This window comes from Colias eurytheme, chromosome 3, assembly GCF_061535395.1.
Source record: "Colias eurytheme isolate Ceu_HAF_F1 chromosome 3, ilColEury1 Martin Lab GWU primary, whole genome shotgun sequence".
Taxonomy (NCBI): Eukaryota; Metazoa; Arthropoda; class Insecta; order Lepidoptera; family Pieridae; genus Colias; species Colias eurytheme.
Window position 1 is genome coordinate 2,421,491 of NC_142982.1, and position 237,545 is coordinate 2,659,035.

A 237,545-nucleotide genomic window follows, 5' to 3' on the forward strand; every position below is an offset into this window, starting at 1 on the left:
AAATATGGCGCTATTTATAGAGCAATGCGTATTTTTTAAATAAAAGGGATAACCGAATAATTAAAGGATTGTAGGCGTGGTAAGGCTGGGAAAAACAAAAACACTTTTTTATAGAAGTATTTATTAATTCGTGTTTAATACTGCATATTATATGGATAATATACTTATAGATGTAGCTAGTAACTATTTACTAATCTGGGCATTAGAGTGCAGCAATAATAAACAATATAAGTACCTAGTCTCGAAAAATATTGATATATTTTACCTACCTACTAGATAATAAAACAGAAAAACTACTATATAATACTACTTACTAAATAAAATACCTTAACAAGGGAACGCAACCAATACGACTATTAAATGAAATACCTTACTAAAGTAATATGAGAAAATCCCTATCGATAAACATTAAACTCTGTAGTGTTGCGATAAAACTCATTTACAATCTTATATACCTAGAAACGTAGGGAAAACGTGTTTAAATCGATCTGTGTAACCTTCTGGGAAAACCCTTGTTGGGTTAACCCTATTAAACGGATAATATATCGTATGTTTGTCTGTTCATGCCCTTAAATTTAAACTATTAAAGTAAATAATTTATATGGTAAGGAGAACAGTATTTCATTGTTAAGCGTCTTAATAGATGTGGAAGTTAATGAAATAGTGTCTAATAAATAAGATAAATCTTAATAAATTAATGATTTCTGTAATTTACAATACTAACAACTTGTTCAAAACGTTTTGTGTTTTTGATGTTAAAATTTTGAACATAAAAATTAGCGTGGATACAGGTAGACTGAATATAATATCATAAATATTAAATAGTCAATAATACCATATTAATCATTTTAAATCCATATAATATACGAAGCTATTATGCCCCCCAAAAACGACTATCTTGTTTCATCCAAATAAGAATAGAAAAAGCATATTAGCTGCAAAAAAAGACGTCTGAAACTCATAATATCAGACGTAACCTACTTTACGAAGCACCGCAGAGTACAGACGTTACCTAAATCTAAACACTAAAATACTAAAACACTAGTCACAGCCGGAAGCAGACATCGCGCGCGAACGTACGGAATCGCTTCCGGCGAGACTGCAACAAATTGTGACTTATTACACAATATAGCGTGATATAGCTACGTGTCTGTCTGTCCCCTAACTCCTAAGTGGAGGGTACATTGCGTTTATTATTTGTTGTTGTTGGGAAAATAAAATAATGAATTGAAGCTTATTGAGACCGATTGATTGATGATGGAACTTGCCTAATCTATACTTAAGTACTTGTAACTTGTACTTGTTATAAAGAAAGATAATTTTTTGTTGGCTAGTTCATTTATCCAAGAAGGCTCAAAAGACCCTTTGCCTAAAATTAGTATGTAATTTAGGTAGGTATATATCCACGAAATAGCAGTAGGTCTATAAAACGTTCAACCTATAGAATCGTGACGATCCCATGCTTAACACTACTTTTATAGATAGATCCGTAACGATCTATACTTGTTACTACTAGTTAGTTGACCTTGACACAATATTATTGCATTTGCCAGGGACCTCCCAAGGGATTGGAAGATAGGAAATAATACTGTAGATATTACATACAGGCTACAGCGCCATCTAGTTTGTAAACTAGGTACATTCATAGTATACTAGCTTTAGCCCGCAGCTTCACTCGCGTAGTACTCTTATAAAAAGTAGCTCATGTGCTTATCAAGACCGGATCTATCTCAGTACCAAATTTCATTTAGAACCGATCAGGTGATTTTACATGAAAGAGTAACAAACATTCTTATTTTCATATCTATACTAATATTATGAAGCTGAAGAGTTTGTTTGTTTGTTTGAACGCGAATTATATTGACCGACCCGCGAAGGCGCAAAAAAAACCGAAATTTACTTATTAATAATTTATTGTAAAAAAATTACATTATAAATTATTCCTAACTTAAACTACGTCCCTCCCGTTCGATGTTGGAACAAAGAGTGCTCGTCGTCCTCGGCGCCCGGCGGGGCAGCTGCAGCGTCGCGGTGGCGATGATTGCCGCAACACTCTCTGGAATCGCAGGTGTGCGCGATGTCGCAATCGCTATCAAGTGCAAGTCCTTCTTGGGTGGCCCAATGCATCCTCTAATAATTAAGGCGTGTTATATGTAGGTACATAACACGCGCTAATCTCAGGAACTACTGGTCCGATTTGAAAAATTCTTTCGGTTTTAGATAGCCCATTTATCGAGGAAGGTTATAGGCTATATAACATCACGCTACGACCAAGAGGGGTGGAGCCACGGGGGTGAAACCGCGCGGAGCAGCTAGTTAATAATATTAGTAGGACTTGAAGGGTTTGGATTCATGGTAGGTAATAAGTACCTGCACTGATAAGATTACATTATGAAAAGTTTAAAATTTTAAGACTAATTACAGTATATTTCATGGCAGGCTGCTGACTTACGAGTCTCAGAGATCCAAATTTATTCTTTATTCCATTATTTCAATATAGTCCAATTTTACATAGTAAAGGGAAATGTAATATTCAAATATTCAGTGATTGTTATTGCAAATAATACAGCTTACTGTAGGTGAAACAGATTTTGAATAGATTCAAGTAGTTTTTGAAATCATTCATACGAAACAAGCTTTAAAACACTATTTGAAGTTATCATTTTTATTTTTTTTATAAGAGTTTTGAGACTCCTTACATGTCGCTTAGTAAGGTTGGAAAAAACATGACTTTCTTTATATCAGGGCAATATCAACAGAGTATAAATAAAACAACCATAGATAAATCACACAGTTTAATATTTAATCTACAATACAGATTACATGAACACTTAAATTACATGTTATTTCTATATCAGTCTATCTTTACATAGTGCATCAATATATTATTCTTCTCTATGTATAAATATATTTTTATATAACGGGACTAACCGCATTAATTTTAAATCGTTTATATTACAGCGTGCACTTTTGTTATATTTTCTTATTATTAGCGGTCGTTATTTTAAATATTAATTTAAATAATAATATGCCTTGAATCGAATGTAATTTCGAATTCTTAAACGACCATAAAGGCCTATGTTTCGCTGTATATTTAGTATGATTAACTTATGTTGAGAATATTATAATTTAAACAATATTTGGGTCTAGTTAGATGGGTAGAATTTATTATAATATCTACTTAACCTACTTGTATTACATAATTCTTTATTTAAGTATGCTAAGCTATGACAGAAAATGGGAACTGGGAAAGTCATGTACAGAAAGATTAAGGTCGCGTTTCCATCTTCCGCAAGAAAGAGGAGATATTTCTTGCGGAAGTTTTCTTGCAGATGGAAACACGGCCTAATAAAACGAATGTGACAGGTGGAAAAAAGTCAGAAAAAATACATAAACAAATAAACATAAGAACGATACTGAATAGAACTGAATACTACTACTACTGAATAGAAGAACGATACTGAAAATTATATTTCTTAATACGTATATCTCGTTGGGATAAATTAAAATCATCAATCCAAGGCAGATTAACATTTTTAGTGACTATTAGTGTTGAACACCAAATACCAAAAACACACATGTTAATAACACGAAGAAAAAATTTTATTTGGTTTCGACCACACCTCTTAAGCTACGGCGACTATCACCTCCGCTGAGCATCACCATTTTTGGGCTCAGCAGTAACAGAGATTATAACCGCGTCTACAATCTACATTGCACAAATCCAATCAAATTATATATCTAATAGGAATTTACAATATATGAAAAAAAAAACATCTTATTAGAAGAGGGTACCTCGAAAAAACTCGGGGCGGGAGAAACGGTGGAATACACACGTCTCTTTCTATTCTACTATGTGAGAAAGAGACGACGATATTTTTTTGTTCCCGCCTCGAGCAGATCTTAAGCTACGCAATAATTTAGTCTAAATCAAAAATAAATATAGCACACCGCAAACGCTTTATAAATTACAACAATAGATTTCCAGATTTTTCGATTTTTTTTTCAATTTTTTGACAGTAATGAGATCATAAGAGGTACCTCCATTTAATATTTTCCAAGCTCTGTTATATCCTAATAAATGCTAGAAAAAACTTACACTATGCTCCTCTAAAAGGCAAGGGAATATTAATTTGTTTAAGTAATTATATGAAATTGTTAAATAATGTTCATAAATATATACAGGTACTTATTATTTAGTGCAATATATCTAATCGGTGTTCTTGTTATAATGCTAATTTTAACTATTTACTAAGCTAATGTTAATAAAACTTTGAAAAAAAAAACACGATAAACATTTATCGTGAAATATAAGGCTCGTCACACACTAGTCATAACAATTACTACTTGTGAATAAGGGGCCTTATTTATTTATTATGTTTTGTCTACACGCAAGGCTTGTGCATGCAAACTTGTATGCACAAGCCTTTTATTCCGTGCATCCAGAGCATAAATACATACATCACAAGAATTTACACATAATATACAATTTATCATTGCATTTTATTGATATAAAGCAAATATAATTACTTTAAATGGAGATTTTAGACACAATTTTTTATAAGAATATCATCAATATGCTACCCGGATATTTTACATGAAAAATATATTTTCTTTAGCTCAAAGAAAAGCTTTTATTTATAATAAACTTATAATTTAACCGCAAAACATGCCGCGTAGTATAATAACACAATTTAATACAAGACCAAATATATACGAAATAAGTGAATCGAAAATGATAAAACGATCAAAATATACAGCTTAATCAAATTTGTGTAAATAACTACTAAATGGTCGATATTTACTATAGACACGATTTCTTTGTATTAACAACATTATTAAAATATGTATGAAAAATCATAAATATAGTAAATATCACAATAAATATACACAATTAATGATACAAATACATATAATATGTAAATTCGATACACAAACAAATGTACAATAGTTCAAAAGAAAATGTTCATTTGTTATCCGCCATAGAAAATTAAAAATCAATCAAAATTTTAAACGACCAATGAAATTTCGTCAAAATGACGTCAAAAAATGGTCTGATTGGTTAATACATTAGCAGATAACAAACTTTATACAAGTAATTCCATATGATTTAAGTATATTTTATAATATTGTAGCAAGTTCTTTTTTATATTATGACGTAAACAAAGACGAAAGATTCGACAATTACCCGTCTCACTCTAACACATTGAAACGCATGTACGCTAGAGCGAAACGGCACGATTCTCTCGCCTTCATTTACGCAAATATATATACGAAAATAAATACAAATAGAACTAAAACAAAAGCTGCGCTACGAAATATTCGCTAAATACATCTAAAAATAACACGATCACAAACCAAACTGTTTTGGCAAATTGTCTATGCCGATTGGCAATACCGCACATATAATATTATGCCGCAAACGAACCGATGTTGTAAAAACCGTTGCACTTGTATTGTACACATATTTCTACTAAAACATCCGAAAACAATAGTTCTCAAAGAACCAATTTGCATAATGAACAATATCTACCAACATCAAAATGTCCGCACACTTTCTACCAAATCACACACCATTTTCACCATTTGATAGAAGTTTCTACCAAATTTTATACACTCTACCCCCACATTTGACAGTTACTTCTACCAAATCGCCTACACTTTCTACCACGACCGCTCCGTTTGACAGTAATTTCTACCAAATCGCCTACATTTTCTACCATCACCTTATCTCAGCGCCGTGTACAAGTTAAGGACGCTTTTATTCTCCTTGTGCGATGGTGTTTTCGAGAAAACGTTCCAGAAACGCAGCGTTTCATCGCCGGCGCCTGTCACTATGGCTTCGCCATCGGGAGATAGAGCGAGGTATAATACTCTGTAGGAATGTCCCGTTAGTTTGGCCACCTGGGGATAAAAATAATACGTGAGTTATAATCTTAATCCATACTAATATTATAAATGCGAAAGTAACTCTGTCTGTCTGTCTGTTACTCAATCACGCCATAACTACTGAACCAATTTGCATGAAATTTGGTATAGAGATATTTTGATACCCGAGAAAGGAAATAGGATAGGATTTATCCCGGAAATCCTACGGGAACAGGTTTTTCTTTGAAAACGCGAGCGAAGCCGGGGCGGACCACTAGTACAAATATAATATTATTATCATCATCATAATTGTAATCATGTTAATCATTGAACACTTGAAAAATTTTAATCTTACCAAATATAGGTTCAAGTCATATTTCACCGCGCAAACTAAAGTGTCCTTTTTGTTCTCAATCATGCTAATTGTCTACTATATTCTTTTTTTTAACTTTCACATTTGAATTTGAATTTTGAACCCTTTCCTCAAAGTTGGCAGACCATACTAACCACTGACACTTGTGGAAAAAAAATAATAACTGCATATTTTTTTACTTATATTTGAATGGTTTACCTACTATATACATATCTATACTAATATTATAAAGAGGAAATGTTTGTATGTATGTATGTATGGTATTCACGCACGCACTGGACCGTTTTTGATGAAATTTGGCACAGACAATCTTTAGACCCTGAGAAAGAACATAGGCTACGTTTTATTGCGAAATATGTACCACGGGCGAAGCCGGGGCGGACCGGCTTCACCCGTTTCATAATACAAAACAGAAACAAATTTGAAATCGAACCTCGATAACTAATTAATCCATCAGGGGCCTTAGACAAAGTAACAATTAGATAGACCACGTGATCTAACGCGGCGTATGTCAATCCCATACATTTTTGCCTTTTCTAACTTCGTTATCGTTTTTTAATTGTTACTTTGTCTAAGGCCCCAGGCCCCGGAATCACAGACACAATAGAAAATCTATTGTGTCGCGGTCGGATCTGGCCGTTCGGGGCTCAATGGGTTAAAATAAAATTAATCGATTCCTGAATATTTTTATAAATTAAATAAACAATATAATATTACCTGTGTGAGCGACGGATACTTCCACACGAGTATCTGGTTCTGCGAGTAGCCGTGCGTCGAGACGAGCTCGCTCGAGTGCTTCGACCAAGCTAAGTTGCATACTTGCGAGCCTGGAATTAAGGAGAAATAATGTTTTAATAAAATTATAAATTCTTAGCTATTTTAATTATGTATATTGTATATGTATATCTAAAAGAGAATAGGAAGGGCTTTGTTTTTGTCGCTTTTATAATAATATTTTTAATGCTAAGTTAGTAAGATATTGTTGAAATAAATACTGGTTTTGATGACTATTAAAGTACTAGAATTGAAACTTATAATATTTTATGAGAATAAATAATTGTTATTTGTTGCATATTGTTTATGTATCCGTATGTCTTCTTTAGCATTGGTGAACGAGAACATAATTTGAATGCTTATATGTGTATTGTGCCCATTTCCAAGCGCATGTTATTTACGTGCATATGATATGTTTGAAAACATATACATACGGGTGTATTATAACGTTCGCAGGTGCGTGTCACATGAGAGTAAGTGTTCGTATGATGGCAATAGCCCGTGTTGGTGGTGTGCGTCTATTGTGTGTGCGTGTGTGCGTATTTTCACTTGTATGTTGTGTGTGTGTTATGTATGTGTGTATTAGTGTGTGCTGTGTGTATGTGCACTCACCGGTATCAACGCACTGCATCGGCTGCGAAGTAAGCGTGTTCCAGAACCGTATACACCGATCGGCCGTGCCACCACCCGAGGCGAGCAGACCGTGCTGGTGGGGCGACCAGGCGATCGCTTTCACCGCGGCCACGTGGGACGAGTACGTTTGCACGGGTGATGTGGAATGCTGGAATTGTTAATGGAGGGATTAATTCATGGATATTGACGTGACAACGTCTTATAATTCGATAGAGTCGGCTGCACGCACGAAAAAACATGACTCATGCGGCGTTACCTCGCTCTGAGGCATTCCATGAAGTGCGAGCGAGAGCGCGGAACGAGCGACAAAGAAGCACAATCGGACGTTGTCACGTTCAACTATCGTCAGTAAACCGACTTTACAGACAACTATTTTTTTTATTAAAAAACTATCTGCAATTTTCTTTAGCGCCGGCCCAAACCTGCGCGAAAGTGAAAAGTAAGGTATCTGAGTAATAATTGTATGACGGGCGCCACAGTAACCATGCGCAGTAATGCAAATATAAGCTGTTTGCCTCGGCTTAGGTTCACTCGGAGTATAAAATAGCTTTAATGAACTCAGTGGTGAATTTAACCTGCAAGATAGAACTCGCTGAACAACTGTCGAAATCAGTAAGGGTTCAAGACCGTACCGAATTTTAATAATCATATAATATTAGTTAGTTTGATTTTCCCCTGGATTTAGGAAAATAAAAACTGATAAAAAATCCTAAATTCTAAGGAAAATTACAAACCAGCTTTACCCGGGGCGAGCAGCATAGTAGTTAATGCGGTTATGAAACTATCACGAATTTGTAACAAAAGTAAAAGAATAAAATACTTTGTTTCTGGAACAATGCCAACACAGGGATGGCGTGTTTATTGAATAACAATTTCATCGATATAGGACAAGCCCGGCTAGCTCAGTCGGTAGAGCATGAGACTCTTAATCTCAGGGTCGTGGGTTCGAGCCCCACGTTGGGCGGAAACTTTTTTATTTTTGGGTTTTTTATATCAGGATTTTTAAGTACCTACATAAGTTTATTCAAATTAGCAATATTTATTAATTTTAAGCAGTTATATTATCTTATTAAAAAGATATTCCTTTCATAAAGTGATATTCATAAAAAAACAACCAAGCAATAAACTTTTAATTAATTCTTTTGCATTTTAAATATGAAGGTAATTAAATTAATTTGGTCTATTTCATTACTTTATTTATTAATAAATTTATACTACTGAGTTTATTTTAAATATCAAAAATGCTTTGTCGGCGGTCAGTGACCCTATTTTTATATTAAATATCAATTCGATTATTAGTGATTTACAGTGAGAATAGTCACTGCAACTGACACATATAATATTATATTTTTATATTATGTATGTGCCTATGTAAAAAGGATAAGAAATTTACGTTTATTATTATATTTTTTTATATTTCAAAATATATGTTTTTACTTTTTAAAACGATAGCAGTGTGAATTTTTTTTTCTACTCATTATATCTCAATATTATTATTACGCATATAACCATAACAAAACCATAGAGACCAGGAAATCGTTATCATCATATACAATATGCATATCTATTCGTCCACCGCAGAACGTAAATACTAAATTATATTGTGTGACACACAAACCGCAATCACACACTTGGCTATCATGAGAACTATTTTGTTTTTGTTTTCATTTCATTTTTTTAAAAGAATACTTGGTGCATGATCTACAATAGATACCGAAGCCAAAAATAGTTTTTAGAATTTTTGTTCGTATGTATGTCCAGGCTTAACTCAAAAATTACTGCGTGTATTTACTTCAAAGTTGCTACAGAGATAGCTTGAGACCTGAGGAAGGACATAGGATAGGTTTATCCCGGATATTCCGCGAAAACGGAAACTTCTTTGACTGCAGACGAAGCCACTGATGGAAAGATTGATAGTACTGTATTACGATATTTAGTCACATTTTTAATACGACTATGACCAAAAAGAGCGTAGCAGCATCAAAAAAAATTGCAAAAACGGCAAAAAATGTACATTTTGAGTAAAGACTAAGATGCAAAGCCATAAAGTACAAACTTACCATAGACCACACGAAGAGTTTATTATCATTGCCGCCAGAGGCTAGCGATTGACCGTCGGGAGACCACTTTAGACCGCACACTTCTTGTCTATGCCCTTGTAACACTCGGGATGCTTGTGTCGCTGAAAAATTATGAAAAATATCGTGAAAATAACTGTTTTTCTTATAAACAATTAAAACCGATTCTTATAGTTGACAAACTAATTCAAATTAAAACTAATTCTGCGACATTTTTCGTTACTAACCAAATAAGTAACAAGATTAAACAATAAACACCAAAAAAGGTAAAGATAAATAAAGCTATGACAATAAATGGCATTAAATACGAATGATGCATACATATTTGTTATTTTAGTAATAATAATTAAGGATAATATTTACATTTAATTAAACTCGAAATTATTTAAATAATAATTAACATATATTGTTAACGTTTAATGCACTGTGGAATTTTCCAGACAGATTTTCCTAACACCGTATTTATTGTCTTAACTTAATAGTTATGAATTTTTAGAATCAATATTTAAAATATTATAAATGCGAATTTTTCACTAGGCGTTTTCAAATCCAAAACATTAAATTTATATACTAGGGATTACGAACCCAATTATCAAGAGAAAGTTCAATATTGAATACACTACAATACACGTGTGTCGTGTACCCTATAAAACAAGCAAACTAAACCAACCCCTATACACACTACCATAGAGTCAATATCGCATACACACAAGACGTTCCCAAAGCATCCGGGACATTAAAGTTCTATACAATTATCAACCCAAAACTCAAGCTCATAAAGTTGAAAATTGCATACACATCCCTACACGTGTTTACGAAACTGCCAATCCAAACTAACCCCTACTCCCATACAAAAAAAGTCGTTTATCGCATACTCACGTGGCGTTCTCGTGTCCCGCTGCCGTATGTGCCTGTCGCGAGATCCCGAGCTGAGCATATCACCGTTCCACGCTAGAGCACCCACACGGGCCACGTGACCTTGTAACTTTGATACCTGGAAAAAGATAATAGAACTCAAACTCATACTCAAACTCAAACATAATCTTTAACTCAAACTCATACTAAGACACCTTTTCAATTTCAAACTGAAGCTTTGATTCGTTCAAGGTTGCTTACAAAAGCACTTTTGGCAAATTATACGTAATAATAACTAATAATGATAATATGGTAGCATTATAATCATTAACTCATTAAATCCTAATAATAGAGCCGTAGTTAACAATTAAACTCCCACCACCGATTTAATAGAATATTTTGAACAGTAGGTAGTTTAATAAAGAACCCATACATATAATTTTAGATTTTGATACGCAAATCTACTCTGAAAAATACGAGAATCCCACTGCGTAAAGCATATAAATAAAAATAGTATTATTAGGAAAAAAGCACGCGAAAAGCCAAAGTTCACTGACACCTGGTCACATTAATATGGCAAATTAACAACACCTATCTTCGGCACTGCATTGTTGATACATGCATAGTATAAAGATAACAAGTATGTCGACTCCCGGCGTTTTGGAGCGCACGGCGTAGGGTTGTCACTTGTTTAAAATAGTTGTATAAACAAACACCGACCGCTCACAGCAATGGCGCGGCCCTACGAGACCGGTACATGAGAAGGAACCGAGCGGTGTTGTGTGCGTGCGTCAAGCTTGCGTACGTACATGCGCTCCGCGTACATACAAACTGCGCGATGTATCTTTGCTCGAAGTTACCTTACTTATTCTCTTTATACTATGATACATGTTTACATATCATACAAACTGGTTTTGTTCTCGTTTAGAAAACCAGGGCATACGATCTGATCGAATGCAATAAAACATGCGAATTAATTATTTCACACTCGGGTTGCTAGGCAACCGGCCACAACCGGCTAATGCGATGTGACAGCCTCACGTTTTGTTACGCAATCTGTACTTCTGCCGCATTGCAAGTGCCTTTAAACTCTGATGAATTATCCCTAAATGTATATAAGAAATTATGCATACTTGATGCGAATATTGTAAATACGAAAGTTTAACTGTATGTAAGTATGTCTGTCTGTTAAAAAATGAAACTGATTTCGGTGTGAAATGAAAATAGTTGCAGACATAGGGTTAACAAAAATCAACCCCTAAATCGTTGAAATATCTAAGGATATTAATAATTTATCTCTTATCTACTGATAACGAGATGTAAATTAAATAATAAAACAGACGAGTCATTTGAGTAAAAGCTATGACTATTCATAAGGAAAGTCTAGATAGCTATAATAATTTATATGTTTTCTAGATCCTAGTTGGTTATTGTAATAAATGATACGATTATACAGTTCGAGTTTTGACAATACGCTTGCTAAGCAATAAATTATTATTTTATCCCAAATTAGATTATTTAGTTTACATTAATCTTCTATTAAAAGGAATGCAAACTCTACTCAAATTATTTGATTTAGGGGTAAATTTTTATATTATACTAGCTGTGCCATGTGGTTTTACCCGCACTGCTCGGCTACTGTTGATACATAGCCTATAGCCTTCTTTGATAAATGGGCTATCTAACACCGAAATAATTTTTCAAATCGGACCAGTAGTTCCCGAGATTAGTGCATTCAAACAAACAAACTCTTCAGCTTTATAATATTAGTATATATTTCTTATTGGGGCAAGAACTCACCTCCTTGTTAACGGACACATCCCATACGCTAATGTGCCCCTTCTGCGTGCCCACGGCGACCAAGTGCCCCCGCTCGCTCCACGCGACCGATGTGACTGTATTGCCCTCTGACGACAGGTCGCAGAGCCTGGTGACCTGCGGTGTTAAAATATAAAGATGAATAATTGTTCTAGTGTAGTTCAAGTTGTAGAAGTGTTAATAGCAAGATTAAACCAAGGGTATCTTTAAAATGTAGATAGATAATATTAAGATGAATATTTGTTCTCTACAATACAGATGTATTCAAAGAATTACGGACTCTATTCAGGAAATAGTTGGATACCAATAATCTTTAATTGTCCTGTTAACAGCGTCAAAATTTTAGATTATTCATTATGCGCAAGCGCATCGATAATTGCCTTCACTAATTATAAGCTATTACTTATAAATAATAATTTAAATTCCTCAGATATTGGTATAAATTTTAAACCAGAAAAACGCCCCTAGACCGTACCCAGATTACTTTTTACTACTTACATTCATCAGCGACCAGAATCAATTTGAAACGTCACTCAATAAAATATGGTCGATAATTAAAATTATAAAGTAGCCTACCAAGTTCCCAAGTGATCTAAGAATAGCAGTTTAATTAATCGTTAAAATCTAGCGTTTGTAAACCTGATAGCCGCCATGATTACATATTATGCAATGGTATAAATATGCAATGACCAAGAGCTACTGTATAATCTGTTTAGTAAAACATGGCGTTAGAATAAATACATAATTGAAATAATTGTATAGAGTGTTTTATTGATGATTTTCCCTGGTAGCTTTATTAAATCTTTACTAGAAGCTTTTTATGTGCAATTGTCAAAATAATCACAAATATTTTAAATTATCTTTAATAGGTATTTTAAGTATTTGTATAATTTTAGCCTATCCTGGGTTTAGTGCCTACGCCCTTTTACTAATCTTCGTGTCAGAACAAAGTGCATATGCGTCACCTAATGTTAACTGCTCCCTCCACTAGTCACACACATCCACTAGTTTTGTAGAAGGAACTTTTCCTTATATTAACCGACCTATTTTCCAATCCTATAATACTCATCAATAGCATAGCACCACTAAAAATCTACAAAAATGAAACCAAACAAAATTCCCCCAGCTACTCCCCCCCCCCCCCCATTTTTCTAAACGCATCCTCAGTCACATAAACGATTGCCATCTCTCGCGCCGGGTTCACTGCCACTGCAGTACATCTAAACTAGTCCACCCCCACACTGGTCCACGGCCGCTACCAGACGAGATATGGAGTTACATTCGACTCACGACAACGATTTGCATAGACACGATCACACGATATCACCGACTTAGTATAGTTTCAACGTCTTCATATAAAAAATGGCTATTAACAACTTTGAAACTAAAATAACAAGTGTACCTACTACCTATAGTGACCATACTACAAAAAAATTACAGGCAATATGTCCCTACTAATTATTACATCCCTAATTTAATAGTCATCTGATTTAATCAAATCATCGACAAAACAATCAAAGACAAGGCAATAGCTCAAATTCAAGCTCTAAGAACCAATATAAAGTTACAGATGAAATCAAAACTTCAGCAAGAAGGTAATGATTAAGATCTCAGTAGCACATTTATATAAGACTAGCGGTCCGCCCCGGCTCCGCCCGTGGTACATATTTCGCAATAAAAGGTAGCCTATGTCCTTTCTCGGGTATCAAAATATCTCCATACCAAATTTCATGTAAATTGGTTCAGAAGTTTAGGCGTGATTGAGTAACAGACAGACAGACAGAGTTACTTTCGCATTTATAATATTAGTATGGATTCACCATGAAAGCTCCATCGTTGTTCATTATTTCCTAACACTTTATTTAAAGCAAAGCCAACCTAAGCCCTTCTTCAGAAAGCAATCTTCTAAACCAGTTTAACGATGCATGAGCTGATAAACACAGCTAAACTGATTAAGAAATACCGCAGGTTCAGAAGAAAATGCCCGAAGGTAATAAGAATCACGTTTTACCACGGCATAAATAGCTATTTAATCATATATTACACTCTCCTATTAATGGTCTTAAAAAAACACCTATAAAATACATATGTGATAACTTGTAAACAGGCGCTACATAATTCTGCGCAAAACTACATTTCCACAAGTATGCACTAAACTTCTGGTCACGTACGACAAACACGAGCGAGTTCATCTCCAAAGTTTAATTAGAAACATGTTTATTTTAAATCAGCATCTTACGAAAATAAAGTTCCTCTAAATTTTAATTTGAAAACAAAAAAAAAAAAAAACAAAAAATCTCACGGCGACGCATTCAAAATGGCACTGCCCTTACTAGGTTACTGACCAAACAATCCTCACTTAACGGCACCTATGTCATGCAGACAGTCGAAATCCAGTCGTTTTGCTATTATTAATTAAATGCCTAGACAGAAACGCATAGAGGTAGGTGACTTATTGAACACTCCTGCTATTATTATTTGGCGAAGTGCGATTTAAATTATGCAAATTATAATGGTCCCACGCGACTGTCAAAATGTCCATCGTCTACTTTATTTATAATGTTTGCACTCTTTTTATTTTAGACAAAGACTGTTCACCTATAAATGTTTGTTAATGTGCATATAAATCAAATGTTATAGGAGAATAAAATATAACGAATGCGTTTTGGACAAAATCGATTTTTGGAATATTATGGAATTTTTATGATAACGATCTGAAAAAAATAAAATATGAACCACTAAACACACTTATTAATTCCAATACGAATACGTTATTTGAATTCTTGTACCAAAAAGTTGAGTAGTATAGTTGCATGGTCTGTTTTCATCCTGACCTAGCTCAAAATGTTCAAAGCCTCATTTTACCACGAATTTATCCTACAGTTAGTAAATTATTGTTTTCAACTTGTATGAACTTGTCGTACCAACGTCATTGCACTGGAACTTTATGAAGGCTTATCGTAGTAATTCTGCCGTATGATTCATAAACACCTTTTACCAATTTCAATCATTACCAACGACATATACCACACTAAAATCACAAGACATCTCCCCTCACATTCTTTAACATTCAAACCCAAAACTTCAACCATTTACAAGCTAACATACATCTAACTACCCTCGTAAAGATTCCCTATATACCCTCCCATACATTCAAAGCTACATTGCCCAAACAATCTTCTCCATACCATCGAGATATACTACTAGAGGGGTTATTCCAAACAAAAACATTGCGCGCGGCCGATGTGGTGGGGTACGTGTGGAACAAGTGAGGCGTGGCTTCAAGTTCAAAGATTAAGCAATGCGTGCAGATGCGACACATTGTGCAATCTGTTTACTCGGTACTATCTGGTGGTACTGATACTAGGGAATTAATAAAACGAGGATTTTATATTAAACTATGTATTTTAATTTCCTTTAAATAATATCAATTTAGTAAGTTTTTGTCGTTTTGTGTAGTAATCAATAGTTTTATCAGTTTTTGCTTCATGATGTAATCGAATTTTGGAGTATTGGTTTATAATAGCCCTAATTAAATGGATACGATGATTCAATGTTGATGGCGTTTACGTATAAGAAACTCACATTTTGAAAAATCTCACGTGAGATTCGAGGATGGGGGAGGGGTTGAATAAATTCTCACGACATCTCACCAGGGGGGGAGGGAGGTGCAGAGAATTTTAAAAAACACCTCACGTAATTTATGGACGCCCCCTTACTCGATCACAATTTTTGTAACTTTACTATAAACGGAACTATATTTAAAAATAAACTTTATTTATTGAGTTATAAGGTTGCTTCCATTCTGTTTATTTACATTCTCAAAAACATCAATCGCCGCAGAGGTGGCTTGCGACAAAGGCGGCTTGTGTCAAAGGCCTTGGCGATATCATTTAAGAACATAATATTATGTACTTTAGGCAAACTTGTAATAAGTTCTATTTTACTTTCTTATTAGTCCATTTGACAAGGATATTGGGTAAGATACCTATTGGAATAATTTTATTATTATGTATGTACTTATTAAATCCGCGAATAAAAAAAATTTTTAGTCGTGAATATAGAAATTGGGTCGCATTTTTTTAATCCGCGAATAGTGAAAACACGAATAAAGGAAGCGCGATTAAGGAACTTTTACTGTATTAGTTTCTGTGAATGTTGTGTTTATTTGTAATTGTTGTGCATAATAATTTATAAATCCTATTGGAACAACTATTGATTAACCTTTTTTTAATAAATAAAAATAGGTAAATAAATAAATATTACTTAATATAACCTACCGTTTTACTTTGCGTAGTCGGGTAAAAGTATAAATATTTAGGTACTACACCACGGTAATCTTTCCTAGTAGATATTGTATATACATAGTTAAAAAAATCCAGTTACATTTTTTTAACAGACTCATCGATAGTGTCACGTCTGTGCTGTTAGTCTATGAAAAATGGCGCGAAACGCAGAACGCGTGGTGATTTTTCGCAAAATGATAACAATATTAGTAAAATGCATGACTTACTCATAATAAGGAAACTTACTGGTGAAAAGTCACTCCTCGGGCTTTGTTTGTATTATGGGAACTGTTAAAACAATATCTAAGCAAACACGAAGGCATTTTGAACAGAGCAATAACACGTGTTGACGCGGCAAGCGGGGGGCACAGTCCGACACAGACTAAAGAGACTTGTGATTCTTACCTCTAGCTCGTGTTAAAGAGAGTGTAGTAGCGATCGCCTCTCTAGTACGTAGTACATTCTATCTCGATGCTCCATACAAACTTTCCATTTGTTCTCAATATTAGACCAGTATCAAACTGCATCAGCGGCACTCCTTAATATCGCGATCTGGTCGTTGCCCCTGACCAGGAATGCAGGTTTTCACAGGAAATTCTCATAGTGCTTATCGACGTTGCAGGCATTTCGACAGTCTGGGTTAGGTGTGACGTCATTTTGTGTCTACTGTCCATGTCTCGACCGATTATTTGGTTGATCATAGTGGAATATTGTTGTTTTTGTTTATGCGAAAGATATTTGCATAGATATAGTAATAACGAGGTAGCATAGTTTTGCGCTGTTTGGTGCCTGTTTTTTGGAGTTCTTTGTTACTGTTGTGACAACTATTTAGGCAATCAAAATAATTCCAACAAAGTGCATATAGGTAGTGGTTTGATACTATTATAGCAATTTCTTTAGCTCCTTCTAGACTTCTACTGTACATAATGCAGCAACACTTTAAATGAACAAAATAATGACCGTTTTGAAGATTATTTTTGGAATCAAAAATGCAATTCTATTGTAAAGTATTTTTGATGAAATATTCGTTAATAGATTTGTCCCAAAAATAGTAAATATCTGAGCGCAGAACATACATGTGCCCAAAAAACGTTATAAATATGTCTAGACGAACACACATGTACTCAAAAATACTATAAGAAAGCCATCTCACAAACACACACACACTTCACAGGCATCTATCATAAAGAAATACCCTAATAGACCATAAATAAATTACAAACAACACTAATTGAATAATTATTCAATGCGTCCGCGACAGAGTTACGTAACACATTGTAAAATGTATGTATGTATGTAAAAAACAAAAAACCTCCCGCCGAGGGCTATGTCCTGCACTAACATTGCAACTTCTAGTTTTTGGGGTTCGGCAAACGTAGAGCGAGGAACACTCAGAGAAAATCATCAAATTTGTATATTGAATGTATTTATGTCTGCGTATATTATGTAGATTATAAACAATGACGAGACTAAGACAAAATAAATCGAACATATCCCTATTTTTTTGTCCGTATTATTGGACATCAAAAATACTATATTTCTAGATTAGAAATACTATGATAGTATTTTTTCCGAGTAGTACATTTTACAAGTATTTACATTGGTTTAAAATTAAATTTTGAAAAAGCATTTCAAACGGTACCTATAAACAGACATGTAACAGGAATACGAACATAAAAATCTCTTTAATATTTTTGGACCGGCCACTATCGACGCTATAACTTAGAATATAAGCAGTATAATTAAAACTTTAAATCGATCGTAAAATAAATCCATCACTGCTCGTCTACAGACATTTAGTTTACTACTCGATATTATCGTAATAATCTCACCTAACATAAATAGAAAAGATTTACCTATGCATTGGATAATCTCAAGAAGTTAACCGAATTAAAAAAAATATAGTTGCACTTTTAAAGCTTCATTATTCCAATTCAATTCCGTCGTTCCCAATCTATGTTTCTGGTGTGGAAAAAATTGAAACGTTCAGCACTTTTCTAAGCTGACAACAATTAAATTTATGTTGTGGTCAAATTCATAATATCTAACTAAAATAAGTATGTATTTAAACTATCAAAGTTAAATTTAACCTATCTACATACACTTATCATAAAACACGTCATAAATAATTGTAGTTCACAGATTAACTTTAAATTTGAAAAATACGAAGTGACTCTACAACTATTGATACAAAACGTCACATAAATTGAAAACATTGAAACCTAGTTCTGATCATTGCCTAGACTTTAAGCGAAATCGTATAAATCTACAATAAAACGATCTTATCATTTCAAAAAACCGTTATTCATATGTTAAAATTATAACAGATTTTATGAGATAGCAATAATGAACAATTTATTAATATGCATCAGCGATATTGATGGATATAAATTATAAAAAAAAGTTTAATTTTATACAGAACATCGTATTGATTAACATAAACAGGATTATTAGATACGCACATAAAATTATGTGTATCTGAGGAAGACACGTGCCAAACGACAGTAGGGAGGCGGAGACGATATTAAAAATTAAAATCAGGTAGTATTTATAGTATAATAACATCTGTAACTATGCAACTTATAGCGCCATAATAAGATATGATAAACACATCGACATATAAACATTGTAGTAAAGTTAAATGACTATTTAAGAATTAAAAGACAACTTTTTAACGATACCAAAAAAATACCAAAAAATATTCAAACCAAATCTTAAACAATTAATTATATTGACTAAAAACAATAATAAATATAAAAAAAATAAATAAATCAAAGAACCAAAATATCTTCCAAACAAAACGCACTTGACCGCGACTCCACTACCGCCGAGACATCGCATAATCCGGCCGACAAAAAACGCATGCACGCCTCATACCAACTAGACGGATTTTATTGCTTCTCAGCTCGTTCCGTTTCAAATTTTGAATAATAATAATAATCCCTAGACGCTCTAGATACATAGCGCAATATACATCTACAACCAGTAAGGAAACTTCATACAACACGTTCGAAATGGCTCACGCACACGAGCAAATTGACAAATATAAGAATACCCTTACTTCTAAACATGCTTGCTTGTCTGCGTGATCCACTTCGAACGTGTTGTATGAAGTTTCCCTACTGGTTGTATCTGTATATTGTGTACATAGTTAGATAGTGAGTGCGTTTTTCGCGACTCCACCAACCGGCCCATTAGCTCAGTTGGTTAGAGCGTCGTGCTAATAACGCGAAGGTCGCGGGTTCGATCCCCTCATGGGCCAATGACATTTTTATATTTCTGCACTCACTGTTTTTAGATTAAATTTCATCTAGATACAGTGTAATTGGAATTTTATGTCTACGCGAGTTTTTTTTATCGATTGTTGATTAATTTTTTGGATATGCAAGTTTTTCGAGTTCGAGTTTTTGGTCTGTGTTTTGTTTTTGTTTGCGATTTGGATGCTGATCGCATGTGCAATCGTGCTAGACGATTTTATTTATACAAAACTAGATATTAAATTAGAAGTTTTTATTATTTAAATTTATATTCTTTCAAAGATTTGCATATCGGCGTAATGGCAGTAGTAGAAACGGTATTCCTGTATAGTATAATAATATTGATACTGTTGCTGAATTTTTTCCTATATCCGCCTTCTTTTTATATTTTTCGATACCTGTATTTTTTATAATTAGTCATAAAGATGGCAAACAATCCTCGTTGATTGGGTGCTTTTTAATTTTTGCTTGCTTTTTATTTATTTTTAACTATTAATTTTGTTTTTACTATCAATGAAGACCGATCAACAATTATCTTTTATTTTCATGTGTTTATTGAAAATTAACATCACTTATATATTTCATTCAATATTTTGCCATATTTACAAATAATGAAAAGGTTTTTATCGATGTGACGTCATGTCTTCTACCTAGTGGTACAGTGGTTACCTAGTACCTACCTCTATTTTTATAAGATATGTGATATTTTTTTTTTATTGTCTAATTCTCCACATACTTACTTATTTTATTATAAATACAATTTTTAAGTAAAAAATTCACTTAGTTAGATTACAGTATGAAATTTCTATAAATATTTACTGTTATTTTCAATCGCAAGGTTTAAAATTTACATAATCGAGGGTACTTTCAAATTATTCATACTGGAGGGATTTAAAATTTTTCAAACTGGAGGGTACTTCAAATTTATATATTTGAGTGTATTTTCACCAACACATTTGCGGGTAGTTCCCAATTCCACTAACCTGGCTTGTACATGCACTCCACAGGTAGACGCAACTGCCGAGTCCAACGCTGAGTACATTCTGTGCCGACCAGTCCACTAGGTTGAGGTAGAAATCGTCTTGTAAATCTGGTGCATCTAATACCTGAAGGAAAGAGTAGATTATTTTAGAGTAAGTTGGTGAAAAACTGAAATTTTATTTTTAGTTCAAATTAAATGAAAATGATTGCATTCAAATGTTTAATAAATGAGGAAAGAATAGAAAAGAATCGAATCTATAATCTGGAATTTTGGTATTGATAGTGTCCTATTGTGGGGCATGAGACATTTATCTATTGCCAAGACCAGATTACCTATTTTTAACAGCTAAGAGCCTTTTGACTAACCTTTTAGGGGCTAAACGGAATTGACACCAAGTCGATTAAATGATGAAAGCACTGTTCCATGATTGATTGCGTAATGTGATTAAAAACAAAGTCAATTATGTTTACGTGGAAAACACTTGCATTACATACCAAAGAGCAATCCTACAATATCTTCAACTGTTCTTTACCTACAAACAGTTTGAGTAATCCAACATTGCTCCATTTCTCTTGATTTCATTTCTATCTAAATTCTATATTTATTAATTCAAAAGTTCACCTTAAAAGGTATCCGTGAGATCTTTCTAGTGGCTTTGCGCGGGGATCGCAGCAGCTTCTGAGATTTCGCCGACACGGGTGAGAGGCTGTATGGAGCCGGGTCTATATTTTCCTGTAACAATAACATGTTATTGTAAATTATGATGTATGGAAAAAGCTTGGAATTATCATTTTTTGGCAGCTAGTTTATATGGTACGATATTGTAGAAGCTTTTTCGTGGTTCACTTTAAATTTTTTAAATAACAAAAATTATAATTACTACATGAATCAGTAAATCCCTTTTTGCTTACATTTCTATGGCATTTAGTATGTTCGCCTTTTTATTTTTCAGGCAATTTTTATATTTCCAATACCTACCTGAATAACTTGAAACATTATCCAGAAAGAATAAGAGCGGTATATCATCCAAAACTTAAAATTTATGCAGACTTCACAATTTACATAATGTACCTATACAGTATCTATGGTTACTACGATACAATTTTATAGACCCGCGTCTCCTTTTCGTTTAAGACAGCATTCTAAAATTCCTAATTACGACTTTCGTAAATTATTAATACCAAAACTAACACATGCAAAAAAGTCTGGTTTTATTGCCAAGTCAATCAAATTAACAGGTGCAGACGTAATAATAATAGTTGTAATTAATCAATCACACAAACATGTTACAAATTACAATTCAATAATGATTTTGGCGTCTCTTTATGAAATTCTGAAGAAAAAACTTGTTTTGTTTAGTTTATTTTAGTGCGTTTTGAGTTAAAATTCAAAACCTTGTGTGAGTATGAATAAATGACATCTTATTTTCATAAGAAATCTCTATGCATAAATTGATCAGCTCTTATCTAAAAACTAAAAAGACAAATAAAATAAATAAAAATAAATGAGCAATTAATTAAGCATAAGAAATCACAGATATTAACGATATCAAACATATAAAATTATCGTTTTGTGGATCTTAAAAATTTCCCGTTATATTCCTACGACCTTGAAATTTTGTGATTCGTAAGCCCAAAAAATTCCCAGTAGCACTCAATTTTGACGCTGACATTGTTAGGAGCCACAAAAGCTGTATAGAACATAACTTCTTCGCTAATTCTCTTAACTCAATCCAACAAAAAGGTCATAAAACATTCGCAACAACATAATCGCCGCAAAAAGCCACCGCAACCAGTGAAACATAACTTAGTGTTGCGAACAGTGTTAAAGTTATAAATGGTGCATTCATTAAGCACGTAGGTATCATAAAAGACAAATGGCCCGCTGGCGATTTAGGAAACGCTAATGGTGCAAAAAACTTTGAAAAATTGAATCAACCACCTTCAGCGGTGAACGAAACGCTAAATTGCTTTGGCATCATTGCGTAATGTAATTTGATTAGGTATATATTTTTGGTTTGAGGTATTGGACCGTATCGTCGAATACACTACAATGTAATTAAAAGTTGTCCAGAGGCTCAGATGGGCAAGCGTGCGGATAGTTTCTGAAGCGTAACGCGAATCCTTGATAGGTTCACGTACCCGGAGTCTTTGTGAGAATCGTGCGAAAAAACCGCTGAAAAAAAACGCAAACGCAATAAAATTTATACCATTAGGTATACGCTCGATAGCGACTGCGTTTTTTACGTTACACTTTCAATTAATCAGTGTAGCACAATTTCTATTCAACCTGCTCTGATTGGTCTTCCCGACAAAAAATATAATATAATAGACGCCGGTAACAGCTGTTAATTTGCTACCGCTGTGCTAAATGAGAAATGAGAAAGGTATAATTACAAATGTAAATAACGATGATGAGTCCATTAAAAGTTTAGTGGAAGTTTTAAACTGGCAATCATATTTCAAGATACAATGTAGGTATTTGTACCTAACGTTGGCAAGAGTGCACATTTTACGAGTACCTGAGGTAAAACGACCGTGAACTCAAGTTTATTGCACGTCCTAACTAATCTAGATGAATAGAAAAGTGAAAAAAAAAAAAAAAAAAAAAATTTCGTCATAAAGTGATGTGAATTTCGTGGGACTTACCGTGGGTTGGCTTTACCATGTATGTAGTTTCGGGCGGATAATAATCCAGTTTGTTCTGAATACTGAATAGAATAATTATCAGCGTGGGTGAATGTATTGGAAGTCAAAAAGAATCGAGATACGAAAACGTACAAAACTTTAACACAATTCAAATGAAAACAGATCTGGGTTTTGACACCCACGTCAAGGCAAAACATAAAATTGCTTTGAAACAAACACATGGGTAAAGCGCACTCACAATAAATATCATCGATAAAACGAGTGTTTTTACTGTAATACTACAAGATATCGCATCCTAAACCGTTATGCTGTCCCGAATATAAGTTATTCAATCGATGACACACAACCAGATACAAGAAATGAAACAACTTATTAGTAAAGACGAAAGCGCAGTTTTTTCACGTCGTCTATGAATGAAAGCATAACGGGATAAGCCAGTTAAGATTGAAAGTGCATTGAGTTGTATGCAAGGTGATTAATTCAGAGCTGCCACTTGAGGAGCTGTTGACTTAGTAAGCGCCCCGCCCCCAAATGGTCGTCGACATACTGGCCTTGGTCTGTAGTCGAAAACGAATGCATATTATAATGTTACGTAAGCCGAAATTGGCCTGAAGGAATTGCAACTGGTTTTGAAGATGCGCAGGCGAGTCAGTCAGCTGAGATTTGCAACGATAACAAATTCGGACGTCAGTTACGAAGACGGCATTTGTATTTCTACAAAATATAAATAAGTTGTCCACCGTGCTTGTCATTTATGATTGTGATAACATCTAAAGAGTACGTGAAAAGAAATCGGTAAAGTTAACTAAGCGTTTAAATTCTAAAAATTATGTTGACAAGCCAAATGTTTTGTAAAATATATGATTAAAAATACTCATGGAATTTTAATGGATCATTATTAAGGGATTAAAAAGGAAAACGTGTAATTTAATGAACCATGACCAAATAAGCCGGATTAAACAGTTACAAATAAAATAAGTCGTAAATTCGCAAACAATTTAGTTACACTAATGTCGATTTGATTAGACGAATTATCTTTTTTATATTATTTTGCATCGCATAACTATATAATGGTAATCACCGCGTAATTTCTATAAAAATTGCTTTATAAATGGTTGGCTATTATTTAAAAAAAAACGTATAACAAGTACATAGCTCATCGAATTTAAAATCAGTTTAAGCACAAGCAAAAGCTTTTTTGGCTATGTACCTACTTAATATTATCATCAATTAGCCCTTCTATATTCTTACCGACTAATAGGATGGACTCTTAGTCCTAACCGACTAATAGGATGACATAACCTAACATACAGACAATCCCTACCTTACTTGTAGTTACAGCTAGTGTCTAATTAATATTCTCAATGTAATATCCTGTAAATAGATTCACTGTGGTGCAAAATACGTCATTGCTTTGATTTGTGGTTGCGGTGAAGTGAGATAGAGCAATTGCCTATTTCCTCTAGACACAAAAGCTTCATTCGATACAAATAGACAAAAACTTGCACACAATAGATCGCACAATGATACCATTGTTGTCATCGTAAGAATAGACTCGGGAGATAGCTAGGATGCATATAGTACACTACTATAATTTATTAAGCTTGTTTAAGTATTATCTCCACACCTAGCTAGCATATGAATTAATGATCAGTTCTTTGATTTCTATCTTCTATCTAACATATATTCCACCTCAACATGTTCACACTTGCATCAATATAAACGCACGAGAAAATGGTAATATATTACGTCTGCTAAAATTAAATTATATTGTCTGTGATCCAAATCTTGTAAACGTTCGAAGTATCTATTCGTCGATAAATCCACCGAACGATTGAATAAATTAAAATGAATTTCCATTTCATATTCAAAATACAGTCCGGCTGTGCAATATTGGGTACAATAAACTTGATGTCTGACGTTAATAACTCCAGATGAATTCGACCAACGACCAACAAAAAAGGCACAAACGAATAAAAACTGTGACTAATAAAATGCAATTTACGAATTATGCTAATCGCACCAGCAACAAAACAGAGCTTAGAAAAAGGTAAAAGAAAAATCGCAATATATACCAAAACCACAATGATGTAAGATGAATGAGCAATCAGAATCCAAGTTTATTAACCTCGGACAGCAGACGCATAAAAAGCTAGAAATCCACCAAGTAGTGACTAGATCTGAGATAAGAGATTGATTGGTACTATAAATGAGTGGTGGATTTTGTGACCTGGACGGATCCGTAAGCAGGTCACGTTAGGAACGAGGCAATAATAAAATGCTACTACATAATATCTCAGACCCCTTTCAGCGATCCCCGTGCGGAGAGAATACTAATTAAAAACACGGAACTTCTTTTAAATTCTAAACAATTTTACGACTGAACTAGACAATAGCGAAATCAAGATCAGGTATAGATAAGTAACAGTTAGGTCTAGTCAATAGTGACTAGTCGTAAAGGCAATCAACAAGCGCATGACGTGTTTTCAGTACAATACATCGATTGCACATTTAAATTGCCACAATCTAGAAGTCGAACGTTTAACTGCACTTTACATTTAACTGCAATAATAGCTGGCATTGATAGCATAATTTGAAAGGGCTTAATCAAAGATGGAGATTCCATTGTCTGGTAAATAAGGGACAAGCCAATTCAATAGCGCTGTCGAGAGTCGGGCCGCTGCACTAATTGACTCAACTGTGTAAATACACGTAAACCCTATCGGGCCTCGATCGCAAAACGCTCAGCAAATAAGAAGTTATGTACACGGTAAAAAATTAAGGCCAAGTAGATATGTACCTCATGCGAAATTTTCTCGCAAATTGGTAGATGTTGTTTGAGCAAACACACAAACTGAACGTACACGATTGAGCACTTCCCCTACTTGTGAGCTGATGATGACACAGAAGTCTTTTTTGTCTAATACACGTTCAACGGTAAACTTGCAAAGTTTATTTTTCTAAGACAATCATCTTGAAATTCCAACTGTAAATAAAACTTCCATAATCCTCATTGCCGCTTTAAAATAATTTTGCAATCATTCATAAGTATTTTTCATGCAGGCAAAAAAATTGAATCAATTTAACCAAATTAATAAATCTAGATACATTCAAACAACGATTCACAATGCAATGCAATACGTAGGTGTAACTAATAGCAGACGTACATGTTTTTTGCCAATATCGACGACTATTCAAATGTTTTTACAAACAACTTTTTTATTATTTTTATCCTTGTATAACAATAGAGGCAAACGAACGCCTTTCATGTCCACGTTATCAAAGGCTAGACCTAGGCTCAGAGAGCACGACCAAATCGGGGATAAAGGATCCCATTACGATGATCAGCGAATATCTCACTGTGACGTGTCCATCAACGGCTATCGTATTTGGAAACTACACAATGTATCAGATAACAAGGAGGACATATGCTGCGTGATTAGCACATTGGAAATATCTGTCGATAAACTTTCTATTATTATTCGAGCAAAAAATTTAAATAGCACAGCGAGTATCAGTAAACGACTTCCAGCGATCAAGGTCACAAGCGTGTTTAGAAAACACCAGTTGGCAAGTGATAAAAAACAAAATATAATTAACAAGAAGTATAGATCGAGATTCGAGATGTCTTTAAAATTAGAAGGAGCACCCAGACAATGACTCCGAAGCGTGACTGTGCACCAATTCAGGAGACAATCTAAGACAAGATCTAGATTGTAAAAACATTCGGCAGCTTGCTAAAGTACGCTCAAAAACAACTACAAAGAAATCGATTTCATACGTAGCGATAAAAAATAGAACCCAAAATGCATTCAGAGAAACTAGTTCCGCAAAAGTTACAATTCATCCCCTGCCAATGACCTAAGTGTTTAATGTATCCTTACCCGGTAAAAGCTTATAACATGATCGGCGAATATGAATAACCAGATTCGCATATACGATTTGTGTGCCATTGTCAAGAGTTAATAATCAGAGTTTTAAAATATCACTCAACGAAAACACTAATGTATATAATTGAGGATATTCTATAATTGCCGACGAGATTACATCTCAACTAACCAATATTAGATTGCTTTTTATGCCACCTTCCATTAGAAGTCCTATTATTAACTTGACGTGCGTTGTACCAGTTAATTTTAACCAAACGTTCCAGAACACAATTAATCGAAATCAATTTCTCTAGGAGTATTAAATCCATTTCTCATAGGAATCGCAACGTCGATTAATCATAGCGTAAATCAATTGGACGAAGTATTTTGGCTTTTTGCGCATAGATACGCGATTTGCATTTAAAGGCTATTGGGGTTGAGCAGTTTTTTGCAGCTCCGTAAAAGTACGTCACGATAAATAATTGATGCGTTGAAAATTTCGATCACGGAATCGTCCGGGCTCTTTCCCGAGGCAATAAAAAAGAATCAGCAGTGTAACGAACAGACCAATGAACTTAGAATCGCACGCATCATTGAAATGCAAAGGCGCAAAATTTGTAAATATGCAAAGCGTCTAGACTTTTATCTGTCCAAGGACTGGTAAGTCGGAGCAAAAAGCATTAGATAATCCGAGTCGTGGCGATTCGACGCGCCTGCCTATCACCTAACGTAACGCATGGGACAGGCGATCAAATATTTTTGCGCACCGTTTCCAATCAGGCGCATGTGATTTACTATTTTGGTATTTATAACGAGACCGAAAAGAGCGACTCCAAAGAAGAACTCAAATAAGAATTTTTATTTCCAATTCTATAACGATTATATAAAATTAAAATAGCAACACAAATATGTTTCTACAAATAGTAATTTTAACAAATTGCTCTACGAAAATAGCTGTTAACTAGCACGGAAGGAAGTTGACAATTAGCTCCAACAATAACATAAATTTCGACAAAATTGACGCAATTGTCGTGAATTCAATGCTTAATCTAAGTTCATAAAGGCCGATGTAATATTCAAATATGTATCGTCCATCGAAATTTATACGGAGACGCATAAAGAATTGAGTCACCGTCGATGCATTCAAACAACAATGCCGAAATTTGTATTCAATGGCCAATGCACGGGTAATCCAGTGGGTGGCACCTTAGACAGATCTAGAATTTCATGAATACTGTTAATACTTTTTTTCGTCATACTATTTATGTCAGCAATAAGTCTGTATATAAATGCACTGTTTTATTCCACTGTCCAGTGCATTTAAATTTTAAAGTACGACCGCTTCTAGTTGTGTCTCTAAAAGATTTATTGAGAGAAATACTATTGTCTAAACAACGCTTCGTAGTAATACAAAAAAATATACAAAACGACCTTGAAACCGAGTAACCCAGCTTGGTCTATACCTAGGCAAGTTTGAGAACCTAGTCTATATAAACCTGTGGTTTCACTGAAAACAAAACAATAAAGCTACTGGTTTAATGTCCCAAAGACTAATGTCTCGTTTATTACCGTAAATAAATGTTTTATTACACTGCAATAAAACATTTACAATCCTAAGAAGTCGTCTTAGAATAACACCATACACGTATAAGTTAGATATAGTTTTGTGGCTTAGTTCTCTCGCAGGTGCATCTAGTCTCACAAGAGTTGTTATGATAGGGGAGGTGGCACACATACCCTGACATATAACTACTTTAAATACCTCCATCCATGTGTCTTTAACTGTCCTTCGATTAACACACTGACCTGGTCATTGAGCACACCTTTTACGTACTTCTAATTTAATAATTTCTATTATTTCTTCCACACTACCTATACAGTTAGGTACCACCACCAAAAAACCCACCTTACCAATCATTCCAAGTGTAAACAATTGAGCCTGCCATTAGTTATTGAAATGAACATGTTCCGAGAGCATTAAGCGACCTATCACCCCGACACGACCATCAGAGGAGGTTTTAGCCATTTTTTTTCACGACGACAAGCGTGCACCGCTTCGTGAGTAGTAATCAAAGCGCTGACAAGCAACTAATGCACGTAAGTGGAAACGTGCTCTCTGCAGTGTAATAGATTTTTTCCGATACAGCCTGATGAAGACGTGATCTTGACTGAGGAACTACTTAATAAACAGTGGGTTACGATAAAATTTTATTTAATCGGAAAGTTGGGGTTTGAAACTTGAGATTTGTTAAAAGCCACAGTTTTTTTTTAAATTTGCTTATACATAGATCTATGCTGTTGCTTTATATATTTAAATTAGTTTCGCATTACAATCGCTCTGCCGTTTTACTCAGCCATATTTCATAAAAGCAAAACTTGAATTTAACGCATAAGTCTCAAGAAGTACATATTATCGTCAAGTCTAACTATGGAGCGACAATAACTGCGAGCTTGCAACACTGTAAGGGGAAAGCCAATGAATAGAGCCCTGTATACCGTTACCAGCTACAAATGCATAAATCATCAGAGGAAAGCTAAATGGAAAACGTGACGGATACATTTATGAAACCAGCTTATTTACTGAGCGACTCAAAGCCAAATGCAAAAGTTAATATTCTAAGCGAGAAAATTTTTTTAGTAATTTATTATTTTAGGTCGTTGTCACCGGTGAGTGATGTCAGACGGACGAGGGGGCAAACATTCATCGGACGAATAAAACAATAGCATTGTATAGGTATATTAAGAAGAGCTGGAACGTCAACACATTTACACATTGCACATGTTAGGCCGGGAGATACTGACACAAAATTTCGGGCCATTTGTAACAGGATGGCGGTCTAGAGGGGTCTTAGTACGCAATGACAAAAATAAAAATGATGATCAGAACGCTGGTACCGGCGGACTAGTCGCGTGGGCGTTAGTCACACTCGTCGGATAAATAGCGAAAGTACAACGATTTGTAACACAAAAATTTTAGAATTTACCGATAGCCCTTAAAAAAGATGTAGGCGGTAGTGTCATGCCATACAGTTACGATGTGACTTACAGTCCGCCATACCGACGTGAATGCGTTGATTTAAAAAAAAACAATTCAACCATTTGTACCGGGCTCACTTTTGCACAGGTAACCATCGTCGTGCAGCCATTTACTAAAATTACCATGCCATACTTTTCGGACGATTCCAAATGGTCGCCATACCGCGGAAAAGTCAAACGATTTGTAAATCGTTTGACTTTCGCTATTTATCCGACGATTTCGACTAACGCCCACGCGACTAGTCCGCCGGTACCAGCGTTCTGAGTTCTGACCATCATTTTTCTTTTAGTCATTGCGTAATAAGACCTCTGTAGAACCGCCATTCTGTTACAAATGACCCGAAATTTTGTGTCAGTATCTCCCGGCCTATGTATGTGTCATATTTTGCAATTGTTTATAAATACAGGGTGATGTAATTGGTGTAGTACGAATATCTAAAAATCTATGAAGAATTTTGTGATACAGTAAATGGAAGAATTATAGACTATTTTACAGTATTTAATAAAATCATTTAATTTTTTGTTCATTTTCATTAGAAATGTCAATTTTTCTCACCAAGGTGGAAATTTGGATGATAAGGATCTTGTTAGAAAAATATAAATTTTGACTAAAATCGGCATTTTTTTTTTTCAAAAATCAAATAACTAATTAATAATCAGAGTTATCACATTATTAAAAAAAATAAGCCAAACTATACACAATTTTTACCTACTTGATGCAATCCTCAAAGATCTCAACCCAATAGAGTTACTATGGGGCATAATTAAAGGGAAAGTAGCATCACAAAATGTGAACTTTAACTTGAAAACTGTGTAAGAATTATTTAGAAAGGAAGCAAATGCTATTAGTCTGGATATGTTTAGTGACGTTTGGAGAAAGACGCGAGAACATGAGGAAAAATATATTCAAGTAGAACCAAAAGTAGATAATTACACTGATTCATTTATAATAACATTAAGAAATTCCGACAACGAAACATCGAATTCTTCGAGCGATGAAAGTTACAGTGAAGAAGAAGATTACGATTATGATTAAATAGATTCTTCTTCTTCTCTATAGATACTGCTTTCTGAATTGGTGGTAAATGTTAAAACTGTTAAACTGTTATGACGATTCAAAAGTGCTTCTAGAAGAAGTCTAATTGTATAAATGTTTGAGTTTGAGTTTAAAACCAATAGTGTGAAAATTATACAATAAACATGTAACACATATTTGTTAGCGCGTATTGGTAGGTATTACGTACTTACTACAAATATAATATTTCTTAGATATCTTTACTCATATCAACCAAAGTCAGGAATTTAATTATTATTTGATAATAATTGAATGATTATTAACCTTTTGAACGCCAATGACATCTATAGATGTCATGCGCAATCGTGCCCTGTGCGCCAACGACACCTATACATGCCAAGAAACAGATCATAGATAAATACAAAATAAACATATTAAACCTTTACTTTTACGTGTTTTATTTATACAGTTTATGAACTGAATCCCCAGTTATTACATAATTGTACACAGTAAACAAAATTGCCAAGTAGTTATTCAAATATTTGATGACAAAAAATAACTTAATTAATGGCTAAAAAAGCATGTTCTCTCGCGCCAATGACATGTATACGTGCCTACTAGTGATGTAGTGTAATATTCAAGTAACTTCATTAAAATTTCAGCGAAATTACTCTAATTCGCTTAATTTTTGTAATAACTACAAAAAAAATATATAAGCTTAGTCACTGAGAAAAAAGGTAAATACTACATTCTTTGGTATAATACCATATTGTTTATATTGTGGATATTGTTGATTTGAATATTTTCCTTTTCGCCAATCATGCGCATCCCTAGCACAGTATCGATATGCAATCCCTTCTGCGCCATTGACATGAATAGATGTCGGACTGGTGACGTCGTAAGCGCGTGCCGTGTTGTTAAGTGCGGAAAGTTGTAAAAATATTTTATCGAGTATTGCCGAGAGTGTGAGTGCCTTTATTAGAATATTCTTATGATACAAATTGTCGCTATGTCATATCAAAATATGGTAACCTACATATAATTAGTATTTGTAATAACTCAAGTATTAAACTAAATGATTGGAAAATAAATATGTAGTTTTAGAGCTATTACGCACTGTCGACAAGTCGCCGGCGACTGTGACTTACTATAGTTTAAATAGGGGCTTGCGCACTGTCGTCCAGGAGTAAGTCCACTGGCGACTGGTCGACAGTGCGTAATAGCTCATAATGCAATTCCCTTTATTTAAAGGTAATAGTTGTTTTGATATTTACAAATAAACACTCCACAATAATACCTAAAGTTCATATAAACTTAATAAATAAACTCGATAAGTTATAATAATATACAGCTACACATCCCTAATCAGAAGCGAGAGATTATAGAAAAAAGGATGGTTGCCCGCGCCATTGGCATGTATACATGCCAATGGGGCGTAACTGATAGAGAATAGTGCTGTAACTTGCTGCAATTTTATATGTATTTTTGTATCTCAAAAGGTTGATTTTTTTGTTGATAGTTGCTATTTAATGTGGTCTTAAGTTTTTACAGTAGGAGATGAGGTTAAATAAATATTATTTTTGTGTTATAAGCTGTTTATTCAAATATTCAGACGTGAATTATTATGTTTATCGATAACATTTTGGAATCCCTACTATTTTCAAGGTTATCTCATTGAATTTGTGGATTGGCGTGGAGGGCACGGCGATGCGTTTTTGCTCTGGCGGTCAAAAGGTTAATACTTTTATCCAATTGATTATTATTAGAATAAATAATTAACTTCATCAATTGATTTACTTTTAAATTATAATTTTACAGGTAAATTATGAGAGCTTTCATAAGTAATTATATTTGCATATACATATCTACAACGCACCCATTTTACAATTCAAGTCTAAAATGAAACTAGAGTCGCATTTATTTTTGAACATACTGTAAGTGAAATTGCATAAGTGTGAGTACTGTGAACATGCCAGCTTTCCCTAATTGACCGATATCGACAGATGTAATGACCGATGAAAAATGCATGCTATAAAACTTCGTGTAGGCAAAAAACGTGTTTGCCAATTTGCATTTTGTAGAGAACGCGCAAAAAACATGGGTGCTTTTGATTAGCGCATCCTCATTGTCACTAACGTGCTAAACGCGCGATTCACGATAATTGAACACAAACACAATAGAATTTTTAAAAAGCACATTTCGTGTCCATAATGATTCCTTTGTCCAAACATTTCGCTTACAACCGGCAACATACCCATGTTTACTTATGTATTGCGTCAAGGATGTTTATTAAAGAAATCATCAGTTTGCTTAGTTGTAAATTGATTCCATGAAGCTTCGATTATAATCGTCCGATTTTTGTATGTGGCGTGAAGAGGAAATATTCTTCCCAGCTATCCAACATTAGCAGAATGCGTAACGTCATTAGATTCGCGTGAAAATTCTTATCTTCTTCTTATTCCCATGATTTAAAATGTGGCTAGAGATGCATTTGGCCGCAGTAACATAACGGTAGTTCAGCATAATTTCGAACAATAGGTACATTTCGAGCCCGTTGCCACGCTACTTAACTAGAGGAGCGTAATTAGCATAAATATAATCGAGAGACAAAGAAATAAATTATAATGTTACTAACACGCGTCGCTAAAGAGATACTTTGAGGAGTGAAAAAAACTGACACACGTCAACCTTAGAAGGAAGATTCGATATGTGATACAAGAGTCTTGTTATTGTACACGCGGCCGCGACTCGGCGATTTCATTGTAAAACCGGGCAAAAAGACATAGCGACGGACGTGTAATGAAATGTCATTACAAGGTTATTAGTTAGCTGCTTAGAGCTTTAATCATTGTGCACTTTTTGCTACTATTTTGACGAGTCCTGATTAGATTCCTGATACATTGGTAACGTAATTGAAGTGGTTGGTAGCGAGAATCCAAAATGATATGTATGTGTCACGGCTAAAGGTAGGTGAGAACATAAACTTAAGATTAGCCGGCTAAACTTAGGTTTATTTTCGACGAGGTGTTAATGTTAGTTTGTTCTATCTTTAGCCGGCTAAACTTAAGTGTAACCGCAGGCCCGTGGCTAAAAATGTCGGGGTGGGTAGATTTGGTTAGCGCCGGGCCGGTGGAGGGCTTGAGGGGCCCGCACAGTGCCAGAAAACACTCGCCCTGTTCCTTACATGTATTATAGTAACCAAATCTACCCACCCCGACTCAGGGCAGAAAGCTGGTGGCTAGGTTAGGTTAGGTTAGAACTCTTAAGACCCGCACGAGCCGAGCGAGCGCAGCGAGCGTGCTGCGGCAGCAGCCGGCGAAGTGCCAGAAAACACTCGCCCTGTTCCTTACATGTATTATAGTAACCAAATCTACCCACCCCGACATTTTTAGCCACGGGCCTGCGGTTACACTTAAGTTTAGCCGGCTAAAGATAGAACAAACTAACATTAACACCTCGTCGAAAATAAACCTAAGTTTAGCCGGCTAATCTTAAGTTTATGTTCTCACCTACCTTTAGCCGTAACATATGTACATTGAAAAAACAGAGCGTGTGTGCGGAGCACACGTGTAAGAAGTGAAACTTCTTTGGAAATTACCTTTTTACCTAATTTGTAATTATTAATTAACTTCTTTGGATACCAAAATCGTCGCCTTGCTCGATGACGTGACGGTATTGCCATGACGCGACATTGTAATTTTACTCTCAACGCACCTAAAGAAGTTTCACTTCAAAAATTCAATTGAAATCGTTATTTATTATTAAGTTTTGAATAAATAAAATATGGTGACACATTAAATATGTGTCGAGTTGTGTAAATGGATATTGAATTAGAGACCAATGAGTATCAGTTTACTTTAGCTTTTGATTTATGCCGATGCAATGGAGAGAACTTCGATACGCTTTATTATGTTGTAATATAAGACATATTCGCCTTTAATCAAATTTAACTTTATGAAATAAGTTTTAAACTTGTTAATTGTAATATTTAGATACCTTTCCCTTAGTAAAAATAGAACAAATTAATATGAAAGCAACAAAATGTAACGATACTATAAATTTTTTTCTTTATTTTTGCGTATAAATAAACCAGACAAATAACATAATTATTTCAACCAGCAAATACAGTTATCGTCTCGTTTCTTAAGGTTTCAAATGTCAGCAGTACTTTGTCCAAATCAACAACAATATTATTATCATTTTTCTCCACAACAATATTATTATAAACATTTGTAACCAACAACACCATAATAAAAACAGCACATATTACAAAAATCGATACAGAATTATACCGATAAAAAGGTATAGGATTTTATCCGGTCAAATTGCTTTGACACAAAAAAAATGCAAAACACTTAATTCTACAATAAAATCGCAATAGTGTGCATTTTATTGCTAAAATACACATTTAAACGGAAAAAGGCCCGACCCACATTATATTATCATCTTTACGTGTCATTATGACCGATTTGTAAGGCGATATATTTAATTTTGAACCCCCATCGAGGGTCAAGTGGTGGGGTCAATGTAATCCAGGATTGTAATAACCTGGATTTCTGGACTTATTATTTCTTTTTCTTATCTTTTTAGAGAATTTTACTGAATATTATGGAGAATGTTGTCAGTAAATATTTAATTATCGGCTTGATCGTGGAAATGCTAACGCAAATCAAATTGCTATTAGGATATGTACATTTTTTACCGGCTTGCAAAAAAGAGAGGTTCTATTTAGAAATTAAAGACTTTTTAACGGATTTTAAACGCGATTTATTCATTCTATTATTTTCCCGACGTTTCGAACACTTTACAGCGAGCGTGGTCACGGGGAGACTGAGATGTTATACGTCTTGACGGTCATTCAAAAATTGCTGTTTGTAAACTACCTCCACCTATTCCTCCGTAGTTGGTATGTGGAGTATTTTTCCGGATGTTGGCAGTATTGGCTGATCGTGTCTTCTAGTCTTTTGGTATGTTTGACATGGGGTTTTAAATTCTTAATAACAGGATCCCAGGTGTTAGAAAGTTTCAAACCATCTTCTCTATTGAAATTTGGGTGTTTTTTAATTTCAATAGCCTCGCGCACCAGTCTTGGAAAAAATTTATTTTCTCTGGCAAGGATTTGTGGTTGGTCGAATCTTATGAAGTGGTTGTTGTCCAGTGTGTGTTCACATACCGCAGACTTCTTGTGACGCCGATGCTTGATATCCGCAATGTGCTCCTTCAGTCGGTTGGCAATGCTTCTTTTTGTTTGGCCGATGTATGAGAGTCCACAGTCACAGTCTAACTTGTACACGCCTGCTTCTTGTAGAGGAATATTACTTTTAATTGGTCTCAAGAATTGGTTTATCTTCTTGTGCGGCTTATATATAGTTTTAATTGAAGCTCGTCTTAGGATTCTTCCAATTCTGTCAGTAACTCCCTTCACATATGGTAGGTAGGCCGGTTGTCTTTCAACTGTGTGTGGCTTCGTTCGACTCCTGTGATGCTGTGGAGGCGCCGGCAGCTTGTTGCTACGTAGTACTCGCTTGACATGCTGCAGTTCCCCGCTGAGGTGGGCAGCATCACAGAGGTGGCGGGCTCTCTGAAACAAAGATTTACCGACAGAAGCTAGTTGGCAAGGGTGGTGGTGAGATTCACCATTGAGGTACCTATCAGTATGAGTGGCTTTCCTATACACTGTATGGTTGAGCATGCCATCCCGTCCCCTCATAATTAAAATGTCAAGAAAGGCTAGACGGTTGTTAGTTTCTAACTCCATAGTAAATTGGATGTTTTTGTGTATGGAGTTAAGATGATCTAAAAATGCAGGTATATGTTCAGTAGGGAGTATTGTGAAGGTGTCATCTACATAGCGTTTGTAAAGTCTCGGTTTGACTGGTGCTGTGGCCAAGGCTCTCTCCTCGAAGTCTTCCATAAAAATATCAGCGACAACGGGTGATACTGGAGAGCCCATGGCCACCCCATCAACCTGCATGTAAAATTCACCATTCCACAATAAATAGCCAGATGTAAGGCAATGTTCTAAGATCTCTGCATATTCTAATGGCATATTGTGTTCCCCTAACCTTTTCTTAACAATATTGATGCAATCAGTCACCGGGAGATTAGTAAAAAGAGACTGCACATCAAAGCTAACCATAGTCTCATTGTTTGCGATATTTAGATCTTTTAATATCTCAACAAAATGGTATGAGTCCTTAACATAAGCACTGGTGTTACCTCTGAGGGGAGCGAGCACCCTAGACATGTGTTGTGATAGTTTTTGAGTGGGTGTATCAATTTGACTCACAATAGGTCTTAATGGAGTATTAGTTTTGTGTATTTTAGGTAAGCCATACATCTTAGGAGGTTTCACGCAAGATGGAATAAGATACTTAGTGTCAAGATTTAATGTCATTTTGTGTTTGTTTATAAGGTCAGTTGTTTGTTTCATTACCTTGTTTGTTGGGTCCTTGTCGACTTTTTTGTAGGTGTTTTCGTCCGACAGTATTTCCGACATTTTGTTGTTGTAATCTGACGTATCCATTATAACCGTTGCGTTTCCTTTGTCAGCTCGGAGTACTATTATATCTTCATTCTTTCGCAGGTGTTTTAAAGCGATAGACTCAGAGCGAGAGATGTTAGGTTTCGGCGGTTTGCAAGTGCGTAGTACACAAGATATGTCTTGCCGAATCGCCTCTGCGTCTTCTTTAAGAATGTTGTTTTTGAATAAAGTATCCTCCACATGACTTATTATTTCTTCGCAAGGTATTTTTTGCGGCGCAGGAGCAAAGTTTAAACCTCTATTCAGTACCTCAATAGTTTTGTTATCAAGAATTTGTTTTGACAGATTGACAACTGCTGTCACTTGAGGTTGACATTCAGTGACGTTTGGATACTCAGATGACATTGAGTTATTCTTCTTGGCCAGTAATCTTTCAAATTTTTGCTTTTGTTTATCCGTGCAGTATTTGAATTTACTATGTGCACGATTATCTAAGATGTTCAAGCACAGTTGCCAATCTGTTTCTAACATAAAATTCTTTAAGTTACTTGCTACATTTTGGATTTCAATGTTGAGCCTTTCAATATCCGATCGGTGTCCAGCAATTACTTTAGATAACAATTTTTGACTTGCCTTGTTTAGAATACTTGCGCTTCCAGCTATGTCCTTTTTTGGTGCTATTCGACAACAAACTGGGATGATATTATGTTCTCGACATTGCTTCATGAAATTCAGGGATGTCAAAAACCTCGAGCGCTTTGTCTTCAGTTCTTCTAAACGGCGAATTTTGTTAGCATTTTCCAGTCCGTACTGGTCTACATAGTATTTTCTGATGTTTGATTTTACGCGAGTATTATACATTTAGAAATTAAAGACTTTTTAACGGATTTTAAACGCGATTTATTCATTCTATTATTTTCCCGACGTTTCGAACACTTTACAGCGAGCGTGGTCACGGGGAGACTGAGATGTTATACGTCTTGACGGTCATTCAAAAATTGCTGTTTGTAAACTACCTCCACCTATTCCTCCGTAGTTGGTATGTGGAGTATTTTTCCGGATGTTGGCAGTATTGGCTGATCGTGTCTTCTAGTCTTTTGGTATGTTTGACATGGGGTTTTAAATTCTTAATAACAGGATCCCAGGTGTTAGAAAGTTTCAAACCATCTTCTCTATTGAAATTTGGGTGTTTTTTAATTTCAATAGCCTCGCGCACCAGTCTTGGAAAAAATTTATTTTCTCTGGCAAGGATTTGTGGTTGGTCGAATCTTATGAAGTGGTTGTTGTCCAGTGTGTGTTCACATACCGCAGACTTCTTGTGACGCCGATGCTTGATATCCGCAATGTGCTCCTTCAGTCGGTTGGCAATGCTTCTTTTTGTTTGGCCGATGTATGAGAGTCCACAGTCACAGTCTAACTTGTACACGCCTGCTTCTTGTAGAGGAATATTACTTTTAATTGGTCTCAAGAATTGGTTTATCTTCTTGTGCGGCTTATATATAGTTTTAATTGAAGCTCGTCTTAGGATTCTTCCAATTCTGTCAGTAACTCCCTTCACATATGGTAGGTAGGCCGGTTGTCTTTCAACTGTGTGTGGCTTCGTTCGACTCCTGTGATGCTGTGGAGGCGCCGGCAGCTTGTTGCTACGTAGTACTCGCTTGACATGCTGCAGTTCCCCGCTGAGGTGGGCAGCATCACAGAGGTGGCGGGCTCTCTGAAACAAAGATTTACCGACAGAAGCTAGTTGGCAAGGGTGGTGGTGAGATTCACCATTGAGGTACCTATCAGTATGAATACCCTATAACCTATCAGTATCAGGTGGTGAATCTCACCACCACCCTTGCCAACTAGCTTCTGTCGGTAAATCTTTGTTTCAGAGAGCCCGCCACCTCTGTGATGCTGCCCACCTCAGCGGGGAACTGCAGCATGTCAAGCGAGTACTACGTAGCAACAAGCTGCCGGCGCCTCCACAGCATCACAGGAGTCGAACGAAGCCACACACAGTTGAAAGACAACCGGCCTACCTACCATATGTGAAGGGAGTTACTGACAGAATTGGAAGAATCCTAAGACGAGCTTCAATTAAAACTATATATAAGCCGCACAAGAAGATAAACCAATTCTTGAGACCAATTAAAAGTAATATTCCTCTACAAGAAGCAGGCGTGTACAAGTTAGACTGTGACTGTGGACTCTCATACATCGGCCAAACAAAAAGAAGCATTGCCAACCGACTGAAGGAGCACATTGCGGATATCAAGCATCGGCGTCACAAGAAGTCTGCGGTATGTGAACACACACTGGACAACAACCACTTCATAAGATTCGACCAACCACAAATCCTTGCCAGAGAAAATAAATTTTTTCCAAGACTGGTGCGCGAGGCTATTGAAATTAAAAAACACCCAAATTTCAATAGAGAAGATGGTTTGAAACTTTCTAACACCTGGGATCCTGTTATTAAGAATTTAAAACCCCATGTCAAACATACCAAAAGACTAGAAGACACGATCAGCCAATACTGCCAACATCCGGAAAAATACTCCACATACCAACTACGGAGGAATAGGTGGAGGTAGTTTACAAACAGCAATTTTTGAATGACCGTCAAGACGTATAACATCTCAGTCTCCCCGTGACCACGCTCGCTGTAAAGTGTTCGAAACGTCGGGAAAATAATAGAATGAATAAATCGCGTTTAAAATCCGTTAAAAAGTCTTTAATTTCTAAATGTATAATACTCGCGTAAAATCAAACATCAGAAAATACTAGAGAGGTTCTATGTTCATCTGTACATAATTCAAGTATTTATATGAATACTATAAGTATACCTATTCCTTAAGACATTTTGGTCTTCACGAATTAAGAATGCACACCACACCCCGCCAATGCAAACAAATCTATCGATACGTCGAAAACCTCATCGACCATAACCTGTCCGTTTCGGGTCGTGTCAAAATGCAAAATGTCGTCGGCCGTCGCATTTTCAAAATTTGCAGAGGCGTTTTATAGCGGATGCAAATCAAAGTAAACACAATAAAACCGAGATGCATTTGGACAACGGTCGGTATGTCCGTCTGTGTGTTTTTATAACTCGTCAATGCGCTGAACAAATTTTTAAAAGAGATGTCAAGTGCGAACCGTTATGAATAGTGAATACCCAATAAATGTACACATAAATTATATTACTTAGATATGAATTAATATTTTACTAGTACCTACTATATTTTAACTTTTACAACTCTTCCGTAGTAGATGATTTTTCAAAATTCATTTCGAGGTTTTTTCATAATAGAGTAAAACACATACCTTTTTAAAAAAAAGGCAGGATGTGCCAAAGGAAACATTTATAAGTTCATAGATGACAAATCTTTTATCTTCGCGTGCCGTAAATCTAATCTAATCATAGAAGTATATCATTAGTGAGTTCTATCTCTATTATTATTCATCAGAATAACGAAACAAAATTCACAATAATACGCAACGTTCCTACATAATATCTATTTAAACAGGGCCTTCCTTCTTATCAGATTAGAAAAAGGCCTAGAATGGATATTAGCTGTTTATATCCTGAAAAGACAGCTGGATTGCAAACTTGAATTTTTTTTTTGGGCAAAGACAAAACCATAAAAGTAATTAATAGTTTTCTTCAGATTCTGAATAATGAAGCTTCTTTACCTACGCTGTAACCATTTTTGTGCCTTGCTAAATAAAAATTATTCGTTTTTATTGATAAAAATTTAAGCGGTTATATTGCTCAGATAATCAAACGTAATCACACCTAAATAAAATAAACATAACCTCCATTTAACGTGCAAATTGCTTTTACCTTCCCCAAATAATTGTATTGATTCCGAACGAAACTGCTATGCAATTAGACACGCCCAAATATTCAAACGTATAGCATTTGGAATTTATTTTTTTATTAAGATCGCTAGTCTAGCGCCAATTAGGCATGCAGGTTTTTGCTTTTACAGTAAGAACTAAGAATACATAAGTGACTTTTACAGCTGGTATATTTATTCGCCCGTCACTTTGATTGTCTTTGTATCTTGTGACTGAAATTTTAAATGTTTACGACTGCCATTTGAGTTATGGGAGGCTTTTAAAGTCGGGGAATAAAGTGGAAATGTGTGTTTTATCTTAAATCACAACCTTAATTAAAGGTGAATTGGAAAAACTTAAATTGCCGGCAATATTTTAGGAATATAGCCCTGTTTAATATCAGTGTATTATCGTCTCGTCGGCCTACCTGAACCAGGGCATGACAGAATTTAAAGTATAGTGTTTTTCTTTTTGCGTGTACGAATATATGAACTGGGGTTATCGTGGCCGTAATAAAATGTGTGATTTTAGATTCGCCCACTCGGACCGACTTGTTAGTGAACCAGAAGTTCTTACTACCTGCAACTTGTAATTGCTTTGCGAAGCAAACACGACTACTGATTGGATAAGTGAAATGTATTCTAGTTGCAAATTATATGTTGTCTTAAGCGCTTATGTTCAAACGGTATTATTAGCGAGGAGTGTCAGCATTTCTAAAATAACACTATTCTGCTTAATGGACTTAATCGCCGCACGTGTCTCGGGCCGGATTTAGCGCGAACGCATCTCCTGCTTGCATTTTTTTGCTTTAACTTTATTTATAAGACATTCCGCATAGTTATATGATAAATCCTGTTTCAATCAAGATGGTTCCTTTAAATTTATTTTAGAAGTAAACTGTTTTGACGCATAATGTTGAATTTAGTTTTGTTGTTTAAACTTTAATTAAAAATTAAAGACTGAAATATCGAGATAAACAATGTGATAAAAAAGCCGCCCGGTTCCCCTCCGAACACGCCTTGACACGTAGCTCCATCTATACCCAGCAAATCAAAACTTACCTCAGCATTATGCGCCGGCGCTCTAAACCGAAACACTGGCGGTGAGAAGGCCAATGCTGCCCTTGCAGCTGAAGCTAATTGCACTGCGCCCAACGCCGCTCTATTCCCCTCCGAACACGCCGTGGGGGGACCTCGTAGCTCTTCAATCTGGGCGCCTAGCAACTCGTTACGTAGCAAGCACCCGTAGGCGAGGTGGTCGCGGCCGTTGGTAGCGTTCTCGGCGTTGCCTTCGCTGCGCGCTTTCTTAGCTGGTTGGTTCTCTGTGCCGCGGCGGATTGCTGCAAAGGAAGCGTTGGCGATCAATATTGTGTTACATTGTATACAAAATAGATATGTTTAACTTCGAAATTGTTTCATCGTCTCTATTATGGTGTTGGGATAATGCAAAGTGATAACCGATAATGGCTATCATGTCGTAATCAGACATGACAAATATTTCTTCTTGCTTCAAGTTACAAAACAAAAATAATTATAAGTAAAGAATTAATTAGTATTCTTGTATTTAATGTGCTTACGAATTCAGATATATTTTTATAGCATAAAATCAACACCTAGCTTTTATTAAAATAATTATTAATCTCAATTGTATAAATTATATCCTTAACATCGCTAACACGACAAATGTGACGCATGAACTTCTTATATACCTTACAAAAACACCACCTCCCTACATTAGCAAACCAGAAACAAGTTTACTATTTATCAATTACGTACAAGTGTGGTTTGATAATGTTAACAATACGCAACGCGCTGATAAGGAGGTGAACGATCTATTAGACAGACAACAGGTTAGCCGGCGACCAATCCGTAAATAGCATTATTGTGCGCACGCGCCGAATTCAATCGTGTCCTGTCAGAGCCATATGCGCTCGACGCGTGCCGCGTGAATCATTAACTAAGACGATATATTGGAATTTAAATGGGGGTCTAGTTCATGTGGAAATGGGTCATTGTTGCCCTCAATGGGGTCATAATTTTTGAATAGTAGACAGCGTCAATGTTTACGTAATTTTGTGTTTCAACTTTCAGTATTCACCTAGCTTTATTAACAACTAGAGGTCCGCCCCGGCTTCGCCCGTGGTACATATTTCGCAATAAAAGGTAGCCTATGTTCTTTCTCGGGTATTAAAATATCTCCATACCAAATTTCATGCAAATTGGTTCAGTAGTTTAGACGTGATTGAGTAACAGACAGACAAACAGAGTTACTTTCGCATTTATAATACATATTAAAGTATGGATTGACAACGATTATACATTTTCTGTAATATTTTATTATAGGATGTGTATAATAAGATGTTATAAAACACAAACTTTTCATATTAATTACTTAAGTCAAAGGAGGAAAACGAATAGTTATCTAGAACTATAAAAATATTCGTGGTATACGGTAATTCAAACGGACACTAACAATTACTACCATTATAACATTTTTTTTAATAGATTTATATTTATCTTCTAATTTGGAACACCACAAACACCAAGTTACGCCAAATACCATCAAACAATTACCACCCGTCAATCAAGTCATTACGGGCGACTGCCCATTTGCCAAATTCGCGACACTCCGGGGGTAATACCCAAAAATACACATTGTTCTTCAATCTTTAACTTGTCCGTAGGCATTCTTATGAATCACGATGCATATTCCAATAGCTGTAGGTATAAGCACATGATTCACTCGCTCGAGTGGCTTTTAGGAGCAATAATTGACATAGCTTCGATAACATTGACTCGCCTGTATCTAAATAGTTTCTTGTGACCACTGAAATGGCTTTGTTGTGCATAAAGCCACTACAAAGATAACATATACATTATGCAGTTAAAGCGACAAAAGACTTTCGAATTCTCGAAAGTGACTAGATTTTCAGCACGTACTAGGTAAACTAGTAACCTAACCTTAACCTTCCTTATGATTTTGAATTAAAAGACGAAAATTATAAACACGAAATTTAATTTCCAATAACATTACGGATCACATTTATTTTCAAGTTGTCACGACTCACGTAATATATCACACCTTAAATCCAAATGACGCACACTATTTCCAAAAACGTTCTAGAAACTTCTAGAAGAATCCAGAACGAAACAGAGATAGTAAAGTTTACGAGTTCAACTTGAAAATAATAGTGCATCGCAATTCGCAGAGCTAATTTTAGACCCTTCCTAAGGTATACCGGTTCCGAGCTCGGCGTAGCAACTTCCTAGTTATTATATCTGTATTCGTGACTTTATAGAGGATATTCACACTAGGTACGGATGCCCTTTCTCTCTAGTACTTTTCACTAGTAATGCAGAGATTTTTTTAAATATGTATGTCATATTTGGTTAGAACGACGTGTTAAAAAGTTAATCAATTATAAAATAAATAAAGTTACAACTTTATTGACATAATCCAATTATAACGTGATAGTTTAAAGAACATTATTGGTAATTACCTAAAGAAAGTTCTTTATATAAGGGTAAAGACAATGACAAAATAGGGTACTTAATAATTCAAATGTAGCTTTTCTTACGATCGTAAATTAACAGAGCACTTCGCTACCATAAAAACACCTGACACCCCAATTCACCACATGAAAACTTCCAATATACGAACAGAGATCACGAACTTTCATACAGATAGTATAATAATAATTAAAAATACATCACCCAAAGGTCCGTGCACGAGAACTGGACTCGCACTTTTAGTTTGAATTATTATGTATGACAGTAAATTCGCTAAGTGGCGTTTACACTGACAACGTTTGACTTATCTGCGCAGTGTTGGCTGGTCGGACCAGTTTTCCAGAAATTAAACATAATCATTTTTAAGAAATACCGAAGTTTGATATCATTCCGAGATCGCAATGAACAAAGTTAAATAATAACGGCCGGTTTATGTATGCATCTTATGACATTTTTTATCACGACGTAGCGTATGAATTGAGTTTTTTTATTCATATAGTTAAAGGTAGACATTTCAGGAATAAAAAGGTCAAAGGTAACAACTACACAACTAGACACAACCTAGGCTAATCTCTTCAAAGTAGCTTAAGTTATTCTCGATCCCTTAAAATTTACAGATCAAATCTGCAGGTTCATAGAAACAACAACTGCAGTAAGTTCTCATTTATCACAGACAAAGCCACTAGCCACATTTTAACTTGTGTCTTAATCGTGACTCAGAACAGGAACGTTTTAAAATAGCTAAGCTGCTTCGTTATCTAAGTCGGTGTTAAAACTAAAACACCCTCACTGCGCTCGGGAGCTAAGAGCATTACACACGGGAGGCGCCACGAGATTTATCAGGTTACCCACCTTTTGAGGATAGATATTTGTGAACAATGCGCTTCTAATAGGAGCTTGTTTAGTAGTAACATTTGTTTAATAGTAAGGCTCTGATGATATTAGTTTTAATAGCACGTAATTATTTTTCTTTTCATATGTTTTTTATATTTTGTAGAAAAAGGTAGATATATCTAAATTGTCGTGAAGTTGACAAACTAATGCACATATCTATTCTTAAAAAAAAATACTTTATAATATGTATAATCTTCTCTATCAACACGAGTAAGATTATGCGCATAAAATCGATTATGTACACAATACGTGACATCAAACTATTCCCTAGAAGCATCTATTCCCTATTCCATTTTCCAATAGACAACGTAATTTTCCACGTTGACATAGCCCATACAGATTATCTGCAAAGCTTCATTATTCTACGAGAGATCGTGACCAGCGGGGGCATTTAATTAAAATCTAAACAACCGCAAACACGCTTCTTAGAATATCCTACGTTGAAGCATTACTTGTAATTGCTCAGGGATAGGATCCAGTCTCATGTTTATAACTAACTAGTTTTACGCCCGCGACTTCTCCTGCGTCTTAAACTTACCAATTATATGCTAAAACTATCCTCCAAAACAGAATGCAAATCGGTTTAGTAGTATTTGAGATTCTGATTACCGACTAAACTGCACTGTGTTCCATCGAACCGCTTTCAATGGCAGGATCGCGCGTTCAGTATTCATTTACAACCTTACATAACTGTGGCAAATTTAACATAAGACATATTCCTTACTCTATCTTCATGGCAACAGAAGGATAAATTATTGTTGATGGACTATTCAAAAATTCTTTTTTTATAGTGGAGGACTATATTTTTATAACCAATGGGCCGAAAAACTATAACATACGTTTATGTAATCCCGGTTCATTGTACCCCGTCGGTCAATCAAGGGCTTCGGAAGCGCACACCTAAATTGCATTGCAATTCTAAGTGGCCACATAAAAAATACAATAATGTTCGACTTATTGTATTCAAATTACGTTATAGACATGTCGTTTTTGCCAGCGAGTTAGACGTATAAGGAACTAAAGAAAAATACCACAGTCGTAGTAATGATTCTACATATTTCTTACGAATAGACAAGATATTTGAGCTCTGTTTATCTTGTTAAAATGAGGGAACTTTAAACTTTTCCAAGTAGGTATTGTTTTCCTCATCATCACTTAAATTAAAGGCAAGGAATATAGGCAAAATATACCTTTATATCCGAATATTTAATCATACCTCGTGGTTTACAAAAAATTCTAATAAAAATCCCCACCTTTCGCTGTTATTACTTGCAACACCCATTCACAACGTACTTTAACATCGGAAGTTACTACTCCACGTGGTTCCGGCACAAAATTATCACCACTCGAAAGGTCCTCAAGCATCATGCGAGTGTCTAATACCAAACTAATATAAAGTTCAATCACACGCTTCCTTCCTGAGGGATCCCCATACAAGGTGCGCAGACGTTACACTTATTTGGTAACATACGTGACAAAGAGACGTAATTATTTCTGACCAGTGCCAAATACGGCTACATCCTGATATGCGAATTTGCGCTGAAGGATAAAGAGATAGAGTTCATTTTAACTGGGTTGGGTTGAGGTGTAATTGTCGAATCTAACCGCCTTCTGCAAGGCCTCCACCTACGGTCTGCCCACATCCAATTGGCCCGCAAATTAGACCAAATATATAATTTGATAGCGGAGTAGGTATAAAGGCAGCCGAAATTATCTACCTGATGGTTTCAATTTTTTGCCATATACTTTGTTACAAAGAATTCAATTCTGAGCTTCTTTTCAATGATATCGATGTATGTAAAATTTGCACAATAGAACTAAAACTATTTAAGTACATGCAGTATGCACCAATATAAAAGGCATTCTATACGTAGCTTCAATTTATAAAACTTACACCGGCGAGGCGTTGACTAACTTATTACAACGATATTATACAGTTTTCAAACACAACTTAAATTATAGCCTCTATAAAAATCTCCACACTTAGCTAATTAAAGCATTAATAAAATGGTACATTTATTTAACTATCAATGGGCGGAAATGGAATTAGCATAATGCCTACAGCTTATGCAAGAAAAACAACAATGAATAAACCATGCTTAAGGTAAATTTTTAATAGTTCATTATATTTTTAACCTGTTACTTTATAAAGAAAAAAGTCATAATTACCTACATTCGCGTGTACGGTGAGATTAAAACTTGGAATGTAAATTTTTTGTCAAAAGTATTATTGCACGCCTCATAAGCGAAGCGTTGAGGTGGGTACTACTGTCACTTCGCGCAAAACATCTGATTTTTCAAACTTAAAATGTCTTTATGTATCATACATTGCACTTGTAAGATAATACATACACACACATATTAAGAAAAAACACTATTTTTAACGTTCATGATATTTTTGATGTCATTTTTGTTATTTAAACTAGTTAAAAAACAGTTTAAAAAAGTTCTGTCTTGGACGTCCGTGTGTCTGTATGTGCGGATCCTTTTTCTTGTTAACACGATAGCGACCGAAATACTTTACTAATCGAGTCTTTTTTTTTCTCTTACGCTTGAGTATGCTCAGGAATAGAACCCTTTCATTTTTCAGGGTCTGATTCGATGTGGTTTAATTGTTATTAAATAAACAAAAATGATAATTAATAAATATTTATTAAAAAAAAATTATGAGGCGTGCACTTTTGGATTTTCCAAATTATTTTAAACTGCGATAGCGTTTATTTTTTTAGATTTCTTGGTTTAGACTTTCAGTACCTTATTACGGTGTTAAAATTAAATTGAATAAGAGATACATCATTTCGCAATACTTTAAATGTTAAAAGCTACAAGCCACAAAAAATATAAATACCCTTCTCTCCAACAATTATAAATGATTTTTTTGCTACAAGATCTATACAAATTATCCTGTTTTTAAACAATAGACGACTAGGTATGTCCTTTAAAAAACACACTCATACAAGAACTCGCATGATGCATTATTTCTTAGCAACTTTTCCATTAAGCTAAGTATAGAGACACTCCCTATCTTGTGTAAGTGTGTCAGTCGCGTTATCGTACCTACGGAACAGGTGGAGTGGAAAACACAAGAGTTCGTAATCAGTAGGAAGTAGTGATAGCGAAGTTGCTTCATTAGGTCATGCAGGTATTTACTTGTTGTATGTTTGTTACACGATTATGTGTACAAATGGATTTGTTATTTATTATTTTACACTATTTTAAAGAAGCTGGATGAAAAACAATTTTTAGTTCGCACTTTTAGAGTATTCAATATACATCCAAACAATGTTTGTACTTTATAACTGCAATAGGGCGAAATAAAGTGTCAACGCTTTTACTTTTAACCGTCTGAACCGATTTTAAAGAAACTTAAAATTGTGACCCTCATTTAGTTATTTTTTTAGCAATCCGCATAAGAAATGCATACAAAACCGCCGACGATAACTATCTAATTAAATACTAATAATGGTACAATAGTAATTAATTAATTATTATAAGTAATTATTAACTATTACTTTAAACATACAATTGTATTCCGAACATTCTAGTTAATAAAACTCAACACAACGAATCAATATCTAGTACTGTTCTAATACCTAGGTCTCAACTTGCCCAGTTAAAGACCAATATGGGCGGAGTATCTCAAGACAAATGGGTGCGTTTATCGGTTGAGTATGCTTTTAGATTATAAGAGATAAATACTTTAGAGGTAAATAAACATCCGTTAAAAAGCGAAACTATTTTTGCGAATAATTTAGTTACTATTGATATTATCATACCTAAATGAATTATAATTTTGTGTTACGTTCCACAGAACTGTAATATTAACTTTGAAATTTATTAATTTGAGGGACACAAGTTAAATGATAAGGTTTTATCATACTTAAACTAAGTTCTTTAGTAAGACTAATACAGCTCACTTGACAAACTTTTTTTAACTACAGATTAAAAGCTTCACTACACAGTAAGTAGCGACTCTCACAAGCTGTATTTTCAAAATGGCGTCGATCAGCTGAGCGAGCGCTTGCAAACATTTTCCTGTTGCTATGATAACCACAGAAGCTGTTTGTTGTTTTATGTTACACACACAAACACATTTAAAATCGACCTCAGACCGCACATATATAGGTGCATAGGTGCAAGTCACCAGAAACTATACAGTATACACATATGGACGAAAAGTAGGTAGGTATATATACTATACTGGTCCAAATCACATAAACTATACACGTATAGTCGATACATATGTACGTAAGTCATCAGAAACCATGGTGTTAGTAGTCTAGCTGAATGCATGATTGCATGACCTAGATTCCAGGCTCAATCCTGGGCTCTTGCAGCGCACTAACACAATCTATTAAGGACTAAACTGCACCTATATAACTAACTGCACGATCAATTGATACTAACTAGAGTGTTCTATTGTGTCATGTGTGTATTGAAAACTGGAGATGACTTGAACATATTTAAAGAGCGTTTGTTATCTTTATTATCAACTTTATTAAGTTTTTCGTAAACTTTATCTGCTCAAATACGTAATATCTTACGTGACAAACCAAACAATTTCATGAAAAATATGTACCTACTTGTATATTAAGAACTGCAAACAAATAACTGCACATACATAGTTGAAATATCAAAAATACCTTCAATTTTCTTTATGCATTTTGAAAATATTTGTATCAATGTCCGAAACATAATCCAACATAATAAGGTAAAATTATCGAAACTAAACAACAAAAATGCACTCAAATCAACAAAGTAGCATATTCCAAGTAACATTTTATACAAAGATCGCTGCCTGATCAGTTCCAAAGATAAATAGCCTTCCGTTGCGCAAGAGTAGAAAATTACAACGCTAACTCACAATCATACCGTAATAACAAGCCCGGTTAAAATTGTATTTATTTTATTTGTTACTTTTAAGGAATGCTCTGAAAAAATGTGGACTGTATAAGGTTTATCAACTGCTCTAGGTCTTGAATTTATTGATTGATTGTAGTATGTTAAAATATACATATTATGTATTTACTAAAATCATTATCTTATATATAAAATTCTCGTGTCACAATGTTAGTCTGCATACTCCTCCGAAACGGGTGGACCGATTCTCATCAAATTTTCTGTGCATATCGGGTAAGTCTGAGAATCGGCCAACATCTATTTTTCATATGTACCACGGGCGAAGCCGGGGCGGACCGCTAGTTTTCGTATAAAATTTGACAGCAATTTTAAAGATGATATGAAACAAAACTTAAAATATAATATTCTGCTTTTTAATCAGACAAATTCTCGTGAAGCATAGATAAATCTTTATGATTCTAAGAATTATTCATAAGCCATATATGTATGACTATTACATAAATTGCATGCTCATTAAAACCGAAAAATAATGAACTAACATTAATTAATATTTCCATATTTTAAAACAAGCAATTTAACATGAGTTTGAAAGGTCATAAATGTAATGAGTTTTAACTCCTCAGCAAAGATTAACAAATGAACATACCTACAGCAAATATATTTAGAATAATCATTAGTACGTCTAATTAAAGAACCTTGGAATCTTATCACAGGACCTAAGTCCTCCACCTTCCATCACGGTCAGTGACATCGTTAGAAAAAATTTAATATAACTTTAAATTTATTTCGTCGTCAATTTTACGACTTTCCCTTAATCAGGGTTGCCACTTCTCAAAATCCAAACGTCCTTTATTTATATTTTAAAACTTTTTCGCTTGAAATTTCTATGTCATCACTCATCACTAGGTATCATTAATCTACAAATCATACATTTGGACAAAATATAAGTTATTACATTAATCATAATGCATTAAACTTTTGTACTAAAATCACTTAAATGTCCCCAAAATTGTTATGAATCCTAAAGACATCGACTCGATTTCTGGCAACCCTACCCTTATCACTCCCTTAAATGCGCCGAGATTTATTCAGCAACATTCACTTGGGACCGAACAGAGTATAAATTGTTTTATCTGTGCAATATTAATTGAGACTGCATCTGGATTCGCACTCAGCGACGCGACATTAACGATTACGTAAGCGAAACGTCTGCGAATAACGCTGCGTTTGTAATTTAACGATTTATAAACAATAAAAAATATATTTAATATGTACTCAATGTTAAACAAACTTCACGAAGAAAAGATTCCTTAAAACCAATTATGTCAAGCATCAAAATCCTAAAGTGCAAGCCTAAAATCTCCCTAACAAATCTAAAGAACCATCAGGTGCAAAACTTTAAGACCCATACATAAACATCTCTATACCATTTCCAATCCTCTTGCTCAAATATCCAACGCAATATAAACTAAACGATTACCAACGCCCAACCGAACCTAGCTGCGATTCTAGAATCTGCATTACTTAGAAGCTAGCGCTAGGCACGGGGCGATGCGAGGTCAATAACGGGATTTAAAGCGCATTGCAAGCAGCCTAGCCGCATCTTGCATCACGGTGCATTCCCCTATAAAGTTCCTTCACCTCACTTATCTGAGGACTCGAACAATGGCAGCAATTATCTATACAAATAATAAGAACAACATGTATTTAGAAGTCATTTAATGAGCTTCTTACGAATGAGTAATAGGGACAGTATAGGAATAAAGGTACAAAGAAGCCAATGTGGGAGTTAATGGCTTTTCTATATGTACATCAAAGGATCGTTCTATGCCGTTGCAATACGAATGGTCCAATCCTCTAATTGGCAATGGGACTGCATATATCTTGATTGATATTTCCTTGTGGCCAAGTGTTGGCTAGGCGCATTTACGACCTAAGGCACAGATTGCAGTCTTGAGAAACGACGCTTTATTACGCGAATCGATCGGCCAGAGAGAGCATTAGAAAACTGGCGGAGCAACTTCTATGTGCACTTGCATAGATAAATCTTTTCATAGGTATTATTAGCTGGGCTCTGGTCTCGGCATTGCCTCAAGTAAAATATAAAAATATAGTCATGTTACTTGACAAAGGTACAGTACAGCAATAGCAAGCTGGATTAGAAATAATGATAAGAAGAAAAAATCATGGTGCACTTTATAAAATCAAACACGATTTGACTGCATTATTCCAAAACAACCCCATATTATATCATATTTAACCAATGGCTGCAAAGACATCGAATCACAATTAAGCTCCTAAAAATTCATTTCCACTACATTACATACAGTAGGTATTTAATCAACAATAACCAAGATATCGCAGGTCAGTTATACCCCACGTAGCACTGCATCTGTTATCGCCTTATCGGGTGACCGGGCCACGACAAACGACGTCGTAAGTAGGTGGTACCAACGTGGAACAATAGAGCTTTAAACAATTGACTCGATAGAACTTGTACGTATGAACTTATATGTGAAATAGGTTAGATCGTAAAGTACACGATTTATACAACAGCAGTTGAAACGGCTAAGAGCTTGATTGTAGGAAATAATTCGCGAATAGTTGTGTTGTAATACGTTTAATGTTAGGTCTGAAAGGCACAATGACGTGTTATTTGTTTGATTGATGACGCTGCTGTAGAATTGTGACTTCAATGTTTAATAAGTGTAGTCTTTACAAGTCCATCGAAAATCTTGAAGATTGTAAGAAAAATTTAAAGAAGTAAATATGTATTTCGAAAACAACTAGACATTTATGATTAAATTGTATGAATTTTACTAACATCAACGAACCTAAGTCAAAATATTGCGCATCCATTAACTTATTAAAAAGGCAAATCCTATCTCTACAATTAATCACAACCATTTACCCAAACGCTGAGCTTTCACAAAAAAGGTCATTTAAAGGCTGCAATTAAAACATTTATTCAAATCATCATTAGCTAAGCTCTAAGCGATTAAAACGAGCTATTTTTTAGCAAACCCCAGTACATTCACCGGAATAATCAGACGCCGTGTGCTATTATTAATTACGCATGATGATTTACATAATTATCGAGTTATGTGCAAAAAATAAATCCCATGACTAATGTCACAATACTCAATCATGTTGTGACAGTCGATTTTCAACTATATCTAGCTCTGTTGAACAATGACATAATAAATAATAGCGCACAATACCACTCCGTGTGTTTGTCCGTCGAGCATTATGACGTATAGGTTGTAAAGATGTTATATGTGCCATAATGAGCGAACCCAGGCCCTTGCACTATTGCTGAGTAAATACTTGGTTTTAATGAAGGATTTGTATTACATTTGTAAACATCAACACCTTAGAATTTTTTATCGAGAAGTAACCTTACTATGAAAGAAATTAAAGATAAATCGAACATAATATGAAGAAACGAGACATGGATTGATTACACTTCAACATTAGTATGTTAGCTGAATAGCAAGTACATCTCACGCAAGTAAGAAGTATTTCGATACGGTACAGTACAGAAAATTACTCAATTACTTTCTCATTGCAAAACATTATTATTATGTCTACACTATGCGTATTGGCATAACACACTTCCCTTCTATACACAGAAAATTATACTCATTTGAACCTTTTCAAACTATTATAACCATATTCGAATTCATCAAAAGGAAATTGAACTTTTGTTGAAATAAAGATACATCATTAGCACCTTATCAGCATTGAAACTTTGAAAGGAATATTCTTCACTATAATATACGATGGATAAAATACAAGAGTACAAACTTGCTTGTCGTAAATCCTTCATCTAGCTCAATACGAAATACCTTCATGTACAGCCCATAAGATTAAACCGCCGATATCTACTGCACTTTATCGCATGCAGTTGCGAGTGCAATGCAAGCTTACTTCAAATTTCCTATTCACTATGTACATAAACATTTGCATAGAACGATCCCACGGAATGGGTTCGTAACTGGAAATAAATAGAAAAGGCTGCCAAGGCGAAAATCAATTCAACGAGCGCCGCGACTGACAAGAAATAAAAAACAGAGGAATAGATGGGAAACCTAAATACGGTGCAGTGACCTGCAATCGCAGGCTTTTGCTACCGTTGGGTACGAGACTAGATCTCAAATTCAGGGGTGTTTTGCCTTTCAGAAATATTAGACAAATCGCATTTTGATCAACCAATAATAATGTGCCTAATTCTTTTTTTATATTGAAAACAGCTTTAAGTATGTAAACTATCTGTATCAAAACTTTTCTTGTGGATTGGAAATAAACGGGCTTTTTATTTATTTATTTTTTAATAATAATGTGCATCGAAGTGCCAAAAACCTAACTAGCAATCTATGCAAAAATGATGAACTCTAAATTGGCCATTAATTCGCTAGTCCAGCGCTACTGTCCGCGTGTAGACACAACATGCAAAGGACCATATAAGGATCGAACTGCGAACACAACCACCGCATGGCCGTCGTGGCAAAACCATCTAAGCAAAGCTCCATTTAAAATAACACACAAACGGATCGTGACACAGCCCCAGATAGAAATAGTACAAATGAATTCGTCGTCACGCCATTAGCTATTCAGTAAAATGATGTTCCGTGAGTGCATTGAACCAAAAAACGTGGTTTATTACTTAACACAGGCTAGGGTCGTGATCGATTCAGACTTTTTGCAAGGAAATGCCTTTTTTGTTTCAGAACAGAGGTAACAATGAAATGCGACGGCGTTTTTTGCGTTGGACATCCGGCGGTATGTAATTCAAATGAATCGCACAATCTAGGCACCAATCGTAGAAGAAATTGTAGATATTAATGGCGAGCTTAAAATCTACATATCAAACAAACCTAACAATCTCATAAAAAACAGACGGACATCACACCTAGTTATAATTAAGCATTTCTATCTCCACAAAAACCTAGTTTTATTATCCCCGCAAGCATTGACGGGATCAAATGCGACTAAATTCGACGCGGTGATGTCAGCCATCATTTCCAGTCGACAACAATTGATTACCAGCTCCACATTGTTCAACATCCTAGATAAATCCGATGACAACTGATTTATGCTTTGGCTCAGGTGTCAAAAGCCTAACGCCAATAAAAAATCGCCATTACATACAGGATAATACACATAGCTGACAACGCGACCATTTATCACCCAGTTACATAACTTATATGAACAAAGCCATACGAATTGTCAACCGATATTAGATCGAACTGGATTGCGGTATAAAAAACAAAAATATCCATCTTGAACATTAATTATAGAGCTACTGGATGTAGCCAATTATCTACCACGCCTCCCGTAGCTTCTGGTTTTACGGAATTAAAATAGAGGTTATACAAGTGTGTGATTTGCTTCCACGGGCCCCTCAATGAGGTCAGATATGTTTGCACAGTAAACGCAGTTATGTACGTTTGTTTGCTTTTCTAACTGCTTACAGTCAGGTGTAAAGTCCGTGAGTTAGAACAGTCGCGGCCGTTCTGAAAAACACCATCAACACCGCTATACACATAGAGCAATAAAATTGTTCAAATAGACACAAATAAGGTGGTAATCCCAGTGGATCCGGTATCGAAAATTTTAATTAATAAATTATAGATATTTCGGACGAAGAAGACAAATCATCAACAAATTACGAGCGATCATTTCAACTATAAAAAAACAATCACGATTTAATAACTAAAAAGAAACACAATATTTGTTTTATGTGAAGCATCGGTTCAAGTGTTAAATTATTGACTTAACCAATAAAAAATTAAGCGAGGAATTCATCGATGAGCATCAAAAAACTTATTACATCTCTCTGAACGATTAAAAAACGTGTTGGTACCTCGTAGCACTAACGAAAAATAATAATATGCTTACATTCAAAATACTCTGATTACGTAAGCTTCCCACTAATTTATTTCGAAATTACAAACTAGAAATTTCCTAAAATAAAACATTTACGATGTTGAAAGAATTGATGCAAAAAGAGTTATCTTAGAAAACAGTAGTTATTTGGAATAACATCCTCACAAGGAGTGTCCAAATGAGATTTTTCCCAAAATTGAAATTTGGATTAAGGAAAATAAACCAGCACAAAGGTCCTAATATCTGTCAACCGCGAAATATCGTATGCAACCTGCGTAATATTACGAATTTAACAGCTGATCTTTACGAAGGAGCTACAAGGTGAAGGCTGGTCAAATCAAACAGGTTGCGACTTGTATAGCATACCTGTATCAATGCAGAAAAAATAAAATCCGAAAAAGCAACTAATGGCAAAGCGAATGACATCATAACATCTGATTGATGCAGACATGTCATATTCAAATCGAATCTTCATTTCATCTCCGTCAATGCATACTATCGATTTATAGATATTAAAAACATAAATGTTTAATTGGTCTTGTAAATCGTCTAGCATACAGGTATTCGATAGCTTTAGACAAATCATTTTGTGCACGTGTCTCGGGGAAATTTTTTGAGACAAAGGAATTCTACTTGAATCGTACCGAGAACACATTTCTAGGTGTTTTATCCGTTTCTTACGTGAGCTCAGAGCAAAGCATGGCCAGCCGTTGCGCAACTTTGTTAGTTAAACGTTGCATTAAACACGTGGTAAAATAAAGCACTGTTGACTCAGCTGATCGGTGCGTTGAACTTCTCGGAACAGGTAAAACATTTTGTCTCATACTGAAAATTCCACGACGCTGATTAAAATGCATGAACCAAATCACTGAATCACAGTCAGCTGTTCGCGAATATCTCGCGCTCGTTATGAATTTTCGCCGACTTTGATTCTACGTTCTTCAGCAGCATTTAATTAGGCAGCAAATTAATTAAAGTTGTAAGGTACCGAAAATACATAATGGCGAGTAGTATGAATAAAAGACAAGCATCCGAAACCGCAACAATATAGCGTGAAATCGCGTCATCGCCTGCCGTTTTCATCTGTAATGCAAACATTTAAGTACTTTAAATTGTCATAATTTGATACTTATGCTTTAATGTGGTTATAATAACCTCAAAATATTCGTGTGATGTGCACGCGTGTTGTGCACACACGCGGTTTCAACCAGCAAATCCGGCTACGTACTGTACAAACTCAAATTCTGGCAATTAATTTGCATGCTTAATTATGTTTGATCCAGACAAACGGATCCAAGAAAACAAGCTAGAAGCGTTTAAAATATGCCAAAAATAAATATTTGCACGGTAATGACATCAGCCACTCAGCTGGTAGGTTGAAGGTTGGTCACCGGTAGGTGGGTGGAGTGAGCAGCTCCTACTCACTAGTCTACATACCCTAAGCAGGCCTCAACTTCTCATCTAGACGTGTCATGTTAGTTTAAGCCATTGTATTTCATAATATTTGATGACTACCTACCACTAGTCAGAGGCCTACGGTTAGGTAAAAACAAGAGAAGCGTTACACACACTCGTTTTACAATTTTGCGTACGTTCGTAATGAAAATAACGGCGAAAACGTTGACGGAAATAAAAATTCACCAGTTTACCTTTTGATTAATACAAAAAAGCACGAATTCACAAGATCAAAGAGACGCGCAAGTAAATAAACCCATATATCACTTGCACTGGACACACGAAAATGTGTTAATTTGTCAATTTCAAATATGCATTCGCCTACACGAGAACAAGAGACGTTTTTAAATGTTTGCACACCTGCAATCGCAATATTGGCTTTGTACAAAAAGGACATTTCATTGTTGATACTTTTAATTATCGAGTATTAAAAAGGAACGACAAAAGAACCGCTGCGCATCTCCAAAATGGAAACGAAATTTTGCACAAAAACACGAGTACCTAATAAAATCCTCAATCTGGAGTGATAAATGGTTATTTTTAACAAAAATCAGAATAATAATTGGTTGCATATACACTTATATGTGAAGTTATCAGTTATCGTGTTGGGTTAACGCAGCCCAAGTGTGCGGAGGTCGAAATATTTACGACCGTAGATTATGTGGGCAATTACAACTTATTAAATGTCCACAAATCCGTGATGATACGCAATAAACTACGCTACGCATGCTTCGACAATCGCGCGATAACGATAGCGTATCAAATGTCAAGCAATTTGTCCTGGGTGTTAGTAGGACGAGTCGATATTGAGATAGGAACAGGTTGCAGAAGCTATCTAAAATTGCATTTTTACAGATAACACAGGCTATTTTTGACAAACACCGGGTGGAGAATGTAAACATGACCGGAGTATGAGTAACTTGGTGGAGTTTTATAACCGATGCATACAATAGTGCAGTATTATATAAACTGATAAAGAAGGTCACCTCTTGGTCAGTTCTTATATATCAAGAGCATTGGTATAAAAGATATTTTGTATCACACATGATTATTATTAGTTTACCTCTATAAAATGTATTTTTATTTCGTACACAATTCTGCTCGAGGTTTTCAGATAATTCCGAACCAAAAACCGTAAAAGAAGGTAATTCCCATAATGTATTTAAATAACAAATTTCATGAAAATTCTTACAAGGCTGACTCGAGGCTGGATTCCGGAGGGCGGAGAATAATATAAGCTACTCTTTACCATAAAAAACTATTAATAAAGCATTATATCAGAAAATACAATTATTATAGATATTAGTTATATTTTGGATCCCATTATAGAACGAACGTACGCTCATCTTGTCTAGTTCGTGTATTTTTTATTCTTGTAAGTATTAGGCAGTAGGCACTCAATCCTTATTTGGCATAGTTGAAATTTGAAAGTCAAGATTAATGATGACCGATTCTGAACTGAACGAGATTATACATTAATTTTTACACATTAAGGTTTGCAAATTTTCTCTCATTTGAAGAATAGAACTTTAATTTTATTCCTGTATTTTATGGCAAAATTCATCCAAAGAGACACTTAAAAAAAAGTCACAATTGCATGTAATAAATTATGTACGCAATCAAACGATCTTAATTCAATCAGGAGTCCTCACCGTGCATAATGAAGATACGTGAACGAAATGCAATTGACTCCTGGCCACTTAACCCTGAACCCTGAGCAACGTCCTAACGGTTTTCTAATCACGGAATTAATGACATTAATAAGAGGATATAGCCACGACATCCGCTTGCACACCCGACAATATTAGCACTACAAAAAACCACGTCGGCATTGCAATTTTTATTAAAATTCAAGTGTTCTCACAGGGGTCCTGTGAGAATTAAACTTGTTTCCAGTTGATTTATTTTAATTTCGCACAACACGCAAAAACTAGAGGAAGCAATTGATAGGTATCATTTTAATTTCTTACACCTACATCCTAGTATCTAATATTTAAAGTACTATTACAATTTAAAACATTGAGACTGTGCTTTTAAATCACAGTAGTTCTAGGGTCTGCCAACACGCGCAGAACGAGTTAAGTTACCGCATTAAAGATAAGCGTCTCGGTTGAGATCCCACAGGGAACTAGGCATCAAGTCTAGGGCGTCGCCCTTTAACCATTAACTCTCTATGGTCTGGAGATTTCGCTTCGTGTTATTGCAAAATCAGTTCTTACACAAAAACAACTCTTTATTGGTTTAATATGCTTATGGGTTATTGGCAAAAAATGCTACGGAAGTTCTCGACACAAATTGCATAAATGGGACTTTAATTAAGTGTACTTGATTTAGAGGAATATTTCAAACAATTGGGCGGAAACGTTAAATATAATTGCATTTAGCCTCCTTTTTGCTGGTAATAATAATAAATTGTTAAAGTATGACGTATTTATTTGGTTTTCCGTTTAATTATTTGCATCAGTATTACATTTTACATTAGGAAAGATGAGTTCAATATTTAAAGTACTTTTCCGTCGTAGAAATAAACAATTTGATAATAACTAGCTCATAGCAACAAGCTAAGAGTAATAATTTATTACGCAATGTTTTGGTCGAGTGATCTCAATATATTTTTATTTCTCATTAAGCTCTCCCATAGAGAACAAACATTGTTTCCAAAGGTCACAGAGCTTTATGCTCTATGCACACGTAAATACTATAAATGCCATATCATATAGCACGCTATAATAACGAGGGTGAAGAAATGAGGTTCATAAACCACGAAGAGTTAAGTACCTTTTATGATTTATAATTATAATTAATTCAAATTTCAATTACGCCTTCTATATTGTGTTGGGCATAGAATAGAAAATATAAAAATATGTTTTTATCGTGTCTCGTAAAGGTGAGATTTAAGTACATACCTACATTAAATTAAAAATTAATTTATTAAAATAGTTTTGCTTTGTGTTCTAAAACTAAAATAGTGAACGTAGTTGATGTGTTTGTGAGGTTGTTGGGAAATCTATGCATGTAGGATTTTGAAATTTATTTTAGCAATAAAAAGCCACATTATCTGTGGTGGTCATTAGGTATATTCTTTATTGTGGTTAGTTTTTATTATACGTATAAGTACGAATTTGTGAGTTTGTGCGTATGCACGAAAATATTCATTATTTACCTCATCTCACACAGACATTTGTTAAATAGTTATTGTTTAACCACCGTGAAGTCGGAGCCGATTGCTAGTGGCAAACATCGTAAAACAAAAATTATCAAACATTATGAGAAAAACCCGACTTTACTGAAGCTTCAAATACAGAAGAGAAAAGTAGCATCATAGCAATGAACTTAAACGCAGTAAACTTTCCAAAACAAAATTAGCTACCGAGATGTTTAACCTTATTACCACAGCACTAAGTTATAAATTACAATAAATTATCAAAGAGCAATCACCTACAGACTACAATAACTATGTTCGTTCTTCATAGGTAGCGAAGCGTAACATAGTTTTTACCATTGTATTGCAGATTACGTATAGTCCCCGTTTTATCACATGGCGAGTTTGAACCAACAATTACTAGGGAATGTTAGACAATACCCATCAGTATAATAATGAGGGTTAATTAGGCGAGATTCATAATTACGGCCGACGATTTGAGAGATAAAATTCGAAGCGCGTAAAGTACGCAAGCGGTAATAAGCCACATGGTACTTGGTAGTGAGGTACTTGCTTAACTCCATTTATTTCATTATTTAGCATGTGAACGACCGCAGCACGATGTAATTGCTTTAAATTCAAAACTGAAAAGGTTATGTTTTCGAGGCGCTTTTGTAAACATGGTTAAATTGTTGTTACGCGGGATGGTGATTTATTTTGATCGTAATTTATAATAATTAATGTTTAAATACATGTTTTAATATAAAAACAATGTGTTTAAGAAAATAATAATTAAATATGATATAAGTATGTAATTTAATATTTCGATTTGACTACACATGCATAAAATCAAAAACTTTAAACTTCCATACCACTAAACCATGGCCAGTCTAAAAACACATTTACCATAAAAACAATAAAAAGTAACACAATTAACGAGTGTGAAATAAGTGTCTAACAGCAATCAAAATCTAACAAAACATGGCGGACACAGAAGCAGTGTCGAGCAAAAAACAGTGTTTTCCATTAGCCAAACTATCATTACGACAAAATTTAGTCGAATCATTGTCATTACAAACGCTCGGTGGTAATAAGACAATGGCAAAATTAAAAAAGTACTAGAGAACATAAAACCAAAAAATGAAAAATTACTTGTAAGTTGTAATCTACCAGCGATTGTACCAAAAGTGTAATAATATATGTTTTCCTATCCATAATATTATGTTTTACTGACAATATTACATGTGAACATTATAGGAAGTAAATATATAGGTACTTTATGAATTGCATTAAATAAATTAAATTTAATGAAACAGTAAAAATTGTAATCTTATTTTTATGCTATTTATCAGTTCCATTGTTATATCAAATATCATAAAAAAATTGTGTAGTCCACCAACTTTATTTCTGCAGCAAGAGTTAAAAAATATATTTAGAAATTCATATCAAAAAAGATACATATTTAAAATCTTATTAAAAATTATCATCATTAATTAAGTGAAATAAAATCCTTTGATATTTATAAAATAATTCTGCTTTATGACTAAAAAAATTATTGTAATTAGAAAAGATTCATTCCATAAAAAGTTGCTTTTAATTTTTTACTCTATCCTCTTTTAAAATATTTTTTTATGTAATATCTATGTTCTTTATTTTACCATATATTTTATTATGTGAATTTGTGTTTGTTTGTCTGGCTTTAATGGTGCTACAAAGAACCATTGAATCTACTTTAACTACAATTTACATAAAAATTAAATTTATAGTACCTATAACTAAAATAATTAACTTTTAAATTATTATCTACAAAGTAATAAGTATTATTAAGCATTTAAATATACTTTATAATACTTTATATTTGCTAAATTTCACTTAGCAGAGTAAGGTAAAGCGGAGCTTGTAATATTGAGAAATTAAAATTACCAACAAAGTTATAGGTTATTTAAATTTAATAACTTTTCCTGTGTTAATTATATAAAAAAATCAGTGTTGCATGAAGATAAATGAAAACATTTTCCTTTTTATTCCTTGATTTGATTTAAAATATTTTATGCCAAGTTTTTCCTACTATTACTATATAAAATACATTTTTTTTTTGTATATTACAATTATTAAGAATGTTTTTTTTTAAAAACTGCTGGACATAAAATATGTATATGTTTAATTTAACTTGTGAAACAAAATTTATTATTGATTGCCGCACATTAACTAAATTGTAGAGGTCACGCTTATTCACCGCAATCGCATATATTTAAAATATTACATAAAATGTACATCATAAGATGATGACAAATCATGTTCACTTATTGTGCACAGATAATAAATACATTTTCCTTATTGTTTTGTCATATTGTAATCATTACATCAGTATTTAACTAATGTGTCTAAATGAGTATTACTTAGAAATAATTATTGTCTTGTTCATTGAAAGTAAATCAGAATTTCATATAATTAAAATATTCCTATTGTAAAGAACTAATCCTAATATATTTATTACAGTACGAAATTATTAAGTATGATTAATTAAACACTTGCCTTAACTGGACTTGGCTGATTTTGACTATCCCAAGATAGACGTAAAATATTTTATTCATTTAATTAGACGGGAAAATAATAAATTCCATTATTGACTAATTCAAATAAGGCAAACCAATATTTATAAAATTAAAGTTTTGCATTAAAACACCAACATAAGGATAATAAATGTTCGGAAAGCCTATAAAATCTTTACAGTGTATTTTACATAAATGATGTTTTTCCAAGTTTTAAATGTAACTTATGTGATAAAAATGAATAAATATGTATTGATGGAGAATCTCCTAACATTAGGAAAAAATCAAGAAAAAATAGTCATTTGGAATGTCCTAATAATATTATGTTCAATACCTTGACCTACATAACATTTATCTAAATTTGTTTACATGGGACTAATCAACATAGTAAAAATAACATTATCAATAAAATAAAAAAGATTAAACTTACCTTGAAAACTTGTCTGCCAATTATTTTCCAATCTGCATGGAATAAATCTATCCATAGGTTCTGGCCTGACCAGCACAGACTGTTTCCTGCTCACAGGGCTGCACTGCTGCAGCAGCCTTCTTTCATAAGATTCACTGAACATATTGAAAGTCTTTCACTAAAGTCCAAATAAAATTCGTGGGTATTCTAATGGAAGAAGTAGACTAGAACGTTTTCCAGAAACTGCTAGGTTATCATTCGATCATGATATTGATTTGTGCGCTCAGGGTACCGCACCTGTGGGCTCAATGTTTTGAAGTAATATGATATGCAGTGAGAAGACTACTGCGCCCCTCGACTGCTCACGACCATTTGAATGCATCTGACATACCCGATAGGGCCACTGTTTATTTTTCGATTTAACCACAAATTTGTTGATTACAAGAATGTATGCAATTCCCACGTTTATATTCTCAATTCGGTCGTATTATTAAATGCATTCTATGCCACAAACGCGTTTAATTTTGATAATACAAGCACAAAATAAATCGAAACAGATACTGTTTTTGGCATAAATAAATGCAGTGTTGCCATCTAATAAAAAAGTTATGCGTTTGAATTAAACGGTTTTTAAATACAAAATTATTAATACGTATATTTTTTTTATAATATTAAAAATTTTGAGTATATTTAATTTCGTATACGATAAAATTTAGAAACCAAGAAGTAACATTATTTAACAATATATTATTCTTACAATTTTATCTATACAAAGTAGGAAGGTGATTGTAATATTGTTGAAGTGAAACTTCTAGCGCGTTATGCCTAATCTATTACTTGTCGTATTTTTGTCTTGATTGTCATGTAAAAATAACAAAATTAAAGATTTTTGGCGTCAAACAGACAGACATCTTTAAGGCCGGCCGCACAGTGTAAGAATTTTTCTGTCAGAAAATTTCGGACACCCGTTGACACCACACCGCACTCTTGTCAGAAATTTCCTTCCGGCAAGTTGGTATGAGTTAAGTTCGCGGTTGGCCGGCAGCATAGGTAGTAGGTATAGTCTTGGGTTTACAAAAAGTAAGAAAAAGTAACAAAATGGATGACGATCAGTTACTTTTATTAGCATCATTGTTCTACTAATAAAAATAAAATAAAACGTCTATACTGGGTTTATCGACTCAGTTGCAGAAGATTGCATGACAGCCAATTTCACGTGAAACATGTAATACCTAAATTTCATGAGGAATTATTTTTCATTTTTAAATTTCCGTAATCAAATCTTCTATTTCTGTCATCTTGTCTTGCCCTGCAAAGTAAACGCATGCATCCTCCACGGCATCCGTTCAATATCTGATGGAAATTTCTGACAGATGTGCGAGGTCTACACAAAATTGTATGGAGAGAGTGCCTTCCATATTTCTGATCAGAAAAATTCTGACGGCCGATCGTTTGCATCCGGCGCCCATCAGAGGCGGACATCAGACACGTCAGAATTGTGATAGTATGCGGGGTCCTTAACAAAATATATGAAAAGAGTGCGTCCGGCGGGCATCAGAAATTTTCTGACAGAAAAATTCTTACGATGTGCGGCTGGCCTAAATATAAATTTCATAAATGGTGATTAATAATATAAATAAAATCCACAGATATAACCTAAAGTGACGTTAACTTATATAATAAAAAAAATATTCCAATAAAACTATAAAGCCTGACCAACGGTATAAAAACAAAAACTTGAGGGGTGATATGGGACACCCGAATGGAACGAAGTTTTAAATATTAGGGAGGACCAAGAAGCTTATATCTTATACACTGGAGATTTCGGTATGAACATTTGACGTGTAACAAGAAAATTGTTGTGTTCTATCACTTTTACACCTAACTTGGTATTGCCACTGTTAATACGAAGTTTTCCCAAGGCTACTATGTATGCTGTAATATTCTGTGCAAAAGGTTAGTTTTTGTACATGAGTTTGTTGATAAATTGCCAACAACGTCATTCAGAAGCATTGTTGGATGAGACAATTATTATTTATGCTAAATAAAATAAGTATCTGAACCAATTATTAAAAAGCGATACTCCCTGATTATGGGTAGTTACCATAATAAAATTGTAGCAACTCTCACTTTGACAATATGGCATAAGTGTCAAAAAAATTGCGTCGCTTCGAATATATAAGTTAATATTGTTGCGTATTTAATAAATATTTTCCGAATATTAATAATGTATTGCATTGTGAAAAATTGCAGAAGTTTTTAGACACCAAATTCTGGCCTATAATTTCACAGGCAAGTGTATATTTACGTTATTTACAATATTCCTCAATACTCATGCATTTACCTGTTAAGAATCATTTTAATGGCAAAAATCGTCAAATTTATCATCATTTTACTAAGCAATCATGTTAAATAAGTTCTTTTCCTAATACTTTCATCATTTTTCAACAAGTTTTCAACAAACAAATTTAACAAGTAAGGTAACCATGATGATGGGTTTTTACGGATAGCGACGATAATATATTGCTAAACAATATTATGATGAACATTTAGAACACCATTTTAAAAAATTTTATACTAGTAACTAGCGACCCGCCCCGGCTTCGCACGGGTGCAATGCTGATACTAAATAAACTACAGGAAAACTGTGAACGTTGTATATAAAAACACTAGCAATGCCCTGCGGTTTCACCCGCACAGATACCGATATCGTTACAGTGAAAAGTCTACTATAGGTCGGACAGGTTTAATTTTTAATCACATGAAAATCACCTTTACCCCGTCCCGCACTACGGCCTTTTTTTTTTTTAGTGGGGAAATCTTTCATAGATACCCACGGCCTCCGGGGGAGGGGCCGTGGGTTATGTCGGATTCCTACCGACCAAAACCCCACTGTGTTCCGTCAAGACGCATATTGGTAGAATTCCTCCGTGACCCCCGCACTACGGCCTGCTCGAACAGTAGGTATACTTACCTACTATTTTCTGTAGATTGACACCTTTAAAAATTCGTTATATCTTTTGAATGGAATATCCAATTCTTTTCATTTAAAAAGTATTTTGCTGGTATTGAAACAGTCTATAATAAAACATCATTTAATGGGATAAGGATTAATATATGTGTATGGATAACATGGTTTGATTACTGTCGGCACTTCTATTTACTTTGAAAACGTAAAAAAGTTGTTGTAGTAACATAACTACTGAAGATGGACATATGGTATCGCGGACTTTCTTGTAGATATTGATCCATTCTATAATACCGTATAACATTTTTTTGTTCTATCTTCAATAGATTCCGCAGCGCACGCGATGACAGAAGTTTTATTGAGGATTTTTTTACACCTTGGGTTACATTATTGCATTTTTGGTAAGGATCTCTAATTTTTTTGAAAATGCAATATAGCCTATGTTGCTCAGTAAAGATGCAGCTTTCTAATGGTGAAAGAATTTTTGAAATCGGTCCAGTAGTTTATGCGTGAAAACCATACATACATACATACATACATACTTACAAACTTTTCCTCTTTATAATATTAGTATAGATGAAACAACACACGACATCGGTATTGCACTCACATATTGTGGTTTGTTCTTTTTTACATTGAAATTTATACTTTTTAACCTAATATTTTTTTGTTTTACGTATTTCAGCTTTCCAAAAAATGAAGTAAAAAGAAATATATGTGCCTATCAAGGGTAAAATTACTGAGGATTACGACCCAGAAAAAAAATACTGCTATAAACAGTTTTAATTTGATGTTTTTGGCTTGAAGTTGACCCGTCGAAGCAACGCGTTTAAAGAACATCTGAGTAACTTACAATTTGGTAAACAGCATCTGATGCAAAACACAACTTTCCTCTATTTACAAAGGATGTTAATGATGTATATCGGTTAATATCCAAGCTTTGTAGCCAAAAGTTATCAAGCGTTATTTAAAACTATAATTCTCTACCAATTAAAATTGTATGTCGTATAAAGGTGATAATTCTTGTAAGTTGACCAGTAATTATAATAAAAATACTGTTAAAAATATATGTCGTTATTATTTATAGACCATGATTTTTAGTTTTTTCTATTTCGAAAAATCCTGAATATACAAACCAGTGTGGTCACCCACAGAAAGAGACAAAAAACAACACTGACATCATTCAAGGTTATATTTTCTTGTGACAAGTTAATGGTCATAGTGCAATCTCCAGTGTTAGATATAAGCTTCTTGGGGAGGACAGGCAGAGAAACACGCGCACGTAGACGTGGCCGCGGCACTGCTTAATGTACAACTATAGCAACCCCTTTTGCAACGGACGTTATGGATCTTCGTTCCAAAAAAAACCTGACATGATTAATTTTGAGCAACTTTGGTTTTTAAAATTTCGTTTTTATAAGTTGTAATTTGTACCAAACTTTTAACAATAAAATTGTCAATGTCACTTTTTGGCTATGGCCATTGGTGATTGGCCACAAATCACAATAACCCATAGAGTAAAATATTATGCTATTCAGCTATTGGCTATTGCCGGCTATTGCTGTGATCGCGATTCGCGCCTCGCGCTGGCTCGCGCTTGGGAAATGGGATTTGGGAAGGGATTTGATTTTGATTACTTTGACAAAAGAATACCTACTCATTTTAAGCATTTTATGAATTTCTTGCTAAAACATCATATAAAACTAACATATTCTTATTATAGTTTTAAAAGAATTTTTAACACTAGAAATTGTGAAATAAGTGTGGAGGATGGATAATAGCCGTAAATATTCACGTAATGAAGAACGGAGCGAAGATGTTCCTATATACTCCAGATTATTTGTTGTTTGTGATCGTAATTTAAAAGAAGAAACATTACGCGATGAATTTTCAAAATTTGGCACCATTGATGATCTGCGAATTCCACTAGATTATAATACCGGCGAGCCCAAAGGAATAGCATTTATAAAATACTCAAAAACATCAGAAGCTGCAGTTGCTCTTGAAAACATGCATGGAAAAACTTTAAGATGTCGTCAGCTTAAAGTGATGGTAGCTGCAAACCGATCGGATATTCAAACGGATGAACTCGATGATGAAAAATATAGACGTTTATTCTTACATATTGCTAAAGAAATGAATGAAGACCATGTAAAAGAACATTTTCAACAGTATGGGTTTGTTGAAGATGTCTTGGTGCAAAGAGACAGAAATACAGGAGCTCCTAGGGGGTTTGCATATGTCAAATTTCGAAAATTTTCTGAAGCTGCAATTGCATTTGAGCAATGTGATAGACGTTACCAAGCTATCTTTGCAAGTCCTAAAGGACAAAGACGCCCTGAGACAACATTTGAATCAAATATAAATTCACTAGTGGCTGGTAATTCTATCATGTCTATGATGAATGTGAGACCGAAAGGTTTTACTCGTCTACATTTCATGTGCAGTCCTTTTTTGATGGAAATGCATGTAGCGCGGCTATTTAATATAATACCTGGTATGATAAAATGTAAGCTATGGTATGATAAATTTGATATAGTTCCGAATTTCAGTAAAGGTTTTGTTGAATATTCCAATCCAATTTGTGCCCAATATGCACTCGAGCAATTAAATGAGTTTGAATATCCTCCAGGCCAGAGGATTTTTGTCAAACCTGCCAACCTGAACTTTGGTCAACATGAGGAGAATTCATTCAATTTACCTAACACTGTTAACAAGCTGAAGGATGCTATAAATTCTACACAGAATTCCCAAACTCCAGATTTAGCTAAACTTGCCGAAGCAATTGCAGAGGCTTCCAAAATCATAAAAGTGGCAACAGCTGGTGTTGCTGATGATAATATTCCAGATGCTGGTGATTTGAATTACTGCAGCGTTGCATTGCCGTCGCCCCAACCATTGGCAGATATTGATAGCCCTGTAGCCAAGAGGTGCTTTTTGATTTGTAAGCCACAACCTCCTCCACTAACAGTTTTACGTGATATATTTTGTCGTTTCGGTAATCTTATCAATGTTTATACTTTACCGAATAAGACAGTAGGTTACGCGCGTTACTCCACTGTTGAGTCGGCAGATATGGCAATCAAAACCTTACATGGGGCAGAAATTTGCGGTGTAAGAATAAAAGTCATAGAGGCTGAGGAAGAGGTGCCTAACAAAAGACCAAGGTTCAACTAAACAGAACAGACAACATGACTCGGACAAGACGCGAAGACATACGCTGGACGTACCGACAATTGGTTTTGTTAACATACTTACAGACAAATAAAAAATTTAAGAATAACTGACATTTCTTGAGTATTTGCATACAATATAGTTCCAAAACTTGTGAGCTGTATGTTTAAGATTTTTCAGACATTTGAAAATTATTCATAGGTTTCTATTTCTTGCAAGTTTTTAAAGACTAATGAGATTCAATAACTTTCTCATAAAGTTTACATTGTATTGTACGCAAACTATACCCCACACCATTCCCATTTAAGTTGACTTGGACAAGGAAAATAACAAAGACAAACTGAAATCGAAATAATTTATTGCACACACAGCCATATCATAAAACTAATTGACATTTGATCTGACATACAAAAAAAATTGATATTTCGACATTAAGAATATCTAAGGCAGATTGTTCAGATCTGTTATTGGTCCTTGTAAACTCTTAAAAAAACACTATTGCCATTCCGTTTCTACAGTATAATCTTATTGAGCCATCTAATTATATAAAAAAAAATTGACGATTACTAAATCTTATGGCCCTTTTCACAATGGGCAGCGTTGTGCAAATAGACGCAATCACGATAGTGTAGAGGGCCTAACTGTCTAGTCACAGCCATTATTGTAGTTATTTATTCATAATCACCATATCGTGGCAATCATTGACCATCATTTGTTGGGCCAACACTGCCCATTGTGAAGAGGTCCTATTATACAAATAAATATTTAATTCTAGGATGATTCTATTATAGCTTGATGTAACAAGGGCAATAATTGCTCCTTGTATAGCGGATGCTTTTCTCCGTGAGTGATTTTCAATATTTTTTCAGCACCCTTGAATTGAATCACAGCCTTTGTTAAATCCATTTTGTACAGCAATATCTTTCCATACTTCAGTTGCAATAAGCCAAGTAGTGGGTGTAGGGGACCATAATAATACCTGGAAAAAGAAATATGAAGTTATAAGTTAGAAATGGACTTAAAAGTAAGTGAGATGTAATTATTGGCAAAATGGTAATAGTTTTTTAAATTAATTCAAATAGGTCTAAGTTACATCATTTTAACAAACTTAAACCAAGACTTTTTTCATTGTGATATTAATAGTTTGGTAAGTAATAACACGTTTGTCATTTTATCATCTTACTAGCGGTCCGCCCCGGCTTCGCCCGTGGTACATATTTCGTTACATTTCCCCTTTCTAATCTTATATATAAAATTCTCGTGTCACAATGTTAGTCTGCATACTCCTCCGAAACGGGTGGACCGATTCTCATGAAATTTTCTGTGCATACCGGGTAAGTCTGAGAATCGGCCAACATCTATTTTTCATATGTACCACGGGCGAAGCCGGGGCGGACCGCTAGTCTTATATATAAAATTCTCGTGTCACAATGTTAGTCTGCATCATAGAAATCTAAATAACAAGACACATAGAAGTGCTTTAATGTCATAATTCGTATGAAAACCGCTGTCGCCAAAATCAACACATTCAAACCGAAAGCTAAACAGTACACACAAGTAAACTATGCCTTTTATTGGACAGCTTGATTTTAGTGAAAACTAACTTATCTATTAAATTAAGCTTTTGAATATGTATCCTAACGCACGAATTTACGGTTTATTTTAGAATAACATCCCTAAGTATATGAGACTTTTTGCTCCAATACGAACAAACGTGATAATAAGAATGGTCGACTGTGTCATTCATTGTTATTTCGATTACTATGGTGACACTCGTAATACTTGTAAATATTCTATAATTTTAAGGAAAAACGGCATTATTTCTAAAAAAAAATATTTTCGATGAAATATTATTCCTTTATAATTATAATTACAACTTGTGGAAGAATTTCCGCAATGGGAATTGCTGAAACACACCATGTATACACTCATAGGTCTCCAGAGCAACTGAACAGTGACGAATGCACTGGTGATGTGCAAATCACCTGAGTGGCGACAAGGTCACGCACGCTTACGACTTCTAGTGTCTTGTTATTTAGATTTCTATGGTCTGCATACTCCTCCGAAACGGGTGGACCGATTCTCATGAAATTTTCTGTGCATATCGGGTAAGTCTGAGAATCGGCCAACATCTATTTTTCATATGTACCACGGGCGAAGCCGGGGCGGACCGCTAGTATTAGTATAGATATCTTATAGCTAATACAATTTTGTATATTTTAATTTCCGTATATACTGTACATACTTACATAAATGTAGATTGGAATGCTCTTTTTAGACTAATAAGTTTTCTACATACTGACTGATAATTACTATTTTTAACTTAATATTTTCGCTAGTAATGTCCCATTAGTAAACTAGAATATAACAACAATGATGACCCTGGCCTCAATAAATCATACTAGTTCAAGATATTTAGCACAGTATTTTTATGTTAAAATAGGCCAAATATTTTGGTTATCTATTGTTTACTATTTCTGCTACAAATTGAACTAGTTTTTAGACAAGATAATAGTTTAATTACTGTACAAATTAGTATCTACGCAGTCATATTTTTTTGGATAAAACATACACAAACATACATGTACATATTCAACAGAAGAATTTCTAACATTTATTATAAACTAGCTTTCCGCCTGCGGCTTCGCCCGCATTTTCAAAGAAAAATCCGCATAGTTCCCGTTCCCGTGGGATTTCCGGGATAAAACCTATACCATGTGTTAATCCAAGTTACCCTCCATATGTGTGCTAAATTTCATAGTTATCGGTTCAGTAGTATTTGCGTGAAAGAGTAACAATATAACAAAAACATACACATACTCATCCTCACAAACTTTCGCATTTATAATATTAAAATAGGATAGTATATATAGTACTAGCTGCTCCGCGCGGTTTTACCCCCGTGGCTCCACTCCTGTTGCCCGTAGCGTGATGATAGTATAGCCTATAACCTTCCTCGATAAATGGGCTATCTAACACCGAAAGAATTTTTCAAATAGGACCAGTAGTTCCCGAGATTAGCGCGTTCAAACAAACAAACAAACAAACTCTTCAGCTTTATAATATTAGTATAGATGATCTATTATACGTACCTAAAACAAGGCAACAGTTTTTCCGCGTAAACACAAGCCTGTTCCCACAATTGCACTTGGACCAGTGCATCGAACGCCTGGTCCAATGTTTGTGCGTGCATCACGTTCAGTGGGTGTAAGACACCCTCCTGCCGCTCTATGCAGTATTTGCATACGTCCACGTCTGGGTTGGGTTGAGGAAATTATTAAAGAAGTCGTGTAGAAAAAAATTGAGTAGAGTTTGTCAATTGGTTAAAAATCTATTTTAAATTGATTAGATAAATATTAAATAAGCGGTGGTGACCACTTAATATCAGGCTACCCCATTGCTACTCTGACATAAAAAAAATAGCAATACTCAAATATGAAATAGCATTTTTGTACTTTCATATATTTGGAATTAAATTTTCATAACAGATCAGCCCTTTTATTGTATGAAAAGTGAATTATGATTCTAAATTCTAATATTTAAATGGAAATTTTGATGGAAGCAGATTTTTTTTTGAAACAAAACTCGATTTGACCGTCGAAATTGGAGTTTGAAAAGCTTTGAAATATGTATTACAAAAAGCAGTAAAAGCAAATATTTAAAAAGGATACAAGCAACAGTAGTTTCTTTCATATTCAGCAAATGCAATTCCGAAAACTCCATCGTCTTTTTGAAAACTTCGACATGTTTATCCGTATAATGAGTACCGCATTCAGAACAATATATTCCATCTCTTTCCAAAACATGATTTTCCATATCACTCTCTCCATTGGTTTGTATATTGCTATCTTTGTCTACCAAACCGTTGTCTATATGTTCATCTCTTTTTGTTACACCATTTTGTAGATTACTCTCTTCCGTTTCCGTTCCGTTGGTAGTTATGGCGCCATTTTCAATTTTATTTTTCTTCTCAGTTTTCATGACGAGTTGGCAATTTTCTTTCCATTGTATATTTATTGGATTATCACAGCTTGAATTAAGGCATTTAGCTGCATGAAGGTATTTCAATTGGCTTTCATCTAAAATTGATTGGTTTTTTGTAATTAGTATTTTTATACTTAGTTTAAATTTTAGCCAATGCTTTTACAGCACGGAAGCAATTAAAAAATTTCGAAACAATATAGATTCAAGATTGGCTCACAAAGGAATATAATTTGCAAAGAATTTATGGTAAATTCAGTGATGCTATATAAAAAGAAATAATTTGTAACTCGGGTATAATGCTGTTTGTGCTTAATCTTGCTATTAACATTAATGTAAATAAATTAAAATTAGAAAAGTATTACTTGGTTATATGCTTTATAAGCCAGTCATATGTTCATAGATAATTAAAAGATTTAGGGCCGATTTTTCAATGCTTGGATAAAAATTATCCGTCCAATAAAGTATTACACGATAATATTAAAATGTCACGTAAACTGTCAAATACGGGCAATTAGAATACGTATTTTAAATGGTAGTTTTATAAATTATTCGACGAATAAGTTTTATCCAAGCATTGAAAAATCGGCCCTTAGTTAAATGGGCATATTCTATAGAATTCAATTTTTTTCAAGTCATAATGTAAAAAATCTGTCATACACAAAACCATATAAAAATAAGTGTTTAAGGGTTGCAATTATTTACTTACTAATGATTTTATTATATAGCATTACTGAAGTGTAAGAGAAAAAGCGATAAGATTATAGTATATGGATATTTAGATAGAGCTGAGAATTAAGAAACTGCATGCTTCTTTTTGATTCAAGTTATTTTTTTTAGCACAATCTTCTATGCAAAATTATTGGAATTATTATATTATGAAAACTGTGGTTTTTATACATCTTGGCGTTCATTTGGTTTATTTCATTTATTTAATATCTAAAATATTTAGTTGGACATAGTAATCTCAGAAACAACTGTAGATAGCTACATTATTTTTAAGTGATTTTTAGTGATTAAGTAATTTGTTTTTTATTTATCAGGTCAACTAAGTAAAAAGAGGGCGAGCAGCTGGTCAAGAATAGCAGGGAAGAAATTTAAAACTAAATTACAAATTTAACAAATTGGATGGTAAATAATTCAACCGTCTAAATAATAGACATAGGTAAAACGGGTAGGTAAAAATATCGTTTAATAAAAATACCCTCACTTTTTAAGACAGTTTTCAAAAATAGCTTCAAGTGTAACACACGATTTTTATAACTACCCTCAATTATTTTACACAATTTTAAAAACTACCCTCATTTTTTTTATCTAAATATCCACACACACTTAGTATGCACATCGAAAGCATTTACCCATGCACCTGTCACACTCGCACGCGAAGTAATAGTTCTCCAATAACTCCGTTTGGCGGTCGAACGGCGTTTTCATTAGATCTATATATGATATACGTATCTGGAATTTGTTAATCGATAGATATTAACAGGATAGGTAAATAAAGAGTATCAAATAAAAAGTGTCTTCCTAAGAATAGATAATTAAAATAAGAGAAAAGAATATGCAAATAAGAGAACAGAATAGTGTCACCCTAAGAAATATCATTATAGGATTCTTAGATAGATTGAAGATAGACAAAAAATGATTAAAATTTAAGACCTTAGTACTTTTTAATTGTTTTTAGATACAACATATTAAGGATTAGGCTTATTTTCTGTGTTATTTAAACTCGAAATAGTTACACTTTTTGGTTGAAATGTAACTTTTATGTGTATAAAACTAGCAACAGCTAGGCTTGTTTGAAGCCCAGATAAAAATGTCATTGTGTATTATTTTTTTTGCGAAATTTCATCCAAATCTATTCAGTCCTCAAAACTAAACTTATAATTTCAATTGCCTCATAAATACCTGTTTCCAATCCAAACAAGGCATATCCTTTATAGCAGTTATATGTATAGTCTTGCCATCAAAAGTGGCTACTGCATTGGGATTACAACTATGGTCTATGATCGACGCAGCTATGTATATACCTGTACCTATTGAGTTCATATCCACATTTAGTATTGTGAAACTGTTGATTACCATCTGAAAATTGGTTGAGAATAAGTTTACAAAAAAAATATATTATAGGTGAATTTTAATTTATATACGCTACTTTCATAGATATTTTCTATTTTTGTACATTCACTGGCAAATACATTTGAATATGGTTTTGTTATTCAAAATATTTTATATCCTACATAATTTCTCCTCAGTAGTCATTTCCTTCGAAAAGGGGGTAATACACATTTTATTGTGGTTGTCAATTGCATGAAAAATTACAAAATTATTGTTTCACCAGAAAAATATATTTTTCTGTTGCAATAATTTATTTAAGTCACCTCATCTGATTAAAGTCTTGCGACTGATTGCAGATCTCAATAAAAAAAATAAATTAAAAATAAAATGTTGCAATAATTTGGATATGTATTTTTTCTGCACCTATTCTAAAGAAAAAATCTCAGGTGGATCTGGGATGAGAGCTTAGTAAATAATAAATAGTTATATAAAACATACTCGCCCATACAATCCCATGAGATCTACAGTATTTGGCAATGAAATGTCCTTTAGATATTCATAAAGAACTACACATAACGTCGTGAAATGGTCCATCCTCTTCTTATCTTTCTTTAGGTCTGAATAATCTGAAATAGAAAAACGTAAAATTTAAAAATCGTATTCATTATACTTTTAAGGTAACAATAATTAGTATTTAACATTTTTCAGAAAAAGCGTTATGTATTTTAGACAGGAAATACTTTCTCTTAACTATATGTCGTTAATCCATATACATATATTTTATTTTTTTTTACATGTGTAGTTGCATTTTTTTTCTATACAATCTTACAGAATACTACTCTTACAGAATCTACTATATTCAATGGTATAGAGAAAACACATAAACTTACGCGACATAAGATCCTTCCACATTCTAAATGAGGTAGGTGTGTAAAATGCCTTATAAGAGTTACCATCGCCTCTCTTCAGTCGATTTATAATCTTGGCCAACATTCTGGCCCCATCTGGTACTATTTTCGGTGCTACTCTCTTGAAATTTGCACACTCCCACTGGAAAACAAATTAATTTACTTTTATTTATATGAACTACCATTATATCGAGCCTCTTCACAATGGAGGAGGTCCAACATTTTTATTTTAACCGATTTTGAGCCCTTTTTTAATCGAAAAAGTCTCCAATCAGCACATATATGGTTAACTATATTTCCGCCCGCGGCTTCGCCCGCGTTTTCAAAGGAAAACCCGCATAGTTCCCGTTCCCGTGGGATTTCCGGGATAAAACCTATCCTATGTGTTATTCTGATGTATAAGCTATATTGTGGTAAAGTTTCATTCAAATCCATTCAGTAGTTTTTACGTGAAAGAGTAACAAACATCCATACAAACTTTCACCTTTATAATATACTAGATTTCCGCCCGCGGCTTCGCCCGCGTTTGCAAAGGAAAACCCGCATAGTTCCCGTTCCCGTGGGATTTCCGGGATAAAAAATTATCCTAGTTATGTGTTAATCCAAGTTACCCTCTATATGTGTGCTAAATTTCATTGTAATCGGTTTAGTAGTTTTTACGTGAAAGAGTAACAAACATCCATACATCCATACATCCTTACAAACTTTCGCCTTTATAATATATATTAGACTAGACTAGACTAGACTAGACTAGATAGACTAGACTAGACTAGATTTCCGCCCGCGGCTTCGCCCGCGTTTTCAAAGGAAAACCCGCATAGTTCCCGTTCACGTGGGATTTCCGGGATAAAACCTATCCTATGTGTTAATCCAAGTTACCCTCTTTATGTGTGCTAAATTTCAATCGGTTACAATCGGTTCAGTAGTTTTTACGTGAAAGAGAGAAACATCCATACAAACTTTCGCCTTTATAATAGTATTAAGATATTAGATTAGATATTAGATATTAAATAAGTAAAAAAATATGTGTAGTGAAAGAACTGCAAATTATATTTGAATTCAAACATGGTGTGAAAACTGAAAATATATTATATACATTCTTATAATGGTTAGGGAGCCAGGTGCAAATTTGGTTAACTATTTCCTCTCAAGAGATAATTCGTCAGACGCATGAGAGTATAGTCTTATAAAGCCTCGTGAACGTCAGCTGGCGCTCGGTTGGGGGGGTGAGCGGTTGTAGCCTCCCACGCACATAGGAAAAAAAATACATTCATTCATTCATTTCCTCTCAGCTAAAAATTTGTCAAATTGTAGCTAACCCAATATCTCAACGAAAAAAAATAGTCAGCTGGTTACAACATGGTGTATTATACGTCAGCTGGTGTCTCGAACATGAAAGTTAAATTTAAAGAAAAATTTATTTTCCGTTATTTCCTCTCAAACAAAAATTTACCTGATGATAGCTTATATGTAACTGTGGATAAATATATATGTCAGCTGGCTGTATCTTGGTGGAAAAACCGTCAGCTGATACGGGAGGCTACAACCGCTCTTCCCCCCAACCGAGCTCCAGCTGACGTTCACGAGGCTTCATAATACTATACTTTGATGCATTTTACTAATTACCGCTTGAGAGGAACTTGGTCATAAAATCTGCTGCTGGCTCCCGGACCATAAGTATGTTTTACTTTCAAAATTATGCAATAAATGCCCTTGAATTCCATTGGTCTAATCTAAAAAATCTATTTATTCTTCATTATAGAATATACAATATATTTTACTCAAGCCCATTTTGAAATGGCACTATGCCAATATCCATCAAGACACACCTCAGCAATCAGCATCAATATACAGTGTAAACTCTATATAACGACACTCCATTTAACGTCAAACTCCGTATAACGTCAAGATTTCTCGACTTTGGTTGGTTTATATTGTTGTCTATACAATAATACACTCCATATAGCATCACGCTCACTCTAATTAACAACCACAATAAGACATTACAACTAGGAACTAGGACTAGGAAGTACTGACTAAGTTGCCGAAATCAATGAAAATCTAGTTGTTTACATTCTTTTTTACTGACATACCGAAGATTCTCAGAAATGCAGACGTAGAAAAATAAAGAAAAAATTCTGCATGCCGAAGAAGATGGACGATCTGCCAAAAAATTGAAGAAACCTCAATATGAAGACCTTGATCAAGCGATGATAACATGGTTTCATAGGCAATGTCAAAATAATATTCCTGTCTCTGGACCAATCATGTAATTTTCCCTTTCTCTCCATTTAACGACCACTCTCTATAACGTCGAAAAATGCACGGTCCCTTAAGTGACGTTATATAGAGTTTACACTGTATATTGAAATAAATTTTTGTTACTGCATCCTGAATAATATAGTTACGAAAGAAATGAACGTATTTTAATACAGTATTATGTAAAATATTGATATATAGTTAGTATCAGTATGTTTGAACAGACCTTTTAAGTAAATTATTGTTATTTTTGTAGACACAATAAAAACCACAATTTACCTTACAAAGAATATTGAGGAATTAACCACATTAAATATAAAATGTTAGTATACCTATTTACATAATAAAAATTTAAAAATTAAAATTACAGGTCCTCTATACTTGGGCTTTCTGAGTAGTCCTGATGTTTTTGTCTGATTTTTAAATACTTAATTATAATTTAAAGAACTAGGAAGAAATACCCACTTTGTGATCACTCCACGCATCCCTCTGACAACTCTTTCCACAGTAATAAACAAACTGACACCCAGAACACTTTAGAACTCGACAGCTGAAAATTTTAATATACTTAAGTATTTATTTTAGTAGACATTAATTAACAGCATTAGTATAAAATAAAAAAACATTGCAACTACTTACTTCTGTAGACAATTATCACATCGATTTCCATTTTCTTTTGATGATAAAATATACGCAAAGGGTTCTTCAGACAAAATTAAGTCTCCAGCCTTTACCGGAGTATTCGAGTTTCTAAACATATTCCTCATAGTTATTTTTGCTTAATTTGAGGTAGATGTTATTATTAATTATTCGCTTAAAATTCAGCATTTAACTATCCGGAAATCAAGTATAAATAGCCCAGTCTGGAATGTTACACTGAAAGATACGGAGTGCGAAATGCGAATGTTAAAAATATTATCTTTTCCACCTGCCGTTCTAATATTAGCTATACACTATCCGTTACATTATTTTTAGATAAGACGTGACCGCATCTGTATCAACAAACACAAAAATAAATTAACTCAGTCAGGCTGCAGGCAGTAAGCACGAAAATAAAATTGAAAATTCAAAAATACTAGGATGCGAAATTAGCTTTGCAATATTTTTAAAAACAAGAGTCAAGAATTTGTATTTTGCAGTAGTAATCGCCTATTGGACATTTTTATTTATCTAAATCTCACCATTGGTCTATTATAAAATACTTTGCAGTCTGATTGGTGTATCGAATATCGATACAAATACATTGTCAAATGAAATGTGTACTAGGATGACTTTGACATCATGAATCATGATAATGTTGCAAGATTATTAATAAAAATGGGATAAGAATTTTCTTTCTACTCATTCAAATACTATGTCTAAATATTTTCTTTAATTGACTTTACAGGTAATTTTCTACTGAATTGTTTGAAATAAATTATAAAAAGGATTGCGTGGGATTTATATTTTAAAAGTAAAATCAAGCAAATGGCAGCATCTGTGACCAAAATGTCATGAGCACGTGTACTGTGTAGTCTTACTTGCTCTGTGGTGTAGTCCGCACATCAATGTCAAAAATAAATTACGGAAAAACCAAATACTGATAGAATTTCGTACTTTTCTTCGTTTATTAATTAGAATAATTAGTAATTAGTAATGTCGTTAGTTTTAACCAGAGCAGCCCTTGCGTTAAAGAATGCTGAAGCCAACTTTAAAGTCGTGAAATTTGAGGCGCATAAACCTAAGAAAAAGCAAAATGTAGAAAGTGAAAATTCTGACAATATTATCAATAAACCGACCGGACCATCGAAAGAATTAGACTTGAAGAAAATCCGACATGAGGTAGTTAAATTTGGAATGTCTGGTTTTGACCCTACGAAGAAAGAAGAAGCTAAAATTGCGTTAGCGGTTAGTTTAGGTAAGATCTTATAATTCAGATAAAATTATGTTTTAATTGGTTAATTAATGGTGTAGGATTGCATTTGCACTACTTGAATCACAATTTTAATTAATTGTAGCAATATAAACTACTTAGGAAGTTATATTAATGAAATATTTGATTATAAAATTAAATTGCACCCATGTTCATATTTTAGTTTAATTAATGTCTATCTCAGTCTCTAAAATATTAACATATCTATAATAATATTATAAAGCTGAAGAGTTTACCGTTTGTTTGTTTGAATGCACTAATCTCAGGAACTACTGGTCCGATTTGAAAAATTCTTTTGGTGTTAAATAGCCCATTTATTGAGGAAGGCTATAGGCTATATATCATTATGCTAAGACCAATAGGAGCGGAGCCACGCGTGTGTAACCGCAAAGCGCAACTAGTTGTTAAATATAGTTTCATCAAGAAATAACATTATAATGTGAAACTCATCTCATATCTCTTATTCATATTTTCAGGGGCCAAACCTCCAAAAAAAGCATATTTAAATTACAAGGAACTCATGAGTAAGAGGAAACAAGAGAAGCAAAAGGAGAAAGAAGAGAAAGAAATAATGAAATCTAAAAGTATAATGCAAACAACTGGGCAAAAGAAAAAGAAAGGATCTAAAAATGATGTTGGACATTTCTTGAGTAACTATGGAAAGGTAAGACTTTATTATACGTATTTATAATGAACTAGAATGCCCTGTGTTTTCAAAGAAACACCTATGGTATTTGAAATATCCGAGATAAATATGTAGCCTATGTCTTATTCCGAATCTTTAGCTACACCAACATACCAACTTTAATTATAATCGGTTCAGTAGTATTTGCGTGAAAGAATAACAAACATCCATCCATCCATGCATCCTCACAAACTTTCGCATCATCACTACATAGTATAAAACAAAGTCGCTTTCTCTGTCCCTATGTCCCTTTGTACGCTTAAATCTTTGAAACTACGCAACGGATTTTGATGCGGTTTTTTTTTAATAGATAGAGTGATTCAAGAGGAAGGTTTATATGTATAATAACATCCATTAAATAGTGGAGAAGTACTGTTATTTTTGAGGTTTCTAATGTGATGTCGTAATTAATTAAATTTTATCCGCTTACATTGCAAACGCAGGCTGAACCCTACGAGTTTTATCAAAATAATGTACTAAGTATTGTACACATTGAAAAGGTCTACAGAAAAGTCCGTGATGGTATATGTCTATCTCTTATGGATAACCCACAATAACTTTTTTTTGTCATTTACTTTTTACGACAAATAATGGCTAATTTTCGAAGCGATTTTAACCAATACAGCATTAATCCTAAACCAATTAAATACCTTGAATACATTGTTCATTTAATATAGATCTATATGGCCCTTTACACCGTATAATTGAAGTGAATATTTTCGAAGATATTACAGATTTAAAAATTGCAGGACGTAGCGTTTGCGGCGGTACCGGCCGGCCACCCGGTGCGGCAAGAGCGTGCCTATACTATATACCCGTGCGAAGCCGGGGCGGGTCGCTAGTTTATAATATTAGTAGGATTCTATAATCTTTTTGTCTCAAATGGACACAGTAATTCACTTTTATCGATCTGCTCAGCAAACTGCCAATGTCTATTATATACATTTTGATCAGTTATAAAATTTGTTAGTAATAATTTAAAACATCAGATTCATAAATTCTGATTCTTTGCTGCAAAGAGTCGTGGCATTTCTTCACTGCCACAACACAATAGAAGTTATTTTTTCACACAATGTGCGTTTTTGGTCATTGAACTTATCCTATAGATATATGCTAACGTCCATACCATAGTATGTTGAATGCACCAGTTCTTGTCCTATAGATAGATGCATAATGTAATTTTTACTTACAAATAATTTGATTTTTTAAGAAAGTACACCTTGTATATTCTTATTTTTTTAGGTACAAAAGAAGGACTTGAAGAAAGCTGTTAATGACAAGAAATCTAAGAAGAAAAAGAAATGAAATAAATAGTTTAAGTTGTAAATAAAAATATTATATTATGATGATACCTAGATATTTTATTTTTACCCTCTTAAAAGTATTACATTCCTGTATTTTATTGTGTAATCCATCTCTGTAATAAAATAAAATGGCTATTTATTTTATTACATGTATATATTCTATTATATTATTTTATTAATATTACGTATCAGGGTAAAGACAAGGAAAGAAATGAGGCAAGCACCCTTACATATGTATCGTGTGAATGATTCGCCTGTTTCAAAGAAGCCAAAAAACAATTATTTTCACACTAGCTTCCGCCCGCGACTCCGTCCGCGCGGAAAAATTAAGATTTATTTATTTCTACGTATTTTTCCGGGATAAAAAGTATCCTATTTTATGCCCAGGATAATAAGGTATAATTATACCAAGTTTCATCGAAATCGAACCGTTAGTTTTTACGTGATGCCTTCACATACAGACAGACAGACAAAAATTTTTTTAATCACATATTTGGGTTTGGTATCGATCCAGTAACACCCCCTGCTATTTATTTTTTAAATATTTTCAATGTACAGAATTGACCCTTCTACAGATTTATTATATGTATAGATGAGAGATTTCAATGTACAAATAGGTACCCAAATAACGAGTAGACAATATAATAGGGAAATACAGGAAAGGCAAAAGAAGTAGAAACGGAGAAAAATTAGTGGAATCCATTTTTCGCATAAAGCTCAACACTAAATGGAAAATGAAATTGACTACATAATAACCAACAAAGCGAAGGTATTTAGTAATACCACAGAATAATAACTACATATTAGCTGTAATACGAAAAACTTAAACTTCAATACCAACCACCACATGGTAGCACCACCGCAGCTATTTCAAAGCAAGTAAAGCAAATGGTTTAAAAAAGCCTACACCAAAAGCCGTTAAAACTAGAAAAGCAATGTTTATTTTGCTAATGCAGAATGATTATATAAAGGATAATTATGCTCTGGTGTTTATAAGGCGTAAGCGACAATAATATTCATAGGCAGTCAAACAAGGACTTGCGTAGTATACAGGGTGTAATCGTTAAGTGTGCACAGGCGATTTTTCCGTAAGTATTACAGATAACAAAAAACTTTAAACTGATATCGAAAGTACTTAACCTAATGAGTAAAATGGCCGTAATAAATTTTTAAAAATTAATCGAGAAATATCAAAAAAATTATCTTTAAACCCTCCCATACATTAAGTATGAAATATGAATATCCCGTATACATTTAATATGAAAGATTTTAGCTTTCTTTTTCTTTTTTGGTTTTCTGCTTTAATTACTTCGCAAATTTGAAGTGGCATTTTCCACGCTTTTTCCGGACATTTTCACGCATTTTACGGATATTTTCCGGGGATTTTCCGAGCATTTTCCAGGCATTTTCCACGCTTTTTCCGGACATTTCCACGCATTTTCCGGATATTTTCCAGACATTTCCCTGGCATTTTCCGGTTATTTTCCGGGATTTTCCAGACATTTTCCGGGATTTTCGCAGGCATTTTCCGGGGATTTTCCGAGCATTTCCCGGGGATTTTCCGGATGTTTCCCAGACATTTTCCGGACATTTCCCGGGCATTTTCCACGCTTTTTCCGGACATTTCCACGCATTTTCCGGATATTTTCCAGACATTTCCCTGGCATTTTCCGGTTATTTTCCGGGATTTTCCAGACATTTTCCGGGAATTTCCCAGGCATTTTCCGGGGATTTTCCGAGCATTTCCCGGGGATTTTCCAGATGTTTCCCAGACATTTTCCGGACATTTCCCTGGCATTTTCCGGGAATTTCCCAGGCATTTTCCGGGGATTTTCCGAGCATTTCCCGGGGATTTTCCGGATGTTTCCCAGACATTTCTCAGGCATTTTCCGGGGATTTTCCAGGCATTTTCCGGACATTTTCACACATTTACCGGATATTTTCCGGACATTTTCACGCATTTTCCGGATATTTTCCTGGCATTTTCCAGGGATTTTCCACGGTTTTTCCGGAAATTTCCACGCATTTTCCGAGCATTTCCCAGGCATTTTCCGGTTATTTTCCGGGAATTTCCCATGCTTTTTCCGGGGATTTTCCGAGCATTTCCCGGGGATTTTCCGGATGTTTTCCAGACATTTTCCGGGGATTTTCCAAGCATTACCCGGGGATTTTCCAGACATTTACAGGCTATGTCAGGGAAATGTCCGGAAAATGCCTGGAAAATTCCCGGAAAATATCCGGAAAATGTCTGGAAAATCCCCGGAAAATACCTGAGAAATGTCTGGAAAATGCCTGGGAAATGCGTGGAAAATTCCCGGAAAATGCCAGGGAAATGTCCGGAAAATGTCTGGGAAACATCCGGAAAATCCCCGGGAAATGCTCGGAAAATCCCCGGAAAATGCCTGGGAAATTCCCGGAAAATGTCTGGAAAATCCCGGAAAATGCCAGGGAAATGTCTGGAAAATATCCGGAAAATGCGTGGAAATGTCCGGAAAAAGCGTGGAAAATGCCTGGAAAATGCCCGGAAAATGCTCGGGAAATCCCCGGAAAATATCCGGAAAATGCGTGAAAATGTCCGGAAAAAGCGTGGAAAATGCCACTTCAAATTTGCGAAGTAATTAAAGCAGAAAACCAAAAAAGAAAAAGAAAGCTAAAATCTTTCATATTAAATGTATACGGGATATTCATATTTCATACTTAATGTATGGGAGGGTTTAAAGATAATTTTTTTGATATTCCTCGATTTATTTTTAAAAATTTATTACGGCCATTTTACTCATTAGGTTATGTACTTTCGATATCAGTTTAAAGTTTTTTGTTATCTGTAATACTTACGGAAAAATCGCCTGTGCACACTTAACGATTACACCCTGTATATGGCTTAAAAAGACACTGAGCTTGAAGGAAGAAAATTTATTTCACTCATATAGAAAAATAACAAAAATATTAAGTACTTAATAAAAATGGTGAACTAATTTAAATGCATTTTCGGTTTGAATCTGAAATTATTACAATAAACTATGCCATACACATTAAAATTTAAAATATAGGTGTATAATAAAAATAAAACAACAATTTTTTTTATTCGTATATTATAGTAGGTATAACTACTTACATGTACAAAGTTGTGATAATTACATTTTCACACCTTTCCTTAATTATCGAATTAATAAATTATACAAATCACCTTCAACATGTATACAAATCATTAAATAATTGTCATTAATTAATCTATTATTATGCAAAAAGGGTTAATTAATTAACCACACATTTTAACCCTTTCAATTAATGACATGTGAAATATAATTAAGACTTCATATAAATAAACGTATCTTTTTCATTACCTATCATTTCACATTCGAACTTCGATCAAGCAAGAACTCAATCAGTAATCAAACAATGGATCTTCATTTGCATCTTAGTGTAGCTTTCCGAGCTCTTGATTATAAGTGGGGACTTCCAATAGACCTTGATAGTCCTGCAGAGCCATCTTCATGCATACCGGTGGAAATCGACCTTCCAAAAACTACATTTTCGTCTGAAGAATATTTAAACACCGTGAAGAGGTCCAGGCGTGTAAAAGCTAAAAGGAAGGATTCCTTCAGCGATATTTCAGTGTCGAAAATGGCTTCAACCAGCGATTTGGGATATTCTGAAACAATAAGTATGAATTCTTTTACAATAACTAATTCAAGAATGGAGTTGAATATGTTGAAGAGTGACGTCACAAGGGAAAATGTGAATAAACCATGCAAGCGGAGGTTTAACAGTTTGAAGAAGATTTTAAAGAAGATTAAAATATGAAATACATATTTAAATTTCATACGTGTGATAAATTTATATTTGGGCGACATGTACGTGCTGCATTTAACCGACACTGGCTTGGTAAATCAGGAATGGGGAACCTATATACAGTACCACGAAAAACACCAGTGATGAAAAAAAAATTGCAGAAAAGAAACCCTATTTCAACAAAAGATGTTGATTTATTTGATAGGAGATCTTGTTATATGAGAGATTTATTGTTTTATTGTATTGTTGATTATTTATAAACTATGTACCTAGTTATTTATAAGTAGGTATTTTGTAAATAAAATAATATTAATAAGACGTATAAAGCTTTGTTTTCATTTAAAACTTAGGTACTATTAGATTTATTACTTCATTTTCAAATTGTAAGTATAAAGAATAATTAGTAATAACTCTTATGAATTTACAATCTTAATGGACATTTTCAAATTTGCATACAAGTTACATACATTTTACATTTATATAGCACTAGCTTTCCGCCCGCGGCTTCGCCCGCGTTTTCAAAGAAAAACCCGTTCCCGTGGGATTTCCGGGATAAAACCTATCCTATGTGTCTAAGTTACCCTCTATATGTGTGCTTAATTTCATAGTAATCGGTTCAGTAGTATTTGCGTGAAAGAGTAACAAACATCCATACATACAAACTTTCGCCTTTATAATAGTACTAGATTTCCGCCCGCGGCTTCGCCCGCGTTTTCAAAGGAAAACCCGCATAGTTCCCGTTCCCGTGGGATTTCCGGGATAAAACCTATCCTATGTGTTAATCCAAGTTACCCTCTATATGTGTGCTAAATTTCATTGTAATCGGTTCAGTAGTTTTTACGTGAAAGAGTAACAAACATCCATACATCCATACAAACTTTCGCCTTTAAAATAGTATTAAGATTAGGATAGTAGGTACTGAAGCCTATGCTCAAGCTTTATTATGTTATCGATTTGTTACCTAGGTACCACTGACCAGATACATAAATCAGAAAATAGTCTTTCAAATCAGAATTCATTAATTTATATGTGATAACATCCTTCAAACTAAACACAAAACGATATATGATTTGGAAATTGGACGAAACTGTACAGTAATATATTTAGTTTAGGTATTTTTATTTTAAACGCTTTATTCATTATTATGCTGCAAACATTAACAATAGTAGGTACAATAAAACTTAAACTAGGACATTCAACACAGAAGGCGGCCTTATTACTAACAAGTAATCTCTTCCAGGCAACCAACAGATTGTGTGAAAACAAAAAAATTAGGGTAGACTGGGTACGATTGAAACAAAGGACGGTTGAAACAACACGAATATCTCGCAAACCGTTGGTGGGGGGGTTAGGGGTCCAAGGGGAAAATGAAGGGCACAACTGTTCTAAACACGAACCACAATGTTGCGTCGATCTCCGCGCGCTTCAGCTGATTTTATAAGACCCTATTATGTTTTTATGACCAAAAGTAAGTATTTTTGCTTGGAGATTTTTCCAATTATTGGCGTTTCTATTTAAGTGACAGTATTAAGTGTGCGTTTTTGTTTGAAGTGAATCTTGTGGAATATGACATTGTGACTAGTTTTTGTGTATCATTGTTGTTACAATTACTAGAACTGTATTTTACCTAAAGTAGTAGTTGGGGACGGTTGAAACATTTTTTTTGGGTACGGTTGAAACATTGTTTTAATTATTTTTTTATATTTTTAGATGCCGATAGTACGTGTAAGAGAGATTTCAGGAAGATAAATAGACTTATCAAAGTATATGAGGAAGTAAGAACCGGAGATCATTGCGAAAAGCGGCAAAGAAGCACAATTAATCGCTTCCAAGGTAAATTCGAATGCGAGATGACTCTGGCGAGCAAGAAAATAAAAAAATTGGATATAATAGAGGATATAACAATAGAAGGTATAATAATAGAGAGCGAAAACTCAGGAAGTCTACTATTTACACTGACACATTAGATAAGGAAGAGATAAGAAAAGAGCAAGAATTAATTTTGAAACGAACAAGAGCTAAGTAAGTGAAGAAGCGATTGGATAGAGGAAAAAGGAAGAAATTTGATGGAAGAAAATGTAAAAGTAACACCGAAGAAGAAAAAAAGAAAAAAATACAAGAGGAGATATCATCAGAAGATGAGGAGTAGGTACATCTGTCTTGTTTGTATGTCACCATATTAAGAGAGCAGACCTTATTGTAAAGGAGTTACTTAATTATTGTTAGATTTAAAATAAACAATCAATAAAACATATTTTAATGCCATATTTTGTATTATTTGCATATTTTTTAACTGACCCCAATCACTGTTTCAACCGCCCCTGGTATGGGGACCGTTGAAACAAATCGGATTCATTTTTATAATTTGATCTATTTTCATTTCATTTCATTTCATTTGATCTGCTATAAAAAATAATACCTACACATGGAACTAAAATCATAGCTCCTATTAGTAGACAGATACATGCTCTTTTATTTAACATATATTTTTCATCGCTCTGGTTATAAAGAGCAAAGTTATGGTCGTTATAAGTGAAATTGTTTCAACCGTACCCAGTCTACCCTACTATAGCGGAGGTAGGTAAAAATTTGAACATAAATAGAAATTATATAAATGTTGTAAGTAATTAATAAATAGGTAAATACTTGATTTTGGCTGCGGGTTCATCTATAAAAAAGTTGCCTTCCAAAAACTATGAGCAGAATCGTGTTTTATATTTTTTGTTTTAAGTTCTTAACCCATAATAAAAAATATTATTATACTCCTAAGATTTAGCTCATTTTACTTACCAGTACCATCTATTGCAATAAAATTTCGCTCCAGCTCTATTACCATATTATTAACTAGAGGTACGCCCGGCTTCGCCCGTGGTACATATTTCGCAATAAAAGGTAGCCTATGTCCTCTCTCGGGTATCAAAATATCTCCATACCAAATTTCATGCAAATTGGTTCAGTAGTTTAGGCGTGATTGAGAAACAGACAGACAGACAGTTACTTTCGCATTTATAATATTAGTATGGATTATTCGCTTTACTCTGCGGTTATACCCGCATTGCTCCGCTCCTATTGGTCTTGGGGGATACCTAGGTATATAGCCTTCCTTCGATAAATGGGCTAACACTGAAATAATTTTTGAAATCGAGCTAGGTAGTCGTTTCTGAGATTAGCGCGTTCAAACAAACAAACTATTTATAATATTAGTATAGATATAGGTTTATAGTTTAAACTTTACCAGCTGTGCCCTGCGGTTTTACCCGCAGTGGCCAGTGCTCCACTCCTGTTGGTCTTAGCGTGATGATATATACCTATAGCCTATAGCCTTCCTCAATAAATGGGCTATCTAACACCGAAAGAATTTTTCAAATCGGACCAGTAGTTCCTGAGTTTAGCGCATTCAAACAAACATACTCTTCAGCTTTATAATATTAGTATAGATTTCTTCTATCTAGCTATATATCATCGCTAAGACCAACAGGAGCAGAGCAATGCGGGTGAAACCGCGGGGAACAGCAAGTATTAGATACAGGTAGTCGGTACACGGCTGTGCTTATTTAAATTTAGGTCGAGATGAAATCATTGTAAGTAAGTCTGTGGGATAAAACTTTAAATTAAAAAAAAATACTTTTCTTCATATACACGAATAATAAGTAAAGCTGATAGTAAGATATAATATGTAGGTATTTAATGCAAGTAATTAATAGATTTTTTATGAAAGATCTACTTAACTAACTAATAACAATAACAAACATCGAACGAATTTTAATAGATTGATATTAACTAATATAATCACGCAAGAAAGTTAAAATTTAAATATATAGTTATGTAAGTATATTAAAATATAGAATGATGGCACATAGAGCATCTGAGGTTCGAGCACTGAAATTATATAGTTTTCTAAGTACTGTGTAATTATTAATTATGTTCATGAAAATGTGCATATGATGCATTAATTAGTTGCCTCAATAATGACATACCACATGTGAGTAATGGATAATTAGGAAAATTCAATAGAAAAAATGCTTAATTAATTAATTAATTCAACCCTTTCGATAATGATTGCGCAAATTAATTAAACTTGTATATAAGTGCATAACTTTAATGCTAGGACATTATTCAGCCCTTGCCTTTCGGTGAAACAACTTGTGAAAAAAATGGATTTACATTTGCATTTGAGTGCTGCTTTCCGTGCCCTGGACTATAAGTGGGGTACACCAGTTGATTTGGACACTAATACAGACTTAAGAACATGTCTACCAGCGGAAATTGACCTACCTACAACTACGTTCTCCTCTGAAGAATATTTGAGAAAAATAAGAAGAGCAAAAGAAAGTTATAGATCAAAAGATTCCTGTAATATTATGAAATCAAAACGTTCTGTTCATTGGAATTTGGAAAGCGATAGATATTATAAGGAATACAATACAGTGAATGTTACGGAAAAAGTTTTGAACGATGTTGATCGTTCGGAAACCCTATGTTTGAATCTGTCAAAGAGTTCGTGGTGCAAACGTCAATGTAGAAAGGTGAAGAAGGTTTTAAAGAAGATAAAGCACAATTTGTCCAGGTTTTGAAATTAAAATTGTATATAAGACTGAAATTTAAAGATACGGAAGTATCTAACTAAGTAGTTATAAGTTATTTAGTTGATAAGGCATTGTATAGTATTGACATGTTATTGTAGTAAAGAATAAAAATGTAAGAAAGTATTTTGTTGTTTAATTGTTGTTATGTTTTTTTAAAAATAAATAATTTAAAATTATATGTAACGTATTTTATTTGATGATCTAATGGCACAGTGGTAAGTGACTGCATTTACCCAAATTCAATCATATTATGATTATTATGTACTAATAATACCAAAGAGACCAAAGGAGCCGGGTTCGATCCCTGGAAAATAATTTGCGATGTCTTTTGTTTCTCAAGTGGTAATTTATATTACCTATTATTTATTGTGCTTGTTTTGAAAATAAGTAAGTATGTATGTACAATGTACATAATTACAACATAAACGCTAAAGTAAGTTCTAAATTAACTTGTTTCAACATCGATACATCTAGTTTAGCACTAGATGGCGTTGTTTTAAATAGCAACATTTAATTATTCTTCATCATTCAATAATATAAATAAAAGACAAGTTCATTAGGTAAGGTATATTTTAATATAACTAATAAATATTTACATCAAAATATAAACATAAATACAGTAATATTATGCAGGCAAGTTCATTTTTACAATAAATAATTATTAACAAATAATATAATTAAACTATAGTTTATAATTTTACACATAGGGTTCAAAATATTTAATAGCAGTCGTCATAGGTTTTTCGTTGATTTTGTTCGTTGCGATGGGATTCCTTACGCGCATTTTTATATCTTTAGGTTTAAGTACACTTTTGTGGTTAGCGCTAGGTGGCCGCATACCTAAATAGTTCTTACTAGGCGAAAATAAAGACTTAGAACTAAGACCAGATGACTCTAGGAAGAAGTCAAAAGCTCCCTTAGTTTTATTTACAGATTCTGAGCTCAAAATCATCCTCGGCTCACACTTGACCGTGTTATACGAGCCACTGTTGCTCCCGGAGGAATTACTCGACTCGATGTCAGAATTCCTCACAGATTCAGTCTCTAAGTTCTCTATATTAGAAAGGAGATCAGGTTTATTAGAAAGCTTAGCATTTTTTGTGAGTCCCTTGTTTACCGCGTTATCGTGGCATTCGTGAAATACATTTTTTTCATTGTCATTATTCTCAACATTATTATTTAATTGTTTTTCAGGTACAGATATAACATGCTCAGTGACAACGTCGGACACGGAACCATCGCTGCTCCCAGAGCTAATGCGATATTCTTCGGCCACTATTATGTCGAGTTCATCATCAATTTTGAACTCCTCAAAATTTTGGGAAAGATCAAACTTGTCTATGTCTTCGAAGTATTCAGCTTTATGCTGCTCCGCGTTGCTAGTTTGAATTTTTTCCGTGACATGGTTAAATTGATTATCCAAGTCGGTCAGATTTATGCGTTTACCGCTTGTCTTGACTCCTTTATTTATTTCAGAGAGGATTGAAGACACAGTGTTGCCCATTTGTATCGAACCTCTTGGGTCAATTTTTGGTTGAAGAGAGTGTATAGTGAAATTAGCCAGATAACTGTTTGAAGGTGGAAAAGAGCGGTGATCTTCATTAGCCTTTTCATCCTCATCAGGAATAATTATCTCAGTGACTTGCGGAAGCTTTGGGATGTCCTTGTCACTGATTTTATTCTGTATTCTCGGCAAAGAGACCACTTTTGCCACACTGTTCCTTTGATTTGTCGAGTGAACTGGATACTGCTCATTATGAATTTCAACCGTAGGCTGCGTGAGAAGCATTTCTCTTTTACCGTTATTGACTACTGGAACATTTATCTCTGAAATGGAACAGTAGTCTGGTTCAACGATCTTCGATGTCACAACGTTATCCACGTTTCTCTTAACATCTGCAACCCGTTGATTAGCCGCAACGGCTTCAGAGTCTAAAGATTCTGCCAACGTTTTGACAGTTTCAGTTTTCCATTTAGCTGATAAGTTTTTCGGCTTAGGCGGCAGTGCAGGAGGAGTTCGTGGCACTTTTCTCTTGTTAAATATCTTCATAGATCCGTGGCTCTCTAATTTCGGTTCGAAGTTATTATTGTTCAAGTTACGACTTTCAATGTTAGCTGCGATATTCTTAACGATAGACCCTCTTATTTTGGGTACGTTAAATTTATCGCTGTGTGGTTCTGTAGGCGGCAATGGCACAGGCTTTTGCTCTGTTGATTTTGTGATTATTGGTTCATATTCATTACTGTAGATACTCTGTATCTCATATTGGAAGCCTTGTGCCGTGTTGGGCACTTCGTAACTGTGTTCAGATGCTGTCTCCAAACTGAATTTAACTATCTTGTTCGCTCTCTTGTCTGACCTTGGCAAAGTGTTGTTACCACCGGTGGGCCTTATTTTATCGTCATATGAAATGCTATTTAATGTTGAAAACTGAACGCGCTTAGTGGCAGCTTTAGGGCTTGGAGTTGTAGCTTCACTTGATTTAGAGTTATCATTACTACTGTCATCTAAAGAGTTTTGTAGCAATATTTGATTGACACATTCAAGAACAGGATTGTTTTTATATATTTCGTGTGGAGGAGTATCATCCGCGTCACTTGTACTAGCATACCAATTTTCATTGATTTCATTCAAGTTTTCTTGTTTAATTGATTCAATATTATTATTATTTTTGCTATCGAATCTTGTATCAACCATATCTTTTTTAAGCATATTATTGCACAGTACTTCGTTCTTTGCTGATATTATTTCAGCATTTATTATCCCACTGTTTAGTCCAGCTATTAAAACGTTATCACTATTAGGTTTTGAATCTCTATGATCCATACAGTCCATATCTTGCTCTTGATCACTGACATTACAATACCATGGTTTCTCCTCACCTTCCTCTGTAAGAACTTTATTTAGGAAAAGTTGTCTATTCGCCTTTATTTCATCTGATGCTTGTCTTTTAATACCATGCAACCTTTCTATTTTAGTTGAAAAAGGTTTCTCAGTACTAACGGCATTTTCTTGTTCCTTCTTCGCAGCTTCTCCGATGAGCTGGTCGATTTTAAGAGAAGCTTTTCTTATATCATTCGCTATTTGATTGGCAGTGACATCGTCATCATGATTGACTTGATAACTCATACCGAAACAATCTTCAGCGCTGCTGCTATTGTTTGTCTGATGGTTGTAAGATTTTTGCGTATTGTCCTGATGTTTGCCGTTATTCTTTCTACCTGAATATTTTCTAGATCTCCTAAAGACATCTCGTCTAACGAAAGCTTGTTTATTTTTAATAAACGTCCCTTTACTTCCTACACTAGCTGTATTACCCTCTTCACTCGAACTAGTATTACAGTACACTACATCATTTTTCGGTAATTGAAAACTCTTACTAAGCCTAGTATTCTTTTGAAAAATGGGCGGTGATTTCCTTTCCCGATAGCTACTACTTCTCACGAATGCGTTTGGGAATCTCGAATCTGTGCTCTCGAGACTTTGAAACTCTGGATCAGTTTCTATGTTTGTTTGCTCGCTCGTGAACCCGAGGAGCTGTTGGCAATTACTGCAGTACGACTTGCGTGCTTTCAGTTTGATTATTTCTTCATGCTGTGCCTTTATTATTTTTTCTTTGTGATGCAGTGACACGCGTACTTGTTTCTGCTCTCGGGTAAGACGGGACTCTAATAGCACAAGAGAACGAAGAACTAAAGCGAGTTGGTCTTGTCTGAGCCTTCTCTCTTGGACGGCTTGCTTCTCGTGCGCAGCTAAGGCTTGTCCAGCCTCCACTAACTGGTGGCGTTGCTTCAGGACGGATTCGGACTGCTGTTGCAACGCGCTTTTAACAGCGTCCAGCTCCCTTCGCAACTCCATTGCTTCTGAACTGCTATCCATCTGAAAAGAAAAAGAAATAAACGTTACTCTCAAATTTGTTGCTTATAATTAAATGTCAACCCGATTAAGATCGCAATTTAGCGGTAAAGACATTTCAATAGACGACTTACGAGGTAGATAAGTATAATGAAATGTCAAGTACGAGATATACACGTTTTTGCCGAAATTAATCATTGAACATGTGTTGCGCGAATAAATTCCTATGTCTGATTGAATTTGTACTTAGAATATGAAAGGTTTAACGATGTTATTGTATACTTGGTCAAAGTCTACGACGATAAGGAGGTCAATCGTAATGCGGGGCATCGTGAAATGTTATCGAAAGCGGAATCGAATGAGAATATCACGACTAATTTTGTCGATCGGCTTTACCCATGAAAGTTATATTAAATTGTAGTTTACAGACACACTTCTATATAAATAAAGCAAAAATTGATAATACTATGATGAATAATATAAAACAACAGTAAATTCTGAAAACTAGTTTGTATAAATACAATTTCTTCTTCTATTTATCGCTGTCTAAAAATCATAATACTAGACAGTAAAACGAGTACTATTAATAATTTTTTCTAACATTCGTATTAAATAGTAATTTTCCGTAAATAGTGTTAAAGTCACGCATAGAAACTAGTAATTTTATATATTCTTAGAGTAACAGCGTTCTGCTGACTTCGCATAACATTTGTTTTCATTTTAACTGGACTTTGTATTGTTTACATTCCGCTACCGTGTGTGTTTGTTATGTAATTTTACAAGTTCAATGTGATATTTGCTATTTTAAATAAACAAGTTTTATTATAAATTTTTGTAGAATAAATATACAATTTTTTTGGTAAGCGTATATAAGTTTCTTTAGGATATTGTTCAAAAGTCAATACCCTGGATCTTTTATGTTAGAATAAAGATAAATTTTACGTAGTAGATATTTGTTAATGATATTGCATTTATTTATAACAATAAAAAAAAAAAACTTATGAATAAGAGTCTCTTGATGACTTCCACGTTTTAATAAAAGTGCAGTATATTTATATATGTTACGGCTAAAGGTAGGTGAGAACATAAACTTAAGATTAGCCGGCTAAACTTAGGTTTATTTTCGACGAGGTGTTAATGTTAGTTTGTTCTATCTTTAGCCGGCTAAACTTAAGTGTAACCGCAGGCCCGTGGCTAAAAATGTCGGGGTGGGTAGATTTGGTTACTATAATACATGTAAGGAACAGGGCGAGTGTTTTCTGGCACTTCGCCGGCTGCTGCCGCAGCACGCTCGCTGCGCTCGCTCGGCTCGTGCGGGTCTTAAGAGTTCTAACCTAACCTAACCTAGCCACCAGCTTTCTGCCCTGAGTCGGGGTGGGTAGATTTGGTTACTATAATACATGTAAGGAACAGGGCGAGTGTTTTCTGGCACTGTGCGGGCCCCTCAAGCCCTCCACCGGCCCGGCGCTAACCAAATCTACCCACCCCGACATTTTTAGCCACGGGCCTGCGGTTACACTTAAGTTTAGCCGGCTAAAGATAGAACAAACTAACATTAACACCTCGTCGAAAATAAACCTAAGTTTAGCCGGCTAATCTTAAGTTTATGTTCTCACCTACCTTTAGCCGTGACATATACATTAAAATCATTAATATGATTGTATAAAATGATGATGACTATAATTAACGCGTGATTTAAATAAGTCTTGAGACACGCCCACGCAAAATATTAAATAGTGAGAAACTGAGAAACGAAAACGAAAGTTCGCCTTATTAGGCCTCCGTTACACATCACATTCTTATACTTTCTTCGAAGTTATTAAGGTAAATGCAGGCATGAATTGTAGCTGTTAATTTGATGGTTTAAAAAACTTTAAGTCAAGTAAGATATATGCAAAGTAAAGGCTAAAATTGTTGTAAAATTTAACAGTTTATGTGCGATGTCCCACTGTGTGTTATGGGTCATATTGCAGTTTTTTAACTGATCAAGTTGGTATAGAAATGTCAAAGACTTGATTGGCCTTCTGTTATAGGCAAAGTTTAAACTATCAATATTAAAGATAGTGTAACAAGGAAGCTAAGACTTATTCAAAATGATCATGGAAAAGAATTAATAAATAAGATTTTAAATTCTTGGAATTACTATACTATATTACATGTATGTATTAATAAACATTTTTTTCTACATCCATACTAATATTATAAATGCGAAAGTAACTCTGTCTGTCTGTCTGTTACTCAATCACGCCTAAACTACTGAACCAATTTGCATGTAATTTGGTATGGAGATATGTATTTTGATACCCGAGATAGGACAAAGGCTACTTTTTATTGCGAAATATGTACCACGGGCGAAGCCGGGGCGGACCACTAGTTTATAATATAACCTACGCAGCAATCCGGAAAAATTGTAACATCCAGTAAGATGATTTTAACTTTTTATATCGCAAATTATAATTCAAACGAAATAAAAGTTAGTTCAGTAGGTACCTACTTAATCATTATAAGTTAACGTACATCCATACTAATTATTTCCTTATAGATAGATACTTAATATGTTTCATATTTATTTCCAGAGTAGGTACCTATGTTTCTCAACATAATATTTTCTATCAGTGAATAGTTAGGTTTCTCATAAATTTTCTACGAAAATAAAATTGTTATTCTACTACTCTTCTACTATTATAAGCGCCCCAAATCCACTATATTTTAGCACTTGGTTAGTTATAACTTAACCCTATGTGCAATAATTATGTAAAAATGAAGGTCCGGTCCGCTCGTCGCAGCCTCATTAGCAGAAACTATCTAGTTCTTACACTATCGGATGTCTAGAGATGCATTTCTCAGTAATTCTAGATTTAGCTCTAACGGAATTTCGTATTCCAAGTTATCGGTTACTTAATCGTTGAGAAATCTTGGTAATTAACTGATTTCTGTGGTAGGTTTATGAGAAAATTGAGAACACTAAACAAAAAATAAGGTTATTACAATGTTGTCTGTTTTGTATGTTTATCTATGAGTTTAGCTGCGCTTACCTTAATATATTATTTATTTTGGTTGTAGTTTTCGTGAAATTGATATTTTGCTAATTGCTATAGTTTTTGAAAACTTGAAAATTACAATGTCGTTATTTCAATCCGTTCTTAAAAAACAACTGGTGGACTGGTTAAATAAGCTAAAATATATTATTATAAGATAAAATTATTATAATAATATATTTTATCTGAATGAAAGGCTGGCGAACGTGGCGTGAAAAGTACCGTAATAAAAAAAAATAAAAAAGATGTTCCGCCCAACGTGGGGCTCGAACCCACGACCCTGAGATTAAGAGTCTCATGCTCTACCGACTGAGCTAGCCGGGCTTGTCTGTACTCCTCAAAATAACGTATTAGTAGATAACATAACGTATATATGTTACGGCTAAAGGTAGGTGAGAACATAAACTTAAGATTAGCCGGCTAAACTTAGGTTTATTTTCGACGAGGTGTTAATGTTAGTTTGTTCTATCTTTAGCCGGCTAAACTTAAGTGTAACCGCAGGCCCGTGGCTAAAAATGTCGGGGTGGGTAGATTTGGTTACTATAATACATGTAAGGAACAGGGCGAGTGTTTTCTGGCACTTCGCCGGCTGCTGCCGCAGCACGCTCGCTGCGCTCGCTCGGCTCGTGCGGGTCTTAAGAGTTCTAACCTAACCTAACCTAGCCACCAGCTTTCTGCCCTGAGTCGGGGTGGGTAGATTTGGTTACTATAATACATGTAAGGAACAGGGCGAGTGTTTTCTGGCACTGTGCGGGCCCCTCAAGCCCTCCACCGGCCCGGCGCTAACCAAATCTACCCACCCCGACATTTTTAGCCACGGGCCTGCGGTTACACTTAAGTTTAGCCGGCTAAAGATAGAACAAACTAACATTAACACCTCGTCGAAAATAAACCTAAGTTTAGCCGGCTAATCTTAAGTTTATGTTCTCACCTACCTTTAGCCGTGACATATACATACTGTGGTACCTTCAAGGTTACCTATAAAAAAACTGGGTTAGATAAAAACTAAAAAGTTTTATATCGTATTTTAAACCTTGAGTTTACTAATAGAGTTCATATGCTTGTGTGCATAACTGTATATCTATATAAATATGTATAGGATATGATAGTAATAATATTTTGTATCGCAGTAAATTTTGGTTTTTGCTTTATTTGAGGCAAAATACCTAACTGAACCAATCTGACAAAACTGTTTTACTTGTAAAACAGTTTTGTATACACATAATAAAATCATATCAATCATAAATACATATAATAAAATCGTAGAAAAGTGATGTCTGTACAATGAAAATATAAAAAAAAACTTAGCAGGTGTTATTATTAAATCGATCCTGAACCCAAAACTGTAGTTAAAAAAATTTTTGTCTGTTTGTCTGTTTGTCTGTATGTTCGTGCACGCTAATCTCAGAAACGGCTTATCCGATTTAGATGCGGTTTTCACTAATATATTGTGGTAAGCTTCACTTAACATTTAGTGTTTATTTCATGTCAATCGGTTCATAAATAAAAAAGTTATGACCATTTAAGTAATCACGGCGAACATTTGCTAAGGCATTCTATACATGAATAACTTACATGAATAACTTTATTACGTAAATTATACGCTAAAGTTATTCCTTGACATGTCCAGATGATCATATCGAAAGTACCGTGGGGTGGGGGGGGGGGTTTAGCTGAGGGGGTAGTAGGGGGATCAAAGGACCTTTATTTCGATTTTTGCTCATAAGTCTAAAACCTGCACAAATAGCATTATGGTTACTTCTAGGTAAATTTTCTACATAAAATGTCTTTTAAATTATGTCGTAGGTATTATATTTTTAACCCCCAACGCAAAAAGAGGGGTGTTACGTCCGCTATGTGTGTTTGCGTGTCCGTCTGTGCAACCGTAGCTCGCTAACGGGTAAAACGAATTAGATGCGTTTTTTTTGTTACATTAGTTGTTCTTAAGTATAGTGTATCAAAATCGGTTCATCCATTTATTATATACTAGCAACCCGCCCCGGCTTCGCACGGGTGCATTGCTGATACTAAATACACTACAGAAAAGCTGTGAACGTTGTACATATATAAAAATATAGCGGCCCGCTCCGGCTTCGCACATGTATAAAATATATAGCCGGCGGGCGGCCGTTACCGCCGCAAACGCTACGTCCCGCAATTTTTAAATCTGTAATATCTTCGAAAATATTCACTTAAATCACACGGTGTAAAGGGCCATATAGATCTATATTAAATGAACAATGTATTCAAGATATTTAATTGGTTAAGGATTAATGCTGTATTGGTTAAAATCGCTTCTAAAATTAGCCATTATTTGTCGTAAAAATTAAATGACAAAAAAAAGTTATTCTGGGTTATCCATAAGAGATCGACATATACCATCGCGGACTTTTCTGTAGACCTTTTCAATGTGTATAATACCATATAATACTTAGTACATTATTTTGATAAAACTCGTAGGGTTCAGCCTGCGTTTGCAATGTAAGCGGAAAAAATGTAATTTTTTACGACATCACATTAGAAACCTCAAAAATAACAGTACTTCTCCACTATTTAATCGATGTTATTATACATATAAACCTTCCTCTTGAATCACTCTATCTATTTAAAAAAACCGCATCAAAATCCGTTGCGTAGTTTTAAAGATTTAAGCGTACAAAGGGACATAGGGAAATAGGGACAGAGAAAGCAACTTTGTTTTATACTATGTAGTGATAGGGGTAAAAGTGGGAATGGAAAAAATGAATGTTGTCAGTTATACCCAAGTGATATAGGTATCAAATGAAAATAGACGACCTGTCAGAAACAATTAGTCAAATTTTATCAAAATCGGTTCATCCATTTATTTTATATAGGGGTAAAAGTAGGAATAAATAAATGAATTTTATCAAATATACTCAAGTGACGTATCTAATGAAAGACATGACGTGTAAAGTACAATAAGACATATTTTATCAAAATTGGTTCATCCATTTATATATATATATATATATAGGTATTAAAGTAGGTATTAAAGTAGGATATAGGTATTAAAGTGGGAATAAAAAAATGAATTTTGTCAAATTGGGTATATTTGACAGTGGCATATCAAATGAAAGGGCATGACATGACGTGAGAAGTATAATGAGGCAATTAGGTATTTAATCAAAATCGGTTCATCCATTTATTGGATTATAGCGGTAAAAGTGGGAATGAAAAATCGAATGTTGTCAAATAATATACTCAAGCGGCATATCAATTGACGTCTGAATTACAATTAGTCATGTTTTATCAAAATCGGTTCATCTGTTTATTACATATAGGGCACCTTAGGGGTGATATAGTGGGGATAAATAATCCAAATGGAGCACCAAACGAAAGGATATGACGTGTACATATATAGGTACAATTAGACATGGTTTACATCAAAATCGGTTCTGCCATTTACTAGGGGTGAAAGGGAAAAGTTGAAAGTCTGTGAAAGTAGCTCAGTTTAGTAATAAATTTTACTAACAGTTATTTTGTGTTATTATTTATTTTATTTCTTAACTGTAAAATAATCTGTAAGTACTTATAATTTAGTTGTTTATGGTAGTACGTGTTTCAAGACGTGTTTACTCAATAATTGTGTATTAATTAGTAACTACTATGCAGTCACTATTCCACGCGGACGAAGTCGCGGGCACAGCTAGTGTGATAATATGTATTATCGAACCTTAAACTCAGAGATATAGTACCTATAACTCAGCTAGCCCGCATATCTCAAAACCAGTCACCGTGAAAGCCATATATTTGTTTTCTTTAGATTCCACTGTTAGGGATGTGAATAGCCTGGGTCAGTTATGTAGGTTAGGTGACCACTGAATACTAGAATTCTAGATGTAAAAGTAAAACTTGTGTAGGAATGTCTAGTACATTTTCTTGGGAAAGTTTGTGTGATTGTAACTCGATCACGCGTAAACTATTAAATCGGATAAAGATTTCTCATGTGGGTGGAATTAGGTTTTAGGTCTAACCTTAAGAAAATTCTTGTAAAGATGAATTTATTTTCAAGTTAAGATCCATACATATATTTTTTTGTTATTTATGTTTGAATATAATGCAGTCTGAAACAAGTGAGCTGTGTTAGAAAAGTTCCAACGACTAGATAGATTAGGTAATAGGTTATTCCAGATACTCGTAAGTCGTAATATTCATGATGACTCTTTCAGGTGCGGTTGCAGTTTTTACAAAAAAATATAATAAACCATACCATAAACTTCGATAGCTTTCAAGTGCATCGAACACCAAAAACAGACGTCTTATTAAAAACCGCTGCATGTGTGAAGGTTCATCCGGTGGACCTTGACCGCGCGTACGGATGATTCAGCACCGTATGGCACTGTCCCGAAGCAAGGCCGACTGACCGAAAATATAAGGTCACTTCACATTGCAGACGTTTATGCCGCACGGTTGATGATCGATTGATACGCATGCAGTGAAATGTTAGACGGTTAGAGATAACGGAGTTAATTCTTGTGCAAGTTTTTGAAGTACTTACGAGTTAGTTTAAATAAAGATGAATAATAATATTAAATTTCAAATTAAATAGGTGAAAAATAATAAATATTGGATATATGTAAATAATGTAAAGGAATAAATATTATGTTTTAATTTAAACTTTAAAGCTTGGCCATAAAAAAAAGGAAAATTAATGGAGACGCTCATTCTTATGCGAATAAAAGCAATATTTGATTAGATATCTTTTGTTCATAAATTACAGAAATTTAAGGTCAGATTCTAGTTGTTATAAGACGTAGTTTTATTGAATTGGTAACATTAGAAAACCAAGTATGAAATGCGACAAGTGAGTAAAGCTAGATTTTCTTTCTAGTAACATTAATCAAGGTTGTTAAATGAAATTAAACGTAGAAGTAGCAACAGCCGTGTCGTGTCGCGCATAACTCAAATATTTCTAACCGGCATAACTTTCTTTGTACGTGTTTTATTAAATACCTGTTTGAAGTATGATAATTAATGTTTCATATACTTGATTATACTTTAGTTTTATTGTAAACAAATCTTTAATTTTAAACTTTGCAAAATAAAGCAAAAAATTTACTAACGTTTTACCTAATGTGTTTCGTATGTTCTCTAAATTAACTTGAAGACAATCTTTTATTCTTTTTATTACAATTAACTTGAAATATTTCCCATATATTCTAATCTATGGATATTATTATAATGAATAAATTATTACCGTTTTGAGAATTTAAAATTTATAATTATTCATACATTTATCGCGTTTATATTACAGTTAGTTAATAGCGTGTAGTGGTGTGGCGTGACTTTACCGTATTTTACGATGCCTCAAAGAAAATTTTCTATTATTATTGTAATTCAAATTATTCTCAAGGTTTGCTTAGATCTTTGCGTGTGATAAAAGTATTGTAATTAGAGATTTCTTGTATGAATATTTAGAACTTATTTATTATATCGATATTACTTATAATGAGTACCTAAGTGAAACACTTTTGAAAGTTTTTAAATATATTTTAAAGCTGAAGAAAATATAATAACTGGTTTGACAAAAATAAAAAATAGCAGCAAAAAACATTTATGAATCTAAACTCTAGACAGAATAAGATGAATGAAAAGATAAATAAATGAATAATAATTTTTGGAAATATCAATAATTTGTTCTCATTATGTTAATGTTTTAATCTTGGTTACTAAAGACTGATTTTTAATCGCCATAATATTATAACAGTCGAGTCTACTAATTTAATTTTAAATATGGGAAATATTTCCCATTGAATTTTTTACAATACCATTGCTACATTCGACCCTCCGAATTCCGATGAAGATAGGAAATACATATATGTACACTATTACAATGTTAATAACGTTTTTAATATGCAATCTGAATAATATTTTCCGCAGCTCATTTTCATGAATTTACTTGTATTATTACCATATGTATTTATAAGTCTAAATGTTTTTTACAAACCTATAATCAATATCAATATAAACATTAAACAAAATCCTCTATTAATGAATTACAAAATAATAAATTCATCGTTTATACTTTTCCGGAGCGTCAAGGCGATCCACTTTGCTGCCAAAAGCCAAAAGGTGATTTATTGTATTGAAGAGGAAAACGTTTCGAGGTTATATCGGTTAGCTATAAGTTTTGTTTATTCATGTGGACTGCATTTTATTTTTATTTATGACGAAAATACAGAGAATGGTGTCATTTACTGTTGGCATGGCAAACGAATGGAATAGGTAATATTATGTAGACTTTTCTTGAAATAATATAAAAATACATAAGGATAATAAATAAAAATTAAATACATAACGACATCCGCAGGGTTGCTGGTTAAAACTGGCGACAACGAGCGAACGACCGGGCTCAGTGGAGTGCCATGAGTCATGAGTCATGACTGAGGCCTATGTTCAGGGCTCAGTGGAGTCATGACTCATGACTGAGGCCTATGTCCAGCAGTGGACGAATGTAGGCTGATAATGATGATGAAGGATTATGATTGTAGAATTGTAGAAGGTTAATACTTTTCACAGTCTTTGAATAAAACTGAAATAGTATTTCATACTATACTAGTTAGCTACTATTAAGTATTCTGTGACTATACCCAAAATAGAACATTTCCAATGTTTTAGGACATTTGTCCTATCTATTTGAACCCTATTTACATATATAAGTACCAATGGTCTCAATTTCTTTCATAAACTTATATTCTCTGTCTTATCCTTTAAGGGGGATCGGAAACTACACTTATACCACCACCCAAGTATTATGGGGAGAAATAAGAATTGCCATAGCATGCTTTTCAATGTAGATAGAAGCCACAGAATAATTCAAATATACTTTTTATTATAATGTATTTCAATATAAAGAGAAGCCAACACGGTTCACAAGCCGACCTGTCCATAAGCATTGTTGTGAGGGCAAATGTTAGTAGGTCGATGGAAAGTTGGGGCGAGTTGAGCGTCAAACTTAATATGTAGATGTTTACATTTATGTGATATTGTGGGAATTTTGTTAGAAAGCTATGGGGTGTTTTATTTGATGTGTTATTAGGAGACCATTTTGAATTTTTCAAATCTATCGCACTAATCTCAGGAACTACTGGTCCGATTTGAAAAATTATTTCGGTGTTAGATAGCCCATTTATCGAGGAAGGCATTATCATTACGCTAAGACCAACAGGAGCGGAGCCATGCGGGTGAAACCGCGAAGCGCAGCCAGTTTATTATAGTAATTAGGTCAAAATTATCGGTTTACAGATTATTTCTGATATGTACCTTCTGATGAATTAAAAAAAATATTTATTTTTTCATGGTTATTAAATTTATGTGAGCACCTAAATTTATAAACCTAGTAAATCTGTAAATACAAAATTGCATTCAATGCCACGCAATAATTTCTTAGTGTTAATTTGTTTGGCTTCCTACTCTATGTCTTTAATAAAGATCGCCCATATTATATTTCCTTCAATATCTACCTTGTACGGATCTACCCTTTTTTTAAATGGGGAAATCTTCCAAAGATACCCACGGCCCCCGGGGAAGGAGCCATGGGTTATGTCGGATTCTTACCGACTAAAACCCCACTGTGTTCCGTCTAGCCACTTTATAGATGGGGCCGCGGGTATTGGTTGGAATTCTTCCGTGACGTACGGATCTACTCTGCTACAGTTTTATTATAAAATTATGACATAAACTATCTTTTCTATCGACTTTGATTATCTGTCAACCGGAAGGTCCTCCGTTTTATACTCGACCAAAAAACCATTACCGGTCTACGGCTTTCTATGACAAAACAAATTAATCTCATTCAGTAACGATCAATAACACTTTCTCGATAATTCGATGTATCGATGACTCACGAATCTATCTAGTGAGGAAAGTAAACTGACCTTATTGCTTTCAATTCAGAAAGTAAATCATGAATAATTAAATCATTTAATATTTTTGTAGTAATCACTTATAGGTCCGGAGATACAGACAGAAAATATTGGTTCATTTGTACCAGTATGGCGGTTCTTCAGGAGTCTGAGTAGGCAATGACAAAATCGACTTACTGTTTATACAATGGGTACGGAGAAGTGTATGATTAAACATGAAATATCGAGTAGCTTTGATAAATAGTTTCCTAAAAAGTGGTACTTAATTTTTCATGTTTCTCAATTCTCATTTAACTAATTTAGTGGCTATTATTTAAAGAATAAACATAAAAATACAGATGCACATTCAGTTACAGGCTAGTAATAAGATTTTCGTAGGTACAGGTAGATCAAAATATGTAATATGAATTATGCTTTTTAAATAATAATTAATTGTTAAATCAGACTCTCTCTTATCTATGGGAATACAAAAAACACAATATTCAAACATTTATCTATAATTCTTATTTCAAAAGTTCTAGTTAACAAAAATCTTACTCGACTTAAATCAAGAATTTCATTTTCCCTTTACATTTGAAGTACTTATATCACAAGTACAGCATTAAACTCTAAACGGATTAAGGTTATAAAGTACTTAAGCAATACTTACATCACAATACGCAGTATATTATTTCAGAAAGCTGGCATTATAGCAGAAATTGTCGCAGCGGGGCGCCATCTTGGATTTAAGATTGATGTTTTTAGTCTATTGTGGTGATCGCATTTAAGGGTTATGTAAGCGTAATTTTACATTTTTATTATCTGCTTTTACTTTAATATAGATAATTTACAAAATAATAACGAAATGCAAAATTATATATCGAATTGTGTCTGAAATCGTTTGACCTGGACCAAATTATGTTACTGAAGTAATCGCTTTATCTCGACCAAATTATGTTTTGTACATCTTTTTATGGCTTTGTAATGCTGGTGACTTCAATTAAATAAGTGTTGAACGGAAGTTAACTTTAAATTCATTTGTGTATCTTTTTGAAGCAATTGACAACTGAGAACTCCTGATATTCTTTATCTATGTGAGAAAGTTAAAAATTATAAAAAAATTTAAGTATTAAATTGCCTACTGTTATACTAAATATGAATCTGATTATTTCTTACTAGCTTTCCGCCCGCGGCTTCGCCCGCGCAGTCAAAGAAAGACCCGCATAGTTCCCGTTCCCGTGGGAATTCCGGGATTGCGTCATTTTCCCGGGATAAAAAGTAGCCTATGTCCTTTCTCGGGTATCAAAATATCTCCATACCAAATTTCATGAAAATTGGTTCAGTAGTTTATGCGAGATTGAGTAACAGACAGACAGACAGTTACTTTCGCATTTATAATATTAGAAAGTATAGATTAAATACAACTAATAATACTAAATCTAGCACAATTAGTGAATATAGACTAGTTCAATTATTAAACCTTATTTTTTATCATAACGCAAAAACCATACGTTACTTCAAAGTTCGTTTCCCACGAACACACCTCACCTTAGGGTTTTTGCGAAAATATTTCTTGATTGAATACAACCGTCACCCATAGATTTAAACGATTATATTAACCACTACCCGTTACGATATAGGCATTTTAATTGAATTCCAACATCGCAAAAACAAAAGGTCAGATGCGCACGCGCATCCATCGAAGCGTGCTACGAAGGGTTGCTTTTTGTGTAGAAAAACCGTTGGCAAAAGAAGTTATTGTTTAGGTGATTTGTAAAGCTTTATTCTAGTTCTAATTAAAACGTGTTTAACACTGAGTACATACAATTGAATGCTGTAATTAGTGCAGTGTGAAACTGTCATTGCTAGTAATTTGTTTGAGGCTGAGCCATTTGAGAATATCCTTTATTATTATCATACATTATAGGGTATTTTACTGTTACCTAATAATATTAGCACGAATAATCATGCAAAAATATTCACCAAATATGATAAATATCTTTACAATCTTCTATTTAAGTAATCTACATCGAAGATAAATGTATTTTTAATGTATTTTTTTTACTGAATATTAACATATTTACACTTTTGAATACATAAATCTCATTCTGTACACATGAACACATGAACTCCCGAGTTCTTAAATCGATCGAAAGCTATGGATTTCATAAACTACCACAATACATCAGATCTTAAACCTCACACTTAGTAATGTGGAAACATCATCTCACATCCTGTCTGAATCCCATACAAAGATTGGCTAAGCCGTGTCCCAGTTAGTAATCTCACTACATCGTGGTACATCTTAATTAGTGACTTATGACGTCACAATGCAGTAGAGTGTAGTTTAGTGCAAACAATGAGTTGAGCAAGTTGTGTGCGATATTGGGAAATGAACATATTACTTTGGATGATATTTCTTTATGTAGAGCAGTTATTTTTACCCTGTTTTTGCTTTGGAATGTTCTCTTTAATATTGAGCATAAGTTATATTCCTAGATATTATGGTAGAGTGAAACATTGATTTGAATATAGCGTTATTCGTCATACGAAAAGGGATTTTTCTTTTTTCAAAAGTATTCTAGATTCATCAGTTTTGATTGCGCAGACATTATAACCAAGGTTATATGCTAGTTTCTTATATTACGTTATATTGAGCGAATATATTATGTTTTGTTAATTAGATCTTAGTTAATAACAAAAAAGCTTCCAGCAGAAACACTATAATAGCAAAAGCTATTAGCTATTTCAAAACTGATTTATATTACATTTCAAAATAAAGACTCAAATAATTACCGAAGCTTATGTTTTGAAAAATAGTATTGACCTCAAAACATTTAGACGGACCAATAAATTACGGTATAAACAAGATAACTGTTTCATTCATAAAATAATTAACATTCAAACAACCTATTAGTTATTAATTTATGAAACTATACCACTTTTAGAGGGCGTTTATCTATACATATAATAAATCTGTAGAAGGGTCAATTCTGTACATTGAAAATATTGAAAAAATAAATAGCAGGGGGTGTTACTGGATCGATACCAAACCCAAATATGTGATTAAAAAAATTTTTGTCTGTCTGTCTGTCTGTATGTGAAGGCATCACGTAAAAACTAATGGTTCGATTTCGATGAAACTTGGTATAATTATACCTTATTATCCTGGGCATAAAATAGGATACTTTTTATCCCGGAAAAATACGTAGAAATAAATAAATCTTAATTTTTCCGCGCGGACGGAGTCACGGGCGGAAGCTAGTTAAATAATAAAAACGTTTTCTTGCTACTGGATTATTAATTAACTTCTATTTAAAGTTTTAAACATCCCTAAATCTATACTCCTATACTACTATTATAAAGCTGAAGAGTTTGTTTGTTTGCTTGAACGCGCTAATATCAGGAACTACTGCTCCGATTTGAAAAATGATTCCACTTCTAGATAGACCATTTATCGAAAAAGACTATAAGGCTATATATTATTAAGCTAACACCAATTGGAGCGGAGGAATGCGGGTAAAACCGAGGGGTACAGCTAGTATAGCATATTCATACATCATACACCTGTATACTATGATCATACAGTTGGTTGCTGTTTATTTAGGTTCGCCCACACGGTGATTTTGGGATAGTAAAAGTGTGAAAGTAACTACAATGTCAACATCTTATATCAAACATAAGATGATATGATGTGTATGGGCAAATGAATATTCACAGGTCACACACACAAACAAACATAGTCACAGGCAAGAATGTGAATTGCAGAATGTTACAAAATAGAGTTACAAATGTTGTCCTACGATACCTCTACGTAATGAGATCATTTCATTTTACACGTATATTGTGAGCTTGAATTGTAATGGGTTACAAGAGAAAAATCTTTGTAAAGAACAAATTAAGTAAATGGATCTCAAGTATCGTTGGCCTATACGTCTATTACAGACGGTTTATGGTGCTATGAATGAGCAATGCTTTTGGTGTCCAAACAATCCAATGCGAGATCGACATACTTTGACCCCGTAGGAGCTCCTTGTGATAATATAACTGTCTTGTTGGTATTCACAGACATTGCAAATTTAGAACAAGCTCGTGAGAACTTGTCAATCATTGCCTGGAGGCTGGATCTCAAGTATCAATAGTAAAAATCCGTATTTAAACAATTCATTCCACAAATTTTTTAAGGAATATTAATACTGTTAACCTACGTTTTAAATTGGATGGTTTTTAATTATATGCATATGAACGCGCACATGTAAGGAAAAAAAATCAATTTGTTATTTTAGCACCGTCCTTGTTTGACTTTTTGTCTAAGTTCAATGACCAATTATTAGATGTAAATGTAAGGTGTAATAACAACCTTCACTATAATTTCCTTGAAGAATATTATTTATAAACATCAAAAATTGTATAGAAATAAACAAATTAAGAAAACTAGCTTTAGGATTTTTGGCCGGTTGTATATTATATACTAATATTATGAAGCTGAAGAGTTTGTTTATTTGAATGAGCTAATCTCAGGAGCTCCTGGTACGATTTGAAAAATTATTTAGGTGTTAGATAGCCCATTTATCGAGGAAGGTTATATGCTCAACAACATCAACCTAAGGCCAACAGGAGAAGAGCAATGCGGGTGAACCCGCAGCTAGGTAGTATTTATATAAGTTTTACCGTGCCTTCTGCCTATAACTAAGTATAATTCTAATAAAATTTCATTGTTTTTCATTGCACAATTATTTCCTTAAAACAAAGTAATTTCCCGTTTAATTGTATAAGTGCGTACTTACGAGAGCATCTTTATGCAACTACAATGAAGCAATTTGCATGCAGCACGCAATATAAACTAAATCATTAGTACCCTTTCCAGTATTTAGTGGAACAAAAAATAATTACAAAACAGAGAAAGTGCGTAGCGTTTTGGCTGAAGATCGAATAGAAAGAAGTTTTAAAATACTACACAATTGGGTAGGGTTGCATCTCAATCGTTACGGTCTTTTAGGGACTATAATTATAATTTGGCAGGATAACATTTTCTTTGTATCTTACAGGTAAATTGGCTTACTTATCACGAAGATAAGGAGAGCGTTGACACTATAGTTGAGAAGCTTTGGTCATTCCTGCTTCCAAAGCTTATTTTGATAGAGTCACATATACTTAGGTACTTTAATTGTGTTTTATATTTGCCTAGTATGAATTATAGTTTTTGAAAAGTTAATTATTATTTATATTAAACAGTTTTTAGGAAAGAATCACGTCTCTGAACTAAGTATCACACCAGTCGCCATAGATTACTTACAACAAGGCAGTCGAGAGAAAGTATTTGTCCTTCATTCACAGGTCTTCTAAAACAATTAATAACAAATGTTTTCCAGACGTTTAAGATAAAACCCCTAATTGTGTTGCAGACAGATGAAGTGTCAGTGTCAAAGTAATAAATCTTTAGTTTCTCTACCCCCTTTCTACTACGGAAGACAAAAGCTATTAACCTAAAATGTCTAATCTATACCACTCTATACTAATATTATAAAGCTGAAGAGTTTGTTTGTTTGAACGCGCTAATCTCGGGAATTACTGGTCCGATTTGAAAAATTCTTAGGAAGGCTATAGGCTATATTATAACATCACGCTAAAACCAACAGGGGCGGAGCAATGCGGGTGAAACCGCGCAGCACAGCTAGTTAGTTTATACAAAGCAAAATACCTAGGGAATATTAAAAATATTATGTAGAGTAACACATTCTCAGACTATATGAATACGCGTGTAAAAATATATTGCTCGTGATATTTTAAATATTTAAATTTAGCATTCTACTAAAAAAAAACAAAAGAAAGAATAGGCTTTAGCCTTTAATTGTATCACTGAACTTTAAATTAAACCATATTGTTTTGTTTTCGAGCGATGCACGTCATCAACAAACCAGACAAAAATTTAACAATAAAAAAATAAATCTGGTACTTATGGTTAGTCTGAACAAATTCGTATATAAAATAATAAACATAACAATTCAACGGAAAAAAGAGCACACGTGTCAGAAGTGAAACTTCTTCGGCAAGATTCAAAGATACCAAAATCGTCGCCTTACTCCATGACGTGATGGTATTGCCATGACGCGATCTTAAAATTTTACTCTTGAGTGAAAATTAAATGAATTCTTTAGAAGTGTACCTATAGAAAAACTGGCGCCACACTAAGCCCATAATTTAGCTTCAAACTATAAATAAAAACCATTCAACAACTGACACGTTTTTTGGTAAGTAGGTTAAAATGAATATTCATTTGACATTAGAACAAAAATGCAGCATTGTTCCTTCCATGTATGCATGAAGTACCGTTAAGTTGTGGTTAAGTTGTATGTGGGTTAACGAAATTCGGCTTAACTGATTTTAGCTTAATAACGATAAGTATTGGAAAGTAAAATTAATAGTGAGAGGATTTTGAAGTTGTTTTTGTTTTTTTTTTTTATTTTGTTGACATTTGCATCGAGGACGAATCGAATATAATATTCAATTAAATATGTTGTTGTTACAAGAAGTAATTAAATATTGATATTAATTTAATATTGTATTGTTAACTAGCTTTAGGCTGCGACATTAGCTACTACTCCGACTTCGTTCGAGTCAACGAGTACACGGTCTATGACACAGTATTACAATATTATTTCCTACAGTAAGGAATCGCCTTTGATGTCGCGCGATGCCGCCGCCAGCGTAGGTTATTACGCTGCCACACGAAAATACGCTAGGGTTGCAACAAATGGGAAATAAAACAATTGTGATTATTAATATTATGATGAAATCTTTATTCATATGTACATTCAAAATAATTGCGATTATTAAATCTGATGTAATTATTTGTTCATAAATATATAATTACAGATATTGCACTGCTAAATATTATTTACGTGGACACTTTATTTTTGGATGTTCTTAATTGTATATTATAACATTTAACTAAGTAATGCATTCGCATTGGGATATAAAATCTGATTAGAAAATAATGAGGACAACATATACATAGCTTTGATTTTAATTCAACAGATACGATTAATACAATCTTTCTGAAATATTGTTTCCTTCTGGGATTTCAATGTAGATTTACATCCGTAAACCGAACAGTTTGTGCGCGCCATAATAGAATATGTAAGTACCTATGTATAATAAAATTATTACACAAAAAATACGACTGCGTCATCCTTTCGCGCTAGGTAAAGCAAACTAAGCGTGTTTGCTTTACGCGGCCCGCGTCGCCCGACCCCCGCCAGTTCCCCTCCGTTTCTCTGCACAAGTACATTCGTCGCACTACTGTAGGAAATAATGGTAATACTGTGGTCTATGACGTCTAGGGCAGTCATTATATATTTAGACTAAAACTTTAATGCATCTATTCCGATGAAAAATATATTGTTACTCCTTTTCAATACAAATAAATATACCTAGGTCAATTTTGAAATTAATAAATGAAAGAAAGAAAGATTCCTATTTTCATTTAAAACAACACGATAAACAACACGAAAAATAATGTTATTTTAATTGGTTTATTATTTCAAAATTTCAAAATGGAAATAAACGACATCTTGAAAAATAATAACGCATAAATTATATCAACGTTAGTGCATAAATAAAAGAATAAAGAGAATAAATAATGAGAAACATTACTGCAATGTACTAGTTTTTTGCAAAAAGGAATGTATAATTTGAAATCATTTCTAATGCATGCATTATTGGCTCATAGTCATCCAATGAATTATTCAGTTATTTGGATCGATATAACTCAGATATTTTCGTAATTTAAATATATATTTATGTTTATTTTTCTAGATTATGAAATATGAAACACATTTAAAAATAAGCAAGTTTATATTACATCCATTCTTTTGGTATTTATATAAAAATGTTTAAGAATAAGTAGACCATGAAGAAAATTCTTGGAATAATACTTATGTCGGCACCTATGGTCAGCACAAATTTTTTTTTTGAAAGTCACATAGTAATTTTAGTAGCTATATAGTACGTTATGTATATGTAACAACTAACATACAATCTATACAATTAATTATTTCGAAAGTACGTAAATATTCGATAACAGACAGTCAAAATAATTAACCATTACATAACGTACAAATTGAAAAAAAAAAAAATAATTAAAACACATATAAACTTTTCCAATTCCAAACTCTGAAATAACACATATTATATTATACCTAACTGTATTCGTTCAAACGATTATCAACATTGCCAATTTAAAACTCCGAAACAAACTGTAACTCAAATGATGCTTCGATAATAACTCAATACAATACAATAGTTGCTGGAGCATAAAACACATTTGAAATCTTGCAATATGTTTTATTAGGCCACACGCTAAACCGCATATGCAAAGCATAAAATGGTGAAACCAAGTTCACATCTCAGTTCACATTTCCTTGTTACTAAATCAGAAAACAGTCTGACACGGTTATGTTTTAGCATTAGATTAAGCAGTTTACTTTGGCTTTAAGATATGGAACAAACGAAGTAAGCATTTGATTAAATATTGATTTAGTAAATATAGTTACAAAGAAACGAAATAAGACACATTTGAAGATGTAAACTCATGAAATTATTGTATAATCCTAGATAAGTGTACATTGAAATATGTCCTTTAAAAGTGGTTCAAAATTGAGTTTAAAGGATTCGGTTACATACACATACAGATTACAGATGAAGCTACTAAAAGCGTGTTAAAGAAACATTTAATTGATTGTTAAGTAGAAATGGTAGTGTACGAAAGAAGACATTATGTTAGCGAAGTTATTACACAATTTAGCAATACCATACCCATGAGTACGTTAATGCCTATCAGCATGGAGGTTAGAGACCTGTAGAAGTAGGGTATACCTTTAAACACGATACGCACAGTGAACACGGAGAACTAAAGAATTTACTAGACGTTGAATTACATTTTTATGTAAATACTAGAGGTCCGCCCCGGCTTCGCCCGTGGTACATATTTCGCAATAAAAGGTAGCCTATGTCCTTTCTCGGGTATCAAAATATATCCATACCAAATTTCATGCAAATTGGTTCAGTAGTTTAGGCGTGATTGAGTAACAGACAGACAGACAGAGTTACTTTCGCATTTATAATATTAGTATGGATAGATAGATACTAGACTTGGTAAACCCTTGTGAAATTCAACGTTCCATCGAACGAAGAAATGACATGAAAATAATTTATTACATACCTACCTTTTATACGATAAAGAAGTTTTACTGTTTGCGATACGAAACACTATATAAATAGATAAGCTGAATTGTCAACAATTTTCTTTGTTAGTTGTTAAGTTAATTATTTAGATGCGGGCAAGTAAATAGAACCGTTAACATTATCACTATCAGGCACACCAATACACGCTCCACGATTCCCCTTCTCTATTGTAAAAGAAGTTTCAAAATTTCACATAAATACTTTGTATGAATAAACTAGTCCATACTATCTTGTAGCAATACTTGTAACAAAGTCCATTATAAGCTCATGTACACCGGTCCTTACCCCCGCATACTTGATCAAACGCTTTGTAAAGATATATCGGCTTATAATGCTTGCAGGTATTACACGCTAAATCGTCGCATGTCATATTTCCGTTCCATATTGTAATAGGATCGTCTAAGTAGTGCTTCCTTAAGAAACCTTATGCTATGCACACTACCTGAACACGTGCGATACTGTGTTACGTTGGAGTCACGTTAAACGCACACTTGTTATAAAACAGCTGAGAGATAAAGCGTTAATAATAAAACGTGTAATTTTGAACCACGTGGTATATGTTCACGTGATGTAATGACTACTTAAATATCGATAAAAACTAATGAAACACTATCTCTGTTAAAAAATTTAAAAGTGAAAATTTTGCTTGTCACTGAATATTATTATTCTCTTTCTAAGCATACCGTTTCCAACCAACACCGATCTTAACTCTCGAACTTATTACACTGAGAACTACACAATCAAAAGCACGATGTATGTTCGATAACATAACTACAAAAAATACAACAAAAAAATCAAATAAGTAGTAATTATCTAAGATTCTAATAAACTTGGTCTCGTTGGCTCGTCTTTGACTACGGCTTCGGTATGAACTCAAACACAGTGCCCCAATCAAAAGTACAAACAACAGAAACGTGTCTCCACATTTTCCTACCGGATAAGCCCGCATGTGGAACTAATTGCTAAGGGTCTGAACGTTGGAAAGGTGGAAGGGCGAGGACGTGTCTGTTTTGTTGATCAGTTAGCACGCGACAACCTCCAGCCATTATTTATAAATGGCTGATAAAACGAGGGTTATGAGGCTATTTGCCCTGCGGTGGAGTAATGAACAACTAAAGAGAAACCCTAATGGACGGTAATAGTATGCTTGGGTCTCTGAATTGCATTACGATTTAGAAGTAAATCAGTACTGAGATCATAAACAAGAAAATATTTATAGTTGAGAATATCGCGAGCAACTTGAAAGTACTAGATCGTAGATCGTAGCATAATTTATTCTATAAACAAGCTGCCATTGTTATAAGAATAACAAAAACAAACAATGCGAAACATGTTTGTGTATCTCGTGAAGAACCACTGCGGAGTAAACAAAAACGATTTAGCTTAAAGGACAATCACGATTCAACGATGAAAGTACAGATAATTCTAACAAGATGTGAGGCGAACGTTTGTGACCTTTCATATGAAATAAACAAACATGTGTACGGTTCAACTTTCATTGTAGTATTTTGATGTTATTGTACTTATACTACCGAGAAAAGTAAAGATCCGGAATAGCCAGTCTGGTGCTCTTTGTTTTCACCAAGACAACGAAGATGTTCGTCAATTAAAAAGAGAAAGATTATGTTTCAAAGATATTACCAAATTAGCTATGTTATCCTAAACAAGTATTAGTGTTTTTCCAGGACAATGTATCTGCTTAAAATTAGACAAATCTTAATATACATAAATCTCGTGTCACAATGTTTGTCCTCAATGGACTCCTAAACCACTTAACCGATTATAATAAAATTCGCACACCATGTGCAGTTCGATCCAACTTGAGAGACATTATAGTTTAAACATGTAGGTACCACGGGCGAAGCCGGGGCGGACCGCTAGTATAATATATGTTTTTGAATGAAAGTCCAGTTACTCGTCGTTAGACCCGATTGTATTTTGAAATTCAAATAAAATTATGTACAACTCAGATTAAACTCTTATATAGAAGGGTATTTCGACTATTCCATAACGACGTGAGATAATAGAAAATAACGTTTCAGATGTTTTCGCTCGGATTTCCAAGCGAAGACTAGAGCTGATGTAACCGTGGTAAAAGAGTCGTGCATTCGTGCACGTTTAGATCAAGGACGATCACGCGATGGCACAACGTATTATTACGAATTGGAAATCTTATTAAGGTAATGAGATAATGGATCGGGCATTCCTTGGAACCGAGTGGAATGGTGTAAGTGACCTTGGCGAAGACTGTACAATTAACCAGATTGGGGTCATCTTTGTTTGCATTCATTTGGCTTTGTGTTCTATTAAATGCCATGTTGTTACTGAATGTATCTACATTGGCATGATCATGGCATGGCAGATGGTGAAAATACAGATAAAAAGACGTGTGACGTGAGGATAAACAAAAAATTCGTGAACAATCTAGTTGTAGCGCATGGTGATGATAAAGTTGATAAAACAATTGATAATGACGTCGATTTGATAAGAGATCCGAACAAAAAGGCCCAAACCGCAATCACATTGAACATCATTACATTAAAAAGAGCGTAAATATTCACTCTGATAAGCAAGCAGAACGAAACTGAGGTCATGACGAAAGCAGATTTAATTAGAAAATTAGTTTCTTGTTTATTTTTTATTTAAATAGATTTTTAGAATGTCCAAAATCCAATTTATAGGTAATGTAAGGAATAGAAAATAGTCGAAATGCTACTCCTAAATCGAATTATTAAGAAGGAAAGGACGTACTGCATGAAAATTTGACTTAGAAGATTCCGATGATGAGAATCTTGCTAAACTCTAAACTAAGTAACGTACAAACGAGTGTAAAACTTGATTTAAAAATGAAAAAGTTTAAAAATTAAGTTATTCTGATGCCTTGTAAATAATGGCCATTTGTAGTAGCCGCGTTTCGCATTAATATAGTCGAAATAGTAACATACATTAATTTAACTCGTATAATTTATAACATTATAAATTATATTTATAGCAGTTATGAGATAAGATCTCGTACACGTGATAAAATAGAAAAACATAAGTACTCTGTATACAAATTCTTATCTTCAAGATTTTACAAGGCGTTATCAAATATTATTGTATAAAAAATTATAGTACCTAATCATTATTTATAATACCTATATAACCGATAAAAGTTAACAGTCATTAGTCGAACTTTCAACGATTGTTTTTTTCAAGTTCATTATACGCAAAGCCTTAAGGTTGGTTGGTGAAATAAGCAGAAGCGATTTTACTTTTTGGTTTCGTAGAAAATAAATAAATTAAAACTTTACTATAAGTACTTTTATTTTCTTTGTAATCGCCAAAAGAGCAATCAAGGAAGTGATCTGAGTATTTACTGTGTGATACAAAGTATAAATATAAAAAAATGAGGCTTTAGGTTTTGAATGCACCTAATTTTTAGTTTACTTAGTTATTACGCATTATTGTAAAACCACATTTATGGTCATTACGTGGTAATTACCATTATGACTAACATACAAATTAGAAAACTAATTATTTATCAATACTTATTTTAGTGATGAAATAATTTAATGCGGCGTGTTATTTCTTTGAAGTTCACGTTTTATGTTAAACTTTAAAATGTAGAGCAAAGAATTGATGGGACTATTGACCGCTCTCATATGCGCTATAATCACACCCATATAAGACTCGCCTATGCTAAGCGAAAGTTATCTATCTTAAAACTGTCACGCGACTCAATATCCGATGCGAGCGAGCTTCATAAGTAGGCGTTTGATTTCTAAAAGAACGCTTATACGGCTTATAATGATGTCCAAAATTTCTGTTCATTGTCAAACATACAATAATAAATGGGCCATTAAACTTGATAAACGTTCAACAGAAATCATTAAAGATAACTTAACTGCCACAAGACAATGTCATTACACGGTTAAGTTTAATAATGAAGATCGTATCAATAAACGAAATGATATACGTTGCGTACATAATGCAAGTGTTGAAGAAATCAATATAATCATATACGCTCGTGAAAGTGCAAAAACGTTAGCGATCGTCACGTGCGATAGGCAAGACAATGGCGGCCTTGATATACGCAAGAAAATAGCAATAAACCATCATGTAATTGTATGAAGTACTAACGAGGATTTGTAATTAATTGATGATTTATTTTCCACTGCTGTCATGTTCAATGACGAGCTAAAGCCATTTCGTGAACTGAGATTTGATTAAGATTGTTACCGTTGAATTTAAATTTGCAATTGTTATGGTAATACACGTGCAAATGTATTTTATTTTGATCACCGGTGTGAATTGCTACGTAATGTTTGTAAATAAATTGTGTTTGGTTTAGAAATTTGAATGTCTGAGTATTTGTTTACATTGATAGTTGTAATAGTGCAAATAAGTTTGCAATACGAGACTAACAAATTTACGATTGCAGTAGTAATGGTGCTAGGACTGCAAATTTTGATTCATAAATATTTACCAACTTTATTTGTAAACTTGCATAAAAATATAAAAAGATTGTTATGAACAAATAACTACGTAATAGATACTTGTAATAAACAAACGGGTAATTAAGCCAGGCCGCAAAAAAATTGCATGCGATTTAAAATAAACTAGAAATAAATGAAAATTGTAAACAATCACGCAATTAAAAAAATATTATCAAGTATTGTTGAGTCAATCTCTCTGCTATTGTTTGTTGATCTATTTGCTTTTATATGAAGTTAAAATCAACGATTTTCAGTTATGGCAATACAATCTAACCCATTTTTCGTCTATTAATAAAGCAGTTCTATCAGTACCTTCCGTCATTTGGAGATTTTAACGAAGGAAAGTTAATGTATTAATAGTTGCGAGCGACGCAACAACCTCGTTAAGAGTATCCAAATGGGGTATTCGATAAGACGAAATAAATGATCTTTTGCAATCCCACTAACAGGGTACAAGAAGATGACATGCCACTTTCTCTTGGATGCAGTTTCGACCCGGACGCTGCATTGTTTTTATTTATTATATTATCATGCGAAATTGAAAGTTAATGCAACCCAGAAATTCGCAAGTATTGTTGTGTGCTTTCTTCTCTGTAGTACTTTTAACATGTTTGCCGTTAGAATTATGTAATGTGAATTGACCTCCTTATTCATGCGACAGGATATCCAGGTGATTACCGGAATTTACGGAAGTTTATAATTGTCGACTAGTTGTTTATCGGAAGTTAGGTGCTCAATGCGTTCACTTGGGTTTGCTTTTTTGCGAAATGTTAAATTTAATTCTATGTCACAGACGCTCACGTGGGTGATTATGATCACGGATGTTAGACCAATTTGTCATTCAGTTAAGTATACCCAGATTTGAATATTTATTTAAGTAAGCTCTAATATATCATTAGACATGATTTAAAGCATTTGCTATTTGTCATAGACCATGCCACTTTGATCCAGTCAGCCTAACCTCGCTCAATCTAAAGAAGTATGTGTAATATGTTCAAATTCAAACAAAGATACATACCCTTTCAACGGGCGGTGGCGCGTCCAACTCCGTATAGATACACAACGTGGACTTCCTCGACAGCGAGTCACTGGCGAGGCTGCTGGAACTCGATCCCGTTGAGAACTTCATCCTGTGCGATCAAGTGACATCCAACTTCAGTATATCGTGGTGTAACCGGCACATCACACAAGTGTCTGCCACTGATCTGGAGCCAATGATGACGGTACGGCTGCGTAAGTGACAGCAGCGCTGGTCTGGTCAATAATATGAATCTTCAACCCCTTAAGCCTGGAACAATGATAATAGAATATTATGTATGAAGAATGATAATAGAATATATAAATACTCTTATAACAGGAAAAAAGGACTCCGGCTCAGAGATTAACAAATAATGCGCTGGTTAGGAAACAAAAAAGTAAAAAGGTTCATTCAAAAGATTTCGGATTAGAATATGCACTAAAACAAAGACAAAGAGCGATTGCATTTCATCGGACGAATTTGTAAAGGTGTGAAGTATGTTGAAACACGACAAGGATATATCAATTAAGATAACGCTATCAGCTTTCAGATAGGCGGATCAATTCCATTAAGTTCGGATCGATATTATCGTTTCGTTTCGTACCATTTATTGCAAGACCTATTCAATTATGCATTGTTTATTTAAAGTAGACTAAGGTCTCCAATCTCCATATTGTTACACCAGGTGTTTTATTTTCAAATTCTCTTTACAATTTTTGCTTATTATCAAGTTGTATAACACGCGATTTTATCTCGGTATCTATTTTACGGCCTATAATCTTTTTTACTTTATACAATTCAGGTCGAGAATTTGTCAGATTTTGTAACACAATATGAATAAGTTTATGCCTATAAAAATTGTAACTTGAAACACGCACATACGAAATCATGGTGGTCATATTAAGCAGTACTTTACCGTAAACATCAAGTTTCGTATTACCAACTGGATTTAAGGCATTTTAACCCACGAGTTTGCGGTATGACTCATTCTATATGGAGCGTGTCGTTAATGATCTAACTTGGACCTTAACGTTTACGTAATAAGGAAATGTGATTTGATGTAATTGTGCTCAGGTTTGCAGCGATCCGATAACAACAACAGTTATGCAATTGATATAAAGCTCATTGCAACGAAGCTGGAACGATGACCACTCTGAGATTTAACATCGTATCGAATTTAACAGGAAAATATCGCATTGCTGTAACTCTTTTAATATATTCCTTTCTTCCAAAATTTTAGAATTTACGTAGGAAGAATATTACAAATATATAATGGAATTTTATCTAAACATATGTAAATTGAAACACATTTAAAACTAGAATTGTATTACAAACACGCTATGGTTGTCCTTGTAACCAAACGAAAGATTGTAACAATAAAGTCTATGAGAAAATATTGTTGCGAAAGTAATTAAAATACCGCCAAGCTATAGAAACGTATGCAATTGTTAAAACAATGTCGATCGGTACGGTACTTACACTTTTGTTTATTCACATCTGCTAGACGGTAAAGTAAATTTTGAGCTACGTTTATTTACGAATATTAAAATTAATATGATGTTGAAATTAACACGAATTCAATATTGACATCATACCTGCTTCGTTAGTGTATTATCCATCTATTCAATAACACTTATAATGCTGATAAATTGTTTCAAAAAACAAAGTTCACCATTATCGTCACTTATATAAAACAGTGGTCCCAGAATACCACCCTGTCAAAATCGTACCGTACAACTGACGTTTCCTCATATTCGCTTGCATATATGATACATCCCACTTTTCTTTCAGGAAAAACAGCAAGACACGCAAACGTATTGAATCTATGATTAGTGATTAGCAAAACGGAGACAGAGGAAATGCGCCTTGTGCGTGAAACACATTGACCGACTGTCCGGTATGTTTTTACGATTGCTGTTACGTGAACAGGATATTAATTAACTTTCATAACTTCTCATAATAAAGGAGGTGACAAAAAGCGAGATTGCACTTTAAATATTCGATTACAGGGCTTGGCTTTTATGGCGTCATAAATTGACTTTTTGGAAAAATGCTTACACACACATTCTTCTGATGTTTAATCATCTTGTGATTCCAGACTTTTCTTAAAATTATATTCACTCTTTTCTAGATAATATTTGCAATTCAAAGTTTTTACAAAACGTAGTAACAGAGATTTATTTATATTTTGAGGCTGTTCATCTTGTCGCGATCGCCGAAGCATATCCAAGACCGTAGCCAATCGGTTGGAACAGCACGCACTAGCATAGATTAATGGCTGTACGACACGCATTGCGACTTAAAAATTGTTATAACGGTTCAGCTATCGACCGAAAACTGTGGTATCGAAATCGCAAGTATCACGACTGGATTTGTAATCTTTGAAGCTGAACATGATGTTGAATTCAATGATATTGTTCAGTACATTAATAAAAACCACAATACATGAAAGAGCAAGACGTTGATGTGCTTATTGTAAAAACAAAACAAAAAGGTACACTTTGCTATTTCAACTAAATTTTACGTCAGTGAACGTAAGGCCATCTTTAATGAAAATAAAACCACGACAAGGGCGATAAGGACTACATAAGCCTTATTATAAGTGGTCATAAACGAACGTTATATAAACGCAACAATCGTTCCCATTTAAAATAAGCGAGAGGTCGTAAAATATAAGCAATTAACATACCTCAGAATTTCGTGGTCGTTATTCCGCTGTTAAAAGAAAAGCGACTATATTTAATGACGAAATTGGCAATTGGAAAATTATCCGCATTACTACTGACCATATTCAGAAATAACAGCTTGGTGCCACGAACGAAATTTGTTCCTTTACTTTTTGCCAATATTTCAATTGAATTTCTATCGAAGCGTATAATTCTTCTTCAGCTACGTGTTCTGTTAGTAGATAAAGACAAGTTCAACGACCAAAATCTGAGGTCAGGTGCGTCGAAAAAATCGGCAGCAGTATCTAATTTTCGATCGTAAACATTAATCGTTTAAACCTGTTAGCAGCAATTACGCCGGCGTTGTATTGATCAGGATTTGAATTATAACTTCGTATCTAAAATACCTACCTAGTCGTAGGTAGTAAATAATAAACCGTGTCACACAACGCCAAGTTCCGCAACGAAATCCGTCGCAGAAACACCCGAGGCTAAATAACCACTCCATAATCCATATTATATTCGTGACGAGAAAAAATTCATTTGAAAGAAGTGGTTACACAAACAGGATTCCAATGGACAACATTTTAACTAAAGTTTATGCGATTCCACAGAGCAATCGTACTTTGTAATCTCACCAACCATGTGGTAGTTCTTAGCTTTGACAGGTATCGTTTTTGCGATAGCCTTGTTGCAATTTATTTAAGGGTTGTTTAGGGGCTTCTCGGCCGTAGCGACGTAGGTGGTCTGATCGTTAACCACTCGCCCATAAAAACGGCAACCTACTGCTAAACAACAGGTTATACTGATTTATAACTATGAGACATTTCAAGTTAGACAGACATTATAGCTGAGATTATTATCCTTGTCCACCTTGACAAAATTATTATGTGTATTGTAAATTACCCGTGCATGACAAAATTCCACAGAAATAGGTCACACTTGACTTATGGTCTAGAAAAGGTCATGCACACGTCTGTTACATTGGAGTAGACAAAGCGTGCTATTATCAACTCTATTGTTTATAATTAAATGCCAAAGTTGATGCTGAACTAAACACATTATGTTTTTATAAATTTGTATTGGTGTCTGCGTATTAGACCGGGAGATACTGACACAAAATTTCGAGTCATTTGTAACAGGATGGCGGTTCTACAGGGTTCTTAGTACGCAATGACAAAAAGAAAAATGTTGGTGTGAACGCTGGTACCGGCGGCTTAGTCCCGTGGGCGTTAGTCGAACTCGTCGGAAAATAGCGAAAGTCAAACGATTTGTAACAGTATGGCACTTATTTTTCCTGTAAGTTTGAGGATCAACGAATATAAATACAAAATTTCAAAGATCTAGGTGTTGGAAATCTTCACTTATATAAATTAATAATAAATTTATTTTTCAAGTATGACAGCACTTTTTCCCCCTACTAGAAGTATGGCAAATATAATAATGGTACAAAAAGATAGGCGAAATAAAAAAAATTTTCAGATTTTCGGCGGTATGGCGACCATTTGGAATCGTCCGAAAAGTATGGCATGGCGATTTTCGTAAATGGCTGCACGACGATGGTTACCTGTGCAAAAGTTAGCTTGGTACAAATGGTTGAATAATTGTTTTTTTTAAATCAACACATTCGCGTCGGTATGGCGGGCTGTAAGTCATACCGGAAAAGTATGGCATGACACTACCGCCTACTTCTTTTTTATGGGCTATCGGTAAATTCTAAAATTTTTGTGTTACAAATCGTTTGACTTTCGCTATTTTTCCGACGAGTTCGACTAACGCCCACGCGACTAACCCACCGGTACCAGCGTTCACACTATCATTTTTCTTTTTGTCATTGCGTACTAAGACCCCTGTAGAACCGCCATCCTGTTACAAATGACTCGAAATTTTGTGTCAGTATCTCCCGGTCTATATATCATTACCCTTGAAGGCGTCATATATGGCATTTCTTGTCAAATTTAAATGTATTGTTTGACCGCCTTGAGATGCTTAATAGCGCAGTCACGACATGACATTAAAAATTCCAAAGTTATTCTGCATTCATTTTGTAGATTAGATACGGTTTACTTTTTGCCACTATTTTGTTAAAAATCGACACAAAAAGTGGAATGATAGGCTTGATCATGACACCTGGAATTCGTGTTCAAAACAATATTTCAAAGCAAAATTTATTCGAATTGATGAACTAAATGTTTTATTTTATATGACCGTAATTTTAAAATAATTTGGAAAATCCAAAAGTGCACGCCTCATAATTTTTTTTTAATAAATATTTATTAATTATTATTTTTGTTTATTTAATAACAATTAAACCACATCGAATCAGACCCTGAAAAATGAAAGGGTTCTATTCCTGAGCATACTCAAGCGTAAGAGAAAAAAAAAGACTCGATTAGTAAAGTATTTCGGTCGCTATCGTGTTAACAAGAAAAAGGATCCGCACATACAGACACACGGACGTCCAAGACAGAACTTTTTTAAACTGTTTTTTAACTAGTTTAAATAACAAAAATGACATCAAAAATATCATGAACGTTAAAAATAGTGTTTTTTCTTAATATGTGTGTGTATGTATTATCTTACAAGTGCAATGTATGATACATAAAGACATTTTAAGTTTGAAAAATCAGATGTTTTGCGCGAAGTGACAGTAGTACCCACCTCAACGCTTCGCTTATGAGGCGTGCAATAATTTGGAAAATCCAAAAGTGCACGCCTCATAATTTTTTTTTAATAAATATTTATTAATTATTATTTTTGTTTATTTAATAACAATTAAACCACATCGAATCAGACCCTGAAAAATGAAAGGGTTCTATTCCTGAGCATACTCAAGCGTAAGAGAAAAAAAAAGACTCGATTAGTAAAGTATTTCGGTCGCTATCGTGTTAACAAGAAAAAGGATCCGCACATACAGACACACGGACGTCCAAGACAGAACTTTTTTAAACTGTTTTTTAACTAGTTTAAATAACAAAAATGACATCAAAAATATCATGAACGTTAAAAATAGTGTTTTTTCTTAATATGTGTGTGTATGTATTATCTTACAAGTGCAATGTATGATACATAAAGACATTTTAAGTTTGAAAAATCAGATGTTTTGCGCGAAGTGACAGTAGTACCCACCTCAACGCTTCGCTTATGAGGCGTGCAATTAAATATTCGAATCTGACATTGCAATATTTTTCATTCGTAACGTAATCCTCTTTGATTAATAAATAAATACTTCAACAATTGCTTTGCCAAATCATGCTCAGAATTTTAACATTTAAAAATATATTTGGTGGGTATAACGTGGTATAAGATACTAGGTGGGTATAACGTAGACCATGGTATAACTAAATAGTTAATGCGTACATATAGATAAAAGATAGCAGGTTATCTAACCAACATAATATATTTATTGATTTCATATTTGCCTAGTTACCGTTCTATTCTTCAGACTTCTATTTTATAGCCTTGGCCAGAACTAACCTTTACCCCGTATTTGCATATCGATTATGTTTTATACCAAATTGATCTAGTTTTATTTTTTTATTGGCTTCAGATTATGTTAAGTATTCAGTCCTTGGCCCGCAAGCCGCAACGCACTAATCCAATTCACTTGAGAAGCACTCTGTATGCCGTAATGTTATTAACATTTTAATATTTTTACTTTCAATTTCATTTTTCAATTATATAATTTATTTCTAAATATTTACTTGTGTAATTTAAATTGCTACATGGATAAAAGTGGCATAGGTAGCAAATTTTAACAACAAGGATTTTTCCCGCGCTTTATATTTTTTTACGGCAAAGAGTGGCAAAGGCGTCTGGATAGAAACATAAGTGACGTTCGAAAAAAAATCTAAAATCGAACAGATAAAAAAGAACGAATTCAAATTATTAGTTGATTACCGAATAAATTTCAAATTAAAAACATTTAATTAAAACGTGACGCAATACATATTTAAATATTTATAGTTAATTGTATGGCTTCGTTTTATTTAAATTGTTTGTTAACGATGGCGAATATTTTGATTGCGTTAGTAATAAGTATTTGTCAATCGAATACGCATAATAATTTACTTAGATTATCCTATTATAACGATCGTAGAAAGTTTTTGGCGGTGTATTCGTTTAATATAGAATAAGTATTAGAACAGTATATCAAGATTGTAATTGTTATTTGTTAATTGTAATTGTAATTGTATTTGTTAATTGTTATTTGTTAAGCAACACTAAGCAGAAAAGTTTTTTAATGATAATGTCTAGATTATTTTTATTACAGGATGTGTTCAATAAAAAGAAATTAGGTATACTTAAAATTAATATTATATAATATTATGTAAAGTGATTACAGAAAGTTTCGTGTGAAAAATTAAGAATGCACATTTTATCATGCTTTTTAATGATTTACTCAAGAATAGACTGTGATAGACACCTACCTACTGAAATATTTAATATTTATAATATTTCTAATTCAGTATGTATAAGTAGCTATTTTTGGGAGTCAATGCGTAATAACTTCTATTTATGTTTATAAATAGAAGTTTTCATACATACATATTAGTTTTCAAGTTTGTAAAATGCTTATAAACAAAAAACTTATACAGAAAAGTTAATCATGTTAGAAAACGAGCAAATAGGTACAATTTATGAAGATATATTAGCTTCAACTTCAATAACATTTTTATAGCTTTAAAATAACTAGGCTAGGGCTACATAAAGGTCTATATGGGTCTAGTAAGATAAACGTGAAGGATTTTAAATCTATACATTGTCCATTATTAGAATTAGCAACGCACATTGGTGTTGCTATAATCATTGCCCCCTTTCCTTTATGGACATCCGGTTGCCATGTGTGGGTAATGGTATTATAGTGTTATATCTGTGGTATTATATTCTATATAATATATTCTGTAATGGTTGCAATCCAATGCTAGAACAATGCGTCGAGATGGCGGGTCTGGCCGTTAGACGCTTATATGGATATGCCCATTCTGTATAAGTTCTTAGTGTTGGTAGAACTGTAGAAAATTTAAATTGTTGAGCTTTAGTTGTTGGTAGTGAAGTTTTAGATGTTTCAGATTTATCGTGGTGTTACTATATTTAAGATGAAATTAGTATTAGTAGTTTAAAATATGTGTTGAAGTTTCATATTTCAAATTGATTTATATTTCCCGTCTTTATTGAGATGGGATAAGATTTTTACTTTCCTTAATTTATTAAATGTTATTTTACGATGCATAAATAAGAAACGTTGCATTTACAATAAATCTAGTTATTTTTATGCCTTACATCAATTCTTACTAATAAATCAACCAATTTATAGAGGAAATTAAACGCCATTCATATCTTATATCTGTGGCAATGAAATTTATGAATCAAATGTGAAATATTGAGAAATCTTTTCACTGGAACTTTCTCGATAGAATTTATAAATTCACTAAACCTGTTTGTATCGTGGCAAATAACGGAATATCTTTGGTAAATGTCTTTCATATCTATTTGACGAGTTTTCAATTTAGAATCGAATTATTTATCTGTGAATATAGGAGATAACGATTAACGAGAGAATATGTTTTGTCTTAGAAAAAACTAGTTCTGAAAAGAGTACAATGTGTTTTGGTGTTTGTTTATGTTATGAATTAAAAAAAAAATTCGTTATCTGCAGATTAGATTTGTATATGTATTTTAATTTATAGATTTATCATCGCAAAGGTTAGGAAATAGGAACACAGGCTAGTTTGACGTTAAACTACCTACGTACAAATTACAATTATCGTTTATCTTGACTCTTGAGTGCATGCGATCGAAGTCGCGGGTAAAGCATTAGTATTGTACTTCTTACTTGTAAGTAAGTAACTTTAAAATTATTTTATGAGCAGATTCCAAACACATTTTAGTTACCACACGCATAATATGACTACACGGAAACTAAAAATAAGAAAAAAACAGTATAATTGTCTGCAACAAATTTCTTCATAATTCATTACATATTTATTTAAAAATTTGGCATGCTACAACAAAAAAAGTCTACTCCAAAACGCCTATTGAACTAAATATCTAACCGAGGTTGAAAAAGTGCAAGTTAAACCAGTCCGGACCTCTACCTGAGCTGCATACCATACCTCGCATTTTTGTGTTCGTATACATTGAATAATAAATCATTATTAGAACATTTGGGTATGTCACTTGGCAAACTGTAGGATGGGTATTTTTTTGAATTCGCGAATGTATCTCTAGGTAGCGGAATGGCAGTGCTCTAGATGAGAATGTATGTTTTATATGTGTTTTAAAATCTCATAAAAAAGCTAACAAACGGTGTATATAGTTTTTTTTGTAAATAACACGTCGTGGTTACTGTTAAGTGTAATGTCAATATTCTTTATTCATTCAAAATCGTCATTAGTACTTACATCATTTCGTATCTAAAAGCAAGTAATAATTATTATAACATAGGAAAATAGAGATAGGTAAGTAACTTTCATAATAAATTAAATTAAAAATGGTATCATGTAAGATCATCACATACAAATAACCCTGCTCCAGAAGCAGAACTCAAGTAAACTTGCTAAAACATTCTTCTATATTACGTCACATTTCATTAGATAACTCGTCCAAAATGAACTACGCCTACTTCGAGTTTCCTGTTTGATTCCGGACTAAAACAATTTGAAGCCAGTTACAAGCAATTGTACCGTGTTATTTAATATCCATGGTTCGAATTGATGTTTCGGAGCAAAATTACTTTTCTGTGTCATGCAAATTTCTAATTTTTGTGACCTCTTTCACAGTCAGCTGTGAAGTTGTTAAAATAATGGATTATTTAAACAAAATTGTTTTTATTTTATGTGATGGGTATTCACTTCACGTTTAACTATAGAAGCGTTTCAGAGAAAAAAGGCTATAGCAGACCAACGTCTTGACAAACAGACAGATAGACGGACAAGATAGTGGTCTTATAAGGGTTCCTTTTTTTTCCTTTTGAGGTTCGGAACCCTAAAAACATAAACATAACATGATATGCGCGAAATTTACTTTTTATGTAAGTACTCAATTTAAGCCCTTATTTTTACACTCACAATACTCAATTTAAAACAAACTTATTGCAAACACAAGTAACACATAAAATATAGATTACTATCCTTCCATGCTTATCAAGCGATTAGTAACAGTAATTACACCAGCAAACACCACGTGTCCTTCATAGTGCAATATTTAAATCTATTATTTAACACCCATATCAGTTTGCTGACTCAGAAATTCCAAACGAAGACAAGGTTAAGTTATGTATTGGAAATATCGCTCACATATAATAATAGGTCTAGCCTTTTTATTAAAAAAAATAAATTTTGTTAAGAAAGAATGACTGACTGACTTTATTTTTGAGGTATTTTTCTGCACCTCAAATCTAACTTTTCCGTTAAGAAACATAACAATTTGTAATAGCAAAAACACGATTTCATTTAATAAATTTATTTATTTCAAAGTCTTATTAAAATAAACTGAATATTTATAATTAAAGTTTACATCAAAACAAGGAAATACGTAAAATACTTTGTAAGAAATTAACTATTTGACTTACTTTGAAATATGAATTGATAACTTCTCTTTTATCAAGTCGGTTAAAAATCAGTAACCTTAAACTACTTTTACACTAGCGTAAATATTGCATGTTATCACACCCATATAATCTTTATTCTTTACGTACATTTTAACTTAAAAGGTAACATTGTTATCAACCTGTCACCTTGCTAAATCAAAGCCAACATTATTGTTATCATAATATGAAGGAAGTGCGAAATTGTAAACTCTATATAACCTTTTAAATACATTTATATGTTGCAATGTAATTTCTTTGTTCCGAAAGTCTATAATAATATTTTAAGTGTTACAAAACTATTACCACCTCTTGAACTACAACTGTCAAGCTTATAAATTAGCACACTGCACATGGTGTGCGAATTTTATTATAATCGGTTAAGTGGTTTAGGAGTCCATTGAGGACAAACATTGTGACACGAGATTTATATATATTAAGATATATATTATGTATTTTAAAAAGCACATTTTAATGAAATTATTGTATTGTCACAGATCCTTGATAGGTGTACAAAGTTTGAATTAAACCTGTACCTACGTCAATATCGAGCCCAGTCAGTTACATACAAACATAAATACAACTTGTATCATACAGGTGAAGCCAATAAAATTAAAGTTAAAAACAACAGAATAGTGTAAACAAAACCTTGATACGATTTGTGAAATTTCCACCTATATTTGTTGAGAGACTAATCTCTAAGTACTAGCTTTACCCCGCGGTTTCACCCGCATTGCTCCGCTCTTGTTGGTCCTAACTTGATGATATATAGCCTATATAACCTTCCTCGATAAATGGCCTATCTAACACAGAAATAATTTTTCAAATCGGACCAGTAGTTCCCGAGAATAACGCGTTCAAACAAACAAACTCTTCAGCTTTATAATAATAGTATAGATTAGTATGTATATGCAATATTAGATACCCTACGCACCAAGCAATGAATCAAAAATTGGGGCACACGACACATTCAGGGCTCAAATGATCACGACGCTTGCGCAACATATCGACACTGCCTTTTGGTTAAGGCTATTACGAAGGTTTTATGAATCAAATATGACAGTTAAAATTATGATAACTTGATGGAGTCATTGTGAATGCACATGAAGATAGTATCGCAATTAAGTGCTAATGAAATGCTCAGTTTTGGAAACTCCGAAAGTATAACATGAGGAGTATATTTCGCCGCAACTATTGCCTTTCATCTCCTAAAATCTAAATAACAGAGCTGAAAAAATGTTTATGTCAAATTACAACAGAGACCTATATTCTGAATGTCACATGGATAGGTTCTCCTTAAAATGAGCTTATTTTCTTTTATACTCGTATACTGGGGTGTTGGTGTTGATATAAACACGTAATGGTTAAGTTAATGTTAATGTAAATCGACTATAAAACAGTAGCCGAATGCGATAACACATTTCCTGTACCATAGACCTGATAACAGTATTACGTCAGTCACGAACTTGTAGCTTTGGTATTTAAGTATTTTGTCTAAATGTTAGTCTATATTATGGTAAGAATATCCTTGGTTTATGTATTCCGTTTACATTCACCATCATGTAAATATAACACCAATGTTATTGCAATATTGTATTTCTTTGTTCTGTATTGTTTGCATGATAAAGATTTTTGATACTAAGTTAAATTAATTGGGGTCAAAGACCTAAGAAGCTTAAACTTTACCCCATGTTTACGTGTAAAACTAGAAAAACTACTCCACAGTGCTTACAAACACTGTTTTCCTTAATTAAATATTTTAATTGACTTGTTGCTAAATTGTTATGCTATTTAATGATAAGGTAGCATGACTATTAGAATAAACTAAAGATACCTAATGCAAACTTTTGTTAAAGGACAAAGTTTTATGACATTACACAATAAAATATTTAACTTTAGTCTTTAAGTATTTGTGACAAAACTATGTGCACAAAATATGTAATTTGTATCCCATTAATAATATGTATTACCAACTGAATAAATAACTGAAATGCGTATCTTGGGTTTTACGTATTCTTGAAGTAATAACTAAAACAATAGAAGATAACAGCTGTAAGGAATTAACGACCTTTGTTCAAATGTCTGTTGTTTTATATTCTTCGAAAACAGAGTAACTAAATGTGGTATTGCTTTTGCTTTTATTTATTTTATTTAAATACCCAAATTAATTTTTTGTCGTTCTTTATAATTTAAGGAATTAAGCTGAAACACTAATTCTTACATTCAAAAGGTTACCCACATATAATACAAAATATCTAAATGTCATCTTGCTCTAAGGTATTATGAAGCTTATGCGTGGACGTATTAATTTCAAAGCTCCCGAAAATATATTTAAAAAAGAGAATACAACAAGTTAACAATTGACATGCAACCGGGTAAACCCAGTTTCAACCCTCGCTTCAATGGTGATTCATTTCTTTGTTCATTTCTGCAGCCTTGGTACATGGACAATGTATTTTTGCAAACACGTTATTACATGAGGAAAGTACCTACGCTATCTTATCAGCTGTAATGCTACCTAAAATAATGTAAACACTAGGCTAGATAGGAGTGGTGGATAATGCACCTTGTTGATGTGGTTTATGGTCGCTTTTTTATTTGATTTTGGGTAGCTTAAGCCTGATTAGTTATGAAAATGTTTATGGAGAGCTGCAATCGATAATTTTGGAGGTTTGTGTAAAATATTATGTTTCTATGTATGCGTATGAAGAATTGATGACGTTTTTTTAGCTTTAACTTTCGTTATTCTAAATATTTATTAGTACGCCTGGTTCAGCCTGGTCACCATCAACCAACAATCCAATTTTTGGAAAAGTATTGTGAAGATCAAAAATAATAATAAATCATCAGTTCTCACATAACATGTCTAAATTTTCTGTTCTGAATTGTCTAGACTCTAGAGGTTTTACCTTTAACATGACATAGCACAATTAGTATGTTATTTCACTGAGAATAACTTTAATGCACAATGAATCAGATACCCTAATATAGTAATGTCCTATGTGACTCAGTCTTGTTGAAATCTTGTGGTAAGCAAAAGTTCATAGAGATCACACACTGCAGTTACTATCTATAAGTTATTACATACATCGATGTTTTATTTTGTAATTGTGTATCAGAGCTTACTACGGACGCAGTAATGTATTTTAAATTACGATTTGTGGACAACAAAATGATAAAAGGTTGCAGTTCCACTTCGTCTTTGTTCTCAATGTCCAAGAATAAATTGTGACGATATATTTTCTAGAAAATAGGCGTTTTGTACATAAATGCTTTGTAACGACAGGAATTAATAAGAGCTTGTACTTATTGCTTGAAACAAGCAGTTTAGAGACACGTAAACACGATTTCTTTCAACAAATATTGTAAGGTGTTTACGAATAGAACCTTGTGAATGGGATATCCGTGACGAGACTGTTTATAATTATTTGAACCGACCCATTTGGTTTCAGAGAAAAATGTGCATTTTCAAACTATTATCTGAACTGTAAACTTATTTCGCACAATATCTTTCAGTATTGTAGCTGCAGACTTACATTTCTATGATGCAAACTCAGAAAAAAATATTACTCGACTAGAGCTTCCACAATGTAGAAAAAGAATCATCTAGTTACAATTAAATTTAGTACACATATAGATAGTAACTTGGATTAACATATAAGATAGGTTTTATCCCAGAAATCCCACGAGATAGCAAAGTATGCGGGTTTTTCTTTGAAAACGCGGGCGAAGGCGCAGGCGGAAAGCTAGTCTATAGTCTATACTAATATTATAAAGAGGAAAGGTTTGTAATTATGTATGTATGTATGGTTTTCACGCATAAACTACTGGACCTTCTTAGATCCTTACCAAAAATGCAATGATGTAACCCAAGGTGTAAAAAATTCCTTAATAAAAATTCTGTCATCGCGTGCGCTGCGGAATCTATTCCTTGAAGTACGAGGATGGTTCTTATGAAAAAAAACGTAAACATGTAGGTACCGCTAGTTTGTTATATTTTGAACTATGTAGTTAAACAACATGCCAAATCTTTCGCTTTATCAAGTGACCCGCGAAATAATGGGTGTGAGAAGCTGTGCCAAAGGTACATTACAAAACATTAACCGTCGAAATATTCCTTATCAGCTGAGATAAATGGCCGAGAAATATCACACGTTTTGCAGTTTCCGGAAAGATTTCAGATAAGTCTTTTGTTTATGGTATAGTCTGTGGTCTAGTTCGGTTGAATGGAGGCTTAGTGAATACGGTTTTGACAAAAATTTACATTATTATTATCTACAATCTACATATAAGTGAAGCACTTGCTTCTTCTTCTCAAGAATACTTATTCTTTACTGATATTATAAAGCTGAAGAGTTTATTTGTTTGCTTGAACGCGCTACTATCAGAAACCCAGGATCCGATTTGAAAAATTATTTCACTGTTATATTCATTATAGTCTATTTATCTAGGAAGGCTATGGGCTATTTAATATCATAATGCAAGATCCATATGAGCGGAACATTGCGGGTAAACCCGCGAGGCCAACTGTTGATAATATTATTATTGTGGTTTTGAAGGTGGTTAAATTTGGAAATCCAATCTTTGATGTAAAGTTCGGATATTAATTGTATGACTTAATTCAATATGTACTTATTATTTAAATCATTTAATTACGTCATGTTTAGATTAATGCAATACCGTTTAATACATGAATTGGCAGTATCTAAAATTCCGAAGATAATCCGTACATAAATAAATAGTTGACGTAATTTATTATTGTTTCGAATTCTTTTCATGTATTTTTTGTTGTATTTACTCTGCACGGTGATCTCAAAGTTTCGTCACCGCTTAGTCAATATAAATATGTATTTATTATTAAAATGCTTGTAATAAAGTATTTTTAAAACCGCTGCTTACGAATCTAACGGATTATTTAGGGGTATAAAAAATTGAGATGATCAAAATGACGACATGTTAAGTTTCATAAATTTGTAATATTTTGTAACTTTTTAATTAGTTAATATTTCACCGTTATAGTACACATAAATGTATATCGAAAGCATTAGGAGGTGCAAGTTTTCACGTTATATGTTCAGAACCATAAAATTAAAGTGTAGGTAGATAAAAAAAATCAAGTGTAGTAAATGAACTGATGGCTATTTTCTACATAATATAAACAAATTTAGAAATAATTTTTTTAGACTAGTGTTACATCTTCTTAACTATTTCAAACCTTTTTCTTGCTCTCAATTTGCTATTTCAATAAGCTACTTGAGATGAACATCTGTGTAAAAGTTTCGTGGTTATCAAAAGATCAGTCAAGTATTGGTAAGTTTTCTCACGAATAGGTGCATGGTTGAATGCATGCATTTCAGTGTTAGATACACATGTTTTTTAGTTTTTTACAAGTGTGAGCTCTTGCTCAGTTTATGTGAATACTGAAATATCTCTTCGTCTTTGTGGACAAGGACAAGTGGACACTTAGTTAAACTTATGAGTAAAAAAGTTTGAGTCTGAGATAGGTTCATCAGTCAGAAGACATTTAAAAAGGTTTTGAATGTTTTTGAGTGGCATCCTAAGTGCATATGGTGTTCACGATATTGTAAAACCATACAATTAGATACTACTAGCTGTGCCCCGCGGTTTTACCCGCATTGCTCCTCTCCTGTTGGTCTTAGCGTGATGATATATAGCCTATAACCTTCCTCGATAAATAGGCTATCTAACATCGAAATCATTTTTCAAAATCGGACCAATAGTTCCCGAGATTAGCGCGTTCAAACAAACAAACTCTTCAGCTTTATAATATTAAGTATAGATTAAAATACCTTGTTTCTACAATCCCTGAACATGTAACATTAAGCTGTGGTTACATGTTCAGGGATTGTAGAAAACGTATAAGTATTCGAATTCACTATGCTTATTCCAATTTCTAAGAAAGCTTTAGTTGAGACCTATCAACATTTTAATCCACGATTAACCTAAACACAATACATTGTCTTGTCTAACTTTCTTTTGATGGAAAGTACGTGACAATAAGTTGATAAGAAGTTATTAATACCTTTAGGGCCGATTTTGCAATGCTTGGATAAAAATTATTCGTCGAATAATGTATAAAACTACCATTTTAAAAACGTATTCTAATTGCCCGTATTTGACAGTTTACGTGACATTTTAATATTATCGTGTAATACTTTATTGGACGGATAAGTTTTATCCAAGCATTGAAAAATCGGCCCTAAATACCATAAAATATCGTATTATTAATTGATTGTTTTTCGATTGTTTTGCGAATGGAATGTGCACTTTATGAAAAGGTAAAAGTCATGTATAAAATTTAATAGTAACTCCAAAATAGCATGTCCAATATCTATGTTTTTTTTGTATGTAATTCGATAGGTCTGAGAATAGGAGAAAAGGTTGTAAATATTTCAAGCTACTAAATGATTAGGGTGTCATCTCGTTAAATACATAAACCAAAGCTGATAATTATACAATTATTAACAGTCTTTTAGAATACAAATTGTTAATCGGGCATTAAATAATTTAAAAATATTAATTGAAAACGAATTACAGACCTTCTTGCAGTTTTAAATGCAAATTAAACTGTTAAATTGCTTTATGATTATATCTCGCCGTGAAAGTTAATTTTATCAGTATCTGTTTATTTTGGCGAAACGTGATAATATAAAATTATTAAGTACACATTTAACTAAAATGGAAAGTCGGTTAATTAAAAGTTTGATAAAAATATCGAATTTTATAATATGTACGTAAGATTCGAAGAGAAACTTTAGTGAACGAATGAACTACTGAATGAAAATTTAGTGAAGCTCATTGTTGTTATTAGATTAAAAAAAAAAAATGTTGTGTGGTTTTATGAAACCACGGTAAAAGTGAAACTGTTCGAACGGTTCCGAACACTGCTTTGTGTAGCGCATGTCGCGTGTCGGTCGGCTGCCGAGTAGGTATACCTACTCGGCAGCCGCGATACACGCGACATGCGCTACACAGACCAAAAAGTTTAGAGACGATGTAATAACAGTTTCACTTTAAAAATTATAAGTGGGTACTTGATTGAAAAATTCATTATTTTAAGGTAAGTTTTTGTATAAGTAATCTACCTAGCTTCAGTGGATATATGAATGGGCTTTTTAGTTACGCATAAGCGATTTTAATTTCAGACGCTTAGTAAAAAAATAAAGCATTAGAACGGTAAAATATTTTGAAGCTTATCCATAGTCCATACAAAGACACAAATATGTAGATTGAAGAAGGTGCATCTCTCTCATTTTGAATTGCAATAATAGGGTACGATTGTAATTCTATTCAAAATTCAAAATTCAAAAATTATTTATTTCTTTCCTTTACATCAGGTCTTTAAACAAATTTGTGATTGGAACACTCCTAGTAAGCAAATAAAATGCTTGTGTCAGGAGGTTCCGCTCTTCCTTAACACTATTACAGAAACAGAAATAAAACAATATGAATGAATACAATGCAAAAACATAAAAGAAAAGAAAGAATTTAATAAAATCTCTGTGTGTGTATGTATGTGTGTGTGTGTGTGTGTGTGCGTGTGTGTGTGTGTGTGTGTGTGTGTGACAGCACGTTTATTTTTTATATTGGAGCAAAGCTTCGGTATCTGAGTAGCTTAAAGGTTTCAACCATTCCGTTAATACTTTTTTACATTTTTTATTGAGCAATTTACCTACATTTAATTTTTTATTTATTTTATTGTATAAGTTTGAAGATTGTGCAGCGAATTGTGATTTAGCAAAGGATGTTTTAGTATGCGGAATTTTAATAATATCATTTCTTCTATCAAAATCTAGCGAAGGATTAAATAGCAAGTTTTTGTGAGTTTTTAAGACAGAGTTTAAAATATACAATTTTCTAACAGACAAGAGACCGCAATGTTTATATAAATCTTCTGTAGGAAATCTAGTTGGTTTATGGAACATGACCTTCAATAAGCATCGCTGGCCCCTCTCAAGAGATATTATTTTAGATTTATTGGCACCGCCCCATATTGAAATACAATAGGTGAGTATAGATTGAGCCAGAGCAAAATATACTTGATTTAATAGTTTTACTGTAGCCACATCACGCAGTAATTTAAAAACCCATATTAGTTTGCGGAGCCTTCCGTTAACAAAATCAATTTGATCATGCCACGAAAGCCTGTCGTCGATAACGACTCCCAGATACTTAACGGAACGTAATCGCTCAAGGGTATCGCATTTGCAGCTCATTGAGTTTGCTGTACAATCCTGGTGTATTTTTAAAGTTAGGCTACTTTTTGGTTGAGATCTCTTATTTAATGAAAAACATACGTAATTGGTCTTTTTAACATTCAATGTCAAGAGATTTGTTTTTAACCATTTGGCTACTACCAAAAGTCCTTTTTCAGCAGAATCAAAAACTGTCTCCCAACATGAACCTGTAAAAACTATGGCAGTGTCGTCAGCATATGAGAAGACTTGACCTCCTTCAATATTTAGATTTAATAAACTATCAATATAAATTAAAAACAGCGTTGGACCCAATACGCTTCCTTGTGGAACTCCAAATGTTATGTCTGAATAATTACTTGTTAGATTTTCAATTTTAACACTTTGGCTACGGCCTAGTAGGTAGCTCTTAAAAAGTTTAAGTGGAGTCCCTCTGATACCTATATTTTCAAGTTTGTTTATAAGGGTGGGTAAAGAGACGGTATCAAATGCCTTTTTAAGGTCTAAAAAGACAGATAAACACTTTTTACCATGATCAAGTTGTTTTGAGACTAATGTTGTAAGTGAATCAATGGCATTTTCTGTTGAGACCCCTTTCCTGAAACCAAATTGTCTAGGTGATAAAAGTTTGAATTTAGTGAGATAATTTATTAGACGAGTGTTTATTAATTTTTCAATTACTTTTGAGATTGCAGATAAAACAGAAATGGGCCTATAATTGTTGACATCGTCTCTCGCACCACCCTTATAAATAGGTGTTACTAAAGATCTTTTAAGCATGTCGGGAAATGAGCCAGTTTTAAAACAAAGGTTTGCAAGATGACTAATTATAGGTGAAATTATATTTTTGGAAATTTTTAGAAATTTTGTTGGAATATTGTCCCATCCAGGCGCACTCTCCGACTTTAATCTCGAGATGATACTCTCAACTTCCGTTGGGTTTGTATCTAATAGTACAAAGGAAGACGAGTGACGATTTTGAACGGGGCTTTTGTTATGCAGCATAATCTGTGGCACATTATTAATTATATTGTTTGCTAGATTTTTCCCTATGGTCGCAAAATAGTCATTGATGTATTCGACTGCTTCATTTGCGGTTGGTTTAATTTTAAGTAAGTGATCGTTAGTAGATTTTTTATTTTTAATGTAAGTTATATTTTTTATTGTCTTCCAAAGTGCTTTAGGATTATTTTTGTTCAGAGACAGCTGTTTTATGTCATATTTACGTTTTAGTTTTTTAATTAACTTGTTACAGAAATTGCGATATCTAATATACGAAATTTTTAAAATTTCATCAAAAGGAGCCGATTTTGATTTAGCTTGCAATTTATTTCTGTTCTTAATACATCGCAGAATTCCAGGTGTTATCCAGGGTTTGATGCAGCGCTTTGATCTTGGTACATGTTTAATTATTTTACTCTCAGTCAGTGAATGCCTTATCTGCGTAGTTAGTTTTTCTATAATAATGTCCGGATTTTCGCTTAACAAAAGTACAGATAGATTTTTTTCTAATAATTTTGTATATGCCGTATCGTAATCAGTAAACTCGAAAGTTGCTCGATTAGACTTATTATTATAATTATTTGATTTTAAGGAATGTAGTGCTAGAAATGTACAACAGTGGTCGGTTATAGTAGTTGTAAAAATAGCAATGTTAGCAGTGTACTTCTTGTTATTAAACTTAATCATAAAGTGATCCAAGCAACTATTTTCTCTTGTCGGGAGATTATGACCAGGTACTATACCGTGCATTGCAAGCATATTCAAATATTTTTCTCTATTATTAGTATCATAAGAGATTTCATTTTGCTTGGATATTAAATTTATATTTATGTCTCCAGTTATAATTATATTCTCATATGTAATCGTGTCTAAGTAAGAGTCTAATGAGTTTATGAAATCAGATGCATTTGTTTTGGAGGGTGATCGATATATACCTAATATAGTAGTATTTAAAATGTTGATTTGGATACATGATGCATGAATTAATTTAATTTCCTGGATGATAGGCTTAAGATTGTCTTTAACATAGACCACGACTCCGTCATTTTGATTAAGGTGATTAGTGGATTCGAAACAGGTGTACTGATTTAGTTGTGGAATGTTCTTGTGAATATTTAAGCGGCATTCAGTCAATACCAAAATATCAGCATTAAAATTGAGATTAGATAGGTTAACTTGTAAATCGTCGAAATTAGAATAAATACTTCGAATATTTTGTGAAATTATTGTCACGTCCTTTTTATTAATTTGAAAATGATTTTCTAATTCATGCATATCGCATTTGACCGAAAGTGTTATATTAGTATTGTCGATGTCATTTATTGTTTGTAAATAATTATCCATAACCAGTTGAATTATACAGTTTTTGTTTTAGATAATTCGTGATAGCTTTTATATAGCAACTAAGCACCTTAGGTTTAAGAGATATGTGTTTTAAAGCAGATATATTGTAAATAGTTTGACGGTAATTAATGAATTTAAAGTGTTTTATTTGGAATGGTATTATGACTCGAGAGGTCGTACTGTTTGGTTGTGATTCATATATTATAATACTTTGTGGGTAATTGTGAGAGATGTGTGAGTGTGTGATTGAGTACAAAAATTTTTTCAATGATTTTATAAAAAAAGAATAACTTAATACTATACTTAAAATTTTAAGTAGTGGATACATATTATGTAGGTAGATCAGGAGAACTGTGGAGTTAATTTTAGAACTATAAAATGCTGGAACGATTCTTTGGGAGTGGTTGCTTATTGATAGTCATTTATCCTTCACTAAATCTTGTATTTGTGCCTCAGACTTTATCAAGATGATTGAAGATGTGTCATTTTTACGAATGTACACTTTTCCATATGCAGTCCAGCAATATTTGTACAGTTTTTGTTTAACTAAGTCTCGAGCTAGGAAATATAGGCGAGCTCCCTTAGCTGTTAGTTGGTTTGAAATGTATATGGGTGTATCTTCAAAAGTACGAAATCCTAAGTGCCTTGCACATAACTTGTTTTTAGTTTTAAAATTGTATTCCTTGCACATCTTAAGAATGTCGTTTTTTAAGATCGTTGAAGAAGTTTCAACCACAATAGGCATATTCTTTGCATCCTGTTTCTTGCCGCGTACTCTGTATATATCTTTTATATCAGATTTATTTAAATCACACCCAATCGTTTTGGAGAGGCACATAACCATGTCTACTAAATCAAGTTTGGTTTCGTTTGGTTTTGACGGAACATTTTTTAATTCGAAATTGGGCTTTCTATTTTCTTGTTGTAGATTTTCAATTTTGTCTTCCAAACTAATTATGTATTTATGGTCTTCTTTTATTTTATCTTCTAACTTTTCGATCTTATTTTTCATCTCCTCGTTTTGGGCGGTCAAAAAAGCAAGGGCATTTTCAATATTAATGTTTGTCTGTTTTATTTCTGTTAGCGCTGTGGTGTTATTTTCAAATCCTTGCTTTTGCGCTTTGAAGACAGATTCTATCATAAGCTTCATCTCTTCTCTTAAATCTGATAAGTCGATTTCTTCCGTTACCCGTTTTCTCTTATTGCGCTTAGCGACAAAATTTGGTGGTGTATTACCAGCGGGAATTTCTGAGTCCGAAAATGACTTATCTCCTGAGACGTCCATGATTATTAAAACAGATATGCAAATAGATATATGGATGTATCAATATATCCCAAAACGCTTATAAACGCTATATCGTATTAGTGAAAAAAGCACTTTCTGTAGCGAAATGTAAACTGGCTCTTACACTATTAGCAGGCTCTTGTGCTATAATCCAACGAGGTAATAATCATCTATCCAATCAGGCACACATTAGGATGCGCAAGCGCACCATTCGTGCTGTTAGGAGGCGTGGCTTAGCACTGTCTTAGCACGTTAATTATGATTCGCTAATTGCAATTAAACAGGGGGCGTGTCCTTTAAGCAATTGGCTAATTAGCAGGCAATAACAAATGAGTTCGCTGAAGAATACTTTAGGAGAGGGCAATGACGTGTTCTCTTGCCTTTTGTTATAGTACTAGGAGCACAGAGTTAGTGGCTGGTTCGGATGTTGATTGGTTAATCGTCAAGCTTGAGAAGGATGGACATAATATTATGCAGGTGACTCACGTGAAGCTTGGTGGGGTAGCTCGGCAAGCTTATGCGTGATTTTACGCGAACCTCCTTGAATTTATGCGTTCCTATTATTTGCACTGATTTTATACTGATTTAAATTGAATTTAAATTAAAATAAATGAAGAATACGTGACACGTCCGTTTGCTTTTGCGTCCAAGGGGGAAGAGGATATGTCTATGTCATTCATAGTTTCGCAATAGTCGAGGCAGTGGCCTTTTATTTTGTTTCTTTAGCGTAAATTTAGCAAAGGCAACAATGGTTTGTAACTTGTAACAAAATGTACCTGTACCGGTTGCTTTTGAATCTGAAATACTATATTATGTATTTGAGAAAGATTTCTGGAATGTTAACAGTTATTGCTATCTTGATTTGAATGAAGTTGGCTTTAGCTATTGTTATTTTATACCCTCTGCCTGGTGTTACGCCAATTAAAAGTGATACCTGCACGTCATTTTTTTAGGACACTTTCGATTAAAATCATAAGGCTCTTTTCGAACTTTGACTGCCTTCCAAAGAAAATGAAAGATTTAATAAAATCAAAAATGTAACATGTTGATTAAGTTTTTGAGAACTTCGCACGGTGGTTTCACGACCAATTTCTCGTTAAAGATTCATACCACGTCTTACCATAAATTATACGAAATATTTAAGGTGTGGACGAAATAGTATGCACGCGAAATCTGCTTCCGACTTGCCTTATCGCACCTGTGTACTGGTGAAATGAAGTCTGGGCGCGTCACGCTCTGGAGAAAGTGTACAAAGAGTGGTCCCCAATTGGGTTACGACCTCGAAATTCAACGGCCACGGGCGTTTTTTCGAATCGCGAACCGACTCTTGCGAACCGGTTAAATCCGACCGATACTGCGCGGTAATGACGTGAGCCGCGCGATTTTGTGCTCTATGGTTGTCATTTGTGAACGAATGGTTTGAGTGTTCGAAATTTGAAAGATTGAAATCGCGTTCGATTAGTTTCGAATGTGGAATAGATGTAGCGGCGTAATAAGATAAAAAGGAAATAACTCTGATTTATTTGATTGAGAGGCGTTTCAAGACAACCAGTTCTGATTATAAGTTAGGATGATTACTGATGACGAGTTCACACACACACCATTATAATTATTCTTTTCAAACTGCTTCCTAATATTTGATCTCGGGAAACGTTGTGTCAATCAAGATCTTGAAGCAAAGCTTATCTATCTTAGTATTGTATTGTGACACGTCACACGAGTCATTGTTATAAATCATACTTTTAATTTACACAAGCCCTTGGCCTATCGGTTTTTAATTGCTCAAAGACAATTAGTGTCAATATTAACTAATTATTCATACTTGTTTCATGTTGATATTTTCATTATTATTTACCAAAGTATAGATTTAAATAGTTAATATTGTCGTGATAGAAATTGTTTGTTTTGCCATGCATGTGACAATACGTGGGTTTTGATATAGCCCTTCAAGTAGATAAACGTTATCAAAATACAATCCACTCAAGTTTCACGAGATGTCGTAAATATCACGACTGAAAATAGGTACTTCGATAAATTGGCCCATGTTTTGAAATATCTTCTTGACCATTTAGATAAGAACAATCTTAAATATTATCAAACTGAGACACATCCAAGATAAATTGTTGTGGTCTGTTTTATAGGTAACGTGGAATGCTCTATGCAGTAATCGAGATTCTCGGTGCATTACGCCGGTTTTTTCGAAATTATTACAGGAAGGGGAATACCCCTTTGGAATGTAGATAATGATGAAAGCATTTTACTTACTGGTTTTATGATGACCAACGTTTAATTATATTCATGTAGGTAGGTGAATTAAAATTATCTGTTGCATTGAAGCTCCTAATTGATTGGAATTTGCATGATTTTAAAGGTATGTGCTTGATCCAAAATTCGATGAAATATGATCACTCTATTCATAGATTTACCTACGGATACATACCTACTTAGAACATTTTTTTCATAGGTAAATAAGAAATATAAAGTGTAGACACATGCTTTATTCTTATTACGTAGACGTACCTACGCGTAGGACTTAAGAGTGAATAAATAAATTTGCGTTTTCTTTCCGCAATAAAAAGTTATTATCATAAAACATGACTCTTGTTTGTATAGAGAGTAATTGTGTCGATGTTCTTATCACCTGTTATCAAAAGCTGTTATAATGGAAAACTAACTGACATTTACTTTCTTTGGATAATCACACTTGAGATAAGATTACGAGACAAATTATTAAAATTGTTTTCAGCTGTTAGGTATACTTATTATTATTTATTACCTTCGTAGGTACGTTTTCCTCATACCTACCTATTTATTATGACTATTCTGTCCTGTGGAAATAAATAAATTATTTAAGGCACTCTTAACAAAATCCAAACATAATACCTAGGTACCTATATATTATTATTTATTACCTAATTTGGTTCATTTTATTATGAACATTTCGTTAAAAGTCCGCGTTGTGAATATGGACAGCAACAACCTCAAAACTAAATTATGCAATTGCACGCAACACGATAATAATTGCAAGAAAAATACAATAATTTTTTTTTGTACATTTCTTCGGAACTCCTTGTCCGTGCTAAATGTATGAAACACGTTAAAAAATATACCTACTTACCTGTGCCTGGAGCAATGTTTCTTAGAAATTATTTCACCGTTTCTTCTTCTTTTTCATGAATTATAATCTAAGAATATTGGTATGATAAATAGTTATAAAAAAAATATGCCTTCTAGGTTTTGAAATTTTTTTTTGGTGCAACAACACACAAAAGGCTTATTAAAAGTTAATCGTTTTGTTATGAATGTAAAAAAAACAGTGAATATTAAATCTTTTATGCTTATTAATAAGTATCCGTATTTAATCGTAAAAATACTAACCTTGAATGTATTGGCAAATTTCGCCAAAAACACAAACTTTGAAGACACAATTATTACTCGTGTAATAAAAAAATATCACGATTTGGTGATAATCAGTCCACTGTCCACAATAATAACTTTTTTTCATATGTTAATCAAAAATTCTTGATAAGTATCGAAAACGATCACGGAATAAAAAAAAAACAAAGTTCAACATTCTCCGTGGAATGCTTGCATTTGAAGCCGCCGTAGTCACAGCTAACAGATTTGTAATTTCAAATTTTACTCAAACACTGCACCACAGTTACGGCCGTTTCACGAAATGACTTTATTAGTAAACACAGAATCTAAACAAAGTTTCTGAAAGTTTTGATTTCATCGTTACTAGCTGTCACTTGACGCACGCGCTACCGCAAAACACGCCCGCTCCGTTCGGTGGTTTAAACCAATATGGCGGTTAAATTGAACGAAAGATAGGCGATGGTCGACGCGATCCGCTAGGGACGGGGAACTGGGGAACTGTCACTATAGAAATGAATGAACGAAAATAAATGAATGATTTACAGATTTATTGATTTAACGTTTGTTTACCTTTTTCGTTTATAGTGGTGATATAATAATAAGTTTTATACTTTCTTTTAAAAAGTGCCTACATTGATACGTATAGCTTCGGTATTTACGATGCCTAAAGATTGATTTGTCTTTTTTTTAAGTTATTTAGGTATTTTAATATTTAAGTATTTTTAATTAATTAATAATGTAGATACTTTTAATACCTGGCCTACTAAAAATATTACAATAATATGAGCGAGCCATGTTACATACCTATTTCAGTCCGTAAAAAATTGAAAATAACTCAATAAATTAATAATAATGAGAAATGAGAATGTATTTTTATTTTTTTCAAAAGCTAATAAATAATTATAAAGTTATACAGATAATAAATTATAGACGTACACGCAAAAAAGGTTGTATATTTTATTATTATGACACTAAAAAAATCGAAAATACTGTCACAAACATCACATACACATTTGAATACAATAAAGGCAGATCAAAATTTAGTTGTGAAATTAAAAATTATGAGTTGATTATTATTTAGTTACGGAACACATTGAAATCATGGCTTTAGACCTGGTTAGCATCGCGCAGCCACACTACATTCCTGGGTATGCTACTAGTGTTCCTTATTCTTAGTGAATTAATTGGATATGGAGATGCGTTTTCCTTACACAGCACAATCTTGTATTTAAATTATTCTAAACACACAATAAAATATAGATAATTGTCTAAATACTTATGGCAAATTTTTGGACGAAAGGGTTTTTTGCTAGGTAGACTGTTGAATTGATAAATTACCTACAATAATGGCAAAATTTAAACTAAACAAAATTTATAAACATTAAAAACAGCCTTGACAACCCTATTCTTCTTACCTCCAGCTATACAGGCCACTGTCCAGAATACAAGTACCGTATCGGCGACACATATGGGTCCACCACGCATAAGATTCTCCTGGACCCTAGCGTGAATCACTCGGAGCGGCTCGTGCTCTCTGATCGAACGGCTGATGACTTTCAGGTACGTTGAGATAACTTGCTTATTAGGAATTACGATTGTCTGGAAGGTAGTTCAAATAAAAAACGATTATATTAAAAATTACAATTGTGTGGAAGGTGCGTATGTTGCAGTATTATAATCGGGGTAGTAAGTACTTCATGACAGTGCATATAGGATTTCCCAAAATTACGTCGTTTATCAAATGTAAATTACCCTGTGGTTCGTGTGCATATCTATTGCAGGGTTGTCTCCGATATAACAAAGGTAAAATGGGGTTTCCATCAGGGTGCTTTATTATTTTTTTTTAAATCACTTATTGTACGACTCGTAATGCGAAGCATTGGAGATTGCTTTTTAGGGTCATAGGGTGCTAAGTGCTTTACTTAGCGATCTAGTATAGGTACACAATAGCACCCACAATTCAATAGATATACTTACGCAGGGTCAAGTGTATGTATTTTTAAGAAGAAACATGTGTTTTCATAATTCAATTTCAGCCTGCAATATTCTCATTTCAAGAGAAAACAGCATCATTGCCTGCTATAAAATTATATTGTGGTGTAGGGCCCCGTTACTAACACATATGTGTTAATTTATTTGTGAAACACTTTACTATTCATACGATAGTATTGTCATAATCGTACTAATAAACTTTATTTACTTGGGAAATATTATTATTTTATGAGATTTATAGTTTAGTCACAGAAATATGCGTCTATACGTTCCACCTTTTGGTATGTAGCGATTCTTGTGTATTTTTTTCGTAATACACCTGGATAAGAAATATGGTACAAATAAACGTATGCTCATCGTATGCTACTAGATACTACTAGATACCAGTAACAGTAAATATATAAAATATTAGATTGTAACAATTTCTAAATTCGACCAAAACAACTGCGACTTCTACGTAAAACGGACCACATTGCGGTCTGTGTATCCTTGTAATGAATATTCATGAATATGGCACGCTTTCGATACGGATCTGTTTAGCCACTGTTTAGCAGCCCTCCACGCCACCTGGTGACTACAGCGTCACGACAAAAACCCAGGTGGCATATCAGATTACGTCATTAAAACCCTATTATGGGTATTAAAACAAAGGACATAAAACATGTATAAAACTTGTATCTACGTACCATAACATTTAATAATTATTATTTTCTTAGTAAGGACATGGACGGGTTATATTTGTCTATGGTATGGATGTAAAATTTTAAATTTGTTTTAAAATAATCAAACGTTTGGCGCGCAACCATTCAGAATGATTTAGCCACAAACTGAATTAACATTATTTTATTGATTGAGAATATATTTTTTACAGACATAAATAACATAATGCAAATTAAATGAAAAAAATAATGCTTATTTTTTAATAATTTTAGATTTCGTGAACTGATTTCAGTGTAGTTGACAGTTTATTTTATCAATTTTGTTTTTTTTTTACAGATATTTCGGCCAGCACAAACAGACGTGGATATTGTCAACGCGCGGTTTCGAAATGGCGACCCTGTCTACAAGCATCCCATGATTCCAGGATACGAAGGTATGAACTATTTTTTATCTAACATCTTTAAAATTACACTGGTTTCGCTCACATTTACTGTCAGAGCGGATATATAAGTACCTATAATATGTCCCTATGGGAGGGTAGTAAGCAGGAGAGGCCTTGTAGAGGCAATTGTTTAAAAGTTTTTCATCGAAATACTAAGACATATAAAACCATATATCTACATAATGAAAACATATCATTCCGTTACTGCGTCCTTCAAAAGGCATGAAATAAAGAAGAACTGACACAAATTCACAGTTATATAAGAGTAAATCCGCGCTTAATGTGATCATCATTGCTTTAAAAGGATTAAAAGATGTATAAAAGGCGGCAAAAGGCAAGTTACGAAACGTGACATAAACGTATCATGTTTTACACAACGTGTGCCAGAATCGTATCATCAATAAGTATTATCATTAATCTCAAATGTTACAACAGACAACATGATAATATTTTACGTTACCAAAACAACGTCTCAATTTGGAGCGTGGCTTTAGTTTTTTTGAAGTGTAACAATTTCTGTTTGTGACGACATAAGTTAGTCATAAGTTACGATTATTATCTACTTAGCTAAGTACCAATTTTTATTTTCTTTTCCGTTGATGGTACCGTTCTATACCTACTTATTTTCTTTGAACTTGTAAGGTTTGAAAAATAACGAACTTCTAGAGCCTTTTTTTATCTTTCATAATACAGGAAGTAGGAACACGCTGCTTTTTATGACATATTTTGATCTTTGGCAAGCAATGTTTTGGAATTCTTGATCCTTGTTTAACTTAATATGAAACCATAAGTTACGGAATTATTAACGCAAACAACCTTGAAATAGCTTAAGTAGGTATTAAAGTTCTGGAACTTTGAAGCTAGTGATTCAATAGACCTCGTTGAGTCACTGGGTCGTCTGAGGAATTTCTAGGTTTCCTGACTGTTAGCCTTGTTTGATCATACAGTCTGTTACATTTTTGTTTCAAATAAGTTTAAGTATTACCATCGCTTATTTCTAATATGAATAAACCTGGTACGGCATTACAGTTTCTAAAAATTAGTAAAAAAAAAAATGTTAATAATTTCTTGGAAATTTATTGATTGGCAATTTTCGGGTTTCTTAGGATTGCCTTTAATTTCTAAATTTCTCTCTATATTTGCATATAAATTCTTCACTTATCTTTGCTTTTAACATGCAAGCGAATAACTTACTAACCAATAACCATCGGGTACGGTACCCACGAAACGGTAATTAGTAATTACCGAAAAACGAAACATCTATCATTCGCATAAAGTCAAATACACAGAGAATAACAGCAAATCTGACAGTCTATAATTATCGCAAGAATACGGTATCATACCGTCATCTGCGTCGTGGATATCAGACGGCTTCTCTAACGGGAGTCGCTTCATTAACAATTACCACTCAGAGGAACTGGATTGAAATGGGAGTACCTACATGCTTGAATAATGCCCTTGCTTTGAGATACGGTTTGACCTGATACGAGATAGGTTTCCAGATTCGTTTTATTCACTGGGCAATCAGGCATAAGTTTTCCCTACGATATATAATTTAAAATTGGTGATATTTAATTTTTTTTGTTTTAATATTGTATGCAATAATAATCTTAGAAAATCTTGCGGAGAAAAACAGAGAGACATTCATCTTCTTCTCTGCTTGTGTTTGAAAGATCCTTTTTAATCGGTAGGTTTTCTACCACGTCTGAACGCGCATTTTGGACAAAGATACACCGTGTCAGCGACTGAAGCTTTATCAGAATTTCAAAAGTCGCAATTGAACCAGAGATCTGCTAGAAATCAGCTAGAGAGGGTCGTAGACTTGCAAGCGGGCAAAGGAAAACCCTGGGACTTAGTTGACCGATTCGTGAGTGATACCACACTTCTTTAAGAACGGAAGAGAAGGATGGAAGATGTGAATGTTGAAGAATGTTCGAGAACATTTTTGAATTGCAGCGCGCGCGTTTGAATTGCAGCAGTGGCTGAGAACGAATGGAAAAAAGTTGCCAAGTTGTTCATAAAAGTAATTAAAACTTTCTGTTTAGTCTGCAACCGCTGAATTCAAGCTACCGCTAGTGGTGGTAAGACCCGAATGTGCGGGAATACTCAGAGATCTGCCGATGGATGAACCGAAACTGTCGCCAGCTTCCCATTCTATCAGTCCGTACTTTATGGAAAATTCAGATCCCCAGAAATACATCAAGAAAGGTGAGAACAAGGAAAAGACATGCAAACAATAAACTATAGTGACAATAAAAAAACTTTGTGTCGTGTTTATAACGATATATTTATATATAAAACTTTTTGGTGAAGTAGTGATGTTAGGTCGGCTAAAATGTCAGTCAGATATAAACAGCAACCATGGAAACGTGATGATTATAATGACAGTTACTCAAAATTCTTAACAAGCAGTTTTAGTAATTTTAATAAGGCGCTATTTTTTACATTCATCTATGTCGTACGGAAAAATTCATCAGTCTTTTGTCCGAAATCAAATTTGGGGTTATAATCCAGCAGAGTCGATTCGTAAGGAAACATTAATAAGAACATTAATAATTAATTGTACCTAACTGCAAATTTTGAATTAAAAGTGACGGTAATGTTGAAATTTTTTTAATTAACAGGCTTTGCTGGACATGTGCCATACGGCTTCCAACGATTCGGGGATTCATCCAAGAAATTGACAAATTCTGCTCTATGTGATTTCTCATCGAATTACAGGCGTCGGCAAAGTACAGAATGGGCACCTGTGAATGTAGTCAAGTAAGTGAACAGAATTAAATTAATAATTCCTTTTCGAAAGAAAAATTTTTTGCTGGGATCTAAATAATTTTTATTCACATGGTTATACTAAATAATTTTGATAACATTAGTTCTTTTTACACTTTTTAGTGATCTATAAATTAATAAAACATATTCTACAGTTTCGCGATCGGGAGTGTATTGTTATTTGTCAGAAATATCGTGCATTTACAAAGACACATTTTAATTTTATTACGTAGCAACACTAAAATGATTTATTGATCGTGCGGTCGGCTATGTGTCAGACGTCAGTTATGGTCAGTTGTCAACTGTCATTGTTTTGTTGCGGCTGGTTTTTGTAAAAACACGCGAAATTTGTGCAATAAAATATCAAAATGCCGAAAAAGAAGCCCTTGCCCGACCTCTCGAAAGAGGAGAAAATGGTGATCGTGATATCGGAGATAATACAAGAGCTGCAGGCGGCTCACCGTCAGGGGAAAGATGTTAACCTTAACAAAATGAAGACCAGGATATCGTCAAAGTATGGTCTGGATACGTCGCCAAGATTGGTGGATATCATAGCAGCTGTGCCCTCGGATGCGAAGAGTTACTTGTTGCCTAAGCTGAAAGCGAAGCCAATACGTACGGCATCAGGGATTGCGGTAGTGGCTGTTATGTGTAAGCCGCATCGCTGCCCACACATTAATTTTACGGGCAACATCTGCGTATACTGCCCTGGTGGGCCAGATTCTGATTTTGAATACTCTACGCAGAGTTATACCGGCTATGAGCCGACGTCCATGCGAGCTATAAGGGCTCGCTACAATCCATATTTGCAGACGCGTCATAGGGTGGAACAACTGAAGCAGTTGGGTCACAGTGTTGATAAAGTGGAGTTTATTGTTATGGGCGGCACCTTTATGAGCTTGCCGGAGGACTATAGGGACTACTTTATCAGGTAAGAACATCACAGTTAACATATAGTTGTTGGTATAAGTGAAACCACACATTTTTTGAATGATAAACTTTTATATCTATTTTGCTTATTTTTATTTCTGACAAGAAATTCATTGTCTTTGTCCTAATTCACAAAGACTGATTATAATAAAGTTTCTGATGTTCATATAATATAATATTAATCCCCGGAATCACAGACACAATAGAAAATCTATTGTGTTGTGGCCCAATCGGGGCGCTCGGTGGTCAATGGGTTAAATAGACATAGGTTTTAGAAATATTCTAACATTGGCTTTCTAATTAATCAGTCAATTTTTACGTGTGTAGTTGATAAAATTGTGAAACAATTGAATCAGAACTGAAGATTGAATTGATAGAGGTCTTCCAGCAGTAACTCTATTGTTTTTCAATTCCGTTTTTAAAGTATTTAGGTGCAAGCATAAATATTTATTTTGCTTTTTAGGAATCTCCATGATGCCCTATCTGGCCACACTTCAGGCAGTGTTGCCGAGGCTGTCAAATACTCAGAGAAGGCCAAAACCAAGTGTATTGGCATCACTATTGAGACTCGGCCAGATTACTGTCTGCAACGCCACATGACTGACATGCTAAACTATGGTTGCACTAGGCAAGTATTATTTGATAATAATATTTAAATATTTACAAATAAATTATTTGTTTTGATTTGATTTGAAAATAAAGTTGATTTGTTATATCACAAATTCAAATTAACATTTGCTGTAATGTAGTTGTTTGTGGTTATTGCTTTTCAAATGTAGAAATAAAAAAAATGTACATTAGAAATAACTTATGACAAGCTGTATTCAATTCTTATTGTAAAAAAAATATGACCTGTATAATAGGTATCTTGCTAAAAGTGTAACTTTCTTCAAGTACAAGAATTTGTTTAATCAATTGAGTAGTTTTTGATTTTATCGTGACAAACCAACACAAATCAAAATAATATTCTCTCTAATACTAGTTTAGACTATTGAATATATCAAAGACAGTAACTTATCTTATATTATCTGTACTTCTAGATTGGAAATAGGTGTGCAGTCCGTATATGAAGACATTGCCAGGGACACCAACAGGGGTCACACAGTCAAAGCTGTGTGTGAGAATTTCAACTTGGCCAAAGATGCTGGCTTTAAGGTTAGTAAATAAGTATTTACGTTTACTTAAAAGATGCTGGTTTTAAGGTTAGTAAATTAGTAATTTTTACTTTAGTAAATAGGATCTGTCTGTAGTTAAAGTTCTTTCTAATTAGAAACTTACTATAAGAGACTGGTGAATTCTGGAAAAAGTAGAAATGTAGTTGCGGCATTTTTATTATTATTTGTTACTGGGTAAAGAGTGGAGGATCTATATGTATAGATACTATCTATGAAACAATGATAAAATGTCGGGTTATTTTACTTCAAAATATTACTTATTTCAGAAAAATTTACCTCATGCATAAATTTTTTTCAAAGAATATTTCCTTCACCATTGTCATTCTTCACATTATTTTCTTTTTGTATTTACATAATAACAATAGATGTAAACTTGCATAATTTAATTAACAAACATGCCTTACAGCATGTACTTATTGTACCTAATACTTTACCGTATAATAATTTAATCAAATCAAAAACAATTTCAGATCGTCGCACATATGATGCCCGACCTGCCAAACGTCGATCTCGATCGCGACGTGGAACAATTCAAGGAATTTTTCGAGAACCCAGCTTTTCGAGCTGATGGTCTCAAGATATACCCCACTCTAGTGATTAGGGGAACTGGTCTATATGAACTGTGGAAGACTAAACGCTACAAGAGCTACCCGCCCTCCACACTGGTGGATCTCATTGCCAAGATATTGGCTTTGGTGCCGCCGTGGACTAGGGTTTATAGGTATGTTAATAATAGGCAGAGTTTGTAATCATTTTAGGCAGAGTTTTTGAAGTGAGAACTTCTTTAGCGGCGTTGAGCACTTTTTCTGTAATGGGTATAAAATCTTAAACTCGCGTCAGGACACGTGACCTGATCGAAAAAGCGTAAGACGGATACCATTCCAAAATATCAAACATGCTCAACGTTAATAATCAAGTTTTCACTTCTGCCGGCACTCCAGGAGTGCAACCCGTCTTTTTTATTATAGAGAGGACAATTGACTTTGAACATTACAGCTATGAAATAAGGTGTTCAGGTGGAGGAATGTTTTATTCAACAATGCTTGGATATTGTTTTCGCAACACTTATTGATGAGTTTATTCTAGTTGCTAGATTGTGGTAGGTTGGGTGGTTGGTTTTATTGTTGAAAGGTAATGATAGTATATTTGCTCATATAATACATGAAAAAAATACAATTCTTTTTTGTTTAACGCTAGAATTTGTATTTAATTTATGATCTAATTCTATACTTATGATAATTGCACTAGTTTGTAGTCTTTAATTATTTGTTTGTGAATTTCTGTATCCATACTAATATTATAAATGCGAAAGTAACTCTGTCTGTTTGTCTGTTACTCAATCACGCCTTATGCATGAAATTTGGTATAGAGATATTTTGATACCCGAGAAAGGACATAGGATAGGTTTTATCCTTACCTATATATTATGTTATATGCGCAGGCGATGCCGCGGGTGGAAAGGTAGTTTTATCATAATTTCTAAATATTCATATATATTCATATTTCATTTTATTAACCACAATCATTTTCAGAGTACAACGCGACATTCCGATGCCGTTAGTATCCTCTGGGGTGGAACATGGCAATCTCCGTGAGCTAGCGTTACAGCGTATGGCCGATCTGGGCACAGACTGTAGAGACGTGCGAACCAGGGAGGTGGGCATACAGGAGATACACAACAAAGTGCGACCGTATGAGGTGGGTCAAGTGTTTGTTTGTACTCGCTAATCTCAAGAACCATGGGTCAGATTTGATAAGGATTTTATTGTTAGACTAGCTTCCGCCCACGACTTTGTACGTGCATCCTCGTTTTTCCCCGTTCCCGCAAGAATTTCGGGAAATCCTTTCTTAGCGGATGCCTACGTCCTAACATCTACCTGCATGCCAAATTTCAGCCCGAAACTTCTTTATCGGGGTTGGAAAAAAATTTAGTGTAACATTTTTTCGTTACGCGTGACATTTTTCCGTTACGCGCCATCTTTTTCTTATCCCTACCACGCGTGATTCGACGTATTTCTGTAAAGATGCATATAGTAAATTATTTTTCGAAAAATAAGGTCATAAAGAAGTTCCACTTCTTACGTGTGTACACTAGTACACGCACACATTTTTTTATGTAAATGTCACAGGGAGGTCGAGCAACTCAAGGTTTCTTTTGGATTTATTTCTATTTTTTGTTATTGTTTTAATGAGTTTGAGTCTGACTAAAATTCTGAAGAAATTATGTTTTTTTTATTAATGATTATTTCACGAGTTTGTATTTGAATGAGAACAGAACATGAATAACACTTGATGTGTTTGTTTCAATATTTTTGTTGTTACAAATAATTTTAATTTGAGTGCTTTTTATACATGTTAACATTTATTTCATTCAACCGTTTTATTTGTTTTTACGCTAGTTTGTCTCAAATATCTAGAAAGTCAGATAATTCTACCATGAAGTTATAAGTAATAGAATAAAATATTTTGTACTTTTAAATGTATTGTTTTAATTTTTAACGTGATAACGTTTTTAAAATCGTTTTAGTCGGGTGACATGTTCAGAAACTTGTGTCACACCAAAACCTCACGAGCGCGATCGCAGGTATAACGAGAGAGAGACGGACCGATCTCCCGTCTCATCTCGAGCGCTGCCACTGCATTATGTTATCACGTAAACATCTCGATCGTAAACCTACTTTACAAACAACCAATTTTATATGTATTTAATTCACAGGTGGAACTAGTCCGCCGTGACTACGTAGCGAACGGTGGTTGGGAGACATTCCTTTCTTACGAAGATCCCGATCAGGACATTTTGGTCGGTTTGTTGCGTCTGCGCAAGTGTGCTAAAGACACGTATAGGCCTGAACTGAAGCCGGGAAAAAATGCAGACTTTAAGCAGTGCAGTATTGTGAGGGAGCTGCATGTTTATGGGTCTGTTGTGCCGGTAAGTGGGGGGTAAATAGGGGGGGGGGGAGTTTGCTACAGGCACATATAAATGGCAGAATTGTGTTGGAGCTGACTATACGGCTCTTATATCTAGAAAAGGGAGGGGGGAGGTGTGATATAGACACTTGTAGACAGGAAATTTATAAAAGAGGAAATATTACGATTAGGTGATCACGCAAATGAGAAATAATGCCGATCCAAACCACTGAGCTAAAGCTGGGAAATAATGCCGATTTCAAGCAGTGCAGTATTGTTCGGGAGCTTAAAATAAATTTTTATAATGCCCATATATTATCCCACTACTGCTCTTTACACAGAATGCAATATTTTGATAGTATTCTATCAATTAGAAAACTCTTCATACTAAACTGTGTTCTTGCTTATCACAAGCAGACAAACTGGCATGAAATAAAAGTTGAAAAAAAGCGCAGGGACAAAATTTTTAACTTACCGATTGTCCGCACTGCAGCTGCAAAACGATTCTGTGTATTTTTGAGCCCACTTCTGTATAATAAAATTAATAAAATATTAAACGTTCGTACTTTGACCTTATCCGATTTGAAAAATAAAATAATCATCTTTTTACTTACCTTATCATAAAGCGAGACCGAAGACTTCATGAAAGTTTAATGCGCATAAATACTAATAAAGAACCGCATATTGGTATTGAAATATTTTACACGCTCGTCCACTCAATCTCTCAAATAGGGGAAAATCACACACACACACACACAAACTGCATTGTATTTTATTAAAATATGTAATAGTATATAAGTTAAATTAACAATACTGGCTAAGTCTGGAGAGGAAGGCGTCGATCGTCTGTAGCACAGGTATATTCCTAGTTGAGGCGATCGTCGTGTCTAAATAGTTTTTGTTTGTATGTATTGTTTCTAAATAAACGATTTTTATTTTATTTATTTTTATAATAATAAAACACACATTTGTTGCAGGTGAATGCTCGCGATCCAACTAAGTTCCAGCACCAGGGTTTCGGTATGCTTCTAATGGAGGAAGCTGAACGTATAGCGGTCGAGGAACACGGCTCTGACAAGATGGCGGTCATTTCCGGTGTTGGAACTAGGAATTATTACGCGAAGATTGGATACCACCTCGAAGGACCATATATGGTCAAATCATTGGCCTAAATGTTTTTAAAATAAATGTTGTGAAATTTAATGTCTTATTATTTAGACTAATTGAGTCTTTGGTGTTAATGAATGTTCCTTTTTTCTCCAGTGTAAGGATTTTTGCTTAGAATACATATATGAACTGAGGTAGAAGCGGCTTGCGTGTAAAAACACGCTTCGTTTGAAGTTAGCTAATTTAGCCGGGTTGCGTATAGTCGGTTAGGTTGCCGACTCTTTTCGGCTCATGGTTAAAATGTATATTCTATCTTTGTCTAACGAGGAACGGCTTTAACTGCAAGTATGTTCGCATATACCGCTTCTATGTCAATTTATATATGTATTCTAAGGTCTTTTGTAGTTCGCGTAAGCACAAATTTGTTTTTTTTTGTCAATGTGTAGTTGGCTCTTTTAGTACCAGTTATCTTTATGGAGTATTTAATGTGTATTACTGTAATTGTCGAATTGATGTGAAAAATGTACTGTTTAAACTAAATAGAATTTTTGTATACTTTTTTTTAATTAGTCCGGGATACATCGCCCATTTTTGCAAGTGATTACTATCAAACTAATTTTTCGTGAGTAGCTTTATTTTGATGAGATGCCCAATAATTTCATGAACGAAACTCTCGATTGTGGTAGCTTACAGAGGTATCAAGGATAAATTTTTTTGATTTGACGGTTCTCAAATATTTATTACGCAATTTGTAGGACAATATGTCTGTTGAATTATTTAAGTATTAAATAAGTGAAAATAAAAAAATCAGCTGGTTACTAATCATTTATGATGACTTCGTTATCGATACACATTGGAAAGGGGGACTCTTTGATCAAACCATAGATTTTGTAGGACAAATATTTTTTCGAATAATTTAGATAATTATCTTGAGATTGAACAAAAAAAAATATTCAGTTAGTAATTAATATTTGAGAACCATCAAATCAAAATATTTTATCCTTGTTTCCTCTGGTAGCTACCACAATCGAGAGTTTCATACATGAAATTATTGGGCATCTCATCAAAATAAAGCTACTCACGAAAAATTAGCTTGATAGTAATCACTTGCAAAAATGGGCGATGTATCCCGGACTAAATTGTTTTAATGTGAAGAATTTTTTGTTTTGAGCCTTACAATAAAATTGTTGCCACTTAATATTTTAGGTTACACCTACTAGATTTGTTTTAAAAAATTTAAATATTATATTGTATATTATGTTAATATAAAATGTTTTGAGTTCCAGTTTCTTCTACATATTATTATTTGTATAGGTCTATAAGACGTCTCTGTTATGTACATTAATTTTGTTCTTTAGATGATAAGAAAAATAAGTGTCTATTTTATCGCTAAAAATATAGCGAATATATGTTCTACTGGCGCATCCACATATGCCGCCGGGTTTCAGACCGCTTTGCCGCTGAATGTAGGTCGCCGGCTTTACCGGTGTCTGCGGCGGCTGCCACTCCGTTCTCCTACCACTCCGTATCGAAGCCACAAGCAAACTGCCGCCGGCAACCATAAGCCGCGCGTGCCGCAGGCAGAAGATGCAAATGCCGCCGGGCAAGTGTGGATGCGCCATACTAAGGACACAAACATTAATATTAAGAAAATCTGAATGTTTCTATGTATTTTTCCTATTCTCATATCTAAGTATATACTATGTATTTGATATTTTTAAATATATATTAGTAGATAAACATTTCCTTAATTATCATTGTATTATGTACTCACTGTATTGAAAAAGAGAAATAAATGTTGATACCAAAAAGCTTTTTCTTCTATTAATCATTATTTCCTTACAGTGATAAGAACATTATTTTCAGAAATTTATTTTGGATCAATAATAAAGAAGAACCAATTTCAAGAATTATTGAAGATTTCAACAATAAAAATAAAAATTGGTAGTAAGATTCATAACTCGCCTAACAAAAATGTTAGGCGCATAAAATTTAACTATAATAATATGGTCGGTTCACAACTCCTGCCTTTCTTTATAACTTACATGCCAGTTATATTTATATGAAAATATACGTCGAAAGTGTTAAATAACTTAAAAAGTAAATGGTGAAACTGGCCTAAAGTATATTTAATGCAGAATGTCACAATAAATACATTTTGATCCGTTCCTCGATACATTTTAATCCTCTCCTTTCCCTTCCCAGGCCTGATCCTCCGCTCTCCATAAACCCGACGGAGATCTACCACAAGCATGTCGGAATGTTGCCGAACTACGCTGGCCACGTGCCGGGTTGTTTGTTCAGGTGTGTTTTATTTTAGCATTTAAAGTGTAGGAATATTTGTAGGTTTGACTTTAAGGTCAAAGAGAGCACATTTTAATGTAAGAATATTTGTAGTAAAATATAGCTGGGTAAGCATAAGAATATAATTGGCTATTTTTGTGTAAAAAAGAATAAAAAGCAAAACTATTTATATATAATTCTTGTCTCTCTAGTAATTTTATAAATCTAACTAGATATCTATACTAATACTTATATAAAAGCTGAAGAGTTTGTTTGTTTGTTTGAACGCGCTAATCTCGGGAACTAATGGTCCATTTGAAAAATTCTTTGTGTTAGATAGCTCATTTATAGAGGAAGGCTATATATAGGCTATATTATCATCTCGCTAAGACCAACAGGAGCTGAGCAATGCGGGTGAAACCGCGGAGCGCAGCTAGTGTTATTATACTAATGATATATGTGATGACTGATTACATAATATATTTCAATTTAACATGGCATATTGTTCACATTAAATTTTGATCATCAAATACATTGTCGTGTATTTAATATGCAGTATTGTGATTTATAATGTCGAATGTTTGTCTCACTGCTAAAAATAAACAATTACAAGTAATATCTAATATTTTTATTACTTTTAGATTCGGCAAAACCTACGGCAACGATACTCGCGACGCCAAGCGGTGGCTGCGTGGTGACTTCAAACCTTAAAATTTACAAGCAAGTGAAACTAAATCAAACAACATTTTAATGAAAATTCTTTTATTTCCTTTTATACAATATATTATATACATATGTTGAGTATCAAATCTTTAATTTCTTTATGCCTTTATTTACAATTTTGGGCCTAGTGAGTACAAACGGTAAAAAGAGTATAAATCCTTTTTTTATTTATTTTATTATAATTAATTTTCTTCGTTTCTGAGTATTCTATTTCTTCTTGGCGTTCCACTCTTTGAGAAGTTTTTCTGTTAAGGCGAGGTTTTCGTCTTTCTGCAAAAAAACACACATTTTAATATTTTTGACAGATTTCTTATATTGATACAATGCCAACGCCATCTAGCCCGAAAAAAGTAAATCAATAGATCAATGAACGACAAAGTAGGTATATGTAAATACACAAAGTTTTTATTTGAAAAATAATTAAACATAATATCTTAAATACAATATGTATTGATCTGTGTTTCAATTGAGAGAATGCTGAAAAAATACAATATAATACTACAGTAAATTTTTATGGTTTATAAGTTCTTGTGAAAACAACTGCTAACTAGAGAATTCTAGAATACCTAAATTAATTACCTTAATAAAGCAGAATCTAACGAAGTCCTCTCCCAAATGCTTGTGTTGTTCGGAATAAAACGCGGAAGGTGGTATAGTTAGCACGCTCGCTTCTTTCGCGAACTTTTTGGTGAACTTGTAGTCTCTGTACTTGTCTGGCTCTGTGGATAGGTCTATTTTGTTTTCTGGAAATTTAAATGTTTATGATAATTCAATTAAGTACTTTGTTCGACAACTTAAGATAATTCACTAAAACTAGAGAAATGATTTATGTACAAAATATAAACAGGACATGGAAGGTTTTAAAATAATTATTCGAAAAAAATTTCTACTGGTTAAGAAAACATAATGTTGTACCTTAACAGCGATATGTAAAACACTAAGACACGTAGACCAATATTTAGCTATTTTAAGTGAACTTCCTTTTCATTGAACAAAAATCAAATGATCAATAGCCATAATGGCGCAGTTTCATTAGTCGATAGGGCCCGCATGCGGGGTGCGAGAGATTTCTGGAACGCGTGCCATAGGGCCACCATTCGGGGAACCGTTTTCATTAGTCGATAGGGCCCGCATGCGGGGTGTAGGGAGAACCTCCATTTTACGTAAAACAATCTAATCTCGATAGATTTCCACGAGATTCAACATTTGCGAATCCGTAAAGCGATCAGCCATTTTGTGCAGCATCTTTATAATCCAACAAGCACTCACGAATGAAATTGAATAATGAAAAAGTATTTGACTTAAGACCCGCAAGCTGTACCGACCTTGACCGATGAATTTCATTGGTCGATATCACGGTCGGTATTAAGCATGCGGGGAACTTGTTTTCATTGGTTGTTATCTCGCCTGCGGGGACTCCCCGTATGCTGTATACCGAACGAGTTAACGACTAATGAAACGGCGCCATTAGAGTTGAAAAAGTTAGTTACCAACATTTTAACAAAAAATATTTAATTACCAAAAAAAATACTATGTCAGTTATGTCATATTATATGTCAGAACAAACAATTACTCACTCAAGCCAGTCCAATTGGCTACAATAAAGTACCCTCCCTCCGGTACAGTGGGTTCGAATCCATTTTCCCTCAACACACGCACGAGGTTATCGCGCTTGGCCAACAGATCCCGCGCTAGAGACACGAAGAAACAGTCGGGACTGTTCACACGAGCCAGTTCGAACTCGAGCGAACGGGCTACTGCTTCCTGGGAGGAGGAATTAGGGATTTACTCACAGAACATAATATAAAAGAAGTTAGAAAGGCATTGTAGGCGGGGCAGACGCGCCAAGGATATGAGCACTGCTCACATCATCATCATGCGTATGATTCGTTCCATTTTAAATCGCGTGATCGCGCGGCGCTATGATTGGCTAGATTTGAAATTGCAAATATGTGCGTAAGCGGACTTGCGAGGACTTGGCCACACCCACAGGCGACACCAGTTCTTATAGGAATGGCGAATTATTGCCATTCTAACCTCTTTTATATGTTCTGTGGATTTACTAGCGGTCCGCCCCGGCTTCGCCCGTGGTACCTACATGTTTAAACTATCCTATCTCTCGAACGATCGAACTGCACATGGTGTGCGAATTTTATTATAATCGGTTAAGTGGTTTAGGGAGTCCATTGAGGACAAACATTAACACGAGATTTATATATGTATATTAAGATAGGGCAAAGACTGAAAAAAAAGTCACGTGTCAGAAGTGAAACTTTGGCAAGATTTAAAGATACCAAAATCGTCTTACTCCATGACTTGATGGTATTTCCATGACGCGACCTTGAAATTGAACTCTCAACGCGCCTAAAGAAGTTTCACTTCAAAAATGGGTCATAAAATTTGAAATAACAGGACAGCATTGAGCCGATCTGCGACATTGCACGTATACATTATAAATATGTGAGCCATTCTGTCTAAAAATAAAATCATACAAAAAAAATCCGTCAGTTTTTGTCCAATGATTTCAATTTTGATTGGAATACTATTGAATCATAGAAATAATGTATTTTATTTGTATTATTATATTGTTCTTGGATAAAAATTATTCGTCGAATAATGTATAAACTACCATTTTAAAAACGTATTCTAATTGCCCGTATTCAAATATTAATTAAAATGTCAGTTTCCGTGATATTTTAATATTATCGTGTAATACTTTATTGGACGGATAAGTTTTATCCAAGCATTGAAAAATCGGCCCTTAGCATAAGAAATACATTAAACCCTAGAAATAATAAAACTTGTGACTAAATATCACCTGTACAGGAGTACAGCAAGTATACACACAGTTCTGATGGACCACTTGAAGGTTCTTCATCAAAGCAGCTGGTCCATACGCCCATCCGATTTTCCATCCGGTCACCGAGAACGTCTTGCCGGCTGAACCGATTGTGATGGTGCGCTCCCACATGCCGGGGAGTGTTCCTGAAAATTTAGTAAAATAATAAAAAATATATATGTACTTAAGTAGTAAAAAAAATTGGTTGTCTGTAAAGTCGGTTTACTGACGATAGTTGAACATGACAACGTCCGATTGTGCTTCTTTGTCGCTCGTTCCGCGCTCTCGCTCGCACTTCAAGCCTTACATGGAACGCCTCAGAGCGAGGTAACGCCGCATGAGTCATGTTTTTTCGTGCGTGCAGCCGGCTCTATCGAATTATAAGACGTTGTCACGTCAAAAAAATTATAATAAAAAATTAAACATGAAATAATGATGTCCGCGGATTCCAGAATCAAGCATGCAATGGGCTATCTATAATAAAATATAATATCACGATTCACGAAACAATACAAAAATTTATGACTATTAAAATGCCCTAGGAATATTATTTAGCAACAATAACACGAAACGAGAGCTGAGCGTTATATCGAAGAAAAAAAGCTGCAAAATTGGAAAAAAACATTCCCTTTGAGAGCAAATTCATATATATATAAGACTAGCTTTCCACCCGCAGCTTCGCCCGCGCAGTCAAAGAAAAACCCGCATAGTTCCCGTTCCCGTGGGATTTCCGGGATAAAACCTATCCTATTTCCCGGGGTAAAAAGTAGCCTATGTCCATTCTCGGGTATCAAAATATCTCTATACCAAATTTCATGCAAATTGGTTCAGTAGTTAAGGCGTGATTGAGTAACAGACAGACAGACAGAGTTACTTTCGCATTTATATTATTAATAGTATGGATAATCATCTAGACCGCTACTGTCTTACCACAAAAAAACTTTAGACAGGGTTTAAATTTAAGCGCGGGTTCTCTTTAATCTGGTTTTGTCGTATTTCACATAGACAACTATTAGAGTGACAGATCCCAGGTTAGACTGTGTTTAAATTGTTTTGTGGTAATACCAGTACCACTAAGGGCCGATTTTTCAATCCTTAGTTAAAACTTATTCATCGAATATCGTTTTAATAACTCAGTCCCCGGAATCACAGACACAATAGAAAATCTATTGTGTCGTGGATCGATCGGGCCGTTCGGGGCTCAATGGGTTAAACAACCATTTTAAAAATATGTTACTTGCCCACTTTTTGACAGTTTTTAGGTGACATCTGTATATTATTGTGTAATACCACAGGTAATACATTATTGGACGGATAAGTTTTATCCAAGCATTGAAAGATCAGCCATAAGTATAATAAATAAATAAATAATCTCTCACCTATCCTAATATGTTTTTTGGGCTCATACACCATCCACTCATACACCTCATCGGCTACACACAGCACGTCATGCTTTTTGCACAAGTCTGCTATCATCTCAAGCTCATGCCTCGTGAACACCTTCCCCAGGGGGTTGTGGGGGGTGTTGAGGAGCAGCATCTTGGTTTTGGGGGTGAAAAGGGAGGCTAGTTCCTTTTCATCTAACACCCAGTTGGCTGATGTTTGTTCGCCTTCTGTTGATTTCTGGGGGACAAATTTAGGGAATCGTTAAAAAATAATATTTGTGTATATTATGCTGAATAGTTTTGTAAGTTTAAGAATATAGAGGATAGTGAATAATTTGAAAATAGAAATGAATATTAGTGATTGTAAAATAAAGATAAATTCGTTGTAACCATAACTACAAAAAATAATTGTATCTTTTCATTAATTAAAACTCCATGTCATGTCATTAAATATCAATCAGGTAAGGGAAACATTTATTTTTACTTTTTTGTCTGTCTGTACCAATCTAGAAATAATAACATACTAACAGGTTTCAAAGCGATGAATTTCGGCTCACCACCAGCCGATTTGATCATGAAATCGTAACAATCGAAGAATGGTTCAATCACTATTACTTCATCACCGGTGTCCACGTGACCTGAAACATATAGCAATATTTTATAAACATACAAAAAAAGACGTGTGGCACTCGGGGACTGCCGCGGTAAAGCTATTACATGATGCCTTCAAGCCACACCTCCGCGCCCGTCCCCGTGGGAAGCGTGAGGTTTTTTCGTTACGGAATTTCTCGATTCGGTCCCCGCGCTCAAGGCCCGCGATAGAAGCTATGCAATAGCTTAAAAAAAGATTCACAATCATGTTCAAAAGTTGTCTGAAACAAAACACTGCCTACGCGTGTATAAGGCAGAGTTTTCTTATGAGCGCAATGGATTTTGAATTTTAATCGTTTCTACATCAGAATAAGGTGTTAATTTCACTGAATATTTCATACAACGCCGTTTTTTTAAAGATTATAAACGAAAGTTTGTACGCGTTTTTAACCGACTTCAAAAAAAAGGAGGAGGTTATCAATTCGGCCGGTATGTTTTTTTTTTTATGTATGTACACCGATTACTCCGTGGTTTCTGAACCGATTTACGTGATTCTTTTTTTGTTAGATGCGGGATGGTGTCGAATTGGTCCCATAAAAATTTTATTCGGATAGGCCCAGTAGTTTTTATTTTATGAGCATTTTTGTCTGTATTTGTAAATGTTGCAAGTGCAAGTTTGAAGTCGGTTGTTTTTAACGCAGTTATTGACTTGTATTTTAAATCACATGTCATGTCCTTGACCAGTATATAGTCTAACGGCATTATATATTTTAAAGTGCTGAACTAAATAAAAGTGAAAAAAGTGGTTTATTCATAAAAGGTGGACAAGGTTAATAAATTATTGTCCATAATAAGATTCTAAGCAAATGTTTTAAGCCATAAATAGGTAAGTATATCAATGTAATAATATTGCATCTTATAAATGTAAAGTCTGTATTTTGTATTATTATCAGTCAAAAACAGAAGAAATTTTATACAGGTAAAATTAACTAATTATTATTATTTGGATAAACATATTGAACTTCTTTTACGTGTGGCAACTCCACAAAGCCCATTTTACAACTATTTGTAATTAAAAATAATAATAAAATAACTCATTAGTCAGTACCTAAAATAGTAGAGAACAATGCTTCATATGCTCCACTTGTTACTAGAATCTCTTTGAATGGATCTAGTTGACGATTGATCAGCGGCGAATATACTTTTGCCAAATTTTGTACTAATCTTGGATGTCCCTGTGAAAAAAAAATTAAAACGATTTAAAAAAAAATAGTTGTGTTGAAAATAAATATAGCTAAAAACATCTATACTAATATTATAAAGAGGAAAGGTTTGTAATTATGTATGTATGTATGTATGGTTTTCACGCATAAACTACTGGACCGATTTTGATGAAATTTGGCACAGACAATCTTTAGACCCTGAGAAAGACATAGGCTACCTTTTATTCCGAAATATGTACCACGGGCGAAGCCGGGGCGGACCGCTAGTACTATAATAAGATTAAATGATTGTATTGTTATCGATTCTTGATAAGTATACAAAGTTTGAATTAATTATGTCAGTTTAAAGTGGATCAAAATTGAGTCTAAAGGCAAAAACATCCCCAGTTGGATATAAGTGTGTCAAAAAAATTATGACAATTTTTTTAAAATATATAGGTGTTTGTGTGTTTTATTTAAATAAATAAATTGTAAAGATGTAAATGTTATAAGACCCCCATAGTTGAAGAATGTAATGTTTATCTTAAATGTGATATGGGGAGGTAAATTTATTTTCAAGATAAAAAACCATGGCCTTCAACTCAGCAGATAAGGAAGTAAATTGTTTCATAAATTTATTTAATCTTATGAAACTTTTATACTCATTTGTAAGTTTATCATATTGATTTATAAGTTTATCAAATACCCACATAAACATGAAAGTTTGTGATGAAAGATGTATGTATGTTTGATCCTCTTTCATGTCAAAATCACAGAGCAGATTTGGATAATACTTTGCAGTGATGTAGGTTATGTATCTTTATAAACGTGATATATAGTATGATTTTAATTGACGGTTAACATTTTTACAGTTTATTTTATTCTTAATGTTATTATCTAATTTATTGATTAAACGTGGCATGTATGAGCATCTTCTTTCGCCATAGCGGTTATTGGCTCTGATAGTACATAATTTATTTTGTGTTACTTTTCGTGTGCCAAGGTTGTGAGAGAAATTTTATAATTGGATAATTTAAATAATTGAAAAAAATTCGACGTGTTCCTTGGTCATTTGCAACAAATTAAGGGGTCAAAAATGGATGGTTATTGAGCTATGATGGATTTTGATATGAAAATTTTCTGCCTTTTTACCATAAACAATTAATTATGAAAAACTACTACACTGTTAACATTCATAATCAATTATCTAGATTCTAGTACATATAAAAAAAAAACTCACAAATCCTCTGGTATACTGATTAAGTAGACAATTCTCCCCCGTGGCTATTTCGCTGAGGGCTTTAGTCACATGGTCTGGTGGGGGGAAGTCGGGGAAGCCCTGGCCTAGATTAACGGCTGGCTTGTAGTCTGCTGCCAATTGAATATATTCCACCCTGCAATTTTGTACATTAATTTAAACAATAGGGAAGTGCAAAAGGGAACAAAATTGTGTAACTCAGAAGTTACAAACATTGTTAATTATATGTAAGTAGTTACATTGTTAATTAATGGTAATTGCTAATTAACAACGTAATATAATATCTTATAGTCGTGTCTGTCATAGCTGGGTAAAAAATATTGTTTAGTTGTTCCTGGTGGGTATTTTTATTGTAATGTTTGGTCTACCATGTTTTGGCATATTATTCCATTTTTGTATTTTATAGATACAAAAGATAGATTTTATAATTTGGTATAATATGGTTCAAATGTTAAATGCTTATCATAAAGGAAGCAATTAAAGTTTGATAAGCAAAATAGAACGAGCTTTATTTATGACTTTCACCAACTTGTCGTTGATAAACAGTCCAATAAATATTTTTTATCAAATAAGTAAAATTATTATTTGGGTCGACAAAATATAGTATAAGAAACTTAAATTTCTCTCGACAAATATCTATGAGAGTAGAGATAACATTTAAAAGATGCAATTGCGTAATCGAGCAACGCATTGATAAAGATATGAATAAAATAAACTTACCAGACACTTTCTTCGCCGGCTCCATAACGCGACGGTAGTTTAAATTTATTGTTCATTATAGAAACGGTCTTTATTCCTCGACGAATCTCTCTTGAATGCTCACAAATCAGTGTGGCGGTACAAACAACTTTCCTCCACCTAAACATCATTAATATATTAAAGAAATAATTGCTGCTGTCTTATCAGAATATAAACATAACCTTATTTACTGACAAATGATACGTTTTTGTCTTTGGTAAGCTCATTCAAAACATTGTATTTAAATTAGATATGTACATACATAGAGTGCGAATTAGTTGTTAACAATGATTAGCTTATTTTTGTTGTTTTCTTTGCACGATTTTAATTACCTACATTGACAATTGATATATCAACGTGACACTGACAACCGACAGACGACAGTTGACAATTCATTATAATGGTGCATTTACACAATGGCACGAATAGAATCGAGGCGAATAACGAACACGCATAATATAAACAAAGCACTCACTGTTCGCGTTAAGATTCGTGTATCGAGGAGAGTTTTGAGAGTTTTTCGAATTTTATCATAATTAATGCTAATGTGTGAGCGTATTGGGCATTGGCGTCGAAACTTGTAAGCGAATGTTTCGTCAATCGTCGAATTTATCGTGTTGTCACCAGTCGATATATCAAGAAAACACTGCATCGCAACTGTGGATTTCCATTTTACTATCCATTTTACATTCTCCATAACTAAATAAATGCAATTTTCACAAGAAATAATAATGCAATAAATACCTACCTTATTTTTTTTTTGTAAAGAATAATTTGAAGGAAATACCATATACCAATGGAGTCTCTTTTCGATGATAGCGTTACTGTGATAGCTTGATCCCACACTGTAATTATTCCATGGTGAGCTTCACCTTTTTATCAGCCACGCCATGGAACGTTATTGCTCTTATCTCGAAAATCCCCCCTGCGTATCTCATGCAGATGATTATAATACGTACTTTGTTTTGATTATAAAATAATATTAACGTATGATGTTGATAATTTATGAATTACACAATATTATGTATTAGGTATATATCATTTCAATTAGTCCCTTGCTGCACTAAAGCATCAAAAGCTAAGCGTTTAGTTAGGTTATTATAACTACTTAACTACATTAACATTTACATAGCTTCCGGTGCACACTAAGCGTATTAGCACAGATTAGTAAATAGTTACTACGTTAGTATTGGTTTGACCCGTTTGACCTTTGGTATATAGCTCAAACAAAGCTCAAATGAAAATTATTCTGTTGTTTATGTCACGGTAACTCTTGTATTTAGTTAAACCTTAGATTACAAAGTTAAACATACGCACACGTACATTTTATTGGATATTTTACATACTGCAGGATATAATATTAGAATATTAAAATTTAAAAATATATTTTGTCACTGTTAAAGATTTTTTATCTATAGATTTAAATATTTAAATATATTTTAGCAGTTGGTCAGCTGCAGTAATCTTATAATAAAAATAAATATTATTTATTTTAATAAAACTAAAACATAACAATAAACTAGACTATACCAAAGACTATACCATAGAAATAATAATTTAAAACAGTTTTCAGCGAAGTTAAAATACGCGTACAAAATTATCAACTGGGACTTTTCACATTGAAATGCGTACCTGAGTTGGAGCCGCGTCGCAAATAAAGTTAGGAGCGTGAAAACTGTTCAGAATTCAGTTCATTCATCATTCAAAGCCTTGTTTACAAGTTTTAAGGTGGGATTACATAATATGGTGGAATTATTAACAACTGAGAAATAAAAATTAAACGATATATTTTATAATAACAATGAATGCTCGTTATGCTGAAATGTTTGTTGATAATAATTTTTATTCTCAAATATCGTCATAATATTACGGTCAGTCGCTATAAATATAAAATACAAATTTTTCATGAAAAACATTTGATGCCTATGGCGGCTGTATTGCTTCAAGCAATTTCATTATACATATTATTTGCAGTAGTGAGGTACTCAATATTAAAGCTGAGATGAAAAGGAAGTGCCCAAGTTTGGTCATGTTTTATTTTTATACAATTAATTTTTGATATTTTCACTTGCGCCATGTAATCCAAATCTAATTTACCATATAATATTATTCAAATTTACCATAAAATATTATTCATGGTGCTGTGTTTATTTCAATTATATGCAATATTAAACAGCACGCAAGGCAATAAAAACTTTTATAAATAATCTTAAAACAATAGAACAGAAACCATTGTTTAAAAAAAAGGTTTATATCCTTGTGCTATATTATGTAAGGGCGGAGGCACACGATGCGTTGCGGCGGCGGTGCGGCGCCGGAGCGGTGTCGCTGCGTCGTCTTACGTAGAAATATCTGTGGCATGTCACACGATGCGCTCCGGCGCCGCACCGGACTTGTAACCACCAAGACGAGGCGGGGAGGGGTGAATGCGGTGCGACGTCGGAGCGGCACCGCTCAGTTGTTTTGCATCACAAGGAAGGACACGCTGTGCAACGCTGCTACGACACCGCTGCGACATAAAAACGTTACGGCGCCGCACTGCTCGTGTGCCCACTGACACGGTGAAATCTTTGCGGTGCGGCGCCGCAACGCATCGTGTGCCCCCGCTCTTACCTACGTAATTGTTTTTATAAAACTTTAGAGCACACGATGCGTTGCGGCGGCGGTGCGGCGCCGGAGCGGTGTCGCTGCGTCGTCTTAAATAGAAATATCTGTGGCATGTCACACGATGCGCTCCGGCGCCGCACCGGACTTGTAACCACCAAGACGAGGCGGGGAGGGGTGAATGCGGTGCGACGTCGGAGCGGCACCGCTCAGTTGTTTTCGTCACAAGGAAGGACACGATGTGCAACGCTGCTACGACGCCGCTGCGACACAACAACGTTACGGCGCCGCACCGCTCGTGTGCCCACTGACACGGTGAAATCTTTGCGGTGCGGCGCCGCAACGCATCGTGTGCCCGCGCCCTTACTGAATTAAATTTTAACCATATAGAGAAGATACAGAGTATAGACGTGTACCTAATTTATGAGGTCCATAGTCCAGACAACATTTTTCGACCAATCAACTTACGTCGAAGAATATTATGTGCGTAAAAGAGATAAAACAATAATTAAGATAAACCATGGGGTTTTATGTTATGTAAATTCAAAATTGATTAGCTACCTATTCGCCCCAATGCGGACGCCACCCGGGTAGAATTTTTTTGTAATACATACTTTTAACATAGGTATCATAATATAACAAAATATTTTAAAACAAAGTCGCTTTCTCTGTCCCCATGTATGCTTAAATCTTTAAACTACGCAACGGATTTGGTTGCGGTTTTTTAAATACCTAGAGTGATTCAAGAGGAAGGTGTTAGTATATAATTTGTTAGATTTTAGACTAAGTGGGCGAAGCCGCGGGCGGAAAGCTAGTGACATCTATAACAAAACAAATCAAATCCAATACTTACGTTCAACCCAAGTCCAACCGTTCTTGAGTTACAAATGAATACTAATGTAATAAATCTGTAGTTATTTTGCACCTATGTGCTACAACCACAGATACTAACATATTCAAATAATATTTTTTATGTAATCTGTAGACAACATGCAAGGAAAATGTTACTAGCCAGTATTCAATGTGTACCTAATTATTTTCCCGCCAACATGGAGGGTGACCTATTTCTCGCCAAATAATGTTCGACAACGACCATTTAAAAAACAAGTAAAATAAAACTAAGCAACTAGTAATACCGGGTTAAATGGATTACACCGAAGCTCGCTGTAAATTTGAAATTGAGTTTTAAATCCGTAGCAAATCCCCGTCTTCAATTCATTGAAAATCAAACACGAGTAAATTCTATTCTAAAGAACTTAGTCAAAATGAACAATTATTATTACACGCTTTATATTAGCTTCACAGTTCACCTGTATGTTTGTAACCGACTTCTTTGGGCGCGATTTTGACCCACTTTAAACGGCCAGATTTCGTTCAAACTTTGTAGATTTATTGAGGACCGATGACAATACACTAATTTGATAAAATTTTCTATTTTTTAGTTCGGTTTTCTATAAAAAGCGTGTTTTTTAGTTTTTTAAACTATTATTTTTTTCCTTATTAGTGACTATTCAGAGCGCAATCATTTTTATAATTTCATTAGTAGCTGTGCCCGTGACTTCGACCGCGTGGCAAAAGTAGCCTACTTTACTCCTCCTTACATCAGCTATCTGTCTGTTAAAGTTCCGTCAAAATCTGTACAGCCATTCCACAGATAAGCCGGAGAAAACAGACGGCTATAAATTGTAAAAATATGTTATTTTGGCACATGTACCGTTATGTTCATGTACACACGAATTTAGTTTTAATATTATTACAAACAGACACTCCTATTTTATTTTTTCTTATACATAATCTGAAAAAACCGCTCTGTTACAGTATATATTTACAGCCCCATAGTAATACAGATAATATATCTTATATCTAGGATAAACATCAATCTTCGATTATTATGTCTTATGAGACTGTTGGACCGATCTTTAATCTGCATGCAAATACAAAAACAATCGTTCGAGTGGTTAATTGACAAGTTTTTATCAGAAAATGGATGGCTAGATCAATCTATGGTTGGGAATTTTGGATTAAGATTGATAAGTAGCATTGGCAGTTAATGGACCATTAATTTATAATTAACTTAGATCCCGAGGGTTCACTCGCATTTGATTCAGATAATAAGTTAATATAATATTAATCAGTCCATATTATTCTATCTCTGTGTTAAATTTCATACAGAACTGCAAGTTTTTTTCGTGTGAAAGAGTAACACATATCCACAGGTATCCATATATTTTTATCCTCACAAAGGGCATTGAAACTTTCTGGCATATCGACCCGCCGCCATTTTGATTTTTTTTCAAAATCGCGGCGCACGATTAAAGTGGTATGTATGGATAGAGGACACGTAGACGAACAAAAAATGTCTCATAACATAGTACCCTAAAGCGTCACATTACCGAGATATTTGGAGGTAAATATTCACTTTTTAGTACAATGACAAACACTAAAAATAGACTTATTACGTGTCTATATGCATAATATTATCTTATATATTTTCTTAACACATAAAAAAATCCTTTTCATCATGTACCTACTTAGTATTTTTTTTAAATAATGGTTTTTTGATGATCTTAATTCTGCATTTTATTATATTATAAAGCTGAAGAGTTTGTTTGAACACGCTAATCTCAGGAACTACTGGTCCGATTTGAAAAATTATTTCGGTGTTACATTTATCCAGGTAGGCTATTAATAGATGATTAATAGGCTATATATTATCATCAAGCTAAGACCAACAGGAGCAGAGCAATGCGGGTGAAACCACGGAGCAAAGCTTTTGCATATTCTTAAATATTTTTCCATTTCTACCTTCTACAACTAACTATTTCTATCTATAACAGAGTTAAAAGTATTTGCAGGAAGTCTCACCGAAGTTTGGCGATTGGCTCTCGAGGGCAAAGTTTTTGATAGAATTGCGAAGTTAATAATACTTTCTGTGAGTTCTTACGATCGAAAACTAAGCTATGACAACTGATAAATAGGTATTTCGTATAGTTTTGGTATCAATAGAGTCACGAATGTAGATTAATAGGCTTTTAAAAACCAATCATCTATACAAATATTATAAAGAGGAAAGGTTTGATTTTTTGTTTGTTTGTTTGTTTGTATGAATTGAATAGGCTCCGAAACTACTTGGCAGATTTGAAAAATTCTTTCACTGTTGGAAAGCTACATCATTTCTGAGTGACATAGGCTAGGTTTTATCCCGGAAATCCCACGGGAATGGGAACTATGCGGGTTTTTTTTTGAAAACGCGGGCGAAGCCGCAGGCGGAAAGCTAGTTTCCTATATTTACTATATTTCCCATGCTTATGCAAAGTTTGAGCATCTGTTATTAAATTACTTTTAAATTAGTTCATGAATTATTTTAATAGATACGAATACATAATATCATTATTTTATGCTATTAGTTGGAATACGCCATTTAATAAAGGGTCTAGAATCTCAATTGAACGGCTGATGACTGTGACATAAATCTATACTAACCGACTACAAAAGAAAAAAAAAATAACTGAATATCATGTCATAATATGAAAGAGCGATATTATTATAAGTTATAACTATTTTTATTTACCAAAGCATTTAACAATAGAATTAAATGAAGATATCACAAAACGCCGTGGGGAATATTTGCTAAGCCATGTACAATGAATATTGAAATTTTCGTAATAAAATATTCAGTTTACATCTTTTTAACATTTCCAATTCCAATAGAGGCGTAGGTGGTGATCTTGGGTTCTTTTTTTCTTGAATGACGACAAAATATTTTTTTTGTTGGTTTCGATTTGATTTTCGATTTTCAATTAAATCAATAGATTAGTGTTTTTACAAGCAAATATTTACTACGATCTTTCCAACAGTTGATGAAGTGATAATAAATTGAGAGAAATAATATTACATAAGTACCTATCTACTAACTTTAGTTATTAACTTAGTTTAGTTATCTGTGAATTGATTTTATAATTATATTTTGGTAAACGTAATTTACCGCCAAATCTGCTAGTTTGTAGGTACCTAACATAGAGATCTAGAGAGATGCCAATCGCTTGCGCTGAGTACGAAACCGTGTCTCATAAAAAATTTACGCACACAACTGCAGTAAACAAAATCAAAACAATACTTCGCGTTGTGTGCGTGTCATCACACAAAAATATGAGAGCGACTATTCGTTCGCACACTAGATTGTAAGTGACGTACGTATACAACACCGCTACAGTTTGTTCTCTTTTTGTACATATTGCTGCGACACCGGCCCCGCCCCCTAACCATATCTCCCTTTAGTTTCTGTGATCTGTGGTACCTAAGTAGTAGCTACATATCGATTTTATATTGTAGGTACGTTTCTTTAACCTACTTATTAAAAATAATTAATTTGATGACGACAAATTTACACCTTCGATTAATTCATTATCCAAAATTCGTTCAGGAATTGCAAAAATAACAAATAACACAATCTCGTAAATAAATCCCCGTAATGTAGAGTACATGGGTTAATTATTTTGGGAGGCTCAGTGTAATGAACACCTACATAATTTGGGACAAGACATCAGCTCTAATTTAACTCGCAAATTGGACTTTCTTTCGTCTAATTAAGTCTACATAATGTGTAATGTAGGCAAGTTTTTGTTAATTAATTTTGGTGAGTCGTTATTATTTTATTATGCTTTTGTGTTTGAGGTAACCAAGAGGTAATAGATGCTTGTGATTTGTTGTTAGGTGATATTTTGTAGTTTTTATAGATTTATAAACAAAAATAAACTAATTAAGCCAAATAAAGGATTATATGTTGCTACATTTTTTAAATATTCTAATAGTATATTTGTTTTTTTATTATAACTCTCCCGGGCAAAAACGTGCAAAAACTATCCCGGCCAAATCACTTTTTACTGCAAAAATCAGTCAAAAGTGGTTTCGACGGGCGCCTTAATGTTTTGACTGATACATACACCAAAATTTTTGTACTTAAAGTAGCGTTAGCTACTATTATTTATATTATACTAATTATTCTGTGCTTAAAGCTACATAAAATTAAGTATTAGTACAAAAAGTAACAGTTTAATTTAGTCCTAAAAAAGTAGAGAAAGCTGATAGCCTATAAAGAAAATCCTGAAAGAAAATCATGTTACAGCGATGAAAATTCCTATAAGTGTTTATTATAACTTATTGGTATCTTGATTCTGTGTTTTTAAGATTAAAACTGATTAAAATGTAAGCTAAAAATAAACTGACATATATGATAACATTTATTTTATGAGAACAAACCTTTACTTCATACGATAGTTTTTCGTAACTAATCAGGATAATGTTTACTACTTTACTACTTATGTAATAAACAACGTATTTGTAGTTAGTGTGCACAATGAAATACTGAGATTGTGTTACAGAAACTTCAGTAATAGCTTAGTTGGAAATACTTTCCTTTTAATGTTTTCTTCGTCTACGAAAACGCTACGACCCTCACGCCGTTTTTCAAACTAGCCGTGGCGCACGTTCTTCTTTGTCTTATATGTTTTTCTTGTACATAGGCTATATCACTGCCAAGTTATGTGAAAATGCGTTCAGTGGTTTTCTCGTGTAAGAGGAACAAACATACAGACATACATGATACACAAACGTTTACGATTATCATATTAGAACATCTTAAATTTGTAATTGTGTTTAAAACTTTATATAGGGGTTTCATTTTGAAAATCCGAGTAAAATCTCCTTGTTACGCAAGCTATCTATAGTAATATTATAAAGAGGAAAGGTTTGTAATTTATGTATGTATGTATGTATGGTTTTCACGCATAAACTACTGGACCGATTTCAAAAATTCTTTCACCATTAGAAAGTGGCTACATCTTTACTGAGCAACATAGGCTATATTGCATTTTCAAAAAAATTAGATATCCTTACCAAAAATGCAATAATGTAACCCAAGATGTAAAAAATTCCTTAATAAAAATTCTGTCATCGCGTGCGCTGCGGAATCTATTCCTTGAAGTACGAGGATGGTTCTTATGAAAAAAAAAACACGTAAACATGTAGTTACCACGGGCGAAGCCGGGGCGGACCGCTACGCTAGTATCTAATATAAGCGTTAGTCGATTTAATTGTTTTAGTGATAAAGAACAATAGACATATAAAGAATACAAAACAATATTGACCTACGATAACATCACACCATACCATTTAGTAGATAAAAAAAAATGATTTAAAACTCTGATACGATGATAATAAGATAGCTTAACTCCAAGTTCCAACCGATTTCCGTATAACAATAAAACTAAATTCATCCATGGTACCATAGGTTAATCCATACGAAGTTCACTATGTCATACGCATACATTACTCCTTAGATATGCGAAATTGGGTGCCAATATCTGTTCCGAAGAGCAATGTATTCTGATCAAATAAGTTTAACACATATTAAAGGGTCTGTGGATAGTTTAGTATTTATTATTATCTCAGTTACAGTACTAATGGTAATGGCACGTTGAAATGGAATAACGTGTAATTAGGAGAGATAAAAACATCGACCTTTGCAATTTGTTCGAGCGAAAATATCAGGTTTCGTTTCTACTTTCTAGAGATTTAGGTCAAAAGGGATAATGGTTTATAGTAGTCATGTTTTGGGTTGTTTGCTCTGTGAATAATAATATAAATTATAAATATTATAAAGCTGAAGAGTTTGTTTGTTTGTTTGAACGCGCTAATCTCGGGAACTACTGGTCCGATTTGAAAAATTCTTTCGGTGTTAGATAGCTCATTTATCGAGGAAGGCTATAGGCTATATACCATCACGCTACGACCAACAGGAGAGGAGCCACGGGGGTGAAACCGCGCGGAGCGGCTAGTATATTATATAATATATTATATAATAATATTAATTAAGTAATGTTATGAAAATAATATTATGTGTGTGAAATCAGAAATGTTATGCAAATATTTCGTAATTTTGGGCAAGCACGGAAGACTCAAAGAATGAATGACAAGAATCAAATTTTAGTATGAATTGAAAATCATAACTAAAATATATAATAAATAAAATAGAAATAAATAAGGTCCTTGATACACAATAAAATTTTGCTATTTATATGATTAATTTAATATCATGTTAATCTATACTAATATTATAAAGCTGAAGAGTTTGTTTGTTTGGACGCGCTAATCTCAGTAACTACTGGTTCGATTTGAAAAATTCTTTGGTTGTTTTATAGCCCACTTGTCGAGGAAGGCTATAGGCTATATATCATCACGTTAAGATGAGCGGAGGAATGCGGGTAAAACCGCAGGGCACAGCTAGTTAATAATACACAGTTTTGTAGACTGAAAGATAAAAGTACCTATATTCAAACCAAACACATATTTCCTTCAATTCCTTTAATTCTATTCAAACTAAAATTCCAAGCTATATTACAGTTAAATAAATTGAACTTTGTAGGAAGACAATAAACAACACAGCTTGATAATTGTTTGTTTAAAGTTTAAACTTTAAACTGATTTAAAATAAAAGTCGGGAAGAAGCAATCCTTTATGTTAAAGATACTGACGTTTGTTGTTTTTTATTAGCTGAAATTCCCTTTGAAGTGTGTTTTGAAAACTTTAGTAATAGTATGAAAAGGTGAAACTTGGTGGAAAATTCATATTATGTTATGAAAAAAAATAATATAATTTATCTTACGGTGTCATAATTATTCTATAACGTTTTTATGGTATGAAATTTTCCAATGTTTTTATATTAAGAATTTAGTAGATTCATCATATCTCGAATAGTTATTTAGACAGTTATAATAGTATTTATTCTTAATGCTGAAAAAAAAAACATGAGTTTTCAACAAAACGACTAGACTATGTTACAGTAGTCAGTATGAATTAATAGCTCCTATTAAACAATACACATAAATCAAACACATGATATTCTGACCTTTTCATTTAGTAATAACAGCATACATTTGTCATTAGTGGCCAATTCATATCAAACTACGACCCAAACATAGTTTTGTGATTTAGTTGATGTGTTCATGTTATCCATACCAATGTGCAAAAGCAAAAAGTAATTATAACTCTGCAGTTAATGTTTCAATTTTCAAACTTTTTAGTTACTTACTGGTATTTAATTTTAATAAAAGAGATTTTTGGTGCTAATTAAGAGACAATCTATAAGTACATGTAATAAAATCGTAGGAAAGTCAAAACTGTACATTGAATTTTTTTTAAATGAATACTTGGGGCGTGATCTACACTATAGATATCGAAACCAAAAATATAGTTTTTAGAATTCTTGTTTGCTATCGCGCTAATCTCAGGAACCACGGTCTCGATTTGAAAAATGATTTCACAGTGAGATAGTCCATTTATCGAGGAAGACTAAGACCAATAGGAACGTAGCAATGCGGGTAAAACAGCGGAGCACAGCTAGTGCAAAACATATTTTTCGATGGGAGAGTCCCAGTCTTTAAAATAAATCTTAATCTTAATCTTAATACTATTATAAAGGCGAAAGTTTGTAAGTATGGATGTATGGATGTATGGATGTTTGTTACTCTTTCACGTAAAAACTACTGAACCGATTACAATGAAATTTAGCACACATATAGAGGGTAACTTGGATTAACACATAGGATAGTTTTTATCCCGGAAATCCCACGGATAACGGGAACTATGCTGGTTTTCCTTTGAAAATGCGGGCGAAGCCGCGGGCGGAAATCTAGTCCAATAATAAATCCAAGTAAAATTCCAATACATTGCAATGAAAATAATTAACATGGAAATTGAAATGATGACGGGAAATGAAATTTGTAGTGACGTCTATCTATAATTATTTTTTAATTATTTAAAGTTAAGATACGTTTACATTGCATTCTGAAATAAATAATATATGATGTTTTTATTTTTGTTTTTCTTTAAATATAAATTCTATTACATCGGTAAATCTTCTCTTTTAATAAATAAAAGTCTCGTGTCACAATGTTAGTTACCATTCTCCTCCGAAATGGTTTGACCGATTCTCATGAAATTCATTTCATTTCAGGATTGTCATACGGTAGAAATAACAACGTTAATCGGATCTGCCAGTATGTTCATAATAAATTGTTTTTAATCACTTATAATACCACAAGAGCCAAGGGCGGATCCAGCTTTAGTGCCAGGGGGGGGTCACATAGATGTGGTCAATTTTCAAAAGCTATATTTTGGTAATTTAATTGATACGTAAATTTAAAAAAAATGGTCAAGTGCGAGTCGGATTGGCGAACCAAGAGTTCCGTACAAACATTTTTATATGTTTTAATATTGAATTTAAGCTTTTTGCGATTTTTCCTTTATCTGTGCTATAAGACGTAAGTTTCTATTAAATAAAGATTAAATATCAAGATTCTGTGTTCACGGGAAGTACCCTGTAGGTTTTGATTCCTGGCAACACTTGCGAATGTTGATATTAAGCATGAAATGTATGTTTTAGCAATTTTCCTCCATCTGTGCTGACATTGCTTTTAAGAGTTTTAACCAAATTTCAGAACTCTGTGTTCACAGGAAGTAGTACAATACCTATAGATTTTGATTCCCTTGCGATAATGTCGAAATTTGCGATAATTTATGGCATAAATGGCTGTATCTTTTGATTGCGTTGGCTTATAAGTTTGATTTTTTCACAGCTATAAGGAACCGTAGATTTGAGTATATCGGTATGAATTTCAGATTGATACCTCCACGCGTTCCTGAGAAAAAGGGTCTTCACAGGCAGACAAACTTGAAAAATATGTATTTTTTGCAATAGGCATGACGAAAGATTTTGAAATCCTCTTCCATAATGTGTGTATACGTTTACTATACAAGAAAAACCCTATATTTCGGTAATATACTTAAATTTAACGAAGATAAAAGCCATTTTTCAAAAAATATTTATTAACTGTGCCAAAACAGCTCGCAGGTGTCATGGCGTAGGCGTGACGTCAAACTTTGGTAAATACGTAATTATTTGTACGCATTGCGAAGAAAATTAAAAAAGTCTTTATTTAATATGTGTCATAGAAACGAATTTCAAAGTTTATGCGTGGTGTGAAGTATTGCAGTATGAATCCACATAAAAATAATGCTCAAAAATGTGTTAGTAATTATTTCAAGCGAGAAATAATAAGAAATGATTGTATAAAGTTGGTGCGGAGAACCCCGAACCACGTATTCGTGAATTCGCAATTGTATTTCTGTTCTGAGTCGATAAAGCATACGTGAAAAAATAGAAAATAAATAAAAATGCGTATTCTCAACATATTCATAACAACAAAACACATCTGACGCGAGTTGTTTACTTAAGCGTGACGTCACGCGTGTTTTAGTCAAAATGGCTAACTGCAGAATTTCAATGTTTTATTTTATTGATAATCTCATTAATCTTAATGGTTTTAAGATTTCTAAGTCACTATATTGAATTTATTTATTGTACATTTTCCCTTAAAAACGATCATTTATGGATACTGTCGTCATGCCTATTACTATAAGACGTTTCCTGTATCTGTACTATAAGACGTTGCTTTGTACCTGCCGAATTTCAAGATTCTGAGTTTACAGAAAGTACCCTGTAGGTTTTGAGTTTTGATTCCCTTGCGAATGTCGAAATTTGCGAAATTTTTCGGCATTTACGGCTGTATCTTCTGATTCGTTGACATAGAAGTTTGATTTTATTATAGCGTAAAGGTATTATAGACTTGAATTTTTGGTATGAATATCACGATAGTACATGTCAGCGTTCATGTGTAACAGGGTTGAAAGTTAAATTTTTTTTTTATATTTTTTTATATTATAATCTCAGGAAAAATTCATGCTTTTCGCAATTAGTAAACAAAGTCGTTGTCTCTGTGCCCATGTCCCTATGTATGATTAAATCTTTAAAACTATGCAACGAATTTCGATGCAGTTTTTTTAAAGATAGAGTGATTCAAGAGGAATAGTATATAATTTATAAGGTATTAGAGAAAGCGGGCGAAGCCGCGGGCGGTAAGCTAGTCTGCGTTATAAGACGTTTGATTGTACTAAATTTCATGACTCTGTGTACTCGGGAACTACCCTGTAGGTTTTGATTTCTTAGGGAGTGTCGAAAAATTTCAGCAATTACAACTGCATCTTTTGATTGCGTTGGCTAAAACGTTTGAATTTTTCACAGCATCAAGGGACCGTAGACCGTAGGATTTCGACATTAGCAAGGGAATCAATACCTGCAGGGAGCACCCTGTCCCGTAAACACAGTCTTGAAATTGAGTAAAAAGTGACGTGTAATAATAATGTAATGTAATATTAATAATGCACAGATGTAGTAATAACTGCGAAAACCCTAATTAATTAATTAAATTAAATAAAAATATATTTTTAAATAATTTTAAACTTACTTGATATTCACATCAGAACTCAGGTCTATAATAACTTAAATATGTTATTTAATTCAAATTCTATGTCAACGCAATCTGAAGAAAAAGCAATTAGAGCCGCATATTCGTAATTCGCAACTACTTGCAAGGGAATCATCAATCAAAACCTACAAGGTACTTCCCGTGAGCACAGTCTTGAAATTTGGTTAAAAGCAACGACTTAAGCACTTACACAGCACAGATAAAGAAAAAAATCCTTTAAACAAAATTGTAAGATACAACATATAGTAATGAAAAAATATGTTTGCTCGGAGTCCTCGGTGCGCGAGTCCGACGCGCACTTGGCCGATTTTTTGTTGTAATTTGACTGTATTTTATAGGGTCATTTGAAAAAAAAATTGCTATTTTATGTCTTATCCACGAACTGGGATATTTTGATATTTGAGGTTTTGTGTGAAAAGTGTAACAGCAAAAGTTGTAGAAAAAAAAATTAATTACATACAACTTTACCATTACACTTTATTCCGCAGTTATGGTTTTTTTTTTAAATCGAAAAACCTGTTATTTGTCCTTAAATTACGACCACAGGTCGACCCTAATAAACTTTTTCTATAATTTTTGTTATATTCTCTTCCGTTACCGTTTGTAATTGATTTCATTGTTCTATATTACTTTTATGTCTCAAAATTCAATGAAAACATCATATTGAACAGTATTAATTTGTTAATTTAAAAAAGTTAATATTAAATTAGTGGTCCACTTAGATCGTGGACCTAGCCCAGGGGGGGGTCATGACCCCGTGACCCCCCCCCTGGATCCGCGCTTGACAAGAGCTTCAAAATTATCGGGTATTTTCCGATAGGTTCGTTGCAAACAAATGAAGGAGTCAAGTTTTTCAGGCTAAAAAACTTGACGACTTTATTTGTTTGCAGGGAACCATGAGGGAAATGCCAGATAATTTTGAAGCTCGTGTGGTATTCGGGGGATTATTTTTCCGTCCCAAATGTCGGCCAATAATTTTACAATTGAATTCAACCTGTCAGTATGACGTCAACTACCAGAGAAAATTTTCAAAAAATTATCAGTATAATACCATGTAGGTTGTACCACGTGACGTCGAATGGTGCAATTCTATTGGTCGATATTTGGGTCGGAAAAATAATCATTGTAAAATACCTTTACTTTGTCAAGTTCGTTTAAGCATTATTAATTACTTATGTAGTAGTTGCTCATTGCATTTATTTTGTTCCTTTTAAGTATATTTTCTAAATAATATTTGAAAAGTATAAAATGTTTAAATTATTATTCCTTTGTTTTTTAATGATATTTGTTCAGGGTAAGTCTGTGTTCATTTAAGTCCATTAAAGTTATGAAAGTGTGTTTGTGTGTCCATCTATATCGCCACAATACAGCAATAGTTTGTGGTAATACATTAAGAGGTTTATTAATAATATAATATTATTATAATGATAATTATCTATGGTATGACGTATCTCACAAGGGGGCACGGTTCACCTTATCAAATTATATCATTATCAATTCCGATGGCCCCTTGGGTCAAGTTATATCCGCCTTTGTTGGGGGTATATCACTATAGTGTGTTGAGAATTATGAGTAACAATGAAAAGTAAAAATCTTGTAGTATATTAAGTAATTTCATGACTTGCTTTTGAAGTAGTGATAGCCATTTACGACTTCAATTTTTATCAACTGATAAATAAGCAAAGATTAGTATTTGGCTATTAGTAGGTATATAAATTGTTTGTTCGTTAAAAAAAACAACCAAGAAACACTTGTTTGGGTAGGTATAGACTTTCCCGGTGCCTAGCAGTTGTCCTACCGTCAAGAAGACTCATAAGATTAACTTTTTGATATAGGTTTTAAGGATAAACGTTGCACTGTTGAAAATTCAGTGAAATCATAATGAATAAATTAGTTTTGTTAAATTAAATAAATTAAATGGTAATAGTTAAGCTTATCTCTTAGTAGCATGTTTTAATTTTTTCCTACAACCAGCATGTCTAGTTTATGCAAATTAATAATAAAGTGTTTTTTTTTCATTTGCCAACATTGTGAATTGAATAATAACAATAAATATGGATATGTTATAATAAATATGAAAAAGTTTTTTAACGTACAGCCTAACGTTAAAAAACTTTACGAGGTATAAATTTATAAAGAATAGAAAAAATTCGATCACGAGGCGGGACTCGAACCCGCATCCTTTCGCGCCCGTCTGGGGCGGATGCCTGACCAATTCAGCCACTCGTGACCCACCAGAGCAAATTGCTCTGGCGGGTCACGAGAGCAAATATAATACTAAAACTATATAGGTACTACATAATGCCATAAAAATATCAATTTCAACTTTATAAGGTTTAAATAAATCCTATTGTAACTTTGTAAGTATAAATGTGACGATCTAACTTTGGAGAAAGATTTATAATCCATTTTACTATAATTATGGAGGAGGATTCTTAAAAGAGCAATTTCCTGAAAAAAATCATATATTCCTTAAAGCTTTGCAACATAGAACACGTACCTACTTAGCGCGCAATAAGAAATAGTATTCCACAAAAATTTTCACTTCACTTTTCGGTCAATAAAGGTTCAGTACGAATAAACTAAAAAATCAGTCAATTTATGACCATGTCAAGCGATGCTTAATCTTAATTTATATCATTAGTACACGTCCTATTTACCCTTTGGGTACGAAACACTAAAAATTACATTTCAATCCATTCACTTTGTAAACTTGCTTAATAATTAATTACAGCGAAGCCTAGATCAATACACAGGACCTTCCCACCGTCCACCAAGATTGTTGGTGGTGATAACGCGCCAAAAGGAGCGATTCCATACCAAGCGTCCCTGAGGCAGCTATCTAACGCCCACTTTTGTGGTGGTGCCATATTGAATGAACGATCGATCTTGACAGCAGCACATTGCGCTGTAGAGTGAGTAGTGAAAATAATTATGTATTTGTTAACAAAAAACTAAACTTAAATGAGCCTTTAAATTATCAGAATTTGAGAAAATTTTAAGGGGACCATAAGGTACAGCTTTCAAATAAACAAATAATGATCAAAATCAATGACTCTATTGTACTATTAGACGCGGCATACGCCAACATCATTGCACTAAAAAACAGCGTATTTAATACATACCTAATAGCCGCGTCCAGACCGGCTGAGCGCGGCTCGCGAGCCGCGCTCAGACTTCCTGCTCGCGAGCCATGGCACCAGAGCTATTTGTGAAAAGTTCCGAGCCGCGCTCGCGAGCCAAGGTGAGCCGGTTTGAGCATTCAGTTTATCTCCGTATAACGATGGAAAACCGCGTTTTATTAGCTTCTGCGGCGCTTGTGTTGTCTGGATATATCATAAAAAAAAGAAAAAAGAAACAAAAAATCTGGATTAAAAAATTGTACTAAAACCGAAATTTTTATTTAAATGATCTGGATCTTTCGAATCCCATAACATTTTGAAGCTTCCGTAAAGTTGTATCAAGCAAATACTGTCTTCTTTATCCATTTTTGATTCTGGCTCGCGAGCGTCGTTAAGTCCGTCCACACCGGGCGAGCAGCTCAGACTGAGCCGCCTTTGAGCATCGCCAAAAACCGACAACGCATGGCTCGGGGCTGAGCGGCGCTCGGCCGAGCCAACGTGCGCCCGAGGAAGCCCGAGCGCCGTCCACACCGGCCGAACTATTGGCTCGCGAGCGGGACTCGCGAGCCGCGCTCGGTCGGTCTGGACGTGGCTAATTACTAACGCACTATATGGCCCTATACTCCGTCCGATCGCTCCGAGAAAGGGAAACAACATGGATGTCAACATACGCCTTATCTGTTATTAGAAAGAGGTGAATATTAATGAAATTTAATAAAAAGAACGTCCAGCCACAACGCTGAATGGTGCGTGACTAAGTGAAACTCGGGCACTTAGCTGAGTTTTTTCTTGCCAAAATAGAGAGCGGGTAACGTATCTAAGCTTTTTTATATTATATCATAGGATCAAAATCGTTAGACCGAGCCGAAAGTTCTGGAAACACAAAAAAATACAGTGGAATAACGAATCTCCTTTTTTTGCAGTCGGTTGAATATATATTTCTGATAAAAAATGTACCTACAAATTAAGAATAAGTGTCTCGTAACTTCTACATTTTGAAGTCAGTTAAAAAAATTAAAATGTCTTGTATAAAAATAATTGTTAGAAGATATAAATTAACGCAAATATCTTTCTTCGTTTATGAAATTAAAATGCAAACTTCTCAGCGAGGTTCATGAATTTAAACTAGAAATAGGTAGTAACTTTTAATTTTAGCACGATTTGAACATTCGTTTTGTGGATGAGAGCTAATATTATATTGCGACAAAACTTTATACTGCACTTCTTTATATTAAAACGCAGTGGGATTTATTGTACCTATGAAATGTTTATGGTTGTTTTTGCTTAGGCGATTCACACACGGCACCGCGCACCGCGGCGGTTGGCAGTGAATCCCTACGAGGAACGGACCGTTCGACCGCGCGGTCGGGCGGTGTATGTGTGTTTGGTATCAACGGATTTAATAGAAGCCAATGCAACTTGAGAACCGCTTCACCGCCAACCGCGGCGGCACGCGGCACCGTGTGTTAATCGCCTTAATGTGTAATTTCATTGAAACTGAATTTTGAAAATTGAAAAATTCATTGGGTCATGCTTAGCACCACATATTACTGATATACTTTTTATTACAAATTCGTCTATAAAGCCGGCTACTCACCCACCCGCTGCAGGGGAAATAATAAAAAAATATTGCCCCTGCGGCAGGTAAGTGAGTAGCCGGTTTAAGAATCGTTTTAAAGTCATATTGTGTCGCCTAGTCCACCATTATTTTAGAACGTATTTCCTAAACATCACATCAATTTCAATACATCACTAAGTTTTATAAAACATTCTATTTCCACGGAACTTTATGCATCTCGTCGTGAAACTATCACATAGGTACGTATAGTTTCTAAGAATAAAATGAATATCAATCTTACTTATACGTGTATTTGTGTGTTCAGACACATTGTATCGCTTTCTGTTGTAATGGATAAATGATACAGGGTATGGCATCTCATATTTCAATCACGGTCGTTATTTAGGTCAGTTATTTTCGCCTATTGTGAGAGAATCATCGTGGAGATAATATCAGCAAAAAATCTTAATATAATATATAAATCTCGTGTCACAATGTTTGTCCTCAATGGACTCCTAATTCCTAAACCACTTAACCGATTATAATGAAACTAGCTTCCGCCCACGACTTTGTACGTGCATCCCCGTTTTTCCCCGTTCCCGCAAGAATTTCGGGAAATCCTTTCTTAGCGGATGCCTACGTCCTAACATCTACCTGCATGGCAAATTTCAGCCCGATACGTCCAGTGATTTGGGCTGTGCGTTGATAGATCACTATATCAGTCACCTTTGAGTTTTATATATATATAGATTCGCACACCATGTGCAGTTCGATCCAACTTGAGAGATAGGATAGTTTAAAAATGTAGGTACCAGTTACCACGGGCGAAGCCGGGGCGGACCGCTAGTTCTCTTATATGGAACTTCTAGTTCTCATATATGAAACGTTTAAAATCAGTTAATGTTTCAGGTTCCCCGCCGAAAGGATTAGAGTGGTGGTAGGATCCAACCAACTAGTGGGTGACGGACAACCATACGATGTAGAAGAAGTCATTATCCACGAGGATTACGATGATATAAAAATTAAAAATGATATAGCTCTTATCAAAGTTTCTATGGACATTAAGTTCAGTGATAAGGTCCAGCCAATTGCTTTACCGACTAAGAATACGAAACCAGGAGCGAATGTTTTGCTATCTGGATGGGGACGTGAAGAGGTAAGTGGAGTTTTTTAGACAGAAAACAATTTGTATAATAAATAACTATATTTTGTTGGTGTGTTACGTTCTGTACAAAGGGAATGTAATAGTTTAAAATAAGAGCAATCATCTTATCTATCGTAAATAAAAAAAATGTAAACTGTCGTAACCATAGGTCGTAACCATTTTAAAAAATACTGTACTGAAACGATTTGAGTTTTCAATCGAGTTTCAAGGTATCGTCACGTCATGGAATAAGGCGACGGTATCTTAGAATCTTGCCAGAGAAGTTTCACTTCTGACACATACATGTCAGAGTGGTGAAGCTCGGCACACACGGTCTTTTTTAATAATTTAATAAATTTCGCTCTTCACGTGTTTTTGTACTCTTTCAGGATGGCGACGTAGCAATCCCTAACGATTTACAAATGATCAACCAAACTGTAATAAGTGTTCTGTCATGTAAAATAGTTTTCACAAATATAAATGAGATCGTTGATACTGAGATGTGTACTCTTACTATTAAAGGAAATGGCTCTTGTCAGGTATAAACATTTTTTGATTTTATAAATGAAAACATCGAATTTAATTATGATAAGTTAATATTTTTAATAATGATATTTTTTATAATCATGATCTGGGTGAAGTTATTCTGAAGTAGTTCTCTTAATTTGGACATAGTTTAAACATAACATGAAGGAAAGGTGGCGAAAAACATCAAAACTGATGGTCTTTTTAATTTAACTGATTTACCTGTTGTATATTTACGTTTCTAAGCAATATGTGATATTCATAAGTAAAATTATCTTCTTTTGAAGTTAGTTAAATATCAATCTAATACAATCGCTTATATTTATTTCTAGGGAGACTCCGGTGGACCTCTAGTAGAGGATAATGCAGTAGTTGGCATAGTTTCGTGGGGTTTGGGCTGTGAAGACAAAGCTCCAGATGTTAACACTAGAGTTTATTCCTTTGTCAATTGGATTAAAAAACATATTTCTAAAGATATGAATTGACCATTTTGATAATGTATTTAGATTGTAGATGTCCTATCGCAAAATCTACATTATTTACTTTGTATAATTATTGAATTTCTTTTAAAGGTCCTATATCTGTAATATCATATCGATTTACGTGCTTAATAATAAACATCATACTATATATCACGTTTATAAAGACTCGGCCAGCACAGTAGGTGATCGCAAATAATTTTTTCCACAAGTACCCTATTGTACGTCATATTTTTTCTGTTGTGTAATTTACTTGCCATCTTAATGTATTTTTCAATGTAATTTCATAATGCAACTATAATTTTCAAATGAAATGCAGCAAAGTTTATATTAATCTATCTAGTATTTGTTTGACGTCTAGAATGCATGTGCACCACGATCAAATCGTGTCGATTTATGTGGTGTTTCTTCTGTATACTTAATGTATGTTTATTTTTCTATCAATAAATGGTTAAAAAAAAAAACATGCTAGGATACTTTTATCCAGTACATGTCGGATAATTTAATTTTTTCCTTTTCTTGTAATCTTAAAGTAATTACGCAGTGTTTTTTATATGACGACATCATTGGTATACATTGTTATATTGACATTAATTAAATTGGCATTTAATTAAAATGCTGTTTTATTTTACCAGAATTCCAAATACTGACAGCAAAGGGCGCTAAAGGTCAAGTACCCTTTTATGATTCGGAAAAAGGAACCGACATTTCCTTTCATTTTAAATGTTGAATGCTCTAAGCGTCATACGAGATATTCTTTATTTGAAAATGTTCTAAAAAGAGGAATTAATTCGTCAGTTTCAGTTCTAGCAAAGCAATTTCAGGGATGCACGTTATTCAGCGAATTCACACTTTTATTGTATTGTAATCTAGTATGTCGGAAATATAGTGATTGATAGAAGAAACATGAATATTTTTGTTAATGATAAAAAAAAATGATTTAGAATTAATAATTGTCATCTATATTCTTCACGAATATAGATTACGAATTTATAAACAGTTAAAAAAGTGTGAAACGTTAAAAATTTCACCCTTCAATATTTTTCTACATCAAAAATGCTGCAACACGGACTTTTTAATTAAGGAAATTCTAGAACTGTAAATAAAAAAATATTTGAGGAGCAAAACTACAACCTTTATAAAGTGTCAATATATATTTATACAAAAACAATTCATAACATTAAAACATTCTTAGTCTTGTTTCGTAGTAGCTTCTTCAGGTTCTTCATCAGTTATGTTATCCTGGATCCAATCAAGGAACGAGTAAACCCGGGTATACACGTCTGGGTAGCCGCGAGCGCAGGGCATCCCCCAGGAAACGATCCCCACCACGCGGCTGTTTTCCACTAAAGGACCACCAGAGTCACCCTGGAAAGTCATAAATTGAGTATTTTACGAAGATTAGGCAGTTTTAGGGCATTTTTCAGAAGTTTAGGTAAAGGTGTGATTAGTTTTGATTGGAGAAAATTATAAATTGGATATCTGACACTACATATAATCTAGTATAGTAGAAATATAAGAGCGGTGTATAAAACTTTTGCCGTTTTCTGATATCGTTCTACAAAATATTTAGGGAAATTTTTTATAAAAACTCTTAGTTAGTTTGTGTCTGTAGTTTGAACAAATATATAATTTATGGTCTTTTTCATAATTTATAAATAACTTACATGGCAGGCTCCTTCTCCAGCTTTAGTTAGTGAGCAAATTTGTGTTTCAAATACAGGGTTTATATCATCAAATCTGTTCTGGCAGTCATCTACGCTTAGTGATGTCACATTAATCATCTGCAGGTCATTGGGTAAATTGCCTGGATACTGTAAAACATGAAAAATTGTATAATCAATTTAATTTCTGTATTATAGTGTCGAAACTAATATTATAGGTAGTGGTGTAAAATAGTACTTATGCTAAAAATTCAAAATGAACTAGTTAGAGAAATTAAAATGTGACTGGAACAGAAGAAAAGCGCGGAACAACCAAACAAAAAAAGTATCGTCTCTATTGTCGGTTATTGCATACAATGATTGATGAGAAAACGATTTTCTGAAGTCGATTAACAAAGCTTGCCTTTGCTTGTATTGAAAATTGATCTAAGAAATAAATTGGCATATGCACTACATATGTAAAAGCTCTTAAAAGCAGGACAAGCTTATCTTACCGACAATCTTCCCCATCCAGTCAGCAGTAATTCAGCCTGAGCTCCCGTATTGGCTTCAGGCAGTTCTATCGGCTGTACACGGTCACTGAACTCTATGTCTTCAGTGACTTTCACCACACTGATATCGTTCTGAATTAGTCCAGCATCATAATCCTTGTGAACGATGATTTTCTCAACTGAATACTTTTGTCCACCTTTTACGAGGCTGTTTGTGCCGACTATTACTTTCATGGATCTTGGAGTTGAGCTGAAAGAGGAATTGGTATTACGTTTCACCCTTAATATATATTATAGGAATAGTTCTGAAGTTGTGAATATGGATGCAAATTACTACATATTATAAATAAAAAGTCTGTCAGTCTATTCACTTATAAAATAATTATCTGATATTCATTATATTTCATCAATACTGCAATACATAACGTAGTTCTCGAGAATGGTTTCGGTAAATAATTTGTTAAGTGTAGAAAACGCGGGTGAAGCCGCAATCTGGTGTTTTATGAAGTTTAAATATTGGATTTTTTTCTAGCGAAGTGTGAACCGGTACCTACTAGAGAAGTGTGTGCCATCTTTGACAAGTCAAGCGCTTCGCTAGAATAAGAACTTACCCAACAGTACAATGTGCAGCTGTCAATATCCATCTCTCGTTCAAAATGGTCCCGCCACAGAAGTGAGATCCATAAAAATTACGCAGTGAAACCTGGTATGGTATACCCCCATCTGGGGCGTCTTTACCCCCTACTATTCTGGGCACATATCCAGGAATAATACGAAGAATAGCTCCTGTTGTAATTAAATTGAATAAATCATTATAATATACGTTTATTATGTGATAAATGGTGATATGAGATACTTAATCGATAAATTTTCTATGTGGTTAGTAGAATTGTTTAAATTGGGGTTTGAATAACTCTAAGCTTATCAAAACTATAGTTCTTCGCAAGTATGGTATATGCGTGTAGTATTTAATGGTAATGATAATATTATATCCTTTTGTATAATATTAAGTTATATTAACTTTGAATGAAGCAAACGTAAAAAAAAAACTTACCTTGCACGTAACATATTGATACAAATAATACGACGTATTTAAACATTTTAATCAAATATGCCTTCTGGATATGACACTACACAATGAATGGAATGAACTGCTTTTATAGTAATTAATATCAGATAATTTGAAGCAGGTCAAAATACTTGAATTTAATCTCAGGAACCAAAACTATCCACTTGTGTATTTCAAGAGGATATTTTGTCCTACAACGTATTACATATTGATTTACAATATCTCGTTATTGTTTAAATAGGAAATTATTTTCACTATATTGATTTTTATACTACATAATATATTGAAATTTGCTTTGATTTTTTCCCAAGATAAGTTTCTTTTTTCATACTTTATATTATCATGTGTTTGTTGTCTTCGAATAAAATAATATTCAAATTATTTATAATGAAAACTTATATCAATTAAAACAAAGAAAATATATAATTTAAACTACATCGTTAACTAACAACTGAAAATCATTCACGCAAGAAAATGGCAAACATGCTAGCGTTCATAAAGTTGGCGGTGTGTATAATTGTTAACAATGGTGAGCCATCTTGGAAATTTTGGATGGGATGGGAAGGAACACAAAGGATGATATGTATATTGTGTGAGTCCGATCGATTCTCTCCTCATATAGTGAGTAGTAAGAGAAGTAATTTTGTCAGTATCATATTGAAGCAATTGGTCTTCAATGCGAGCAACTGTGTTGTAGTTATTTCTCTAGTGACTGATTTCAAAGGAAGTAAAAGAAAAGTTTTCACAATACATACTTACAGCTAGGCTCATTAACAAAATTATTACGTGTATTCTTTGCTGATGTACAAGTCTTGGTACCTATTAATTTAGTAATTACAGTTTAAGGCTCTTATTACAGTCCAAATACTATGCAAGTTTCGTTACTTTTTGCAGCTCTTTGCTAATTCCTACCTACACTATATGTAAAAACATGTATATAGAACAATTAGCTATCTCCAGGATTAATTCTTAAGTAAACGTATGCCCATTTAAGCGTAATACGCATGTAACCTACTCCGTTGAGAGTATACCATCACTTGACTAGGCTACCACTTGAAGCGATGTAACTCTATTATATAATTAGCTCTTGACATTGATAATTGTTATTGTAACTGGCAAGTCACCTTGTGTACGAAGTACATGTTCAAAGACATATAGGGACAGACCTTCCGGAGTATGGTTCTCTGCAAAGGTGAAATATTTTGGCTATTTTAGTACAGGGCAATTCTATATTTTTGAAGTGAAACTTCTTTATGCGCGTTGAGAGTAAAATTTCAAGGTCATGATAATACCGTCACTTCATGGAGTAAGACGATTTTGGTATCTATGAATCTTGCCAAAGAAGTTTCACTTTTGACACGTGTGCTCGGCACACGCGCTTTTATATGTTGCCGTGTTTTGAAAGAAGATTTTCGTTTTGAACTCTGCCATTCAATGATATTTTAGTCGTGAAATGAACCCTGCATATCAGGGCTGTTCTTAATGCATACATTTTTCTATCACCATTTTAACAAAAGGGCAATCGAATGTCTTATTTAAGCAAGTTAAATGCATGAACATAAACAACACGTTGCATAAATCCAACAAAAGCTTTTAGACAATCCTAAATGTTAAAACAGCGTCCAGGATTCTTCGTCCACGAAATTCGGGAAACATTTCCGTTCCATCAATGTTAGGGCTGTCACACACGAAATGTGAAATGTAAAAGTTTTCACAGCATGACCATTTATCACGGGCTGAAATGGACAGTACGTATGTGTGAATTTGTCACTGTAAGATGGATGTGACCAAATAGTAGGTATTTTACGTTTGAATACTACTTTTAGTTTACTATCACAAATCATTTATTTTTACACAATAATTTACCAAATTGAAAGGCTCTTTCTATCGATACTTGTTTTTTTTATATTTTAAGTACCTAGTTGTTTTAATTCATACTGCTAGGCTTATTTATATACTTAAACTAGCGGTCCGCACCGACTTCGCCCGTGGTACATATTTCGCAATAAAAGGTAGCCACAGACAAAATTTTAGACCCTGAGAAAGAACTCAGGGTCTAAAATTTTGTCTGTGCCAAATTTAATCGAAATCGGTTGAGAGGTTTAAGCGGGAAAGCGTAACAGACAGACAGACAGGCAGAGTTACTTTCGCATTTATTAGTAGGGATTAATGGTTTTATTGAGCATTTTTAAAACAAACTTCATTCAAATCAATTATCAGATATAAAAACAAAACAAATCCCGTAGAATATTATTTCAGAAATCTCTGGTGATTTTTTTATGACAACCACGTAATTACAAATCAGTGGAGCTTAATATTGGACCAAAAGAAATAGAACCTTGACCTCTCTGGATCGGAATCTGTAGAGGGACACCTAATCATTTTCTTTTTCGAGTATTAGAGGTCAGGGGAAAATATCAAAGACATTATATGAAGTAGGTCATAATTTTTTCCATAATTATAACGGAGAAAATATCGTATTATATTATTTAACTAGCTTACCGCCCCCGGCTTCGCCCGCTTTGTCTAAAACCTAATAAATTATATACTAAAACCTTCCTCTTGAATCACTCTATCTATTAAAAAAAACCGCATCAAAATCCGTTGCGTAGTTTTAAAGATTTAAGCATACAAAGGGACATAGGGACAGAGAAAGCGACTTTGTTTTATACTATGTAAGTATGTAGTGTTTATTATGAGACTTCAACTATAAACGTATTTGTAATGTTTATGAAAACATGAATGAACAATAATTATAGTCATGCAATGTAGAGATTTGTTTAATATCTCAATTATTTTTAAAGTTATCTTGTTTTATAAATACATATTGTTTGTTAGATTTTTATACGGATAAAGTTTATTGACACAGCACATCAGATTCAAAGGAAAAACGGGAATGTTATTGCCATAGTCGAAACAACATTTTAATCTAAGCTACATCAAAGAGTCCGTACCACAGACATGTATCAAGATAGACTAAGGGCTGGTTCACACTTTGATTAGTGCGAGTGCAGGTGATTAGTGCGAGTGCAGGTGTGTAGTGCGAGTAGTGTCCAATTCAACTGCGAGTGCAGATGATTAGTGCGAGTGCAGGACAATGGTGAAATTCGCGACGCTACACACTACGCTAAACACTAAACACTAAACACTCCTGTCCAGACGTGTTTAGGCAGGCACACTGCGAGTGAGGGGGAAGGGAGGGCGCGCGGGACGTGGCTACTCGCAGTCCACTCGCAAAAAAATAGAATACGCTTCTATTCACTTTACTACACAGCCTACTAAACACTCGCACTAAACAGTCGCTGTCCACACGTAGTACTACTCATCACCTGCACTCGCACTAATCAAAGTGTGAACCAGCCATAAGCGAGTGTATGTACTTCCCGTGTCCAAACTAAGATTATGAAACTTACTTGACGCTGGCCTACACTCAGTCCGCGCTTGCAGTTCGCCAAGGAAAGACGTGAAGCTGAATAAAGTAAAATGCCGAATTACGCCGTTATAAACTGTAGAAACTCCACAGCTGTGAGTGGCCGAGTTAGCAGAGATGTTTCCTTCCACCGGTAAGTAATTTTCTAATCAGAATATGCACTATTTATTTTAAAATCAAATATAGAATATCTGTGGAAAACGATCGTGACAAACACGGATACCAAATCATACGAAATGATTCGGAATACATTGCGGCTTTTACTTGGCACGGTAAAGATCGAGTCGTATGATAACAAGCAATGAATAGCGTCTTCTCATTTTTCTGTTCTCATTTTTCTGTCCAATTTTGTGGTTAGTGATGTTCATTTGATGCAACAGTTCTCGATTCTAATCGATTTTATAATCGAACAGAAAAATGATAATTTGAAGGAGCAATTTTTCAGAAAAAAAGGCATAGATTTTTTTTGTCATTTAATACGACTTGACCTAGAACTTTTAAGTATTTTAATACAAAGGTACTAAAAATAAATATTATGACATGGACGCCATTAGTTAAAGTGTCATCTTGGGAGTTTTTTAAGAAAACTCCTTATTGCTTAGACTATGTTTGTTTTTTCAGTTTTCCAAATAACCCGAACATAAAAGAAAAATGGATTGATGCAACGGGACATAAAGATTGATTGATTGACAGTTTCATTACTTTCTTTCGATGGCCTCTCTAGTACGTAGTACACGGTAACTCAATGGGCATATGTAAGAAAAAGCTAAAACACAATAGTTTACTTGTTAGAATATTAAAAGGTTTATAAATTTATTTTATCATTCCTCTGTCTATGGTAATTATCATTTTTCTGTCTTGAATCGATTTAGTAATCGATTACGATTCATTTATTTAATTACCTCTTAGACATAGATCTAGTTTGATCTGATTTTTTTTCGATTTACTTCGATGGGATAGGACGATACTAGAATCGCCGCGCGAGTGGCGTCCTAATCGATTTAGCGTAAAATGAAATTACCATCACTAAAAAGCGCTCGTGACGTCATAACGCGTCAAGGTCAGTACAAAAAATATGACACGCTTGGTTTTCATACAGATCGCGGTACTTGCGTAGTCTATCTATGTCTGTGGTCCGTACATTTGACAGGTTCACAACAAATAACATAAAAGTAACAAGAATATCGAATTAACTATAGCAATAGTCAATACCTATACACATTTTATTTTTTATTCGCCTGATAAATACTTATTTTGAGACGTAAATATATGAATTTGGTCTGTATTAATTCCACGAAACAGTATTAGCTTTCCACCGCGTGGTCAAGGAAATTCCCATGGCAATAATATGTTCCTCTGTAGTAAAAAGTAGCATATTTATGTAAAACTCTCTAGCTAGCATATTTAGCATATTTATATCTATCTCAAATATCATGAATGACGCGAGGAAAGTCAAACAAACGTACATATACGTATACTACGTGTACATAATATCTACTATTATAGGTTAAAAAATTTTGGTGAAAAATGCGTCCATGAGGAGTAGGATATTAATGCACAAAATTGAAATTATACAACCAACATATCTCCAGTAGACCTGGAAATGTAGATTATATACTAAAATAGATACTTTAAAATTATTAAAGAAGCTTAGATATCTACTTTAGATCTGGTTAAGATAAATACTAAAATATAACAGATTGTTTACATTATGCTTGAGAAAACCCTTTGATATTATAATAATAACACGAGAATGGAAGAAAATAACAATTGTATTCAACAAGGACATAAAGAAATGTCTGTTAGGCCTGTCAGAGGAAAGGGGAACGATATTGATTCATATTTTACAGAAAGGGTAAAAGGAAAATTATTTCGATATTTCAATTTCCTCGTGACTTTGAAGTCGTTTTGAGTGTAACTATAATTGATATTATGTTACTGTTTCGTAGTTGGATATACTATAAAGTTAATCTTACTAATATTGTTAACGTTAGTATCGATGGATGTATGTATGTTTGATTCTCTTTCGCGCGAAAACAAATGAACAGGCAAAATTTAAAAGTGATATTGTAGCTTAATGCTTATAATAGAATAAACACATAATACTTGCTTCTAGCCTATAGCCATCAGTAAAACCGCGCGGCATAGCTAGTAAATAATAAAAACTAGTGGTCCGCCCCGGCTTCGCCCGTGGTACATATTTAGTATCTGGTATCTGGTATCTAGTATCCTTCTCCTGGCTCTAAACTACCTTCCTGCCAATTTTCAGCTAAATCGGTTCAGCCGTTCTTGAGTTATAAGTGGAGTAACTAACACGACTTTCTTTTATATATATAGATATATAAGCGAGGTAAAATCCATTGCAAAGGAAGAAAATACCAGTAATATTCATTTATTCATTCACTGCAAGAAAAATGCAATAAATTGCAGTCTTTAGTCTTCTTTCTGGTTCAAATTGGCTCATTTGCTTTTTAAAGTCTTGTTTCAAGTCTAAATTAACGTTGTGGTAAGAATAAATTTGTAGAACTAGCTTATTCATATTTTATTACAATGCGCGTATATATTTTAGCCTATTATCAATCATATTTTAATTAATATTTTTATAATCTAGCACACATTATGGTGAGTACCGTACATGCGAAGATGTACGTGAAGTCGAATATTTGGTTGGTCTTATGAAAAAACCTGTAAGAGCGTTTATTTTCTCTTAACAGTTAATTATATTATAAGCTATAATCGTCTCGTAAAAAACTGTTGGATGGTAGGAATAACGTTTGGGAATATAATTTACAATCTTATCCGTAATGGCGGTTGTTTTGACGTTTATATATTTAATATTACATATATGTATATAAGTAGAGATAAACTACGATAACATGGCGCGCCCCTCCAAATTACTGTTTCAATGTGTGTAGTGACATCCTTACGAAGGAGTTTGTATGTAGTTGTACGTATTCGTCTTTAGTACTTTACGTCCAGATTTGTTGGTCAACTAATCATAAGTTGCCGAGCGCCCAAGACAACGCACGTGTCGTTTTCATGGAATACGTCAGTGCAGCGCCATTACTAATAATAATGAGCGATTAGAGCGTGACTAGTCGAGCAACAAATCCGTGGATTTGTTTTTGTTTAACGGCCGTCTCATTACGCACACATGCGTTGTGAATCTTGGTGATGCATTGTAAATACTTTCACAAATACTTTCAAACGTTTTGAATTTTGGAGGGGCGCGCCATGTTATCGTAGTTTATCTCTACCGGCCCGCCCCAGCTGCGCCCGTGGTACATGTTGACGGTCTCCCTCTGTAAAAATCATCATCAAAATCATCATGCCGTGGTCATCGATTTTTCCGCAAATACTCTATAAACTTCGTAACCTGCTGACTTAGAGCTCTGAAAATTTTATGTTTAATAAATTATCAGTTACACAACAGTCCCTGACGAGGATTTTTTGTTTCACTGACTAGTATCTTTTTAAATACAAAATGCGAGGAAAAAAGAAGGTGCAGCGGGAGAGGTTTGAGATCCGTCAAGTATGGTCAAGGTTATTAGCGCATGTATAAGCCTTAATGGTTACTGAAAAACTAATATTTGTTCTTTGTCAGGTAATACAGCTCCATGTAAGAAGTCTATGAGTAAATAAAAAGTGAATCATCTCAACCGTGATTTTTCCTCAGCACAGAGCACGCTTAACATGAGCATTAACTCAAACTGACCATCCGTTCAAAACTTGACATTGGCAGAATCCGTCCTCACTGGGATCGCGAGTGGGCATTTAAAAAAAAGAAGAAGAAGAAGAACCATAGTTGTAAAGTTTTATTAAGTACCAATTTTGCATAAATAAATAAAAATTGCAATAAAAAACTAAGTATTACTTCACAACTACATACGAATAAATAATAGAAAATCTAAGGATTCAGAACAAGTTAATGTAGTTCATCTTTGCTAAGAGTAAGCAGGATAAATAAAGCCCGAGGTACTCTGAAATTATGTAACTTTACTGCTGAAAGAACTTTTAAACTTGCCCAAATCGTTTCAGATTGTATCCCTTCCAAACAAATAAAGCATCAAATATTTACTATAGGAGTACTATTACTTCAAAGTTCTCTTCCTTATACGAGTAACATAGCAAATTACCATTTTAATTCAAACACGTACGAAACTAAATATTTTCTCTCGCTTCTCTTGTGTATCGAATGGCACTCAACGAATCAATAATGTAGCAGACTCTCAGTTCGGGTGTTTTATAACGTTACTAGCATTCCGCCCGCGGCTTCGCCCGCGCAGTCAAAGAAAAACCCGCATAGTTCCCGTTCCCGTGGGATTTCCGGGATAAAACCTATCCTATGTCCCGGGGTAAAAAGTAGCCTATGTCCTTTCTCGGGTATCAAAGTATCTCTATACCAAATTTCATGCAAATTGGTTAAGTAGTTAAGGCGTGATTAAGTAACAGACAGACAGACAGAGTTACTTTCGCATTTATAATATTAGTATGGATTTGTGGTTTCGCGGAAATTGTGTTTGTACTTTGTTCCCTTTATATATCAAAGCGGCGTATTTTGACAAGAGAGTTGTGAAAATGATTTTGATACAGCTATATCATCTATTTTTCTTATTGTATGATTTTCTTGTTAGTTTATTATGCATTCTTAATAATTGTCAAATTTTCAAAGTATTTCTACTTTAAATTATTAAGATTTACGCAACTTTGTCTGGAATCAAAAGGATTTTTGACAATTTTTAAAACCCTTTGATGTCCCTCTAATTGATCGTAGAGTTTTGCTATAACAAAGATGTATTTATTTTCAAGCAACTATCAATAGTTCAGCTTTTTAAATATTATTAAGATAATTAATAAAGAGTAATTAAAAAGAACTTCCTAGGCATTCAAGATTTAAGACGGTTATTTTAAAAATAACTTCAATTTTCGCATATTATTTAGGAAGTTAATAGTCATGGAAATGCATCAAAGCAACGATGAATAATGTTAAGGAGGCAAAGAGGAACGAAATTTTGTTTATACAGCAGTTTATAATTACTTTCAAGCTAAACTTTGCTCGGTTTATACATTTCCCAAAGGCATTTATCCAAATAAATAGCGTTGAACATAAGTCTAGAGATTATAAAGTGAAGTCCCATGTCCCCTAGTGGGGTAAGGGGCAGATGCATTATCCATAGGTACTGTTTCACTGATTATGTTGCCAGAGATTATGTCAACGTAAATTCATGCCATAAATTAGGAGACATTCCCTTTTTGGTTCAGTATAATCTCTAGAAAATCTATCAGTGAAACAGATGTATGCATAATGCATCTGCCCCTTACCCCACTTGGGGACATGGGACTTCACCACTTCACTATAATATCTACTATATTTTTATGTAGTGCATTCAAACAATTAAATGTTTAAATAAGCTTAGTAAAAAAGTTTAAATTTGCAAGAAATAAATGTACAAATTGCAATTAAAATTAATGTAGAAAGAATTTGTTAACTATGTCGTTATTAGCTTCTTACTTTGTCCATGGTATATTTCTCTGTCTCAATTATATTAAAACTTAAAATTAAATGCAAATTGAAATACAGTACAACCTCTTTTAAATTAAAACTATGTTTTACAGAGGAATTCTTAAAGACGTAATTAAGAACTACAGACTTAGCAATTTCCATGATGAACGCAACGTTTTTAAGAGATTTTACTGTAAAAGCTAGATAATATATTGTAGCATTTATTGTATTACGAATTAATAATGAAATAATATTGATCGTCAGATGTACTAATCAGCAGCCCATCTTAATAATATACATTTGATTGTTGTTTACTATCAAACAACTAATAAGTAATGATTGATAGTCAAATTTGTTTTCGTTCAAGACTATAATAATAAATGTACATAATATTATGTACTTAGTAGGTATAGTGTAGATCATTAATATAAAATAATAAATCATCATTAATTATCACTAATGAGCACACGTATCAGAAGTGAAACTTCTTTGGCAAGGTTCAAAAATATTAAAATCGTCGCCTTACTCCGTGACGTGATCTGGGGGCACGGTAGTGCCCCCGCCAAGACGAGCCAAGCGAAAGCGAAGCGCACGGGCACTACCTACCTTTTCTCGAAGCGCTTCGACGTTTTTTTGAACCCTCATAACTTAGGTTTGGATTACGCTAGATCAACAAAATTTTCGGGATATATTGTCAATAGCGGACTTATTGAACATATTAAGTTTTAATTACATTAGCTTTTATACTTCAGATTTTATTTATATCTAAAAAACGCTAATTTCGTCACTGACTCACTGATGATCATCAAAATTCTTAAGGTATTTCCTAATGTCCTAGAAAGCTGAAATTTTGTATGTAAGCTAGTATTAGCACACAAACAACAAAAAAATTATAAAACTTGTAACTTTCATCCCCCAACCCCTTAAACTAGGGGATGGGAGTTTGTATGAGACCTGTAATTTTAAATTAAATTTTGATTACGCTAGAGGTCTAATCTAATAATCTAAAACTTGGTTCCCCTATATATATATATATATATATATTTTTTTTTAATATATATGTATAGGTACTCCTTGTTAAAAAAAAAAAAATTAAAAATTTAATCGACATATATTGAGACATACTTCAGATCAGATCATATAAATATGAATGAATAGAAGTGTTGCGAACGTCTCCTGCCTCTGACGTCCACTCAGTAGCTAAAAATAAAAAGAAAATTGTCCTTGACAGCGAGCGCGTCGATTGTCGATTGTCTTGCTACTGATTTAAAAGTGAACATGGATTGTGAAATAGTTTCACTTGAAGTAAATCTTGGACCTTGCCATCATCATGTGTCAGCGAACAGCGAACAGCGAACAGCGAACAGCGAACAGCGAACAGCGAACAGCGAACAGCGAACAGCGATAGCGACAGCGAACAGCGAACAGCGAACAGCGAACAGCGAACAGCGAACAGCGAACAGCGAACAGCGAACAGCGAACAGCGAAAAGCGAAAAGCGACAGCGACAGCGAACAGCGAACAGCGAACAGCGAACAGCGAACAGCGAACAGCGAACAGCGAACAGCGAACAGCGAACAGCGAACAGCGAACAGCGAACAGCGGACAGCGAACAGCGAACAGCGAACAGCGAACAGCGAACAGCGAACAGCGAACAGCGAACAGCGAACAGCGAACAGCGAACAGCGAACAGCGAACAGCGAAAAGCGAACAGCGAACAGCGAACATCGAACAGCGAACAGCGAACAGCGAACAGCGAACAGCGAAAAGCGAACAGCGAACAGCGAACAGCGAACAGCGAACAGCGAACAGCGAACAGCGAACAGCGAACAGCGAACAGCGAACAGCGAACAGCGAACAGCGAACAGCGAACAGCGAACAGCGAACAGCGAACAGCGAACAGCGAACAGCGAACAGCGAACAGCGAACAGCGAACAGCGAACAGCGAACAGCGAACAGCGAACAGCGAACAGCGAACAGCGAACAGCGAACAGCGAACAGCGAACAGCGAACAGCGAACAGCGAACAGCGAACAGCGAACAGCGAACAACGAACAACGAACAATGTGAATGTGAATGTGAATGTGAATGTGAATGTGAATGTGAATGTGAATGTGAATGTGAATGTGAATGTGAATGTGAATGTGAATGTGAATGTGAATGTGAATGTGAATGTGAATGTGAATGTGAATGTGAATGTGAATGTGAATGTGAATGTGAATGTGAATGTGAATGTGAATGTGAATGTGAATGTGAATGTGAATGTGAATGTGAATGTGAATGTGAATGTGAATGTGAATGTGAATGTGAATGTGAATGTGAATGTGAATGTGAATGTGAATGTGAATGTGAATGTGAATGTGAATGTGAATGTGAATGTGAATGTGAATGTGAATGTGAATGTGAATGTGAATGTGAATGTGAATGTGAATGTGAATGTGAATGTGAATGTGAATGTGAATGTGAATGTGAATGTGAATGTGAATGTGAATGTGAATGTGAATGTGAATGTGAATGTGAATGTGAATGTGAATGTGAATGTGAATGTGAATGTGAATGTGAATGTGAATGTGAATGTGAATGTGAATGTGAATGTGAATGTGAATGTGAATGTGAATGTGAATGTGAATGTGAATGTGAATGTGAATGTGAATGTGAATGTGAATGTGAATGTGAATGTGAACATACACAAACACAAACACAAACACGAACACAAAAACGAACAACGAACAGCGAACAGCGAACAGCGACCAGCGAACAGCGAACAGCGAACAGCTAACAGCCAACAGCGAACAGCGAACAGCGAACAGCGAACAGCGAACAGCGAACAGCGGACAGCGAACAGCGGACAGCGGACAGCGAACGGCGGACGGCGAACGGCGAACGGCGAACGGCGAACGGCGAACGGCGAACGGCGAACGGCGAACGGCGAACGGCGAACGGCGAACGGCGAACGGCGAACGGCGAACGGCGAACGGCGAACGGCGAACGGCGAACGGCGAACGGCGAACGGCGAAAGGCGAACGGCGAAAGGCGAACAACGGACAACGAACAACGGTGAATGTGAATGTGAATGTGAATGTGAATGTGAATGTGGATGTGGATGTGGATGTGGATGTGCATGTGGATGTGGATGTGGATGTGGATGTGGATGCGGATGTGGATCTGGATCTGGATCTGGATCTGGATCTGGATCTGGATCTGGACAAACACAAACACGATCACAAACACAAACACAATCTCTCAAATTCAAATTCAAATTCAAACACAAAAAAAACACAAACACAAACACAAACACTAACACAAACACAAACACAAACACAAACACAAACATAACTCGAATTCGAACACGAACACGAACCAAACGTGTGGATGGCTGTTTGTGTTGGAATGTGAATGTGAATGTGAATATGAATGTGAATGTGAATGTGAATGTGAATGTGAATGTGAATGTGAATATGAGTGCGAACAGCGAACAGCGAACAGCGAACAGCGAACAGCGAACAGCGAACAGCGAACAGCGAACAGCGAACAGCGAACAGCGAACAGCGAACAGCGAACAGCGAACAGCGAACAGCGAACAGCGAACAGCGAACAGCGAACAGCGAACAGCGAACAGCGAACAGCGAACAGCGAACAGCGAACAGCGAACAGCGAACAGCGAACAGCGAACAGCGAACAGCGAACAGCGAACAGCGAACAGCGAACAGCGAACAGCGAACAGCGAACAGCGAACAGCGAACAGCGAACAGCGAACAGCGAACAGCGAACAGCGAACAGCGAACAGCGAACAGCGAACAGCGAACAGCGAACAGCGAACAGCGAACAGCGAACAGCGAACAGCGAACAGCGAACAGCGAACAGCGAACAGCGAACAGCGAACAGCGAACAGCGAACAGCGAACAGCGAACAGCGAACAGCGAACAGCGACAGCGAACAGCGAACAGCGAACAGCGAACAGCGAACAGCGAACAGCGAACAGCGAACAGCGAACAGCGAACAGCGAACAGCGAACAGCGAACAGCGAACAGCGAACAGCGAACAGCGAACAGCGAACAGCGAACAGCGAACAGCGAACAGCGAACAGCGAACAGCGAACATCGAACAGCGAACAGCGAACAGCGAACAGCGAACAGCGAACAGCGAACAGCGACAGCGAACAGCGAACAGCGAACAGCGAACAGCGAACAGCGAACAGCGAACAGCGAACAGCGAACAGCGAACAGCGAACAGCGAACAGCGAACAGCGAACAGCGAACAGCGAACAGCGAACAGCGAACAGCGAACAGCGAACAGCGAACAGCGAACAGCGAACAGCGAACAGCGAACAGCGAACAGCGAACAGCGAACAGCGAACAGCGAACAGCGAACAGCGAACAGCGAACAGCGAACAGCGAACAGCGAACAGCGAACAGCGAACAGCGAACAGCGAACAGCGAACAGCGAACAGCGACAGCGAACAGCGAACAGCGAACAGCGAACAGCGAACAGCGAACAGCGAACAGCGAACAGCGAACAGCGAACAGCGAACAGCGAACAGCGAACAGCGAACAGCGAACAGCGAACAGCGAACAGCGAACAGCGAACAGCGAACAGCGAACAGCGAACAGCGAACAGCGAACAGCGAACAGCGAACAGCGAACAGCGAACAGCGAACAGCGAACAGCGAACAGCGAACAGCGAACAGCGAACAGCGAACAGCGAACAGCGAACAGCGAACAGCGAACAGCGAACAGCGAACAGCGAACAGCGAACAGCGAACAGCGAACAGCGAACAGCGAACAGCGAACAGCGAACAGCGAACAGCGAACAGCGAACAGCGAACAGCGAACAGCGAACAGCGAACAGCGAACAGCGAACAGCGAACAGCGAACAGCGAACAGCGAACAGCGAACAGCGAACAGCGAACAGCGAACAGCGAGCAGCGAGCAGCGAACAGCGAACAGCGACAGCGAACAGCGAACAGCGAACAGCGAACAGCGAACAGCGAACAGCGAACAGCGAACAGCGAACAGCGAACAGCGAACAGCGAACAGCGAACAGCGACAGCGAACAGCGAACAGCGAACAGCGAACAGCGAACAACGGTGAATGTGAATGTGAATGTGAATGTGAATGTGAATGTGAATGTGAATGTGAATGTGAATGTGAATGTGAATGTGAATGCGAATGTAAATCATTACCTCGAATATATTAAATTGAACTTATTAGGATTATAGTTTAAAAAAAACTTTTGATTTGCATTCAAAAAATATTATATAAATAATTTTTCTTAAATAAGAAGCAAATATTGCATTTAATTTCGACTTAAAAATTTGAGTAAAAACTCCTTATTTAAATAAATTAATTGAAACCAAAATAGAGGTATTTCACTGTTAATGATATCTGGGGGCACGGTAGTGCCCCCGCCAAGACGAGCCAAGCGAAACGCACGGGCACTACCTACCTTTTCTCGAAGCGCTTCGACGTTTTTTTGAACCCTCATAACATGGGTTTGGATTATGCTAGATCAACAAAATTTTCGGGATATATTGTCAATAGCGGACTTATTGAACATATTAAGTTTTAATTACATTAGCTTTTATACTTCAGATTTTATTTATATCTAAAAAACGCTGATTTCGTCACTGACTCACTGATGATCATCAAAATTCTTAAGGTATTTCCTAATGTCCTAGAAAGCTGAAATTTTGTATGTAAGCTAGTATTAGCACACAAACAACAAAAAAAATTATAAAACTTGTAACTTTCATCCCCCAACCCCTGATAGGGGATGGGAGTTTGTATGAGACCTGTAATTTTAAATTAAATTTTTGATGACGCTAGCTGAGGTCTAATCTAATAATCTGAAACTTGGTTCCCCTAGATATATATGTATATGTATAGGTACTCTTTGTAAAAAAAAAAAATTAAAATTTAATCGACATATATATTGAGACATATACTTCAGATCAGATCATATAAATATGAATGAATAGAAGTGTTGCGAACGTCTCCTGCCTCTTACGTCCACACAGTAGCTAAAAATAAAAAAAAAAATTGTTACAAACAACTTACAAAAAGAAATGAAATCCCACCAAAAACATTTTCATGTAAAATGTTGCCAAGACGAGCCCATATGACTCGCACTGTCAAAAATTTATCAGATCTCATGTAGAGCCAAGCTTCTAAAACTACACGCCCTAACTCTACAAGGCCTAACTTCACAAACTCTACACCTTAGTCAAAATATGTGGCTTGGCCGTTCGTTACTACAAGAACTATTGTATAACACAAAAGTAATGAACAGTGAATTAATTTTTCACCTTACGCCGATGTGAATGTAGCGAAATGGCCAAGCCACATATTTTGACCAAGGTGTAGAGTTTGTGAAGTTAGGCCTTGTAGAGTTAGGGCGTGTAGTTTTAGAAGCTTGGCTCTACATGAGATCTGATAACTTTTTCACAGTGCGAGTCATATGGGCTCGTCTTGGCAACATTTTACATGAAAATGTTTTTGGTGGGATGGTATTGCCATGACGAGACATTGAAATTTTACTCTCAACGCGCCTAAAGAAGTATCACTTCAAAATAAGTAAGAAGAATGCATTAAAAGCAAAATAATTCATGCAATAAAGGCTAAATTCATGAAAAAATAACACGTAAATGCTAAAGAGGCTTCGTTGGTATTTTTAATTTCCTTTATAGAAATAGTTTTCTATGTAGACGCTTGAAATGTAGCTTTTATAAAGAAATAGACCGTGCGACTCTGAAAGTATTTTTAATGGTCTTGAAGCTATAAAAGCTAAATAACTTGCGGAATGTGAAACAAATATTTGTGACATAAGAATATGGAAGTTTCTAGAAAGTTTCGCTTTCAAGAATCGTAGTTATTGACTTTAAAAATTTGATCGTTTTATTTGTTACGATTTAACACACGCCTTCAATTATTAAGTTACTGCACAGATTATAAAATTTACTGCAAGCACCTATAAAATAATATATTTTGTATTTATTATAAAACCAGCATCTAAAAACTATTACGACACAGTTTACTAAAACCTATTTGCATTAAGCCCATAAAATAACAAAAGATAACAATAAAACATTACGTTATAAGAAGTTGCATTCTTAAGAACTTTGAATCTATTGAACATATAACAAGTAACAGCGTTCTAACAAGAATCGCTTTATAGCTCGCAATTATAGAAAATCAAAAGAAGTATGGAATCATTATTTTCCTTATGGATTGTAAGAGTGACTATAAAAATAATAGGTAGATACTTATAACGAACATAATATAGAGCTAGAGCAAGAGCATCCTTTCGTGATCTTTTAGTCTAAACGAAATCACGTTTTCAGTGTTGTTCAGTATTTAAACATTGCATAGAATCTTTTCGAACCCATTAAGAACATCGAAAAAATGCTCTACGCCTGTTTACATTAAAAGAATTTGACAAAGTGGGGTTAGAATGAGCATTCGCACGTTTGATGTAAATGCACCGTTAAAAGACAATCTTATATATAAAAAGAATTTGACGATTAGAATGTGTTTTGAATGAATCAAATCTATTCTATACATATAATAAATCTGTAGAAGGGTCAATTCTGTACATTGAAAATATTGAAAAAATAAATAGCAGGGGGTGTTACTGGATCGATACCAAACCCAAATATGTGATTAGAGAAATTTTTTCTGTCTGTCTGTCTGTATGTGAAGGCATCACGTGAAAACTAACGGTTCGATTTCGATGAAACTTGGTATAATTTTACCTAATTATCCTGGGCATAAAATAGGATACTTTTTATCCCGGAAAAATACGTAGAAAAAAAATCTTAATTTTTCCGCGCGGACGGAGTCGCGGGCGGAAGCTAGTACATAAATAGAATTATTTAATTAAAAATACCATACTATAAATACCAATAAAAGATTGATATAATATGTTCTCAAAAACCTTAACTTAAAATAAATAATGGTCCATTTATATTTCAATTCAAAGAAAATCTTATATTTTATTTTGCTTTCAGAAATTTCACATAAGTTTGATTTTATAAACGTCGTGATATAAAGTTTGTTCCCGATTTGTGAAGGAATCTTTTATGAAGAACTAGTTGTCCGCCCCGGCTTCGCCCGTGGTACATATTTAGCATCCTATGTCCTTCTCCTGGCTCTAAACTACCTCCCTGCCAATTTTCAGCTAAATCGGTTCAGCCGTTCTTGAGTTATAAGTGGAGTAACTAACACGACACTCTTTTATATCTATAGATTATGAAGTTAAGTCAAAAATAATAGAACCTTAGAAATATATTTTCCGGACACTGAATGGAAAGTCGAAGGGTATAACATAAATATATCATTGAATCTATACAATATAATGATGCAATATGTTTTAAGGTGAAAAATATAAAAGAAATCAATGCACCCTTTTACATTAAAGCCTAAAAGCATGTCATTCTTCGATATCGTTAACTTTTGCCAATCCATCAGTCTGAATTTAGATTATTAAATGATTTTCCTCGTTAATCCGTATTGACCAACAGCGAAACAAAAATCAATTCAAAAACCCAGATATCCCTACTAATATAATATATTATAATATTAATATATATTAATCTTAATATAATATTATAAATGCGAAAGTAACTCTGTCTGTCTGTCTGTCTGTTACGCTTTCCCGCTTATACCTCTCAACCGATTTTGATGAAATATGGCACAGACAATCTTAGACCCTGAGAAAGAACATAGGCTACTTTTATCAAAACACCACGCGGGCGAAGCCGCGGGCGGAAGCTAGTAGGTAATAAAGAAGTGCGAAAAATCCTTCTCAGAAGACATCAAAACTCATTTATCACTCAAAACATAACGCCCACGTTCGTAATTTAGAAAATGATTCAGAGTATAACCAGAAGTTATGTATTTCAGGATTCTGTCATAATTTCGTCCCTTTTAACGAGTTTAAAAACTTTGTTCGGTTATCGTGAAGGAAGGAAATTTGAGCCAACTTTCTTTCACGCCCCTTAGGACCGATTTAAAATAGTCAACTTCTGAATTAAGGTAAATGTAGGTACCTTACTTTGTTAATTTGTCTTTTCGTTGAGTCACAGCTGATCTGCTTTTATGATGAGTACTGGAGCATCAGGTAAAGTTTTTGAATGGACTGGGACATTATTTTGCATTCTTTTTTAATATAAAATTTATATCTATATATATCTACTAATATTCTTAAGCTGAAGAGTTTGTTTGTTTGAACGCGCTAATCTCAGGAACTACTGGTCCGATTTGTAAAATTATTTTGGTGTTAGATAGCCCATATAAAGAGGAAGGCTATAATATATCATCACGCTATAAGTCTATGTCATTTGGAAGTAATATACCTAGTATCTTCAGAGCTTTTTTGGAACAAATAACCTAGTTATATTAGTGGTAACTGATATGATAGCTTTTGTAAGGTTACATACACCCGAGCGAAATTGGGGCGGGCGGGCTATTGAATCGAATAACAATTCAATTCCTAACAATAAATAAAATAAATAAAATAAAAAATAAAAAAGCCTTTATTTCTCTATTCACAATATAATCTTACATGCTAAACAATAAGGTAACATTAACTTATTTTAATATATGTACTACACTATAGTTGGACTTATAAATATAAAATGAGTTATACAATTATAGATTTAGTGATTGTAATATATATTAATGTAAACATTAGAGAACCCCTTTAAGCAAGGGTGAAGGCCTCCTCCAGACTGTTCCAGTTCTCTATTTTTCGCTTGTGCCATCCACTTTTCGCCAGTTATTTTTGTTATGTCGTCCGCCCAGCGATATAGGGGTCTGCCGTGCTTTCTTTTGCCTTACGGACCAGGCCAAGATGTAAGGCGTATAGTCCAACGGTCGTCCTTCATTCTGGCTATGTGGCCAGCCCAGCTCCATTTCAGCTTAAGTGCGTATGATAGGGCATCCTTAAATTTTGTTTTGTCTCTTATAGTGGTGTGACGTATTTTTTGACATTTGCGTATTTTAAGAATGCTCCTTTCCATACTACGCTGACAAGATGTTAATTTGTTTTTGACTCGTCGGGTGAATTTCCATGTTTGACATCCATATGTGAGTAGAGGGAGCAAACATGAATCCATAACCTTCTTCTTGAGTTTCAAGGGAAATTTGCCTTTTAGGATTTCCTTGAAACTCCAGTATCTTTTCCATGAGCTGTTTACCCTTCTCTCTATTTCTCGTTCATTGTTTGATTTGTCGAATGATATTTGTTTTCCAAGGTATATGAAAGATTCAACGTATTCTATAGGTGTACTGGCTAGCTTGATGGGAACGATACAGTGGTTTGTCATGATTTTTGTTTTGCTCATGTTGATGTCGAGGCCAACTCTTTTGCTAGACACGTAGAGCTCTGATAACATTTTGTCCAAGTCCTTTGCTTGTCCTTCCTACCAATAGTATTATTTTAAGAGAAATTCTAACAAATAATCTGAATTTTGTGATGCTTCTTAAATTGATTTGTCTTTCTAATAATTTATCTATGCAATGTTCTTTTACCCTTTTCGTAAACCTAAAGTCAAACATTTATTTATTCAATTAGACTTCTTGTAGAAGCACTTTTGAATCGTCATAACATTTTTTTATATTCACATAATTCTCTTATAACATTTAATAGTCATACTTATATACAGTCACTAGCTGCGCTCCGCGGTTTCACCCGGGTGCGGCTCCGTTCCTGCTGGCCTTAGCATGATGATAGCCTATAGCCTTCTTCGATAAATTGGCTATCTAACACCGAAATAATTTTTCAAATCGGACCTATAGTTCCCGAGATTAGCGCGTTCAAACAAACAAACTCTATAGCTTTATAATATTAGTATGGATAAGAAGAATCTACAAAGGCAAATACATCTCCAGTCTATCTTGCATTGCTTGCATTCATTGAACACTTTAATTACGTCAATATATACGATTGAAATACCCAATAGAACAAGCTCAGTAACAATATGAATTACATAAACCTGCAAACTCGACCACAATCCTGCAGCTTTGAGTCTGATTGTGAATTGCTCTAACAATGGATAGATAGATACAAGATCTCTTCAAACGGAATAGTAGTTGAAGGGTTATTAGAATGCAGGGAATTATTATCGAAACATACAATGATTTCGTTGAAATATGTTTGGTTCCTTTAAAAATATAGCTACTTTAATAAATCCATACCAATATTATAAATGCGAAAGTAACTCTGTCTGTCTGTCTGTTACTCAATCACGCCTTAACTACTGAACCAATTTGCATGAAATTTGGTATAAAGATATTTTGATACCCGAGAAAGGACATAGGATAGGTTTTATCCCGGAAATCCTACGGGAACGGGTTTTTCTTCGAAAACGCGGGCGAAGCCGCGGGCGGTAAGCTAGTAACAAATAATAATAATAATCCAGGACAACATATAACATTCACACACGGTACGATCTCATACTAAGCTTTTGCTTGTGTTATGGAAACAAGATGGCAACATATTATAATTATATAATTTTAAATAAATACTTCTATAGATAATTAACACCCAGACACTTTATGTTACAAGTGTTTGTTTGTATCACAGGGAATCGTAACCACAATTTCTTAGTAGTTCGCTAAATACAAACAAACGAAGTTATCAAATGGCCTGCCCCCCTAGTCAAGTGGCTTTCTGTTAGCGTAGCGTTCAATAGAATAGACTACGAATGTATGAGATTGACGTAAGCTGTAGATACGTTTATCTACAGCCTACGTCAATCTCATACATTCGTAGTCTATTCTATTGAACGCTACGCTAACAGAAAGCCACTTGACTAGGGGGGCTGGTCAATATCTTAAATTCTTGAGATACTATATACAAAATGAAACTTTAAACAAAATGAAAAAGCAAGTAACAATTAACATTAATAAAATAGCATACACAAAAATGCTACAATCCAAGAAATTATTTAGCTCTAAGCTCTGATTCTCAGTTAAGGTGATGAATTAATTTTTCTAACATTTACGGCCCTTTTCAAACCTTCGTAATTTTTATATTATTAAAGTTGTCGTGATGAAAATTCTTGACAAGAAAGTTCAATAGTAACACAATACGTCTACCGTTTTAGAAACATGATTCCATGATATTTTCTCGATAGAAAAAAAATACAAAGTTCTCATTGTTATTTTTTTATAATCTCTGGCATCTTCAAAATAACAAACGTAAAGTTACGACTTTTTGGATATTAACTATAAAATATACAAGCTATACGTCTACCGATTTAGAATTTTGAAATATGCGATGGTTTTGAAATAAACAAGAAATACTTGAAATTAGCGCGCGACCAGCCAATATAGCGAGAGCCGCCCTGTACCTTCCTACCCCGATCGCTGCACGAGTCATTCCCGCTACGGCCGTCACACGGGGAACTTGTGTCGCTCGCGCAATCGTAAAAAAGGGTGACAACACGATAAGACAAAATGAGACAAATGGGGACAATAAAGAAAATAAGAAGAAGAAACATAAAGGTTGGAGAAAAAAGTATGCTTACAATTGGAACAAATTAATGAAGAAGCTGGTTTTATTTTAAATTTGATGATAATTGTATTATAGACGATGTTTGATATGTACCCCTGTTTTAAGTACATAACGAATGTGTAAGATTTTTTTCATTTATAGCATAGATAATCTTTTCAGAAATCCGGAATCCAGAAGGAAAATAAACCCACTGATTGTTCACAATGTGAACCCACTCCTTCGTAAGTACCTTTATTCAGTCAAAAATGTATGTTATCAACGTTCTACTGGTTTTATCGCATGATTCCATTTTTAGCAAAAAGCAACAAAGTGCAAAGAAATAAAAAATCATGGTGAACTTAGTGGAAGTATGGCGGACGTGATATGGAACAGGAGCTCATTGGAGTAGTATTATATTTAAAAAAAATACGAAAAAATTTCAAGAATTACATTTCTTAGTAGGTGGTAGATAAGTATGTTGTATAAAGAATTTGATGTTGATATTTATTTCATTTGTACTTACTACACCTGTGCGGGAAATTGCTTAGTACTAAAACAGGTTTATATTCATATTTACATAGTAATGTGAGTTTTAATTTCGAAAAATTTTGTGTAAGTATATTAAATTGAGTTCCTGGGTGATCTGGAAACACAATTGGGCCCGGAAGATGGCGCTGCAGTCACTCCTCCTAATCACATGAACCGATTTGGATGAATATTTGTGTGCACATTTCATTGTTGTGGGATGATTGGTTGATTCGTTTTCACATTAGCTAATATTATGTATTTTTGTTGTAAACTTAATTTAATGTTTATAAAACATTATTATTGGTATAAATAAGCCAGTGTTCGTCTCACATTGCTGTACCTGCCTACCTACCCTACTAGGGCCTAACTTTGTTCTGGCTATTTTATTTTGATTATTTGTAATGAATAATTACAATTATAATAGAGTGCAAAAAATAAATACATGCGTCAATATATTTTGTATTTTTTTTTAAACAATTTTTCTATTTAAAAAAATATCATTCCGACCGCGGCTTTGCCCGCTTGGAATTAGGTTATATCGTGAATCCTGTTTTATCCCACAGAAGTGTTCAGTTCGGATAAAAAGTATCCTATGTGTAAATCCAGGCAATTAGCTATATTTTATCAAAATTGGTAATGTAGTCTTGACGTGATTAAGTAACAACTAACAAAAAAATATACAAATTAACATCCAAAGTTTCGCATCAGTTTTACTGTATTAGTTTTACTGTATCTTCCACTCTTGACTTTGACTGAGAAGAATTAGGGTTTATAACTTCTTTCAGAAATAGTACCTTTCATTTCTGGGCATGATGTAATATCTACGTCAGCATCAAATTCTATCTAAATCAATTCAGTAGTCCGCGTTATTGATTACCATTTCATTTTTTCAGAGTAACAATATTTTTTGTTATTTTAAAGATTATTTATAACCTGTATTATTTTGTAATAAAGTAAACATTACGAAATAATAATAATTATTAATAATGTCTAAGTAGTTGTTGGAAAGAAGATTATTTGTTTATAAGCAAGAAAATAAAACCAATAAATCAACAATTGAATAAATGTATAACAATATTATAACTGTATGACGACTCCATACATGTTTGTCCCGAGTCGGCCAGCGGCAGCGCGGCGAGTTTGCAAGAATGACTTCGCGCACACCCGCGTTCGCGATAGCGAGCTATTAGACTCCGCCCGCCAAGCAGTGGATTTTTTTTTGTGTATCGTCTTAACTCAGTGTCTAGGTACTGGATTAAAACTTAAGCTTTTACTCGTTGCCTTTGCAAAATCAAAGCCATTCAGCTTAGTTAATTAGCTATAGTTTTAAGTACCTACTACAGAAACTTATTCTCTTTCGAGTTTCTTATCTTTATTATGTGTTGGATTCGCTGGCAATTCGCCAAGTATTACGAAATCGTTTAGAATGCGCGAACGTTCACTGTCTGAGATGTTTAGTGATTCAATCGCAAAGGATTTTATTCAGTTTTGTACAGAGTATTTACGAGACAATCTTTTTGATTGGCTCATTTATGTATTTGGGTGGAATGAACTGGAATACATTTGTACGCTAGATGTAGCAAAGTATGAGTGGTGCTTGCGAAAATGTTTTTCTTTTTGCGTCATTACTTTAGCGATAGATTGTAAGGAATATTTTGACACTGATATTTTCCCCCACTGGTCACATGTTTAGTATAAATATGTGAGCTCTTGTTTTAATAAGGATATGAAAACGTAGTAGTACAGTAACAGGAAACATAGATTACATTTTTTCACTTGATTAGGTACTGTCTAGCAAAATATGTCATACAAAATGTATGGTTTTAATTCTATATTATCATCTACAAATAGTATTCACCCATCAAAGAAAAATTGTTTTTTGTGTTGTTTGTACGTATTGTACAATGTAATTATATACAAACAACAGATAATTGTCCTAAAAATTGAGTTTAAACATTATCCCGGTCCTACGCTCAGAAATTGCTAAAATCACAAGACCAAATACTGTAGGGCAAAAATATTACATAATAGTATTTTCTGTCCAAAAGAAATGCCTTAAGATAGGTATTGTTGTATCATTAATGATACTAAAATTGTCATTTGTGTTATTCTTTTGCTATCATAATAATTAGAAATAACCATTTTTTTCGACATCAATTACGCTTTTTGATAAATAAGAAATTTAAATGATTCTTTTTATCTTTACCTTGTGAAGTCAACTATATTAACGTAACTTCTTCTTCTTTGTCGATTCACTCTTGGCAGAGTGGTCGTGGTCACGTTGAGACGTCCACATCGGTGGTAGAGGCGGACACAGCTTTCCGCACGATCTCCCGCCATCTCTTCCTGTTACTAGACTGTCTGGCGCAGTCTGATACGCGAATTCCTACAGCAGATTTCACTTGGTCGGTCCAGCGCATTGGTGATATTAACGTAACAATGATATTTAATTACCAGCGCTTTGATGTGGCAGAAGTTATACAGTTCGCCCGATAGGAGACCAGAAACTCCACACGGGAACTGTGTAACTTGTCGCATATTATTTTAATCCCTACTAAGTATATAATATTATAAATGCGAAAGTAACTCTGTCTGTCTGTCTGTCTGTTATGCTTTCCCGCTTAAACCTCTCAACCGATTTTGATGAAATTTGGCACAGTCAATCTTTAGACCCTGAGAAAGAACATAGGCCTTTTATTGCGAAATATGAACCACGGGCGAAGCCGGGGCGGACCGATAGTTGTGCTATAAAGTTTTTAATATCTTGCGTAGTGAAAGTTTCAGTTGAGTTTCTTACAGGTTGAGTCAGCGTGTCTCAAAGAAGACATTTTCAAAGGCTTGCGCGTAGTATATTAATAGCATAAGTTTAGGAATAAAGTTGGTAAAGTTTTATCTCTGTGTGGTTAGGTATAATACAGAGTAATGAGTTCAATCTCTAGGAACATAAGATTGCTTCTAGCAGAAAAAGTAATTCTTAGTGTGTGCATAATCCGTGTACAAAGAAAAGGATTTTATGTGAAAATAAATTTATTACCTAGAGAAAATTTTGAATTAAAGTAAAACGTTGAACGGCTTTCACATCATAACTTAAAACTACATAGATAATAATATGTCTAAAACTAGGTACATAATATGTCTATAATCATACTATTACGACTTAGGGCTGATTTTTCAATCCTTAGTTAATACTTATTCGTCGAATAACGTATTAAACTTCAATTTCAAAAATGTATTCTTTGCCCGTCTTTGACAGTTTACGAGTGACATTTTAATATTATCGTGTAATACTTTATTGAGCGGATAAGTTTTAACCATGGATTGAAAAATCGGCCCTAAAATTCCTAATAAAGAGTCCTTGAGGTTTGCCAACTGCTACTCCCAAAATTATTGTGGAGAAACTTGTACATTTTACTTTTGATCAAGAAAATACGTAGATATCAAAAAGTATAAAGGTTCAAAGAAATATGATGTTGATAAGAATTATTACGAATTCAGATTTATAACCTTTTGTGTCCGTAAAATTTTGAACTTACGCCAAACTTCTTTAAAACCAATATTCTAATAAATAATGTCTGTAAAATCTTCTTTCTTTATTTCTTACCTAGCTGTGCCCCGCAGTTTTACCCGCATTGCTCAGCTCCTGTTGGTTTTAGCGTGATGATATATCCTCCTTCCTCGATAAATGGGCTATCTAACACCGAATGAATTTTTCAAATCGGACCAGTAGTACCTGAGATTAAGACATTAAAACAAACAAATAAACCCTTCAAATTTATAATATTAGTAGAGATAATATGGAATCACAGGAAAATAAAACAAATAGATACGTTTCATACACATTTATTACAATTTCATCTACGTACATCAAAAATATATCGTCGGTAAAGAAAAAGGAAAATATTTTGTATTAGTTTATGAAAATCGTGTATATTTACAATAAGTGCTGTCTACTTGAAAACAATGCTTTAAACCGCTTAAAAATAGTTAAATTTTTACATTTATGTACTACAATTTAGTAAGCGTAGTTTGTAATCAGGCATTTACCGGTATTTACCGGTTACGATTTTACGATTATTTTTAGCTAAAATACATAACTATTTTACACGTGCCAACAAATGCATAAAAATTATGTTAATACTTATTATACAATGATAATTAATTTATTTAACAAGCATTTATACATTTAACTATTATCAAATTGAAGAGTAATGAAAATGTATTATAAAATTGAATTATAAGCGTACAGGCTCAAAACTGTATTTTCAATATTTTTGCAAGCGTTAGTTTTACAATAATATCACCAAAACATTATTTTACAATAAAGACGTAATGACAAATATTTTCAGTAGCATTGAAAACAGACATACAATATAAAGAAATTATAAGAAAATAAGATTTAAATAATACAAAGTTTAACGCCATTTTGTTTTCGAAGGAGGTTATATTGAAAAAGTTGAAGTTTGCAATTCGCGAACTGACTTCGGAATTGGATGTTTTTATCGTCTGAGTTACGACCGTTCGCATTGCAAGTAAATGGATTCAAGTGGATTACTTTTTTTTCATCATTTATAGAATTTATTTAGTATATTCTAATAAATTATATATTCACTCACTTCTTATTGAAGTGAACCTTACGTCACATCATGGTGTATGGCGACGATTTTGGTATCTTTGAATCTTGCCAAAGAAGTTTCACTTCTGAATCGTGTGCTCGGCAGTCGGCACATACGCTCATTTTTATTATTTATCAATATTTAATGTGTACTCGATTTATTCAAATGATACGGTCTAAATAAGAAAATAATCTTTTTTTTAAATTAATTTTTGAAAAACTCAGAAATATTCTAGGACACAGAATAAAAGTTAAAAAATTAGGAACACCCAAAGGTACAACTAAAATATTGAGGTTGCTTGATGGTTACTGAAAATTGACCTAGTTTTTAATAAATTTTGGACAGCACAAAGTTTTTAATTAACCTATACTTTCTATGTTTTTACCTCTGAAATGTTTATTAAACCCAGTTGGAAATATCTATGTTATCTTCTATTTGCAAGTCAATAATGCCACAGACTATATTTAGTAATTAGCGACGCTTAAGCACTTTCCCAGTCTAGTTCTTTACAAATCGTATCATTTCCTAGTTCTTTAACTACTTAATCTACTTCCTTATTCATTAAATCTTGCTCCAAGAGCATTGCATCAACGTTTTATGTATGCAATAAAAGTTTTAATTCATGCATTTATCTTTTAGGATTTTCTTATTTTAAATTAATTAAATTTTAATGACTTATTTTAATTTGGTAATGCTGTGTATAGCAGCATTGAATACTACCTTCTTAGGATAATTATGTAGAGATAAACTACGATAACATGGCGCGCCCCTCCAAATTACTGTTTCAATGTGTGTAGTGACATCCTTACGAAGGAGTTTGTATGTAGTTGTACGTATTCGTCTTTAGTACTTTACGTCCAGATTTGTTGGTCAACTAATCATAAGTTGCCGAGCGCCCAAGACAACGCACGTGTCGTTTTCATAGAATACGTCAGTGCAGCGCCATTACTAATAATAATGAGCGATTAGAGCGTGACTAGTCGAGCAACAAATCCGTGGATTTGTTTTTGTTTGACGGCCGTCTCATTACGCACACATGCGCTGTGAATCTTGGTGGTGCATTGTAAATACTTTCACAAGTACATACTTTCAAACGTTTTGAATTTTGGAGGGGCGCGCCATGTTATCGAAGTTTATCTCTACATGTTGACTAGAAACTTCGATTGACATTGACAAGTCTTTTAAATTTTTTGAATTAATCTATGTGCAGTTATTACGACAAAATATATTAATTTATAATGTAAGTATGAAATGAATAGAGAATATTGTTAAAGAAGCTTCCAAAATTAGTATACTGAATGTATACTGATTGTTTATGTTAAAACTAAAGATTAATTATAAATTTGTTGATCTTGACTAAAAGACCGTTAGGTGAAAATTGTAATCACTGAACTGAAATATGAATTCTAATGAGTCCATTTAGTTAGAGTTAAAGCAAGGGACCTTGTTGTGTAGGTTTAGTAAATTCAGTGATATCGTAGTTTGAGTATAGTCACAAAATAAGTGTAGATTTTTATCATAAATATAATTTATCTGAAACATTGAGGATAGACATACAAAGGCTCTGATTCTTATTAGGTAGGTATATCAAAATTTATCTACAGTACATAATTTCTATTGACTGTGCATTATATAATGTAATGAAGGAAACATCTTAAAACACTACTTTCAAATATACAATATTAACATACTATGATTGCCGGCAATATAAATACAGTATTAACAAAGAAAACGTCATACGTACTATAAATATACAATACTACAACTAACTACTGACTTACTACGATTGCCGGCGTCGATCTATACAACACACGGCTCTCTTTAAATTCTCCGCAAAACCACCTCTATGCATTTGGACCTCAACTTTACAAGCATGTATAGCGTTGATCATGTGATCTGACTCAGTCTTTTCACCCTGCCTAGTGTCAACAAACTCATCGTCGGATCACGTATCAGAACCGGGGTATTTCTCTATGAGATCCAATTCTTCGTCATTACGTTTCACTGTGGGTATTTCTCGCTGCCCAGTTACTTTGACGGGTCTATCTATTTGATTCTCAATATTCACTAGAACGTCGGCTATACATCGATGATCTTCTGGTGATTTCTCTTCGCCGTCCTCGAAGGCGGTGTTCTGTGTGCCATCACGGTTGTTGTTCTGTTTATCCTTTTCATCTGCTTTGCTTTCGTCTTCTTCGCTGTTCTCTTTGCCTTCGAGTATCATTTTGTGTGTCGCTTCTTCTATGACGCTGTCGGTTGGGGCTTCGTTAATGCATGAGTGTGTGAGTGTGAATGGCAATTTCACGGACACTTCTCCAACTATGGGGCCAAGGGTGAGTTTTACTTTTACGTAATAGGATACGTAAATAGCAAATACGTTGCGATCTTCTGGCGAATTTGGGTTACATAGAACCGTTGAAGCCAGGCTGGCGCCAGATTTGGAGTAGGAATCTTCGAGTGCTATCCAATTTTTGGTAACTCCTGTAAACAATAATTTAAATTAAGCGGGCATATTTGTTTATATCTTGCAGGATCATCTCAAAATCAAAATTCTATTTACTAAAGTATAAAAAATAAAATATTTAATGATTTAATAAATCCCTTTTTAAGAGTTCGTATTAAAGCGAATTTAAAAATTATTAAATTCGAATTAAACGAACACTCGCAAAAGGGAGTTTATGGATTATATTAATAAAATGAGGTACATAATAAATTATTCCAACAGCATTGAAGTTCTTGGAAATTATATTACTTTTTACGACAATTTCCTAGAAATTTATCTTGCAGAACACGTGCTTTCTATAAAAAGGATGTACAAAACGAATTGTGCACAAGTATAATAATATGTCAAAGCAAATAGTTGATGAATTGTGCACAAGTATGTACTTGTGCACAATTCATCAACTATTTTAAGTTATGTAACTTATTGTTGAATTATTCACCTCTGTACGGAGTCAGGGAGTACGTGTCCTTGTGGGTTTGGTTCGGTAATATCGGAGTGCCGTCCCCTCTCAGCAGAGCGACTACGTTCTTGAACTTTCCGTTGGAGAACATACATACATCCACGTGCTGGATTATGAGGACCTATAACAAGATACATGTGGTTGATAAAGTTTAGATTAATAGTTATTGAGTTTTTGATATTTTTTAAATATTATAATGCAAGAATTTCTCTTTTTTGAGTTCTCATAAGTACGTATTTAGTTATAAGTATGATTCCACGTCAGGCGTTACTTATAATGATGTATCATTATAAGTAACGCCTGAATCAATATTTGAAATTCAAACCATAATACGTAGATTGTCCATGTCAAAGCATTAGCACACAAAACATTAAAGACCTGTTAAGTATTAATATACAGAAAGCATTTCCGAACCTTTGTATACAATTACTAAGAGTTACGTTGAATACCTCCGTACATACAGGGTTCTAATATTAAACTAGATATATAAGATGATCGAATCTCAAACTCATTATCCATTGAAGTGCTCAATTAATCACCTCAAAGAGGTTTCCAGGGATAGGTTTTGTCCCTGTAAGTATTAATTATCGTAACAAATGATAGTGTCGAGTGTTGTGGTGTCAACAGCCTATTTATCATCAGATTACATTCTATATAATTTGAAGGTTAGCTGATGTAATTATGGGACAGCTAAACTGTTGTTTAGATGAGTTCGGCTACAGCGGGTTAAGCTCCGTTTAGTTAGTATTTGAGTTTGGACAAATAGGACTGTTAGTTTTCTGATGTTTTGTTTGCAAGTATGTTTCAGAAAATCGTTTTTAATATTTCTTTTGGACCTTTGTGGTCATGGTTTGATTGTCTTGTATGTAGAGTTCTGAACTGAACACTGTGAGTCTATTAAAAATTAAAATAAATGTATTAAAAATTACACAAGTAGATTTTGCCAGGCAAATTCTAGGTTATCTAAATATAACCGAGAACATCATATGAATACATTGCTAAAAAAGTATAGAAATAAAATAACGAAATGGAAAAACCAGTAAAGTTTTTCACAACTCTACTAGCTTTATGACATAATATTAAATTTAAAAGTTTTTATTTGATAATAAAGTATTCCTCAACTGGGTTCTGCCATTGCTATATTCGAGTTTGAAATAACTTTAAAATTATTATATGAGGTGGAAATCGTGCCACGCTGAGCTAAAAACTGCTCAATTTACCACAAAACTATATCTTTTGTACACAAGGTTAGCGTAAAGTTTTAAACCGTTTGAAGATTTAAAAATAAATGTAATAAAATCCACATTTAATGGTCTTTGATTATTTTATGTAAACCCACGTTTAAAATACTTTCGAGTGAAATCATTTTCATGTATAAATAGAATTAAGTATTTGTCTATTTAACAAGTGATAACTGCGTTAAAAACAACCGACTTCAAACTTGCACTTGCAACATTTACAAATATAGACAAAAATGCTCATAAAATAAAAACTACTGGGCCTATCCGAATAAAATTTTTATGGGACCAATTCGACACCATCCCGCATCGAACAAAAAAAGAATCACGTAAATCGGTTCAGAAACCTCGGAGTAATCGGTGTACATACATAAAAAAAAACATACTGGCCGAATTGATAACCTCCTCCTTTTTTTTGAAGTCGGTTAATAAAAATGAATCGCTTATTTGCCACACGTATTTTTTTTATTATATTCCTTGAAGTAAGAGGATGATTCTTATCTATGGAGAGAAAACGTAAATAAAACTACTTTCATGTAGTTACCATTACATTATAAGTATATTTTTATTTTAGCTTATACATCAATCATTCTATGAAATTTCTAGAAACAAAATCGAATTTCAATACTCGTTTATTTGTTAGAACGTGAGCTTGTAAACAAATAAAATAACATAGAAATAACCCGAGCAACTGAAATAAAAGCTGGCCGAGTTTCCGTTTACAATCGATCATGTACTGTGCCAACATGCGAAATACGAACAGTAATTCTTGTTTCATTTCCATACTGTAGTGTTATTCGGTAGTTAACTGAAGTAATTTTGTAACGGTAGTAAAATGGGGCATATAATAATTTAACGTAGAAATATATTGTAACGATCGTAAAATGGGAAATATAATTATTTATGTAGAACCGTATAAATATTAATGTGAAGTCCTGTGTCCATTAGTGGGGTAAGGCGCAGATGCATTATGCATACATCTGTTTCATTGATCGATTTTTTTCTTTAGGGATAAGTAGTTTTTTCTTCATCTCCACCGGGAATCGAACCCAGGACCCCACGGTTCTACGCTCACGCGTCAATCAAGCTGTACCAAGGAGGCGGATAAATATTGAAAGGTTTTTTAAATATTTCGGTATATCTTACAGCAGTGTTGCATGTGGGGGTAAACATTAGTATTACAGTCTTGCCTTTAATACATTTATACCGCAAGGGACTGGAACATGCTTCCGAAATATGTGTATTCTTCAAGCGTAGAGTGAACGGGTAAGTTCTAGGGAAGCACATACCATTTTAGACCACATCTTATCTTATCTTTATAAGACGCGAGATTGTGGTCAAGCGCTTGCATATCTACAGTAAAAAAAGATTTGTAGTTAGTCCGTGTTTTGTAATAAGACGGTAAGTAACAAAAATGCTCCTATGCTTGTTCTAACATAAAATGTTTGTTGATTGTGCAATTTGTACGTTGTTCGTAAAAAGCTTTTCGTCTGAATTGCTATGTCCTATACGTTATTCAAGTATTGTTTTCGTGACAAAGTGACATGTCCTTCTTCAAGGGCTTTCTGTCTATATATCCTAATTAGTCCCAAACTTATTAAGCGGTCTAAACACGACAACTCTACTCACGAGACATACCTTCTATGAAATAAAAATAATCTACTACATATATAAAATAAGTCGGGCTTTCCTTCCTGACGCTATAACTCCAGAACGCACGAACCGATTTACACGGTATTGCATTCGTTGGAAAGGTGTGGTTTATAGCAAAGAAAGGGTTCTCTGGTGGTGAAACGGAGTTCGCCCGGTTTGCTAGTTGTATCTAATATGTATTCAATATTATTTCTCACAATATGCACTTTAGTAGAACTTTGTTAAGTTTTAGTTTAGGAATTGGAAAGTATATTTCTTAATCGCCCACACAAAGCATACATTATATTATATGAATAGGCTGTTTCAATCTGTCTGTATTATTATGTATTCTTTGGTACAGTGCCAATAGTTAAGCCCTTGAAAGTAGCTTTCAAGGCTTCTAGTTCGATAACTATTTATAAAAATCAAAGCCTGCATGATGATGTCATAATTCGTTATATATTATTATAATATTGGAAATAAAATTTCTTACATTAGATGTTTATGCGCGTTTTTCCGCTCCTATTGATACTTCCTCGATTAATGGGCTATCTAACACTGAAAAAATTTTCAGATCGAACCAGCAGTTCCTGACTTTAGCGGTTTGGAGCAAACAAACAATTTGTTCAGCTTTATAATACTAGTATAATCAACGCATATAATATTTAAATATAAATGGGTATTATGAATTCATAAACCGTATTATACGAATTAATCCAGTAATTCACACACTTGAATAACCAATTGATTCAGAGCGATATCGGTTGTGACCCGAATTCGAGAAATTCGGTTAGAGGTAATACAAACCAATTCGTATAGCTCTTAATATAGCTGGCTTATTGTTAACTGCGGAATCATTAAGAGATTGTGGTGAATATTGTTGAGATTAAATCAATAATCGTTTGAATTTATAAATTTCATATGCTTGACTCGTGTGGGAATTTGTTTACAAAGAAATTCTTAGCAACATGGTTGAGATTTTGGCACTAGTTTCAGTGAGTCAGGCTTCGAGATGACTTACGACATGCTTACGACTTTGTGCCTATTGTGTTTCTGTTTAGAATATAGACCTAAGTAATTATAGTACTGAGAACATTACTGCGAGGGAATGTAAAGATTTTTATTGTTTCTATTTTTATTAAAAGCACAGTAATACCCCAAACTTACGCGATAAGCTAGGCTATGATAGTGTGTACCTAAGTTAGGTTGTATCGTAATATGTATATGAATTATTTACTTATTTATATGAATTAAATACTTAGTATAATCGTTTAAAATCAACCAAAATTCACAATACCATATATCCATTGGAAGTCTTTGATAATAATTAGTTTACATTCCAAATGTGCATGTTTATCTGTATTTTTGTATTGGTTCAATACATTGCTTTCACGTTCATGAATAAATATTTGGTAATTACTATTGTTAAGTGATGCAGGTTGGTTTAAGTATTAGTTTTTTACTAATTGAGCTCATTAAAATTTGTATGAATTGGGATTAGAAACCTAACCTAACCTAACCTAACGGCTAACCTAACCTAAACTTGATTTTTTTGGCGCGTCGACGGAGCCCCGCTTCGCGGGGCTCCTATATCTGTTTAGTTTTTTTTTTAAGAAACCTAACCTAACCTAACGGCTAACCTAACCTAAACTTGATTTTTTTTTGCGCGTCGACGGAGCCCCGCGAAAAATGTATTGAGTGGAGTTTAAAAGCATTTATGGGAAATGTGTAAGTAGATAAATAGCATGTTTCACTTATAAAATTGTTTCTTCGAATTTTGTCTGTAAACTAAAAGGTTCTTATCGTAAGATATTTATTTCAAATATAATAATATATGTGCTTATTACAACATAAGCGACATTTAATACTGTAATAAATACAAAAGATGAATATGTTTCTACTTTCTATAATATTTTTTTATGGCGACATGGCTGAGTTCTTTCGAAAAGTGGATGGATATTATTTATTAGCTATATAAGTAGTATGTGATATTGAATGGATTATTAGAATATAACATATTAATATAATACTGTCTAATCTTTTTATGTGTTTATATTTTTAGTTAATCTTACTTAATAATATTGTGAACCTTTTGAAGTAAAACTTATTTAGGCGCGTTGTAAAATTTCAAGGTCTCGTCATGGCAATACTGTCACGTCATGGAGTAAGGCGGCGATTTTGGTATCCTTGAATCTTGCCAAATAAGTTTCACTTCTGACACGTGTGCTCGGCACACACCCTTTTTTGCACGCCTCATAAGCGAAGCGTTGAGGTGGGTACTACTGTCACTTCGCGCAAAACATCTGATTTTTCAAACTTAAAATGTCTTTATGTATCATACATTGCACTTGTAAGATAATACATACACACACATATTAAGAAAAAACACTATTTTTAACGTTCATGATATTTTTGATGTCATTTTTGTTATTTAAACTAGTTAAAAAACAGTTTAAAAAAGTTCTGTCTTGGACGTCCGTGTGTGCGGATCCTTTTTCTTGTTAACACGATAGCGACCGAAATACTTTACTAATCGAGTCTTTTTTTTTCTCTTACGCTTGAGTATGCTCAGGAATAGAACCCTTTCATTTTTCAGGGTCTGATTCGATGTGATTCGATTGTTTTTAAATAAACAAAAATAATAATTAATAAATATTTATTAAAAAAAAAAAAATATGAGGCGTGCACTTTTGGATTTTCCAAATTATTTCTAAATATTAATGGAAAATATGAACAAACCTTTATCCGTCTGATGGTTTTGGATGAATGATTGGCGATCACCACACTGACGTTCACAGCTTCGCCGTGAGAGTACGTCGCTTTGTCCAACCAGGCTTCTAGTTCCACCCTGTTTGTTAATAATAATACAAGTATAAATTACAAGAATACATACATAATTTGGGCAACCTAATACAGAGTTTACAGAGCTAGCCGGCTCTATGTCCACTATCTCTATTAAATGGGAAAGATTCTTTGTTTGTTTATCGGTTACGGTTTAAATCAATAACTACATGATCAGTTTTATAAATTACAAGCTTCCGCCCACGACTTTGTACGTGCATCCCCGTTTTTCCTTGTTCCCGCAAGAACTTCGGGAAATCCTTTCTTAGCGGAACATCTACCTGCATGCCAAATTTCAGCCCGATACGTCCAGGGTTTGGGCTGTGCGTTGATAGATCACTATATCAGTCACCTTTGAGTTTTATATAAGTATATAGATTTTATCAGAAAGCTTACTTCTATATCGAGTAAAATAGTATTGTTCCGAGGCAACTCGGGTGATGCTTCAGGAGTGGCTAGTTCTAAAATAAAGTAAGAACAACTAAGACGGTTTAAGAATTAAAATTTAATGAAGTCGTTTGGAATACGTCAGCAGACGACGACAAACAAAGATTTGAGTTTCTTAGTAGTAGTTAAACTTTAAAGTATTAAAAAGTTACGTTATTGTTACACTGTTGTTGTTATTAAAACATTTTTAATACAAACAGAATTAGATCTAGTTTTTATATCTTGTTGTCAAAGCTCAATCAATCATTGATCCCATATTCCATTTTAAGTGTTCAAAATACACAAAAGCATGATATTGTATCAAAATAAAACAGATAAGTAAAAAATTTAAATTTACGCTATGAAAAATGAATAAGCGTTTTTGGAAGTCAAAACAACAAAGAGGCTTTTCCTTTCTATACATTTCCGATTCAATGAATAGAACATGAGTTCATTGAATCTGTGTAGATTAAAACAAATTGAAACATTACAATTTCAACAGAATTTATTATTTATTTTATTATTTTCATAAAAGTGAATAATCCTTTTGCGTGGTCGTAAGCTATCATAATAAAGAAATTACAGATAGAGAAATTTTATTCTAATTATTAAATGTTAGAGATTAATTAATTTGGATGTTTATCTAATCCCTTATTAAGAAGTACATAATGTTAATATTATGCGTCTATTTAATGATCCTGGAATTAATTTTGATAAATATTTAATTCCATATAAAGCTAAAAATATATTAACTTCCTTTAAGACTTCTTTAATTCGTTTTCATTATAAGGTACATCTATTTTCTGTCTCTCATCGCTGCGTAATATTGTTTAACAGAACCTCTCACAAACATTTTCAAAAGACTTCCAAAAGATATCTTTGTAACAATGTGTTTGATTAAAAAAATCCTACATTTGATATTCTGAATTCTCATATCCGCAAAAATCTTGGATTTATACATTTTCATTACGAACGAAATAGGTTTAATATAAATCTGGAGTGGAGGAGATTGAAATTAGTTACCGGAATATTTCCATCACAACGCGTATGATTTTCAATTGCTCTTACAAATATAACATACTTTATATACTAACATACATTATACATATATACATAATACAATATAATCCATAGATACTAATATTATAAATGCGAAAGTAACTCTGTCTGTCTGTCTGTTACTCAATCACGCCTAAACTACTGAACCAATTTGCATGAAATTTGGTATGGAGATATTTTGATACCCGGGAAAGGACATAGGCTACCTTTTATTGCGAAATATGTACCACGGGAGAAGCCGGGGCGGACCTCTAGTATAACATATTTTATTCTTAAACATAAAAGTACATTTAATATACTCTACACACAATCTACGTGTTTTCATAAAACAATACATAAAATTCCTTGTTCCCTTCTAATTATTATCTTAAAATCTTCTCAATTTATAAAAGCGACGCGACAAAATTAAACAACGAATTCCCTTTGTAATAGCGTATCGTTTCAAGGTTATATATTAATTTCACAAAAACACTATAAAAGCTAAGCTTCTTGAATATTAAAACAAGACAAATTAGATTTTTACCTCCCGTCGGATAGTAGGAACGGCTTTTCCACGGAGGCCCGAGGTGGCGTCGGCTCCATATTCTCTGTGAAGATAAACGGACTTTTAAATTAAATATGAATTTTTGATGAGTAAGGGAACACCTCTGCTATTCCATTTGGGTTAAGAGCTAGTTAGCAGTGACGTAGCTATAGTTTAAGAGGCCCTGTTTACGAATTAGGGCTGTTACTTCGTTACTTCGTTACTTCGTACCAGTTTGAAACTGTTGAGAGTATTAAAATTAGATTAGATATTGAAAATAATATAAATTCTATAAATTAAAGGTAAAACGTAAATTTTTTTTTATGTATATGTTATTGTTATAATTATGGTTATTTTCTTTGAAATAAAAAATAGTAATATCTACATTCTTATATTCGGAGCTAGAGCAATACAATAATACAACACTATCCTTCGTATGTATTTTTATTTGTACGTTGATTAAATAATATAAAATACTGAGAAAACCCTCAAATTATATCTCATAATTAAAAAAAAATTAAAAGTAATACGCAAAATGTTTAACATTGTTCTGTGAAAACGAATACATTAACAAATAATTCAAATAAACATAAGCCCACTTCGCATACCACAATAATATATTTCAATATTTACAGTAGCAATTGAACAGTACAGTATATTTTATCTGTTTTACGGTGAAAAACCGTAAAACAGATAAAATATACTGTACCATTTAATTCAAAACACGAAATTTTAATCAAGTACCAGACAGCTTTCCATAAGCCCAGATTATATCCGACCCAAAAATTATAAACATATTTTCTATTGTATCTTATTTTACAATTTGATTATATACTTTATTATTATTGTACGTACAATTATGTAAATTGAACCACGGATAATAAAATATGAAACACGAGTAATGTTTATAAACATTTTTTCTTTTTTCCAGGCGGTGTTTATAATTTATATATAAGCTTTTAAAATGGATTATATCCGTTTTTATAATTCTTTTCAAGTAAACAGTGATAAAATATTAACTGATAAACAATAATATTATTTTATTTTCATGAAAAGGCTTCAAGTTTGAGTCAGAATTATATAATAAAGGCTAGTCACGTAGCGTGGGTTGTGAAAGTGAAATATTCAATGCAACGTTATAGAATAAATAATATTGTCATGTCTTTTGTGATATACTTATTTCAGCGTCTTTTATTTTCGAAAAAAGAGAATATATGCATATTTATCTTTAGTTTTAATGTGTAGTCAATGCTCAAAAATGATTCATCCGTTTTCAGTGTTGATGGAACATATAAGTTAATACTTCAAAATATTAAATAGGATTTGACTATTATTGAAATCGATGCATCCGTTTGCCGTGTAAAGAGAACATTCATACAAAATAGTATGTTTTAACGTTTAATTAATTATTATTGCTTGATATCATGTAATTTCAGGAGAGGTAAAATGGGCGGAAGTTAGGCATTGTCCATTTACTCCATATATCTCCCTAAATGGGCCATTAAATATTATTATTCAGAGTAGCATGCTTCATTTCAAATTAGGTCATACTAGAATCTGGCAAGTTACAATATTAAATTACAACGTACAATATGAACACTACAATGTGGATCATTTTACTACAAATCAAAACATACATATCCTGATCTTCCATATTATGCATTTTATCTTTTTATTTTATTTATTTATTTATTTTATTTATTTATTTATCAATAACAAATACATTTTACATAATTGAACATGCCAAAAACCACAAAGATTTGTCCGGCATGCAAAGCCGGCATTCCACGACAAATGCACAGCGCGCTCGTGTGCACGCGACAAGTTACAGACAATTATCATACGACATTATACAATATACAGGTTGTTTACAAAATGCAGTTTTAATTTAGATTTAATATTATTATTATTTATGCTTTTTTTTAGGTTCAAATCAAGATTATTTAGTAATTGAGGAACTAAATAACGAGTTGTTCTTTTACCATAAATGTTAATTACTTTTGGAATGATTAAGCGTTGGTTGGTTTGTTGACGGGTAATGATTACGTTATCAAGTTTTTTCTGCAGGTCAAAGTTAAAGTTAAATCTAATATCTTATATTCTAATATATATTATAAAGGCGAAAGTTTGTAAGGATGTATGGAAGTATGGATGTATGGATGTTTGTTACTCTTTCACGTAAAAACTGCTGAACCGATTACAATGAAATTTAGCACACATATAGAGGGTAACTGGATTAACACATAGGATAAGTTTTATCCCGGAAATCCCACGGGAACGGGAACTATGCGGGTTTTCCTTTGAAAACGCGGGCGAAGCCGAGGGCGGAAATCTAGTGTGACAATATATTTAGAAAATCCTGCAAGTAATTGAAGCAATGGAGAAGAATATAAACTAAGGTGAAAAGCTTGTCTTACGTATTAGATGCTATCAAGAATAATACCTGCAAAACGTAAGGATCAATCTCAAATTTGAAAAAAGTAATAAGTTTTATTACTTCCAAGTAGGTAGTTTAGTTACAATACGGGCGAAGACAGGGCGGGCGGTTAGTGTGCTAGAATAACTTGTTACTAAATAATTTCTTCATTAGTATGTAAAATAATTATTATGCCTACAAGATTTCTCATCTAAATGAGTACAAGATTAATCCTCAATCAATAAATTATACAGGCTTCGAGTAATTATGTAAATGTTATTTTTAGGAGTTCTCTTTATTAGGTACAATTTTTCAATATTCTAACAGTTTGTTTACACAATTTTCTGTTAAATTTGTTATAAATTAATATTTTCGCTGTTAACATAAATTACCAAAAGTCTTTCCAAAATGTTTTTGCTATTATCATAAGAAAAATTCAAACTTGTATTTAAGCGAATGCTTTTTAATTTGCGTTCTGCGTAGCTGAAAATGAATTTTTATAAAGTGATGACTCGACAGAATCCTATCCATTAGTATATAATGCAAAGGGTAATGACGCTTTGTTGGCAGAAATTAAAAGTTTTTGGGAAAAACGACAATGCTTATAAAAATAAAATCTATACTAATATTAAAAAGCTGAAGAGTTTTTTTGTTTGAACGCGCTAATCTCGGGAACTACTGGTCCGATTTGAAAAATTCTTTCGCTGTTAGATAGCCCATTTATCGAGGAAGGTTATAGGCTATGTATCATCACGCTACGACCAACAGGAGTGGAGCCAGGGGGGTGAAACCGCGCGGAGCAGCTAGTATTTGATATTTGCAATTACTTATTATTGGATATACATATTATAGAATCTATTTAGATAGAGTAAACAGAGAGATACTATGTACCCACTTTCATTCTTTTCGTAAGAGTCTATCGAATAAATTAGTAAAACTCAAATGGAAAATTTGTCTCAAATCTTGTTACTTAAGTTTGAAGTCGATCATTCTCAATACCTAGGACGCTACCGCCGCGCCGTTCACACAAATCGAGTTTATATTATTAGGAGCATATTTTATATTCTGTCGTCGCGTTTTATATTAGGAAGGAAGAACAGCGATTTCTACCTACTACACGAAATTTACATCAGCGGAAATAAATCGTTTAGTTTTCAAAATCGCTACATTTATTCCTTGACATGTCCATTGTCCAGCTATTAGACTACAGGCCCATGTTGAAAGAATTATGGGTCATTTGACCCACCACCTGACCTATCTAGAATGATATAAGAGCATAAAATAATAAGATTCAGCACTATGACGTCACTCGTAAGCTGTCCACCTGAGTGCAGATGAGAATTCGAAGGTTCAGGTAGAGATTTTCTCCCCTTGTCTCCATGATTTTTGTACGGCGTTGCGGAATAATGGCTTAAAAGCAGTATAGAAATAGTATGACACAGATGCCGTACAAAAATGGTGGTCCACAAAGTCGGAATTTATTTTTATTTTTCGACAGTTGCCGGGGAAAATTTGGTCATTTGATTTTGTACGGCATCTGTGTCATACTATTTCTATACTACTTTTAATCAATTATTCCGCAACGCCGTACAAAAATCATGGAGACAAGGGGAGAAAATCTCTACCTGAACCTTCGAATTCTCATCTGCACTCAGGTGGACAGCTTACAAGTGACGTCATAGTGCTGAATCTTATTATTTTATGCTCTTATATCGTTCTAGATAGGTCACCTGGTGGGTCAAATGACCCATAATTTTTTCAACACGGGCCTGTAGTCTATATGATAATATCAAAAGCTATAGTTGTAGGTGGGTCAAAGGACCGTTTTTTAGATTTTTGTTCATGAGTCTAATATAGTCTAAAACCTGCACAAATAGAATTTATTTTATTTTATTTTTATTTTATTTTATTTTGGTACAGTAACAGATTGCAGAACAATTCCTTATATCTAGCTCTTATCTAATAATACATATAAATTCTACAACCCAATTAATACCATACACAGCTTTGAACCAAAAAAGAAAAACCGTTTACATTATGACCATGTTTTTGTTCCTAATCCATATCTATACCAAGCTATAGCCAGGAACAAACACTAGCCAAGAGAAAAAAAAAGCTACTACATATTCAAAATACAAAAAAAACACAGTTACAGCAATTTATAAACATTACTTCTAAAAACATTCAAACTACCCAAGAATAAGTCACAATCCGGATCTAAATTATTATACAGGCGGCACATTCTGTGTACAGGATTGTTATGCGAAACATTGTTTCTGGTAGGTGGTATGCTGAATAGACGCGGGGTGCGTGAAGGGCGGGTAGGAGCTCTAAAGTTAAGGCTAGCCAAAAGCTCGTTCCCTAATAACCCATTGGCTATTTTATGCAGATTGCACAAATCAGTCAGGGTCCTACGGCTTTCTAAATTCATTAGGTGGAATTTACGCAAACGCTGATCATATTCAGGAATTTTACGCCGTAAACCTAATTTACCACATAATGTACGTAAGAAACGCCTCTGCACAGCTTCAATGCGGTTTATGTGATTATTGTATATTGGAAGCCACACCGATGAACAATATTCCAATATACTTCTTACTAGGGTTAAATATAATATTATCCACGACTTCGGATTCTTGAATGGTGAGGCAGTACGTAAAACAAAGCTCAAACTTTTATTGGCCTTACTGACAATGTAATCGTAGTGCGGTCTAAATGATAGTGAAGAATCGAACATCACACCTAAGTCTCTAACGACCTTGACTCGTTCCAGTGTTACATGACTAATGTTATAATTAAAAATGATCGGCCTTTTACTTTTAGTAAAACACATTACTTGGCATTTTTTAACATTGAGGGTCATACGATTGGTATTGCACCATTCACTGACGACATCTAAATCCCTTTGTAAGGTCTGACAGTCACTATAATCTTGTATTCTGTGGAAAATTTTGATGTCATCCGCGTACGCAAGAGTATTACATGAGATTAATTCAAGAAGATCGTTAATATATATCAAGAATAGCAGTGGCCCCAAATTGGAACCCTGCGGTACACCGGAAGGGGATAAGAATGGAACAGAGTCATAGCCATACAATGCAACCAATTGTGATCTATTAGCTAAATATGAACTCATCCACCTATACAGACTACCATGTATACCAAGATGATTGAGTTTTGAAAGAAGGATAGTGTGATTTACAGTATCAAATGCTTTGGAAAAGTCTGTATAAACCGAATCCACCTGTAATTTACTATCAAATGATTCTGTCAGATAATTAGTATAAATGAGTAAGTTTGAATTTGTTGAGCGACCAGCTACAAACCCATGTTGTTTGTCGTTTAATCTATGTTTGATCTGACTATACATATATTATGTATTATAATTCCGGTTACTACTATTGTGCGAATGTTTGCACGCAAGTGAGTGAGCAAATCAAAGGCCAAAGTTTGAATAGGCTTTTTAACACCAATACAGAAACACATATTGCTATTTTTTTTTTTTTTTTTTTTTTTTTTATTATTATAGGACATTATTACACAAATCGACCTAGTCCCACAGTAAGCTCAGGCTTGTGTTGTGGGTACTAGGCGACGATAAATATAATACATATTTAATAAATACATATATATAGATAATAACACCCAGACCCAAGAACAAATAATTGAGTTCATCACACAAATATTTGCCCTGACCGGGGATCGAACCCGGGACCGTCGG

The 237,545-nt window shown here is 34.0% G+C and overlaps 13 protein-coding genes and 3 non-coding genes across 19 annotated transcripts; 7 read left to right on the forward strand and 9 right to left on the reverse strand.

Moving 5' to 3' along the window:
- Positions 1 to 4,419: 4,419 nt before the first annotated feature.
- fzr (fizzy and cell division cycle 20 related) lies at positions 4,420 to 65,070 on the reverse strand. Its single transcript, XM_090119376.1, has 10 exons — positions 64,533 to 65,070; positions 42,863 to 43,140; positions 21,546 to 21,656; positions 20,926 to 21,048; positions 12,382 to 12,516; positions 10,606 to 10,720; positions 9,709 to 9,830; positions 7,628 to 7,796; positions 6,959 to 7,068; positions 4,420 to 5,904 (listed from the first exon to the last, which is right to left on the reverse strand). Exons 1-10 carry the CDS (start codon positions 64,672 to 64,674, stop codon positions 5,728 to 5,730), a joined length of 1,482 nt encoding a protein of 493 aa, XP_089975502.1. The 5' UTR covers positions 64,675 to 65,070; the 3' UTR covers positions 4,420 to 5,727.
- Positions 8,540 to 8,612, forward strand: TRNAK-CUU (transfer RNA lysine (anticodon CUU)). The gene has a single exon. It is a non-coding gene; the product is annotated as a tRNA-Lys (tRNA).
- TRNAI-AAU (transfer RNA isoleucine (anticodon AAU)) lies at positions 19,874 to 19,947 on the forward strand. Its single transcript has one exon. It is a non-coding gene; the product is annotated as a tRNA-Ile (tRNA).
- On the reverse strand, positions 36,236 to 38,837 carry LOC149909390 (uncharacterized). Its single transcript, XM_090119375.1, has 2 exons — positions 37,929 to 38,837; positions 36,236 to 37,073 (listed from the first exon to the last, which is right to left on the reverse strand). Exons 1-2 carry the CDS (start codon positions 38,835 to 38,837, stop codon positions 36,372 to 36,374), a joined length of 1,611 nt encoding a protein of 536 aa, XP_089975501.1. The 3' UTR covers positions 36,236 to 36,371.
- Positions 65,071 to 69,152: 4,082 nt separating the features above from the next.
- Positions 69,153 to 70,766, forward strand: LOC149909391 (RNA-binding protein 45-like). The gene has a single exon (XM_090119381.1). The coding sequence runs from the start codon at positions 69,250 to 69,252 to the stop codon at positions 70,654 to 70,656; it is 1,407 nt and encodes a 468-aa protein (XP_089975507.1). The 5' UTR covers positions 69,153 to 69,249; the 3' UTR covers positions 70,657 to 70,766.
- A 228-nt stretch (positions 70,767 to 70,994) lies between these two features.
- Positions 70,995 to 80,952, reverse strand: Smyd3 (SET and MYND domain containing, class 3). Its single transcript, XM_090119380.1, has 9 exons — positions 80,499 to 80,952; positions 80,325 to 80,409; positions 77,583 to 77,742; positions 77,191 to 77,318; positions 76,543 to 76,719; positions 75,993 to 76,092; positions 74,325 to 74,732; positions 73,746 to 73,908; positions 70,995 to 71,632 (listed from the first exon to the last, which is right to left on the reverse strand). The coding sequence occupies exons 1-9, from the start codon at positions 80,624 to 80,626 to the stop codon at positions 71,425 to 71,427; spliced, it is 1,557 nt and encodes a 518-aa protein (XP_089975506.1). The 5' UTR covers positions 80,627 to 80,952; the 3' UTR covers positions 70,995 to 71,424.
- Positions 80,953 to 81,388: 436 nt separating this feature from the next.
- On the forward strand, positions 81,389 to 83,803 carry LOC149909393 (40S small subunit processome assembly factor 1). The gene is made up of 3 exons (XM_090119382.1): positions 81,389 to 81,756; positions 82,248 to 82,435; positions 83,699 to 83,803. Exons 1-3 carry the CDS (start codon positions 81,495 to 81,497, stop codon positions 83,759 to 83,761), a joined length of 513 nt encoding a protein of 170 aa, XP_089975508.1. The 5' UTR covers positions 81,389 to 81,494; the 3' UTR covers positions 83,762 to 83,803.
- Positions 83,804 to 92,690: 8,887 nt separating this feature from the next.
- Positions 92,691 to 147,553, reverse strand: LOC149909394 (uncharacterized). Of its 3 annotated transcripts, none has more exons than XM_090119378.1 (3): positions 147,119 to 147,553; positions 121,640 to 121,909; positions 92,691 to 96,018 (listed from the first exon to the last, which is right to left on the reverse strand). In XM_090119378.1, the coding sequence occupies exons 2-3, from the start codon at positions 121,748 to 121,750 to the stop codon at positions 92,836 to 92,838; spliced, it is 3,294 nt and encodes a 1,097-aa protein (XP_089975504.1). In that variant the 5' UTR covers positions 121,751 to 121,909; positions 147,119 to 147,553; the 3' UTR covers positions 92,691 to 92,835. The 3 variants fall into 3 exon arrangements, with proteins under 3 accessions (XP_089975504.1, XP_089975503.1, XP_089975505.1); XM_090119377.1 differs by lacking the exon at positions 147,119 to 147,553 and adding an exon at positions 123,235 to 123,394; XM_090119379.1 differs by lacking the exons at positions 121,640 to 121,909; positions 147,119 to 147,553 and adding an exon at positions 96,129 to 96,217.
- On the reverse strand, positions 99,284 to 99,356 carry TRNAK-CUU (transfer RNA lysine (anticodon CUU)). Its single transcript has one exon. It is a non-coding gene; the product is annotated as a tRNA-Lys (tRNA).
- LOC149909396 (uncharacterized) lies at positions 142,442 to 143,740 on the reverse strand. Its single transcript, XM_090120161.1, has one exon. It carries the CDS (start codon positions 143,738 to 143,740, stop codon positions 142,874 to 142,876), a length of 867 nt encoding a protein of 288 aa, XP_089976287.1. The 3' UTR covers positions 142,442 to 142,873.
- Positions 147,554 to 148,219: 666 nt separating the features above from the next.
- Positions 148,220 to 162,135, forward strand: LOC149909397 (CIMIP2 protein GA14893-like). The gene is made up of 8 exons (XM_090119387.1): positions 148,220 to 148,266; positions 148,540 to 148,678; positions 150,107 to 150,203; positions 151,904 to 152,079; positions 152,258 to 152,420; positions 152,837 to 152,975; positions 161,306 to 161,404; positions 162,025 to 162,135. Exons 1-8 carry the CDS (start codon positions 148,220 to 148,222, stop codon positions 162,092 to 162,094), a joined length of 930 nt encoding a protein of 309 aa, XP_089975513.1. The 3' UTR covers positions 162,095 to 162,135.
- Elp3 (elongator complex protein 3) lies at positions 153,259 to 159,196 on the forward strand. Its single transcript, XM_090119383.1, has 7 exons — positions 153,259 to 153,912; positions 154,375 to 154,539; positions 154,952 to 155,066; positions 155,557 to 155,807; positions 156,619 to 156,784; positions 157,803 to 158,015; positions 158,971 to 159,196. The coding sequence occupies exons 1-7, from the start codon at positions 153,350 to 153,352 to the stop codon at positions 159,163 to 159,165; spliced, it is 1,668 nt and encodes a 555-aa protein (XP_089975509.1). The 5' UTR covers positions 153,259 to 153,349; the 3' UTR covers positions 159,166 to 159,196.
- Positions 162,129 to 170,464, reverse strand: Kyat (Kynurenine aminotransferase). Of its 2 annotated transcripts, XM_090119386.1 has the most exons (10): positions 170,382 to 170,464; positions 170,102 to 170,239; positions 169,364 to 169,517; positions 168,030 to 168,156; positions 166,859 to 166,968; positions 166,325 to 166,568; positions 164,925 to 165,091; positions 163,684 to 163,870; positions 162,686 to 162,849; positions 162,129 to 162,376 (listed from the first exon to the last, which is right to left on the reverse strand). In XM_090119386.1, coding segments are annotated over exons 1-10 (1,356 nt in total). In that variant the 5' UTR covers positions 170,384 to 170,464; the 3' UTR covers positions 162,129 to 162,313. The 2 variants fall into 2 exon arrangements, with proteins under 2 accessions (XP_089975512.1, XP_089975511.1); XM_090119385.1 differs by lacking the exon at positions 170,382 to 170,464.
- Positions 170,465 to 185,385: 14,921 nt separating this feature from the next.
- On the forward strand, positions 185,386 to 190,966 carry LOC149909400 (chymotrypsin-2-like). The gene is made up of 5 exons (XM_090120162.1): positions 185,386 to 185,401; positions 186,842 to 187,022; positions 189,697 to 189,943; positions 190,321 to 190,470; positions 190,789 to 190,966. Exons 1-5 carry the CDS (start codon positions 185,386 to 185,388, stop codon positions 190,939 to 190,941), a joined length of 747 nt encoding a protein of 248 aa, XP_089976288.1. The 3' UTR covers positions 190,942 to 190,966.
- Positions 190,967 to 192,087: 1,121 nt separating this feature from the next.
- On the reverse strand, positions 192,088 to 194,236 carry LOC149909401 (chymotrypsin-2-like). Its single transcript, XM_090117396.1, has 5 exons — positions 194,145 to 194,236; positions 193,702 to 193,876; positions 193,094 to 193,340; positions 192,603 to 192,749; positions 192,088 to 192,303 (listed from the first exon to the last, which is right to left on the reverse strand). Exons 1-5 carry the CDS (start codon positions 194,188 to 194,190, stop codon positions 192,127 to 192,129), a joined length of 792 nt encoding a protein of 263 aa, XP_089973522.1. The 5' UTR covers positions 194,191 to 194,236; the 3' UTR covers positions 192,088 to 192,126.
- A 27,636-nt stretch (positions 194,237 to 221,872) lies between these two features.
- LOC149909402 (arrestin homolog) lies at positions 221,873 to 231,468 on the reverse strand. The gene is made up of 4 exons (XM_090119388.1): positions 231,409 to 231,468; positions 229,299 to 229,407; positions 223,669 to 223,810; positions 221,873 to 223,207 (listed from the first exon to the last, which is right to left on the reverse strand). Exons 1-4 carry the CDS (start codon positions 231,465 to 231,467, stop codon positions 222,672 to 222,674), a joined length of 846 nt encoding a protein of 281 aa, XP_089975514.1. The 5' UTR covers position 231,468; the 3' UTR covers positions 221,873 to 222,671.
- Positions 231,469 to 237,545: the final 6,077 nt, after the last annotated feature.

What these genes read in the sequence shown, in the direction of transcription:
- LOC149909390 (XM_090119375.1), bottom strand. Translation starts at nt 38,837, where the DNA reads ATGTATAATACTCGCGTAAAATCAAACATCAGAAAATACTATGTAGAC. An exon ending in ACAAGGACCCAACAAACAAG is followed by an intron (nt 37,074 to 37,928) that starts GTAATGAAACAA and finishes TCTTTGTTTCAG; the next exon opens with AGAGCCCGCCACCTCTGTGA.
- fzr (XM_090119376.1), bottom strand. Translation starts at nt 64,674, where the DNA reads ATGTTCAGTGAATCTTATGAAAGAAGGCTGCTGCAGCAGTGCAGCCCT. An exon ending in TCTCACGGATACCTTTTAAG is followed by an intron (nt 21,049 to 21,545) that starts GTGAACTTTTGA and finishes TCTTTCCTTCAG; the next exon opens with GTATTAGATGCACCAGATTT. An exon ending in ATGTGTCCGTTAACAAGGAG is followed by an intron (nt 10,721 to 12,381) that starts GTGAGTTCTTGC and finishes ATCTTTTTCCAG; the next exon opens with GTATCAAAGTTACAAGGTCA.
- LOC149909391 (XM_090119381.1), top strand. Translation starts at nt 69,250, where the DNA reads ATGGATAATAGCCGTAAATATTCACGTAATGAAGAACGGAGCGAAGAT.
- Smyd3 (XM_090119380.1), bottom strand. Translation starts at nt 80,626, where the DNA reads ATGAGGAATATGTTTAGAAACTCGAATACTCCGGTAAAGGCTGGAGAC. An exon ending in TGTGATAATTGTCTACAGAA is followed by an intron (nt 80,410 to 80,498) that starts GTAAGTAGTTGC and finishes TAAAATTTTCAG; the next exon opens with CTGTCGAGTTCTAAAGTGTT. An exon ending in AAACTGTTGCCTTGTTTTAG is followed by an intron (nt 71,633 to 73,745) that starts GTACGTATAATA and finishes TTCTTTTTCCAG; the next exon opens with GTATTATTATGGTCCCCTAC.
- LOC149909393 (XM_090119382.1), top strand. Translation starts at nt 81,495, where the DNA reads ATGTCGTTAGTTTTAACCAGAGCAGCCCTTGCGTTAAAGAATGCTGAA. An exon ending in TGCGTTAGCGGTTAGTTTAG is followed by an intron (nt 81,757 to 82,247) that starts GTAAGATCTTAT and finishes TCATATTTTCAG; the next exon opens with GGGCCAAACCTCCAAAAAAA. An exon ending in TCTTGAGTAACTATGGAAAG is followed by an intron (nt 82,436 to 83,698) that starts GTAAGACTTTAT and finishes TTATTTTTTTAG; the next exon opens with GTACAAAAGAAGGACTTGAA.
- LOC149909394 (XM_090119378.1), bottom strand. Translation starts at nt 121,750, where the DNA reads ATGAAGTTCTCAACGGGATCGAGTTCCAGCAGCCTCGCCAGTGACTCG. An exon ending in CGCCACCGCCCGTTGAAAGG is followed by an intron (nt 96,019 to 121,639) that starts GTATGTATCTTT and finishes TTTTCTTTTCAG; the next exon opens with ATGGATAGCAGTTCAGAAGC.
- LOC149909396 (XM_090120161.1), bottom strand. Translation starts at nt 143,740, where the DNA reads ATGGACGTCTCAGGAGATAAGTCATTTTCGGACTCAGAAATTCCCGCT.
- LOC149909397 (XM_090119387.1), top strand. Translation starts at nt 148,220, where the DNA reads ATGGCTTTAGACCTGGTTAGCATCGCGCAGCCACACTACATTCCTGG. An exon ending in GAACGGCTGATGACTTTCAG is followed by an intron (nt 148,679 to 150,106) that starts GTACGTTGAGAT and finishes TTTTTTTTACAG; the next exon opens with ATATTTCGGCCAGCACAAAC. An exon ending in GTGCCGGGTTGTTTGTTCAG is followed by an intron (nt 161,405 to 162,024) that starts GTGTGTTTTATT and finishes TATTACTTTTAG; the next exon opens with ATTCGGCAAAACCTACGGCA.
- Elp3 (XM_090119383.1), top strand. Translation starts at nt 153,350, where the DNA reads ATGCCGAAAAAGAAGCCCTTGCCCGACCTCTCGAAAGAGGAGAAAATG. An exon ending in CTAAACTATGGTTGCACTAG is followed by an intron (nt 154,540 to 154,951) that starts GCAAGTATTATT and finishes CTGTACTTCTAG; the next exon opens with ATTGGAAATAGGTGTGCAGT. An exon ending in CCGTGGACTAGGGTTTATAG is followed by an intron (nt 155,808 to 156,618) that starts GTATGTTAATAA and finishes AATCATTTTCAG; the next exon opens with AGTACAACGCGACATTCCGA.
- Kyat (XM_090119386.1), bottom strand. An exon ending in CTTGCTGTACTCCTGTACAG is followed by an intron (nt 163,871 to 164,924) that starts GTGATATTTAGT and finishes TCCTCCTCCCAG; the next exon opens with GAAGCAGTAGCCCGTTCGCT. An exon ending in AGCCAATTGGACTGGCTTGA is followed by an intron (nt 162,850 to 163,683) that starts GTGAGTAATTGT and finishes TTAAATTTCCAG; the next exon opens with AAAACAAAATAGACCTATCC.
- LOC149909400 (XM_090120162.1), top strand. An exon ending in GCAGCACATTGCGCTGTAGA is followed by an intron (nt 187,023 to 189,696) that starts GTGAGTAGTGAA and finishes TTAATGTTTCAG; the next exon opens with GTTCCCCGCCGAAAGGATTA. An exon ending in CTGGATGGGGACGTGAAGAG is followed by an intron (nt 189,944 to 190,320) that starts GTAAGTGGAGTT and finishes GTACTCTTTCAG; the next exon opens with GATGGCGACGTAGCAATCCC.
- LOC149909401 (XM_090117396.1), bottom strand. Translation starts at nt 194,190, where the DNA reads ATGTTTAAATACGTCGTATTATTTGTATCAATATGTTACGTGCAAG. An exon ending in GCTGCACATTGTACTGTTGG is followed by an intron (nt 193,341 to 193,701) that starts GTAAGTTCTTAT and finishes TTCCTCTTTCAG; the next exon opens with CTCAACTCCAAGATCCATGA. An exon ending in CTGGATGGGGAAGATTGTCG is followed by an intron (nt 192,750 to 193,093) that starts GTAAGATAAGCT and finishes CATGTTTTACAG; the next exon opens with TATCCAGGCAATTTACCCAA.
- LOC149909402 (XM_090119388.1), bottom strand. Translation starts at nt 231,467, where the DNA reads ATGGAGCCGACGCCACCTCGGGCCTCCGTGGAAAAGCCGTTCCTACTA. An exon ending in AAACCATCAGACGGATAAAG is followed by an intron (nt 223,811 to 229,298) that starts GTTTGTTCATAT and finishes ATCTTGTTATAG; the next exon opens with GTCCTCATAATCCAGCACGT. An exon ending in CTCCCTGACTCCGTACAGAG is followed by an intron (nt 223,208 to 223,668) that starts GTGAATAATTCA and finishes TATTGTTTACAG; the next exon opens with GAGTTACCAAAAATTGGATA.